Consider the following 288,358-nt stretch of genomic DNA (forward strand, 5'->3'; position numbering starts at 1 on the left):
ACTTGTGTCATCGGCAAATTTTTAGATGCTGTTTCAGCTGTGCCTGACCACATGGTCATGAGAGTAGAGCAGTGGTCTAAGCATACATCCTTGAGGTGTGCCAGTGTTGGTTGTCAGTTGGAGGAGATGTATTCAATTCAATTGCCCTCAAAAGTGGTGGTGGTGAGCTACCTTCTCGAATCCATGCAGTCATTGACGTCTGGATATTCCTACAATGCTTTTAGAGAGTGTTCCAGGATTTTGACTTAATGTCAGGAAAGGCATAACGATACTGATTAAGTTGTGAATTTTTTTTTAAATGGGGGAGGGTTTGAGGAACATGCAAAAAGGCAAAACCAATGTTAGTTTATTTTTTCAACTTGGTAATGGATGTCAGTTATATTGACATAACTAGCATTAATTAGCCTACCCTAATTACCCCTGACCAAAGTAAATTAGCAAGGCTTAACTATAGTGTAGTTTTAAAGTTGGAGCCTCATTTAGTCTAGACCGGCTAAACATGATAGCTGTGCTTGCCTAAGTAATAGGATAATAAATTAAAGTACAGACAGGATCCAAGGACATATGAAATTAAATAAAAATGAAAATTCAGTTGGTGTTTTGATTTGTGACTACAAGGGCATTTCATTGAGTGTTAAATGGTTAGTAGCACTGAGAATGAGAGATGAGTGATGCTTTTGTCATTAGTAGTTAATATCAGGAATCAGAATTCAAAATAATACTAGTCCCACAGAATGTAACAAAAATAAGGTATTGTGATACACACAGTCAGAGAAGTCCTCTTTTCATCAGAGTACTTAGATTCTGCTAACCTTACCGTTCCCAGCCTAGGATTTGACATTAATTCAGTGGCTGCAACTCTGAACTCACCCAATATCTAATTTGGATAATAGTAGCTCCCAGAGGAAGAACAGCTATAATTGAGTCAGTGGTATCAATGTGGTGAAGGAGGCTGCAGGCCAAGCACGTTTCTTGCAGGTAGACAATAGACAATAGGTGCAGAAGTAGACCATTCGGCCCTTCGAGCCTGCACCGCCATTTTGAGATCATGGCTGATCAACTACTATCAATACCCGGTTCCTGCCTTGTCCCCATATCCCTTGATTCCCCTATCCATAAGATACCTATCTAGCTCCTTCTTGAAAGCATCCAGAGAATTGGCCTCCACTACCTTCCGAGGCAGTGCATTCCAGACCCCCACAACTCTCTGGGAGAAGTTTTTCCTTAACTCTGTCCTAAATGACCTACCCCTTATTCTCAAACCATGCCCTCTGGTACTGGACTCTCCCAGCATCTGGAACATATTTCCTGCCTCTATCTTGTCCAATCCCTTAATAATCTTATATGTTTCAATCAGCTCCCCTCTCAATCTCCTTAATTCCAGCGTGTACAAGCCCAGTCCCTCTAACCTCTCTGCGTAAGACAGTCCAGACATCCCAGGAATTAACCTCGTGAATCTATGCTGCACTTCCTCTACAGCCAGGATGTCCTTCCTTGACCCTGGAGACCAAAACTGTACACAATACTCCAGGTGTGATCTCACCAGGGCTCTGTACAAATGCAAGAGGATTTCCTTGCTCTTGTACTCAATTCCCTTTGTAATAAAGGCCAACATTCCATTAGCCTTCTTCACTGCCTGCTGCACTTGCTCATTCACCTTCAGTGACTGATGAACAAGGACTCCTAGATCTCTTTGTTTTTCTCCCTTACCTAACTCTACACCGTTCAGATAATAATCTGCCTTCCTGTTCTTACTCCCAAAGTGGATAACCTCACACTTATTCACATTAAACGTCATCTGCCGAGTATCTGCCCACTCACCCAGCCTATCCAAGTCACCCTGAATTCTCCTAACATCCTCATCACATGTCACACTGCCACCCAGTTTAGTATCATCAGCAAATTTACTGATGTTATTTTCAATGCCTTCATCCAAATCGTTAACGTAAATTGTAAACAGCTGTGGTCCCAATACCGAGCCCTGTGGCACCCCACTAGTCACCACCTGCCATTCCGAGAAACACCCATTCACCGCTACCTTTTGCTTTCTATCTGCCAACCAGTTTTCTATCCATGTCAATGCCTTCCCCCCGATGCCCTGAGCTTTGATTTTACCCACCAATCTCCTATGTGGGACCTTATCAAATGCCTTCTGAAAATCGAGGTACACTACATCCACTGGATCTCCCTTGTCTAACTTCCTGGTTACATCCTCGAAAAACTCCAACAGATTAGCCAAGCATGATTTACCCTTGGTAAATCCATGCTGGCTCGGCCCAATCCTATCACTGCTATCTAAATATGCCACTATTTCATCCTTAATAATGGACTCTAGCATCTTCCCCACCACCGATGTCAGGCTGACAGGTCGATAGTTCTCTGTTTTCTCCCTCCCTCCTTTCTTAAAAAGTGGGATAACATTAGCCATTCTCCAATCCTCAGGAACTGATCCTGAATCTAAGGAACATTGGAACATGATTACCAATGCATCCGCAATTTCCAGGGCCACCTCCTTTAGTACCCTAGGATGCAGACCATCTGGACCTGGGGATTTGTCAGCCTTCAGTTCCATCAGTCTTCTCATCACCGTTTCCTTCCTAATGTCAATCTGTTTCATTTCCTCTGTTAGCCTATGTCCTTGGCCCATCCATACATCTGGGAGATTGCTTGTGTCTTCCTTAGTGAAAACAGATCTAAAGTACTCATTAAATTCTTCTGCCATTTCTCTGTTTCCCATAACAATTTCACCCAATTCATTCTTCAAGGGCCCAACATTGTTCTTAACTATCTTTTTTCTCTTCACATACCTAAAAAAGCTTTTGCTATCTTCCTTTATATTCCTGGCTAGCTTGCGTTCGTACCTCATTTTTTCTCCCCGTACTGTCTTTTTAGTTAAATTCTGTTGTTCCTTAAAAACTTCCCGATCATCTGTCCTCCCACTCACCTTAGCTCTGTCATACTTCCTTTTTTTAATGCTATGCAATCTCTGACTTCCTTTGTCAATCACTGTGGCCCCTTTCCCCCCTTTGAATCCTTCCTTCTCTGGGGGATGAACTGATTTTGCACCTTGTGCATTATTCCCAAGAATACCTGCCATTGCTGTTCCACTGTCTTTTCTGCTAGGCTATCCGTCCACCTGAACTGGAGCGGTACTAACATTCTTGCAGGGAAGTTTGCTAGTGCTTCTTGGGGGGGTGGGGGGTTTAAACTAAATTTGCAGGGGGCAGGGATCCAGAATGTGAGAGAGGATAGCGAGAGGAAGAATAAAGGACAGGTGGGGACTACACGGTTCCGGAATATAAAGTGTGTAGTAGAGAAAGGTGAGGCGGAACAAGTGATAAGGAGGACACATGTACAGAGGGATGGTCTGACGGAACATGGAGTTAAATGTGTTGAAAGAATAAGTAAATTTAGGAAGGACAACAAAATTCTAGGGGCGTATAGCCCGATGGGAGTTCAGGGAGCTGGGTTAAGCACAATAGGCAGCAATTCAAACAGAGAGAGGAGAAATGGGTTAAAAATTCTATATCTGAATGCACGAAGTGTCAGAAATAAGGCGGATGAGCTTGAAGCCGAGGTGCGAATGGGTAACTATGATGTTGTTGGGTTAACGGAGACATGGCTGCAGGGAGATCAGACCTGGGAAATGAATGTACAAGGATATACAATGTCCAAGCTTACTTACCTGCTCCGGCTGACTCAGCATCACACAAGCCCCGTGCAGGTCCTAACCAGAAACTCTTGTTTAGTTGTCTTCAATAATACAGGTTGTATTTTATTTCATATTTCACAACCAAGCATCTTTTAGTTCTATGTTATGAAACAAAATTATTCAATATTTCTAACATTCAATACACCCCATCAGATGACACTTTTTTATAGAAGTATTGCACTTCATTAGGGGATTGTGACTTGAATATTTGGCAACATGAGCTTCAAATTGTGTGTTTCTATACTACAATGGCCATTTGAAGACTTAAAAAAGCAATGAAAATCTTAAAACCACTTTTCAATGTCCATATTTAGAAAAACTCAAGCAATACATATTCCTGTTTCTACAATAGTGTGACTACCTGATGATCATGCATTCTGTAGTTGATCATTTTCTCAAATTAATTATATAAAGATTTGCCATACCACACAAAGCATCAATAGTAGTCTAGGTCTTTGGAATTATATCCTCAAAATAAATTTGCAATTTCGCTAAATTGTGTACAGTTCTGGTCACCGAATTATAGGAAAGATGTCAACAAATTAGAGAGAGTACAGAGGAGATTTACTAGAGTGTTACCTGGGTTTCAGCACCTAAGTCACAGAGAAAGGTTGAACAAGTTAGGTCTTTATTCTTTGGAGCGTAGAAGGTTGAGGGGGGACTTGATAGAGGTATTTAAAATTATGAGGGGGATAGATAGAGTTGACATGGATAGGCTTTTTCCATTGAGAGTAGGAGAGATTCAAACAAAAGGACATGAGTTGAGAGTTAGGGGGCAAAAGTTTAGGGGTAACACAAGGGGGAATTTCTTTACTCAGAGAGTGGTAGCTGTGTGGAACAAGCTTCCGGTAGAAGTGGTAGAGGCAGGTTTGATATAGTCATTTTTAAAAAATTGGATAGGTATATGGACAGGAAAGGAATGGAGGGTTATGGGCTGAGTGCAGGTAGGTGGGACTAGGTGAGAGTAAGCGTTCGGCACAGACCAGAAGGGCCAAGATTGCCTGTTTCCGAGCTGTAATTGTTATATGGTTATATACTTCACAGATTAAATTTCAGATTTATTAAACTGTTGTTTAAAACGGGTAATTTTTGAAGCAGTTTTGCCGGTTAAAATAGAATTACAGGTGTCTAAAAATTTCTGCAGCATTAGCTAAAAGTACAACAGTTTACATAGAAACATAGAAAACCTACAGCAAGTTGTGCAGAACATGTTCCTACCTTAGAAATTACTAAACTTCCCCATAGCCCTCTATTTTTCTAAGCTCCATGTACCTATCTAAAAGTCTCTTAAAAGACCCTATCATATCCGCCTCCACCACCGTTGCCAACAGCCCATTCCACGCGCTCACCACTCTCTAAGTAAAAAAACTTACCCCTGACATCTCCTCTGTACCTACTCCCCAGCACCTTAAACCTGTGTTCTCTTGTGGCAGCCATTTCTGCCCTGGGAAAAAGCCTCTGACTATCCACACGATCAATGCCTCTCATCATCTACATCTCTATCAGGTCACCTCTCATCTTCCGTCGCTCCAAGGAGAAAAGGCCAAGTTCACTCAACCTGCTTTCATAAGGTATGCTCCCCAATCCAAGCAACATCCTTGTAAATCTCCTCTGCACCATTTCTATGGCTTCCACATCCTTCCTGTAGTGAGGCGACCAGAACTGAGCACAGTACTCCAAGTGAAGCCTGACCAGGGTCCTATATAACTGCAACATTACCTCTCGGCTCCTAAATTCAACGATTAATGAAGGCCAATGCACTGTATGCCTTCTTAACCACAGCGTCAACCTGCGCAGCTGCTTTGAGCGTCCTATGGACTCGGACCCCAATATCCCTCTGATCCTCCACACTGCCAAGAGCCTTATCATTAATAAAACTATATTCTGCCATCGTATTTGACCTGCCAAAATGAACCATCGTACACTTATCTGGGTTGAACTCCATCTGCCACTTCTCAGCCCAGTTTTGCATCCTATTAATGTCCCACTGTAACCTCTGACAGTTCTCCACACCTCCAACCTTTGTGTCATCAGCAAACTTACTAACCCATCCCTCCACTTCCTCATCCAGGACATTTATAAATTAAATCACAAAGAGTAAGGGTCCCAGAACAGATCCCTGAGGCACACCACTGGTCACCGACCTCCATGCAGAATATGACCCGTCTGCAACCACTTTTGCCTTCTGTGGGCAAGCCAGTTCTGGATCCACAAAGCAATGTCCCCTTGGATCCCATACCTCCTTACTTTCTCAATAAGCCTTGCATGGGATACCTTATCAAATGCCTTGCTGAAATCCATATACAATACATTTATCAGAAGTATTTTCAGATTCATTGTTAATTTCCTGCATTTCAACATAATATCTGAATGTACTAAAGCTATTAGACAAATTTTTTAAATTGTCAGAATTGAGGAAGGTCAGCCAAGTGTAATTAAATGACTAAGGTATATTAATTTCAGTAGAAATTCATCTATATTAGTGTAACAAATTATGAAATTAGCTCAATACCAAACTGGTCATCAGATATAACAATATTCCGTAAAAGCCATCCGGCTTCCACCAGGAAATTAAGCTGAATGGGCAAAGCTGTTGAAGTTTTATTTATTCAATACAATCCATAGGTTGGCATTCTTTATATTGCATTTCAGCAGAGGATTGTGACTTGAATACTTGAGTTTAAAATTACCTGAGTATTTTACTGCCATATCACAGTGCAAATTTTTTAATGATTTTTAAAAATTGTGGGTTTAAGCTAATTAGACAGGGGAATAGGAATCGGAGTCATAGTGCTGAAGATGAGGTATTTGTTTTACAAACAGAGCCTATTTGTAATGTAATTCCTAGCAAGGAGAAGCTGATAATAGGGCAAAATTGCAGTCAGCAGGACGAGTTGCAAAGTAAACGATGGACAAAATCTAAAAGGGTGGATACAGTACTAAAGGTTTATATTTGAGTACAAGCTAGGTGAACTTGTAGCACAGTTACAGATTGGCATGTATGATGTTGTAGGTATCACTGAATCATGGCTGCGGCTGGTTATAATATCAATGTCCAAATGGGTCTTGCAATCTCAAGAGAAACATTCGGGACAGTCACTCACGGTTATACTGCACGCTGCTTTTGTGCATCAACTCTGATGCTTCTGAGTGGTAGGCAGTCACACGGTCTGCACCCAGGTCAACTTCTCCAATCTGTTGGCTAGTTCCTCCTTCTCTGGCCCGCCAGCTGGGTACTCCAAACAATCCTCACTAATGCGGTAGACCAGCTGTACCCATAGTTTTTGGTGTCCAGTATAGTCTTACAATCACAAAAAATTCATTTAACAAAGAAAAGAATAGCTTTGGTTGGCCCCTGAGAGGCTGCCATCCTACCAGAATATTCGGTGTTCCGACTAATGAAGGCCAGCTTGCCGAGTATCTTCTTCACCAACTTGTCATAGCGTAACAGTTACAGAACCTCCTGACCAAGGATCTCAGCCTGAAACGTTGACTGCTCGTTTCCACGGATGCTGCCCGACCTGCTGAGTTCCTCCAGCGTGTTGCTTTGACCTCAGCATTTGCAGTGTACTTTGTGTTTAGAGAACCAGGTCATTTGGCCCACCTAGTCCATTTCAAACTTAATCTGCCTAGTCTTGTTGACCCACAAATCCCATCCATATACTTAAAGAAACATCTCTTAAATGTTGCAACTGAACCCACATCCACCACTTACACTGGCAGCTCGTTCTACACTCACATCACCCTCTGAGTGAAGAAGTTTCCCTTCAGGCTCCCCTTGAATATTTCACCTTTCACCCTGAACCTAACACCCCCAGTTCTAGTCTCACCCAACCAGGTTTTATATACCTGTAATACATTTTCAATGAACTATGTACCTGTACTCCCAGGTCCCTCTGCTGGGGCTTACCGTTCACTGTGAATGTACTATCTTGTTTGACTTCCTAAAGTGCAACACCTTGCACTTATCTAAGTTAAACACCATTTGCCATTCCTCAACCCACTTACTAACTCTAAGATAGTTTTGTAATTTTGATAACTTTCACTACCTAAAGAACCACCTATTTTAGATGTCATCTGCAATCTGTGGTTTTAACTACGAGTCTTGGAAAGAATGCAGCAGTTTTATCAGAACTATGACCAACTTAACTGTGAGGACTGATTGCAAACATTTTGATCAAGATACCTTGGGTTTAGATGGTTTTGAGATAATCCATTCAGTTACTCAGATTGATTAAACATTAAGTCAGGAAACTCATGAAAACTATTTCCTCTGTTAGTGAATCAGATAATGTAACCTCACAATAGACAATAGGACAATAGTAGACTATTTGGCCCTTCGAGCCTGCACCGCCATTTTGAGATCATGGCTGATCAACTACTATCAATACCCGGTTCCTGCCTTGTCCCCATATCCCTTGATTCCCCTATCCATAAGATACCTATCTAGCTCCTTCTTGAAAGCATCCAGAGAATTGGCCTCCACTACCTTCCGAGGCAGTGCATTCCAGACCCCCACAACTCTCTGGGAGAAGAAGTTTTTCCTTAACTCTGTCCTAAATGACCTACCCCTTATTCTCAAACCATGCCCTCTGGTACTGGACACTCCCAGCATCTGGAACATATTTCCTGCCTCTATCTTGTCCAATCCCTTAATAAGCTTATATGTTTCAATCAGATCCCCTCTCAATCTCCTTAATTCCAGCGTGTACAAGCCCAGTCTCTCTAACCTCTCTGCGTAAGACAGTCCAGACATCCCAGGAATTAACAATGAGAGAGAAGTATTTCAGAAATGAAACATTTTATCACAAAACTAGTTCAAACATACAATTTATCTTAAAAATGTTTGCCAAGCTTAAGTTTTAAAGATTGAGCAGGAGATGTTAAAGTTGGAAGAATAATCAACAAAACTTGCATAAAAAGACTGTAAGACATAGAGGCAGAATTATGCTATTCCATCGTGGCTGACTTATTATCTTTCTCAACCCTGTTCTCCTGCCTTCTCCATGTAAATTTTGACATTCCTACTAATCAAGAACCTATCAACTTCTACTTAAAAAATAGTTGAAGACAACTACAGTACAGAAACAGGCCCTTCAGCCCATCTAATCCATGCTGAGCCATTTAAACTGCTTAGGCCCATCGAACTGCACCTGGACCATACCCCTTCCATCCATATACCTAGTAAATATTTTCTTAAATGTTGAACTCAAGCTTACATGCACCAATTGAGCTGGCAGCTCGTTCCACACTCTCACTACCTTCTGAGTGAGTAAGTTTTCCCTCGACTTCTCCTTAAACATTTCACCTTTCACTCTTAACTCATGACCTCTGGTTGTAGTCCTACCTAACCTCAGTGGAAAAAGCCTGCTTGCATATACCCTATCTGTATCCCTCAATTTTGTATACATATATCAAATCTCCCCTCAATCTTTTGCATTCAAGGGAATAAAGTTCTAACCTATTCAATCTTTCCTTATAACTCATGTCCCAGTAACATCCTTATAATTTTTTCTGGACTCTTTCAATCTTACTTACATTGTTCCTGTAGTTAGGTGACCAAACCTGCACGCAATACTCCAAATTAGGCCTCACCAATGTTTTCTACAACGTCAATATAACATGTGGTTGGTAAGTTGATGGAGAAGATCCTGAGAGGCAGGATTTATGAACATTTGGAGAGGCATAATATGATTAGGAATACTCAGCATGGCTTTTTCAAGGGTAGATCATGCCTTACGAACCTGATTGAATTTTTTGAGGATGTGACTAAACACATTGATGAAGGAAGAGCAGTAGATTTCAGCAAGGCATTTGATAAGGTACCCCATGCAAGGCTTATTGAGAAAGTAAGGAGGCATGGGATCCAAGGGGACATTGCTTTGTGGATCCAGAACTGGCTTGCCCACAGAAGGCAAAGAGTGGTTGTAGACGGGTCATGTTCTGCATGGAGATCAGCCACCAGTGGAGTGCCTCAGGGATCTGTTCTGGGACCCCTCCTCCGTGATTTTTATAAATGACCTGGATGAGGAAGTGGAGGAATGGGTTAGTCAGTTTGCTGATGACACAAAGGTTGGAGGTGCTGTGGATAGCATGAAGGGCTGTCAGAGGTTACAGCAGGACATTGATAGGATGCAAAACTGGGCTGAGAAGTGGCAGATGGAATTCAACCCAGCTAAGTGTGAGATGGTTCATTTTGGTAGGTCAAATACAATGGCAGAATATAGTATTAATGGTAAGAGTCTTGGCAGTGTAGCGGATCAGAGGGATCTTGGGGTCCAAGTCCATAGCACGCTCAAAGCAGCTGCTCAGGTTGACTCTGTGGTTAAGAAGGCATATGGTGTATTGGCCTTCATCAATCGTGGAATTGAATTTAGGAGCCGAGAGGTAATGTTGCAGCTATATAGGACCCTGGTCAGGCTTCACATGGAGCACTGTGCTCAGTTCTGGTCGCCTCACTACAGGAAGGGATCGTGTGGATAGTCAGAGGCTTTTTCCCAGGGCTGAAATGGCTGCCACAGGAGGGAACAGGTTTAAGGTGCTGCGGAGTAGGTACAGAAGAGATGTCAGAGGTAAGTTTTTACACAGAGAGTAGTGAGTGCATGGAATGGACTGCTGGCAACGGTGGTGGAGGCGGATACGATAGAGTCTTTTAAGAGACTTTTAGATAGGTACATGGAGCTTAGAAAAATAGAGGGCTATGGGTAACCCTAGTAATTTCTAAGGTAGAGAAATGTTTGGCATAACTTTGTGGGCTGAATGGCCTGTATTGTACTGTAGATTTTCTATGTTTCTATGCCAACTCCTGTACTCAATTCTTTGACCTATGAAGCCCAATGTAGCAAAAGTTTCCTTTACAATTCTATCTACTTGTGATGCTACTTTCAATGAATTATGGACCTGTACTCTCAGATCCGTTTATTTTACCACACCCCTCAGTGCCCTACTGTTCACTGTGCAAGTCCTACCCTTGTTAGTCCTCCCAAAGTGCAACAAGCTTGCCTGCATTATATTCCATATGCCATTCTTCCAGCTGGTCCAGATCCTGCTACAAGCTGTTATAGTCTTCCTCGCTGTCCACTACAACCCCATTGTTGGTGTCATTTGCAAATTTGCTAATCCAGCTAACCACATTATCATCCAGATCTTTGATATAGATGACAAACAACAAACCATTCCCTCCAGAACTCCACTAGTCACGAGCCTCCAGTCAGAGAAGCAACCATCTATTACCACTCTCTCCTTCTCCTGGAAAGCCAGTGTCTAATCCAAGTTACTATCTCATCTTGAATGCCAAGCAACTGAACCTTCTTGAACAACCTCCCATGCAGGACCTTGTCAAACGCCTTGCTAAAGTCCATTTAGACAACATCTACTGCCTTGCATTCATCAACTTTCCTGGTAAATTTCTCAAAAAACTCAAGATTGGTTAGACATGACCTACCATGCACAAAGCTATGCTGACTATCCTTAATCAGAGAGAGAGTACAGAGGAGATTTACTGGAATGTTACCTGGGTTTGAGCACCTAAGTTACAGAGAAAAGTTGAACAAGTTAGGTCTTTATTCTTTGGAGCGTAGAAGATTGAGAGGGGACTTGATAGAGGTATTTAAAATTATGAGGGGGATAGATAGAGTTGACGTGGATAGGCTTTTTCCATTGAGAGCAAGGGAGATTCAAACAAGAGGACATGAGTTGAGAGTTAAGGGCCAAAAGTTTAGGGGTAACACAAGGGGGAATTTCTTTACTCAGAGAGTGGTAGCTGTGTGGAACGAGCTACAAGTAGAAGTGGTAGAGGCAGGTTTGATATTGTCATTTAAAGTAAAATTGGATAGGTATATGGACAGGAAAGGAATGGAGGGTTATGGGCTGAGTGCAGGTAGGTGGGACTAGGTGAGAGTAAGCATTCGGCACGGACTAGAATGGCCAAGTTGGCTTGTTTCCGCGCTGTAATGGTTATATGGTTATAATCATTTCCGGTCTCTACAAATACTCAAGTATATAGTCTCTTAGAACACCTTACAATAACTTTCCCACTACTGATGTCAGGCTCACCAACTTAGAATTTCATGGTTTATTAAACAGCAGAACAACCAATTTGTTCCTCTAAATCATGTGGATTGTTGGTTGGCGATGATGAAGCCCCTTACCTTTCTTATTCCTCACTTCCACTCATGAAGCCTCACTAGACAAGTTCTCCAGTCAGTTCTGATTAAGCGCTGCTGTAACATTTTCCCTGTCTATTAACACCATCTCTCCACCTTTAATCCCTCCTGCACTATCACATCTAAAACAATGGAACCGTGGAATATTGGGCTACTATGTTATATTTCCATGTGTTAATCCATGCCCTGATCTCATCTGCTTTTCTTACAATTCTTCGTGTACTGAAATATATGCAACTCAGAACATTTGTCTAACTTTGTCTGAGGTCTTAACAACAGCTATATCCACAAGCACTCCACTATTTGTTATGGCACTCTGATTCCCATCCCCCTACAACTCTAGCTTAACTTCCCCCACCCCCATGTACAGCACTAACAAACCTTCCTGAGAGGATGTCTTGGCCTATGCAGCCATCCGAGGCAATGGATCCCTCTAGCTAAAGAAATCCCCCCTCATTACCGTTCTAAACAGACGTCCTAGTATTCTGAAGCTATGCCCCATGTAGCTAAACTCCCCTGCTATAGGAGACACCCTCTGCACATCCACTCTATCAAGGCCTTTCAATTTTTGATAGGTTTCAATCAGATTCCCACCCCCCCCCCCCCCACCATTCTTCTAAACTCCAGCGAGTACAGGCCCAGAACAATCAAACACTTATCATTTGTTAACCCTTTATTTCCCAGGATAATTTTGGTGAATGACAGCTCCAGTGCTAGCACATCTTTTCTTAATAAGGGACCCAAAACTGCTCACAATAGTCCAAGTGCAATTTGACCAAAACTTTAAAAGGTGTCAGCTTTAGAACAGAGTTGCAGATCAGATCTATGCACTGAAAATCCTAATCCTGTTCCTATGTTCATCTACAACTTCAAGAAAGCATAATACCAGAAAAGGTTACCGCATTCACTAGCTTTCTATTGGTCAAATTATATACTAGTAGCACTGTTCTATTGAAAGTGAGCAAGGACAGTCAAACATACAGAATGTTCAATCTAGTAGATAGAATAAGTTTAAAACAACAGACCTTATCTGTGTCCTAGCTCAGGGTCTTTTGCAAAATGTTACTCTTTTTAGTTCTTCATCTGGCAAATAACCCTTGAAAAACTTTATTAAGTATTAAAGAGAACTTCTGAATCAGGCTTTTTTTTCTGTAGGATACAGAATGTTAAAATTTATGCTCATTTCAGAAACTTTCACAAATGCACATTTCTATCAGCTCTATCAGGGTGTGGGGTTTGGGTGTTTCCCAGGCTGACAGGATGAGATGGGAGAGGGCAGTATTTGATGATATTGGCTTAAAATTGCTAGTGTCCTGGGGAGGTGCTGATTGGACCTAAATTTAAGAGTCCTTTTTTGAGCAAAGAACGATAAGGCAGACACAATACTCTGTAAATGCAAACAACAACACACACAAAATGCTGGTTGGACACAGCAGGCCAGGCAGCATCTATAGGGGGAAGCGCTGTCGACATTTCGGGCTGAGACCCTTCGTCAGGACTAACTGAAAGGAAAGATGGTGTTCCACCAGCATTTTGTGTGCGTTGTTGTTTGAATTTCCAACATCTGCAGATTTCCTCGTGCTTACTCTGTAAATGCTTAGGGTTGGGCAGAGTCTGTGGAAAAGTAAGTGCTTGGACTCAGGTCAGGTCATTATTAGCTGCAGTGAGGTTGGATCCAAGTGCAGTTTTAATGTTATACTCAAGTAGGTCTCCGCTCAAGGACAAATAGTGTCCATTGAACTATTCAAAACCAAACTTCCACACAGGTTGTTACAGTGGTTTCAGTGTAACATTCTAGAAACAGTCTCTGAATAAACAGATATTTTGGCACATAAACTATTGATTGCCTACATCAGTCTGCAAGCCAATTAACACAATCCCATTGTCTTAACTTTTGGCTAATACATATGCAAACACTTCATGGTCACCATTTTGCAATCCATATCTCTTAGTCTGTGGGCTTTTAACTTCAGTTTACTGTTTGGAATTTACAATAAAGAACTTAAGACTGGTTCTTGTTTAAAATAATATCTGCTGTAGTCACATAACTTCAGAATACTCCCTAATACAGTTTCCATAAGGGAAATTGGAAAAGGACAATAAATACTGGCCTTACCAAAATCTCCCCAATCATGAGGACGAATTAAAAATTTAAATCCCCTCTGTCCAAAACATATAAAACAGTAGAGGCAAGCAAAACCTTGGTTGAAGAGGTAAATTGTGAAGAGTGAGAGAGGAAAAAAAAAGTTTAGAGCTTTGGGATATAGGTGTTTAAATGCCTATGCATCAAAATCTAGAAAGCCTTAAAGGCCAAAAATGGATCAGCACACAGATTTCAGAGGGTTGTCGATCTGAATCTTTCAGACATAGGAAACAACAAGTGAAAATGAGTTTACCAATAAATGTTCTATTGTACTGTGAGCATTTGTTGAATAAAGATCTAATGAATGAGCAGGAGATATTTTGTTGAGCTTAATGGACGGTGTTAGGTGAGAGACCAGTCAGGAAGGCTTTGGAGTATTCAACAATACAGCTAATAAAAACATGATGAAAGTTGGAACAGGAGATGAGCTGAGGAGGAAGCGGTACCAAAGAATGTTTCAGATATTATAAAAATTTGTTTCTGCCACAATTGTGGTATCGTGTCTAGTTTCAGGTGCCACATTGTCAGAGGTAAAGATTTTAGAAAGGGTGCAGAAAAGGTTTACCAAATTAATTCCAGGAATAACAAACTTCAGTTTTGTGTATAGGTAAGAAACCCAAGGATTATTAGATGCTTAGCTCACTTTACATAGGACTGCCTGGGTAAGCACAACTCCCACCCCATAAATGAGATGGCTGAATCGTAGGTGGTTTAACCAAATACCGTTTCTAACCATTCTAACATTTCTAACCAAGCCAAACTGCTGCTGCTGCTGGCGATCCCCATACCTGTATGATATGCCTTCAGCTCCAATTACATTGTTCCAAAAGTCGAAGATATGTGTTTAATCCTTTATAGCAATTAGCAAACATACAATCTGGAAGCTATAAAAACACTTAAGTGTATCCAAGTGCAAGTTAAGCGTAATTAAGCATTCATCAAAAGATACAATATCCTTCAGTCCTCGGTTCCAAACTGCACTGAACAAAGCACAAATATGTAACTTAATCCCTTCACTGTTACCACACCTCCCACTCACATGACTAGTTACCGTAACAAACGTACAACACAGAACTCAATCCAGATAGAAGATAGATGCGTGACTGACGAATCAGCATTTAGGAAGGAGACTGAAAATCTGGTTGAATGAGCCACCACAGCAACCTCTTACTCAATGTCATTAAGCCAAGGAACTGATTACTGACTTAGCGTCATAGAATCATTGAACAGAACAGCACAGAAACAGTCCCTTTGACCCATCTAGTCCATGCCAAAACAGTTAACCTGCCTACTCCCATTGACCTGCACCGAGATTATACCCCTCCATACCCCTACATCCAAACTTCTCAAACATTGAAATCGAGCTTGCATCACCACTTGCACTGGCAGCTCGTTCCACACTCACGACCCTCTGAGTGAAGTTGTTTCCCCCTCATGTTTCCCTTAAATGTTTCACCTTTCATCCTTAACCCATGTCCTCTAGTTGTAGTCCACCCAACCTCATTGGAAAAAACCTACTTACATTTACCCTATCTATTCCTGTCATAATTTCTATAGCTCCATCAAATCTCCCATCAGTCTTCTACATTCCAAGGAATAAAGTCCTAACCCATTCAGATTTTCCTTATAACTCGGGTCCTGCAGGCCTGGCAACATCCTTGTAAATTTGCTCTGTACTCTTTCAAACTTATTTACATCTTTCTTGTAGGTAAGGTGACCAAAACTGCACACTGCACTCCAAATTAGGCCTCACCAAAATGTTATGCAACTTCAACATACACTTTCATGAAATTCGGACCTGTATTCCTAGAACACGTTGGTCTTCCACACTGCTCAGTGCCCTACCGTTCATTGTGTAAGACCTACCCTGGTCGGTCCTATGGAAATGCAACGTCTGCATTACATTCATCTGCCATTTTTCAGATTGGTCCAGATCCTGTTGCAAGCTCAGACAGCTCTGACAGTCTTCCTCCTCGCTGTCCACTACGCCCTCAACTTTGGTGTCATCCACAAATTTGCTGATCCAATTAACCGCATTATCATCCAGATCATTGATATACTGTAGATGGCAAACTACAATGGACCCAACATCGATCCCCGTGGCACGCCACTATTCACAGGCCTCCAGTCAGAGATGCAACCATCAACTACCACTCTCTGGCTCCTCCCACAAAGCCAATGTCTAATCTGATACCACCCAGGTCATGCTCTCTTCTTGCTGCTGCCAACAGCCAGGTGGTACAGGAGCCGCAGGACACACACCACCATGTTCAGGAACATTTAACACTCCTCAACCATCAGGCTTTTGGACCAAAGGAGATAACTTCACTCAACTTCACTTGTCCCACCACTGAAATGTTCCCAGAATCAGTGGACCCAACATTGGGCCCTGAATCTCAGGTTCTCAATATTTATTGCTAAGTTTTTATTATTATTGATCTTATTATTTCTTTTCCTCTTTCTTTGAACTTTGAATCAAAGGAAATGTAATAGAGTATTTAAATTCATAAAGGGAATTGCAGACATTAAACTTATCCAAAGTTCAAAGTAAGTATATTATCTAAATACATACCGTATATGTCACCATATACAACCCTGAGATTCATGTTCTTGTGGGAATACTCGATAAACCCAATAACCATAATAAAAATCAATGAAAGATTGCATCAAGTGAGCATACTGTACGACCAATGTGCAAAAGACAACAGACTGTGCAAATACAAAAAGAAATTAATAATAATAATAATAAATAGAAACTCGCGACAGCCGCCCCCAAACCTGCAACCTCTACCACTTAATGGGCAAAAGCAATAGATACTGTAGATGGGAACACTACAACCAGAACACTCTCTTCCAAGATGCACACCATCCTGATTAGGAATCACATTTCCAATGGAACGAGCAGCCCTTTTCTTCATTTTTGCACAATCCAAATCCTCCGCTCCCCAGTAGGGCTGCAGAAATCCAAAAGCTGGTCTGTACGACTTTCACAAGTGTCGTTAGAGATATTAATATTTGCTGGTTTTACCAATGATTCCCAGATCCTGTAAAACTAATAATTAAATGGCATGGTCATTGTGGAACTTAAATTCAGTGGGGGTTTTTTTCACGATTTTGTGGAGGCAATCTCAACAATAATCGTGAAATTTCTGGAATTTCATCAAAACTCATGTTTTGCTTTGGAGAAAGAAAGTGGGCTTCCTAACCCAGTCTGGAGTACAGTATATGGAACTGCAGACCCGCAACAATGCAGCTGCCTTCTGAAGTGGCCTAGCAAACCACCTTGTCATATCACTATCGCTACAGGAATGTGGCACATCAAGAAAGTGGTTCACATGCTTCATATTCTCAAGCACAGTTGTTGATGGAGAACATATGCTGGTTTTTAGTAATGCACACATCCTGAAAATAAAATATAGACATTCAAAGTGGAAGTATATATAACAATTCTAAGACTAAATGCATCAGAGCAAAACTGAACTTTTAAATAGATACATGATAAATAGTGGTAAGAAATACTAAAAGAATCTCAAATTTACAAAAAGATTTTGAATAGAAGCAAAAAGAAAGAGTTATAAGAATTGAAAACAACAGCCTAGATCAAACATGCTTATGACCAAAGAGTTCTACAAATATTAATGTAGAAAACAGACAGAAACTGCATTGGGATGAATTTTGAGTGTGGTAATGGCATAAACAAAGAATATTTATATTACCCTTACAGCATAAGAACATAAAGATCTGATTACTGGAAGAGGCTATAGATTTAGAGAATCCCTTATGCCGGATGGTATACAGCTTGAGGAGACAAGAGCAAGTTACCAAAAAATAATTATCAGTTAAATTTGGTACTCTGACCTGGTCATGCAGATTGCACCAGACTGGGGTTTGCAATTTTAATTAAATGAAAACATGAAGAGTGATGGCCTGACTAAATTACCACTAGCCCAGCAGGAAGAAGTCATTGTAGTTCTTTAACAAATCAGCCTGCATGCTTAATATTCTGGGTCCAAAAAAAATCCTCTTGGCCTTGCAAGAAAATCCTGAACTTAACCAGTGGGTAAGTTGTTCGGAAATAGATCTCTCCATCTTACAGAGTGTAAACTGATTCACTAAATCCCCTCAGGAAGCAGTTTAACCTTGTGGCTGGGAAAGAAATACCCTCAGAGTTAACTGCATTAGTCTCCAATTCAACCTCCATCTTTAGATCCTACAGTAACAAGTTTATTCAGATCCTTACTGTGTCCTAATTCACTGTGAGGAGATTTCCAGGGTGACCTCCAGGAGGAGGAACACGACGTGAATGCATTCTCTGAATGCCCACACTCAGGGAGGGTGCAATGCAGGTAAATCGCCAGACCCACTCCACTTGCTCTTGTCAGCTGAAGGAAAAGCAGGTGAAGATTTTTCTCCTTGTGTCTGGATAGCCTCCCAAACATGGCAGTGACAAGTGACGTGGATTGGTGATAGCGGTCTGGAAAGATCCTGGACTCAAGCACTGGAGTCACTGTGACACTAACCAGTACATGTATACGTGTGAGGTTGCGGGAGGCCAAAGATCTCAGTTAACTTTGTCTTAGTAAATTTTGCTCCTCAGAGAGGCCTGACTATCAATAGGAGTCACAAAAAAACTCTGTGGTGGCCTGCTTGGCCTAGAGTCACCAAGTCATAGAGCACTACAGCACGGGCCATCCAAATAGTCCATGCCAAACTATTTTTCTACCCAGTCCCATCAGCTCGCACCACTCCATACCCCTGCTATCCATGTACTTACCAAACATCCCTTAAATGTCAAAAGCGAACCTGCATCCACCACTTTGATAACAGCTCGTTCCACACTCTCACCACCCTCAGTGAATAAGTTCCCCCTCAAGTACTCCTTAAACATTTATCCTTTCACCCTTAACCCATGACCTCTAGTTCTAGTCTCCCCCCAACCTCAGTGGAAAATGCCTGCATACATTTACCCTATCTCTACTTTTCATCAATTACTTCTGATGTTTATGGCTTCATGCTATGCCATCCAGCAAGAGAACTGTTGCCCCCTATTGGGAGACAATTTTGAGTACAGAAATACTGCCGGATGCCGTGCAAAGAGGGGGGCAAACATAAGTGGAGATGTGGAGAAAGCGAACCAGCTGAACAACTTCTTCAATAGGTTCGACAGCACAATCTCATCCTCACCGCAGAACTCCACACCAGGCTTGTCTTTCTACTCGTCCTCCCTCTTACTTCCCTCACAGGAAAATAGCCACTCACAGGAGACCTTGCCCACGCCCAGGATTACGGCTGCACAGGTGGAAGGTCAACTGAGGAAGATCTGTACCAGCAAGGCGGCTGGACCGGATGGAGTATCCCCACGATTACTGAGGGCCTGTGCGACTGAGCTGGGAGAACCACTACAGCGCATCTTCAACATGAGCCTGGAGCAGAGAAGAGTACCCAGACAGTGGAAAACATCCCGTATTGTCCCGGTACCGAAGAAACCACAACCAAAGGAGTTGAATGACTTCAGACCTGTTGCCTTGACGTCGCACGTGATGAAGACCATGGAGCGGCTGATAATACAGAATCTGAGGCCACAAACCAGGCACACCCGGGATCCTCTTCAGTTTGCGTATAAGGAGAAGGTGGGAGTGGAGGATGCTATCACGTATTTGCTGCACAAATCCCTCTCTCACCTGGATGGGGTCAGTGGTGCTGTGAGGATTACATTCCTGGACTTCTCTAGTGCCTTTAACACCATCCAGCCCAAGATCTTAAGGCACAAACTAACGGAGATGGGGGTAGACTCTCACATGGTGGATTGGATAGTGGACTACTTGACAGATAGACCTCAGTATGTGCGGTTGGGAGACTGTAGGTCTGACACGGTGGTCAGCAGCACAGGAGCGCCGCAGGGGACTGTGCTCTCTCCGGTCCTGTTCACCCTGTACACATCAGACTTCCAATATAACTCGGAGTCCTGCCATGTGCAGAAGTTCGCTGACGACACGGCCATAGTGGGGTGTGTCAGGAATGGACAGGAGGAGGAGTATAGGAAACTGATACAGGACTTTGTGATATGGTGCAACTCAAACTACCTGCGTCTCAATATCACCAAGACCAAGGAGATGGTGGTGGACTTTAGGAGATCTAGGCCTCATATGGAGCCAGTGATCATTAATGGAGAATGTGTGGAGCAGGTTAAGACCTACAAGTATCTGGGAGTACAGTTAGACGAGAAGCTAGACTGGACTGCCAACACAGATGCCTTGTGCAGGAAGGCACAGAGTCGACTGTACTTCCTTAGAAGGTTGGCGTCATTCAATGTATGTAGTGAGATGCTGAAGATGTTCTATAGGTCAGTTGTGGAGAGCGCCGTCTTCTTTGTGGTGGCGTGTTGGGGAGGCAGCATTAAGAAGAGGGACGCCTCACGTCTTAATAAGCTGGTAAGGAAGGCGGGCTCTGTCGTGGGCAAAGTACTGGAGAGTATAACATCGGTAGCAGAGCGAAGGGCACTGAGTAGGCTACGGTCAATTATGGAAAACCCTGAACATCCTCTACATAGCACCATCCAGAGACAGAGAAGCAGTTTCAGCGACAGGTTGCTATCGATGCAATGCTCCTCAGACAGGATGAAGAGATCAATACTCCCCAATGCCATTCGGCTTTACAATTCAACTGCCAGGAGTAAGATATGTTAAAGTGCCGGGGTTAGGACTCAATGTATTTAAGTAAACTACTTAAGAACTTTTTAAAAGCTATTATTAATGCTTTTTGAGAGTGTGATTTTAGATGCATATCATATTTTTACTGAGTTAAGTATTGTATGTAATTAGTTTTGCTACAATAAGTATATGGGACATTGGAAAAAATGTTGAATTTCCCCATGGGGATGAATAAAGTATCTATCTATCTATCATCTATCAAAGGAGGAGAAAATGTTAGGCAAGAACTGTGTGTGAAGTATGCAGTGTGCCAAACGCTTTGTTCAAGTTTTGAATCTTCAAATAGTGTGGTTTCAGAGAAACTGGTAGAATTGGTTCTGAGAGATGTTAGTTTTCAAACTAGCAAAGCTGAAAATGAGAGGAGTTCGTAATCAGGGTTAACCCTGTTGCTGGCATCATCAGGAGGAATTTTACACCATTTTAAATGAAAATCCATCTGGAAAGACAAGAGTTAACCTGTCACTAAATATTGAGAGGTCAGGAAATGATTCACTTTTGTTCCTTTGTGGTCAAACCCATGTTTATTTTTGATGTTATCAAAAGAAATTCCTAGGCTGAAATCACTTGAATGGGATTTGGACAACTATTTGTGAAAAGGATTTTGTAAAGGTTGGGGAAATGGAAAAATACATGTGTTTAAAAGGGCTGATAAGATGAATGACATCTTTAATTGTGGGAATTATAACTGTATGATTCAGGAAAAGGCCTACAGTTTTCACTGAACTAGTCCCGCCACCTATTCACACAGCAGCCATTATCTCATCAAGCTGGTAGTCAGTGAACAACTCACCTCTAACTGCATTACAGTATAATAACCAGCACATTGTCGGTGATAATCCACACATTGTGATGCAAATGAAGCATTAAAAGTTAATTGCACCATAATATTTGTGATTTCTTTACATTTCTGACCTTCAATTCAATCAAATTCTTCACTGCAGTCAGCACATTTCAAACTAAACGCACTGTGAAGCAGTTGGAGATTTTATTACCCAGTGAATAATTTAGCCTCTGTTCCTCTTTTTGTAATATGGAAGATTTTTGCCTCAACCACAGATGAGTCACTGTTAGATGGAAGATTATCAATGGGAGGAGAAGCATTAAGCAGAACAAGTACAGTACAATCTGTGTAAGGAATGTGTAAGGACCAAAAATACACTGTCCTCACTGGACCTACTTTTGGGAAGTCAGCTGTTTTGAATATATACACAGAAATGCCCAATGCAACTTTACCTTTGAGCCTGATGATTGGGTTAATTGGCAAAGCACAGAAATGTAGCCTCTTTGCTCAATTTTTAAATAGATGTTTTTTGATCAATCTAAGATTGATCATTAGTGTAACATTCTTTAAGGGGTCAAAGTTTTTTTAAAAATCAGTTCCCCACCCCCCAGAGGGAGAGAGAAGCACAAATGACTAGACAAATTCTGTAAGCAAATGACAGATCAACAGTGTCTCTCCCTCATTGATATTTTTTTAAAAGGGCAGCTCCATAATACTCTCCATTGGAATCAGCAATACATGTTGTCTGTCAGAAGGTGGCAGTGTGGTTGTGGCCAACATCTGCAAAGCATTGTCCTCTTGGGAACCATTTTCTGCCTATTTAATTGATGGTTCTTTTCCAAATGGTTATTAAGGTACCTTGCAAATGATTGTTGCACAGTGTGAACGAGCAACTATCTTCATTGCAAGCTGATGGTCTGGAAGTATCTGCTGGAATAAAAATGTAAAGCTCATCCTTTTCCAGCATATTATCATAAGGAATGCAATTGCAATGTAATGACCTCTCTTACAAAATGGAGGCAGCAAACTGTCTTATTGTATGGAGACAGGAGTGATGGGATCACTAAATGGAGTTCCTGGCAGAAGTATGAAGAAAACAATATCACAATGCTTACAACTCTCCTTAAAACTCACTTCCTGATCTAAACTATACAGCACAGTTAGAACATCAAATACATTCATGATTTTGGGGCAGTCCACTAGACAGCACACTTTGCTGCAGTGTTAACATAAACAAACTTTATGGAGGGATGTCATAATAGCAAAAGAAGATCTGATTGCAATTACAAAGTGTCTTTTTACACACAAGTTACATCCCACAGGCATTATCAAACACATTGACACAAAAGCCCTCACAAGGTAGAAGGCACTGATGGAGTACCTGGTAAGGCTCTGAAAACCTGTGCCAACCAACTGGCAGGAGTATTCAAGGATATTTTCAACCTCTCACTGCTATGGGCAGAAGTTCCCACCTGCTTCAAAAGAGCAACAATTATACCAGTGCCTAAGAAAAATAATGTGGGGCACCTTAATGACTATCGCCCGGTAGCACTCACATCTACAGTGATGAAGTGCTTTGAGAGGTTGGTCATGACTAGACTGAACTCCTGCCTCAGCAAGGACCTGGACCCATTGCAATTTGCCTGTCGCCATAATAGATCAACGGCAGATACAATCTCAATGGCTCTTCACACGGCCTTACACCGCCTGGACGATACAAACACCTATGTCAGGATGCTGTTCATCAACTATAGCTCAGCATTTAACACCATCTTTCCCACAATGCTGATTGAGAAGTTACAGAGCGTGGGCCCCTTTACCTCCCTCTGCAATTGGATCCTCGACTTCCTAACCAGAAGATGACGATCTGTGCATATTGGTGATAATATCTCCTCCTCGCTGACTATCAATACTGGTGCACCTTGTGGGGGTGGGGGGGGGTAGCACAGTTGTGGTGAACTACATATACCTGTCTGGACTGCTCCTGTGGCTCCTCCCACAGACCCCTGCTGACTGCTCCTGTGCCTCCTCCCACAGACCCCTGTATAAAGGCGACTGAGGCCTGTTGCCCAGCCTCATTCCCCAGGATGTAGTGTTGTTCATTCTTCCAGTCAATAAAAGCCGATACCTCGCTTCCTACATCTCAGAGTGAGTTATTGATGGTGCATCAACAGTACTCCACTCTCTCTACACCCATGACTGCATGGCTAGGCATAGCTCAAATACCATCTATAAATTTGCTGATGATACAACCATTGTTGGTAAAATCTCAGGTGGTGACGTGAGGGCGTACAGGAGTGAGATATGCCAACTAGTGGAGTGGTGTCACAGCAACAACCTGGCACCCAATGTCAGTAAGATGAAAGAGCTGATTGTGGGCTTCAGGAAGGGTAAGACGAAGGAACACATACCAATCCTTAGAGGGATCAGAAGTGGAGAGAGTGAGCAATTTCAAGTTCCTGGGTGTCAAGATCTCTGAGGATCTAACCTGGTTCCAACATATCGATGTAGTTATTAAAAAGGCAAGACAGCAGCTATACTTCATTAGGAGTTTGAAAAGATTTGGTATGTCAACAAAAACACTCAAAAACAACTTCTTCTATATTATGTATGGCATTTTACTGCTGCTGCTATGACATATGCCGGTGATAATAAACCTGATTCGGATTCTGAAGTTGATATTACAATTAATCACAGGTTCGGTCATGAAATCAAAGAAAACTTGCAACACATTTACTCATTGCATTGTCACTCCCAATTTTGAACTGCCTAACCTCACCCCACCTTACACCATTGAGCCTGCAGCCTGAAGGTCGTGACTCTTCAAGTCCAAGTTCAAGTGCTTTCTAAAATGTGACAAAGACTTCCTGCTTCCATTGACCTGTTTGAGTTTACATCTCCCCTCTAACCATTCAATCAATTACAGAGGTATAGCCTCTGCTATGGGAAATACATATTTCATGAAATGAAGGATGGGCCTAGATGAGTTATTTATACTCAGACAGATTAAACAATTAAAACATACTTCAGCTTGCAGAACAAGTTTGTGTAATATCATCTAGGTTACATAATGAAGATAGCTTCACTGTTGCTCAATGGTGACATAATTTCACCCCAGTGCAGACAGTCTCTTTGTTCCACCCAGTCCTTTCTTCATCTTCACCACTACTTCAATTAATTTGTTTTCTCCTCTTCTCAGTTCTGATGAAGGGGTTCTGGCCTGAAAAGCTAACTGTTACTCTTTCCACAAATGCTGCTCTGCAAGTCTTCCAGAATCTTCTGATTTTATTTTCTCTTTTTTAACGCTATTTTGTGACATTAGCTTTCTCTACCTTTTAGTTTCTTTCATTGATTTTTTGCTTTCTGTTTCCAGTTCCAATTTTCTCCACTCTGAATCATTGTTCAGCTACCCATCTCTTTGCCAAGCTCATTTAATCCCACCTTGGGTTTTAGGATTGCTAGGTTTTACAGAAAGAGAGTGAATGCTGCTCTACTCTCATTGAGAGATCAGAAGTGGAAAGGGTGAGCATCTCTGAAGATCTGTCCTGGGCCCAGTGTATTGATGCAATTACAGCAGCAGCTACATTTCATTAGGAGTTTGAGGAAACTTGGTATGTCACCAAATACTCTTGCAATTTTTTACAGATGTACTGTGGAGAGCAATCCAACTGGCTGCATCACAGTCTGGTATGGAGGGGCCACTGCATGTGGAAAAAGCTTTAGAAAGTTGCAAGCTCAACCAGTTCCATCATGGACACTAGCCTCTCCAGCATCGATGACACCTTCAAAAGGCAATGCCTCAAAATGGCAGCATCCATCTCGAAGGTCCCATCACCCAGGACAGGCCCTCTTCTCACTGCTACTATCAAGGAGGTGGTACAGGAGCCTGAAGGCAAAACTCAACGCACCATTTGTTCTCTCTGCTTATTTAATTTATATATATTCTAACTGCAATAAATTAATTATATATTGCAATGTACCGCTGCTGCAAAATAACAAATTTCATTACATTTGTCATGATATCAAACCTGATTCTGATTCCAATGTGAAAGGACCAATTCCGGGTTTAGGAACCTACCACCAATAGGACTGTTAGTCTGGGGAATGTCCAGGAGACCAGAACCACAGGTGACTTACAGTTTGAGGAACAATCTTAAAACCCAATTGTTATTCAATCAGCAGATCAATTCAACCCTGGGGGTTTTGGTTAAGCAGAATTTAGGATACAAACCGGGATACTAACTGCAAGTTGAATATCCTTAAATTCACAGAGTTTGCAAGATGGGAGGCTGGCAAAATCCTACAAATAGTAGTGGATACGGCCCAGTCCAACACAGCTAAAGCCCTCCCCACCTCTGAGCACATTAACACAAAGCGTTGTCGCAGGAAAGTAGCATCCATCATCAGGGACCCCCTCCACTCAGGACATGCTCTCGTCTCGCTGCTGCCATCAGGAAGAAGGTACAGGACCCTCAGGACTCACACCACCATGTTCAGGGACAGTTACTACCCCTTAACCATCAGGTTCTTGAACCAAAGGTGATTACTTAACTCAGCTTCATTTGCCCCATCATTAAGAAGTTCCCACAACTTATGGCCTCATTTTCAGAAGCTTTTCATCTCACGTTCTTAATATTGATTTCTATTTATTATTTATTTCTTTTCATATTTGCGCAGTTTGTTGTCTTATGCACACTCGTTGGACCCCCAAGTTGGTGTGCCTGTAAGTAAATGAATCTCGGAATTTTATATGGTGAAATATATGTACTTGATAATAAATTTACTTTAATCAGCCAGGGTTTGGAATAGTCAAATCGAGAGGAGGGGAGAAAAGGGGTGTATGGACTGAAGCAACAGATGAGCTGAGACAGGGTGGAGTCACACAACCGAACGAAGTAATAGCATAAAAATGTGGTGCAGTTTGATTCATATGCAAAGTTTTAGCTTAGAATGGGAGTGGAGATGATAGGTCGGGCAAGGAGTTTGCTGTAGGGACCTAGAACTGTAACTCATTTTACTGCTATTTAACTGAGTAAAGTAAAAACCAAGAATGCTAGAGGTACTCACCAGTTCAGATAGCATCCATGGACAGAGAAATAGAATGAACCTTTCAGCTTTTAGCACACACTTGCCTGGATTTCCAGTCACCTGAAATATCATCAGAAAGAGGTTATAATTGAAATTAGAAATATTTCTGATGAAGGGTCTCACACCAGGAACATTAACTCTCTTCTTTCCTCAGATGCTACCTAACCTTCCGTACATCTCCAGTATTTTCTCTTTTTATTTCAGATATATATTTTTTTAAATGAGAAGAACTCTGTGCTCACCTGGTACTAGACTTTCATTAGATAGTGCTGCAATGAAGAGAAGAGAGATGACGTAGAACTGGGTTGCCAAACCTGATGGATTTTCATATAACAATCAACGACCTACAGGAGGAACTCAGCAGCTCGAGCAGCATCAGTGGGAGGAAAGAAATTGTCAATGCTTCAGATCAAAACCCTGCATCAGGATGGATAGTGGCAAGGCAAGGTGGCCGGTATAAAGAGGAAAAGGGGGAGTTGTGAGAGTTGCGAGGTGGAGCCAGCTGTTGTGGGGACGTAAGCACGAACGCAAAGTGCCGAACTGTTGACAGACAAAGGAGGTGAGAATGGGAGCCATTAGGGAGAATGTTCACTTACAAAAGAAGGTGCCGTGGGGAAGTGGGGGGGGGGGGGGGGGAGTGTTTCACTCACTTCTGTGAGTGAAATGTGTGTGTAGTGGAGGGAGCCAGGATTGGAAAGGTTGGATAACATAGATGGATGTTGGATGATTGGGGACTGGGAGTTGAAGTAAAGGGTACAAAAATAGGAGGACTGGAAAAGGATCAGAAAGAGAGGAGGGAGAAAAAAACCCATAAGAGGCTACACGAGTGAATCTGCAGATGCTGGAAATAAATAAAAACACAAAATGCTGGCAGACACAAGGAAATCTGCAGATGCTGGAAATTGTGTCCTGACAAAGGGTCTCGGCCCGAAACGTCGACAGTGCTTCTCCTTATAGATGCTGCCTGGCCTGCTGTGTCCCACCAAATGCTGGCAGAACTCAGCAGGCCAGACAGAATCTATGGGAGGAGGTAGTGACGACATAAGAAGCTACGTAGTATTGGACAACTCAATGTTGATGCCGTTGGGAAGTTATGATAGAAAGAAAGAAGAATGTTGGACTTCGTTGTTTTAAAAGAAAAGTGAACAAATCGAGGCACGTAATACATATGCCACAATATTGGCAATTACAGTGTTCCTTTTCACGTCCACAAGGCAAAGACAATGTTAGCATTCATTTCAAGAGGACTAGAATATCAAAGCAGGGATGTAATGCTGAGGCTTTACAAGGCACTGGTCAGATTGCATTTCGAGACTCCAGATTGTTTAATACCAGTTCCTGTACACAAGTGTAAAGAAGAATGAAATAATTGTTCCTCCAGATTTGAATGCAACTCAAAATAAACATAGAAGATAAGGAACAGAATGATAATTTAAAAAAGCACAATGAATATAAATACATAAGGCAACTTATATACATGAGGTCCTCTTTTGGTCAGGGTTGACCATGAATGTTGTGTCCCAGTGGTCTACGCGATACACAAGCCAGGACAGTACAATATAGAGAGCAAGCTGTTGCTCGTGTAGCAGGCTCCCTGTCTCCATGTATCTGATGAATCCAAATGAACAGCAGGGGCTGATACATTTTGGCACTAGTGGTGCCTTGGGAGATGCCAATCAGCACTGAACTCCACATAGGACTGCCTCAGGGACTCCAGGTTCAGATTTTACCTCTGTGTTTACTCCCAAAGCATTCTCCTTGAGTGGGTCTAACTGAAAGGTGGTGAAGGGTTGAGATCAGAATTTTCCTTCTTCGAGATGAGCTGCCAAACACAGCTGATGAGACCAATGCCTGAAGAGACTGGTTTTAAGGTGCTAGTGACCCGCCTTTACCCCTTTTCCTGTCAGTAGAAATGGTTCCACCAGACTTAGTAGCTAAGCCACACGTAAAGGCCAGGAGCTGGACTTGGCGGTCAGAGGCTATTTGAGACACAAGCCACTGGGATCATTTAATCAGCAGTGGGAGCTTATCCCCACTACCACCTTGGCTAAGACAACCTGAAGGAACCACTTATATACACAGATTGACTGTATGTCCATGAATGACACTAGGCTGTGCATAAGGTGACTGACATGAAATAATGAAGTTGTGGTGAAGTTGTTCTTCAGCCTTACTGCTTGGGGAAAGTAATTGCTTTCAAGTCTGCTGGTCCTGGTGTGGATGCTACGTGGCCTCCTCCCTGATGGGAGAGAGACCAACAGTCCATATGCAGAATGGGTGGATCCTTCATGATGTCACTGACCCTCTTCCGGCACCTTTCTGTATATATGTCCCGGATGTCAGGTAGGCTGGTGCCAGTGATGTGTTGGGCAGCTTGAACTACCCGTTGTCGAGCCTCCTGTCTGCTGCAGTGCAGTTTCCGTACCAAGCAGTGATGCAGCTTGTCAGGATGCTCTCTTCTGTGCATCTGTAGAATGACTTGAGTATGGATGTACAAAGTCCAGCTTTCTTCAGCCTCCTCGGAAAGAAGAGGCATTGGTGAACTTTCTTGACTGTGAGGATATGTTGTGGGACCATGAGAAGTTGTGTGTGATGTGCATTCCCAAGAGTTTGAAATGGTGAGCAATTTCTACAGTTGTGCGCCAATGTAAAGAGGGCTGTGACTGGTGAGCGTTCTCCTGAAGTTGGTAACCATCTGCTTTGTCTTGTTGGCATTAAGGAAGAGGTTATTCACCTGGCACCAGGCTTCGAACCCTTCCACCTCCTCTTGGTAGACCATCTCATTGTTGTTGGTGATGAGCCCCACCACTGTTGTGTCTTCGGCGAACTTGACCACATGATTGCTCAGATGTTTGGCCGTGAGCACCATGGGTGAGCAGCGTGTACAGTAATGGTTTCAGCGCACATATTGAGGGTGCTGATGAGAGAGGAGGAATTGTGCATGCTATCGGAGGTCTGTTTGTTAGGAAGTCCAACACCTGGTTGCCCAGTGGTGTACTCATACCAAGGAGCAGCGGCTTGTTCACCAAGGCCCATGGACAATAAACAAGAGAATATCTGCAGATGGTGGAAATCAAAGTAATACACACAAAATGCCGGAGGAACTCAGCAGATCAGGCTGCAACTATGGAAATGAGTAAACACTCAACATTTTGGCTGAAATCCTTCATCAGTTCTGATGAAGGGTCTTGGCCCAAAGTGCAGACTTTTTACTCTTTTCCAAAGATGCTGCCTGGCCACCCGAGTTCCTCCAGCATTTTGTCCGTGAACAATAATATTGAATGCCAGACTGAAATCCAGGAACAGCATTCTGACACAAGTGTCCTTGTTTCCTAGGTGTGTCAGGGCCAAGCGCATTCATAGTGCGGTTCTGTCGGTAAGCACATTAGTGAGCGCCTAATGAGTCAGGAATGAATTTTTTGCTATGTGCTATTATCACTTTATGATGACTAGCGTCAGTGTCACTGGGCAATCGTTTTGTTCTGAATGTGTAGTGTTCTTTGGTACAGTGATGAATGGGACTGATTTGAAGCATGTAGAGACAGCAGACTTCAAAGTACATTGAAGTATGTATACTATATATAATCTTGAGATTTGTCTCCTTACAGGCAGCCAAAGAAACCCAACATTATCCTACAAAAAAGACTATCAAATACCCAATGTGCAAAAAAAAAAGGAAAACCATGCAAATAAAAGTAAGCATATAAATTCAGAACTGAAATTCACCAAAGTGAGGCCACAGCCACAGTCAGTCATTACTGCAGCCATTCCAGGAGACCACAGTCAGTCAGTGTGTACTGCAGGCCTGCCATGAAGCCACAGCCACAGCACATTCAGATGGAGATGTAACATAAAGATTTTTACTCCTCATGTATGTGAGTTTTGTAAGACATAACATCAATCCAAATTCAGACTTTGACTTGTTTCTTGATCTTGGGCCTAGGCCCCACTGCCTTGGCCCTGCCTTACCTGGATTTACTGCTTTGAATTGGCTCCTAGCCCACTTCAGCAATGGCCAAACATTGACTCATTCCCCACTCTCGGGTCTGGTGCCTGCCCCCTCATTTCAGTCCATCCACACCATCACACCTGCATCTTCGAGACTTCAGATCACACTGCAAAAATGCCAGGCTGTAAAGGCTTCAAAAACTCAACTCCAGAAGAGAAGTTACAGGCCATTGACTGCAGTAATCATCTTGGGCATCAGCCTAAGATGAGAATTCTCCTGGCTGCTCCAATAGCTGTTCTGTCATTGAACTTGAAGGCAGCATCCCGGGCTTTTAGTAAGGAGCACACCTCTGCATTCAAACCAGGGCTTCTTGTTGGGCTGTGAGGTATCCATTCTTGAGATACCAACATTATCTACATACTTACAGATGTAGCCAATGATAAATGAGGCATATTCCTCAAGGTCTCTGTCTGTTCCGTTTGTGGTGGCCTCCTTGAACATCTGCAAGTTAGTCCATTCAAAACAGTCCTGAAGCATAGAGATTGCTTGATTGGGCCATATAGTGATTGTCCTCTTGACTAGTTTCTCCATTTTCAGCAGTAGTCGGCATTCTTGTATTAACATTATGGAGATGTGGTCAATGAGGCCAAAATGAAGGTGTGGAATGGCTTTGTAAGTACCACGTCTGTTTGGATAAACGTGGTGTATTGTAAGCAATTTTGGGCCCTTTATCAAAGAAAGGATATGTTGGTCATGGAGAGAGTCCAGAGGAGGTTCACAGGAATAAGCCTGGGAATGAAAGTGTTAATGTATGAGGAGCGTTTGATGGCTCTGGGCCTGTACTCACTGGAGTTTCGAAGAATGAGTGGGGATCTGATTGAAAATTATTGAATACTTAAAGGTCTGGATAGAGTGAACATGGAGAGGATGCCTCCTCTAGTTGGGGAATCTAGGACCAGAGAGCACAGCCTCAGAATAGAAGGATGTCCCTTTAGAACAGAGATGAGGGGGAATTTCTTTAACCATAGCATGGTGAATCTGATGAATTTATTGCTACAGACAGCTGTGGAGGCCAAGTCACTGAGTATGTTTAAAGTAGAGGCTGATAGGTTCTTGATTAGTCAGGATACAAATTAGCCGTAATGGAATGGCAGAGCTGACTCAATGAGCAGAATGGCCTAATTCTGCTCTTGTGTCTTATGGTCTTCTCCTATTGATGAAATTCCATCATGTATTAGTACTTCCAGTAACAAGAATAATAGGGACTTAAGAATAATAATAGTAATACAGTGTGCTGGGAAGGAAGTCTGCTGAAACTAGTACATCACATATTTGTTTTCAAGCAACCATAATGTTTCAGTATTGGCAGAATCTCTAAAAAACAAATTCTAAAACCAATGGCGGCTCCCCGTGAGCAGGTTCGTGCCTGAATGCAATGTGTGTCTTGTGGACTCATTCAAAATTGGCTTCCTGAGTTGAAATGTGTCTTCTTGTTCGGAAGATCAGGAAACTGCATTCATCCTCGAAGGGCTGGAAGGGCCTATTCCATGCTGTATCTCAACAAAAAAAGTAAACAATATAAATATTTATGTATGTTCCTGGAGATCATAGAACAGAACACATACAAGCAAACATCAGAAGGAATTCAGTATAACTTTCCAATCCTCCTGCAGCTGTAATGAGCATGGATTCAATCATTCATTTTAATGTACATGTCCTTCAGCTGTATTGCAGCACAAAAAATAACTGCTAATACACGAATTGTTGCACTATTAATGAACATAAGAAATAAAAGCAAAAAACAGACCATTCAGTCCCCTGTGCCTGTACAACTATTCGTGAAAACTATGGGAATATTTTTAACCTCAGTGCTGCTTTTACCCACTGGCCACATCTCTTGATTCCTTTAATATCTAAAAACGTAACAGCATATGCAGACAGGACTAGTGAGTTTAAGTCTAGGTAGACTATTCTTGAGGTATTTATGATTTCTCAGTTGTCTCTGATTACCATCAAACTAAACATCACATTGTTAAAAAAAAACTATGAACTTACTGCTTCTAGCTCCATTTTAGAATGAGCCACTTACCTGAAGAGGAAGAACTATAGGAATTTGGGGAAAAGACAGGAATTCAAATTAGTTGATCAGCATCATCATAGATTTGACATGAGCATCTTGGGCCACAGACTTAACCTCCCTGCCCAATCTCCCGCTTGTATTCCTGGAATCAATCTCCTCCCACCACACATTCATGAATCAGTGCTGTTAAGGGTCCTGCAATTAACTGTATAGTTTCTCCTTACAGTTGACCTCCCAAAGTGCAACACCTCATGCTTGCAAACATTTTTTTGCTTTACTTCTGCAAAAGCAATGCTTGCCCTCATCATTCTAAAATTATGACTTAAGAAAAGAAGCAAAATTGTAGCATTAGATTCTACTTATAATTATTCAGAACTAAAACCTTAATTTACAAAATATGTAATCTGAGCAATCATAACTGTAATTAAATTCAATGACTCACCATACGTCTGTATTTAAATATTTGTTGTCAGGATATTTTATTTAATTCTGTAAGAATATAAAAAGCGCGATTCTCTCTATAGATGCTCTGAAGATAAAAGTTTTGATAGCTAGGTAACTGGCCTAGAAATTCTTTCTGTAACATACAAAAAATGTAGCTAATAAATATTTCTGTTGCATGTGAGTGGGAGGAAAATTCTTTTGAAGGCCATTACACTTTCTCTATTCAAATGTGTCTAATTCTGCTTTTGTTTTATTTCATAATACAGTGTCTCTCTAAGAGACCATGTAAGAACAATGGAAAAGTCAAACATAATTCATTGTGATTCATTGTGATGTTACTGTGAATGGTGAATTAATGATATTTGTTAAATATTTTTATTAGTGTGTGGAAAAGTTAAGTGGGCCTGATAGATGATGAAAGATTCCAATAAGGTCAATGAATGATTCATTAGTTTGAACTTCATTTATGTTTAATGTGGCAATGGTCAGAATTGACTGGGTATCTCCTAAGGACAAAATATTGGTGCAGACCAGACAGCTAAAAACTATGTTTATCAAATGTCACATTCTACTATAGAACCTCGTTTCCTTTATTTTGATTATTTGAATGTATTTTCTTTTTCTACAATGACCTAGTTACTTCATTGAAGCATGTACCACGACAACAGTTTATATCCTTATCATCCAACTGAGGAAAATTGTATTTTCCTTTGCATAATTTTCCAGAAGCTACATTCAGCTCCTGACAAAGCAGTGTCATTTCCTTTTTCTCTCCTGAGGCTACAGTCGCTATAACTTGAAGCCAAATCACATGAACAAGCAGCTGTTGGTTCCAAAGACTCTAACAGCCATCATTGGAAATGCATTTCTAAAATAAAAATTCTGGATAAATTTGGAATGTAGGTAGGTTAGAAAACAAAATAAGGAAATAAAGACGTAAAACCTATTTGAGCCTAGTTGATTTTTACATCCATAGAACCTTGTTCAGAATTTCACTAAAATAGACTCTTTGCAGTCCTTTAGTTCTGATTGGCTCGAGTGTCTTGTGGAGCGTTAATTTACTGAGACCTAGTCACAGGAGTAATTGTAATTTTAAATATTCATGCATGTAAAGTAGCTGTCCGCTAGCCAAATTAGCCATGGACATCATGTGAAGAAACTGCACTATTACCAAGTTACCACATTATAAGTCATATGCCCAGGAACGTGAATTCCAAACAACATACTGTCCATATTACTGAATAAGCACTTGGGCCAATAGTGAGAGTTTGGATAGAAGTACTGAAGTGGGGGCTCTGTGGTTTCTATTGGATCCTCAATGTAGAGCTCACAGCTGCTGTTTCATCACTGCCCTGACCACTGATATGCGAGTCTCAGCTTAAAGAGCTCTCCCATTTAAAACCATAGTACAGCTGCCATGGGGTGAAAGATGATAGGAAAGAACAAACGTAACACTTTCCATTGACGTGTTCTAACACTCCCTTACTCCAACATTGAAATGATCCAGTTGACTTCCAATAATGAGGGGCCATTATCAGGATAAAACACACCCATGTTGAGAATCAATTAATCACAAAGACAAAGAAAATACCTCTACCAAAAACAGTCCAAAGTATCAAACGTTATTTTTGTCATTTGGCCGTCAGACGAAAGAGATCTTCATCTCTTCAGTTTATGAATTCACATCTAGATTTAGTCTTTCATTCGTCTTATTTCTCCCAGATTCAACATCGACCTTGTTTTGCATTGCTATAGGGTCAATAGCAATGTTGTAACATGCTACTTGAATTCATATATTCAGAATACTGTATAATATTTCCCTTGAGCTCTCTTCTTTAAGTAAACATTAATATTCCTTTAAATTCTTCCCATGGTCCTTAAGCATGGTAATTATTAGGCTTTTGCTTTGTTCTCTGACTTGAATGCACAACTGCCCCATCTGCCCTGTATAGGTATTAATGCTCACACATAAAAGCTGGGCACATACACGAGAGCCACAGGGCATGTGCGCTTACTCAATTGTGCACACACACGTATGCTTATTGGCTCGTAGTGAATGCAGTCCATCACAGGCAAAGGCCTCCCTCCCCACCACAGAGCGCATCTACAGGGAGAGCTGTCGCAGAAAAGCAACCTCCATTATCAAGGACCCCCACCACCCAGGACATGATCTCTTCTTGTAGCTGCCATCAGGAAAGTGGTACAGGAGTCTCAGGACTCACAGCACCAGGTTCAGGAACAGTTATTACCCCTCAACCATTAGGCTCTTGAACTAGAGGGGGTAACTTCACTCAGAACTTCAGTGAACTGTACCCATAACTTATGGACTCACTTTCAAGTATTCTTCAACTCACGTTCTTGATATTTATTGCTTATTTAATTATTCATTGTTATTATTCTTTTTCTTCTTTCTTTTCATTTTTGCACATGGGTTGTCTGTTCGTCCTGCTGGGCATGGTCTTTCATTGATTCTATTGTGTTTCCTGTATATATTATGAATGCCATGCTCAGGGTTGTATATGGTGATATATACACACTTTGATAATAGATTTACTTTGAACTTTCTTTTCAGCTCTGGTTCTAACTTCTAGATTCACAGCTCCCGAGTCAGCTTGCACAACAGGTGCTGTTCCAGATCCTAGGATCTGTGCATGGTACCAGTCCTCGGCTCTGGCCAGAAATCTACTCAGATTTCTGAGTAACCGACATCAGAATCTTCTGTTGGGCCAACATCACTAGTATTACTAGAAGTGGCGATGCCCTGTATTCATGCAAAGAGCACAGATCCTGGTGTCTTTTGCCCCAGTGAATACAAAAACATTTTCAAAAGTTGAAAAAAAAAGTATTCAATGTGTCAGTAAATTGCATGACTTAAATCGTAGTCCCATTAATTCAGCCTGGCCTCTGAGAAGATGGTGATGCTGAAGTACATGGATAAATTGGACAGGGTTCCACCTGAGGAAGTGCATTATTGTTCACTGATGCTTGACCCAAGCTGGTTAAAGTAAAATGAAACTGTTTCAGGTTTTGAGGTTGGTTTCCACTTTACAATCTACTGTACTTAAACCAAATGCATTTGAAATGAGTTCTTGTGTTCTCCTGGCAGGGCTGAATATCTCAGTGTTAGAGTACCTTTGTAACCAGTAGGGTCAAAATTCTTAATTAAAACAGAAACACACAACTAGTTCGACTGCATCTGTGGAAAAGAGAGCATAGTACTTTTCACTCCAAAATAAATCCTTATTAAAACTGGAAATGTTAGAAAATAAATTTGTTTTAAGCTGTAGATTCGATAGGGAAAGGATGGACAGGGCAAATAAAATGTCTTTGATTGGATGAGCCCAGGGTTGCCATGACAAGGAGATATTTGCAAAGCTGTCTAGTTCATAGGTAATTGACGGCAATTAAAAAGAGAGAAAGGACATGTAAACACTGAAAGGCATCTCAGAGAATTCAAATGCACAGGACTGCAAGAAGCTGCAGAAGGTAGTGGACTCTGCCCAGTAGATCACAGGCACATCCCTTCGCACCACTGGTAGAGCTGCCGACACCGATCAAAGATCCCCACCATCTGGGCCATGTCATCTTTTTGCAGCTACCACTGGGCAGGAAGCACAGAAGCCTGAAGTCCCACCTCACTGGGTTCAAGAACAGCTGTTTCCCTTCGACTGTTTGGTTCCCGACCTAACTGCCAAAATCCTAATCACCACAGTTTAGCAACACTATGAACATTTTGACAACTTCCTACTGAAATTTAATTTGTTGATATCGCCTTTTGGACTTTAGCAAGGCCTGCAACAAGGTGGCTACTTTCTGTTCCCATTCCGATGTGTCGATCCATGGCTTCCTCCACTGCCAAAATGAGGCTACGAGGAGCAACACCTCATATTCCACCTGAGTGGACTCCAGCCTGACAGCGTGCACATCAATTTTCCTAACTTCCCCCTTCTCTCCTTTTCCATTCCACATTCAGGCTCCCTTCTTCTCCTCACCTGCCTATCACCTCCCTCCAGTGCTCCTCTCCTTCCCTTTCCCCCATGGTCCACTCTCTTCTCCTGTCAGATGCTTCTTCAGCTTTTAACTTTCTCACCTATCAGCTCCCAGCTTCTCACTTCAATGTTCCCTCCCCCACCCACCTTCCCTCTCACCTGGCTTCACCTACCACCTGCCAGCTTGCTGTATACTATTCCTGAGGGGAAAGAATAAAGAGGGCTAATAACTAGTAAGTAGGGATATGGAATGTGCTAATGTGGTAACAGGGAACTGCAAACCAAAGTAGAGACATGGAATGCGGCAGCGAGGATATCCACGTTTTAGGTACCACTAATTATGCTATAGCGTGCACCCATTGTTGCAATAGAAATCTGGATTTACTCTTAGATCCATAGAATCATTTTATTCTGTAATCAGGACCTGGCTGTTCCTTAATTAAGTCCTCCTGTCACCACCATTCTGTTATTAAAATGTAGTTCTACTGTTAATCTTGTCAACTGATAATGTAAAAGCTGTACCAAATTCATGCTCAGGTAGATTAGTTCTGGCTGGACTCCTGGTACACCCCAGTAAATCGCCTGGTATTTCAAACACCAACTCCATGTGATCATTTAGTTTGCTCCTACACCCTCCCGCCATCTTATTCTGGCTGTTTCACCCCTCCTTTTCCAGTCCTGAGGAAGGGTCTCTGTCTGAAATGTACACTCTTTATTCTCCTCCATAGAGGCTGCGTGTGTGTGTGTGTGTGTGTGTGTGTGTGTGTGTGTGTGTGTGTGTGTGTGTGTGTGTGTGTGTGTGTGTGTGTGTGTGTGTGTGTGTGTGTGTGTGTGTGTGTGTGTGTGTGTGTGTGTGTGAGAGAGAGAGAGAGAGAGAGAGAGAGAGGAATAATTAGATGTGCTGGAGCATTAAATCAGCTTCACTCTCTCCACAAACACTGCAAGATCTGATGGACATTTTCAACATTCTCCTTTTGACCTCAGTTCTCTGCAGCTGCTTGAGTTGTGTTTCAAAGTTTTAAAGTTTTCCTCACTGCCTTTATTAAATTCCAACATAACTAACATTTTGACACAGCAACCTTGAGTTCACCCTGCATTTTGTTTTTATTTCCAATTTCCAGCATCTACCAGTTTTTTTCCCCTGAATTGTGCATCTGAGATGCAGCATTAATAAGTTTAAAATGTTCAGGCAATTTACTGCATACTTAAATGTGGCTTTGAATTCTTGTAAGAAAGAAAGCAACAACATAGATCAATATTTCTGGAAAAGGAGGAGAATCCAGGGCATTGCTACGACTGGAAGTAAATGTACGGGGGATGTGTGACAATGGGACTTTTCATGACTACAAGTTCTGTCAGGCAGAAGTTGGTTGGATTGCCAAGAGAGCATGGGGGGGAAAAATGCAAGTATCTGTCTGGATATCACCACATAATGGGCAGTTTCAATGCCATTTGTCCTTAATGTCAATAGAAAGGAAATTTGATTGGACTTATGAATGGGGCAAGGGATCCACCAGGGCCCATTTTACATCCTGCCAGCCTGTGAGCTTCCACCTAACAAGACCTACACTATTTTATCCACTCATAAAAATCAGACACCGGACACCAGCTCTTGAATGTTGATGAATCTGACTGGACAAAAGCCAAAATACAGGAAGGAGATAGAGAACATAGCAGCACAGTGTCATGACAATGACCTTTCCCTCAGTGTCAGCAAAATAAAAAGGTTGGGTCATTGACTTCAGGAAGTGGGGGAGCTGTGCACCTGCTCCTGTCTACTTGGGCTCCACAGCAGTGTAGTGGTTAGCGCCCGAGAAGTCAGAGTTCAGAGTTCAACCCCAATGACCTCTGTAAGGAGCTTGCACGTCCGTGGAATTAGTGTGTTTCCTCTGGGTGCTCTAGTTTCATTCCACAGTCCAATAATGTACTCTCATAATGTAAAGGATAGAACAGCCATGCTCAAGAACAATTCCTACCATTCTGTTATAAGACTAATGAACAGTTCCTAGTATGATAAGATGGTCTCTTCACTGCACAATCTATGATATAGCCTACCTGCACTGCACTTTCTTTGTAACTATTGCACCCCATTCTGCATTCAGTTATTGTTTTAACTACCGGTAGTACTTCCTCAATACACTGTGTAATAATTTTATCTGTATGAACAAGCTTTACACTGGACCTTGGAACCTGTAACAATAAGAAAACAATTCCAATACTAAACAAATTCTAATTTTAATCCATTCCAGCCCAAGGACTGAATTCTATTACAAGGTAAGCACCACAGTATTCTACCACTCAAATAACTGTTTAGCTGTAGCTGTTAAACAACGTCGCAACATCGTGAAAAATAAAAGACTAGGAAAGAGAAAAATAATAGTGAAGGCATTTAAGATAAAAATTCTAATATGCTCCCACTCAAAATAGATCTGGAAATGCTAATGAAACTCAGGAGGTCAGGCAGCTGCTGCAGAGAGAGGAAGTGCTCTCTTCAAAATCAATCACTGACATGAAACCTTACCTTTGCTTCTTGCTCCACTGACGCTGAATATTTCCATATCTTTTCTTGTCTTTTCCTTGATAGAAGATGAAAAACATCAAACCTATTATGGTATATTGTGAAATTTATTAGTGTGCAAAGTACCTTTTGTTAGATCATAGAAGAGGCAGGAACCGCCCTTTGGCCCACAATATTGTGCCAGCTAAACAAATGCTGAACTGAAGAATAAAAACACTCACAATTTAAACTTGAACTTTAAGTCAACCAAAGTAACTTTAACTTTGACCCTTGGGGTATCATCATCAAGAAATATCTTCCCCCTTAAAAGAAATCTGTTATTAAATAAATTCCAAATATCGCTAGATTTGGAAAGGGATTTAAACTTTATTAAAACATCTCATGCAGAGTGTAAAATATACACTTTCTCCATTCCATAGAACATGCAAGCTAAGTTTTAAATGACATCCATCATTTTATTCATTAAAAAGTGTTCACAATAAATAGAAATGTTTTAACCAAGTTTCACTAAAAATTATTTTGATAAAAATCCACTTGTTTCACAAGATATTTCAAGATATATAACAAAAGAATACTCAAAATTTTTTAATTCAATTCAGTTAAAATTAGGATTTCTTCTAATTTTTAACCTCAGACTCAGTTCACTGATTCCAACTATTTCACAGATAATGCTCTCTGTTTCAGTCTAGTATTTGATCAGTGTAGAGCAGCATCCATTTAAAAAATCAATACTGATGTTGTAAAAGGTCAATAAGTTGGAAAACATTAATTCAAAAGTTAAAAATCAAAGTTCCTTGTCCTTCAGGATTAAGATTTCTTTTATAAAACAGTTTTCTTATCCAAAAGCTGCAGTGCATTTTCTTAATCCATTCTCAGTGTGAGGGTGTTAGTGGCAAACTCAGCAATTACAATCCATGCTTGGGAGATGACATCGTGATTTCTTCTCAAACAGCTCCAGTCCCTATTTGAATTTAACTGAGTAGCTCACTACAGGAGCTTAGATGGCAATTAAAAGTTACACAATTAGTAATGGACTAGAGTTACATAGACTGAACAAGGACAACAGGTTTCCTTCCAATTGATACAAGCAAACCAGTGTAATTTTTTTTTGACAATCAGAAGACTTTGTGATTACAATTGTCCTTAAACCCAATGTTAGTTACTTTTTAAAAAAAAGCATCTGAAAATTAAAAGTTGAATTCAAGTTCTCAAACTGCACAGAGTTACTACATTTTCTAAAAAAAACTAATTCACTAATGTAACACAGCATACCATATCTAGAAATACATAAAATTTCATTTCCATTTGGCCACCCTATAACTTTAATGAGGGACTTTTTGTACCTTGTATTTGAGGGACACCTTTAAAGGGAAGACATGCAATGAACAAGACAGCTGCAGTTTCAAGTTGGGCTCCAGTTATTGGTACATGCATGTTATAGTGAACACAAGGACCTGGATTAACTGTACAGCTTCCAAATGCCACATCACACAGAGTGGGTTACTAGGCATAACATACTGTCCACTCACTTTTACAAACTGAGCCAATCTTGGCACATCTTGCATTATAGAATGTTCTTTCATAAATGAAAAATAAACACACACCCTATTTCCATGCTGCTTGTGAGAACACACAGCTCCTTAAGGCAGCATAACATAGAAGGTTCTTTGTATCCTTTACCGCTAGATTTCTCCCAGGATTCACAATTTTGGAAGAAGTTACTGAACAAAAATACCTCAGGACTCTTCAACTGGGAAAGTCAAGGAACATTTTGCAAAAAAAAAATGGTTGGAAAGAATTCCCTGCCGAACCTCCCTCTTTACTTTTATTGCTCAGTTCGCTTGTCTTCCTTTAACCTCAAGCAACAGGAAGTGAAAGAAGTACTTTTGATAGTCTGCAAAATTTACACAAAAATCAAATGAACATAATGTATGCAATGATACAAGAGGAAGAATACTAACTGCGTCCAGCCCCCAGTTCCTGAAGGAATCGGCTCTGATTCAACCCTCCCACTACCTCCCTTGGATCCCCATGTGCCTGGAAGTGACCACTCTCAATAGGAATATTTTCTATGAACTTTACAATCAAACAGCATGATAGCTAACTATTCCTTTGATTCTACAATCCACTTTAATCAACAATTTAGAATTACAGAGGATAATCCACAAAGAATCACAGACTATAGCTATGCTAAACTGGTTTCTGCAATTAGAGACTTGGGAAAATTCTATTAATACTGACTTTAATACTCATTCATCTAAAGGAGCTCTTCATTAAAAATATCATTCAGATTTACGATCTGATTGGTTTTGCAAACCAGTTATTTGCCTTCAATAGCAGAATGGAAGTTGAGAACTTGCTGTTAAATTAAGTAACTTGATGAGACAGCAAAAAGGCCTGCTCCATATTTTGAATTAAAATAACTCACAGGAATGCAGATATTTGCCTTAACCAAGTTAACAGGGGTGCAATAATTTGGACGATACAGAAAATTATATAGAACATATATTAACGTTAGTCAACAAGACTGAACAGATAGCTAAATTTGCTGTCAGCCTCTTTAAACCCAAATTGATGCCTCTATTCTGTGCATTTGAGGAAGTTATGCCTTTATCTCATTTCCAACATCAAAGAAGTTCCTTCTGAGCATCAGCTCAATGCAAATGATTCCTTTCCATTGATCACTAACTCTGGCAAGGTTCAGCAAGTCATGATCCTGACACAACCAGTATGATTGTTATTCAGAATTTCAGCCCCAATCTTGTTGGAAGATTTACAGCATTGATTGGTTACACCCATCTGAGTTTCCTGCAATTGTATTTAGATTTATCCTGGGTTTTTAAATTCAAAATAAATTACATAATCAGAAAAATAAAAACTAGGTTTACCTCTGATCCATTTTGCAACAAAGATGGGCAACCCCTAACTAAACAGGAGCACCTCATGATCTTTAGAAAAAGACGTGCCAAAAAAAATAGTAATCCATTACAAACCCAAAACTTTCCTCAAGATGATCCCATTCTTCATGGCCTAACAAGGATAATAATCAGTTTTAAATGGTATATGTGACAACTTACTAACTGCTGTCCCATGTTTTTACCTATGCCTATTTCTATCTTGGTCACCAGGCCTCTCAAATCCACACTATGGTACGCAAGAGAGAAATTAATTACAAAATGTTCTCACAGATAATTTCATAATAAATCAAACTGAGTGGAGCCAAAGCTCATTCAAATTGCCTCCTGCAATTATGTTGTGAGATGAACACATACCTGAAGTAGTCATTCTTCTTTTGAACACATGATTACGAGAAAGGCCGAATTCTGAGATATCACAGCTAAGCTTTATCTGCCCAGCTGTTTTTTTTTTAAACTTCTATAATCCAAGGATATTGAGTGCAACTGTGTCCATGCTTTAGACCTCACTGAGATCAGGAAACCTACTAAAGATCAAGAAGTCACTTTGCTGGTTACTATTGTATATTTAGCCACAGAAAATGACCCAAAAATTGCCTTCCACTTACCCTATGTTATATTAAAAATTCTTTCCAAAATACTTTAAATTATTAAGAACATTTGTTTCAAAGCTTAGTTATTCATTTTCATTGGCAATTTCTAGCATTGGAAAGGAAACTCTCCCCCTTCCCAAACAGGTCTCTATTGCTTTATTTCACTTTATATTACAATTTATAGACCCCAAAGTACCAGCCACTACTTTAGCATTGAGGGAGCACCAGCATCTGAGTTCCAGTCAAGTTTCAGCCATGGGATTCACACTATAGTGCCTCCCAGTAGCTCAGAACCTGTAATATGAATACTAATCACAGTGCTGCATTTGGGGTATAGATCCACGTAGCTTTTTTATGCACAAAATACACTGGAAAGATAGATTCGTGCACCAATTTTTTGACCTTCTGGATTTCACTGTCCAAACAAAAGTGTACGCCAAACATTGTTAGTAGTTGTCATCCCATAAAACAAGATTTTGGAAAGTAAAGTGCATGAAAGAGCACCATTAAAGATAGTGGAAAGTGAAAAACTCCATGGCTTCTTTAGATCCGGATTTGATACCCGACATCATTCAGTGTGCTGAGTTCCGTTGGCTTCCGTTCTGTTATGGCGGGCCTGAAAGAACAACACAAGAACAACACAGGCTAAGAAGTGGGTGTGACTGCAGAACCTAGAAACACATAATGCTCGGATCAATCATGCATTGAAAAAGGTGGTAATCATTGTGACCAAGCTCAGAACAAGTCTGGTGATATTGGTGTGAGACCACTGTTCTGCAACAACAATGCAAATTCAGCCACACGGTGGACAGATCAGTTTTCTGTAATGGGAAGCACCTCAGTTTACCGAAGGCACAGATGGAATCCTGCTCAGAGCTCGTTACTTTCAGTTGAACTAATGACAGTAACTAGGAAGACAAAAACAGACTACTGATGCAGTAACCCAGCACAAAAACTGAATACTGGAAGAACTGAAAGAGCCATGTAGTATCAAAAGGAGGAAGTTAACATTTACTTATTCCTTTTGCCTCCATTGATATTGCTTGACCAAGTTCTGTTTTTGATAGAATCTCATGCAGGACATCACCAGCAAATCACCCAATCTGATAAAGCTAAAAAGCAAAGCTGTGGGACCGTGTTCCAACACAGTGATGTAGGAACTCAGGCAGGGCAGTCCCTAGAGTTCATGCATCAGCTGAGTACACAAGAGCAGATTTTAAATCAACCCGTACACAAAATACTTGACAGGCTCAAAATCATCAGCATATACATCTAAAGTGCCCACTACAGAACGGTGATGTGGGCACTGAATTATGGATGCATTTGCTTCAGATTTATTCTAATACAACGGATGATTTTCACTGCAGTATTATATGGCATCAATGTTCAAAATATTGAATGCATTTGAAACAGAACCTCACAAAAGTGAAACAGTAAACCACATAGTTGGGAACTATGGAAACCTGTGCAATGGGGCTTACAGGCATTATAACCAGTTGACAAGCCTTTCAAATAAGGAAGGATCATAGTGGTACAATTTTCTCTATTCAATTTCACACCTTTAAGCTTAGAGGATGCAAATATATTGACAGTTTCACATTAGTTAGACATTCAATTTTACTGATAGACAAACTGCGTAGTTTTAGTTAGTTTAAAAGTGTACATAGTCTGTAACTCAATAAGATAGACTTGCTTTAAAATCAATATTTTAATGAGTACAAAATTAAGCCTCATTATCTAATGCCTGTGTTAAAGTTTGAACATAATTTCATTAGCTGTGGGCACATCCTGGGATTATAGCAAACTTCCCTTTTTTTATTTTTTCTTACTTCTCTTCTAATAGTTGTATATCTGTGCACCAGTATTGCTACTGTGACACTGATCTCCTTTAGGATCAATAAACTATCTATCTGTCTTTGGTTCCTTCATGATTTTCTACTGTCATGCATCAATGACACCCGCCAAGTGATTTTTCTATTACCATAATTGTACTTTTAATAATACAACTTTTCACTTAGTGCCGTCAACAAATTAAGACTCATTAAAATAAATAATTACTTAATATCAGAATCAGATTTAATATCACTGGCATATGTTGTTTTGTGACACCAGTGCATTGTAATACACCATACAAACTATAAATTAGTAGTGCAAAAAAGAGAGGTAAAAGAACTGAGGTAGTGTTCATGAGTTCACTGTCCATTCAGCAACTTGATGGCAGAGGGGAAGAAGCTATTCATGAAACATGTGTGCGTGTGTGTGTATGTGTCTGTCTGTCTGTCTTCCTTCCGGCCCCTGTATCTCCTCCTTGAGAAGAGGGTATATCCTGGGTGATGGGGTGCTTAATAATAGGTTCCACCTTTTGGATGCATCGCCTCTTAAAAGAGTCTTCGATGCTGGGGTGGCGAGTGCCCATGATGGAGCTGGCTGAGTTTTACAACTTTCTGCAGCTTTATCTGACCCTGTACAGTGACCCCCCCCCCCCCCATACCAGATGGTGATGCAACCAATTAGAATGCTCTCCATGGTACATCTGTAGAAGTTTGTGATGGCTGCAACACCACTCAACCAGCTGATCTATCTCACTCCTGTACGCCTCCTCATAACCATCTGAAATTCTGCCAATCATAGTTGTGTCATTGGCAAATTTATAGATGGTGTTTGAGCTGTGCCCAGCCACAGAGAGGTGGGTGCAGAGAGCAGAGAGCCCTGGGCTCAGCACACATCCTTGAGCTGTGCCAGTGTTAACTGTCAGCAAGGAGGAGGTGTTCTTTCCAATCTGTGGTCTCCTGATGAAGAAGTCAAGGATCCGGTTGTAGAGGGAGGGACACAGGCCCAGGTTTTGGAGCTTGTTGATTCAAACAAAGGGTATGATGGTGTTGAACACTGAGCTGTAATGAATAACAGCAGCCTGATGTAGATATTACTCTTGTCCAGATGATCCAAAGCCAGTGAGATTGCATCCACTGCAGACATATTGTGGCAAAAGGGAAATTGCAGCAGGTCCAGGTCCTTTCTTAGGCAGGAGTTGACTCTAGCCATGACCAACCTCTCAAGTTACTTCATTGTGGTAGATGTGAGTGCCACTGGACAACAGTCATTCAGGCAGCTCACCCTGTTCTTCTTGGACACCAGTATGTCTGACACCTTTTTGAAACAGGTGGGAACCACCAGTTGCAGCAGTCAGATTCTTTATCATCTGCTTAGAGGGCAAGAGTCCGGACAAACATGAATCGTTTTCTCTGGAATGGCCGAGGCTGAGGGGAGATTATGAGAGAGTGGAAAGGGAGTATCTTTTATCCCAGGGTAGAAATGTCTAATACCATTGAAGCTGAGAGGAAGTAGGTTCAAAGGGAATGTAAGACGTAAGTTTTTTTTAAACACAGAGAGAGCGTGAATGCCTGGAATGTGCTGCCGGGTATGGAGGAAGAGCGAAATCAATTAGAGGCTTTTAAGAGATGTCTAGACAGGCACATGAATGTGAAGGAAGATAGAGGGATAAGGACATCATGTAGGTAGAAGGGATTAGTTTTTGGGGGTTTTTGACTTGCTTTCTAGCTGGTTTGGCACAAAATTGTGGGCCAAAGGGCCTGTGCTGTACTGTTCTATATTCTATAGAGATAATTTTGTTAATATGTGGTCCAAGCCAAATTGTGTTTAAAATGATTCCATGAAGCATCCGATGTCATACAACATAAGTGACCATGGTCTTTCCATGACAATGATTGTTTTCTACAGATCTGGCTTACCATTGCCTCCTTCTGGGCAGTGTCTTTACAAGACAGGAGACACCCACCTCACCCCAGCCATTATCAATACTCTTCAGAGGCATCAGTGGTTGCATAACCAGGACTTGTGATATGCACCATCCACCACCTGCTCCCATAGCTTCACGTGACCCTGATCAGGGGCCTAAGCAGGTGCTACACCTTGCCCTCGGGTTACCTGCAGTACTATAATATTTACTTTTGTATAAGGTGCAATGTAAATTCTATTTAAAGGGGCTTCAATGCATTAAAGAACCATAAGAAATAACTTTACATCTATAAGATTATAAGATGATGAGGGGCATTGATCGTGCGGATAGCCAGAGGCTTTTTCCCCAGGGCTGAAATGGCTAACACGAGGGGGCATAGTTTTAAGGTGCTTGGAAATGGGTACCGAGGGGATATCAGGGGTAAGTTTTTCACACAGAGAGTGGTGTGTGCGTGGAATGCACTGTCTGTGGTGGTGGTGGAAGCAGATACAATAGGGTCTTTTAAGAGCCTCTTAAGTACATGGAGCTTAGAAAAACAGAGGGCTATGGCTAATTCTGGGCAGTCTCTAGAGTAGGTTACATGGTTGGCACAACATTATGGGGCGAAGGGCCTGTAATGTGCTGTAAATTCCTATGTTCTATCTGTCTTGAATGCCACAGATCTAGCCCTCAGCAGTCTAAAAATCTTCTGGTTCAATCGCGGCTCTTGATTTGAGTACGTCCGGTATGTTCTCAAAGGCCACGCACATCCACACATATCAAAATATCAGCTAGATCTTTGGCTGTAGCCTCCACTAAACAAATCCCATCTTTCAACCTGGCCACATTGAATTGGAAAATTTTATAGAAATCAATCCTAGTTGTTTATCAGGGTCCATGGGCTGCCTGGGAATTTACTCCCATTCTCTTCCAGGACTGGACAAAAGCCCGTTGAATTCTATCTTTTAAGATCAGCCAAAACCTTGGGTATTGATTCTACAAAATGTTATTTGCATTTTTAGGCTGAAGTCTTCTTCCGCCGAGTAGTATTGGGAAAGGATATGATCTGACCAAATTCGAGACTGCATTTGCAGTTGGTTGTAGTTGATACCCAGTATCATGATGGCTACAATCTTCATCATAAAACAAAGCTGTGAAGTTCCAATCTCTGAAGGAACACTCTTTGCAATGCACATGTCAATCTCCTGAATTGGACTGCAAATTGAAATTTTACTCCCTTTTGTAAAATGTGTTGTTCATCTATTTAAGGCTGCACAAATTGCCTCCGCAGCACATAACTTTTGAACACTTTAGCAATGTACAAATTCTTAAAATAGCCACCCAATGTGCATTCACACATTTGAAGGGTTACACAACACGCAATACTGCTGAGCCCACACACGCCTCACACTTGCCTGAAGTTCTCAGAGTAATCAAATCACAAACTACCAAACCAGACCTCAGTTCACACCTCTTACCCTGGTCCAACTGCAAGTGCACTTAGCAACAGGAAGTACTAACCGATTAATGAGGGATCTATTAGCAACTCTTCTGAGGGATCTATTAGCAACTCTTCTGATGCTTAAGTGGAATTCTATTGACTGTTGCTACCACTAGAAAGTAGCAATTAAAACAGAAAATGCAGGAGGCATCCAGCAGCTCATTAGCATCTGAAGGAGAAATAATGTTTGTTCTTATTTAAGAAATGCTGCAGGGATTACAGATTGACGAACCTGTCGGGAATTCGCAAAAACAAGATTTATTTGCATTTAGAAAGATGAAGATTGATTTGGACAGCTGGCAAGACACACAAAATGCTGGAGGAGCTCAGCTGGTCAGGTACCTTCAGAGGGAAATGAACAGTCGATTCTTCGGGCAGGGACCATTCGTCAGGATTGGAAAGGAATGGGGTAGCGCCAGTATACAAGGGTGGGGGAAGAGGTACAAGGGGCAGGTGATAGGTGAGACCAGGTGGTGGGGGGGGGGGGGGGAAGAAGGTGATGGTTGTGGGGCTATGAAAGGAAATGATTCTGAAAGCTGGAAGGTGATGAGTGGAAGGAGGAATATGATAGGAGAGAACACTAGACCATGGAATAAAGGTGAGGTGGGGAAGCAGATGGAGGTGATGGACAGGTCATGAGGGTAAAGGAGGGGAAAAGAGGTAGAATGAAGGAAAATAAAATGGAAGAGGGACAGAAGGGAGTGGTTGCTGGATGTTACAGAAATCAATGTAAATACCCCAGTTTGGAGACTAACAAAACAGAATCTGAGGTGTTGCTCCTCCAACATGCATTTGGCCTCATTGTGGCAGTAGAGGAGGCCGTAGAAAGACACATCAATATGGGAATGGTAATATTGTTGTCAACCTGTCTGGGCTTATTGCCTGACAGGCAACATCAAGGGCACCGGCAGAATGGAATCTCAAATGCTGGCAATCACAGCACTCAATCTGTCACTTACCCAGAAAAGGGCAGCAACCTCCTGGTATTCTGCTGGGATGACTTGTCCCTGGACTTTTCTGAAAATCCCACAGGACAGTTGTATTCTGGTACAATAGCCACGTTGAAAATAACTAGATAATCGTAGTATCACCATTAAAACAGCCACACCCTCCAAGTTAAATAGGTGCTGAGTCAATATCTAACTTAGTGTTAAGCAGGACAGTAATGGTCATGGGACTTGACTGTAATCTATTCTTCCTGTCACTACTCGATTCTTAGATATTTAACAGAATAACAACACTAGGCAAGGGGAAGAACGCAATGTGTCAGCTAACATTAGATAATGCAGTGGCAGGAAAACGAGATACAACACTCACAAACACAAGAGGTGCTGCAGATTGTGGAAATCTTGGTGCACACACACACACACACACACACACACACACACACACACACACACACACACACACACACACACACACACACACACACAAGGAGCAACTCAGCTGGTCAGGCAGCATTTATGGAGAGGAATAAGAAGTTGATGACTCAGGCTGTGACCATTTATCTGGATAGGTTCCAAAGTTTATTTTACTGTCAAACTACAAAAGTCGGTCTCCTTCTTCACACCCAATCCTGTTACCACTCCAGTAAGGATAAACCTCACGTCGTCCGTGTAGCGGAGGAGCTACAGTTGTGCTGTCCCCCCCAGGTGGTCAGCTACACTGCTGCTGATCTTAGCAGCTGCTCCTAATTCTAAGGATACAGGGAGAGACCAGAAGGACAGTGGTGGAAAATCTAGCCCTCGGAAAAAACTCGTAGGGGGATGGGAACATCAGCTGGTATTGATTTGATGGCTGAACTGGAGATATGGAAATAAAACTAAAACTCTCCTCAAGCCTTGCTGAAGTGGTGCAGACTGATTTTAATTATACACTAAGTGTATGTGGGGCTAAGTATTTGCAACATTACCCATTCGTGAGGCAAGCATCCAAAGCGTAAAGCTATCGTGCTAACTGGCTTGCTGCCAGAACCAGGTTAATACAATGCCAACGTATGTCTGCAAAGAACAGTACCTCTGCTTTAGACTTGCTCTACTTGAAAATTTAAGAGAAACTAATATTGAAGACTAATAACAACTGAAAATCTAAGCAAACTTAACATAGCTAGGGCAAGAAAGAGAGAGAAATTGACTTGCTATAACCAAATGAATCTTTTGGAGTGAAGTAGTTTTAAGATTATTTAGATATAAACAAAATAATTTCCAGCTGGATCAAACCCATAGACTACTCCACCCCTGTATAACGGCATCCAAACACTGAGCTGGCTGCAAGGTTAGAGACTGCACCCGCCATTTTAACAGCCACTCATTCGCAGACAATGATTTCTTGATAATTATTGGACTTATGCACAACTCCAGGACCCATTCTGAAGTCAGAGGTCAGCTGTCAAGGGAACAAATTTCCTTTTAAATTTGTGGACAGAGGCCATCGTTGGCAACGCGAACACTGAATATTCGGAATTGCTGAAGAACTGCTGCAGTGTCTGAGGTGAAAGTGGCCAGCGTAGCACACAGAAGAATAAAGCTCTGTGGCCCAATCGATAAAATGTTTTAAATCAGAATTAGCTTGCTCATCCATAGTGAGCAGAGCATCACTCTGTTCCTGAGGGAAAGACAGAGAGTCAGCAAAACAAAATGCAAGCCATTTGTCTTTCTTACCTCAGGAGTTCCTAAGGGAAACACTCAGCTGCTGAAGGACATCAGCAGACAATACAGATGAATGCACACAGTTGTCAGGGTTATTTGTGTAGCTCTGGGAAGAATGTTTCATGTAACCACTTAAATCATCAGATTATATTATGCGGGTATTAATTTTTGTGGCCTTCCTATTGGACAGCCTGGCTAATACATTTATGGAACAAAGAAAAATTGTTTAGCACAGCCGATTTATATTTGGAACGCAACTTTGTTTTTGAACTGCAGAAGGAAAACAGTTTTAAAAATTTCCATCCCTCTAAAGGCTTTGCATAATAAAAAAAAAGGCAATTAAAAGGATGTCACAATCAAGAACTGTAAAACAATGTCTATTGGAAATGCAATTGGGTGATCTAGGATTTGACATAGTTTCAGCTAAATGACTTAATATTTTCAGAATTTTGGGAATGAATACAGACTCATTGGGTCAATGGGTTTGAACTTACTCTGCAACAAATACACTCAAAAACTTCTATATATGTACAGTGGAGAGCATTCTGACAGGCTGCATCACTGTCTGGAATGGGGAGGGGGTGCTACTGCTCAGCACCATAAGAAGCTGCAGAGGGTCATAAATTTAATTGGTTCCATATTGGGTACTAGCCTACAAAGTACCCAGGACATCTTCAAGCAGCGGTGTCTCAGAAAGGCAGCGTCCATTATTAAGAAACTCCAGCACCCAGAGCACGCCCTTTTCTCACTGTTACCATCAGGTAGGAGGTACAGAAGCCTGAAGACACACACTCAGTGATTCAGGAACAGCTTCTTCCCCTCTGCCATCCGATTCCTAAATGGACTTTGAATCTTTGGACACTACCTCACATTTTAAAAAAATATGCAGTATTTCTGTTTTTGCACTTTATTAAATCTATTCAATATACGTAATAGATTTACTTGTTTATTGATTATTATTATTTTATTTATTAGTATTATTTTTTTCTCTGTTAGATTATGTATTGCATTGAACAGCTGCTGCCAACAAATTTTACGTCACATGCTGGTGATAATAAACCTGATTCTGATTCTGAAATAACAAAATAAACTTAAATCATAAACATGTTTTGAGATAAATGTAAACAAAATTATTGCTGAAAAGGTTTTGTTTTGTTTGAAAAGCAGAGTGACATTCAGCGATTGGGAATATCAAAAGACGTTTGTGAATATGAGCAGATGGGAGATTGCCAGGTTTTGGGTGGGGTCTCACCTATTGTCAGGGCCGTTCTGTAGGTGCAGCCACCTGTCTCGGTCCACACCTATGCACTGGCAGCCAAACTCCTAAATTGAAGACCGTCAAGCGACACTGGGCCAAAAGACATGCAAGGCAGGGGTGTAACCAGTGAATGCTAGATAATTGAAAACCTGTTCCAATATGTTAGCCATTTAACAGATACAGTGGATTCTGGTTAATTGGGCCAACAGTTAATTCAGGCAGCCACTTATTTGGGACAACTCTTAAAGAACAAAAACTAATCAAGAAAATAACTGTGATTCCATATGTCTATTTGGGACACTATGCCACTTAACGCAGAAGACTGTTGCTAACAGTTCCAAACTAGTGTCAGTCGCGTGCAATTGCATGGCCATTAGTCACTACACCATACTCAGAGCAAACAGTTTTTAAATAGTTGCTGTCAATTGCGTGCATTTGTGTACAAAAAAAACATTGATTTTTGTCACTGATGAATGGCAAGAAATAAGCAGCAAGACAGTGAGTGTTCCGCTCACTGCAAGTTCAAGCATTCAAGTTTGGAAATGCCAGAAACAGCCAGGAGTGAATATGAAACAAGTTCATTACTTCAACAAGTTAGGAACTATGAAGAATTCGAAGGTATCAACAATCATCTCGAATGTTACAATGAAAACGAAGATTTGGAGGATGTAACCTGGCTTTTCAGCTTAATTCTTTATACTCACTGAGCAGGACCCCTTTCCCCTTTCTCCCCAAGTCATTAGTGCCAATATACACCATGACCTTATCCGCTCAATCTCCCTTGTGAGAATCTTATGTAGCCATTTTGACACATCCTCGACTCTGGCACCCAGAACGTGACACTCCATTCCTGGTGTCTCTTTTGTGGTCACAGAATCTCCTGTCCGTCACCCTAACTATTGAGTCTCCTATCGCTATTGCTCTGCCTGACTTTAGCTTTCCCATCTGAGCCTTAGTACCAGCCATCGTTCCATGGCTACTTCTGTTATGCCCTGAAAGATCATTTCCAACCCGCGTGCCCCCCCCATTATACAAAGGGGTATATTTATTAACAAGAGGAGTGACCATAGGTGTCTTCACTGTCTCTTCCCCCTTACCTCACCTGCTGGCCACCCAACTACCTGCAGCTTGACCTTAGCTGTGACCACCTCACCCTCACTATAACACTTGCTTATTATGCTCCCAGCATCCCGAGATCAGCAATCCAAATGCTAGCAATCTGAAATAACATCAAAAAGAGCTGGAAACACTCAGGTCAGGCAGCAACTGTGGCGAGGGAAAGTGAGGGAAAAAAGTGTATTTTGATTTGACACAAACAATGCATTTCACTGTATGTTTTGAGATTTTGATATACGAGGGACAAATAAAGCTAATGTTTATATCTTTATAAATTGGTGTATGGAACCTTAAGAGCCTGCTGAAGATACACAGGGTAACACTGGAGATTAATTACCCAGAAGGTTTACTGGAAGAAAAGCACTGATAAGCTGTTGCACATGCATCCAACCAGGAGGTAAATGTCAAAGCTTATCAGCGCCTTGTTCCAGTAAACTTCTTCCATTCATCAATGAGGAGCTCAGCTTGCAGGTCATTAACAGTATTGTGACATGTTGATGTCCTTATGGTTTGGGAATTTTATTGAGGGATCAGCCGTGAAGGAATAGTTCAGCTCCAAGATTCATAACTAAAATGCTCATGCCGGAATTGCTCTGCTTACAAATGCACCCTTCCATACCCCCTCAAGAGGGCTGTCACTGGCTGCTCAATGGTCAGAGAAGCTCAAGTTTGAGTCTGCACCAGGTATCAGCACCGTCTGTATGATTACTGAACAGTAGCTCCACACATTCAAGGTGCTGCTGGTCTGGTTGCGGTTCAGACCTGGTAGCATTGCAGCAGGATCACAAGCATTTGCTTTCTATACAGGTTTGTTATGGCACAAACAGAGGATACATTCTTCTTTTGGTTTACACATAAATTCCAAACTTCCCTGCAACTTTACTGTATATATGAAAGTACACCAAGACTGGCTTAAGCTTTGAACTAAAATTCTCAAACAGCCTCTTGCTATACATTTTTTGCTCAGAGAAAATACTTATTTGTCTTTGAGACCAGATAACTTGGGACAAATGGCTTTTACTGACAGATTTTTTTCACTGCAAGATTACCATACGAGTAGCTCTGCTGACAGCAAGTCTGCAATATTTAGTTTGTCAAACTGGAGGAACAGATTAATTACTTCATTCCATCTACGTGCAAGCAATATTTTCTTGACCAAATCTGTAACTAGATTTAGAAATACCAATAACTCTTGAAACTTAATTTGATCAACTGCCAGGAAACCATTTTTAATGTCCCAAAGAAAACTGGATGAATAATTTAGAAATACATTTTTAAGACAATAGACATTTTCCATCATCAGATTTTAAGGTGAACAATTTAAATTTGATAAATTCAAGTAATTCCTGTCTGATGTTAGTTCTTGGGCCCATTATGATGCAGAATCTGTTTATTGTTTTAAACTCTACTTGATTATTTAAGTTCACTCCCGATGAAGGGTCTCGGCCTGAAACATCAACTGTTTACTCTTTCCCATAAATGCTGCCACAGCTGTTGAGTTCCTCAAGCACTTTGTGTACGCTGCTTGGATTTCCAGTATCTGCAGATTTTCTTGTCTTTGTGCTAAAGTCAGTTCTGGACCATGAGTTTTCAGAACTGGAGCTGAGCTGTTGCCTGATCCCACATTCTTTGTTGTGCTCAGTGCTCTGTTGTTTCTCGATATCAGGAGTGAATCACTGGCTTCTGTGATGGAGGGCATCTGATGAGCAAGCTAGATGGATCGTTCACCTGGCTCTCCTGATAGCAAATGTTTCAGCCTTGTTTTTAAGCGCTGTCTATCTGGGTCTCACCATCACTGAGATGCTGGAAGCCCTTGATGCTTCTTTCCCTCATTAGTTGTTCAGTTAACCAGCACCATTCAGATCTATACGTACACAACGCTGGAAGAACTCAGCAGGTCAGGCAGCATCCGTGAGAAAAGAATGTTTCGGGTCGAGACCCTTCATCAGGAATGGGTGGGGGGAGGAGAGGGCCGAAGCCCAGTAATAGAGATAGGGGAGGGGGAAAGCCTAGAGGCGCCAGGTGGAGAACCAATCAGAGGAAGGATAAAGAGGGGAGGGGATAAGCATGAAAGAACTGTGGAGGTAAAGGAGCAGAAAGTTGAAAGGAGAGAGAGGCAGAGAGGGACCTAGGATAGGGGAAGGGGGAGGGGGAGGGAATTACCGGAAATTGGAGAATTCAATGTTCATACCACCAGGCTGGAGGCTACCCAGACAGTAGATGAGATGTTGCTCCTCCAACCTGAGTTTGGCCTCATCATGGCAGTAGAGGAGGCCATGTATGGACATATCTAGATGGGAATGAGAAGCAGAGTTGAAGTGGGTGGCAACTGGGAGGTCCTGTCTATTGTGGCGGATGGAGCGGAGGTGCTCGACGAAGCAGTCCCCCGATCTGCGTCGGGTCTCGCCGATGTAGAGGAGGCCGCACCGGGAGCACCGGATGCAATAGACAACTCCAGCAGACTCACAGGTGAAGTGTTGCCTCACCTGGAAGGACTGTCTGGGGCCCGGAATGGTGGTGAGGGGGGAGGTGTGGGGACAGGTGTAGCATTTGCGCTTGCAGGGATAAGTGCCGGGTGGGAGTTCTGTGGGAAGGGACGTGTGGACCAGGTAGTCACGGAGGGAACAATCCCTGTGAAAAGCTGAGAGGGGTAGGGAGGAAAAGATGTGCTGGGTAGTGGGGTCCTGTTGAAGGTGGCGGAAGTTGCGGAGGATAATGTGTTGGATCCAGAAGCTGGTGGGGTGGTAGGTGAGGACAAGGGGAACCCTGTCCCTGTTGTGGTGACGGGAGGATGGGTTAAGGGCTGAAGTGCAGGTGGTGGAGGAGATGCGGGTGAGGGCATCTTTGATGACGCCAGAAGGGAAACCATGATCCTGAAAGAAAGAGGACATTTGAGAAGTCCTGGAACAGAAAGCCTCATCCTGGGAGCAGATGCGACGGAGATGGAGGAACTGAGAATAGGGAATGGCATTTTTGCATTGGGCAGGGTGGGAAGAGGTATAGTCAAGATAGTTATGGGAGTCAGTGGGTTTGTAGAAGATGTCAGTGGATAGTCTGTCTCCAGAGATGGAGACCGAGAGATCAAGAAAGGGGAGAGAAGTGTCCGAGATGGACCAAGTGAATTTGAGGGCTGGGTGAAAGTTAGAGGCAAAGTTGATGAAATCGACGAGCTCAGCATGGGTGCAGGAAGCAGCACCAATGTAGTCGTTGATGTAGCGGAGGAAAAGTTGGGGAGTGGTACCAGTATAGATTTGGAGCATAGACTGTTCCACAGAAACCACAAAGAGGCAGGCATAGCTGGGGCCCGTGCGAGTGCCCATGGCTACGCCCTTGATCTGGAGAAAGTGGGAAGAACCAAAGGAGAAGTTATTGAGAGTTAGAACAAGCTCCGCCAACCGGAGAAGTGTGGTGGTGCTGGGGAACTGGTGGGGTCTGTTATCCAAAAAGTAGCGGAGGGCTTTGAGGCCTTCTTGATGTGGGATGGAGGTGTATAAGGATTGAACATCCATGGTAAAAATGAAGCGGTTGGGGCCAGGGAACTGGAAGTTATTGAAGAGGTGAAGGGCATGGGATGTATCCTGGATGTAGGTGGGGAGAGTCTGAATTATGGGGGATGAAATGGAGTCCAAGTAGGCAGACACAAGTTCGGTGGGGCAGGAGCAGGCTGAAACTATGGGTCTGCCGGGACAGTCAGGCTTGTGGATCTCGGGGAGGAGGTAAAACCGAGCTGTGCGGGGTGTGGGAATTATGAGGTTTTTGGCTGAGGGAGGAAGGTGTCCGGAGTTGATGAGGGTGGAGATGGTGCAGGAGACGGTGGATTGATGTTTTTTGGTGGGGTCCTGTGGCAGGGGTAAGTAGGAGGAGGTGTCAGAGAGCTGCCGTTTGGCCTCAGTGAGGTAGAGGTCCGTCCACCAGACTACTACGGCACCACCTTTGTCTGTGGGTCTGATAGTGAGGTTGGGGTTAGTGCGGAGTGCCCTCCACTCTCCCCTATCTCTATTACTGGGCTTCGGCCCTCTCTTCCCCCCCCCATTCCTGATGAAGGGTCTCAGCCCGAAACGTTCTTTTCTCACGGATGCTGCCTGACCTGCTGAGTTCTTCCAGCGTCGTGTACGTATTCTTTGATCCACAGCATCTGCAGTTGTATTTTAGTGTTACCATTCACATCTAAATGTCGTGGAGCTAGAGAGCTTTGGTTTGATCTGTTGATCAGGAAGGGGAATTGTCTACTCATTGCATTCTATTTTCTGGAAGACTTTGCAGGTCATCCTGTTCTGAACTACACCAAGTTAGTGTTTCATCTGTAGGTATGCCCTGTACTGCTCATTCAACTAGAGTGGATACTGTTGGTTTGACTGAATAGTTGGGTAAGCAATATGCCTCGCCTGTAGATTACAATAATTTTTCCAGCTTTTCAGGGGCTGGGTATCACCGGCAAAGCTATCACCTACCACCCACACTGCTGTTGAATTGTTGCAAATGTGTGCTCTTTATATATGTATATATTTCCTACTTTGATACATTTTCTGCATGTTTTGCCTTTAAGCCTTAACTGGTTTGGTGTCTGTGAGCCCCTGCCACAACACAGGCAGGTTTCTGTTCAGACGTTGCAATTTTGTTCACGCTCACTTTCATTCCTGACTGCAACTCTTATACGTATCTGTCTGTCCCAAGTTATCTGGTCTCAAAGACAAATAAATATTTTCTCTGAGCAAATGATGTATAGCAAGAAGCTGTTTGAGAACTTTAGTTCAAAGCTTAAGCCAGTCTTGCTGTCTGTCTGTTTATTGTCGCCGGTGATTTTAACCACGCGAACCTTAAGTCAGTGCTCCCCAAATTCCATCAGCATGTGGACTTTGGAACGAGGGGGGAGAACGCGTTGGACCTGGTTTACACAAACATTCCCAACGTGTACTGGGCAGAGCCCCGCCCCCACCTCAGATACTCAGACCACATCTCTGTTATGCTAATCCCAGCATACAGACCGCTCGTCAGACACTCCAGACTAGTTCAGAAGCAGGTTAAAACCTGGCCAGCAGGAGCCTCTCTACTCTTCAAGACTGCTTTGAGCACACTGACTGGCACAGGTTCAGGGAGGCTGCAACCGATGGCGACTCTACCAGCTTAGAGGAGTACACAGCATCAGTGACCAGCTACATCAGCAAGTGCATTGATGATGTTACTCTGTCCAAGACCATCACTATACGCGCTAACCAGAAGCCATGGATGACCGTGGAGGTGCTTGCGCTGCTGAGGTCCCGTGACTCCACCTTCAGAGCAGGCAACAAGGCAGCTCTAACAACAGCAAGGGCCAAACTGTCCCGAGCCATCAGAGGGGCAAAGCGTGCACACGCCCAGTTAATCCACAGCCACTTCCAGGACAGCAGCGACACGCAGTGCATGTGGAAGGGCATCCAGGACAACACCAATTACAAGACAACATCACCTGACTGTGCAGGTGATGCCTCCCTCCCAGATGTGCTGAATAACTTCTATGCCTGGTTTGAGGTGGAAAATGACGTGGCGGCGAGGAAGTCCACCCCTCCTACAAATGACCAGGTGCTGTGTCTCACCGTAGCCAATGTTCAGTTCAGTTTATTGTCATTTAGAAACCACAACTGCAATGCAGTTAAAAAAATGAGACAATGTTCCTCCAGAATTATATCACAAAAACACATGACAAAACAGACTACACCAGAAAATCCACATAACGTTTGGCAATCCCCAATCCAGAGTCCGGAGAGGATGCTGTGTATTAATATCGCGCTACCATCTTATCGTGTTCCCCGGAAAGGAGCTCCAAATCCACCAGACAAAACAAGACCAAAAACTAAAGCTACAAGACCTGCACAAAACCACATAGTTACAACATATAGTTATAACAGTGCAAACAATAGCATAATTGATAAAAAAAAACAGACCATGGGCACAGTAAAAATAGTCCAAAGATGGTAAAAGACTATAAGTTCGAAAGAAACCACCACACAGTTTCCACAAGTCCTCAGGGTCCTGATAGATCCGTCATCCCATGCAGGCGGCAGAAGGGAATATACCCGCTATGGACTTCCACGGTGCCACCGGAACCAGCCTCGCAGATGCAGCACACAATGAAAGCTCCGTTGAACCCAGCCTCACAGACACAGCACTCAGTGAAAGCGCCCCGACCACAACAGATTCCGAGTCCGTTGAATCTCCGAGCCGACGACCATCCCCTCTGGCACAGCTTCTCCAAGCACCATCCTCTGCCGAGCGTATTAAGATGCCCCTGCCAACGGCCACCGGCAACACGACCCCGAGGACCGGGGGCCTGTTCTTCTCAGCAGAGACCCAGACCTCACAGCAGCAGCAGCAACGAAGAGGGCCTTCCTGGAGATTTCCAGATGTTCCTCTGTGCTCCCACGTCCATTTTTCATCAGATTAGGATTGCGCACGGTACCCCGCTTAACAAATAACAGATATCAGCTCCGGAGTGGCCGCTACAAGCTGCGTCGCGCCGCCATCTTGGCTTCTGCTTCTGACGTGAGAAGAACCCTGTGCAGGGTAACCACAGAAGGCTGCTGGACCAGACAACATCCCTGGTAGAGTGCTCAGAGGATGTGCAGACCAGCTAGCAGATGTTCTCATTGACATCTTCAACATCTCCCTGTGCAGCGCCACCATTTCAACGTGCTTCAAGGCCGCCACCATTGTCCCCGTGCCGAAGAAGTCTTCAGTGTCCGGCCTAAATGACTATCGTCCCGTTGCACTTACATCCATCATCATGAAGTGTTTCAAGAGGCTCGTCTTGAGGCATATCAAGACCCTGCTGCCCCCCTCACTGGACCCCCTGCAGTTTGCGTACCATCCCAACCACTCAACAGACGACGCCACTGCCATCACCCTCCACCTGGCCCTAACCCACCTGGACAAAAAAAGACACGTACGTTCGGATGCTGTTCATAGACTTCAGTTCAGCATTCAACACAATCATCCCTCAGAAACTGATTGGAAAGCTGAGCCTACTGGGCCTGAACACCTCCCTCTGCAACTGGATCCTAGACTTCCTGACTGGGAGACCTCACTCAGTCCGGATCGGGAGCAGCATCTCCAACACCATCACACTGAGCACGGGGGCTCTGCAGGGTTGTGTGCTCAGTCCACTGCTGTTCACTCTGCTGACCCATGACTGTGCTGCAACACACAGCTCGAACCACATCATCAAGTTCGCCAATGACATGACCGTGGTGGGTCTCATCAGCAAGAACGACGAGTCAGCTTACAGAGAGGAGGTGCAGCGTCTAATGGACTGGTGCAGACCCAACAGCCTGTCTCTGAATGTGAACAAAACAAAAGAGATGGTTGTTGACTTCAGGAGGGCACGGAGCGACCACTCCCCACTGAACATCGATGGCTCCTCAGTAGAGATCATAAAGAGCACCAAATTTCTTGGTGTTCACCTGACGGAGAATCTCACCTGGTCCCTCAACACCAGCTCCATAGCAAAGAAAGCCCAGCAACATCTCTACTTTCTGCAAAGGCTGAGGAAAGTCCATCTCCCACCCCCCATCCTCATCACATTCTACAGGGGTTGTATTGAGAGCATCCTGAGCATAACTGCCTGGTTCGGAAATTGCACCATCTCGGATCGCAAGACCCTGTAGCGGATAGAGAGGTCAGCTGAGAAGATCATCGAGGTCTCTCTTCCCGCCATCACAGACATTTACACTACACACTGCATCCGCAAAGGAAACAGCATTATGAAGGACCCCATGCACCCCTCATACAATCTCTTCTCCCTCCTGCTGTATGGGAAAAGGCTCCAAAGCATTCGGGCTCTCACGACCAGACTACGTAACAGTTTCTTCCCCCAAGCCATCAGACTCCTCAATACCCAGAGCCTGGACTGACACCTTGCCCTATTGTCCTGTTTGTTATTTATTGTAATGCCTGCACTGTTTTTGTGTACTTTACACAGTCCTGTGTAGGTCTGTAGTCTAGTGTAGCTTTCTCTGTGTTGTTTTTTTTTACGTAGTTCGGTCTAGTTTTTGTACTGTGTCATGTAACACCATGGTCCTGAAAAATGTTGTCTCATTTTTACTATGTACTGTACCAGCAGTTACAGTCGAAATGACAATAAAAGTGACTTGACTTGTTGTTTTCATTGATACAGATATTTCAACCGCTCTTTTAAATGTGAGTTGTGCTTCAGTTAGGAGCTGTTTTTGAATGTTTTCTTTGAAGATTCCACAAACTGAATGATCTCTCAGTGCATCATTAAGCCCATTACCAAACTGAGAGTGCTCAACTTCTTCAGTTCAGCCTCACACACTGAAATGGACTCGCCTTTTTTTGATTCCGCTTATAATACTTAAAACATTTTGCAATCAACAATGGTTTTGGTTCTAAATGTTCCTGCATTACTCTTATGACATCAGCAAAGCTCATTTTAGTTTGTGTGGTTAGAGCAGTTAAATTTCTAAGTAAACTGTATGCCTTTAAACTGAATGCATTCCAGTAAAACTGGTACTCACTTCATTTAGCTATTTCATTTGCTTCAAAGCACTGCTCAATCTGTTCAGTATACAAAATCCAGTTATCTCTTGTGGAATTAAACATGTCAATATTTCTGATGTAACCAGCCATTTCTGCTCTTTTTTTAAATTTTATGATTATTTTCACCCAGTACTCACTGTTGACAAACCCCATGAATTTGTCCGTTTTCTGGTTTTTTTTAAAAAAAGAACCCGATCGTCTTTCCTATTGCGAAGAAAACATGCTGCACCGAGTTAAAAGAAAACTGTTGTTATGTTTGGAAACTCTAAAACATGGGGGGAAAACTGAAAGAGAAACAAAAACCCAGGAGATAACCCCGGGATTTTACTTCAGTGACTCATACACATTTGACACGCTGGTGTAATGATGTGTGCCATTCACATGCTATTACATATAACCCATAATGAATTATTTAAATAAAGAACATTCTTTATTTAAATAATTCATTATGGATTACATGTAATAGTACATAAATGGCATACGTCATCAGTGTATGAGTCACTGAAGTAAAAACCCAGGGTTATCTCCTGGGTTCTTGTTTCTCTTTCAGACTTTTTCCCATGTTTTAGAGTTACCAAACATAACAACAGTTTACAATATTACACAAATCTTACTGAAATATTAAATAGACAACAGCGGATACACTCAATTCTTGCTGCAGTACAGTTTAACACCTGTGTTTATCAAGTCTCAGCCACCTTTGTGAGAAATGTTGTTGCAAAGTCACTCGTGAAGATGTACCCTGCACAGGGGACTTCAGTGTCCATTTAGTGTCATTCAGTGCTTCTTTCAAGTGGTTAAAATAGCAGATTGCTGAGGGAGGACAGGTGGTGGTGCTAATCAGGGGAGGATTCAGTACCCATGATTGACCTGATGTTATAAGACTTCATTAGGTCTGTAGTCACCGTTGGGGGCTCTCAGAAATATGCCTCCTGCCTTTATATGAGTGACCATCATCTTGTCATATGTGTAGTCTGTAGGTCTGTCCTACGGGTGGAACAGGACCTACCTAGGGATTGTGATGGGGGAGCCTGACACTTTGATTTTATGAGAACAAGCCTGTACTTGACAAACCTGTGGGATGGTTCTCCCAGTTTAGACAAGTTGAAAACAGCAGTTTGAGCGTGTTCAGATTTGTGACCTAGATTAATGCCATAATTATAGAGCTCTGATCTAAATCGGCAAAGTTGCAGAACCAGTTATAATCTGAATGCCTCAGCTGCTTAGTCAATTTTCTCAGAGAGCCTGAGACAGTATGTTAATAACTTCCTGAAATAACAGTAAAAACAGTGCATTTTTTGGCAAGTGGGAAGTTCCACAGTATAAGGATATGAGATTCTGCTGATGCTGGAAATCTTGAGCAACACACACAAAATGCTGGAGGAATTCAGCAAGTGAGGCTGCATCCACAGAGGGAAATAAGGCAGAAGAGAGAGGAATCTAATAAGAAGATTTTCCCTATTTAGAAAATATCTTTCATAACCAATAATTAGTCTATAAACAGTGAGCTCCTTCCCTTTCTTTCATGGCCCATGTTCTCTCCATCAGATTTCTTCTTCATCAGCCCTTTGCCTCTTCCACATTTCCTCTCCCAGCCTCCTACTTCATCTGCCTTCCCCACTCACTTCTCCCCTCACCTGGCCCGACCTATCACCTGCCAGCTTGAACTCACACCCCTCCCCCACCTTCTTATTCGGACCTCTTCCCCCTTCCTTTCCAGCCCCGATGAAGGGTCTCAGCTCAAAACATTCCTCATTCCCCACCACTGATGCTGAGTTGCTTCAGCATTGTGTGTGCATTGACTGGTAGAAGGAACCTGGTCTACTTTAAAACAGCACAATAAGCAGAAGCTTATTTTGATTCAAACAGCAATATAATCTACACTTTGTAAATTTTATTTTTAAACATATTGCTGCATTCTTTCATAGGCCTATAACAGACAGACAGACATACTTTATTGATCCCGAGGGAAATTGGGTTTCGTTACAGTCACACCAACCAAAGAATAGTGTAGAAATATAGCAATATAAAACCATAAATAATTAAATAGGTAAATCATGCCAAGTGGGAATAAGTCCAGGACCAGCCTATTGGCTCAGGGTGTCTGACACTCCGAGGGAGGAATTGTAAAGTTTGATGGCCACAGGCAGGAATGACTTCCTATGACGCTCAGTCATAGGATCATTGTATCTCGGTGGAATGAGTCTCTGGCTGAACGTACTCCTGAGTATGATGCATTTCCCTCCCACAAAGCCACGTACCCATCATGATAAGACAACCCAGTTTTCTCAACTCTTGCATACCTACTCCCTCCTTTATCTCCAATCTAAGTGACTAATGGTGGTAAAAGAGTGTACGTGGAGCAACAGCAGGTTGACCTGAAACTGCACTGCGACCCTGGTGAATCAATAACCACTGAAAACCAGAAGCAACGTGTTGTAGTCAAAGCCAAGAAGTCACAACAAAAGCTTCATTAGCCAGCCAAACCCAAACATGAATCGCAATGAACAACTGAATAGCTATAGAAGAAATACAAGTTTTACTTACAGTCCATTCCGTACTTAATTACTTCATTGGCATGCAAATACAAAATGTTGAAGAATTTGCGAACACCTTCAGGCGCACCAAGTTGTAGCTCTGGAGAGAACTTAGTAAGGATCTGGAGCTGCAGCTCAACTCATCTGGGAGAATGAGGACCTACAGGGAGGTAGTCACCCCTAGGCTGCAGGCGGCATATAACTGGGTGATTGCCAAGAGAAGGAGGGAAAATGCACAGCAGTGTAGAGTATACCTGTGGCCATTTTCCTTCATAATGAGTATACAACTTTAGATATGATTGAGGGGGAAGACCTATGGGGGGGGGGTGCACAGTGACTGGGTCACTGGGACTAAGTCGGGTGCTGTGGCTCAGAAGGACGAAGAGGTTTGCACCATTGATAGGTCGTTCCATAGTCAGTGGAACAGAGTCAAGATTCTGTGGGCAGGATTTGCAATGTAAAAGGCAGATAAAATTGAAAGTGATGAATAGAGGAATGAAGGTGCTATATTGGAATGCACACAATATATGGAACAGGATAGATGAACTTGTATCACAGTTACAGATTGGCACGTATGATGTTGTAGATATCACTGAATCATGGCTGAAAGAAGATTATAGCTGGGATAGAGACACTTCGGGTCAGAGGTATCTTGGAGCATGTCAATGGAATTCAGAAGGGCAAGGGAGAGCAGCAAGAATTCTTGGCATATATTGGCACCAATGACATAGGTAGGAAATGAGAGGCGCTCTTGAAAAGAAATCTAACGGAGCTAGGTAGAAAGCTGAAAAACAGGACCTCCAGGGTAGCAATCTTTGGACTACTGCCCATGCCACGTGCCAGTGAAGGCAAGAATACAATGATTTGACAAATGAGTGCGTGGCTGAGGAACTAGTGCAGGAGGGATGGGTTCAGAATTATGGATCAATGGGATCTCTTCTGGGGAAGGTATGACCCCGTACATAAGGGACGGGTTACACCTGAACCAAAGGGGGTCCAATATTCTTGCGGGCAGGTTGGCTAGAGCTGTTCAAGAGGGTATAAACTAATTTGGCAGGGGATGGGAACCGGACTGACAGAGTGATGGATGAGGTAATTGGTTTACAAACAAAGGTAATGTGTAGGGAGACTCCTAGCAAGGGGAGGCTGATGACAGGGTCATCATCAGTATGCAGAATACGGTTGATGGAGTTAACAGGATGAGTTGTAACGTAAAAGGTAGACAAAATTGAAAAGGGTGAATACAGGACTAAAGGTGTTATGTTGGAATGCGCACAGTATGCAGAATAAGGTTGATGAATTTGTAGCAGTTACCGATTGGCATGCACGATGTTGTAGGCAATACTGAATCATGGCGGAAAGAAGCTTATAGGCAGGAGCTTAATGTCCAAGGATACACATTGTATCAAAAGGGCAGACAGGTAAGCAGAGAGGGTGGTGCGACCCTGCTGGTAAAAAAGACAAATCAAATTATTAGAAAGGGGTGACATGTGGTCAGAGGTGTTGAATCATTGTAGGTAGAGCTAAGGAACTGCAAGGGTAAAAGAAGGAAAAGTTGAATAGGAAACTAAGTTAGTCAATAATGTTAAAGAGGATACCAGAAATTTCTTCAGATAAAAAAGGTGTAAAAGCGAGGCGGGAGTGGACATTGGACCGCTGGAAAACGATGCTGGAGGGGTAGTAATGGGGGACAAGGAAATGGCAGACAAGCTGAATAAGTATTAGGCATCAGTCTTCACTGTGGAAGACACTAGCAGTATGGTGGAAGTTCCAGAGTGTCAGAGGTCAGAAGTGTGTGAATTTGCCATTACCAGGGAAACGGAAAGGTCGGTAGGTAGATAAGTCACCTGGAGAAGATGGTATACAGCCCAGACTTCTGAAAGATGCGGCTGAAGAGATTGTGGAGGCATTAGTAACGATCTTTCTAGAATCATTTGATCCTGGAAAGGTTCCGGAAGACTGGAAAATTGCAAATGTCACTCCACTCTTCAAGAAGGAAGAAAGGCAGAAAAAAAAGGTACGGAAAAACCTTGTCTGACAAACCCATTGGAATTCTTTGAAGAAACAACAAGGAGGGTAGACAAAGGAGAATTGGTCGATATTGAGTACTTGGATTTTAAGAAGGCCTTTGACAAGGTGCTGCATATGTGCATACTTAACAAGTTAAAAGCCTATGGTATTACAGGAAAGATAATAGCATGTACAAAACAATGGCTGATTGACAGGAGGAAAAGAGTGGGAATCAAGGAAGTTTTTTCTAGTAGGTTGTCAGTGACTGGAGGTGTTGGGTTTACTTCTACTTTATATATCAATGACTTGGATGATGGATTGATGACTTTGTTGCAAAGTTTGCGGACAATATGAAGATAGGTGGAGGTACAGGTAGTTCTGAGGAAATACAGAGACTGTAGTAGGACTTAAGCAGATTAGGAGAATAGGCAAAGAAGTGGCAGATGGAATACAGTGTAAGGAAGTGAATGGTTAAGCACTTTGGTAGAAGAAATAAGAGGATATTTCTAAGTAGAGAAAAAAAATTAAAAATCTGAGGTGCAATAGGACTTGAAGTCCTTGTGCAGGATTCACTAAAGGTTAATTTGCAAGTTTGGTCTGTGATGAGGAAGGCAAATGCAATGTTAGCATTCATTTCAAGAGGATTAGAATATAAAATTAAGGATGTAATGTTGAGACTTTATAAAGCACTGGTGAGGCCTCATTTGGAGTATTGTGAGCAGGTTTGGGACCCTTATCTTAGAAATGATGTGCTGACACTGGGAGGATTAGCAGTAAATTCATGAAAATTATTCCAGGATTGAACAGCTTGTCATATGAACAGTGATGGTAGGCTCAGGGGCTGTATTCACTAGAGTTCAGAAGAATCTGGGGTGACCTCATTGAAACCTATCGAATGGTGAAAGACCTTGATAGAGTTGATGTGGAGAGTATATTTCCAACGGTAGAAGTGTGTAAGACCAGAGGACACAGCCTTAGAATAGAGGGATGTCCTTTTAGGATGGATATGAGGAGAAATTTCTTTAGGCAGAGAGTGGCGAGTCTGTGGAATTTATTGCCACAGGTCACTGTAGATGCCAAGTTTTAACATATATCTAAGGCAGATGTTGATAGATTCTTGACTGGTCAGGAGATAAAGGGATACGAGGAGAAGGCAGGAGATCGGGGCTGAGAGGAAAAATGGATCAGCAATGATGAAATGGCAGGGCAAACTTGATGGGCCAAATGGCCTAATTCTGCTCCTATATCTTATGGTTTTATGGTCTAACAGATGAATAAGCGATCTACCCAGCCTCCTTTCAAGACTCGATCATAATTGGCATTGCTCAATTATACATGATCAACTGCATATATCATTGGAAAACAGCTGAGTGGATTGGATACTGCAGAGGTTCTAGGCCTCGACAATACCCTGGCTGTAATGCAGCAAAGTGCTGTGTCAGAGCTAGCCCCATCCTTAAACTGGAATCCATCCAAAATGCAAAACTGTTCAAGTATACACTGACAAAAATAGCTTTACCAATCAAGTGCAGTCAACTAAAACCCTATCAATCTTTAGGCAACCATTAACAAAGTGATGGGAAGAGTCATTTCAATGCTATCGGCTTCACTTCTTTCCACTAACATATTTATTGATCCGAAAGCAAAATGGTCCTAGACATCTAATATAAAAAACTCTGGAAATACTCTGCAGGTGAGGGAGTGTCTGTGAAGAGATTTCACTCTGGGTTCCATCAAGACATCTTTGGTGCCAGACTTCTTCATAGTTGTTGCTCAAACCCCAACACAAGGGTTGAAGTTTGCATGCAAGAGGAGAATATCTCAAAGTACCATTTGACCAAGCACGACACGTTCAAAGGGGAAAGCACAGAAGTAATGTGGGAGAAAGTTTAAGGACCACTTGAGCTGGGTTCAGGATAGGTTTGTCCCACTGAGGCAAGGAAAAAATGGTAGGAAAAGGGAACCGAGGCTGACGAAACACGTGAGCCAACTCGTCAAGAGGAAAAAGGGAGCATATGTTAGATATAAGAAGCAGGAAGTAGGAGGGACTCATGAGAAATATCGGGTAGCCAGGAAGAAGTTAAAGAAAGGACTTAGGAGAACTCAAAAGGGGGCATGAGAGGGCCTTGGCATGTAGGATTAAGGAGAACCCCAAGGCATTCTATGTGTATGTGAAGAACAGAAGGATGACGAGAACGAAGGGGGGACCGCTAAAGGATAAAGAGGACAACATGTGCCTGGAGGCGGAGGAGGTTGGGGAGGTCCTAAATTAATATTTTGCTTCAGTATTTACAAGTGAAAATGATCTTGATCAGGGCGAGGTCAAAAAAGGGCAGGCCTGTGTGCTGGACAATGTGGATATTACGGAAGAAGTAGTGCTGGATCTTCTTAAAAACATCAAGATTGATAAATCCCCAGGGCCAGATATGATACACCCCAGGTTGTTGTGGGAATTGAGAGAAGAGATCGCAGGAGCATTAGCTATGATCTTTGAATCCTCTTTGGCTACAGAGGAAGTGCCGGAGGACTGGAGAATGGCAAATGTACTTCCCTTGTTTAAAAAAGGTAATAGGAAGAAACCTGGGGACTATAGACCGGTGAGTCTTACGTCGGTGGTATGCAAACTACTGGAAAGGATTCTTAAGGATAGGGTCTACGAGCATTTGGAGAAGTACAGTCTACTCATGGATAGTCAACATGGCTTTGTGAAGGGAAGATGGTGCCTCATGAGCCTGATAGAGTTTTTTGAAGAGGTAACAAAAGAAATTGATGAGGGTAGGGCAGTGGATGTGGTCTACATGGAGTTTAGCAAAGCATTTGACAAGATCCCTCACGAGAGACTCATCCAGAAAGTCATGAGGCATGGGATAAGTGGAACCTTGGCTGTTTGGATAAAAAATTGGCTTAAAAGAAGAAAACAGAGGGCAGTTGTGGAAGGAAAGTATTCTGCCTGGAGGTCGGTGACTAGTGGAGTGCCGCAGGGATCTGTCCTGGGACCCCTGCTATTTGTGATTTATATAAATGACCTGGATGTAGAGGCGGAAGGATGGGTGAGTAAGTTTGCAGATGACACGAAGATTGGAGGAGTTGTGGATGGAGCTGCAGGTTGTTGAAGGTTACAAGCGGATATAGACAGGCTGCAGAGTTGGGCAGAAAAATGACAGATGGAGTTCAATTCGGATAAGTGTGAGGTGATGCATTTTGGAAAGACAAATCAGAAGACTGAGTACAGGATTAATGGTCAGTTACTTAAGAGTGTGGATAAACAAAGGGACCTTTGGGTTCAAATCCATACATCCCTCAAGGTCGTTACGCAGGTTGATAGGGTAGTTAAAAAGGCCTATGGGATGCTAAGCTTCATTAACAGGGGGATTGAGTTCAAGAGTAGAGTGGTCATGTTGCAACTCTACAAATCTCTGGTGAGACCGCACTTAGAGTATTGTGTTCAATGCTGGTCACCTCATTATAGGAAGGATGTGGAAGCTATGGAGAGGGTGCAGAGGAGATTTACCAGGATGTTGCCTGGTTTGGAGAACAAGTCATATGAAGCAAGGTTAGCACAGCTGGGACTTTCCTCTTTGGAGCGTAGAAGAATGAGAGGGGACTTGATAGGGGTGTACAAGATTATGAGAGGCATAGATAGGGTGGATAGTCAGTACCTGTTTCCCAGGGCACCAATAGCAAACACCAGAGGGCATATGTAAAAAATTAAGGGGGAAGTTTAGGGGAGACATCAGGGGTAAGTTTTGTTACAGAGGGTTGTGAGTGCCTGGAATAACTTGCCAGGGATAGTGGTGGAGGCTAAAACATTAGGGGTATTTGAGAGCCTCTTGGACAGGCACATGGATGAAAGAAAAATAGATGGCTATGGGGTAGTGTGGGTTTAGTACTTTTTTTTAAGGATTATATGGGTCGGCACAACATGGAGGGCTGAAGGGCCTGTACTGTGCTGTAGTGTTCTATGGTTCTATGGACACCAAGGAGGCCCAGTAAAAATAAAGGGAATCAGGTGATCACTGGAATCATAAGAAACACAAAGAATTATTATTGTGATTGTAGAAGGCCAACTAACCCAGCATCAGGATATTACTGCAATCCCTCTGGGCAATAACCCAAGCTCATAACACATTAATATAAACATGTATAACTAGTACAGCTGGGCTGCAGTTTGCATTTTTCCCAGGGTACACTGAAGAAACATGCCAACCATCAAATTGTGCCCTCCATCACCTAGAGCAAGGCAGCATGCAGATCAGAACACTGCCACTTAAAGTCACACATACCCTCAATAGGGTATATACCAATCTTCCTTCTGCTGGCATGAGATGTTCGAATTTCTCATTTTTCATTGCTATGGGATCACTTTCCACAGATTGAGCAGCTCAAGAAATAAAAATAACACCCAAGACCATCCAAGGGGAGGCAATCAACGCCAGCAAGACTGTAACAAAACTATTGCAGATTTTTTCTGACTTTCGCATTAATGCTAGCAAGAAAGGAATATGAACTGGCTTCTCAATCAATCCTGTGCAGGATCTTACCGAAGATTACAGGTAATAAAGGCTGCTATTTTGTGAACAAGTGTTGCTGGATGAAACACAATCATCTATGGAGGGGAATAAACAGTCAATGTTTTGGGCCACATTTCTGAATGATGTAGACAGGGAAGTCACATTATCTAGCCTAACTCAAAAACCAGATTGGTTACCTTGTTTTTTGAAGGACATGACTCTCCAGTCATTCAACTTTATGTTGCTGTTATTATATGCATAAAGCAGTTGTTCATTCATTCACCTTGAAACTGGCAATAGTAAATAAGGGCCAGAATATACCATAATATAGGCTACAAAGCTGTGCTTTGATGTTATCCTACTCAGAGTGCAAAATTCCGGAAAAGATTTTCCTGGTGATTCCCCAGAGGTAAAAGCTCTAGGGGGATTTATACAATCTATGAACATACATACAATTAAAATACAGCAGTAAGAGTAAAACAAAATCAAGTGTAGGAGCTATTTGTATGATTAATTAATACTGAAGCGACACTGCCTCTCTCCACCACTCTAGGTATCTGCCAGCTTCTGCCCAGTGTCCTTCTAGCAGTCAGTTGATTCACAGCTAGAACAAAATAAGGTCAAAGAACTGATGCCGTTGCAAATTGAAAGACAATTTCTACAGCCACTGGACTAAGTGAAGCAAGTGGAATCAATCGAGTACAAAATGAAAATGACAAGAATATCTTCAGATTCTTTTTTTTTTTAAAAGGTCTTGGTCTTGTATCTAAAATGCAGGGGCACTGCACCGGACCTGCAACAGACACTTGTTAGGTGCAGTTACAACTGTGTACGTATCTGGTCGGCAAAACAGGTGGGATGCTTATGCCACAGCAAAATCTGAGAGCACAAGATTTACGAACTTTGTCAGCACTGAGACATTATAGTCATGAGAAGAGAATACTGATCGAGGTTTTATCTTCATTAATAATAAAGTCTGAGAGAGGTTTAAAAGCTATTAAAAAAATCTAAATTGCAGACATTGGAAAAATTAGATGAAAGTAGCAGGGGATAAAACAATGGACAAAGTTATACTGAGTGGAGCTACAAATAGTTCACAGAGTAAATTGATTACTTTCTGCTTCTTCTTGGTTTACGTTAAATTTTATCACCCTTTGCCTTCAAAAGAGCTCATCTTAAATGTACTTTTAAAAGGCTGTAATCTCTCTTCATGATATAGCTTTGAATTTCTCCTCATTAGGACGTGGTGCTAAAACATTACAGCATAAGAGAACAGGAGCAGGATTACATCACCTAGCCCCTCAAGTTTACCTCAAATCAATATGATCCTGACTGATTTGCCCAAGCCCCAACTCATGGAAAGGTCACATCTTTCAGTCTGTTATGCCCCCTCGAGGACCTCTTATGTTCTAATATATTCACCCCTTATTCTTCTAAAGTCAAAAGAACAGACACATTCCTTCAACTCTCTTACTCCAGGAATTAGCTGAGTGAAAGCATTTTATATACGCTTTCTCAATTAAGAGACCAAATCAGTGCAAAGTACATGAGGTGTGGTCTCAGCTGGATCGTGTAAAATTGTAATTCTTCCCAATTTCTAAATTCCGACCCTGCTGCAATAAAGGACAATATGCCATTTGCTTTCCTCAACATTTGCATCACCTGTCTGCTAACTTTGTGAATCATGCACAAGAACGCTACTTTGCACGTCTGCAATCTTTCTCCTTTTAGGTGACAATCTGCCTTTACATTTTTCTTACAGTACCTCATTAAACTCCTCTTATCAAATGTCCCCCGCTGTCTACATCCAGTAGCAGGATCCTAATATCCTCCTTTAACAAGTCCTCCCGTAAACAATACATATCCGAGGGCCAAGGACACTCCTTGTAGCCTGAAAAAGGCCTGTTAATTCAACTACAGTATATCTCCAAAATAACAATCAATCCTCAGTACCTGATCAGCCATCCTTTTATTACTTCAGTTGACTGAAACATAGAAAACCTACAGCACAATACAGGCCCTTCGGCCCACAAAGCTGTGCTGAAAATGTCCTTATCTTAGAAATTACCTAGGCTTACCCATAGCCCTCTGTTTTTCTAAGCTTCATGTATCCATCCAGGAGTCTCTTAAAAGACCCTGTCGTATCCGTCCCCACCACCATCGCCGGCAGCCCATTTCACTCACTCACCACTTTCTGCGTAAAAAACTTACCCCGATATCTCCTCTGTACCTACTTCCAAGCACCTTAAAACTGTGCCCTCTCATACTAGCCATTTCAGCACATGGAAAAAACCTTTGACTATCCACACGATCAATGTCTCTCATCTTATACACCTCTATCAGGTCACCTCTCATCCTCTGTCGCTCCAAGGAGAAAAGGCCGAGTTCGCTCAACCTATTCTCATAAAGCATGCTCCCCAGTCCAGGCAACATCCTTGTAAATCTCCTCTGCACCACTTCTATGGCTTCCACATCCTTCCTGCAGTGAGGTGACCAGAAGTGAGCACAGTACTCCAAGTGGGGTCTGACCAGCGTCCTATATAGCTGCAACATTACCCCTCAGCCCTTAAACTCAATCCCATGATTGATGAAGCCCAATGCACCATATGCCTTCTTAACCACACAGTCAATCTGCGCAGTAGCTTTGAGTGTCCTGTGGACTTGGACCCCAAGATCCCTCTGATCCTCCACACTGCCAATAGCCTTACCATTAATGCTATATTCTGCCATCATATTTGACCTGCCAAAATGAACCATCGTACACTTATCTGGGTTGAACTCCATCTGCCACTTCTCAACCCAGTTTTGCATCCTATCAATGTCCCACTGTAACCTCTGACAGCACTGCACACTATCCACAACACCCCAACCTTTGTGTCATCAGCAAATTTACTAACCCATCCCCTCCACTTCGTCATCCAGGTCATTTATAAAAATCACGAAGAGAAGGGGTCCCAGAACAGATCCTTGAGGCACACCACTGGTCACCAACCTCCATGCAGAATATGACCCGTCTTCAACCACTCTTTGCCTTCTGTGGGCAAGCCAGTTCTGGATTCACAAAGCAATGTTCCCTTGGATCCCATGCCTCCTTACTTTCTCAATAAGCCTTGCATGGGGTACCTTATCAAATACCTTGCTGAAATCCATATACACTACATTTGCTGCTATACCTTCATCAATGTGTTTAGTCACATCCTCAAAAAAATTCAATCAGGCTCGTAACGCACGGCCTGCATTTGCCAAAGCCATGTTGACTATTCCTAATCATATTATGCCTCTCCAAATGTTCATAAATCCTGTCTCTCAGGGTCTTCTCCATCAACTTACCAACCACTGAAGTAAGACTCACTGGTCTGTAATTTCCTGGGCTATCTCTACTCCCTTTCTTGAATAATGGAACAACATCTGCAACCCTCCAATCCTTTGGAACCTCTCCCGTCCCCGTTGATGATGCAGAGATCATCACCAGAGGCTCAGCAATCTCCTCCCTTGCCTCCCACAGTAGCCAGGTCCAGGTGACTCATCCAACTTGATGTTTTCCAAAAGCTCCAGCACATCCTCTTTCTTAACATGTGTATGCTCAAGCTTTTCAGTCCACTGCAAGTCATCCCTCTAATCGCCAAGGTCTTTTTCCGTAGTGAATACTGAAGCAAAGGATTCATTAAGTACCTCTGCTATCTTCTCCGGTTCCATACATGCTTTTCCACTGTCACACGTGATTGGTTCTATTCTCTTACACCTTATCCTCTTGCTCTTCACATACTTGTAGAATGCCTTGGGGTTTTCCTTAATCCTGTCTGCCAAGGCCCCTTCTGGCTCTCCTAATTTCATTCGTAAGCATTCTTCCTGCTGGCCTTATAATCTTCCAGATCTCTATCATTACCTAGATTTTTGAACCTCTCGTAAGCTTTTCTTCTTCACTAGATTTACAACAGCCTTTGTACACCACGATTCCTGTACCCTACCATCCTTTCCCTGTCTCATTTGAATGTCTCCATGCAGAACTCCACGTAAACATCCCCTGAATATTGTCACAATTCTTCCGTACATTTCCCTGAGAACATCTGTTTCCAATTTAAGCCTCCAGCTTCCTGCCTGATAGCCGTATAATTCCCCTTACTCCAATTAAACACTTTTCTAACTTGTCTGTTCCTATCCCTCTCCAATGCTGTGGTAAATGAGATAGAATTGTGATCACTATCTCCAAAATGCTCTCCCACTGAGAGACCTGACCAGGTTCATTTCCCAATACCAGATCAAGTACAGCCTCTCCTCTTGTAGATTTATCTACATATTGCATCAGGAAACCTTCCTGAACACACCTCACAAAATCCACCCCATCTGAAACCCTTGCTCTAGAGAGATGCCAATCAATATTGGGGAATTTAAAATCTCCCACCACGACAACTCTGTTATTATTGCATCTTTCTAGAATCTGTCTCCATACCTGCTCCTTGATGTCCCTGTTAACTCTTGGGTGGTCTATAAAAAACACCCAGTAGAGTTATTAACCCCTTCCTGTTCCTAATTTCCACCCACAGAGACTCAGTAGACAATCCCTCCATGACTTCCTCCTTTTCTGCAGCCGTGACACTATCTCTGATCAGCAGTGCCACGCCCCCACCTCTTTTGCTTCTTACCCTGTCCTTTCTGAACCAACTAAAGACTGGCACTCTGAGTAACCATTCCTGTCACTAAGCCATCCAAGTCTCTGTAATGGCCACAACATCATAGCTCCAAGTACTGATCCACACTCTTAGCTCATCTGCTTTGTTCATAATACTCCTTGCATTAAAATAGACACATCTCAAACCATCAGTCTGAGCGTATCCCTTCTCTATCACCTGCCTATCCGCCCTCTCGCACTGTCTCCAAGCTTTCTCTATTTGTGAGCCAACCGCCTCCTCAGCGATTCTAATTTAAACTCTCCCCAGTAGGCTTAGCAAACCTCCCTGCCAGGATATTGGTCCCCCTGGGATTCAAGTGCAACCCATCCTTTTTATACAGGTCACACCTGCCCCAAAAGAGGTCCTAATGATCCAGAAATCTGAATCCCTGCCCCCTGCTCCAACCCCTCAGCATGCAGTTATCATCCACCTCACTCTATTCCTATACTCACTGTCACGTGGCACAGGCAGTAATCCGAGATTACTACCTTTGTGGTCCTGCTTCTCAACTTTCTTCCTAACTCCCTGTAGTTTGTTTTCAGGACCTCCTCCCTTTTCCTGCCTATGTCATTGGTACCAATATGTACCACAACCTCTGGCTGTTCACCTTCCCACTTCAGGACTGTTATGGAATCCGGTAATGACTCTGATGATGGCCAGTAAAAATCTGATCTAATATTGCCTGTTTTACACCACTGCCCAAGATAGGGTTCACTCCATGTTCTCTCTGCGGCTGGTGAGGCGCTACACAGAAGTAAATTGATCAATTTAATTCTTGTGTTTGCGCACACTGTTGTTGTAGAAAATCCTTTACTTATTCACCACTCTACGTCATAATCTTTATCAAAGTAGATCGGCTACTTAAGGAAGATTGACCTCAGTTCTTAAAGAGATGACTAATCCATTATATGAATAGAGTAACAGGTGGTTATGGAAGGAACCACATGAAAGCACAGCCAGCTCTTATCTAATTGCCAAGTACTGTTTATGTATTTCACAATCCAATGTAACATTCAGTAGCAGCAATTCAGAATCATATAGCACAAGGTCCATCATTATCTTTTGTCGGCCCAAATTTCTCTACCAGAGATTTAACTTTAAATCTTTCAGCACTCTTGTACTTTTAGAAGGATAAAGGATAAAGGTTTTCATTTTTATAGGTTAATCTCATTTACTGTGTCTTTTTTTTGTAAAATTTATACAATTTCAGACATCATTAAGTTCTGTAGTTATCAGTGTTTATCAACTATGCTTATCCACTAGGAATGCAATTTGCCAGATTTTATGACACTACACAGCAGCAGTTTAAGGGATAGTCAAGTAACAACACAATCTGGTGCAGATATACTTTCATATTCAAACATATTACCTCAAACGAGGAAAAAGTTCAAAAATCAGAGGTGCAAAGGGAGTTTTCATACAAGATTCCCGAAAGTTTAATTTGCAGGTTGAGTCAGTGGTAAGGAAGGCAAATGCAATGTTAGCATTCATTTTGAGAGGATTAGTATACAAGACCAGAAGACATAGAAGCAGAATTAGGCCATTCAGCCCATTGAGTCTGCTCTGACATTTCCCAGATGGCTGATCCTGGATCCCACACAACCCCATACACCTGCCTTCTCACCATGTCCTTTGATGCCCCTGACCGATCTGGAAATAAAAGCAAGGATGTAATGATGTGGCTTTATAATGCATTGGTCAGACTGCACTTGGAGTACTGTGCAAGGTTTCGGGTCCTTTATCTGAGAAAGGAAGTGCTGCCATTTGCAGAAACCCAGAGGTGGTTTCTGAGAAAGATCCAGGAAATGAAAGGGTTAATGTATGAGGCCATTTTGATAGCTCTGGGCCTGTACTCACTGCAGTCTAGAAAAATGAGGGGTTGGGTGATCTCATTGAAACCTATCAAATATTGAAAGACCTAGATAAAGCGGATGTGGAGAGATTATTTCCTCTAGAAGGGAAGTCTAGGACCAGAGGGGAAAGCATCATAATAGAAAGAAATCCATTTAGAACAGAAATGAGGAGGAATTTCTATAGCCAGAGGGTGGTGAATCTGTGGAATTCATTCCCATAAGCAGCTGTGGAGGCCAAGTCATTGGGTATATTTAAAGCAGAGGTTGATAGGTTCTTGATTAGTCAGGGCATTAAAGGTTACTGGGAGAAGACAGAAGAATGGAGTTGAGAGAGATAATAAATCAGCCACGATGGAATGGCAGAGCAGACTCAATGGGCCAAATGGCCCAATTCTGCTCCTATGTCCTATGCTGTTACAGTCTCATAAAGTTGTCTATGGGCTATATTAACCTTAACATTTTGAAAAACAACTAAAAGATTTAGAGTAAAAAGATGAGCAACAACAAATGGTGTCAACATTCTGCTGCACAACATCATTTGAAGAAAATACTGCTCTTGAGAATGATTTTTAAGTTGCTATGCATTGCCTGAGGAAAGCAGAAACCTTCACAAAAATGAAGAGGCATCTGGATGAGCACTTGATAAGCAAAAGCATAGAAAGCTACAGGCTAAGGCCTCAAATGTAGACAAGGATTAGAAATACAGGTATGTGGCGACCCACTTTCTGTGCAGGCGAACCGGCTCACAAATAGCCACAAATAGAGACTTTGGTAATGCACCTCTGATGTCAGTTCCGCCCGGAGAGGGCGGGCGCTAGGGATTGAAATACCAGCACCGAGAAGTTTTGAATAAACTAGTCTCGAAACGACTTACCGACTGCGTGTCGTTATTTCAGCGCTGTGTGTAGCACATTGCTACATTGGTGACCCCAACGGTCCAAACAGGATTTGGACCAAAGATGACCGACTCTTCGTCTGTTCACACAGTTTCGCTACAACTGCCGACTTTCTGGACGCTGCGACCACGTGTGTGGTTTAGCCAAGCAGAAACCCAGTTCCAGATCCCGCAGATATCCTCTGATTCCACGCGTTACTACCATGTGGTGAGCGCCCTTGACCAGGAGACGGCCGCCCAGGTTGTGGATTTCATACAGTCGCCCCTGGAAGAACGCAAATATGAAGCATTCAAAGCGCTGCTCATTGAGACCTTTGGCCTCTCACGGCGTGAGCGAGGTGCCCGCCTGCTTCACCTGGACGGTTTGGGAGACAGACTGCCATCAGCATTGATGAACAAGATGCTGTCCCTGGCTGACGGACACAAGCCCCGCCTCATGTTCGAGCAAGCGTTCCTAGAGCGACTGCCCGAGGACATACATCTGCTGCTGGCCGACGCAGATTTCAGCGACCCCCGGAAGGTGGCGGCCCGGGCAGACGTGCTGTGGAAAGCCAAGAGGGAAAGCGTGGTGTCCGTCGGTCAGATTACCAAGCCACGCGCCCAACAGCAGAACAGACCAGGCCCGGCAGGGGAGCGCACACAACACAGAGACAGGAGTGAGGAGGCCAGTGAACAGTGGTGTTTCTACCACCAGCGGTGGGGCACAAAAGCCCGCCGTTGTCGCCTGCCCTGCCAGGGCCAGGACCAGGGCCAGCTGCCACCAGGACAGCCTCTTATACGTCTGGGACAAACAGTCGGGACGCCGCTTCTTGGTCAACACCGGAGCGGAGATCAGCGTCTTGCCCCCGACGGGGTACAACACCCGCAACAGGAAGCCAGGACCCACCCTGAGGGCCGCAAATGGCAGCATGATACGGACCTACGGCACCTGCACAGTGCAGCTGCAGTTCGGCGCCAGCCGGTTCACGTGGGACTTCACACTGGCCGCGGTGGCCCAACCACTCCTGGGGGCGGACTTCTTGCGAGCTCACAGCCTGCTGGTCGACTTGCAAGGGAAAAGACTGGTACATGCCGAGACTTTCCAGACGTTCTCCCTGGGTGAAGCCAAGTTGCCGGCCCCACACCTGGACTCCATCACGCTGTCAGACAACGAATTCACCAGAATCCTGGCGGACGTTCCATCGATTCTGGCACCGCAGTTCACGGCAGCCATGCCCAGACACGGGGTACAGCACCACATTCCGACCCAGGGACCACCCCTCCACGCCCGCGCACAAAGGCTCCCCTGGAAAAGTTCCGCCTGGCAAAGGAGGAATTCAAGAGGATGGAGGAATTGGGGATCATACGGCGGTCCGACAGCCCATGGGCCTCCCCCCTGCACATGGTGCCCAAAGCAACAGGGGGCTGGAGACCATGAGGCGACTACCGCAGACTGAATGAGGCTGCAACACTGGACCGCTACCTCGTGCCGCACATACAGGACTTTGCAGCAAACCTGCACGGCGCACGGATCTTCTCCAAGGTGGACCTTGTCCAGGGGGATACCATCAAATCCCGATGCATCCGGACGACGTCCCCAAAACGGCACTCATCACCCCGTTCAGCCTTTTCGAGTTCCTCTGCATGCCGTTCGGCCTGAAGAATGCCGCACAGACGTTTCAGTGATTAATGGACGTGGTGGGACACGACCTGGACTTCGCTTTCATCTATTTGGACGACATCCTCATAGCCAGCAGCAGTCATCAGGAGCAACTGTCCCATCTCTGTCAACTCTACGCCCGACTGAATGAATACGGCCTGACAATCAACCCGGCCAAATGCCAGTTCGGGCTCAACACCATCGACTTCCTGGGCCACAGGATTACTAAAGATGGGGCAACCCCTCTGCCCGCTAAGGTAGACGCAGTCCGCCATTTCCCCCGACCCGACACAATCAAAGGCCTTCAGAAATTCGTGGGTATGGTAAATTTCTACCACCGTTTCCTCCCTTCAGCTGCCCGAATCATGCCCCCCCTGATCGCCCTGATGTCGCGTCCAGGCAAGGACTTTACCTGGGACGAGGAGTCCGCCACCTCTTTCATTAAAATGAAAGAAGCCTTGGCAAATGCTGTGATGCTAGTGCACCCCAGAATGGACGTCCCTACCGCCCTCACAGTGGATGCATCTAACACGGCAGTCGGTGGGGTACTGGAGCAGCTCATCGCGGGCCGCTGGCAACCCCTGGCGTTTTTCAGCAAACACCTGCGACCACCCGAGCTCAAGTACAGTGCTTTCGACCGGGAGCTGTTGGCACTGTATCTGGCAATCCGGCATTTCAGGTACTTCTTAGAAGGCAGGCTGTTCGCCGCGTTCACGGACCACAAACCATTGACCTTCGCGTTCACGAAGGTGTCCAATCCCTGGTTGGCTCGCCAGCAGCGACATCTGTCCTACATCTCCGAGTACACGACGGACATCCAGCATGTCTCGGGAAAGGACAATGTCGTGGCGGACGCACTCTCCAGACCAGCTGTCCAGGCCCTGTCCCTGGGGGTGGACTATGCAGCACTGGCGGAGGTGCAGCAGGCAGACGACGAGATACCCAGCTACAGGACTGCAGTCTCGGGTTTGCAGCTGCAGGACTTTCTCGTAGGCCCAGGTGAGAGGACCCTCCTGTGCGACATGGCTACCGGCCAACCTCGCCCCATCGTCCCGGCAGCCTGGAGGCGGTGAGCTTTCAACTCCATACATGGTTTGGCGCACCCATCTATCAGGACAACCGTCCGGCTGGTCTCCAGCAAGTTCGCGTGGCACAGACTTCGCAAGCAGGTCAGTGAATGGGCCAGAACGTGCGCACAGTGCCAAACAGCCAAGGTACAGCAGCGACACACTAACGCCCCGCCGCAGCAGTTCGAACCCACCCACCGGCGGTTCGACCACATTCATGTGGATATCGTGGGCCCCCTACCAGTGTCCCGAGGAGCGCGGTACCTCCTAACTATGGTGGACCGGTTCACGAGGTGGCCAGAGGCGGTCCCGCTCACCGACACATCTGCCGATTCCTGCGCCCGAGCACTGATCGCAACCTGGGTAGCACGCTTCAGGGTACCGGCCCATATTACCTCCAACAGAGGCGCCCAGTTCACCTCCAGCCTGTGGTCAGCTGTGGCCAGCCTGTTGGGAACGCAGCTACACCACACTACTGCCTACCACCCACAGTCGAACGGACTAGTGGAACGCTTCCACCGTCACTTGAAGTCGGCTCTCATGGCCCATCTGAGAGGACCTAACTGAGTGGACGAGCTTCCCTGGGTCCTGCTTGGAATTCGCACAGCGCCCAAAGAGGATCTGCACGCCTCATCAGCCGAGTTGGTGTACGACGCACCCCTGGCCGTCCCGGGAGAGTTCATACCAGCCCCAAGGGGGCAAGAGGAAGAACCTGCAGCAGTCCTGGACAGGCTACGCGAAAGGCTCGGCAACCTGGCCCCCGTACCGACTTCACAGCACGGACGGACCCCGACCCATGTACCCAAGGACCTGCAAAACTGTAAGTTTGTGTTTGTACTGTTATGAATGTGAAGCAACTCTGAGGGGCCGAAGGGTACAAAGTAGCCCCCTCCTTTTTGAGAATCACAAGATCGCTATTAATTCGGGTCTGGGACCCAGGAAATGAGAGAGAGACACGCAGAATACACAAGGTTTGGAATGTGTCCTGGCCTCAGTGGAATGGAACCACTGATAACGGCCAATGTCTCTTGGAGACGGAATTGTGTATTGAGTACTGTACTATTCATTGAAGCCCCTCAGGGGACAACCAGAGTGGTCTGGTTGAGGGATTGCATCATCCCAACATGATTGACATCTGAGACCCCGTGAGTAAGGATAAAAGAGGGGTCTGGGGAACAACCCCTTTAGACGCACCAGGAGAAATGCTAGAAATCCCGTGATAGCGTTTTATAGCGAAGGCCGGTGGGGGGCTCGTGTGCGTCCTCCCCTGCCTGGGTTGGCGGGCTCATCACGGAAGAACGGTTTAGCTAAAGGAGAGGCCACAAGTGAAGGGCCACGACAATGAGACTCCTGACGGATCGAAATCATAAAAGGAAAGTCGGCAAGTTTTTCTCCAAACCTCTCTCTCTCTCTCTCCAACCATTGCAACACAGCGGTCCCCAAAGGCTACAGCCTGCATGAACTGAGTGAACTTTATATTTCCATCAGACAATACATTATCCCCTAGACAACGATAGAGCTTATTTCTTATTGATTATTATTATACCCGCACTTTTAGATTTAGTATTGACAACGTATATTATCTGTATATTTGCATTGATATTATTTTTGTGTATTTTTACTAATAAATACTGTTAAAAATAGTATCATCAGACTTCAAAGGACGTCTCTATCTTTGCTGGTAAATGACCCAGTTACGGGGTTCGTAACAGTACGAAGGGGCAGACACCGGGCGCCGCTACAGCGGCCGTACGAGGGGCCGTTCAGGGTGATCAACAACAACGGGTCCATGTACGTTCTGGACATTGGGGGGAAAGAGGAGGTTTTCACGGTGGACCAACTCAAACCAGCCCATGTGGACTTGGCATAGCCGGTCGCGGTTCAGGCACTGCGGTGCAGAGGCAGACCTCCCAAACAGAGTCCGACCCAAACTGAGGACATTGGGAGGGGGGGGGGGTCGCCGGTTCTGGGGGGGGGGAGTGGTTATGTGGCGACCCACTTTCTACACAGGCGAACCGGCTCACAAATAGCCAGCGCGCGGGGAGAGACTTTGGTAATGCACCTCTGACGTTAGTTCCGCCCGGAGAGGGCGGGCGCTAGGGATTGAAATACCAGCACCGCGAAGTTTGAATAAACTAGTCTTGAAACGACTTACCGACTGCGTGTCGTTATTTCAGCGCTGTGTGTAGCACATCGCTACAGGTATTTAATGATCAGAAGGAAGATAGAGGGCTGAAGTGGTTGTAGCCATGTTGAATAACTTATGACTCTAATATGAAAGGTCTATTAGCTCTAGCTAACTTTAGCTAAAACATTAACTAAAAGCTTAAGACTTACGATTTATCTCTTCGGTTAAGTCGTCTCTGAGGGCTTATTTGTCGACGCCGAGGTGACAAGGATTTTCCCCGCTGTCGTTCTTTAACCGGAGACTGGGAACCTGAGATTTTTATCATCTAATTCCAATAATAAAAAGAACAATAAGAATATTGTTAAAACTCTACTAATCAATTGGTGTCTCAGACAGCTGTGATATCAGTTTGACCTTTTTTAGGAAGTAATTGATTTAATACAAAAATTTCCAGCTTTATCTAGTGTGCATAGCAGCACTGAGTAATTAAATCTTGTTTTCCCACATGCGACTGTGTTCTTAAATACTTTGAGTACTAGCAGCAGAGAAAATTTCTTGGGGTTAACTGATTTGCTTCCTACAATCATTTAACGTTCTCAGTGGGGCTAAATCAGGGATTTCTGGGTGATGCAGCTCGAGGAGCCAGAAGAGCCTATTCCTTGCCTGTATCTCAATAAAAATAAAATACTTTAAAAAAAATACAACAGTCTTCAATCTAGTTCAACTGTGGCATTTGGTTTTAGCCAGCAAAAAATTACTTGCATGTTTAGCTTCACGGCCATGCACAGATTTCCCCAAAGCATATTCAGTGCTACGAGGATACAACAGCAGCCATGTTAACAGAAATCCTGGACAGGGAAGCACAGTAATGGAAGTTAGCTATTGAAACATGCAATGGATGGAAGTGGAAATAGTGAGATACTCCACTATCGATGGATCAAATTCACTTCTATTAAGTAGCAATTCAAAATAAATTATTTTGTACTTTCGATTTAACATATCTATTAAACTTCAAGCATTCATTGCTTATATTCTCCGAACCATTCCAGATATTTGTTGTAATAACACGCAGTCCATATGAACAAAGAGTGGATTAAAACTTACAAGAGAAAATCTGCTGATGTTGGAAATCGAAGCAACACACACACACAAAATGCTAGAGGAACTCTACAGGCCAGGCAGCATCTATGGAAAAGAGTACAGTCAATGTTTCGGGCCGAGACCTAGGATTTCGACCAGAAACGTTGACTATACCCTCTTCCATAGATGCTGCCTGGCCTGCAGAGTTTCTCCGGCATTTTGTGTGGATTAACACTTGTCCAGTTTTGGCCATTTGAGTTTCTAGGTGGTAAGCAATAGAAGTTAACCACAGAAATTGTTATTTATCAGCTCTTTTATGATGTAGACGTCTCTTATAATATTGCATTCTGTTATGGGAACTTGCTACTTGGCACACCTGGTTATTCAAGGACAGAGCATTTAAGAAAACGGTACCAGGTACAAAATATTGAGAGAAGCCAAATTAATTTTCTCTGGTCTAAGGTTTCCAAGGTCAATTGTAATGTGCAGCATTAAATGGCTAATTTAACTTATCCATATATTCATTATACTAATATGTAGTTATTTCCCACTGAGCAAAAATACATCATTCAACAACACTGTGAAACGATTTGTATCCTTGACATTATAAAATGCAGATGAGTCACAACAAATAATTATGTTAAGCAAAAGTTGAAACAGAAATTTGAATTATAAAATTAAAAATATAACATATACCAGGGATGGCCAATCTGTGGCACATGCAGCAAAAGTGGCGCATTGGATGATTAGAAGTGGCACATTGCACCCCAGTGATAATAATAAGAGTAAGCCTACTCATGCAGAAAGTATTAACCAAAAAACCGATTTGTAGAAAAATATCTATAACAGGAATTCAAGTAGCTTAGAGCTGGAAATGGGTTTTACTGAGAATAAATCTAAAACTTAGCAATTATTTTTAGCGATTTTATTATTTTGTGCATATCTTTTGGCAAATGTTATCTTCTTTCACATTAATCTGTTTTCAATTTTTAAAAAAAGTTCAATGAGTCAAACTAAGAAAGAAGGGCTTTTGGTCTGCAGTTGTTCCATAACTGTTCAATACACGTTTGATACTTGTCTGATCCTGAGGCGCCAGGCGTCTGCACCAGCAGTGCGTCGCAGGTTTTTGCCAGTCAGTTTACAATTGATACTCGTGCGCTACGGAGTTGCACTTTGTTTGTCCTTTGTGAACATTTGCAGTTTTATACTTTTTCGAAAATTAAGCCTTGTTTTTACATTCAATTACCCATCTCAGTGCAAAAGAAAAGCAGAGAGTGATAGTAAGCGTGAATTCAATGAACAGCGGGAAAATTAGTTCTTATTTATAGCCGGTTCGTCAGGAAAACTGTTGTGCATTGTTTGTGAAAACACTCTCTCACATAATAGAAGACATGATCTTAATAGACACTATAAAACACAACATCAGACTGGAATAGAAGGAAAACTGAAGCTAGTGCTTAGGTCTGAGTTACGGAAAGAATACTTGATTAGGAAAAACGAAGAAATCAAAAGAAGACAAAATATATTTGTTAAACGTCTCATTAGGTAAGTTATGTTTATCTTGTTTTTACATATATTAAATCAATAGATCATGTAAAAATGCTAAATATGTCCATATTAACATATTTTTAAAAGACTTGAATGGGGGTACAAGAGTTGTACGGCGCATCTGAACTCCTGCGTGAAAAAATTGAATGTAAAAGGTTGGCCACCCCTGACATATACAGTCGAAGTTTCATCAAATATTAAGCAATGTTAAAATCTAGAACTAATTGGTGCAAGGGAGGATCTAGTGTTGACAGATGATAATAAAGATTTGAGATCAGGTTGGTGTTGCAGAAGCTTTCAGTGACAGGGCAAAGGCACAAAGAGTGCCATGTGAAAAGAAGATACCGAGCAAATTTGTGTTTTGTGTGTCCAAGCCATACATTAACAGCTTTTCCATCAAAGAGGAACAACCAGGTTTCATTGTAGCTGGTTTAAATTAATGTGGGCATTTTTTTTAAAGAGAAAAGCATTTTGACAAATTAGCATATTTGCAAGTGATTGACTATCCCTTAAGCAATTTTGCTTTTCATAACTAGTAGCAGAACTACATCATACTCCAAACATCTTTTTTATATTTTAATGTGTCTTTTCCCCTATTCCTTCTATATTTGTAACATAGTTTTATGTGCATTGTTGCAATGTAATGTATTAAAAGCTTCCACATCTTCAGATGAGGGTACTTGTCCAGATGTCCTACAACAGGGTGAATCCATGAAAGCCATCTGGTCCAGACAGCATACCTGGCTGAGTACCAAAGATCTGTGTGGACCAACTGTCTGGAGCATTTACAGACATATTCAACCTCATAGTTCTGTGGCTCTTGGTTCCCATCTGCTTCAAAAAGGCATCCATTGTACTGATGCCCAAGAAGAGTTTGGTGGCCTGCCTGGTAGCACGTACGTGAACTGTAATTAAATGCTTCAGAGAAGCCGGTTATGGTGCAAATTAACTCCTGCCTCAGAGCTGACCTGAATCTGGACCAATCTGGATCAGCACCGCAGGTCAACAGCCGATCTGTGACATTCAAGTCCGGAGATCCAGGACTATACAAGAAGACCAGGCACAACTTACAGTGAGCATTCTCAAGAGCAAAATGACAATTCTGATTGAGGTTAGAGGTGGAATCAGATGCACAACAATTCCAGCAGGGTTTACAGGCCACTGCTACCGACAAGCAAAAACTAATGTCATGAATGGCAGTGATGCTTCACTCCCAGGCGAGCTCAATGCTTCTTATACTCACTTTGAAAGGGAGAATAAAACTAAAACCACGAGGATTGCTGCAGCACCCAGTGACCCTGTGTCCTCTGTCTTGGAGGTCGATCAAAACTTCTTTCAAGAGGGGAAACACTCGCAAGGGGACCGGCCCCAAGGTATGGCTCTGAAAACTAGTGGCAACCAACTTGTGGGTTTGTTCAAAGACATTGCTACATTTGGAAGTTCCCACCTGTTTCAAAAGGGTAACAATCATACCAGAAGAGCAGGATGAGCTGCCTTATCAACTATTGTCCAGTAGCACTCACATCTACAGTGATGAAGTGTTTGGAGAGGTTGGTTATGGTAGAATTAACTCTTTTCTAAGACCTGGACCCACAGTAATTTGCCTAATGTCACAAAAGGTCTATGGCAGATGCGATCTCTTTGGCTTGTCACACAGCCTTGGATCACCCAGACAATACTAATACTTATGTTAAGCTGCTCTTTACTAACTATAGCTCAGCATTTAACCCAATCATTCCTACAGTTCTGATCAAAAAACTCCAAAACCTGGGTCTCTGTACCACCCTCTGCAAAAGGATCCTGTACTTCCTCACCAGAAGACCACGATCTGTGTGGAAGTAATATCTCCATCTCACTAATAATCAACACTGCTGCACCTCAAGAATGTGTGCTTAGCCACTGCTCTACTCCCATGACCGTGTGGTTAGGCACAGCTGAAGCACCATCTGCAAATTTGCTGACAGCCAAACTATTGTTGCCAGAATCTCAGGCGGTGACGAGAAGGCATACGAAAGTGAAATAGATCAGCTGGTTGAGCGGTATTTAAGCAACAACCTTGCACTTGTCGTCCGTAAGACCAAAGAGTTGATTGCAGACTTCAGAAAGGGTAAGACGAGGGAACACACCAGTCCTCTTCAAGAGATCAGAAGTGAAAAGGGTGAGCAATTTCAAGTTCTTGGATCTATCCTGGGCTCACTTATCAATGCAGTTACAAGAAGGCAGCTATATTTCATTAAGAGTTTGTGGAGATTTGGTATGTCACCAAAGACACTTCCAAACTTCTATAGATGTACCACGGACAGCATTCTAACTGACTGCATCACCATCCGGTACATGGGGTGGCGGTGGGGAAGCTGCACAGGTTCAAAATAAGCTGTAGAAAGTTGTGAACACAGCACTCAGGACTTCTTCAAGGAGCGATGCCTCAAAAAGTGGCATTAATCATTAAGGACCCCCATACACAGGACATGCCCTCTTCTCATTGCTACCAATAGGAAGGAAGTACTGGGGCCTGAAGGCACATATTCGGTGATTAATGAATAGCTTCTTCCCCTCTGCCGTCAGATTTCTGAATGAACATTGAGCCCATTAACACTACCTCACTGCTTTCTTTCACCTCTTTTTGCACTATTTAATTTAACTTTATATACAGTATTAATAGTGCTACAAAAATATTCATTCCCCTCCTGGAATAAGTATTCTCCCCCTGGAATATGACACACCAAATCATCACTAGTGCAGCCAAATGGTTTCAGAAGTCACATAATTATTTAAATGGAGACCTGTTTTTGGAGACCTGTGTGTAGCAAAAGTGTTTTAATTGACTGTAATAAAAATACACCTGTATCTGGAAGGTCCAACTGCTGGTGAGTCAGTATCCTGGCAAAAACTACACCATGAAGACAAAAGAACACTCCAAGCAACTCCATGAAAAGGTTATTGAAAAGCCCAAGTCAGGAGATGGATACAAGAAAATTTCCAAGTCACTGACTATCCCATGGAGTACAGTTAAGTCAAACATCAAGAAATGGAAAGAATATGGCACAGCTGTAAATCTGCCTAGAGTAGACTGTCCTCAAAAGCTGACTGACCGTACAAGAAGGGGTCTCATGAAGGAGGCCATTAAGAGACCTATGACAACTGTGGAGGAGTTATAAGCTTCAGTGGCTGAGATGGGAGGGACTGCACATACAACTGTTGCCTGGGTGCTTCACCAGTCCCAGCTTTATGGGAGAGTGGCAAAGAGAAAGCTGCTGTAGAAAAAAAAAACTCACATGAAATCTCGGCTAGAGTATGCCAGAAGGCATGTGAGGGACTCTGAAGTCAGCTGGAAGAAAGTTCTACGGTTTAATAAAACCAAAATTGAGATTTTTAGCCGTCAGACTAAATGCTATGTTTGGTGTAAGCCAAACACTGCACATCATCAAAAACACACCATCCCTACCGTGAAGCATGGTGGTGGCTGCTTCATGCTGTGGAGATTCTTCACTACAGTAGGTCCTAGAAGGATTGTGAAGGTAGAGGGTAAAATGAATGCAGCAAAATACAGGGAAATCCTGGAGGAAAACCTGACGCAGTCTGCAAGAGAACTGTGACTTGGGAGAAGATTTGTTTTCCAGCAAGACAATTACCCAAAGCATAAAGCCAAAGCTACACAGAAATGGCTTAGAAACAACAAAGTTAATGTCCCAGAGAGGCCAAATTAGAGACTGGACCTCAATCCAATTGAGAATTTGTGGCTGGACTTGAAAAGGGCTGTTCACTCATCATCCCTGTGCGATCTGACAGAGCTTGAGCAGTTTTGTAAAGAAGAATGGGGAAAAATTAGTGTCCAGATGTGCAAAGCTGATAGAGACCTATCCACACAGATTCTAGGCTTTTAATGAGCCAAAGGTGGATCTACTAAATACTGAATTGAAGGGGCTGAATATTAATGTAATCAATTATTTTATGTTTTATATTTGTAATTATTTAGATCACTCTGTAGTGATCTGTTTTCATTTTGACATGAAAGAGTTTTTTTCTGTTGATCAGTGTCAAAAAAGGCAAATTAAATCCACTGTGGCTTAATGTTGTAAAACAATCAAACATGAAAGTTTTCAGTGGGGGGTGAATACTTTTTATAGCTACTGTATATATACACACACTCAGTTTTATTATCATGTATTGTAATGTACTGCTGCCGCATAAGAACAAATTTCACAACATATGCCAGTGATATTAAACCTGATTCTGATGCACAGAAATGCAAGAAGCTGCAGAGGGTATGGGAATCGGTTCAATGCATTATGGATATATCCCTCCCTGCCAACATCAGTACCTACAGGAGGTACTGCCTCAAGAATGCAACATCCATCAAAGTCACCACGATCTGGGTCAAGCTATCTTTTTGCAGCTGTCATCGGGCAAGAGGTACAGAACACCCGAACCTCCAAGTTCAAGAACAGCTACTTCCCTTCAACTATTCAGTTCTTGAAGCAAATGGAAAACTCCAAAAAACGGAGAGCATCGTCAGCTTTAAATTCCTCGATGCTATCATTTCAGAGGATCTGTCCTGGATCTAGCATACAAGTGTCATTATAAAGAAAGCACAGCAGCACCTCTACTTGCTTAGAAATTTGCGAAGATTCAGCACGTCACCTAAAACTTTGCAAATCTTCTATAGATGTGTGGTGGAGAGTATTGATGCACCATCAATACCTCCCGGAGACGGGAGGTGAACGATAGGCTTTTATTAGCAGAAAAAGGGAGCACGGCATCTCGGAGACTGAGGGAGGAGCAGTGCCTCCAATTACCTTTATACCGGGGTCTGTGGGAGGAGCCACAGGAGCAGTCAGCAGACGGGCATGTCCAGACAGGTATACATAGTTTACCACAAGTATATTGACTGGTTGCATCACAGTCTGGTACAGAAACACCAATGCCCTTGTACAGAAAGTCCCTCAAAAAGTAATGGATATGGCCCAGACCACCATGGGTAAAGCCCTCCCCTCTGTGGAGCACATCTACATGGAGTGCTGTCGCAGGCGAGCATCATCAATCATCAGGGTCTCTCACCACCCAGGACATGCTCTCTTCTCGCTGCTGTCATCAGGAAGGTGGTACAGGAGCATCAGGGTCTCTCACCACCCAGGACATGCTCTCTCCTCGCTGCTGTCATCAGGAAGGTGGTACAGGAGCATCAGGGCCCTTGCCACCAGGTTCAGGAAAAGCCATTACCCTTCATTCACCAGGCTTTTAAACCAGATATGATAATTCCACTCAACTTCACTTGCCCCATCACTGAACTGACCCCAATGGACTGAATTTACTTTCAAGGACTCTTCAACTCATGTTCTTGATATTTATTGCTTATTTATTTATTCTTATTATTATTTCTATTTTTTTGCTTTCTTTTTGTATGTGCAGTTTTTTCTTGCACATTGGTTGTTGTCTGCCCTGTTGGGATGTGGTGTTTCATTGATTCTGCTGTGGTTTTTTGTATTTACTGTGATTGCCCATAAGAAAATGAATCACAGGGTTATATATCGTGACATATATATGTACGAGGGGTGATTGCTAAGTCCGTGGGCTAAGGTAGAAGGAGTCAATTTTAGAAAACCTAGCACATTTATTTTTCAACATAGTCCCCTCCTACATTTACACACTTAGTCCAGCGGTCGTGGAGCATACGGATCTTGGACCTCCAGAGAGTGTCAACAGCAGGGGTGATTGATAAGTCTGTGGCCTTTGGTAGAAGGAGATGAGTTATACAGCTCTCATTACATGTACATGCAGGTCAACTCTTTGAGTGATTATGCAGGGAGTTTGGTTAATAACTAATTTCCAACTTATCAATCACCCCCGATAAGTTATTAACTGATGAGTTATTAACTTCAAACTTCCTGCATAATCACTCAAAGAGTTGAGCTGCATGTGCATGTAATGAGAGCTGTATAACTCATCTCCTTCTACCTAAGGCCACAGACTTATCAATCACCCCTGCTGTGGACACTTTCTGGAGGTCCAAGATCCGTATACTTCACGACCGCTGGACTAAGTGTGTAAATGTAGGAGGGGACTATGTTGAAAAATAAATGTGCTAGGTTTTCTAAAATTGGCTCCTTCTACCTTAGCCCACGAGCTTATCAATCACCTCTTGTACTTTGATAATAAATTTACTTTGAACTTTGAAACCCTCATCTCTACTAGTTTAGCCACACTATGACCACTCTGATGACTGCATTTGCGAATAGTGCTCATAATGCTGTGTGCCTGTGATGTTGGAAAAGTAAGATTTATATTGCACCTACAGTATGCATATATGTATTTGTTAATTTGACAAAAAAACCTCAACTTTGACTTTAACAGACGTAAACATTGTATTGAGACATGACCTTCTCATTAAGCAAAGCCCATGGGAAATCAAGAATACTGTACAACATAATTGACATGTATAAAATTTCAAATCCTCCTAGTTTATATTCTTCAAAATATTCCCCAGTTGTTGTTTGTAGTAACAAAAGCAGTCCACATGAACACATTGTATTAACACGACAAGTTGTAGCAGTTCGATTGCACAACATCTACAAGTTTCTAAATATGAATCCACAGTGTGCTCTCTTTCCAACAAAACAATCTATGTTGCACACTCTCTCTGTCTGGTTATTGAGCTTACCAAGGACTTATTAAAATTTCATTATTTGGAAGGTTAATGTCTCTACCCAGCTACAATTTCTTGTCTTTTAACCTTGTAAAATTCTTTAAAAAAGTAAATGATACAAGAATAAATAATTAAACAGAGATATCGTGAGTGAGATGCCTCCCACATGATCTTTTATTAACCAAATTGTGAGGAGTGGATTACAAGTGTGGTGCACTTACCTTCATTCTCATATCTCGAGCGTGCTTCTCCAATTCCTTCCTCACTTCTTCTCTGCTCATCTTGCTGGTGTTCAGAACTAAATGCTTCCATTCAATCTGCTGGAAACTGTGTGGGTCATGTGATACAAACAAGCCAATCTTCACCTTTTTCACAGTGTGGAGGTACTTTCTGTAAGACTCCTCAAATTCAAAAAACAAGTCACTGAGTGTTCGAAAAATCAAGGGCTTGTCCATCAAGTCCTCTCTTCTGCTCATACCTAGAGTGCCGTAACGACCATTGTAGTAGACACCAAGTACCACATGGTGAAAGCAATTCCCTGAGAACTGGGTTTTAAAGCTGATTGGAAAGCGTTCTAGGACTGCTAGTCCATTGGTAAAGTATCTAATTATTATGTTAAGGATCAAAATAAACATTTAAAATACATAAGGCGAGGCTCAGTCTTTCACTTATACTAGAGAAAAATCTCTAAAATTATTCAATAGTATGTAACTTACATGATTGTCATGTGTCATTAGGGCAATTGTGATGGAAAGTCTGGTTGAACTTAACAGCTGAGAATGGAATCGTGATGGAGTAATTTCCTGGCCCTGCTTCAGGAGAAATTGCTTCCCAGCATTCTCTGTCAAAGGTCACACATGTAGAATGACATTTTGGGAATTACAAGTTTCCAAATTCACTTGAGGATCAACAAAGTAACAGACAAAATATTTGCAAGTTATTAATTATGTAAAATGTTATGATAACAGAGAAATGCTGTCTAAGTTCAATGAGACTTTAATTTACAGAAAGTTGCTAAGATATCCACTCAAGATCAGAAATTCGATTAACTTATTTTAACGAAGGGCATCACCATGAATTTTCTTCTCAAAAACAGTTTCTTGGAAACTACTTGCACCATTTTGTATGAAATTTAATTTGAAACCTTACAGATGCCAGTAATCAAGTCTACATTTACAGTTCAAAATGCAGATAAAGTAAATGTCATTCAGCCATACCTTTAATGTGCTCATAATTCACCACATAAAGGTATCTGATTTTCAGAATAATTCCTCGGGCACTGCCAAACAATACTTTCACCAACATCTGGCTGCCTCTTTGACTGACATTCAGAGGTTAATTCAAAGTCACTTGAACAAAATTAGGGCAAATTGACTCTTTGCGATTGAAAATCAAAGAATGACCATTTCTTTATTAGATCACCTACAAGAGAGAATCTGCAGATGCTGGAAATCCAAGCTACACACAAAATGCTGGAGGATCTCAGCAGGCCAGACAGCATCTATGGAAAAGAGTACAGTTGACATTTCAGTCTGAGACTCAAAGCAGGACTGAAGGGTCTTGGCCTGAAACATCAACTGTTTACTCTTTTCCAGAGATGCTGCCTGGCCTGCTGAGTTCCTCCAGCATTTTGTGTGTGTTATCATAGGTTAGACAATCAGGTTGAGTCAGAAGTTAATCCAGGGTTGCTTGGGAGACCATCCATTCACAAAAATATGAACAGTGTTAATAAAACATCAGTTAGTTCCTTTGCCATCTTCTGTAAAATACATCTATTTTACTTAACTTTAATTAGTGTTATTGGAAACTAACATGCAAAATTGTGATGCTCAAGAGTTGGAAGGGCAGTTGGTAATTAGGGCATGATGTTACAAGCTCTCAGTTCCTTTGGACATAGCCCAGAAGAATGATTTTTAAACACAAGAGCCAGCTCCATTCAGTGTCTGTAATTTGGCCTCTTCCAATTGACTCACAATCAGTAAACATTTCTGTTAATGTCTCCAAGTTTCCCATCTATTGTCTGAAGTTGCCCCATTGTGCTCCTACATGCCTTAGAGGTCAGACAAAATGCCTGCCAAAATTTCAACATTTCTTCCTTGCTTTGTGCAGCTGAACTATCAGATCTGATTAGGATCCTGTTGCAATAGCCTGAAGGGGAAAGCTTTCAATTTAATTCAAGTGCCACAATCTTCTGTTAGCCCTGCAATTCTACAGCACAACAGCAACACTGTTGTTTGGTTTCCCATATCCATCTCCCTCTCCTGTTTTTATTTTCTCTATTAAAGGAAGGTTAATTTTCAGTCTGTTGCCTCTTCCTCCTTATCCTCTTTCTTCAGCTCTTTAGCTCTTCCATATCTCAACTCCTAGTTTCTCAAATCATCCCCTTTTATCCACCTACCTTCTCCCTCACCTGAACTCACCTATCTCCTACAAGAGAGAATCTACAGATGCTGGAAATCAAAGCAACACACACAAAATTTTAGGAGGATCTCAGCAGGTTAGGCAGCATCTTTGGGAAAAGAGTACCATCGACATTTTGGACTGAGACCCTTCGACAGCACTGACAAAAAAAGATGAGGAGGATCCTGCTAAAGGTCGCGAAACATTTTCCCTCCAAAGATGTTGCTTGACCTGCTGAGATTTGTTTAAGGTTTTCAGCATCTGCAGAAACTCTCATCTTTCTTACGTTTTGATGTTATATTTGGACATTTTGGACTTGTCACCATAACGCGCAGTCCGATGTTTATTGCCACTTCCAAGATCCTCGTAGGTCATCGTCAAAAGAGATGTTTAAATTTATATAGTCGTCAGCAAACTAAGTTAGCAGTCAGCTTCAAATCCCTTTGGTCCACAAATCTTCCATAAATGCAAAGAAATACCAGCCCTGAACTTCCTGAGTTGATGCCATCAGACTTTAAGGGAATAAACAGGGAATGGACTCGAAGGTCCTATTCTTCCTTGGCTGTCCCTCAGGATCAAGAATGACATCCTTCCACTCTGGCTCTGCGCATTCTAAGATGATTAGATCAAGATGGGAGCCACAGATGGATTAGGAGTTATCTCACAGGAATGGCAGGTGGGCAGTTTGGCAGAGGAAGACTGTCAAAATGGTTACTGCACCATTTTCCATATGGCTTCTGCATGTCCCCAATGTATAAACCCAAGATACTCAATGTCATCCCAGATCCATGGCTGTTTTGAGTGGCCGTGGATCACGGTTCTCTCATCTAATTGCCAAACTCTGCTAGCACAATTTGAACACCTTAGGTGTCTGCCACTTGCAGAGGATTCAGAAAGATTCCGGAACACAAGGGGGCTCATTCAGAGTGGCCAGATGTTTCCATCGAAGGACCATTGTGAACAGCCAATAAGGCAAATTCACACGTCCCAGCCTTTTTCCCAGGCTTCTGTTTCTTACTCCCACCCTTAGCACAAAGAAACCATATCAGAGATCTGGAGATATTTGGGCCAGCAACAGGAAAGACTTGAAAGGGTAAATTGCTCTTTCTATTTACTGAATATACTGTAGGTAGCAACTGTTAGAAGTAATTCTTCCATTTGGAAAGGTTAATTTTACATACAGATTAGGGATATCTATAAACACATTATCTACATTTGTGTAAATGAACTGAAAGTCTATGAAAACAAAATGCCAGCCAATGGTTGTAAATCTGCCATGGACACAGAACTCCAGGTTTTAATTTTCTTTCAGATTTCTGCAAAACATGGATAAAAATAAACTCTACTTATTCCTTATATGGGGCTATTCTTTATTTAAATTGATATAAGAGTTTAAATTAATGCATACTAATATACAGTGTAATTATTTTGCAAGTAAGTTAATAATTGAGGTTACACGCAATTTCCATTTAGGTTAATTTTTTTTAAAATCATAAAGGAAGATAATCATTTCTTCCCCTTCACTCTTTCCAAACAATGTATTGATCAATCTCTGCTGAGAGTACATTTGTGAAAATGATAGCCACAGACAGCTCAGAGAGATTTATATCTGTTACACTTAAGATGTCAAGTTATCAAAAAGGTCTGGTACTAAAAGCTTGGAGAGGCATTCAGGTGGCCATTTTCTTTTATATACATTCAGCAATTCTGACACAAAGGATGTACAGAAATAATCTAAGATTATTATCCTTGTGCCAGCTCCAATCTCAACTTCAACTGGAGAGAACAGATATCGGAAAAGATATTGTTTCACTCCTACTAATCTAATTTCTCCAGTGAGGTTGTTGGTCTTCCGTGGCAGATGGTGGGGACAAATTCCACTTCAGATCGGCTGCCACAAACACATATCTGACAGAGTTTCCAGGCACGCTTAGGGTTCAAGCCATTGTTGCTGGAATTCTCCGCCAACACAGGCATAGGAAATGTGCAAAATGAGATCCAATATTTGCCCAGTAAATGCATGAAAAGAGTATTGCAAATTTCACCTTATTTCAGCTCTCGTCCAGAGTGCATATTGAAAGATTTATCATCAACAAGAGATTCTGCAGATCTCTGGACATCCAGAGTAACACATACAAAATGCTGGAGGAGCTCAGCAGGTCAGGCAGCATCTATGGAGAGGAATAAACAGTGTGACATTTCAGGCCAAGACACCTTATCAGGACTGGAAAGGGAAAGATGCCAGAATAAAAAGGTTGGGTGGTGGAAGGAGGACAAGCATGAAGATGATAGGTGAAGCCAGGTGAGTTGGGGGTGGTGAAATAAGAAGCTGGGACGTGTTGGGTGGAAAAAAACAAAGGGCTGGAGAGGAAGGAATCTGATAGGAGAGGAGAGTGGACCATGGGAGAAAGATAAGGAGGAGGGGCACCAGGGGGAGGTGATAAGCAGATGAGGAGAAGAACTAAGAGGCCATACTGGGGAATTGAAGATCAGGGAAGGAAGAGGGGAAAATATGTACTGGAAGTTGAAGAAATCCATGTTCATGCCATCAGGTTGGAGGCAACACAAACAGTATATGAGGTGTTGCTCTTCCATCTGAGAGTGGCCTCTTTGTGACAGAAGAGGTGGCCATGGACTGACATGTCATAATGGGAATGGGGTAGGAATTAAAACGGTAGGCCACTGGGATATTCTGCTTTTGGCAGATGGAGTAGAGGTGCTCACAAAGTGGTTCCCCAGTTTACCCCGGGTCTCACCAGTGCAGAAGATGCCTCATCAGGACCACTGGATACAGTAGACAACCCCAACGGATTCGCAGGTGAAGTGGTGCCTCACCTGGAAGGCCTATCTGGGGCCTTGAATGGAGGTGAGGAAACAGGTGAATGAACAATTGTAGCATTTCTGTTGCTGGCAGGGAGAAGTGCCTGGAGGAAGATTAGGGAGGGATGAATCAACAAGAGAATCATGGAGGGAGCAATCACTGCAGAAACCAGAGAGTTGAGAGGGGCAGATGTGTTTGGTAATAGGGTGGTGGAAGTTGCGGAGAATGTGTTGGATGTGGAGACTCATGGGGCATAAGGTGAGGACAAGAGGAATGGTGGAGATGTGGGTGAAGGCAGCATCAATGGTGGAGCAATAGGAAACCCCAATCTTTGAAGGAGGAGGACAGCTCTGATGTCCTGGAATGGAAAGCCTCATCTTGGGAACAGATGTGGCGAGGACAAAGGAAATGAGAAAAGGAAATGAGAAAAGGGAATGGCATTTTTACAAGAAGCAGGGTGGGAAGATCAGGATATCTGTGGGAATCGGTGGGCTTATAAAATATATTAGTAGACAGTTTGTCTCCAGAGATGGAGAAAGAGAGATCAAGGAAGGGGAGAGATATGTCTGAAATGGACCAACTGAATTTAAGGGCAGGGTGGAAGTTGGAGGCAAAGTTGGTGAATTTGATGAGCTCGCACGGGTGAATGAAGCAGCACCAATTAGGTCATCGATGTAGTGCCAGAAGAGTTGGGGAGCATTACCAGAGAAGGCTTGGAACATGGGGCCAATGAAACAGCAGGCATAGCTAGGGCCCATGCGCGTGCCCATGGCTACAACTTGAGTTTGGAGAAAATGGGAGGAGCTAAAAGAGAAATTGTTGAGGGTGAGGACCAGTTCTGCCAGAAGAAGGTGGGTAGTGATTGGAAGGGAAATGGTTGCATCTGTTGTCAAGAAAGAAGCAGAGAGCTTTAAGGTCTTCCTGAAGGGGTAAAAGAAGTGTAGAGAGACTGGACATTCATGGTGAAAATGAGATGATCAGGGCCAGGGAACCCAAGGCTGCTGAGGAGGTTGAGAGCTGTATTTTTGCAGATGTAGGTGAGAAGGGTGATTCAATGGAGTCACGAGTTTAATGGGACAGGCGCAGGCAGAAACAATGGGCCTACCCAGAGAGTCAGGTTTGTGAATCTTGGGATCTTTGCGATTTATCATTCACACTGCTGAGCCCCAGCCTTTGGTGGTGAAGGGAAAAAACAACCTAACTGCAACTCGTAGTTTTTCAGAGACATGGGAAATAGCACGCTAGCTTTTACTACAGCTCACACCTTCCTCCTTGGTCAATACTCTCCACGTACATCCTGCCAAACCTCAGAGCTGCTACAGAATAACCGATCACTCACAGCTGGGGAAATTCCAACCATTGTGCAAACACTCAAAAAGGAGAGCCAATTTATGTTTGAAAATTAATATTTCAAGAATGCAGGTGATCATTCAATGGAGTTTAGTGAATCATTTACTTAAGACTGGAGAGAAGGTTTATTGTTTTAATGGATGTTATTAGTAATACCCATACTGACATCATTGAGGGAAATTGTGGTGGGGTACATTGTAACTGCTGATGGCCACGTGTTCACATAATTACCACGTACCAGCTTGATTTCCTTCAAATGGTATTTAGTGCTTACTGTATTAACCATCCAGCTCAGTAGGTTAAATGTCAGCTTTTAGTGACATTTTCCACTTGGCTCCACCCCAGTGGCCACTTAAATAATGCTTAGCTCAAGAAAATAGAGCAGTGATTGTGAAGAGATAATTATGCACTGTGTGCGCAAGTATGTGCTGTAAAGCACAATTGCACCTCAGCAAAATGAAAAGTCCCTGGAATAAACAGCAGTTCATGACTTAGCTTTTCTCCAAATATGGTTGCACGAAGCTTAAAGTGAACTTTCACTTACCCTGTATTATCCATCTATGGAAATGCACGGGATGGGCCTGTGCATCTGAGGGACATTAAATAAGAGGGAACGTAATTCGTGCTGGAAATCAGAAATAAAAACAAAGAATGCTCAAAATATTTAGGCCAGGTAGCAGCTGTGGGAAAACAGTTAACATCTGAAGCTGAATATTTTTCATCAGAAATCTAATAAGATGGTACTGAGGAAGCATCTTCAATCTGACAGATTAGCTTGATTTCTCTTGCCACACGTACTGCCTGACCACATGAGTATTTCCAGAGGAAAAGGTTTTGCATTTAAATTGGATTATTATGTCACAAAAGCCACAAGTGCTACACTATTGATGAATCCACTCTTCAAGTCAGAACATAGTTACTGTGGCAGACAATTTGTTCTCAACAAAGCCTCACAAAAAACAACCAGATCATTTGTTCTGGCAACACAGGCAAGGACTTGGCCACCAGGAAAGCACTCCTGCTTTTCTTTGAAACCGTGTCAATGGCGCCTTTAACATCCAGAGAGGAAAAGCAAGGTCTTTGTTTCAAAAACTTAAGTGAATTGAAAAGAGCAGGACAAATGAGGAACTATTTGGAGAGCTAGACAAAAAGAACCAGCCAATGCCTTGAATTATGGAAAGGCATGTGGAATATAAACTATGAAGAAAAAACAACACTATCCTTTCCACTCTGACATATATTAATGTTACCTTCTGAGTCTTGCTCAATATTTGTATTTTATATTTTCATATTACGAAAACCCTGCTCCAGATATATTTGCAAGATTTTTAAAGAAATATTTCAGGATGTTGAGTAATCACTATTTGGTCAAATACAACATTGGAACATTATTATGAAATCTGTGCACAGTGGTGATTTAAGAGCACTATGGGTGCCTTGAGCTTGTCATTTCTTAAAAAGGAAGCTATAATTTAAGTTATAAATACAAGCTGCTCTCCAAAGAGTGGGATAAAACTTCCTTTGAAGGGTTGAAAGAAGTCTTATTTATGTCAGGCTAATTGAAGATGTTGTAGTGAGCCCAGAGAGACTGTGGCAGTTCATACATAAACCAGGCCCATCACTCACTCACACACACCCTCATATTCAGACGTGACACCAGCTGGTATCATTAGAGAACAGCTTTATCTGGATTGATTACATTAGTTCAAAACATTGGAGGGGAGGGAATTTGTAATTCTGGCCCTTAACCAATCTCTTTTGCACCTGTGGCACTAGCTCTAGGCCATAAACGTGCAGCCCAGACATTTTTTAGTGTCCGGCCTCGTTAATGAAGAACTGCAGGAAGCAAATGAGCATTCCATGACAGTTTGAATGGGAGAAAGTTGACCTGTTTCCATATATCATTTGGGCCTGTTTCGGTGGATGTCTCTGAAATGGGTCGTAGATAAAGACTGATCAAAGCTGGCAACCGACCAAAAGAGAAAATCTGCAGAAGCTGGAAATCCAAGTAACACACACGAAATGCTGGAGGAACTCAGCAGGCCAGGCAGCATCTATGGAAAAGAGTACAGCCAATGTTTCAGGCCAAGATCCTTCAGCAGGACTGTGTGTTAACAGACCACAAGATTCTTGTGCATCAGTGGGTATAGTAGCACCCACTGGACAGTACCCACTGTACTGGACAAGCAGCCACTGGACAGTACCCACTGTACTGGACAAGCAGCCACTGGACAGTACCCACTGTACTGGACAAGCAGCCAGAGGGCAGGACCATTGATCTAATGACATGCATTTGAATCCCACCAGGATGTTAGAGAATTTCAAGTCAAGTCGTCACTTTTATTGTCATTTCGACCATAACTGCTGGTGCAGTACATAGTAAAAATGAGACGTTTTTCAGGACCATGGTGTTACATGACACAGTACAAAAACTAGACTGAACTACATAAAAAACAACACAGAGGGAAAAAAACAACTACACTAGACTACAGTCCTACCCAAGACTGCATAAAGTGCACAAAAACAGTGCAGGCATTACAATAAATAATAAACAGGACAGTAGGGCAGTAAGGTGTCAGTCCAGGCTCTGGGTATTGAGGAGTCTGATAGTTTGGGGGAAGAAACTGTTACATAGTCTGGTCGTGAGAGCCCGAATGCTTCGGTGCCTTTTCCCAGACAGCAGGAGGGAGAAGAGTTTGTATGAGGGGTGCGTGGGGTCCTTCATAATGTTGTTTGCTTTGTGGATGCAGCGTGTACTGTAAATGTCCGTGATGACGGGAAGAGAGACCCTGATGATCTTCTCAGCTGACCTGTCTATCCGCTACAGGGTCTTGCGATCAGAGATGGTGCAATTTCCGAACCAGGCAGTGATGCAGTTGCTCAGGATGCTCTCAGTACAACCCCTGTAGAATGTGATGAGGATAGGGGATGGGAGATGGACTTTCCTCAGCCTTTGCAGAAAGTACAGATGCTGCTGGGCTTTCTTTGCTATGGAGCTGGTGTTGAGGGACCAGGCGAGATTCTCTGCCAGGTGAACACCAAGAAATTTGGTGCTCTTAATGATCTCTACCAAAGAGCTGTCGATGTTCAGCGGGGAGTGGTCACTCCATGCCCTCCTGAAGTCAACAACCATCTCTTTTGTTTTGTTCACATTCCAAGACAGGTTGTTGGCTCTACACCAGTCTGTTAGCCGCTGGACCTCCTCTCTGTAAGCTGACTCATCGTTCTTGCTGATGAGACCCACCACGGTCGTGTCATCGGCGAACTTGATGATATGGTTCGAGCTGTGTGTTGCAGCACGGTCGTGGGTCAGCAGAGTGAACAGCAGTGGACTGAGCATGCAACCCTGGGGAGCCCCCGTGCTCAGTGTGATGGTGTTGGACATGCTGCTCCCGATCCGGACTGACTGAGGTCTCCCAGTCAGGAAGTCTAGTATCCAGTTGCAGAGGGAGGTGTTCAGGCCCAGTAGGCTCAGCTTTCCAATCAGTTTCTGAGGGATGATTGTGTTGAATGCTGAACTGAAGTCTATGAACAGCATCCGAACGTACATGTCTTTTTGTCCAGGTGGGTTAGGGCCAGGTGGAGGGTGGTGGCAATGGTGTCATCTGTTGAGCGGTTGGGACGGTACGCAAACTGCAGGGGGTCCAGTGAGGGGGCAGCAGGGTCTTGATATGCCTCATGACGAGCCTCTCAAAACACTTCATGATGATGGATGTAAGTGCAACGGGACGACAGTCATTTAGGCCGGACACTTAAGACTTCTTCAGCACGGGGACAATGGTGGCGGCCTTGAAGTATGTTGGAACAGTGGTGCTGCTCAGGGAGATGTTGAAGATGTTGGTGAGAACATCTGCTAGCTGGTCTGCACATCCTCTGAGCACTCTACCAGGGATGCTGTCTGGTCCAGCAGCCTTCCGTGGGTTCATCCTGCACAGGGTTCTTCTCACATCAGCCACGGTGAGACACAGCACCTGGTCATTTGTAGGAGGGGTGGACTTCCTTGCCACCACGTCATTTTCCGCCTCAAAACAGGTGTAGAAGTTATTCAGCACATCTGGGAGGGAGGCATCACCTGCACAGTCAGGTGATGTCGTACTGTGATTGGTGATGTCCTGGATGCCCTTCCACATGTGCCGCGTGTCGCCGCTGTCCTGGACGTGACTACGGATTTGCTGGGTGTGTGCACGCTTTGCCCCTCTGATGGTTCGGGACAGTCTGGCCCTTGCTGTTGTTAGAGCTGGCTTGTCGCCCACTCTGAAGGCGGAGTCACGGGTCCTCAGCAGCGTACACACCTCAGCGGTCATTTAAGTAACTAAAGTAAACCTGAAAGTTTATTAGGTACCTCCTGTACCTAATAAAGTGGCCACTGAGTGTAGATTTGTAGTCATCTGCTGCTATGGCCCATCCATTTCAAACTTCAACATTCACCACTGTTGTAACGTGGTTATTTGAGTTACTGTCACCTTCCTGTCAGCTTGAACCAGTCTTGCAATTCTCCTCTGTCCTCTATCATTAACAAAGCGTTTTCTCCAAGAGAACTGCTGCTCACTGGATTTTTTTTTTTGTTTTTCACACCATCCTCTGTAAACTTTCGATTCTGTTGTGTGTGAGAATCCCAGGAGATCAGGTGTTTCTGAGATACTCAAACCACCCGGTCTAGCAACAACTATCGTTCCACAGTCAGAGTCACTGAGATCACCACTTCTGCATTCTGATGTTTGTTCTAAACAACAACTCAACCTCGTGACCATGTCTGCAATTGGCTGATTAGATATTTGCATTAATGAGGTGTACAGGTTCACCTAATAAAGTGGTCATTGAATGTACATTAATAAATGCTTTTCTCAGTAATATAAGCATGAAGCCACAAGATTATCATAAAACCTTAGTGATAATGAAGATTTTTTAGTGTGCATTCCTAATTCAAACTTTACTCCAGATCAACCCTTTACAGCCTCTTCAGTTCAGGGCCAACTAAGGATGCAGAATTAATGCTGGCATTGCTGGTAACTTACACACCTCGTAAGTGAACGAGCACCAGGAGGTGGTGGATGGTGAAAGTAACCCATAGAGTCACAGGAAGAACATATGAATTCCACGCTTCCTGGTTCGAATAGAATAACATTTAGTCACCTTTTGCCTTTCGATCAACATAATTATACAGCCTCCCTATTTTAGATAGGTGTACTGACAATGACTTAAAGTCATGTGAATTTGAATAGGGTGATTTTAGTGTCAGTGATGAGCCAGCTGCCCAAAAATAAAACTTGCATAAATGTGCCCATCCTTCAATTTCAGTCTGCAGGGAGTAGAATGGGCAGCCAATTTCTTACTGCAGTTTTCTGATGTTGCTGAAGTTACCTCTGCCTTCTGCAATCTAATTATACTCCATTTTTAAGTTTCATCCTTACTCTCAGATGTGCTATATGTGGCATAAAAGGAGACCTTCCAGCCCAGAGTCTCTGCTGGCTCACAGAGTTTCCTCGTAACTTGTTCATGTGTACATGAACTCCCCAATTTTCCTGCCATCCATCTACAGGCATGAAGGATTAAACATGGATGTTTCTCAACCTGCACTGCTGCTTTCCTCTGGGTAGCCTTTTATTAAGGCTGATGGGATAATGCATCTGGTTTTCTATTTCCCAGTCAGAGAATCAATTCATATATCTCAACACTTGAGCCACCTACCATTCACTACAAAACATCCTCATGAAATAGGCAAAATAAATGGCTGCTAACTAAATCAGAAATGGCAGATTGGTGAAAGAATATTCATCTGAGGTTACCTCAAAACTTGCTGCTGGACAGAACAAAGGGAGATCTGTCATCATCCAGATGGGTTTTACATGAAGATGTATTCAAATTCTAATAAAATATATTGAGTGTATAGGTGAGTAAAAAATTCAAAATAGATGTTATTTTTTATTTATCGTAGTCCATTTAAAAATAATTAATTTACCAGACAGATATATTTGTTTTATAACCAGCCCTGAGTTATGAAATCTGCTTCATCAAATGCCATTTTAACTTGGAGATCTTTTTGTGACAGAGAACAATCAGCTTATTTCATTCAGCAGTAATATTGCTCATTTGCAAATTCACTTCTAATATTAAAAATTAAGCCTCCAGTATGCCAGCATACACATTCCCTTTCAAAAGGATGAATTTACAGTAGCTAAAAATAGACTCCTAAATCCTGCCCTCAAAAGAGACTGCTGCAGGCTATGACTATGATTAAACTGAACACTTAATTTTACACTGAGCTAGACGTACTATTCATTTGAGATGCACGTGTGTTTAAAAATAAGGACAGATACAAATACAAATTGGTACCAACTTCACACATCACGTTGGGAGACTCTTGCACATTGAGTCCCAATACAGTGGTGGATTCAAAAGTAGGTTTGCCACATGAATGCAACCACATCAGTGCTGCAGCAACTTGTGCAAATTTAAATATGTTTGATCCTCAATATGCTTACACCGCATATTCAAACCAATGCTTCTTGCCAAACCCTGCAGCACATTGTTTTAAGTGCTCTGTCTACAGATGTGCTGAACAGAGACTTCCATAAGACACAGGAGCAGCATTAGGCATTTCAGCCATTGAGTCTGCTCCGCCATTTAATCATGACTGATCCATTTCTCTCTCAACCCCAATCTCCTGTCTTCCCCCTACAACCTTTCACTCCGACTGATCAAGAATCTATCAAACTCCGCCTTGAATACACCCAATGACCTGGCCTCCACATCCGCCTGTGGCAACGTATTCTATAGATTCATCAACTACTGAATAAAGAAATTCCTCCTCATCTCTGTTAAAAGGATGTCCCTCTATTCTGAGGCTGTGCCCTCAGATCCTAGTCCCCCACCATAGGAAACATCCTCTCCACATCCACTTTATCTAGGCTTTTCAACATTCAAAACAATCCACCCAACATTCTTCTAAATTCCAATGAATAAAGGCCCAGAGCCATCAATCACTCCTCATATGAAAAGGCTTTCATTCCTGGAATCAATCTCATGAACCTCCTCGGAATCCTCTTCAATGTCAGTACGTTCTTTCTTAAACAAGGGGCCCAAAACTGCTCAAATACACACAAGTGAGGCCTCACTAGTGCTTTATAAATTCTCAAATTTACATCCTTGGTTTTATATTCTAGTCCTCTTGAAATGAATGCCAACATCGCATTTGCCTTCCTCACCACAGACTCATCTTGCAAATTAAAATTCAGGGAATCCTGCACAAGGACTCCCAAGTCCCTTTGCATCTCAGATTTTTGAATTTTCTCCCCATTTAGGAAATAGTCTATACTTTTATTCATTCTACCAAAGACACCTCCTGACACTGTATTCTATCTGCCACTTCTTTGCCCATTCTCCTAGAACCACAGAACATCACAGCACAGAAACAGGCCTTTTGGCCCTTCTTGGCTCTGCTGAACCATTTTTCTGCCTAGTCCCACTGACCTGCAGCTGGACCTAATCTATTTAAGTCCTGCTGCCACCTCCCTCTTTCCTCAAAACTACCTGCACTTCCACCTATTTTTGTATTATCCGCAAACTTGGTCACAAAGCCATCAATTCCATCATCCAAGTTATCTGACCTACTGAAGAACACCACTAATAACTGGCAGCCAATCAGACCAGGCTCCTTTATTCCCACTCTTTGCTTCCCATCAATCAGTCAATGCTTTATCCATGCTAATATCTTTCCTGTAATACCATGGGGCTCTCATCTTGTTAAGCAATCTTATGTGTGGCAACTTGTCAAAGACCTTCTGAAAATCGAATTACACAGCATCCACCTTTGTTGAACCTGTTTGTTATTCCCTCAAAGAATTCCAACAGATTAGTCAGGCAAGATTTTCCATTGAGGAAACCGTGCTGACTTTTTATCATGTTCCGCCAAATACCCCAAAACCACATCCTCAACAATCAATTCCAACATCTTCCCAACCACTGAGGTGGGGTGAACTGCCTTATAATGCCCTTTCTTCTCTGCCTCTCTCCCTTTTTGATGAGTGGAATGACATACGTGATTTTCCAATCCTCCAGAGCCAAACCAGAATCTATTCATTCTTGAAAGATCATTAGTCATGCCTCCACAATTTCTTCAGCCTCCTCTTTCAGAAGCCTGGGGTGTAATCCATCTGGTCCAGGTGACTTACCTACCTTCAGACCTGTCAGTTTCCCAATCATCTTCTCCCTAGTAAAAGCAAGTACACTTACCTCTGTCCTATGACACTCACGAACCCCCGGCATTCTGCTAATATTTTCTACAATGAAGACTGATGTAAAATACTTATTCAGATTGCCCACCATTTCCTTGTCCCCCATTACTATTTCTCCAGCATAATTTTCCAGCAATCCAATATCTACTCTCTCTTTTACTCCTTATGTTTCTGAAAAGCTTTTTGGTATCCGCTTTGATATTTTTGGCAAGCTTATCCTTGTCCTGATGAAGGGTCTCAGCTGAAATGTTGACTTTTTACTTTTTTCCATAGTGTTGGCTGATCTGCTGGGTTCCTCCAGCATTTTGTGTGTGTTACTTTACCTTCATATTTCTTCTTCCCTCCTCACTTACTGCTTTTTAAGTTGCCTTCTGTTGGTTTTTAAAAGTTTCCGAATCCTCTAACTTCCCATTAATTTTTACTCTATTATATGCCCTCTCTTGCTTTTATGTTGGCTTTCACTTCCCTTGTTAGCCACAGCTGCATTATCCTGCCTTTACAGTACTTCTTTTTTGAGATGCATTGCTCCCAGAAACTCTAGCCATCACTGCTCTGCCGTCATCCCTGCTAGTGTTCCCTCCCAATCAACTTTGTCAGCTTCTCTCTCATGCCTCAGTAATTCCATTTACTCTACTGTAATACCAATACAATTGACTTTAGGTTCTCCTCAAATTACAAAGTGAAATCTAAGGGTTCCTTTACCTTAAGCTTCTTAATCAAATCCAGTTCATTACACAACACCCAATCCAGAATAGCTGCTCTCCTGTTGGGCTCCACCATAAGCTGCTCTAAAAACCATCTTGTAGGCATTCTACAAATTCTCTCTCTTGGCATCCAGCACATACCTGATTTTCCCAATCCACCCTCATATTGATATCCCCCAAAAGTATTGTAATATTGCCTTTTGACATACCTTTTCTATCTCTCACTGTAATTTGTAACCCATATCCTGGCTACTGTTCGGAGGCCTGTATATAACTCCCATCAGAGTCTTTTCACCCTTGCAGTTTCTTTGCTCAACCCACAAGGATTCTACATCTACCGATCCTATGTTACCTATATCTAATGATTTGATTTCATTTTTTTTTTAAACCAAAAAAGCCACACCACACTCACTGCCTACTTGCCTGTCCATTCAATACAATATGCATCCTTGGAGGTTAAGCTCCCAACCCTATCGTCTTTCAGCCACGACTCAGTGATGCGCACAATGTCATACCAGCCAATCTGTACCTGCACCACAAGATCACCTACTTTATTCAATATACTGCATGCATTGAATTTTAATACCTTCAGTTCTGTATCTGTCACCCTTTTTGATTTTGTCCCATTTTTACCCTGCAACTCATCCTACAGACTGCAATTTTACCTTATCATCTGCCTGATCTTCATGGCAGTCTCTCTGCACATTGCCTCTGGTTGTAAACCAACAGTCCTGTCCTCACTCAATTTATGGAAAAGTATTATGTAATGCAACCACAATCTATGCCAGGTATAGTTAAAGGTACAGCTATGCTTTACTTGTGATCACTGTTGATCAGGGCTGTTTATACCACTAACTTTGTCATTGCTGCCTTAATGTCAAAGGCATTACTCACACCTGTTTATTCCAGATTTCATGTCAATTTTTCAAGAAGATTTCATTCATTTGCTCCATGTCATGGTGACCAGTGATGTGCCTCAAGGATCTGTTCTGGGACCCCTACTCTTTGTGATTTTTATAAGTGACCTGGATGAGGAAGTGGAGAGATGGGTTAGTAAATTTGCTGATGACACGAAGGTTGGAGGTGTTGTGGATAGTGTGGAGGCTGTCAGAGGTTACAACGCGACATTGAGAGGATGCAAAAATGGGCTAAGAAGTGAGTTCAACTCAGATAAGTGTGAGGCGGTTCATTTTGGTATGTCAAATATGATGGCAGAATATAGTATTAACGGTAAGACTCTTGGCAGTGTGGAGGATCAGAGGGATCTTGGGGTCCAAGTCCATAGGACACTCAAAGCTGCTGTGTATGTTGACTCTGGGGTCAAGAAGGCATATAGTGCATTGGCCTTCATCAATTGTGGAATTGAGTTTAAAAGCCAAGAGGTAATGTTGCAGCTATATAGGACCCTGGTCCTGAGCTCAATTCTGGTCACCTCACTATAGGAAGGACGTGGAAACCATAGAATAGGAGATTTACAAGGATGTTGCATGGATTGGGGAGCATGCCTTATGATTCTACCTTCATCAAGGTGGTTAGTCACATCCACAAAAAATTCAATCAGGCTTGTAAGGCACAACCTACCTTTGACAAAGCCATGCTGACTATTCCTAATCATATTATGCCTCTCCAAATGTTCATAAATCCTGCCTCTCAGGATCTTCTCCATCAAATTACCAACCACTTAAGTAATACTCACTGGTTTATAATTTCCTGGGCTATTTCTACTCCCTTTCTTGAATGAGGGAACAACATCTGCAACCCTCCAATCCTCTGGAATCTCTCCCTTCCCCATTGATGATGCAAAGATCTTTGCCAGAGGCTCAGCAATCTCCTCCCTCGCCTCCCACGGTAGCCTGGGGTATATCTCTTCCGGTCCTGGACTTATCCAACTTGATGCCTTTGAAGGCAACTTGAAGCTCCAGCACATCCTCTTTCTTATCTCTATGAGCTCAAGCTTTTCATATAGAAATAAGTCATCCCTAAAATTGCCAAGATCTTTTTCCGTAGTGAATACTGAAGCAAAGTATTCATTAAGTACCTCTGCTATCTCCTCTGGTTCCATACACACTTTTCCACTGTCACACTTGATTGGTTCTATTCTCTCACATCTTATCCTCTTGCTCTTCACAAACTTTTAGAATGCCTTGGGGTTTTCCTTAATCCTACCTGCCAAGGCCTTCGCATGGCCCCTTCTGGCTCTCCTAATTTCATTCTTAAGCTCCTTCCTGCTAGCCTTATAATTTTCTAGATCTCTATCATTGCTTAGCTTTTTGAACCCTTTGTAAGCTTTTCTTTTCTGCTTGACTAGATTTTCAACAGCCTTTGTACACCACAGTTACTATATATTACCATCCTTTCCGTCTAATTGGAATGTATCTAAGCAGAACACCATGCAAATATCCTAGTATATTTGCCACATTTCTGCCATGTATTTCTCTGAGAACATCTGTTCCCATTTATGCTTCCAAGTTCCTGTCTGATAGCTTCATATTTCCCCTTACTCTAATTAAACGCTTTCCTAACTTGTCTGTTCCTATCCCTCTCCAATGCTATGTTAAAGGAGATAGAATTGTGATCACTATCTCCAAAATGATCTCCCACTGAGAGACCTGACAGCTGAGTAGGTTCATTACCCAATACCAAATCAAGTACAGCCTCTCTTCTTTTAGGCTTATCTACATATTCTGTCAGGAAACCTTCCTGAACACACCTAACAAACTCCATCCCCTTGCTCTAGGGAGATACCAATCAATATTGAGGAAATTAAAATCTCCCACATCAACAATCCTGTTATTATTGCATCTTTCCTGAAACTGTCTCCCTATCTGCCCCTCAATGTCCCTGTTACTATTGGGTGGCCTATAAAAAACATTCAGTCGAGTTATTCACCCCTTCCTGTTCCTAACTTCCACCCACAGAGACTCCGTAGACATGATTTCCCTCCATGACTTCCTCCTTTTCTACAGTGAAACTATCTCTGATCAGCAGTGCCACATCCTCATCTCGTTTGCCTCCCTCCCTGTCCTTTCTGAAACAACTAAAGCCTGGCACTCTAAATAGCCATCCCTGCCCCTGAGCCATCCAAGTCTCTGTAATGGCCACAGCATCATAGCTCCAAGTACTGATCGACGCTCTAAGATCATCTGCTTTGTTCATGGTACTCCTTGCATTAAAATAGACACATCTCAAATCATCAGTCTGAGCGTATCCCTTCTCTATCACCTGCCTATCTTCCCTCCCACACTGTTTACAAGCTTTCTCTATTTGTGAGCCAACCACCTCTTTCTCCGTCTCTTCAGTTCGGTTCCCATCCCCTCAGCGATTCTAGTTTAAACTCTCCCCAATAGCCTTAGCAAAACTCCCTGCCAGGATATTGTTCCCCATCGGATTCAAGTGCCACCTGTCCTTTTTGTACAGGTCACACCTGCCCCAGAAGAGATCCCAATGATCCAGAAATCTGAATCCCTGCCCCCTGCTCCAATCCCTCAGCCACGCATTTATCCTCCACCTCACTCTATTCCTATATTCACTGTTGCTTGGCACAGGCAACAATCCCGAGATTACTACCTTTGTGGTCCTGCTTCTCAACTTCCTTCCTAACTCCCTGTAATCTGTTTTCAGGACTCCTCCCTTTTCCTACCTGTATCATTGGTACCAATGAGTACCACAACCTCTGGCTGTTCACCTTCTGAGTTCAGGATTTCACGGACACGATCAGAAAAATCCGACCCGATCAGAAAATGTCTAATTAAAATAAATGCCACAACATTCTGAGGTGCAAGTACTTTCAATAATGTTTACTTTTTCTTCAATTGATTCAATTTTTTTGGCAATAGAAGATAACTAGAAGATTTTGGAATGTGACATTTTGCCATGGGGATTGGGGAAAAAGAGCCACTGTTGGATTTTATCAAGCCAAGGCCAGGAATGTGTTGACACTTTTCCCAGTTATAAAACAACTGTTCATCACTAAAATGAATGGATCATTTGGAAAAACAACACAATTTTAATATTTTAATTAATTTAATTTAAAACTGAAGAACACATACAGTCTTTCATCAAAATGTTCTTGGAATATGGGTTAGGTTTTATAATAAGAAGCTTTATATGATGGGCAATATTTAAAGACTGTAAATACACAGACACACTGACATAGGGATACAAAACCTTCTTCTAGGCTGCTTAGCCTAAAATAAATAGGCAACCTACAATGCAGCAATCCCGCACTGGAATTCCATGGCAACTTTACCTCAAACGTCCACAGACTCTCTAAACAGCTCTCCTGCTATATAACTGCATAGAGTGCATTCCCTGTATTCATGAAACAATTACACTTTAAAATCAAATTCGTACAGTACAATCCCCTAGGATTATAAATAATCAGATTATAAGAGTTATTGGGAACTACTGCTGGATCAGAAGTAACAACACGCTAAAATGAGCAGTAATTACATTTTTTTTACTCTAATATTGTTAACAGTGGTAACATAAAAACAGCAAAGCTTAATGATAATGCAGTAGATAAATCTCTGCCTATGACAGTAACAAATCCCTGCACTAATCAGGGAACTGTGATACTTCATCAGCTCTACACATTAAGAAGGACACACTGGCCTTGATGTGAGTGCTGTTCAGGATGATACTACCACTGAAGGCTATTAAAAGTTGTACAAATTAGACTTGTGATCCCTTGATTTGATTGAGAATCTCAAGAGAACTGAAAGGACTGAGAAAAAAATATGTTTCCTATAGGAGATGCAGAAATGTGGGGTGGGAAAGGTAAACATCCTGAGCAAATAACACAAGGGTGCTGTCAGGAGATATTTCATGAACAAAGGGGAGTGGATGTGAGGAGCTTTTCCAAAAAGCATTAGCGACCAAGATAATTAAGATGTTATAAAACTGCTGTTAGGAAGGGTAATGAGGCTTACAGAAACAGGGCTGGCAGGTGGCCATATATGCAGCCCACTGAATGGCCCATTCCTTCTCCAGTGTCACAATGGCTGGCCTCTGTCACGAAGTTGCTGAGGTTGGATCAGTTCACTGGATCTCTTGTCGTACCTTCCTTTCTGCCGAATTCAATGAGATTGCCCTGCAATGCTGAGCCAAGTCTCTAGTGGTTAGTGCTCAAACAATGATCTTTCATCAGAATGGGAACAAGAAAAATGGGTGTCAAGTTAATGACCTTTCATCAAAACTTCTTCCAGTCTTGAGACGACTGTCTCTGTTTCCACAGATGTGACTGTCTCTGGTTTCACAGATGTTAACTGACCCCTCATTTCAAATTTCCTTTTAGGACACAAGACACGACAATAATTTAATACTTTCCAAACAGACTAGTATTGAATAGTTACTTTGCTCAATAATCTATTCTCTCGTGGATTGTTGTAAAATGATTCCCCCTCACTGATTTGCTCCTATTACAACGTGCCGCTAAGGCCACATGTAGTTTAAAGAGAAATTAATCAAACTTATACTGTACCTAATTGATAGACATGGTAGTTGAAGATTGCAATTTGCAATAGAACTTAGTTCTGTCATTAAATGCTGCATGGGAGATTTTGTAATGGTGCAGAGCCCAAAGTGTATGTCACCAACTATGTAATGTCAATTTCAGGAATTGAATCTTTGCTGTCCTCAAGTACACTCTCTTCTATCAGCAACAGAGCAAACTACTGAATTCAGCTTTTCTGATTTCTAGCTAAATCCGTTATTTGTAAACGGTTAAACTCATACGTAAATATAATTGTTGTAAAACCAAGGCTCAAAAGAGGTACAGTAATAGTATTGGTGCTGTCTTCCTGTGCATTTTTGAGAAAAGCACTTCAACATAAAAGTTGCAAGATTAGGAGAGACATTTGCCTTAATTTGCAAATTGGGGAAGAAGCTATTTAAAATGAAGTGCCCTTGAAAAGATTTACTATAATTGCAACCAGATTACAGTCATATAGTTATACTGCATGGACAGTGTCTCTTTGACCTTATTCATCCATGCTGAACAAGACGTTTCCCTGCGGTAGATCTATTTGCCTGCATTTACACCATACTTTTTCTATCCATGTTCCTATCTAAATGTTTTGTTAAAGTTTGTAATTGTGCCCATCTCTACCACCTTATTTCTGGCAACTCGATCCTTATACCAAGACCCTCTGAAAAATGTGTCTCTCAGATCCCGTTTAAATCTCTCCCTCTCACCTCTGCTCTCTAGTTTTAGATTCCTCTACCCTAGGAAAAAGACCATGACCATTCCTAGTGATTTTCTACACTCTATAAAGTCACCCTTCAGCCTCCTGTGGAAAACAAGTCCGATCTATCCAGCCTCTCCTTGTAACTCAAGCCCTCCAGTCCTGGAAACATGCATATCACAATTACACATTTCTCCAGCTTACATGACATCCTTTCTATAGATGGATCACCAAAATTGCACACTATACTCCAAGGGGTAGTTTCCTGTATACTCTAATTTGTTCTTGCAGCCCCTTTTAAATGAAGGCACAGCATTTTCTATCTGCTAATCATTTTGGTACCTGGGTAAAGATGATGCAAATATTTCTGCCAAGGCTCCTGCAATTTCTTTGCCAGCGTTCCACAATGTCCTATGATGCACTTGGTCAGGCCCTTGGAAATTGTCCACCTTTATGTGCTTTAAGACTGCCGGCACCTCCTCTTTTGTAATGTGGATATGTTCCAAGAAATTGCTATTCATTTCTCTTAACTCCTTGGGTTTCAACTACAGTAAATACATTTGAAAAATATCTACTTTCAGAACTCACCCATCTACGGCACCACACAAATGACCACATTGATCCTCAGGGACTAAAACCTGTTATTTTCCTAGCTACCCTTTTGCTCTTAGTTTACTTGCAGAACCTCTCATCTACTAAAGCAATTTCAGGTCTCTTTTTGCCCTCCCGATTTCCTCCTAAACATATTCCTCCATCTCTCATACTTCAAGGGATTAGCACCCACTCAGTGCCTATTCCTGTCATATACCTTCTTCAGATTCCTGACCGGAGCCTCAACATCCCTTATCAATCCACGTTCTCTAATCCTGCCAGTCTTGCCCTTCATTCCAACAGGAAAATTCTGTCCACGAATTCTCCCCATCTCACTTTTAATAGCCTCTCATTTGGCAGATACTCCTTTACCAGCCAACATCCTCTCCCAATTTATCTTTGTGAGTACCTATCTATTGCACTCAGATTTGGCTTCCCTCACGTCAGGACTTCAACTTGTGGAGCAGTCCCATATTTTTCCCTGAAAATCTTTAAAACAAATAGAATTTTGATCATTGGTCCCGAAGTACTGCCCCGATTGACACTTCAGCCACTTGCCCTGCTTCATTTTCCAATAGGAGGCCCACTGTTGCCCCCTCCTCAATAGAGCCATCTGGACATCTACATTATATTTGAGAAATCATTCTTGGACAATTTAACAAATTCCATCCAACCATGCATCTTGGACTTTGGCCTTCCCAGTCAATACAAGTGAAGATGAGTTCACCATCTATTGCAATCATATTAGTCTGCAATTTCACGAATTTCCACATATCATTGAAAAGTTGGAACTTAAACATTTAACACCCAAGGTGTTAAAATAATGAATGCAGATGTTTCTTAATTCACTTTTTAACCTGCTCTGTTGCAGAAATCAGCAGTGCGAGTAGTCTACTCGGGCCTTTGCCCCTCCTCACCATTAAACACAATGATGGCTGATCATCTTCTTTAGCATTAACAAATACATCTCCGAAAAACATAAAGATTTGGCCAGCAACAGCTGGGTGAAGGAGAATTCCGCAAGTTCGCCACGCAGGGTGAAGATAATTCTTGTGACTTCAGTTCTAAATGGCATACACTCTCTTCCAAGGCTGTCACCTGTGGTACTAGACACTTGCCATCAGGAACATCTTCCCAATATGTAGTCTGTCTAGACCTGTGATAATTTTATATCTTATCCCCTCACTTTCCTGTACCCCAGTGAATATAGTCCTAATCGATTCGATCACTCCTAGTACATTCAGTATTGCCACCTCAAGAATCAGTCAAGGAAATCTCTTTTGAACAGAGCAAGAACATCCTTCCTCAATAAAAAATACAAGCACAAACTTTCTGATGGGGTTTCACCAAGGCCCTTCACATCCTTGCAATCACAGTCAAGGAAACATTTGCCTTCCAAATTGCTTGCTGCACATGAATACTTGTGTGGGCGGGGAGGGGGGGGGGCACCCAGGTCTCACTGCACCCTCTGCCACTTCAAAATCAACCACCTTGTAACGTTTGCAGTACCGATGCAGACTCTTGACCTGAGATGTTGATTACCGCTTTACTTAACAGTTGCTGCTCAACTTGCTGAGTTCCTCCAGCAGATTGTTTGTTGTTCCAGATTCCACAACTGCAGCTCCCCATGTCACCGAGGGAAAATCAATACCACCATTAACGTTCTTATAGAAGGCATCTGTAAAATATTATTTTCACTAATAGCATAATCACTATGATTGACAACTTGTTCTGAAGACTTTCAATCAATGTGAATTTCAATAAATGCAAAGGTTATTAGAACTGATTACATTCAGGAACAAAATAAAATAAAACAAAACAATTAAAGGTTCTAGACTTTGACTTACACAACTGCAGAGTTTAAAAATAACTTCTAAATAATGACATAAAGCTAAAAAAAATTAAAATAATTCTATTTTGGGGGAGAATGTGTTAAACAGTGCAAGTGAATATTCTGCATAATTTTTTGTGAATAATCTCCTGTTTTTAAATGTTCAATTAAAATAAATTTTGTATTTCAAGTGTTAAGTTTCAGTCCTTCAGCCTTTATAGCTGGCAGTTGATCCATTTCAAATTATGATAATCTATGAATCCAAATGAAGTCTTGCATAAAAATTTCATATTCATCCTGCTTTGAAATTCTCTTTCAGTCTCCTAGCAACAGGAAAGCAGGACATGGGTTTCCTTCTAGTTCAATATCAATGTTCTTCGACACAACCCATGGATTACAAGATATAATGAGCATTTAGCCCATAAAATGACTCACTGAAGCTACATAAATTTATAAAATAAGGATACATTCCAAGAATCACAGCTTCAAGGCATTTAATTGGCAATGATTCACGAGTCATTTCTCTGGCCGTGTCCATCAACCTGAGGAGGGCAGGATAAAGAAAATAATTAATATCAGTAAAAATATAACAGATAAAATCTGTCAAAATGTAGAAGAAAGAAAACTGGGTGCAAGTCTACAGCATTTTTCCTTTGTCAGAAAGAGGCTAAAGCAAGCTGCCTGTGCAAAATTCCAAGCTGAAATGATAAACTGTTTTCAAAAGGGAACTGACCATGAAAAAGCAACCACTATAATATCTGTACTGTTTCAGTGAAACAGAAAGAAGAACAAGACCTTTCACATCAATAGAATGTTCTACAGTAACTTACAACCAATTAACTACTTTTGAAATGCTGTCATTCATTCTAGCGATAACTAATTTTCACACAGCAAGATCTCTTTAACTGGGAATGGGGTTAAAAGCCTAGTTCAGTGATTTTGGCAAACATTGCATAAAATGACAGCTTTTTGTCAACATGAGCAGTCCTCTTTTTTTTGAGAGTCTGCCTTAACCACTTTGGCATTTTTAAAGTGCTGAAGCTTGCAAATGTTTTAGCTTTGACAGTGGGACAACATGGGGCAAAATGTGGAGCTTTTCAGATTTTATCTCTTAGAGGGACAAAGTTTATATTTAACCTGACATTTTCTTGGAAATGATTCAAGATCACAGTGCTTTAGCTGAAAAAAATTTCCAGTTAAACTCAACAAAATATTTGGAAGGACAAATATTGAGTTACCTTAGGCACACCAAATACAAACATTTTACAAAAAAATTCTCTGAAAAATGGTAGCCTAAATTAAATGCTAAATTAAGGTCCTTAAGATTAAAGCTCCAATCATGAAGGTTTATATTCACATGAATGTGTAAAAGAATCAGATATTATTCAAATGTCAGATAAAACATCTTGCTGTATGACCCTTAAATTCAGTCTTGGCTCCAATGATCCTACAATCATCCAGGCCCTGTTGTAACAACATTTATATAAAATGTTCAGTGAGATATTAAATCAAGCACAAGCTTGTCTCCAAAATGGTGACAAAATAACTTGAAGGAAAGTGGCATCTCAGCTTTTTGCCGAGAGTTGTGAACGCAGCCCAGTATTTCACGAAAAGCTTTTCCTCCATTAACTCCACCTACACTTCCTGCTGCCTTTGGGAAAGCAAGAAATATGATCAAGTACCCCTCCCACCCTGGTTATGCTCAATTCTTCCCCCTTCCATCAAAGGACACATATTAACTGGCAGCTTCTGACCCACTGTTACAATACTCGAATGGATATTATAATGATGAAGGTGAACTCCTGATATCTTAATCTACCTCATCATGGCTTTTGCACTTGCTGTCTGTCTGCACTCAGCAACTGTAAGACAATATCTTGCATTCCGATATATTTTCTTTCGTAGTGCTTCAACGTACTTGCGTCTGGAATGACCCTTGTGGATGGCGTGGTGGCGTGACAGCAAAGAGGTTAGCACAATGCTTTTACAGCACCAGCAACCTGGGTTCCATTCCAGCACTGCCTGCAAGCTGTTTGTACGTTCTCCCTGTGACCACGTGGTGAGCTGTTGGTTAATTAGAGACATGCTTGCGTTGGGAGCTGTGGCCTCACTGGGCCAAAAAGATCTGTTACCAGACTCTGGAACTCAATAAATAAATGATTTTCATGCATCTCAGTAGATGTGACAATAATAAACAGATTATATCTAACAACTGTTAAGGAAGCTTGCAGACTGAAAATTGACAGCTGTATTACAGCAGTGGACACTTCAAAAAGGAAAACAGCTTTAGACACTCAGAAAAAGATAGAAGATAAATTGTATTTTCTTCCTTTGTAATTATTGCTTCACCTTAGCTGGCAGAGCCAGCTCTTAGAGTTAGATATTGACCTCAGCCACAGCATAAAAGACCTAGTCTGCTACCACTGAATGAAAAAATTGATTTCACATTTTAAATACACAATCTCCTTGGCTACATGAGGTGGTTAATTAACTCTCTTCGACATGAATTAAAAGAGACATTTGTAAAACATAGCAAAGACTGATCATAAGAGCAACACAGTACAATTTAGTTACATCAAATGTCATGATTTTCATCAAAACACTGGCTGATACAGGCTTATTTTTCTTCACAAGCCTGCAAATCAAACATTTGTAAACAGTGCAGCATTGTGACCCCGTTTAAATCGAGATATAGTCAAAGACAAGGGAAAATTTCTGGTGAAATGCTTGCAAAACCCAAACAGAACTGGTGGTCTTGCAGAGGCTAATACCATGAATTCATTGCAGATCATTTTAAATGTGTAAAATATGTTTAAAAAAAGACAAGTACTAGAAAATAAGTGAATGGCAAAAAAGATACAGGCTGGCGGGGGGGGGGGGGGGGGGAGCGGTGGAGGAAGGAGAGGAGTTGGGGAAGCTTATCATAATCCTGTGTGCTGCATTTCCCAGAAAGAGGAACACACAGATCCGCACTGCAGTGCAATTACTGCTCTCCCTTTTCACAGTACATTGACAAGGAATGATACCTTTGCATCCTATCAAGCTACAGCTGAACTCCTATCACAATTTGATAATACAAACCTAACTGCACAAGTACCAAAATCATTAAAGCTAATGCACAGAATCAAAATGCAATACAAAGGCTAAAGGAATATTGATCTTATTTCATGAGGCCCAGGCAGCAGAAGGACCTTGAGGATTGTATTTCATTAACTCAGGAGGATATTATGGCTTTGAGGGAATAAAGGTAGAGGATATCACCAAAACAACAACTGGGGCTTACTGGTTAATCTTTGATGAAAGATTAAATAAATGTTCTGTGCATAACCTAGACTGAGAAGACTGAGCAATGTTCTCATCAATGCAATGGAAGCTTCTGCAGTTATTCTAAACACAAGAGAGCCTGCAGTTGCTGGAATTCCAGAGTAACATGCACACAAAATGCTGACAGAACTCAACAGGTCAGGCAGCATCTATGGAAGAGAATAAAGAGTCCATTTCTCAGACCGAGCATTTTGTGTGTGTTACTCTGCAGTTCATCTCAGTTGACAGTGAGGCTGTGTTTTAATTCCATACATGGTTCTCTCACCAACCCAATTCAATGGAAACAAAAATGGCACAACTGTACTACATAAAGAATGCAAAGTCACTAGGACCAATAAGTATAACATTAGGGAAGATCTACTGCGTAAAACTTTTGGTTAGGCATGTTCAGAATGTTGTGTGCGATTCTGGCCACCATGCTAGGAGGAGGATGTGGAAGCTTTGGAGAGGGTGCAGGTGAGGTTCACCAGGATGTTGGCTGCATTGGTGTATATTAGTTATGGAGAGGCTGAACAAAATTTGACTGTTTTCTCTGGAGCACTGGAAGTTGAGGGACAACCAGATACAAGTACTATATGGGGGGCACTGATGGGATAGAGAGTTAAGAGTCTTTTTCCCAGGGTTGAAATGTCAAATACAGGAGAGCATACATCAAAGACAAAAGGGGGCAAGTTTAAAAGAAATTTACCAGGCAAGTTTTATCTACCCCCCCCCCCCGCCCCCCCACGACCCTCCTCTCTCTCCACACATGGAGGGGTAGGTGTCTAAAATATGTTGACAGGGGAGGTGATAGAATCAGATACAACAGCAACATTTAAGAGGCACTTAACACATGAACAGGCAGGGAATCCGGGAATCGAGGATAAGGACCATTTGCAGGCAGATGGCATTAGTTTGGATCAGCATTATGCTAGCATAGGTATGGTGGGCTGAAGGGCCTGTTCTTGTGATGTTCTATATTAATGAACAGTGCAGACAATTTTGGTCATTCAAATAAACATTCGTCTTTCATATGTAATAAATATTCACAAGTCACTTCTGTTACTCCACAGAATAGAACAGATATCTTCGAGGTTTCAAGCTACTTGACTGAATGCTAAAAAAAATCAATTTTCCACCAGGAAGCATCAGCTCAGTCCTTTATCAAGTGGTATCTTTTTTCATGTTGATGACCTTGAGATTGGATCACATGGTTAATATTAGCATCAATGAAATCCCTTTAAAGTATGTGTTTTTATTAAAACAGTCTTATGTGTGTGTTATGCGTACTGCTGTGCTCTACACCAGAGTCCAGAAAAACATTGTCTTGTCTAGGCAGAAAGTTTATTGACAATAAACTCGACTTAAGATTTGGTCATTTTTATTCAGCAGTGTACATAACATCACACTTGGGTGAGATAATCCCCATCATTATTATTCTCTGGTGCAGGACTCTCTTGGTTTCCCTTTAATTAACTTTTGATTTGGAATCACCAAAAAAAAAGATGGAGGCATGTCATATTTCATCTAGGTAGCCTCCAACCTGATGGCATGAACACAGATTTCTCCGTTTTTTCTTTTTCCCTCTCCCTTTCCTCATTCCATTCCCACTTTGAACTCTTACCTCTTCTCCTCACCTGTCTATCAATTTCCCCTAGTGCACCTCCTTCTTCCCTTCCTCCCAAGGTCCACTCTCCGCTCCTATCAGATTCCTTCTTCTGCTTTTTGCTTTTTCCAGCCACTCCCACCCACCCACCTGTCTTCACCTTTCATCTTCTAGCTTGTCCTCCTTCCTCTCACCCTCCTACTTTCTTATTCTGGTATTTACCCCTTTCCTGATGAATGGTCTCAGCCTTAAACATTGATTGTTTATTAATTTTCATCGATGCTGCCTGATCTGCTGAGTTCCTCCAGCATTGTGTGCCTCTGTGTGTGCGCATCTCTATGTTGGTGTTTTGTTTAATTAATTAATTAGTTAATTTGGAGATACAGCATGAAACAGGCCTTTCTAGCCCAACAAGACACACTGCCCAGCAACCCCAGTCTAATCACAGAACAATTTACAATGATCAATTAATCTACTAACCAGTACGTCTCTGGACTGTGGAAGGAAATCAGAGCACCTGAAGGAAACCCACGTGGTCACTGGGAAAGCACACAACACCTTACAAAGGAAGCCAGGCTTGAACTCTGAACTCTGACGCCCCAAGCTGTTAGAGCATTGAGCTAACCACTCCACTACTGTGGCAACCACATTTCATAAATAATATTTATTTTGAATAATTGTCTCACATTAATACATTTATTCCAATTCAAAAAGTTTCCTAGCTGCAATTCAACTCCTTCAATCTCATCTTCCACTTCTGGTGCAAAGTCATTCCTCCATAACAGAAGTTTACCTATATAATCCACCAAGGATTCTATGTCTTGTGTATTTTTTAATTAGCAAACAAAGTCTTATTAACCTCTGGTAATGTTTAGTAAACTATCAGACTTTATGGCCCTTGAAGAACTGTAGGAGTTACTGAGTCCAATATGTTCTTGATACAAAAGCAAATCCACCGGCTTAACACTATATGAAATGAACATATTTTAAAGAAAGAACTGTACCGCACAGAAGAAAAAGCCTCCAGCACACCATCAATGCTGACCATCAAGTACAAATTCTATTATCCTATTTACCAGCACTAGATGTGTAAACATGAAAACATAATATGAACGGGAGCAGGCCATCTAATCCCTCTATCCTGCTCTGCCATTCAATAAGGTCATGGCGGATCTGGCTGTGGACTCAGCATTAGCTACCCACATTTTCCTCATATCACTTAATTCCCCTGCTAAGCAAAATTATATCCAACCACATCTTAAATATATTTAATGAGGCAGCTTCTATTGTTTCCCTAGGCACAAAATTCCACAAATTCACTATTTTCTGGAAAAAGCAGTTCTTCTTCATCACAGTCTTAAATCTGCTCCCCTGAATGTCCCCTAGTTCTAGTCTCGCCAATCAACTGTGCAAACAACTTTCCCACCTCTTTCTTATTTATTTCTATCATGATTTATGTGTTTCTATAAGATTCCCTTTCATTTTTCTGTATTGTCCCAGTCAACTCAATCTCTCCTCATCTCCCGAATCTACACAGTGAACCTGCTCTGCACCATCTCTAAAGCCAGTCTATCTTTTTTTGCACAAAAGGAAACCTTACCAGCAGGGAAATGCTCCAGGTGCAGCTCCACCTGTATGGTTGCAGCATAATCTCCCCATACTTAAATTCAATCCCTCTAGGTCAACATTCCACTTGCCACCACCTTGATAACCTACTGCACCTGCAAAACAAACTTTTGCAATTCATGCACAGGTCTATCTTTAAATAATCTGATCTTCTAGTTTTCCTTCCAAACCAGCCAACCTTGCATTGACTAATGTTGTACTCCATCTGCCAGACCCTTGCCCACTCATTTAATCTATCTATATCTCACTGCAGGCTCTCCACATGCTCCACACAATTTGGTATACCATTCAATTTAGTGCTATTAACAAACTTACATATGCTACAATTGGTCCCTTCTAAAATATTAGGTTTGACAATGAACAGTTGCAGGCTCAGTACCAACCCCACCGCAGTCCATTCGCCACTGATTGCTAATCTAGGAAATGCCCATTTATCCCACCTCTCAACCTTCTATTGGTTAACCAATCCACCATTCACACCAACAGAACTACTCCCAATTCCATACATCCTTATTTTTTGGATGTCTTTTATGCAGCACCTTAATGAATGCCTTCTGGAAATCCAAGAATATAACATCTACTTGTTGTCCTCTATCCTCTGCTCACTTTATATGCTCAAAGAACTCCAGCAAGTTTATCAAACAGGATCTCCACTTCGTGAATCCATGCTATGTCACTTCTATCTAGATTCTATTTCTTCCTTAATGATAGCGTCAAGTATTTTCTCTACTATCGATCTTAAACTAACCTGCCTGACCTGCAGAGTTCCTCCACCATTTTGTGTGTGTATGTCAGATGGCATCTATGGAAAGAGAAACCATTAATGGTTCTCATCCAAGGCTCTTCACCAGGACTGCATTTGTAACTGCTCTCTGAAGGGGTATCAAAAACTACCAATGGTGGGCAATAAATCCTGGTCTTGCAAGTGATGTGCACACTTTGCAGGGCAGTGGGGGCTGCAGGATTTTAATTACATTCGCTACAGCTGGACATAGCTGTCGTGCATTCATGCGACCATTGTCCATACTGATCTCTGCCTCTATATCCTCGCCATTGCAAGGATAAGTACACTGGGCAAAATCTTGGTCATAGAATGGAGACAGCCAAGAGGAACACCAGAGGAAAAAAAGCACTAAAGAGTGAATTTTTTAAAAAAAAAGCTGAGGCAGCTCTAACACAGATTATGGGATTGTATAATGTTAGCACATAACTAAAATAATAACATTAAAATATTAACAATAGACTTACATAAAACACACAAAGCACTGCAAGAAGCCAACAGGTCAGGCGTTGCCAGACCTGAATTCTCTCAGTGGTTTATATACTGTTCCAGATTCCAGCAGTCTCCCGCGTCTCCATAACATTACAAATGTTGAAACATTAAGAAATCAGTAAATTAATTTGAAATAATTTACTTTTCTCCTCCTACTTTCCAAGCCAAAACTTTAATTCAAAATAATGAGCTCTCCGAATCTTACAAGAACAGCAGAATTGCCAACCTTATGCAGAGGATGGCAGCATGCTCTCGCTCCACGGTTAGAACCCACATTGAATACACCATCATTCAGCACGCTTCATTTAAGAATAGGTCTTGCTTGTTAAAAGCTGATAACAAACATTCTCTTAGGAACCACTATTTGGCCCACCACATTGACTTTCATAAGATAGTGCATCAAATCTTACTGTTAAACTGCACTTGCTTACGTAGAAATAACCTCATCATACTTTTGTATACAGGAAAAATGTTCTCATTTGAACGGTTAATGGCTGTCTGGTTGATTGATTTTTAGTCCTGATCAGATGCAAATGTAGTTTACGTTGGGCCTGCAAATACTGAGGAATCCTACACAGCTCTCAAATGAAAAGATGTTGCTGCAATTTATGAAATGATGAAAGATCTTTGACCTGAAATATTAACTGTTTCTCTTTGCACAGATCTGCTAAGCATTTCCACCATTTCTGTCTTTATTTCACATTTTAAGCATCTGCAGTTTTTTTTCCAGAAGTTATAAAAAGTGACCACACCACACGGATTGACATCTTCAGGTGGGCAGTAAGTTCATCACACCAACATTATGTCCATCCAAGCAAGAAGAATAATCATAATTTTATTATTGTGCCTTCTCTTCTACAATAGCCAATCAACCAAATCACAACTTTACAAATGATGTAATGTTATTGTATTGGATAAATTCCATAGTCTATGTAAATATTCACAATTTCATCAGAATGTAGTATTTAAAGACATGATGTTAATTGGCTCAACATCAGTGAAAGTGTTTTCCTCATCACAGGGTCAAATTAAAAATCCTGCATTTTGCATTAAAGACCATAGTAATAGTCACAATGTAGTGCCAAAAACAGGGGTGCAAGGGCAGGGAATAACCTGTTACTCCTCCGGCACAGACTATTGCTGAAGATTGTAGAGCCTAGGGTCAACCCAGTGAAGCAAACATTAATACACACTGTCCTGAGCAGCATTTGAATTACTAGCTTGCAGAAGGAGTGGGGAACCTTGCCCAAATGAAGTGTCTCTAGCACAGAGGATGTTGAATAAAAGTGGCAAAAATGGACTTTAAAAACATTCATTTTTCAATTTACAATTAATGCACATGAGCCATTCTACAAGCTAAATTTGCCACAGAAAATTAAGCATTCTTTATTTTGGCTTCAGTATCTGCTTAACAGCACAATAACAGGGAGGGAAGGCTGTTAGTACATTACCTTATTGTTTAATTCTAACATTCAAATACTGCCTCAGTGGAGATTACATTTCTGTCTATTGACCATACATGTTTCTGTTGGGTGATCTAGTTTCCTCCCACATCCCATACACATGCAGGTATGTTAAATAACTACTGGAAACTATGTGGTGGTTTCTTTCGAACTCATAGTCTTTTAACATCTTTGGACTATTTATACAGTGCCCATGGTCTGTTTTTTTTAATCAATTATGGTATTGTTTGCACTGTTGTAACTATGTGGTTTTGTGTAGGTCTTGTAACTTTAGTTTTTGGTTTGTTGGGTGGTAGAGTTGGTCTCCTGATTTGGTGTGTCTGGGTAGTCTTGGTATGTCTGGTGGGTTTGGAGCTCCTTTCCGGGGAATGCACTAAGATGGTAGCGCGATATTAATACGCAGCAGCCTCTCCGGACTCTGGATTTGGGGACTGCCAAGCGTTGTGGATTTTCTGGTGTAGTCTATTTTTGTCGTGTGCTTTTGTGATATAATTCTAGAGAAACGTTGCTTCATTTTTTAACTGCTTTGCAGTTGTGGTTTCCAAACGACAATAAAACGAAATTCAATTCAATTCAACTCAATTCAAAATCACCCTCAATATAGCTAATTGGGAAACAAAAATCTAAAATGGCATTGATGCACATGGGAGAAGGAATAAAAGCAAGGAAGAGGAGAATAAGATTGATAGGCTTGCTCTGCTGGAGTTCAGCACTGACCTGATGGACTGAATGGCCACCTCTGTTGTAATCAATAAGTAACAATGGAGTCATTTTTGCTTTTCATAATCAACTGGCATTCTATGCATGGAGTCCCATTCCTCATTCTTATTGAGGAATACAAAAGTGTAAAATTGTCACCAATTTACTTTCCTTTGATTCACACTTTAATTTTGATTTTCTGCCCCCTCTTGTTATTGCAGTCTAATTTCCCACATCCTGCTCGTTCTTCGTCAGAGTAGGTTCATGAAGTCACAAGCACAATTTGATTGGGTTTACAGAGGTTCCACCCAAAACAGAAGCTCCGGCTCAGTCCAGGGTACCTCCTCCTGGAATTATGGCAGGACTACTCCAGGAAAGTCACAGATCCTATCCTGTCTGTAAGCAGATAAGGCCTTATTTTGTGCTTAGTCACTAGCATTGGGGTATTTTCAATATATTGCATATATTATTCCACCATTCTTTAAAACACTTAAGTACATTTGTTAAATCCATTTGTTTTCTGCCCCACTACCAAGAAAAACAGTCTTCGCCGTGAAGATAAAGCACACTGTGTTCATTTAAAACATAAGAAATGTAACATTGGTTTATCATTCAGGAGTTAATAAATGTCATTTATCATTTGTTTTAAAATGAGTTTAAATGATTATTATTTGTTGTTCCTTAGCACAAGAAAGCTTCTTCTGTCCCATATAAATCTTACCCTGGACCCAACATATTGAAGGCAGCATGCCAAGAACGAATTTCATTAGGAGTTTGAGGACACTGATATATCACCAAAGAGTCTTGCAAGGTTCTTGATGTATGCTGGAAAGCACTCTGATTGGTTGCACCAGTGCCTGGTATGGAGCCTCCAACATGCAGGATCAAAAGAGGCTTAAGTCTGCAAATTCTATTACTGGCATATCCCTCCCATCATGGAGGACCTCCTCAAGAGGGAGGCAATATTGATCATTAAGGACCCTCATCAACTGGGGCATACCCTCTTCTCATTGGGGAGAAGGCACAGGATTCCAAAAACCAACACCCAGCATTTGATAAACAGCTTCTTCCTCTCTGCAATCAGATTTCTGAACAGTCCACGAACACCATCTCGTTATTCGCCTTTTGAACAATTTAGTTTTGGTAACTTACAACTTTTTTCTGTCTTACACAGCACTACTGCCTCAAAACAACAGATTTCACAACGTCAGTGAAAATTAACCAGACTCTGATTCGGCTTTCCTAACAGACACAAAATTATGGGATTAAGATGATTCTGTGATGATGTTGAAACTTCCTTTTGAAGCTTTCAGTCAATAAAATGTTATGTTTCATTGTTTCTCAGTGGTTAAAGCCCTACACGATACAAAAGTACACTATCTGACAGCTGAAAAAGACAATCATACTAACTGCAATTCATGAATTTATTAATTAATTTGACACATGAACTAGATTTAAAAATAACCAAATCTTTGACTGTCAGGCCACCACACTGGGAACAGATCTGTGATCTCAGCAGAAGTCTGTGCCAGCAGGAAAGAATTAATATATTACCACATATCCATAATCCCTGGAAGGCTGCTTCGCTATTCAAGCATGTTGTACTTATCTGTACGTTCGTTTTGCATATCTTCCAAAGCTTTGCAGTTGAGTTGTGGAATAATCAATATTAGCTGATTTTCAGCAAACTGACTAATGCCACTTACTTTAATTCCACTTCCCATTCCCATTCCAATATGTCAATCCATGGCTTCCTCTACTGTTGTGATGAGGCCACACTCAGGTTGGAGGAACAACACCTTATATTCTGTCTGAGTAGCCTTTAACCTGATAGCATAAACATCGATTTCTTGAACTTCTAGTAATGCCCCCCCTCCGCTTCACCGTTCCCCCCATCCCCTTGCCTGGCCATCACCTCCCTCTGGTGCTACTCCCTCATGTTCTTCCTTCCATCGCCGTCTTTCCTCTCCTATTAGATTCCCCCTTCTCCAGCCCTGTATCTCTTCCACCAATTTACTTCTCCGTTCTTAACTTCACTCCTCCCTTCCCAGTTTCACCTATCACTTCATCTTTCTCCCTCCCCTTCCCCTACCTTTTAAATCTACTCTTTTTGTTTCTCCAGTTCTGATGAAGGGTCTCAGCCCGAAACATCGACTGTACTTTTTTCCATAGATGCTGCCTGGCCTGCTGAGTTCCTCCAGCATTTTTTGTGTGTTGCTTGGATTTCCAGCATCTGCAGATTTTCTCTTGTTAATTACATATGTTATTAACCCAACTGAAATATACATATTAGTTGCAGCATAATATTATACTATTAAGCTATTAAATTTTATTAACATTTTAATATCATATCAGTATATGATACTGATTTAACATATCATATTTTAATGATGAAGTAGAATTACCTAGCAAATACTGAAAGACCTAGATAGAGTGGATGTGGAGAGGATGTTTCCCATAGTGGGAGAGTCTGGGACCAGAGGGCACAGCCTCACAATAGGATGCCCCTTTAGAACAGAGATGAGGAGGAATTTCTCTTGCCAGAGGGTGGTGAATCTGTAGTGTTCAGACCCACAGATGGCTACGGAAGCCAAGTCATTGGGTATATTTGAAGTGGAGATTATAGGTACTTAATTAGCAAGGGTGTCAAGAATATGGGGAGAAGACAAGGGAAAGGGGGTTGAGAGGATTATAAATCAGCCATGAGCAGACTTGATGGGCTCTTATATTGGTGTTAGGATGATTTAAAGGTTACAATTAACCTTACAATTACAATTTTTTATCTCAGTTCATTATTGCTCTAATCAAATACTTTATTGATACTACAGATTTATAGGCCAAAGTTAGTTTACTGTTTGCAGTTAGCACTTTAGTTATATTGATGTCTCATCTATCCCCAACATGTTATCCCTGTTTTTATTGATACAGGGCAATTTGCTTGACTTGTGCAAGGATCGTAATTTGAATACACTAGTATGAGGAATAAATTAGTGGTTTCTCATTTTAATTATAAAACCATAATAAAGATTAAACATTTACTTCTATTTAAAATAGGGAAGGAATTACAAATTGCAAAATGTTTAGAAATGTATTCAAGTACCAGCTTTTGTTTTTTGACCAATCCAAATTTGATCTTCAACATACTCTGGAGAAGAATACACTTTAAATCAAGTCGTAACTGAAAATTTGACCAAGCACATTGGATGTAAATCGAGCCTGCACCAGAGGTGGCTTTTCCATATTGAACTTGCACATAATGAATCCATTTCACAGCCGTTGCTTATTTAGACACCAATACATTTGGTCCCAAAGACCATGCACTGTTGGTCTCTCTCAACTCACACTGATATTAATAGCAGTATTTGCTTCACTATAGCACAATTTATAGGGAAATCTCTTCAGCAAAATATAACCTTACACTGGAAGACTAACTTTGGGCAGTTTCCCCATAATTTATATTCACTTGCCTCCCCTCCATCACACATCCCACTCAACCTCCCTCTAATCCAACTCTAGTCACTTGCCTGTACTTTGACATGAAACGTCATCCACTGCATTCTGATTGGCATCTTCACTTAAATCACTATTTACTAAATTAACCATCATTGTATATCTGTGGGGCCGATTCTTTAAAAGTTCAATTAGTCCAATGCACAGCATGTAGAAACTACTGAAACACCTTGCGTTGGGGACAGTTTGCATGTTCCATCAGTTTGGTGCATATTTCTGAAAAGGTTCAAGGGCTCAAGTCAGGGAGAAGCCCTGAAATTGGGTGGGGAAAATTATGAACTGGAAGGGTCACTTGCTGGCTGGCTGCATGGGGATGGGGATGGGGGCAGGGGAAAGCAAGAGTAGTCACTGGCATGGTTAGAGATTGCCCATGGAAATGGGTACGAGATGGTGAGCACTCATTGAAGTGGTATGAGGGGCACTTACTTAGCAAGTTCATTTGTTTTTTTGGAAATAGAGCGTGATAGTTGCCTTGAATGCACTACCAAGGGGAGGCGGTGGACATAGCTACGTTAGCAGTGTTGAAGGCGCATTTAGTTAATGCATGATGGGCAGGGGGAGACAAGAACTAGGTGCAGGCACGTGTGCATTTTCAACTGGCATGTAATGTTTGGTACAGACATCGTGGATTGAAGTCCCTGATCCTGTTCCATCAAAAAGACATTGATAACTAGAGTGAAAAGCAGAGTCTAATGCCTGATGGATACCACTGATCACATCTTGTTAGCTTGAACATGCATGCTACACACCTTTATCCTCCAATTCCTACCCAAGGCAGAAGGATACTTACTCCCTTTTGGATATTAATAAATAACACAATGTAACTGTGCACTGAGGTCACTTTATATTGCCTTCACTGGAACTTAAGATTTTATTTTACCTGAGAATGAAAAGGAATAAATATTATCCATTTCTTCTTAAAAACCTTACCTCTGCAAGTTTCCTTCAACCCATTTTTGTCACCACTGTGTAAACCTTTTGCATTCAGTAATTCTCTACAAGTAGTGGCTAATGCCCTTCCCTTGGGCAACATTGGTAGCGTGGAGAGGGGAGACTTGCAGCTTCGGCAACTGCCGGTCTTCCACAAAAAAAACCTTGCCCAGGCTTGTGCCCTGGAAACTTTCCAAGGTGCCATTCCATGGTCTATCGAGACTAATGGAGGCCTACACTACACAAGTAGTGGATATATCTAACTTGTCACTATGACATGAGATCCAACATTACTCCTCTACAAACCTTCAACATCTCTTCTCCAACCAACTTCTCAGCCCACTGTTAAGGAAGGACCCAAAACAGGCAACTATATAGATTTAGTATAATTACATCAATTAAATATATATTTTTTAAGAGTCATAGAGAAGTACAGCACAGAAACTGGCCCACTGTCCTACCTAGTCCATGCCAAAAACACTTAAACAGTCTGCTCCCATCAACCTGCACTGGGACCATAGCCCTATCATTTCATGTACTTATCCAAACTTCTCTTAAATGTTGAAGTAGAGTTCGTATGCACCACTTGTGCTGCCAGCTCATTCCACATTTTCATACCCTCTGAGTGAAGAAGTTCCCCTTAAACTTTTCACCTTTCACCCTTAACCCATGACCTCTGTTTGTAGTCCTACCCAACCTCAGTGGGAAAAGCCTGCTTGCATTTACTCTATCTATATCCCTCGATTTTGTACACCTCTATCAAATCTCTTCTCAGTCTTCTATATTCTAAGGAATAAAGCCCTAACTTATTCAATCCTTCCTCATAACTCAGGTCCTCCAATCCCAACATCTTTGTAAATTTCCTCCATACTCCTCGTACTCCTTCAACCTTATCTACATCTTTTCTGTAGGTTGGTAACTAAAGCTGCACACAATACTCCAAATTAGGCTTCACCAACATCTCATCCCATCTCCTGTACCCAATATATTGATTAATGAAGGCCAATGTGCCAAAAGCTATCTTTACAACCCTATCTACCTGTGATACCACTTTCAACAAGTTATGTACTTGTATTCCCAGTTCCTTTGTTCTACCACACTCCTCAGTGCCTAACCGTTCACTGTGCAAGACCTACCCTGGCTGGTCCTACCAAAGTGTAACACCTCAGACTTGTCTGCACTGAATACCATCTGCCATTTTTTCTGCCCATTTTTTCAGCTGATGCAGACTCCTCTGCAAGATATGTTAGACTTCCTCACTGTCCACTACACTACCAAACTTGATGTCATCCACAAATTTGCTGATCCACATTAACATCCAGATCAATGATATAGATGACAAACAACAATGGATCCGGCAACTAACTCTGCGGCACATCAGTAGTCACAGGCCTCCAGTCAGAGAGGCAACCATCTACCGCCACTCTCTGGCTTCTCCCACAAAGCCAATGTCTAATCCATTTTTGTCTATTTTAATTTCTTCATTTTTATGAGTTGGAGACTTCAGTTTTTCAAACCGAGCCTTGGACATCTTACTCAGAAGTGTGCTGGCACTTAGTGCACAGTCTAAACACCTGCAATGCAATTCATTTACCTGGATATATTCATTCTGGAATGAGGATTTCCTTCTATTTCTGCTTGGTTATTTTCCACAATGATTGGAAAGGATAAGCAAAAATATCCATACAAAGCAAAAATATTTAGAAATATCATTTGAAAAAAAATGCAGCAAAGGTTGAAGAGGTAAAGCTAGAGACAAATTCTAACAGGGATATCAGAGACCACTAAGACTTCCTGTGTGACCTGCTGGTGATAGATAGAAAAGCTTGTATCTATTATACTTCCTTTTGATAGAACCTTATTCCTATTGTCACACATTTATTATACTTTTGTGTCACATTTAAACTCATATCCACTTTGATAATGCAGATTTCCATGCAAACTCCTAGACATATTAGGCCAGAAGAACCAGTTTACCCATGGGGTCCACGGGACACAGATTTAAAGCAATTGGTGCAAGGGTCAGAGCAGGGTTGAAGAAATGTTTTACCCAGAGTCAAGACAAGTCACTTTTATTGTCACTTCGACCATAACTGCTGGTACAGTACATAGTAAAAATGAGACAACGTTTTTCAGGACCATGGTGTTACATGACACAGTACAAAAACTAGACTGAACTACAGACCTACCCAGGACTGCATAAAGTGCACAAAAACAGTGCAGGCATTACAATAAATAATAAACAGGACAATAGGGCAAGGTGTCAGTCCAGGCTTCGGGTATTGAGGGGTCTGATAGCTTGGGGGAAGAAACTGTTACATAGTCTGGTCATGAGAGCCCGAATGCTTTGGTGCCTTTTCCCAGACAGCAGGAGGGAGAAGAGATTGTATGAGGGGTGCGTGGGGTCCTTCATAATGCTGTTTGCGGATGCAGAGTGTAGTGTAAATGTCTGTAATGGCAGGAAGAGAGACCTCGATGATCTTCTCAGCTGACCTCTCTATCCGCTGCAGGGTCTTGCAATCTGAGATTGTGCAATTTCCGAACCAGGCAGTGATGCAGCTGCTCAGGATGCTCTCAATACAACCCCCGTAGAATGTGAGGATGGGGGCAGGGAGATGGACTTTCCTCAACCTTCACAGAAAGTAGAGACGCTGCTGGGCTTTCTCTGCTATGGAGCTGGTGTTGAGGGACCAGGTGAGATTCTCTGCCAGGTGAACACCAAGAAATTTGGTGCTCTTAACGATCTCTACCGAGGAGCTATCGATGTTCAGCAGGGAGTGGTGGCTCCATGCCCTTCTGAAGTCAACAACCATCTCTTTTGTTTTGTTCACATTCCGAGACAGGTTGTTGGCTCTGCACCAGTCCGTTAGCCGATGCACCTCCTCTCTGTAAGCTGACTCGTCGTTCTTGCTGATGAGACCCACCACGGTCGTGTCATCAGCAAACTTGATGATGTGGTTCGAGCTGTGTGTTGCAGAACAGTCGTGGGTCAGCAGAGTGAACAGCAGTGGACTGAGCACACAGCCCTGGGGGGCCCCGTGCTCAGTGTGAATATGTTGGAGATGCTGCTCCCGATCCGGACTGAGTGAGGTCTCCCAGTCAGGAAGTCTAGGATCCAGTTGCAGAGGGAGGTGTTCAGATCCAGTAGGCTCAGCTTACCAATCAGTTTCTGAGGGATGATTGTGTTGAATGCTGAACTGAAGTCTATGAACAGCATCCGAACGTACGTGTCTTCTTTTGTCCAGGCAGGTTAGGGCCAGGTGGAGGGTGATGGCAATGGCGTCGTCTGTTGAGTGGTTGGGACGGTACGCAAACTGCAGGGGGTCCAGTGAGGGGGGCAGCAGGGCCTTGCTATGCCTCATGACGCCTCTCAGATTGCAAGGTTCTAAAACACCCAGCTCTTAAAGGTTGGTATAGGCAGACATTTTCATCAGTGAGAAGTGTGACTAACTGGGACATGAGGTACTGCAAAATATGTTGGGCAAGTCTTTCAACTTGCATGAAAATTGTTGAGATTGAGATCTGTAATGTATGGATCTATTTCGTTTAGAACAATGACTTCCCTTACCTCTACTCATGGACTGATAACTTACCCATGCACATTGATCTGTTCTCTCTCTCCGCAATGTGAATACATCAGTTAACCTCACCACCTCTGTGTGTACTTCTATTTAATTGATATGCAGTTGAACAGACACAACAAATAGGCGATGAGTACGAACCTGAATGTCAGCGAATATCATCAACTGCACCAACAGTTATGGGATGACAGACAGCGAGAGGAAAGAGTTAAACTGTATGGAGAAGGCGGGTAACGGATCCTAACAAAGGGTCACGCAAGTCGCAGCATAGTAGACTGTGAAAGACGCACAGCTAGCAAAGTTAGAGAGAAAATAACATGGAAATGGCCTGAGTGTGGAAGGTTGACAAATTTGATAGTGCTAACAAAGACTGGGAATCGTATATTCATAGAGTTGAACTGTACTTTAATGTGAACAACGTAAATGAGGTAAAGAAAGTCTCCACACTTCTTAGCTTAATAGGTGCCAAATAGTACAGGCTTCTATGCAACTTAATAATTCCTGAAATGCCAGCAAGACATTCAAAGAAATTGTTATAATTTTACAAAATCCCATGAGCCCTAAACCACTAGTAATAGCTGAGAGATTTAGATTTAACAAACTGAACCAGTTAAAGGATGAAAGTATTTCTGAATACTTTGCAGAATTGCGGAAACTTTATCAATACTGTAACTTTAGAGATGGACTTTCTGATGCAGGCATGGCATGCATAGTCAAAGCACTCAAAACAGGCTTTTGTCAGAAAGAAACCTAACCTTAGAATGAGCATTACCATTGTAAACACGAGGAAATCTGCAGATGCTGGAAATTCAAACAACAACACACACAAAATGCTGGTGGAACACAGCAGGCCAGGCAGCATCTATAGGAGAAGCACAGTTGATGTTTCGGGCCAAGACCCTTCGTCAGGACTAACCGAAAGGAAAGATAGTAAGAGATTTGAAAGTAGTGGGGGGGGGGGAGAGGGGGAAATGCAAAATGATTAGAAGACCGGAGGGGGTGGGATGAAGCTAAGAACTGGAAAGGTGATTGGCGAAAGTGATACAGAGCTGGAGAAGGGAAAGGATCATGGGACGGGAGGCCTCAGGAGAAAGAAAGGGGGTGGAGCACCAGAGGGAGATGGAGAACAGGCAAACAACTAAATATGTCAGGGATGGGGCAAGAAGGGGAGGAGGGACATTAACGGAAGTTAGAGAAGTCAATGTTCATGCCATCAGGTTGGAGGCTACCCAGCCGGTATATAAGGTGTAGTTCCTCCAACCTGAGTTTGGATTCATTTTGACAGTAGAGGAGGCCATGGATAGACATATCAGAATGGGAATGGGATGTGGAATTAAAATGTGTGCCCACTGGGAGATCCTGCTTTCTCTGGCGGACAGAGTGTAGGTGTTCAGTGAAACGGTCTCCCAGTCTGCGTCGGGTCTCACCAATATATAAAAGGCCACACTGGGAGCACCGAACACAGTATATCACACCAGCCGACTCACAGGTAAAGTGTCGCCTCACCTGGAAGGACTGTCTGGGGCCCTGAATGGTGGTGAGGGAGGAAGTGTAAGGGCAGGTGTAGCACTTGTTCCGTTTACAAGGATAAGTGCCAGGAGGGAGATCAGTGGGAAGGGATGGGGGGGACGAGTGGACAAGGGAGTCGCGTAGGGAGCGATCCCTGCAAAAAGCAGAAAGGGGGGGAAGAAAGATGTGCTTGGTAGTGGGATCCCGTTGGAGGTGGCGGAAGTTACAGAGAATTATATGTTGGACCTGGAGGCTGGTGGGGTGGTAGGTGAGGACAAGGGGAACCCTATCCCGAGTGGGGTGGCGGGTGGATGGGGTGAGGGCAGATGTGCGGGAAATGGGAGAGATGCGTTTGAGAGCAGAGTTGATGGTGGACGAAGGGAAGCCCCTTTGTTTAAAAAAGGAAGACTTCTCTTTTGTCCTGGAATGAAAAGCCTCATCCTGAGAGCAGATGCGGCGGAGACGGAGGAACTGTGAGAAGGGGATAACATTTTTGCCAGAGACAGGGTGGGAAGAGCAACAGTCCAAGTAGCTGTGAGAGTCTGTAGGCTTATAGTAGATATCAGTAGATAAACCGTCTCCAGAGATGGAGACAGAAAGATCAAAAAAGGGGAGGGAGGTGTCGGAAATGGACCAGGTAAATTTGAGGGCAGGGTGAAAGTTGGAGGCAAAGTTAATGAAGTCGACAAGCTCAGCATGCATGCAGGAGGCAGCACCAATGCAGTCGTCGATGTAGCAAAGGAAAAGAGGGGGATGGATACCCGTATAGACTTGGAACACGGACTGTTCCACAAAGCCAACAAAAAGGCAGGCATAACTGGGACCCATATGGGTGCCCATGGCTACACCCTTGGTTTGGGGGAAGTGGGAAGAACCAAAGGAGAAATTATTGAGAGTAAGAACTAATTCCGCTAGACGGAGGAGAGTGGTGGTAGAGGGGAATTGGTTAGGTCTGGAATCCAAAAAGAAGCGAAGAGCTTCGAGACCATCTTGGTGGGGATGGAGGAATTTAGGGACTGGACGTCCATGGTGAAAATAAGACGGTGGGGGCCAGAGAACTTAAAATCATTGAAAAAATTCAAAGCACGAGAAGTGTCACGAACATAGGTGGGTAGAGATTGAACAAGGGGGGATAAGACAGTGTCAAGGTATGCAGAAATGAGTTCAGTGGGGCAGGAGCAAGCTGAGACAATAGGTCTACCTGGACAGGCAGGTTTGTGGATCTTGGGTAGGAGGTAGAAACGGGAAGTGCGGGGTGTGGGAACTATGAGGTTGGTGGCAGTGGATGGGAGATCCCCAGAGCTGATAAGGTTGGTGATGGTATAAGAGACAATAGCCTGGTGCTCCTTAGTGGGGTCATGATCAAGGGGTAAATAAGAGGAGGTATCAGAGAGTTGACGCAGTGCCTTGGCCAGGTAGAGGTCAGTACGCCAGACAACAACAGTGCCCCTCTTATCAGCAGGTTTTATAGTAAGGTTGGGATTGGTGTGGAGGGAGCGGAGAGCAGAGCGTTCGGAAGGAGTGAGGTTGGAATTGGAACAGGGTGTGGTGAAGTCGAGATGGTTGATGTCCCATCGGCAATTAGCAATAAAGAGATCCAGAGCAGGCAGAAGACCAGAGAGGGGTGTCCATGAAGAGGAGGAGGGTTGAAGACGGGAGAAGGGGTCATCGGTGGGGGTAGGAGAGTCCTTGACAAAGCAGTAAGCTCGGAGACAGAGACGGCGGAAGAAGAGTTCAGCGTCATGGTGTACGCGGAACTCACTGAGGTGTGGGCGAAGGGGGACAAAGCTGAGGCCCTTTCTGAGGACAGAGCGCTCTGTCTCAGAGAGTTGAAGGTCGGAGGGAATGGTAAAGACCCGGCATGGACGAGAGATGGGATCAGAGGGGAGAGGGAGGCTGGTAGTGTCAGTGGAGAGGGAAGGGTTGGGGTGAGAGGAAGATGGAGCCTCTGAGGGTCCAGGAGCTGACGATGGGATCTGAGAGAGAGGGGATTGCATAGTGGTGGTGGGGGAAGGGGAGACAGGATTCACAATCGCAGCATGTGAAGACCCGGCCTGGAGTTCAAGGCTGGAGTCGCAGTCGGTGGTTGCGCAATCGCTTTGATGCTGCAGTTGGAACCCGTGTTGATGGCGCTGGAGTCCGGAGTTTCAAAATCCCCTGGGTTGCTGGGGCAGCCGAGATCGACAGCCGGGGCGAATCCATGGCCGTTGGAATACGCGGTGATGGTGCTGGAGTCCGGATTTTGAATATGCCCTGGGTTGCTAGGGCAGCCAAGATCGACAGCCGGGGCCGGGGACGCGATACGAAAACCATGCTCTGGGGTATGCAGATGGAAGATCTTGCGATCCTTGCTGGACGTGATAAAGTCAAAGAAACGGCGATTGCACGCATGGATCTGACAGAGGATGAAATAACGGACAGGTCCATTGCAAACTGAGAAAAAGGTGTCCCGGAGGCGTGGAAGGGATTGTGATGGGGACGCCAGGTACCTTCTCCTGGCGGAGAGTGTCGCCCTCAGAGCTCGACGGGAGAAACAACGGGAGGCAGAGTCAATTAAATGTGAGTACCTGGGATCCTCAGAAGGTCCAAATTGAGAAGCTCGAAAACGGATCCTGAAGCCAACTGGAGTCAGCTGGTGTCAGAGACACGTTCCAAGGAAGGATATATGGCTGTAATAGCGGGTCTGGGTCAAAATATGATCGAAAAGTTGAAGGGCCGAAGGAATTATAGATGGAGAGCAGCGAGAGAGGGTTTCACTGAACTCCCGTCGAAGAGAAGATTTAAACTTCTTCAGTGTAGGCATCACTGGCAGACGCTTCACAGTAGTGAATTTAAAGAGCAAACACGAGGAAATCTGCAGATGCTGGAAATTCAAACAACTCACACACAAAATGCTGGTGGAACACAGCAGGCCAGGCAGCATCTATAGGGAGAAGCACAGTCGACTTTTCGGGCCGAGACCCTTCGTCAGGACTAACCGAAAGGAAAGATAGTAAGAGATTTGAAAGTAGTGGGGGGAGGGGGAAATGCGAAATGAGAGGAGAAGACCAGAGGGGGTGGGATGAAGCTAAGAGCTGGAAAGGTGATAGGCGAAAGTGATACAGAGCTGGAGAAGGGAAAGGATCATGGGACGGGAGGCCTCAGGAGAAAGAAAGGGGGGGGGGGGGAGGACCAGAGATGGAGAACAGGCAGAGTGATGGGCAGAGAGAGAGGGGAAAAAACAAACAACTAAATATGTCAGGGATGGGGTAAGAAGGGGAGGAGGGGCATTAACAGAAGTTAGAGAAGTCAATGTTCATGCCATCAGGTTGGAGCCTACCCAGCCGGTATATAAGGTGTTGTTTCTCCAACCTGAGTTTGGATTCATCTTGACAGTAGAGGAGGCCATGGATAGACATATCAGAATGGGAATGGGACGTGGAATTAAAATGTGTGGCCACTGGGAGATCCTGCTTTTTCTGGCGGACCGAGCAATTACAAGTTACAATTACCATTGTAACGTCATTAGAGACTTCTTCTGCAAATGACGCAGCCGAACTACAGAAAAAGAGTTCAGAGTGTGAAATACACAAAATGTCCCTGAATGGTGCAAAGAGCCAAAACTGTTATCGATGTGGCAAATCCTCACATGATGCAAATGACTGTTGGTTCAAAAAAAACATTTGCAGGAAGTGTCAGGGACAAGGTCACAGACAGTGAGTGTGCAAGACAGATATAAAGCACAACCGAGTGATAAGTTTCAAACGCAAGCTAAACAAATGCATCAAGTGATTAAATGTGAAACCGAATCAGACAAGAGAGAGTCTGATAAAGGTCAGCTGTCATGTATTACTAAAACAGATCAGAAAATCATATCGATCACAATTTACATGTCTGGTGTAGAACTGAAAAGGGAGCTGGACACAGGGTCAGCTTTGTCTTGATTTCAGAGGCCGACTACAACAGACTGTTTTTTAAGCTACCATTAGAAAAGGCCTCAGCGATGCTAAAGACCTACACAGGTGAATAAGTGCCTTCCAAAGGGAAACTGAAAGTAAATGTGACGTACGGAGGCAAAACAGGGCAGTTAGAGCTCTATGTGTTAAAAAGTGGAGGGCCAGCACTTTTGGACATCAATGGTTGAGAAACTAGACTAGTGCACAATCAAAACTCTCAATACGTTATCAGCAGGCAACTGCAGACCAAATGGTAGCACTAACCGGAGGCTGTCACAGCTGCTTAATGCTAATGAGAAGGTGTTTGAGAAGGGGATTGGTAAACTCAAGGTCATGAAGTCCAGAATTGAACTGGATGAAGCAGCAACACCAAGATTCCAAAAGAGTGTCCAGTGCCTTACACACTAAGTCCTAAAGTAGATGCTGAATTTCAGAGTTTGGAGGCATCTGGCATTCTCTCCCAGGTTGAGTGGAGTGATTGGGCCACATCCATTGTCCTGATGGTTGAGTAGAATGATTGGGTCTTGCCCATTGTTCCGGTGATCAAGAAAGGGAAGGCCGGAATTGTTTACATATGTAGGGACTTCAAAGTCAGCATCAATGCTGTGCTGCATACTATGCGGTATCCCCTGCTATGAATAGGTGGCTTTTTTTTGCATCTTTGGCAGGCGGGCAGAAGCTTTCAAAGGTTGACTTGTCACAAGCCTATTTGCAATTGGAAATTTAGGAATCAAGCAGGAAGTTCCTCACAATCAACACTCACAGTGACTGTTCCAGTGTATTTTTCTTGTCTTTGAAGTCACATCAGCTCCAGCAATTTGGCAAAGAGCAACGGGCCAAGTGCTCCAAGATATCCCAGAAACTCAACTTTACCTTGATGACATCACTGTTACTAGTAGGAATGATGAAGAGCTCCTCCAGAACCTTGGTAATGTGCCTACCAGGCTGAGCGAGTATGGTCTGGCATAAAGAGAGAGAAATAAAATCTCATATCGTGGACATGTCATTGACAAGCACGGCTTACATAAGTCACAAGAGAAGATTAAAACAGTGCTGCAGACACCCAAACCGGGAAGTGTATCACAACTCAGATCATACTTGGGCCTTGTAAACTACTACCACCGGTTTCTCCCAAACACTGTTACAGTGCTGTACCCATCGAACACACTGTTGCAGACCGGAGCAAAGTGGGAATGGTCAGAAAGATGTGAAAGAGCATTCAAGGAAACAAAGAGACTAATAACATCAGATGAACTGCTCACCCATTATGACCCATCTCCACCCATCAAACTAGTGTGCAATGCATCCCTTTGGCATTGGTACCATTTAGTCACACACAATGAAAGGTGGATTTGAATGCCTGATTGCATTTGCATCAAGATCACCGAGGAGCCCAGAATGTAACAACGCACAGATTGACCAAGAGGCCCTTAGTCTAGTATGGGAATAAAAGGTATACTTATACAATCAGAAGTTTACGCTAGTGACAGACCATCAGCCACTTGTGTCTATTTTCAATCCCAGTGATGACTGCTACCTGTTTGCAACGTTGGGCTCTGTTCCTAGGAGCCCACTCTTATGACATAGAGTTCAAGGGCACCAAACAACACAGCAATGCTGATGGCTTGTCATGTCTTTCACTGTTGGCAACTGAAGAAGAAAATTCTTCATACTGTGACCCAGTAGAAGTGTTCCAACACTGCACTGGTGGACCAGTTGCCGGTAACAAATTCAGAAATACAAAGAGAAACCCAACACTGTCAAAAGTCTATGACATCCCCATGCAAGGATGGCCAGCTCAGGATAATCCTAGCTTTCCAGAGTTCTCAGTGAGACAAGACCAACTGTCTGTATCTCAAAGAATGCTGACACATGGATCTCGTGTTGTGGTTCCCTCTGAACAGAGTGTTAGAGAATGTGCATGAAGGATACCTGGGTACAATCAAGATGAGGAGTCCCATCCAGAGCTAGGTGCAGTGGCCGGGAATAGATAGACAGGTAAAAGACTTGTCCGAAAGCTGTTCGGGATGTCGGAGATCAGACTCAGAGACATCATGTGGACCAGATACTTCGCTCAGTTGAAGTACGTACCTGAGTCGAATGCATCCAACAAGACGGACACGTTACAGCAACTGGAATTACCCCTCGGTGATGATCATGTCAATAACAGCAAAGTTACACCTGCAAGAGAGAAACTTACCTCTGACAAGACACCTACCAAACCTAATGCCACTCCACAGGTCCAAAGGCACTATTCTGAAAGCAACAGAGCGTCACCCAAAAGACTGAATCTTTAGTATAGTTAAGTTAGTTATAAACTGTTATTGTTAAAGCATGTTTATTTGAACACAGAACATAGAAATCTACAGTAGTACAGGCCCTTCAGCCCACAATGTTGTGTCGACCATGTAACCTACCCTAGAAACAGCCATAATTGGTCTACCACATAGCCCTCTATTTTTCTAAGCTCCATGTACTCATCTCAGAGTCTCTTAAAAGACCCTATTTTATCTGCTTCCACCACTATCACCAGCGGAATATTCCATGAACCCACCACTCTGTGAAAACTTACCTATGGCATCCCCTCTGAACCTTCTTCCAAGCACTTTAAAACTATTCCCCCTTGTGTTAGCCCTGGGAAAAATCCTCTGGCTATCCGTACAATCATTGCCTCTCAGTATCTTATACACCTCTGTCAAGTCACCTCTCATCTTTCATTGCTACTAGGAGAAAAAGCCAAGTTTACTCTACCTATTCTCAAAAGGCGTGCCCTCCAGTCCAGGCAACATCCTTGAAAATCTCCTATGCACTCTCTCTATAGTATCCACATCCTTCCTGTAGTAAAGTGAGCAGAAGTGAACACAGTACTCCAAGTGGGATCTGACCAAGGTCTTGTATAGCTGTAACATTAGCTCATGACTCTTCAATTCATTCCCATGGTTGATGAATGCCAACACACCATATGCCTTCTTAACAACACTGTCAATCTGCACTGCAGCTTTGAGTGTCCTATCAACACAGACCGCAAGATCTCTCTGATCCTTCGCACTATCAAGAGTCTTACCATTAATACTATATTGTCTTCAAATTTGACCTACCAAAATGAACTACTTCACACTTATCCGGGTTGAACTCCATCTGCCACTTCTCAGCTCTGTTCTGCATCCTATCGATGTCCCGCTGTAACCTCTGACAATCCTCCAGACTATCTACTACACCCCCAATCTTTGTGTCATCAGCAAACTTACTAACCTAGCCTTCTACTTCTTCATCCAGGTCATGGATAAAAATCACAAAGGGGAGGGGCCCCAGAACAGATCCCTGCAGAACACCACTGGTCACCGACCTCCGTGCAGAATACGAACCATCTACAACCACCCTTTGCCTTTTGTGGGCAAGCCAATGCTGGATCCACCAAGCAAGGTCCCCTTGGATCCTATGCCTCCTTACTTTCTGAATGAGCATTGCATGGGGAACCTTGTCAAATGCTTTACTAAAATCCATATACACTACACTCACTGCTCCACCTTCATCAATGTGTTTTGTTACATCCTCAAATAATTCAGTCAGGCTTGTAAGGCACAACCTGCCCTTAACAAAGCCATGCTGACTATTCCTAATCAGATTATGTCTCTCCAAATGCTCATGAATACTGCCTCTGAGGATCTTCTCCAACAACTTGCCCACTACTGAAGGAAGACTCTCTTGCCTATAATTTCCTGGGTTATCTCTACTCCTTTTGTTGTACAAGGGAACAACATCTGCAACCATCCAATCCTCTGGTACTTTTCCCATCCATGTTGATGATGCAAAGATCACCACCAGAGGCTCAGCAATCTCCTCCCTCGCTTCTCACAGTGACCTGGGGTATACCTCGTCCAGACCCGGCCACTTATCTAACTAAATGTTTTTTTTTTAAACTCCAGCACATCTTCTTTCTTAATGTCTATATGCTCAAGCACTTCAGTCCACTGCAAGTCATTCCCACAATTGCCAAGGCCCTTTTCTCTGGTGTATACTAAAGCAAAATATTCATTAAGTACCTCCACTACCTGCTCCAACTCCATGCACACATTTCCACTATCACACCTGATTGGTCCTATTTTATGGCTCATCCTCTTCACGTACTTGTAGAATGCCTTGGGGTTTTCCTTAATCCTGCCCATCAAGGCCTTTTCTTGGCTCCTTCTGACTCTCCTAATTCCATTCTTAAGCTCCTTCTTGGCAACCTTGTAATTTTCTAGAGCTCTAACAGGACCTAGTTTATTCAACCTTTTGTAAGCTTTTCTTCCCTTCTTAACTAGATTTTCTACATCCTTTGTACACCATGGTTCTTTAACCTTACCAACCTTTCCCTGCCTCGATGGACCATACCTATGCAGAACACCATGCAAATGTTCCCTGAACTTTTGCCACATTTCTGCCGTGCATTTCCCTGAGAACATCTGCTCCCAACTTATGTTTCCAAGTTCCTGCCTATTAGCATATTTCCCCCTCCCCCAATTAAATGTTTTCCCAAATTGTCTGCTCCTATCCCTCTCCAGCACTATGGTAAAGGAGGCACAGTTGTGATCACTCCCTCCAAAATACTCTCCCACTGAGAGATCTGACATCTGACCAGGTTCATTTCCCAATACCAGATCAAGTACAGCCCCTCCTCCAGTTGACTTATCTGTATATTGTGTCAGGAAGCCCTACTGAACACACTTAACAATCTCCACCACATTTAATCCCCTTGCTCCAAGGAGATGCCAGTCAATATCAGGAAAGTTAAAATCTCCCATCACACCAACTCTTATTATTCCACCATTCCAGACTCTGCTTCCCTATCTGTTCCTCGATGTCTCTGTTACTGGGGGGGGAGTCTATAAAAAAAACACCAGGTCCAATTATTGCCCTTTCCTGTTTCTGATTTCCACCCACAATGACTCAGTAGACAATCCCTCCATGACTTCCTCCTTTTCTGCAGCAATGATACTATCCCTGGTTAGCAGTGCCACTCCCCCACCTCTTTTGCCTCCCTCCTTGTCCTTTTTGAAACATCTAAATCCCGGCACACTCAGCAGCCATTCCTGCCCGAGTCATCCAAATCTCTGTAGTGGCCACAACGTCATAGCTCCACAAATTGATCTATGCTCTAAGTTCATCCACCTTGTTTACGATACTCCTTGCAGTAAAATAGACACATCCCAAACTATCAGACCGAGTGCACCTTTGCTCTATTATCTGCCTGTCCTTCCTCACAAACTCCCTACTAGCTCCTTTACTTATGTGCCAATCACCCCATCCTCTGCCTCTTCACTTCAGTTCCCAACCCCCTGCAACTCTAGTTTAAACCCTCCCCAATAGCATTAGCAAACTCCCCACCAGGATACCATTACCCCTCGGATTCAAGTGCAACCCCTCCTTTTTGTACAGGTCGCATCTGCCCCAGAAGAGAGCAGAAAGATCCAGAAATGTGAATCCCTGCCCCCTGCTCCAATCCTTCAGCCACACATTTGTCCACCACTTGATCCTGTTCCCATACTCACTCTCACGTGGCACAGGCAGCAATCCCGAGATTACTACCATTGAGGTCCTGCTTCTCAGCTTTCTTCCTATATTCTGCTCCCTGTATTCTGCTTTCAGAACCTCCTCCCTTTGTCTACCTATGTCGTTGGTAACAATATGTACCATGATCTCAGGCTGCTCACCTTCCCTCTACAGGATATTGTGGATGCGATCAGAAACATCACAAATCCTGGCACCTGGAAGGCAAACTATCATCTGAGTTGCTTTTTCATGCCACAGAACCACCCATCTGTTCTCCAGCTATAGAGTCACCTACTACTGCTGCCATCCTCTTCCGTTCCCTCCCCTTCTGAGCCACAGGGCTAGAGTCAGTGCCAGAGGCATAACCACTGTTGCTTCACCCAGGTAGATCCCACCGCCCCCCCCCACCCCCGACCCAACAGTACTCTACATGGAGTACTTATTGTTAAGGGGGATAGCCACAGACATGCTCTCCACTATCTGATACTTTCCCTTCCCTCTCCTGACAGTCTCCTACTTATCTGGCTCCTGTGGCCCCAGTGTCACCTCTTCATTTTCCCTAACAAGAGTTGAAAGTCATCGAGATGCAGTCCAGTTCCCTAAGACTGTCTCTAAGGAGCTACAGCTCAATGCACCTGAACAGATGTGGCCATCTGGGAGGCTGGAAGTCTCCCGGATATCCCACATCCAACACCCAGAGCAGAAAACTGGTCTTGCAGCCATACCCACTAGCCTTAAGTTAGAGGGGAAAAAAAGAGATATGAAAGTAACTTACCTAACGAATTGACAACCCGATAGTTAAATATTCCTTACGTATATGGTTTCAATTTCGGAAATTTTTCGGGTTGACTCAATTCATTTTAAATATTCCTATTGTATCTAATTGTTTTTTTCCACCCTTCAATTATAGATCAAGCTTTTTTGGCTTGGAAAACTAAGGGTTTACTAAGATTTTCTGATTTATTTTCGGACAATTGTTTTATGTCTTTTGAGCAATTATCTAATAAATATAATTTGCCGAGATTTCATTTTGTTAGATATTTACAGGTTAGGCATTTTTTAAGTATGGTACTTCCTACGTTTCCAAATTTTGTCTCTTCAGATATTTTGGAGAGTTTGTTCGAATTAAACCCTTTTCAAAAAGGGCTTATATCAAAACTTTATGATATAATTATGAAGATATGTTCAGAGCCCCTTTATAAAACAAAAAATGATTGGGAAAGAGAGCTTAATCTTATTATTCCTATTGAGAATTGGGATAGAATTCTTCAATTAGTTAATACATCATCTATATGTGCCAAACATTCATTAATACAATTTAAGGTCGTACATAGGGCCCATATGTCCAAGGATAAATTAGCTCATTTTTATTCTTATATAAACCCTTAGATGTCAAATTGAAATCGCATCTTTAACTCGTATGTTTTGGTCATATCCGCTTTTGAAAAAATACTGGAAAGATATTTTTGATATTATTTCTGCGGTATTGAATATCGATTTACAACCCCATCCTATTACCGCAATTTTTGGTTTACCAATGATGGACTCACTTCATTTATCTTCTTCCGCCTGTCGAATGACTGCATTTCTCACTTTGATGGCTAGAAGATCTATTTTGTTGAATTGGAAGGAAATTAATCCTCCCACTGTATTTCATTGGCTTTCTCAAACTATGTTATGTTTAAATTTAGAAAAAATTAGAAGTGGTGTATTCGATACCTCTATTAAATTTGAAGAGATATGGAGACCATTTATTCAATATTTTCATATGATGTAATATGACCCTGTTCCAAGCTTATTGGATTTTCCAGCTTTAATCTTATTTATGTTGAGAGGATCGGAGTTGACGACACTGATGATTATGTATTTTTGTGAGATATTATAAACAGCCCTTTTTTTTCCTTTTTAGTTTTTCTCTTTTTTTCTTTTTTTTGCTTCTTTTTTCTTCTTTATTAGTTATTAGATTAGTAGTTTAGTCAATTTTGCAATCTTTTTTTATTTTTTCTGTTTTTTTATACCATATATTATGAAATACCTAGATTTACCTGGTTCATACATATACTGTATGGTCCATGTTTTGGGAAAACTCATTTATACTGTAATCATTGCTTATGTATTCTTTCATGTGCAATGGGAATTTGTATGTTTGTAATCCCTTTATTAATATATCAATTGTATTTTGTTCATAATATTATTAATAATAATAGAGATTGAAAAAAAGAAAGTAACTTACCTCATTACCTCGCCAAAGCCCTACTACTACTCTGACTCACGCTACTCTGACGACCACTCCACTACGCAGTGTCTTCCTTTTATCCCAGAACCTTCTCAACGGCCATGCGCGATGACAAGCTATTGCATCTGCGCACTTCTCCCAATTGAATCTCCCACTGAAAGAAACTTCTTGCTTTTTAAATCTCAGCGTCCTTGTGCGATGACAAGCTACTGCAATTGTGCACGTCTGCCAATCAAATATGGTTTGTTAAAGGAAAGGTGAATGTTTTGTTACATATACAGTTTTATCTTAAATTTTAATTTAATTTTAAAGGGGAAGTGTAATGTATAGATCTATTTCTTTTAGAGCAATGACTTGCCTTAGCACTACTTCTGGACTGATAACTTACCCATGCGCATTGATCTGTTGCCTACCCATGTGCACTGATATGTGTTTGTTCTCTCTCTCTGCATTGCGAATACACCAGTTAACTTCACCTCCTGCATGCATGCTTTTATTTTAATAGATATGTACAGTGGTGCTAAAAAGTTTGTGAACCCTGTAGAATTTTCTCTATGTCTGCATAAATATGACCTAAAATGTGATCAGGTCTTCAGGCAAGTCCTAAAACTGGATAAAGAGAACCCAATTAAATAAATAACACAAAAACATTATACTTGTTTATTTATTTATTGAGAAAAATGATCGAATATTGCATGTATTTATTGGGAAAAGTGGTTGATCCTCTGGGGTAATGCCTTCTACAAAAGTTATTTGCAGTCAGGTGTTCCAATCAATGAGAGGAGATTGGGGATGTGGGTTGTAGAGGTGCCCTGCCCTATATATTAAAAAAAGACACACAAAGTCATGTTACTGACTGAGCCTGCTCTTCTCAAGAAAGATCTGTTCATGTGCACCATGCCTCAATCAAAACAACTTTCTGGGGACCTTAGAAGAATTGGAGAGATGCATGAAGCTGGAAAAGGCTACAAAAGCATTTCTAAAGACCTGAGTGTTCATCAGTCCAGAGTAACAGAAATTGTCTACAAATGGAGGAAACTCAGTACTGTTGCTACTCGCCCTCAGAGTGGGCATCCTGCAAAGATCACACCAACAGCACAATGTGCTGAAGGAGGTGAAGAAGAACCCAAGGGCAACACCAAAAGACCTGCAGAAATTTCTAGAACTTGCTAAAGTCTCTGTACATGTGCCCACTATATAAAATAACACACTGAACAAGAATGGTGTTCGTGGAAGGACACCACTGCTCTCCAAAAAAAACACTGTTGCATGTCTCAAGTTTGCCAAAGGCAACCTGGATGCTCCACAATGCTTCTGAGACAGTGTTCTGTGGACAGATGAGACAGAAGTTGAACTTTCAGCAGAGATGTACTTTGCTCTGTTTGGAGGGAAAAGGGCACTGCACACCAACACCAAAACCTCATCCCAACTGTGAAGCATGGTGGAAGATGCATCATGGTTTGAAGCTGCTTTGCTGCCTCAGGGCCTGGACAGCTTGCAATTATTGAGGGAACAATTGCATCAAGACATTTTACAGGAGAATGGCAGGGCAGCAGTCCTTTACCTGAAGCTTAAAAGAAGTTGGGTAATGCAACAAGACAATGATCCAAAAGACAAGAGTAAATCAACAACAGAATGGTTTAAAAGGAGAATTCATGGTTTGGAGTGGCCAAGTCAAAGTCCTGAACTTAATCCTATAGAAATGTTGTGGAAGGACCTGAAGCAAGCAGTTCATGCAAGGAAGCCCACCAACATTACAGAGTTGAAGCAGTTTTGTAAGGAGGGATGGCCTAAAATTCCTGCAAGCCAACATGCAGGACTGATCAACAGTTACTGGAAACATTTTGTTGAAATTATTGTTGTACAGGGATTGTACATGTCACACCAGTTACTGAAAGCAAAGGTTTACACTTTTTCCAACAAATACATGTAATACTAAATAATTTTTCTCAATAAATAAATGAACAAGTACAATGTTTTTGTCGTATTTATTTAATTGGGGTCTCTTTCTCCAGCTTTAGGACTTATGCGGAGACCTGATCACATTTCAGGCTATATTTATGCAGAAATAGAGAAAATTCTACAGGGTTCACAAACTTCCTAGCACCACCGCAGTTGTACAGACAAAACATGAACTATTTGTTGTGAAGAAATTTCTGTGATTCTTCTGTTGAGATATCATTCTCATCTCCTAATTGCTACATAATTTTTTTTTATATCTTCAGCTGTTTTGAAGGCTAATATATAGTTTTAAAATGAGGACAGAATGTACTTATGTCTATTATGCCTCGAGTTCTAATATGTTTCATCTGAGAGCAACATTCATTCCTGAATCTCTGCACGTAGAGACGAACAAGTACAAAATAGCTATTACTTAATCCATTTAAAACACCAAGGGTTTTACTTTCAGCTCTGTATTTGTACCCACACTGAAAACCAAAACATAAAAAGTTATGCATAGCCAAAGCAAATCTTAACCTAGATTAATTTTTGAAAGGGTTTATTTTGGAATAGCATTCAACCAGAAATCATTGTAACTACAATGAAAGCAGAATACTTTAGACGGGAACGTGTCAGGACATGTTGCAGTGAACAAAACAATTGTCAGAGGTAATTCATGCAGCAAGGCCTGCACTTAACCATGTTTCCACGTTTGGCAACTGTGCATTCAGAAATCACATTCTGTGAGGATAACAAGGCTACATGTCTAACTGAAGACATCTCTGGTGCTAAAAATCCAATAAATATTTTATGTTTAATCTAGGCATTGATAATCCACTGGAATATAGCAAATGAAAAGGATCTGGAATTTGTTTGTTGCCTACAAGGACTTACTAAATGATTGCACATTACTGACTAGGGCGTGTTTCACTTGACGCATCAAAACCCAATGATGGCCTTGGTGCATGGATTCCAGCAATAATGGATCAGCCTCACACAGCAGAATTGTCTTCCTTGGCGGGCACAGCTCATAAAGGGTATCAGGCATATGCTGGGAATGGACTGGGCTCTGGGGAAAGAGGTCATTTGAATGAGAAAGGGGATTGAAGGGAGATTTATAGATAGAAAGCTGTAAGTGGCAAGGTGTAGCAGGAGAAATGGCAGATATAGTATGGTGCTTGAGTTGGTTGCTTTTATCAGTGCTAGTAGTGGGAGGGTGGGGGCGACAATGCTCATGATTGCTGGTTGATGTGGGGAAGGATGTGGTAAGGTGGGCGGAGCTGACAGGGCTACCTAGCTGGGTACAGTGTGCATGATTGAATTGAGACAAGGAAAAGTATGTAAATTGCAGGTCAGATTGAAGGTGGAGGATCACCTATGATGCACAATCACTCTCCAGGGCACAAGAAGCTTATTGCTGACCACAGCTTTCTAACACAGCAGTATGGCCTTTCCAAAGGGTCAGATTTGTTTGGGACAAAGTTAAACTTCGAACCAATGTTCTTTGTTCAGCTTCTTGGTGTAAATAAGAACCAGTCTTCAGTTCTTAATGCAAATTGTAAGCAGCAATCGGTTTGAAATTAAAAGCATAGCTTTGCAAACAACATTTTAATACAAAGCACAGGCTGTTGGCCTATAGCAGGGGCTAGCTGCTCAACAGATATGGTTTGCAAAGTGAAGTGGCCATGAAACCTCTTGACTGCATCAGCCAAATGCTATACAATGGGTGTTATGTCACTTACCACATCAAAATTGGTCACAGTCATAATAATCTATCAATGCTTGGTATACTTGTGTACTCAACAGACAGCTCTCACAGCATGAATCTTAGGTGTCTGCGATCTCTGTACCCAGAAATTTCTTTTAGACTAACTGTGTGAATTATTTTGCCACAGCAAAGGTATCTGAGTAACATCACATGCAAAAATGTCAACTAGTAGCAAAACAGTACAAATATTAGAAAGCACTAAGGATTGTTAGAATTGACAAGGAGAATGACAGAAAGACGGGGTGACAGGATGAAGAAGGAGAATTCAGTTTCTTATGATGGACGACTTGTTCGCCTGCAACTTGTTGGGCTATTCTCTTATTTTGTAAGAATTGTACCTATATTTGGAAATCCATTTAGAAGTCTTCTGTAATTCAAAAATCTTAAGTAAATCAGAAATCATCTGTAAATGTTAAATATGTATCAAGAACCATTTGCCTAAAATTGTGTATCATTAAAAATAAAATGAACTGATTTTAAACTACTTCGTTAGCTGGAAGTATCTCCTCCTTGGCCGGGCGGGGGGGACCAGTCAGGGTAGCAGGTTTTGGCACTAAACCTTGCTGCACACTAGTCAGGGAAGTAAGCTAGTCTTTGAAAAGTGGGTTGATACTGTATAACCTCCCTAATGAGGATACCCGTAGATATCAGAGAGGGCTTTAAATTTCCTTTTGAGTTTAGGGCTGTGCAGACACTATGATTTCACACTATTAAGTAAATTACTTAAAACAAGTTCTAACAGAGTAAGGCTCACAGATCTGGCTACCTTCCATTATCACAATTCATTTTTCAAGCATGTTGCTGCATAAACCATACCGAAACAGTGCCAAATTATCTGCTTTCTAACCATGTGATTTAACAACTCTGATTCCAAAGTCTTTTTTTTTTGTACGCAGATTGAATTCTGATTCCCAGCAGAAGAACCTGGTACTTACCAGCTTAAAGGTCTGGTTTTCTTAATCTCAAAGAACTGAGTTCCAGTGTGATTATATCTGTCATTTGTTAAGCTAAGGAAATGGCAGGAACCAGGTGTGCGCTATTGAGATAGATTTCAAATATCAAAAATTGTGTGAGCTTTCTTTTCTGTTATGTCTCATCAAAACTATTCCACAAATTGTGTTACCACCTTAAAAAGGTGTCTGCTGTATTACAAACAAAAAGCTAAAGTGTAATAGTTGTGTTGGGGCAGATCTTGCAAGTTTGTATTTTTAAAAATGAAGTCAAAGTTCAAGATTTCTACAGAACTGAATCCACCATGGAAAGTCATCACTGTCAAAATGATGCACCATCAATAACTCTCGGAGACGCGAGTCAAGGCAGGCTTTTATTGGCTGGAAGAAAGCACCGCCAGCAGCAAGCAACCACCACACAACATCCTGGAGACTGAGGGAGGAGCAGTGCCTCCAATCGCCTTTATACAGGGGTCTGTGGGAGGAGCCACAGGAGCAGTCAGCAGGGGTCTGTGGGAGGAGCCACAGGAGCTGTCAGCAGGGGTCTGTGGGAGGAGCCACAGGAGCAGTCAGCAGGGGGTCTGTGGGAGGAGCCACAGGAGCTGTCAGCAGGGGTCAGTGGGAGGAGCCACAGGAGCAGTCAGCTGGGGGTCTGTGGGAGGAGCCACAGGAGCAGTCAGCTGGGGGTCTGTGGGAGGAGCCACAGGAGCAGTCAGCAGGGGTCAGTGGGAGGAGCCACAGGAGCAGTCAGCAGGGGGTCTGTGGGAGGAGCCACAGGAGCAGTCAGCTGGGGGTCTGTGGGAGGAGCCACAGGAGCAGTCAGCAGGGGTCAGTGGGAGGAGCCACAGGAGCAGTCAGCAGGGGGTCTGTGGGAGGAGCCACAGGAGCAGTCAGCTGGGGGTCTGTGGGAGGAGCCACAGGAGCAGTCAGCAGGGGGTCTGTGGGAGGAGCCACAGGAGCAGTCAGCAGGGGTCTGTGGGAGGAGCCACAGGAGCAGTCAGCTGGGGGTCTGTGGGAGGAGCCACAGGAGCAGTCAGCAGGGGGTCTGTGGGAGGAGCCACAGGAGCAGTCAGCAGGGGTCTGTGGGAGGAGCCACAGGAGCTGTCAGCAGGGGGTCTGTGGGAGGAGTCAGCAGGGGTCTGTGGGAGGAGCCACAGGAGCAGTCAGCAGGGGTCTGTGGGAGGAGCCACAGGAGCAGTCAGCAGGGGGTCTGTGGGAGGAGCCACAGGAGCTGTCAGCAGGGGTCAGTGGGAGGAGCCACAGGAGCAGTCAGCAGGGGGTCTGTGGGAGGAGCCACAGGAGCAGTCAGCAGGGGGTCTGTGGGAGGAGCCACAGGAGCAGTCAGCAGGGTCTGTGGGAGGAGCCACAGGAGCTGTCAGCAGGGGGTCTGTGGGAGGAGCCACAGGAGCAGTCAGCAGGGGTCTGTGGGAGGAGCCACAGGAGCTGTCAGCAGGGGGTCTGTGGGAGGAGCCACAGGAGCTGTCAGCAGGGGTCTGTGGGAGGAGCCACAGGAGCTGTCAGCAGGGGGTCTGTGGGAGGAGTCAGCAGGGGTCTGTGGGAGGAGCCACAGGAGCAGTCAGCAGGGGTCTGTGGGAGGAGCCACAGGAGCTGTCAGCAGGGGGTCTGTGGGAGGAGCCACAGGAGCAGTCAGCAGGGGTCTGTGGGAGGAGCCACAGGAGCTGTCAGCAGGGGTCTGTGGGAGGAGCCACAGGAGCTGTCAGCAGGGGGTCTGTGGGAGGAGTCAGCAGGGGTCTGTGGGAGGAGCCACAGGAGCAGTCAGCAGGGGGTCTGTGGGAGGAGCCACAGGAGCAGTCAGCAGGGGGTCTGTGGGAGGAGCCACAGGAGCTGTCAGCAGGGGGTCTGTGGGAGGAGCCACAGGAGCTGTCAGCAGGGGGTCTGTGGGAGGAGCCACAGGAGCTGTCAGCAGGGGGTCTGTGGGAGGAGCCACAGGAGCTGTCAGCAGGGGTCTGTGGGAGGAGCCACAGGAGCAGTCAGCAGGGGGTCTGTGGGAGGAGCCACAGGAGCAGTCAGCAGGGGTCTGTGGGAGGAGTCAGCGGGGGGTCTGTGGGAGGAGTCACAGGAGCAGTCAGCAGGGGGTCTGTGGGAGGAGCCACAGGAGCAGTCAGCAGGGGGTCTGTGGGAGGAGCCACAGGAGCAGTCAGCTGGGGTAAGTTGGAGGGGCCACAGGAGAAGTCAGCAGGGGTCTGTGGGAGGAGCCACAGGAGCAGTCAGTGGGGGGTCTGTGGGAGGAGCCACAGGAGCAGTCAGCGGGGGGTCTGTGGGAGGAGCCACAGGAGCAGTCAGCAGGGGGTCTGTGGGAGGAGCCACAGGAGCAGTCAGCAGGGGGTCTGTGGGAGGAGCCACAGGAGCAGTCAGCAGGGGGTCTGTGGGAGGAGCCACAGGAGCAGTCAGCAGGGGGTCTGTGGGAGGAGCCACAGGAGCAGTCAGCAGGGGTCTGTGGGAGGAGCCACAGGAGCAGTCAGCAGGGGTCTGTGGGAGGAGCCACAGGAGCAGTCAGCAGAGGGGCGTGTCCAGACAGGTATATGTAGTTCACCACACAAAAACAATTGCACTTTTACAAATTAGGTATTGTAATATACCTTATTCCCCTGTATGTAGTCTCAGGTCACCGTGACACTGAAATGTTATAACTCATGTCCAGATGAACTGTGTTATTGAAAACCTAGCAGAATTTCTTGGCAACTACTGCATTACAGCTAGAGGTTCAATCAACCATGGCTGTTGCCTGGATGAAGGTAAGATGTTTTCGCTGCAACCACATGGATTTCCTCTGGGCTCGTCACTTTCAACCCACGTTGCAAAGTTGTGTGCTCGTAAGCTAGTTGTCTGCTGAAGTATGTTGCTGAGTCTATGTCTCTCTTAACATTGACCAGAATTGGTCTGCTACTAAACCTTAATCCTTCTCCAACCATAGATGGCTGAAGGATGCTGTGTACGGGTTTGATTTTGTTATAGATGCACAAATCATAAAATCAATAGGATTTCCAATACAAAAATGATTTCAAAGAGAAAATCAATTTTAAGATGTTAAAGTTAACAAATACAAATAATTGCAACGGCATTTTCCTTTTCTTCAGTAACATGCAACCAAAATTTAATGTTAATTTAACCTCCAGAAAATAACCTACTGTAAGTATGGCTGCTGGGTATCAGAAGTAAAGCTATAGAATTAAACAGTTATTTTCTTCCCTTAAATACAAAAGAGAATAATCTACTTTGTCAGCTTTTGATTTGATTGGTGATATCGCTGATGCTTTAACTATCATAAATAACATGCAGTGAAGGCTTAAACCACAAGGGGCTACATGTGGGACAATCATTATCAAAATGAAAGCCTATAAAACCGTAGACTTTTCTAATGCACCAGTGAACCACCTGTTAGATTGCAAGAGTGACACAGTCCAATTGCATTAAAAGATTCTATGCTACTAATATTTTTATAGTTACACATAAACAATCAAGTATTTTAAATTGGCTTCTTTATGACCATTTAGGCTTTTAAAATAGAACATTAGTTTTCTTGTATTGATAGAATTCTGATTAGTTGAAAGAAAAACTGAGCATACTTTTAGAGGTCCATTAGAATGAATACACATTTCTATCATTTTGAGGAGGGGTGGGTAATTGGTACTTTGACAATAAGTAGTCACAACAGATTCTCCAAGTTACGTAGACTAATTGAATATTTCTAAACAACCACAATTTAATTATTCATTATTCTCAAATATCATTAAAGAACACTCAAACCCCCAATATTATTAATTTTAATTAGTTATAGAATATAAACTATATGGTCTATAATAACAAAGTTAAAAACTAGGTACTGAATGAATTTGACACTTCAGCTAGAATGAGGACATAATGTTTGAGCGGACATCAAACCCAACAGCTAGAACAACCATACACACATCTACCGTAAATTGCTTCCTCACACTGATGAGCATCACATCTAGGTTGAACGAGTCCTTCCTTACAGCCGCTGGGCCCCAGGCTCCCCTTCCCTCGCTACCATTCTCCAACTCTGGGTCTCTCAGGCTCCCCTGTCACTTCTTGGATCCTAAGAACCCCATCTTCCTCCTGTCCTATCTTTCCTGAATACTCTAACCTTCCCCCTTCCTCTGACACCTCCAACTCTCCTCCTCCCTTCAGTCTCACCTCTAATCCCTGAAGTGCCTTTAGCATTCCTGCCGACCTTCCCTTCTCTGAGACTGAACATTTTGTCCTCAGAAAGAGCTTTATGTTTGTTCCACTTCACCCGCACCCCAGTGAGTTTCATGCCCACCACAGTACTGAGCACTTCTTCCGTCACTTCTGTCTCTGAGCCGTCTTCTTTGGCAAGAATTCCCCACCCCACACCAATGATCCAATCTCCCATCTCGTCCTCTCTCAGACACCCCACACTGCTTCTCTGCGTACCCTGGATCTTTTCATCTCTAACCGCCGATGAGACATCAACCAGCTCAGATTCAGAACTCCTTTGTCCTCCTCGAACCTTACCCCTGAACACATTGCTCTCCACTCTCTCTACATCAATCCCAACCTTACTATTAAACCCCGGACAAAAGGCATGCTGACAGCTACCTTGCTGAGGCCAAGTGTCGACTCTCCTCATACCTACCCCTCGAAGAAGACCACACTCTAGACCATCAGGAAACTGCCTCTGACACCATCACATACCTCATCAACTCTGGAGAACTCCCTTCCACTTCCACCAACCCCCCTTACCCCACGTTGCTCGCTTCTACCTCCTACCCAAGATCCACAAACCAGACTGTCCGGGTAGGCCCATTGTCTCTGCCTTCTCCTGCCCCACTAAACTCATGTCCTTATTTCTTGATTCCTTTCTATCCTACTTGGTTTAGTCCTTTCCCACCCACATCTGCGACACTTCTCACACTTTTGATCTCCTCCACAACTGCCAAGTCCCTGGTCCTGACCACCTCATTTTCACCATGGTTGTCCAATCCCTGTACACTTCTATCCCCCATCAAGAAGGCCTTAAAGCTCTCCACTTCTTTCTCAATAAACAAACAAACAAGTTCCCCTCCACCACCACTTGCTCCATCTGGTAGAACTGGTCCTCACCCTCAACAATTTCTTCTTCTGCTCCCCCACTTTCTCCAGCCTTGAGGGGTAGCCATGGGCACCCACTTGGCCCCAGATATGCCCGACTTTTCGCTGGCTACATCAAACAACCCATGTTTCAAGCCTTCCCCAGAAATGCTACCCAACTCTTCCTCCACTATATTGACAACTGCATTGGTGCTGCTTCATGCACCCATGCTGAGCTCATTAATTTCATTAACTTTGACTCCAACTTCCACCCTGCCCTTCAATTCACTTGATCCATTTCTGACACATCCCTCCCTTTCTCAATCTCTCTATCTCCGTCTCTGCAGACAAACTGCAAACCAACATCTTTATAAACCTATTGATTCCCACGGTTACTTCTTCCCACCCTGTCACCAGTAAAAATGCTGCTATTTTTTCCCCAGTTCCTTCAACTTCTCCCCATCTGTTCCCAGGATGAGGCTTTCCTTTCCAGGACATCAGGGATGTTCTCTGCCTTCAAAGTAAAGGGGTTCCTTTCCTCCACCATTGATGCTGTCCTCACCAGCATCTGCTCCATTTCCCAGACATCCACACTCCTACTCCATCTTTCTGCCAACATAACAGTGAACTTCCTGCCAACAAACTTCAACACCCAACATATCATTCTCCGCATCTTCTGCTGTCTCCAAAGAGATCCTGCCACTAAACACATCTTTACCTGTCCCCCACTCTGAACTTTCCACCAAGACCACTCAGTCCATGATTCCCTTCTCCATTCGTCCCTCCTTATTAATCTTCCTCCCAGCACTTAGCCCTGCAGGCAGCCACAGTGTTACACCTGCCCATTCACCTCCATTCAGGGCCTCAACCGTCCTTCCAGGTGAGGTACACTTTGCCTGTGAATCTGCTGGATTTGTTTATTGTATCCTTTGCCCCCAATGCTGTCTCCTCTAAATCAGTGAGGTCCGTTGTAAATTGCAGAATCATTTCACCAAGCACCTCCCAGTGGCCAAACATTTTAACTCCTTTTCCCTCCCTGACAGGTTAGTCCATGTCCTTCTGTTCGGGCCATCTTCAGGGTGGAGAAGCAACACCTTATATTCCATCTGGGTAGCCTCCAACCTGATGGCATGAATATTACTTTCTCTTTCCCTTCCCTTTCCCTCCCCCTTCTTCTATTCCCCATCCTGGCCTCTTTTCACTTGCCTATCAGCTCTACCTGGTGCCCCTCCTCTTTCCCTTTCTCCTATGGTCCACTCTCCTCTCCTATCAGATTCCTCCCTTTCCAGCCCTTTACCTTTCCCACCCACCTGGCTTCACATATCACCTTCTAGCTACCCTCCATCCCTTCCCCCCCCCCCCACCTTTTTGATTCTGACAGCTTCCCCCTTCCTTTCCAGTCCTGCAGAAGAGTCTCGGCCCCAAACGTCGACTGGTTATTTCCATGGATGCTGGCTGACCTGCTGAGTTCCTCCAGCATTTTTGTGTGCTGTTGCTTTAACACCGAAGGACAACAGAAAGGATACTGCAGAAGCTTCATATAGCTTTGTACCGTGTGCATCCATTCCAGCGCTGACATGGACTGCTTGTACTTCGGCGGTAATGGTATTGGAGGCTAAATGAAAATAAAAGGCAAGTGTAACAGTTGAAATATACATCATTAGGTGTCTATATTAGGCAAATATTTGGCCAAATCCTATAATTAGTTTACTTTAATTTGTACTAGTATAATAGTAGTAGTCATGGAATGTGAAAGTAAATTAATGAAGGTGGAGCTTCACATATAACAACACAATACAATATTGTATCATGATTCAGAGAAAGTATACCTGCAGGGGAAGATTTATGCACAACTTACAGATTTCCATTATGGCAATACATGACCCTGAATGCAAAGAAAGGGAATTTTTATGCTCAATTGGAAAATATTCATTTGCCCCTGAGATTGCAATATTAGGCCCATTATTAAATTACTAAAGTGGTAACAATTAGGCTAAGTATTATTAAATATGAAGTATACCTGTTCCACAGCCAACACAAATTCACAAGTACTCTCTTGAATTATAAGGTTATTGGCTGAATGCACTACATTGTACAAGGTACTCAATCACTGGAAAATATCTATACCCCTATGAATCAACTTACCACTGAGGATCAACCAACTTTTTGGGGTGAGATGTTGTACTTTGGGAGGTCAAATCCAAGAAGAAGCTGTACAATAAGTATCAGGATTTTTAACAGTTGTAGCAGCCAAACCAAAACAACTGCTGCTGCTGGTGACCCCACAGATTTGCTATTCTTGCATGACTCCCCCTCACTCCTGTGATGATGCTCCAAAAGTCAAGGACCTGCATTCGATCCTTTGTTAGGAATTAGCAAACATACAATCTTGAAGCGATGAAACTTAAGCGTAAACTAAACGTATTGAGTGGTCAGCAAGATATGGGTCCCAGCTACTACAAACTCCAATGAACAAAGCATGAAGACAGAACTTATTCCCTTCACTTTTACCACATCCCTCACACTTACGGGACTAGTTACCATAATAAGCACACAACACAGAATACAATGCAGATAGAGAACAGAGGCATGGCTCCAACAACAGTGTTGGGGTACTGAAGGATCTGGAGATCCGGGTCCATGCCTTTCCCAGGGACAGCTGCATGGGTTGATAGGGTGATAAAGAAGCCTTCTAGGAAAGGCAATGAATACAAGAATCAGGAAGTATAAAAAAAAACTTTGCTTAAGCCACATCATGACTATCGTGCACAGTTCCGGTCAGCCTGTTACAGGAAGGATGTTTAAAGGCTCTTAGACACATGGGCAGGCACAAAAAAAAGAACATGAGTAGGCAAATGGAATTAGCTAAATTTAGCATTGACATTGGCACAGACATGATGGGTTGAAGGGCCTGTTCTTACTCTACTGTTCTATGTTCTATTACAATTAAACTCTAAACTGCAATCTGAGGTCATTCGGAAGTTAAAGAAGAGAATCAGGATGTGTTGACCTTGAGAAGATAAAATTACAGTTCCTTATGCTTTAGAATACAAAGCAAGATTCAAGAGGAATTATTTGAGTTTCGGGATGCTAATTTGTTGGAGAGCTAACATTTAAAATGAAAGATTTTATCCGGAAATGATTAGGCAACATCCAAAAGACTAGCACTGTACAGTTGCAAAAATCAGATTAACTAGTCTTGCACACTTTCTGAGCAAGTTCCAGTCACACGGACACTTTGAGACACGCTAATGTTGTTTTGCTGGTATCTACAGTTGAAATATAAAGCATAGCAAAGCTTCATGCACCTTCATCTTGTTATGAGCTTCAACTGGTACAGTTTACCCAGGGCAGCAACTCTAAATGAAATTTCAAACTGAGTTATGCAGAAGATGAAAGCAAATCTCATTTGCAGTAGCTGGCTGAGTGTGACACATCTTGCAGCCAAACACACTTCAAACATCCTTGCCATCTCAGCCACCACCTTTGCTCTAACTATCTGAGAATTTGAGAAGGCATCCTGCAAGAGGAGAAATAGTTTCTCTTTGACAGATCAAAAATTGATTAACGAAAGGAAAAACCCATCTGACTAAAGGAATTTACACCAGAAACAAGACATTCCTCAACTCAACTTTTCCTCTGTTGCAAATTTCATCAAAATTAACTAGACTTGGTGCCCTTTAATCAGCGCTTTCTGCAGGAGAAATATCTTTGCATCTGTGACCTCGGACAACCACAAGTGCTTCCAGTGCTGACAAGTTTAAAGACTGCATCTGTCATCTTTAGAACCCTTGCTGAATGTCTACACGGATATATGCCACACTTTTCTACTTCCTGCTGCATTGCAGAAGTAAAACATCTCATCAATAAAATGGGCAGCTGACTATTATTAATGAAAGTAACTGCATTCCCTCTCTGAAGAGGATAACAGTGGGACCATGCAGCAAATTTTCATAGCTACTGCATTTACAGACCAAACAAAACATAGAAGTAAGCCCCAGGACTGGCCAAATGAATCTTTAAATACTACCATGGAGAGTGGTAACTGAGGGTTCAGCCTACTCTGAATTGGGAAGCATCTAGAAGTGCCCTCGGTGGCAAATGGAGGTTTAGATACCCAAGACTGATGTGATAAACCTGTGGAGACTGCTTAATTTTTTAGGGAGAGTACACGTGCCCGAAAATAATAGTCCTAGCTCTGGGTAATGCATAGAGGTCACAGAGCAAGGGGAAAAACAGGCTAGCAAGATTATTTGTTGCCAATTACTATTTATCTCCATTGTAAAAAAAGAGCATGTTTAATATTTGATAATTTAGGTAAATAATATACACTCAAATGGCCACTTTTTTTTTTTAGGTACACCTGCTCGCAAATGGAAAAGTCTAATCAGCCAATCATGTGGCAGCAACTCAATACATAAAAACATGCACACGTAATCAAGAGGTTCAGTTGCTGTTCAGACCAAGCATCAGAATTGGGAAGAAATGTGACCTAAATGACTTTGGCTGTGAAATGATTGTTGGTGCCAGATGGGATGATTTGAGTATCTCAGAAACTGCTGATCTCTTGGGATTTTTCACACACAACAGTCTCTAGAGATTACAGAGAACAGGGTGAGAAACAAAAAAGTGAGCAGGAGTCCTGTGGGTGAAAACGTGTTGTTACTGAGAGAGGTCAGAGGAGATCGGCCAGAAAGGCAACAGTAACTCAAATAACCATCTGTTACAATAGTGATGTGCAGAAAAGCATCTCTGAATGCACAACATGTCAAACCTTGAAGTGAATGGATGGGCTACAGCAGCAGAAGACCACCAATATACAGAAATACACTCAGTAGTCACTACTGGACACAGTATATTAATTTACAAATGTCCAGCATCTGTGGAAGTACACCACCAAATTAGGTACAAGCTTTTGATAAAAGAGTTCAAAATATGATGGGTATTTGCTGTCCAGGGCCAGGGGCCTTTTATTTTATAAACATAGACAACCTACAGCACAATACAGGCCCTTCGGCTCACAAAGTTGTGCCAAACATGTCCCTGCCTTAGAAATTATTAGGCTTACCTATAGCCCTCTATTTTTCTAAGCTCCATGTACCTATCCAAAAGCCTCTTAAAAGACTCTATCGTATCCGCCTCCACCACCGTTGCCGGCAGCCCATTCCATGCACTCACCACTCTGAATAAAAAACTTACACCTGACATCTCCTCTGTACCTACTCCCCAGCACCTTAAACCTGCGTCCTCTTGTGACAACCATTTCAGCCCTGGGAAAAAGCCTCTGACTATCCATGCAATCAATGCCACGCATCATCTTATACACCTCTATCATGTCACCTCTCATCCTCCGTCGCTCCAAGGAGAAAAGGCGGCCGAGTTCACTCAACCTATTCTCATAAGGCATGCTCCCCAATCCAGGCGACATCCTTGTAATTCTCCTCTGCACCCTTTCTATGGTTTCCACATCCTTCCTATAGTGAGGCGACCAGAACTGAGCACAGTACTCCAAGTGGGGTCTGACCAAGGTCCTACATAGCTGCAACATTACCACTCAGCTCCTAAATTCAGTTCCACAATTGATGAAGGCCAATAAACCATAAACCTTCTTAACCACAGAGTCAACAGCAGCTGCTTTGAGAGTCCTATTGACTCAGACCCCAAGATCCCTCTGATCCTCCACACTGCCAAGAGTCTTGCTATTAGTACTATATTCTGCCATCATATTTGACCTACCAAAATGAACCACCCCACACTTATCTAGGTTGAACTCCATCTGCCACTTCTCAGCCCAGTTTTGCATCCTATCAGTGACCCGCTGTAACCTCTGATAGCCCTCCACACTATCCACAACACCTCCAACCTTTGTGTTATCAGCAAACTTACTAACCCATCCCTCCACTTCCTCATCCATGTCATTTATAAAAATCACGGAGTAAGGGTCCCAGAACAGATCCCTGAGGCGCACCACTGGTCACCGACCTCCATGTAGTATATGACCCGTCTACAACCACTCTTTGCCTTCTATGGGCAAGCCAGTTCTGGATCCACAAAGCAATGTCCCCTTGGATCCCATGCCTCCTTACTTTCTCAGTAAATCTTGCATGGGGCACCTTATCAAATGTCTTGCTGAAATCCATATACATTATATCCACTGCTCTTCCTTCATCAATGTGTTTAGTCACATCCTAAACAAATTCAATCAGCTTGTAAGGCACAACCTTCCCTTGACAAAGTCATGCTGACTATTTCTAATCATATTATACCTCTCCAAATGCTCCAAATGTTCATATATCCTGCCTCTCAGGATCTTCTCCATCAACTTACCAACCACCGAGGCAAGACTCACTGGTCTATAATTTCCTGGGCTATCTCTATTCCCTTTCTTGAATAAAGGAACAACATCCGCAACCCTCCAATCCTCCGGATCCTCTCCCATCCCCATTAATGATGCAAAGATCATCGCCAGAGGCTCAGCAATCTCCTCCTTCACCTCCCACAGTAGCCTGGGGTACATCTCATCCAGTCCCAGTGACTTATCCAACTTGATGCTTTCTAAAAGCTCCAGCACATCCTCTTCCCTAGTATCTACATGCTCAAGCTTTACAGTCTGCTGCAAGTCATCAATCACTACAATCACCAAGATCCCCTTCCATAGTGAATACTGCAGTAAAGTATTCATTAAGTACCTCTGCTACTTCCTCTGGTTCCATACATACTTTCCCACTGTCACACTTGATAGGTCCTATTCTTTCACGTCTTATCCTCTTGCTCTTCACATACTTGTAGAATGCCTTGGGGTTTTCCTTAACCCTGCCCTCCAAGGCCTTCTCATGGCCCCTTCTAGCTCTCTTAATTTCCTTCTTAAGCTCCTTGCTATTAGCCTTATAATCTTCTAGATCTCGAACATCACCTAGCTCTCTGAACCTTTTGTAAGTGTTTCTTTTCTTCTTGACTAGATTTATTACAGCCTTTGTACACCACGGTTCCTGTACCCTACCATAACTTCCCTGTCTCATCGGAACATACCTATGCAGAACTCCACACAAATATCCCTTGAACATTTTTCACATTTCTTCCGTGCTTTTCCCTGAGAACATCTGTTCCCAATTTAGGCTTCCAATTTCCTGCTTGATAGCCTCATCATTCTCCAGTGCTTTTGTAAAGTAGATAGAATTATGATCACTATTTCCAAAATGCTCTCCCACTGAGAGATCTGACACCTGACCAGAAAAAGTGGGATCTCCCAGTAGTCATCCATTTTAATTCCCGTTCTGACATGTCAGTCCATGGCACCCTCCACTGTCACAATGAGGCCACACTCAGTTTGGAGAAGCAACACCTTATATTCCATCCAGGTAGCCTCTAAACTGATGGTATGAACATCAATTTCTCGGAATTCTGGTAATTCCCCCCCCCCCACACCCCATTTCACCTCATCTCCTTACCTCCCCATCACCTTCCTCTGGAGCTTCTCTTTCTTTCTTCCATGGCCTTCTGTCCTCTCCTATCAGATTTCCCCTTTTCCAGCCCTTTATCTCCTTCACTAATCAACCTCCCAGCTCTTTCCTCCACCCCTCCCCCTTCCTGGTTTCAACTATCACCTACTACCTTGCATTTCTTTCTCCCCTTCCCCACCTTCTTGCTCTGATTTCCTACCATTTTCGCCCCTTCAGTCCTGGTGAAGAGACTCAGCCTGAAACTTCAACTGTACTCTTTCCCACAGATGCTGCCTCGCCTGTTTCCAGCATCTGCAAATGTTCCCTTGTTTGTGATAAGGAAGGACACTATTGCATCTCAATAAAGCTCTCAAATGATGCCCTGGCCTAGAGGAAGCATTACAACTGTTGTAAAGAAATGAGTTGATTATCAGCATAAACATGAGAAAGTCTGCAGACACCGGAAATCCAAAGCAACACACACAAAAATGCTGGAGGATGTCAGCAGGTCGGAGGGAGGTGATGGGCAGGAAAAGAGATAAGGGGAGTGAGGGAAAAGGGCATGGAGAATAGTGAAGGGGGTGGGGGACATTACTGGAAGTCAGGAAATCAATGTTCATGCCATCAGGTTGGAGGCTACCCAGAGAGAATATAAAGTGTTGGATATACTGGAGGCCACACTGGGAACAAACAGTCGGAACTTCCTGTGTGTTGCAGTTGATTATTATCAATTCTTGATATTTACTCTGAAGCAGGGAGAATCATTTAATACTTGAAGATATTCAGATGATTGGAATTTCACAAATCTGAAGGATTCATTCAGAGGTCAAGTTTGAGTAATCCTGGAATCATGCACGAGGAGTGGCAGTATCACCATAGGTACTTGGATAATCAATTGACTAGGTCAAACATGACTTTCCCGTCATAATTTCCAACAATTTTACCAAGTAATATATTGATTTGCTAAGTGCCCTGTTACTATACCCCTTACAACTTTGGCTAAGACCAAATGTTATATATCCAAGATACAAAACTGAATGAGGATGTGATTGAGGAGGACACCATGAAGGTTCAAGAAGTCATTAAACAAGGCTGAGTCACTGATCAGTACAGCCATTAAACCATTTTGACTTATCCTATCACAGACACTCCCTTCGATCTACGCATCCCTCTCCTTCCCAGTTCTAATAAAGCAAAGTAGATCTGAAGCATCGACCATTTCTCTTTTTACAGGTACTGCTTAACTTGCTGAGATTTTCCAGCATTATCTGTTTTTGATTAAGGGTGTAGGGTTAAAGTAAATGGTCGGGCAAGAACACAACAGATTCAACACAATGTGAAAAAGTTTGTGGCTTTCCCCCATTTGGGCACACTGAACAGAAAGGCAGTTATTTATTAATCAGGTAATGTTGATGTTCAAAGGGAGCCAGGTAGCCCTGTACACAAATCACAGAGAGCCAACGTTGTTGTGCAAGAAGGCAGCAAATAGCATTTTGACAGTCATTAAAAATTTGAAGTACTGGAGTACAGGGGTAAAAAAAATTACATAGGGGTTTGGTAAGAGAGCACTCAAAGTATTGTGTATTATGCAGTTTTGGAGTCATTTTCTAAATAAAAAGGATGCTTTTGCTACAGAATAAGTGCAGTGAAGATTCACCCATTTGGTTGCCAAAGGAGAGAGACCGAGCTGACTAGGCCTGTACTCTTTAGATGATTGAGAGGATGCCTCATTGAAGCTTCCTACAGGACTCAACAGGCTGGATGTAGGAAGAATGGTTCTCCTGTCTGAGGAATCTAAAATCAGGAGTCTCAGTCTCAGAATGAAGGGTAGACCTATTAGAACTATGATAAAGAGAAACATCTTCACACAGCGAGCTGCAATAGCAGAGTTGCTGAGTTCATTTGAGACCAGCAGTTTTCTGGATAATAAAGAATTGAGAGATACCAGAATAGTGCCCCAAAATAGTGCAAGGCAGATCTGATACACAGTCATGAAAGGTTTAAAGCCTACTGCTGGCCCCCTTTCTTAGATTCCTGTATTTTGCTGAAAATAAATAATTAGCTTATGGTTCCTAACTCTTCTCCTTCATTTTCTCAAATTTATATTTGCTACCTTTCAATCATTTTCAGACACTAGAAATTTTTGAACAATCACCTCTAATCCAGCCACCCGTTTTAAATCTGTGGGATGCAAACAATGATAACCAAAGGATTTGTCCAGTTTTTGATACCCTTAATTTCTTATTAATAACTTCTATATAACTTTTGACTAAGAAATTCAGTAAACCTTTGCGTCCCATCCATTTTTGTTTTACTAATAACATCTTCTGCAGTGACCATGGGAACAAAACTTCTGGTTAATGCTTCAGCCAGTTACCTATTTTTAATTTCACTGGTCATGGCCCTCATTCACTATTGCTATGTCCTTCCATTCTAATTTTCTTTGTCTTTCTTGCTAGTTTACTCAGATACAGATCTCTTCCCTCCATCAGTTTTTTGATCATTTGTTGATTTCTGGACATTAAAATATATTGAGAAATCATCAAATGATCAAAAAAATTTAGTTGGTACTTCTGAAACTCTCTCAAACTTTAGACTTGCTGTTCACCTATGACAGGTCCCTTAACCTAATATTATCCTTAGCTACGGATTGGATAGCTTTTCATCTGGATTTTTGGTTTCTCAATGGAATACTGTATACCTTAAGACTGTAAGACATAGGAGCAGAATTAGGCCATCTGGTCTTTCGAGTCTGCTCCGCCGTTCAATCATGGCTGATCCTTTTTTTTGTCCTCTTCAACCCTCAGCCCCAGTTTCTGGCCTTCTCCCCGTAACCTTTGATACGATATCCAATTAAGAACCTATCAATCTCTGCCTTAAATATACCAGATATACCACCCACCTTGTAAAAACTCATTTCAGGGAGGTAGCACCATCAATTTGTGGGAGACTCACGGGAGAGGTGGGATGTCTGGAATAGAGTAGCTCCTTAGCAGCTAGCCAGCTAGTTTAAATAACGTTAGCTATGCTAATGAACGAATGACACCAGTTAAACTCACTTCAACATGTCTTTTACATTTTAACCCACAATGGGCAATAGAAAGGTCACTGTTCCAAACAGTGCAGCGAGCAACTCCGTCATTATTTGTGACCCCGATTAGGCAGGGGTACACTTCAGTGTAGTCTGGGGTGAAGTACATTTTATATTTTCTTTTTTTTTGGAACACTCTGCCATGGTTCTCGTTCCCTCTCCCTCTCTCTCTCTCAAAATAAAATCGATTTCCAGGATATTGTATATAATTTGCAGGCATCAGGGAGCCACTATCAATATGCGAGAGACTCCTGGAACTTCCGGGAGAGGTGAGATGTCTGAATATACCCAATGTCCTGGCCTCCACAGCTGCATGCAACAACAAATTCCACAACCTCACCACCCTTTGGCTGAAGAAATTTCTCCGCATCTCTGTTTTGAAAGGGTGCCTCTCTATCCTGAGACAGTGCTCTCTTGTCCTAGACTCTCCCATCATGGGAAACATCCTTTCCACACCTACTCTGTCTAGGCCTTTCAACATTCACAAGATTTCAATGAGATCCCTCCTCATCCTTCTAAATTCCAGCAAGTACAGACCCAGGGCCATCAAACATTCCTCGTAAGATAACCCTTTCATTCCTACAATCATCCTTGTGAACCTCCTCTGGACCCTTTCCAATGCCAGCACATCTTTTCTAAGATAAGGAGCCCAAAGCTGTTCACAATACTCAAGGTGAGGCCTCACCAGTGCCTTAAAAAGCCTCAGCATCACATTCTGGCTCTTGTATTCTAGACCTCTTGAAATGAATACTAACATGGCATTTGCCTTCCTCACCACCAACTCAACCTGCAAGCTGACCTTTAGGGTGTTTTTACCACAAGGACTCCCAAGTCCCTTTGCATCTCAGATATTTGGATTTTCTTACCATTTAGAAAATAGTCCACACATTTATTTCTACTACCAAAGGGTATGACCATGCATTTTCCAACATTGTATTTCATTTGCCACTTTCTTGCCCATTCTCCTATTCTGCCTAAGTCCTTCTGCATCCTTTCCTCAACTCTACCTGTCCCTCTACTAATCTTCATATCATCTGTGAACTTGGCAACGAAGTCATCTACTCTATCATCTAAATCATTTATATTTAGCATAAAAAGAAGTGGTCCCAACACCAACCCCTGCAGAACACCACTAATCACTGGCAGACAACCAGAAAAGGATCCTTTTAATCCCACTCACTGCCTACTACCAACCAGCCAATGCTCTAACCATCTTAGTAACTTTCTGTAATACCATGGGCTCTTTACTTTGTAAGCAGCCTCACGTGTGGCACCTTGTCAAAGGCCTTCTGAAAGTCCAAATATACAACATCCACAATATCCTTCTATACAACATCCTTTATCTATCCTACTTGTAATCTCCACAAAGAATTCCAACAGGTTCGTCAGGCAGGATTTTCCTTGAAGGAAACCATGCTGACTTTGTGCTATCTTGTCCTGTGTCACCAAGTACTCCATCACCTCATCCTTAACAATTGACTCTAACATCTTTCCAACCACTGAGGTCAGGCTAACTGGTCTATAATTTCCTTTCTACTGCCTTCCTCTTTTCTTAAAGAGTGGAGTGACATCTACAATTTTACATCTTTGGCACCACACCAGAGTCCAATGATTTTTAGAACATAGAACAATACAGCACAGTACAGGCCCTTTGGCCCACAATGTTGTGCCAACCCTTAAACCCTGCCTCCCATATAACCCCCCACCTTAAATTCCTCCATATACCTGTCCAGTGGTTCCTTAAATTTCACTAGTGTATCTAACTCCACCACTGACTCAGGCAGTGCATTCCACGCACCAACCACTCTGAGTAAAAAACCTTCCTCTAATATCCCCCTTGAACTTTCCACCCCTTACCTTAAAGCCAAGTCTTCTTGTATTGAGCAGTGGTGCCCTGGGGAAGAGGTGCTGGCTGTCCACTCTGTCTATTCCTCTTAATATCTTGTATACCTTTATCATGTCTCCTTTCATCCTCCTCCTCTCCAGAGAGTAAAGCTTATTAAGACTTATCCGTCCTAACGTATTTTAACAACTCCAACACCTCTTCTCCCTTAATATCAACATGCTCCAGAACATCAACCTCACACATATTGTCCTCACTGTCATAAAGTCCCTCTCATTGGTGAATATTGAAGAGAAGTATTCATTGAGGACCTTGCTCACTTCCACAGCCTCCAGGCACATCTTCCCACCTTTATCTCTAATCAGTCCTACCTTCACTCCTGTCAACCTTTTGTTCTTCACATAATTGAAGAATACCTTGGAGTTTTCCTTTACCCTACTCGCCAAGGCCTTCTCATGCCCCCTCCTTGCTCTCCTCAGTCCCATCTTAAGCTTGCTACCCTATATTCCTCAATAGACTCATCTGATCCTTGCTTCCTAAACCTCACATATGCTGCCTTCTTCCATCTGTCTAGATTCTCCACCTCACAGTCCTTCACCCTACCATTCTTTATCTTCCTCACTGGGACAAATTTATCCCTAACATCCTGCAAGAGACCCCTAAACATCGACCACATGTCCACAGTACATTTCCCTGCAAAAACATCATCCCAATTCACACACACAAGTTCTAGCCTTATAGCCTTATAATTTTCCCTTCCCCAATTAAAAACTTTCCCGTCCTCTCTGATTCTATCCTTTTCCAAGATAATGTTAAAAGTCAGGGAGCGGTGGTCACTGTCCCCCAGATGCTCACTCACTGACAGATCTGTGACCTGACCCAGTTCGTTACCTAATACTAGATCTAGTATGGCATTCCCCCTAGTCGGCCTGTCAACATATTGGGACAGGAACCCATCCTGGACACACTTAACAAACTCTGCTCCGTCTAAACCATTGGAACTAATCAGGTACCAATCAATATTAGGGAAGTTAAAGTCACCCATGGTAACAACCCTGTTATTTTTGCACCTTTCCAAAATCTGCCTCCCAATCTGCTCCTCGGTATCTCTGCTGCTACCAGGGGGCCTATAGAATACTCTCAGTAGAGTAACAGCTCCCTTCCTGTTCCTGACTTCCACCCATACTGACTCAAAAGAGGATCCTGCTACATTACCCACCCTTTCTGTAGCTGTAATAGTATCCCTGACCAGTAATGCCACCCCTCCTCCCCTCACCCCCCCCCCCCCCCCAGCCCTTTTAAAGCACTGAAATCCAGGAATATTGAGAATCCATTCCTGCCCTGGTGCCAGCCAAGTCTCTGTAATGGCCACTACATCATAATTCTATTTTTGTATCCAAGCTCTCAGTTCATCACCTTTGTTCCTGATGCTTCTTGCATTGAAGTACACACACTTTAGCCCTTCTACCTCACTACCTTTACACCCTTTATTCTGCTTCTCTTTCCTCAAAGCCTCTTTATATGTTAGATCTGGCTTTACTCTATGCACTATACTTGCAGCTCTCACATGACCTTTATTCTCCTCCACTTCACTATCTGCTCTAACACTCTGGCTCCCCTCCCCCTGAAAATCTACTTTAAACCCCCCGGAGCAGCACTAGCAAACCTTCCCGCAAGGATGTTAAGTTTGTAGTGCTGCTCTGGGGGGGTTTAAACTAGATTTTTTTGAAAAATAATTTCTAATGCCATCACAATCTCTAATGCAATCTCTTTCTGAACCCGAGGGTGCACTTCATTTGGACTGGGTGGCTTATGTACCTTTAGGTCTTTCAGCTTTTTGAGCACCTTCTCTCTTGTAACAGTAACTGCAGCCACTTCTCTTCCTTCACGCACTACAACATCAGGGACACTGCTAGTGGCTTCCACAGTGAAGACTGATGCAAAATACTCATTTAGTTCATCTGCCATCTCCTTGTCTCCGGTTATTATTTCGATGTTCATTATTTCATATACATTGGTTAGCAATTTTGAAATCTTTCTTCAAATGGTTCAATTCCTAAATAAGTTCAAACTATGGAGTGAGGGAATGAGTTTTCAGTGTGGTAAACAACTAGAGTTTTAAGCTTCCCAGTGGTTAACTGGAAGAGTGTTCAATTTGTGATGAGATGCAGGGCATGTAGTCTCTCAACAGTCTGGAGATCATGAGGGATCAAGCAGAGTGCCATTAAACACTCCGCTTTCGGATGATTTTGCCAAGAGGCAGCATATGGATGAGTAATAATGAGTACACCAAAGCAAGACCAACAACTTGAATTCACTCAGAACCTTTTTCCATAAAAAAAACATCACAAACTACAATGCAGTGAAAAAGCAAAACCCACAGAACTTCAGGTCTTCAACCTGCAAACTCACATGCTAAGTATAGTTCCAGCATTATTTGATTTTACTACAATGAATTGTTAGCTGAGAATATTTGATGTTGAGCCACAGATTTTTGTTGGGCAGGTAGAGTCAGAGTTCTACAGCACTGAAAATAGCCCTTCAACACATACTGACCAATACGTGCATTCAAGCCAAGCCCTGTATTCCAAGGACATTCTGTTCTACAGCAGATCCCAGGGCCTTTCCATTCAATGTAAAAGTTCTACCTTGCTTTGTCCTTCAAAAAATATAGCACTTGGCACTTAACCAATTAAACTATATTTGTCTTTCTTCAGACAGCTACCCAGCCAGTCAAGATCCCACTGTAATTCTTGATACTCTGCTTGATTGTCTATGACACCAAGTACTTTGTACAAAAGCTTAGTTAAACATTCATTTCGTAAGGAGTGGCTTAAAGAAGAAAGAGTTAGAGAAAGGGGACTTCAGAACTTAGTACCCAGGAAACCCATTTATGGAACACCAATGAAAATAAACATGAGAAAATCTGCAGATGCTGGATATCCAAGCAACACACACAAGATGCTGGAGGAGCTCAGCAGGCCAGGCAGCATCTATGGAAAAGAGTACAGTCGATGTTTCAGGCCGAGACCCTTCATCAGGACTGAAGAAACAAAGATGAGGAGTCGGACTTCCAACTCTGACTCCTCATCTTCGATCTCCAGAAAGGCCCGAAACAACAAGTATTCTTTTTTCCATTGACGCTGCCTGATCAAATAAAATAGATGACCAAGATGCCAGATGATTTGAGGAAGTTCATTTGAAAGATATAGGGCTGGAGGGGGGTTAGACACAGGGAAGTGTGAAATCATAACACTGTCTACGAAAGAAAGGAAGCAATTACATCCACTCAGAATCAGGTTCATTATCACTGACATGTGATGTGAGAATTTGTTGTTTTGCAGCAGAGTTCAGTGCGATACATAAAAAATACAACAATAAGAAAAATATACAGAAAAATCCTCTGAATATTACAGCCCAAGTTCAGAAAATGATATACAATGCATTCTCACTTACTAAAATTGCCCTTCTGGAATTTCTCTTCTTAGTAGCCTTTACCCTCTGCCCTAGTTGGATTTTAAATAAATAGCAATTGACACACAGTACTCAGAACATAATACAAAATAAACATATAATACAATGCAACATGCAAGGTAAAATTTACAGTGCAAAGCTTCAGTGAATCTCTTGATGACAAGGTTCAAAGTACAATTATCAATGTCTAGGTTACCAAATATTACCCAGAGATTCATTTTCTTGCAGTAGAACAAAGAAATACAATAGAGTCAGTGAAAAACTAGACAGAAAGACTGACAAGCAACCAATGTGCAAAAAAAAACCAAACTGCAGATAGAAAATAAAGAATACTGAGAGCACAAGTTGTAGTGCCTTTGAAAGTGAGTCGATAGGATATGTTTGATGATCATTTCAGTGTTGTGGTGAGTGAAGTTGCTCACATTGGTTCAGGAGTAATAACTGCTCCTGAACGTGGTAGTATGGGACTCAAGGCTCCTGCACCTCCTTCCCAATGGCAGCAGTAAGAGAGTGTGGCATGGATGGTCGGGGTCATTGATGATGGACGCTACTTCCTTGTGGCAGCACTCCTTGTAGCTCTGCTCAATGGTCGGGAAGGTGCTTCATGTGATGAACTGGACTGTATGCACCACCTTCGTAAGCTTTTTCATTCTTGGGCAATAATGTTTCCATAACAGGTCATAATGTAACTAGTCAGGATGCTCTCCACTGTTCATCCGTAGAAGTTTGTCAAGGTATTAGATGACATATCAAATCTGCGCAAACTTCTAAGCAGAGTCGCTGTTCTCTGATTCTCCGATATAATGACCAGGAACTTAAAATTACAGACCATATTCACCCTAATGAGCATGTGACAGGACTCCCAATTTCTTCTTCCTGTAGCTCTTTAGTTTTGCTGCCGCTGAGTGAGAGGGTGCTGTTGTAGCACCACTCAACCAGGTATTCAACCTATATGACGATTCATTACCACCTTTGATTCAGACAGTAACAGTGGTGTCATGAGCAAACTTAAATATGGCATTGGAGCAGTACTTAGCCACACAGTCGTAAGTATAAAGTAAGTAGAGCAGGGGGCTAAGCACACAGCCCCATGGTATAACTGTGTTGATGGTGATTGTGGAATACTTTTAAGATGAAAACTAGGAGGAAAATGCTGGATGAGATGAATGCAGCAGGTAAGAATTAAATTTTAAGAATAAAAGGTTTACTTAGGAGAAATTTATGGTTGTTCAAGAGACAAGGGAAACATTTGTATCATCAGGGAAGACACATTTGCAGCCTTACAACACATTAAGATGGATAAACCGCTGCAGGCTGATGCCGAGAATTCTTATTCTTTGAGCAGCTAAAGAGGAAATACAGGAGGCCCTTGTGGGTATTTGCTTTAGCATCAGCCGCTGAAGTAGTTCCTGAAGACTGGAAGGTAGCTGATGTTGTTCTGGATATAAAAGGGTATCAAGGACAAGTTATGGATCTACAAGCCAGTTGAACTTGCATCTGTGGTAGGGAAGTTAGTTTGAGGGACAGAATTTGCTAGCAATTGGATAGATAGAGTCTGATTAGGAGGAGTCAGCTTGTCTCTTTGTGTGGAAAGTTATGCTTGATGAACCTTTAGTTTTATTGAAGAGGTAACCAACAAAGTAAGAAGAGAGTAGAGCAGTGGATATTGTCTATTCGGATTTTATCAAAGCCTTCAACAAGATAGGCTGATCTGGAAAGTGAGGTCACATGGGATCAAGAGAGAGCTAGTTAAGTGGATTTAAAATTGACTCGGAGGTAGGAAACAGGGAGGTGGTTGAAGGTCAGGTTGATTGTGGAGATTAGGGGCTTAGCCTCTGAACAGAGATTGAGTCACCTGGGACTATACTCACAGAAGAATGAGAGGGAATCTTACAGAAACATAAGATTATGAAAGGGAATAGATAGGATAGAGGCAGGGAAGTTGTTTCCACTAGTATGTGAGGCAAAAACTAAGGAACATAGCCTCAAAATTTGGGTGAATAGACTAAGGATGGAGATAAGAAGAAAATGTTTTTTCCCCAGAGAATAGTAACTAGTTGGAATTCCCAGGGAAACAGTAGGGGCTACCTCATTAAATATACCTAAGACACAGATGGATTTTGCATAGTTGGGGAATTAAGAGTTATGTGAGAAAGGCAAGTAAGTGGAATTAAGTCCACAACTAGATCAGCCATGATTTATTGAATGACAGAGCAGCCTCGATGGGCCAAATGGTCTACTCCTGCTGTTCTTATGTTCCCATAAAGATTATTTGTCAGAATGATGTGCTTTGTTGGGAGCCTTGTATTCATGACTAACATGAATTATTTGTATATGAATGCACAAAGCTTGATCAGTAAGCTTCCAGATGATACAAAATTAGGTGTTGCTGATAGTGAAAAAAGGTTTTTGTAAATTACAGGGGATCTTGATCAGTTAGGGAAATGGGCCAAGGAGAGGCAAATGGATTTCAATGCAGATAACTGTGAGGTCAAAGTCAGATCAAAGTAGGATTTATACCATAAAATGGTATGTCACTGGGGAGGGTAATGGAACAGAGAGCCCTAGGAGTATGTGCATTAGCTGATTGAAAGTGGCATCACAGGTAGACAGGGTTGTGAAAAAGGAATGAGGTGCAACTTTATAGAACCATGAGAGGCAAAGACAAAGATGGATGGTACCACTCACCTTCCAAGGGCAGTGGAGACCAAAACCAGAGAGCATAGATTTAGGGTGAGAGCAGAAAGATTTAAGAACAACTCAAGGTGTATCATTTTACACAGGGAAGTTACATGGAACAAGCTGTGGATGCCATAGTCAGCATGAACTCATTGGTCCAGAAGACCTGTATCCCTGCAGTTTTGCTCTGTGATTCTATAATATGAATCCAACTGGTTACAACTGTGTCACAAACAGATCAGAAAGAGCAACCTAAAGAAACAGTCTGATTGGTTAAGTCAACGTTATCAATTTATCAGTTAGGAACTGAATTTACATCATAGGCCTAGATTTACTTAATCCAAGTACAATACAAGCTCTGCTGAAAATAACTGTGGAATGTCCCTTCACAACATTTTACTAATTTTTTTGGAAGAACCACTCTAGTGAAAGCTCATGCACAACATTTTGTAATTCTTAAGATTATCATAGCTTGTTCTAACTTTATCCATATGGCTATAAAGAAAACTCCATGGTGAAAAGTTTGTTGGGGAATAAAGGAAACAAAGAGACCATGGACATCAATGGCTCCAATAGCATCCATATTCAGATTGGCTGTGCTCCAGAAATAGCCCAAAAAAATCAATGCAGTTTTCAAGTTATGTAAAGAATTTCTCATTATACTTCATAATTTACATACTTGGGGTCCACCACTGATATAGTAGAAATTTATTTCCCAATTCACATGCATGTTTTCCCACATAACAAAATATTCACACATTCAGCACAACAGCAATTGTAAACACCCATTGTTCAGGAATGTACAGTAACATTTAACTGTGGAGCCAGACTTACACGGGGTATAAGTGCAGCATTCCGTATAGTCTCCTCCATCTCCTTCCCCTCAGGATGTATTTTTGACACATGCATCCACATTCTTTGCCAAGTTCGCTCATCAATGGGGAAGCCACTTTTATTCACATAGAAAAGCACTCCACCATCTTTTTCATCTTCCTCGCTGGTACATTTGCTGACGTTGTTGTTCGGAGCAGTTGTCGGGTGTACACCTGCACTGTTACCCGCTTTTGAGCTGCTTTGCTTGCCAGCTTTGCCACCAAAGCTATGGCCATTGGCGCCTGTCATGTTGGTAGTACCCTGCCCGTGATTCCCTAATTCCTGCCTTTCTGGTACTGTGCTCACTCACCTACGACGGATTCATCGCGAAGCGGTTATTTTAAATTATTGCTTCCAAATTCCATGGAACTGCTACGCCGACCATTTCTATTATTTCCATCTGTAATGCCCGTCTCCGCCCTGCCTACCGCTAACCATATTTTTGTTACTCCGTTACCGGCAGACTGCAAGTTTCACTCATTGAAGGAGGTAGGGGTGGTCACAAACCGTCCGCGTCGTTCCACTGGCTGCTGCCTCCAATTGGCAGGGCGGGACTTACATTCCAGACAATGTTATTGGCTGTGACTTGATTATAAGGCGGAGATAGAAGTGAATAACTAAAAATAAATTACCATCTCTTTCAAACCCGAGTGTGATCTCGCGACGCACGGTGGGTATGGCTGAGGTCTCCATATGAGGGTCGGCCTGAGTTGATTGCAATGGGTCTGTGCTACTGCCACCCCCTGGCATCCCCTTTAGTCAAGCGATTATTTTATGCAAGGCACCTCTCCTATATACTTCTGCACGTTACAAGTGCTATTGCCCCTCAGAAAGGAATAATGCTGGGTTTAGTCTGATGGCATTTCTGTGGACTGGAACTGCATTATTAAACCGGCAGGCGTAGATCAGGTTATGCCTTTTTTAAGTCTGGGAGAGTGTTTAAGTGACAGTGACCCAACAGGCAAAATAAAGTCAGGTTACACAGATACCCGTCGATCCACTGTGCCCTCTATGCTGTGGCGACTCAAAGTAACTTCTGAAATGTGAGAACACCCATTTGCACTAAGAGGCATTGCTTGCCAAATTAGAAGCACTCTATGGACTGGAGAAAAATCTTCCTCAAATCCCCTCTGAACTTCTGATCCCCTAATCCTGATTCTATGTGTTCTTGTTTGATGTCTATTATTGTTTCCTATAAAAAGTTTTCTACCATCTGACCTGGTTTGTAGGAATTTAAAAATGGCTTTCTAATCCACAGCAAAGAAGGTTTCTAATGTTACAGGTGCTACATCTGTCCATTCATGGATGAGGAAAAACTTGAGAGTCAAAGGCTTGACTGGAGAGGATTGGAACTTCTTACTTAAACCGCAAAATTACACTTTAGCTTGGAGAGCAGATTTTACAGACAGACAGACAGACATACTTCATTGATCCTGAGGGAAATTGGGTTTCATTACAGTCACACCAACCAAGAATAGTGTAGAAATATAGCAATATAAAACCATAAATAATTAAATAATTAAAATTAAATTATACCAAGTGGAAATCAGTCCAGGACCAGCCTATTGGCTCAAGGTGTCTGACACCCCGAGGGAGGAATTGTAAAGTTTGATGGCCACAGGCAGGAATGACTTCCTATAACGCTCAGTGTTGCATCTCGGTGGAATGAGTCTCTGGCTGAACGTACTCCTGTGCCTAACCAGTACATTATGGAGTGGATGGGAGACATTGTCCAAGATGGCATGCAACTTGGACAGCATCCTCTTTTCAGACACCACCGTCAGAGAGTTTAAGCAGTGAGAAACCATTCTAAATGTTTGCATTGCATTCTTTACAAAATATTGGGCAGTCATTGCCAGATGTGTAAGCATTTCTTCCAACTGAATATTAGAAAGACTAAAGCCATTATCATAGAATCATAGAAACATAGAAAACCAACAGCACAATACAGGCCCTTCAGCCCACAATGCTGTGCCGAACATGAACTTTCTTTAGAAATTACCTAGGGTTACCCATAGCCCTCTATTTTTCAAAGCTCCATGTATCTATCCAGGAGTCTCTTAAAAGACCTTATCATAGCCACCTCCACCACCGTCGCCGGCAGCCCATTCCATGCACTCACCACTCTGCGTAAAAAACTTACCCTGACATCTCCTCTGTACCTACTTCCAAGCACCTTAAAACTGTGCCCACTCATGTTAGCCATTTCAGCTCTGGGAAAAAGTCCCTGACTGTCCACATGATTATAGCCTAGCTGTGAACTAACCTTGTGTATAAAAAATTAGTACAGAACCACAGGGCAGTGGCTTATTGAACCTGCAGCAGCTCTCTATGAAACAAATCCATCCAGTTTCATTTCTTGGTTATTTCCCTGATATTTTTCCCCTTAAATGATCTGTTCAATTTTCTTTTAAAAGGCATGATTGAAACTGCTTCCATCACCTTATAGGCAGTAAAATCTTGATCATGGTTCCCAGCCAATTGCGAAAGTGCTTCGTCAGGTCAGCACTGGTTTCATTGGTGAACATTTGAAATCTGTGCTGCCTTCTTCTCCGTCATTCCACCATTATTCACCTTGCGTTTACCCTTGAAGGTTTTGAATATTTGTACTTAATTCATTCTGAAATTTCTTAGCTCCAATAACAACACTCCAAGTTTCTCTAATCTAACCACATAATTGAAATCATGAATTCCCAGGGCTATTTAACTTCATTCTTTTTCACAAATCCCATTCCCTAGCCATCTTCCATCTGGCAACTGTGTGAAAATGAACCAGACAGTCTGCAAGCTTGCTGTCATATTTAACACAGAATTGACTCTGAGACCAGGTAACCAGGCCTTTACTAAGATCACTCATTTCAAACTCTGTAACATCCAATGCCACCCCAACCTCAACTTACCTTTGTATCCCCACACTTCACTGTTCCATTGCCCAAGTCCCAATTCATATCAAGTCCACTCATCCATCAAACATGACAAACATTTTCAAACCTAGTTATTAGCTTTGTTTTCAATTTTCTTTCTGCCCCTCCTTATCAGATCACCAGTTACACCTGTGTAAGTCTCTGAGATTTTGGTTCTCTCTTGTACATTTGTGAACGCAATTGCTCCATTTTTGTTTTCAGTTGCTAAGGCCCTATATTCAGAAATTCCCTCCATGAACCTCTCCACTTATCTATTTCTCCTATAAAGTGCTCCTCCAACTTACTTTTTGACTACGCTCTTGATCATCTGTCCTAATGTGAGTCAGCAACAATTTTTTAATGCTCCTGTCTTCCATGACGTTCATTGGAATGTTATTACTACATTGAAAAGCATTATTTAAAAGTAATTGCTATTTCTGAATGGTACCAGGCATCTTTGTCGAATGATTCATCACAGATTATCCAGCCTTTATGTGCTTTTGCATGGTTTTTGAAAGAACAATCCATTTAGTCACCCTACCTGTTTTTTTTATTTTGTTCCATGCTTCCGTCTGTCTACAATATTTATTGAGTTACTTTTGAAATTTATTATTGGATCTTCTTCCAATATTCACGCGTATAGTGCATTTCAAGGCCCATCATTACAACTGATGCTATCCCCAAAATACACACAAAATGCTGGTGGAACGCAGCAGGCCAGGCAGCATCTATAGGGAGAAGCGCTGTCGACATTTTGGGCCAAGACCCTTCGTCAGGACCTGCTTCTCCCTGGCCTGGCCTGGCCTGCTGCATTCCACCAGCATTTTGTGTGTGTTGCTTGAATTTCCAGCATCTGCAGATTTCCTCGTGCTATCCCCAAAATAGTTCAATTCAATGGATGAATACATTGAATCTATTCACCAACCCTTCTGCCCTGGAAACATTTTCTCTTTCTTAAAGTTATCAAAACATACGATGCTGAACTCCTTACTTTGATAATCCTACTTTCCACACGTTTCTGGAATTACTTCTTTACATGGGAAAGGTTCTTCCATCTCAATTGGAAGTCATTCCAATTTTATAGGAATGGCTTTTTTAGGAGAGATGTTTTTAGGCAGAGATGTTAGTCTGCTAAAACAAGAGCCAATGCCCATCAGCTAGCCCATGGTATGAATTAGAACATGGGCAATGGAGCTTGGGATTAGATCCAGGAGTTCCCAACATCAATCTTCTAAATTCCAGTGAGTATAAGTCTAGTCGATCCAGTCTTTCTTCATACGAAAGTCCTGCCATCCCAGGAATCAATCTGGTGAACCTTCTCTGTACTCCCTCTATGGCAAGAATGTCTTTCCTCAGATTAGGGGACCAAAACTGTACACAATACTCAAGGTGCGGTCTCACCAAGTCCTTGTACAACTGCAGTAGAACCTCTCTGCTCCTGTACTCAAATCCTTTTGCTATGAATGCCAACATACCATTTGCCTTTTTCACTGCCTGCTGTACCTGCATGCCCACCTTCAATGACTGGTGTACAATGATACCCAGGTTTCGTCGTACCTCCCCTTTTCCTAATCGGCCGCCATTCAGGTAATAATCTGTTTTCCTGTTCTTGCAACCAAAGTGGATAACCTCACATTTATCCACATTAAATTACATCTGCCATGAATTTGCCCACTCACCTAACCTATCCAAGTAATGTCCTGCAAACCCTACCAGAGTTGATGTGTATCCAATATTGCCTCCAGCCTCACTCAGAACTGTTTCTTTGCTCTTGAAATAGCCCTCCGCAAGTCATACCTGGTTTTCCAGACTTAAATGCACAGATCTAAATGAACCCTCTGGTTCATCCATGGCTTTTGGTGTGGGAATGTAAGCAAATTTTCGTAGGCACACACTCATCCATACATGTTTTAATGAGGGAGGATTACTGAGTTAAGATCCCCCTCGGGGATAGTGAGCACAATATGGTAGTTTACAGAAGAACACCATAAAAAGTGTCTTCATTTGAATGAAATGTAATTATAATGGTATAAATGAGGAATTGCCTAAGGTGGACTGGGTAAACAAGTTAAAAGATACACTCAGTGAATGCTTTCTTAGGTACCTCCTGCCTGCGGTCTGATGCTTTCATACTCCATCCACTTCAAGGTTCAACGTATTGTGGATTCAGAAATACTCTTCTGCACACCACTGTTGTATCACAAGGTTATTTGAATTACAGTCACCTTCCTGTCAACTTGAACTAGTCTGACCATTCTCCTCAGACCTCAAACAAGGCATTTTTACCTATAGAACTGCCACTCACTAGATGATATTTTGTTTTATGCACCATTCTCTGTAGAGCCAGGTCAAAGTCACTTGGATCACATTTCTTCCACATTTGGATTTCTGTTCTGAGTAACAATTGAATCTCTTGACCATGTCTGCATGCTTTTATGCATTGAGTTGCTGCCACATGATTGGCTGAGGAGATATTTGCATTAGTGAGCAGCTGAGCAGGAGTAGCTACTGAGTGTAGGTTAGTGGCAGATATTCAAACAGCTAGTCTAGAATGCTCAGCAGGAGTTTATCTCTATCGCAAAAGGTGATTCCATGAGGAGAAGGCTATTATCTATTGTTAAAAAAAGAGGTAAAAGAAATGTTAAATTGAACACTTAGTTATGCAACGTTTAACTCTCCCACCATTCATTAAACGCTCTCTTCTATTTTGTACATTTACATGATACGCTGTCACAAGAAAGCAGCATCCATCATCAAAGACCCCAGCTTCCCGGCCATCCCTCTTCTCACTACTACCAAACGGGCAGGAGATACAGAAGCCTTAGGTCCCATGCCACCGGTTCAGGACCCTACAACTATCAGGCTCCTGAACCGGCATGGATAATTTCATTCACCACTCCCTTGAACCAGAGGACCGGGGAAATTTTAGAATCCACGGTATAGTGCCAGCAAGAAACTGCAAAGAGTTGTGGACACAGCTCAGCACATCACGAAAACCAGCCTCCTCTCCATGGACTTTGTCGACACGTCTTGCTTCCATGGTAAAGCAGCCAGCATAATCAAAGGCACAGACATTCTGCAGATGCCGGAAATTTTAAGCAACACATACAAAATGCTGGAGTAACTCAGCAGGTCAGGAAGTATGTATGGAGGGGAATATGCAGACAACATTTTGGGCCAGACCCTCCATCAAGTTGGAGGCTACCCAGACGGAATATAGGGCGCTAAGTTCGGCAAAATCATAGCAGTAGAGCAGGCCATGGACAGGTCTGTCAAAATGGGAATGGGAAGTCTAATTGAAATGGCTGGCCTCCCAGAAGACCCTGCCTTCTGCAGCAACCAAGGTTCTCGGCAACCTGGTCCCCAATCTGCGTCGAGTCTCACCAATGTAGAGAGCAATCAAAGACAGTCGCCATTTCAGGCCGAGACCCTTCATCAGGACTGGAAAAAAGAGGTGTGAAGTGGAGTAAGAAGGTGGGGGAGGGGAGGAAAGAGGACATGGTGATGGTAGGTGATATTCAAAATCAAAAGAGGGAGAACAGTGAACTAAAGAGCTGAGAAGACCTGGCTTGAACCGTCACTGTTCATTCTTTTCAATAGATGCTGCCAGGCCTGCTGAGTTCCTCCAGCCTTTTTTATGTATTACTCTGATTTCCAGCATCCGCGGATCGTCTCTTGTATGGAATGAATTGATTTGTTTGAACAGTATGCAAGCCATGTGACAATAATAAACCAATTCCAATTCCAAGACACCAAAGTCAATAATCAAAGAAGAAATAGTTAATCATTTAGAAAAGCTGAATGTAACTAAACCTCGTTAACATGGTTCATGAAAAGCTTATGAAATCATGTTTAACAATTGTTTGATTCCTTTGAAGAGGTTACAGGAAGAATTTATAGAGGGAACATCTTTAGATTTCTAAAATGTTGTTAACAAGGTATCTTATCAGAGGATGATGCTGAAATTAAAGCTGCATGGTATCACAGGGATTGGAAGCTGGCTGTCTCATAGAAACATAGAAAACCTACAGCACAATACAGGCCCTTCGGCCCACAAAGTTATGCTGAACATGTCCCTACCTTAGAAATTACTAGGCTTACCCATAGCCCTCTATTTTTCTAAGCTCCATGTACCTATCCAAAAGTCTCTTAAAAGACCCTATCATACCCGCCTCCACAACCATTGCCAGCAGCCCATTCCACGCACTCACCACTCTCTGCATAAAAAACTTACCCTGACATCTCCTCTGTAAACCTGTATCCTCCTGTGGCAACCATTTCAGCCCTGGGAAAAAACCTCTGTCTATCCACACAATCACTGCCTCTCATCATCTTAAACACCCCTATCAGATCACCTCTCATCCTCCATTGCTCCAAGGAGAAAAGGCCAAGTTCACTCAACCTGTTTTCATAAGGCATGCTCCCCAATCCAGGCAACGTCCTTGTAAATCTCCTTTGCACCCTTTCTATGGCTTCCCCATCCTTCCTGTAGTGAGGCGACCAGAACTGAGCACAGTACTCCAAGTGGGGCCTGACCAGGGTCCTATATAGCTCTAACATTACCTCTCAGCTCCTAAATTCAATTCCACGATTAATGAAGGCCAATACACCATATGCCTTCTTAACCAGAGTCAACCTGTGCAGCTGCTTTGAGCGTCCTATGGACTCGGACCCCAGGATCCCTCTGATCCTTCACGCTGCCAAAAGTCTTACCATAAATACTATATTCTGCCATCAGATTTGACCTACCAAAATGAACCACCCCACACTTATCTGGGTTGAACTCCATCTGCAACTTCTCAGCCCAGTTTTGCATCCTATCAATGTCCCGCTGTAATCTCTGACAGCCCTCCACACTATCCACAACACCCCCAACCTTTGTGTCATCAGCAAACTTACTAAACCATCCCTCTACTTCCTCATCCAGGTCATTTATAAAGATCACGAAGAGTAAGAGTCCCAGAGCAGATCCCTGAGGCACTCCACTGGTCACTGACCACCATGCAGAATATGACCCATCTACAACCGCACTTCGCCTTTGAAAAGGGAGCATTGGAATGAGTGGATCATTTTCCAGCTGGAAAAAGATTGGTTCGCAATTGTTCAACATTTATATTAATAGCCTGCAGGAAGGAGCAGCAGGTAAGGTTTCTAAATTGGCCAGTGTGTGATTAGGATACCGTGATCCTGCAATGGTATATAGATAGTCTGACTGAGTGGGGAAAAGACTGGCAAATAGAGTTTAATATGGAGAAAGGTGAGGTCATATACTTTGGTAGGAGAAATTAAAAAGCACACTATAATCTAAATGGAGAGACACAGCAAGTAAATAATTACAGAGGAATCCAAGAGTTCTTGTGCACAAATCACAAATAGCTGCCAAGCAGGTCCAACGAGTAACTGAGAAGCATATAACATTTTGGCCTCAATGCAAAGGGGTTGGATTTTAAAAATAGGGACATTTTATTGCAATGGTACAGCTGTAGGTGAGGCACTGCTACAAGGTTGACAAATTTGTTCCTCTTCCGTAAAGCAAATACTAATTTTAGAGACAAGAACAAAGGAGACTCACCAGTCTAATTCTTGGGGTAAGAGGGTTGTCCTACCAGTACAGACTAAGTAGCTTTGTTCTGTATTCATGAAGTCATAGAAACAGGCCTGAAACATTGACTATTTATTCCCCTCCATAGATGCTGCCTGATCTGCTGAGTATTTTGTATGTGTTACTTTGGATTTTCATCTAGTCTGTGCCAACTTGTTTTTCTGCCTAGTACCACCTACCCACACCCAGACCATAGCCATCTATACCCCTCTCATTTATGTACTTACCTAAACTTCTCTTCAATGTTGCAATTGAACCTACATCCTCCACTTCTGCTATCAGCTGATTCCGCATACACTGAGTGAAGAAATTCCCCCTGAAGTTCCTCTTAGGTATTTCAGCTTTCAAAGTTCTAATTGATTCAAACTTTCCATACTCCTTGGAGTTTAGAAAAATGGGAGGCGACTTCATTCAGAGTCAGAATCAGGCTTAAAATGGTATATTTTGGGGAAAGAAATAAATATATATACTAAAGCTATTATGAACTCCATGGAGCATGTGGGGATCTTCCGATATCCAGGCTTTCTTTCTTTCTTTTTTCTTTCTCTTTTTTTTCTCCTTCTACAGGGATATGTTAGGGGGGAGGGGTTAAGGGGAGGGGGGCAGAGTTGATAATTTTTTTTTCCTTCTGTAACCATTTGAAAATTCAATTTAAAAACTTTTATTAAAAAAAAGTCGAACACAATCACAATCCTCACTCAGAAGAGGACAAGATTATTGCTGGGTGATATTCTGGAACTGCCCCGCTAATTTTACTTCGGAAATATCTATACCTGGAGACCACATTCAAGATGGTCTGCCCTGTTTGATGTGTTTTTTAAAAATTGAATTGAACCATGGAGTACCCGAGCCAGGAGAGTTTCAAATTTGGTTTTACTTTAGATTACTAGTCCTGGGAGTGACCACTGCAGTGTTGTACTTGGGCTCAGCTTTAAGAGAGAAAGAGGGTCACCCTTTTGGCTCTTATTTTTGTTTAACTGATTCTTACTAGCTGGTTGTGTATGTTTTCTACCAGTGATTGAGTATCTTATCTAACACTGAATTGGCAAGGTATTAATAGATTTAAAGATCCTGGGATGTAATAGCCTGTTGGACAGGCAGGGGAATGAAAAACCAGCAGTCCATTCTTTTTGCAAACATGGTGCAAGTGAGTCACCTGACCCAACTGTTAATCATTAAGTGGTTGGTCATTTTTGTTAAGAATAAATGTCACTATCATAATGCCTGTGATATATGATACTTTTCATTGAATAATTGTACTTAAATTACTTTATTGTTGCATCACCCTTCCCCCTTAGACAAAAGTTCAAGTGTCGGGTTTTTGGAAACTGCTTTAAAAATAGACTTCTATTCTGTGAAGGAAAACTGATCAATACACATTTTGTCTAATTGTGACAGAATAAATGGTTAAAAAAATTGCATCGATATTTTTGGAAAAAACAACTCAATGCTGAAAAATAAACAAATTAACAGAGCTGAAAAAAAAGGTATATTTATTGAGATACAAAGAGGAATAGGCCCTTCTGGCCCTTCGAGCTGTGCTGCCCAGCAACCCTCAATTTAATCCTAGCCTAATCACGGGACAATATACAATGACCAATTAACTCACCAAACACAGTCTGTGGGAGGAAACCGGAGCACCCAGAGGAAATCCACACATTCCTAGGGAGAACATGCAAACTCCTTGGTGTGAAATGAACCCAGGTTGCCTGTACTGTAAAGTGTTGTGCTAACCACTATGTTACTTAACTGTCCACAGTATGTTGTGAAATTTGTTGTTTTGTGACAAGTAGAGAGTAATACATAAAAACTATACATTACAATAAGACACACTAAATGCTGGTGGAACGCAGCAGGCCAGGCAGCATTCATAGGGAGAAGCGCTGTCGACATTTTGGGCCGAGACTCTTCGTCAGGACTAACTGAAAGGAAAGATAGTAAGAGATTTGAAAGTAGGAGGGGGAGGGGAAAATGCGAAATGATAGGAGAGGAGGGGGTGGGGTGAAGCTAAGAGCTGGAAAGGTGATTGGCAAAAGGGATACAGAGCTGGAGAAGGGAAAGGATCATGGGATGGGAGGCCTAGGGAGAAAGAAAGAGGGAGGGGAGCACCAGAGGGAGATAGAGAACAGGCAGAGTGATGGGCAGAAAGCAAGAGAAAAAAACAAAATATGTCAGGGATGGGGTAAGAAGGGGAGGAGGGGCATTAACGGAAGTTAGAGAAGTAATGTTCATGCCGTCATGTTGAACCCTCCCCCTCCTACTTTCAAATCTCTTACTATCTTTCCTTTCAGTTAGTCCTGACGAAGGGTCTCGGCCCAAAACGTCAACAGTGCTTCTCCCTATAGATGCTGCCTGGCCTGTTGCGTTCCACCAGCATTTTGTGTGTGTTGCTTGAATTTCCAGCGTCTGCAGATTTCTTCGTGTTTACATTACAATAAGAAATATATTTATATGAAAATTAAATAGTTATGCAAAAAGAGAGAAGAATGGTGAGGAGTCAGATATAAACTAGTCAACTATATAATAACCAAATGGGTTTGACAGAGCAGATGTTGGGACATTTTCATTAATGGGAAAGTTGTGAACAATGAGGCATGGATGCCTCATGTATGTAAGAATGAGGTATAGTTACAAGACATGGGGCCTATCATTTTAAACTGATCTACACAGAAATTTCTTCCCACAGAGGCTGGTGATACTCTAGAATTCTCTCTGCTGGTAGGCAGTGGAAACAGAATCATTCAAAATATTTAAAGAGTTGGATAAATATTTGACAAGTCAATGCACAGAAGGGTATGGAGAACTGGCAAAGAAGAGTGTTTGAACATATTACATAGAACAGCACAACACTGGTCAGGCCATTCAGCCCATGATGATGTGCAGAACCTGATACCAAGTTTTATCTTATGTCCTCCCCTCATATATTACCCACCTCCCCACATTCCCCTCTTATTTGTGTGACTTCTAAAAGTTTCAAACTCCATCAACTGCCTGCTTTCCCTAATATCCTGATGACCTATCTCAGGCATCAAACATGCTCTGCATAAAAAAACTTGCCCCCCATACCACTTTTAAACTCCCCTCCCCACCAACCTTAAAATCATGTCCTTTAACATCCTTTAACATTTCTGCTTTGGGGAAAAGATTCTGACTGTGTGCTTCTCATAATGTTAAAAACACCTGTCAGGTCTCCCCTCAGCAACTGATGCTGGAGGGAGAAGAACTCAACTCTATCTAATTCTTCCTTACAACTCACTCCCTGTAATCCTCTTCTGTACCCTCTCCACAGACTCCATATCCTTCCTGTAATGGGGTGGCCAGAATGACAAGTGAAGTTTTATATTGCTGCAGCATGACTTCCTTACTTTTATACTCAACACCCCTTCCAATGGTGATGAAAGGTTCTCCACAGGAACTTGTTCAGGGACCTCTACTATAAACGTTTTCTGAAAATGCTTGGATGAGAGAGTAGAAGCTGGTTTAATAAGTTTGCAGATGACGCAAGGTTTGGTGATGTTGTGGACAGTGTAGGAGGTTGTCATAGGTTGCAATGCAACATAGACAGGATGCAGGACTGGGGTGAAAAGTGGCAGATGGAGTTCTATCTGGAAAAGGGTGAAATGATTCACTTTGGAAGGTGAAACTTAAAGGCAAGGTACCAAGTTAATGCAGGATCCTTAGCAGTGAGGAGGAAGAGAGCAATGTTCAGGTTTAAGACCATAGACGCCTCAAAGTTGTCACGAGAGTTGATGGGGTTGTTAAGAAGGTGTATGGTGTGCTGGCCTTCAGTAGTCAGGGGCTTAATTTCAAGAGCTGTGAGGTAATGCTACAGCTCTGTAAAACTCCAGTTAGATCACATTTTTGTGTGGTCTTGTGAGTATTGTGCTCACTTTTGGACACATCATTATAGGAAGGACGTGGAAGCTTTAGAAAGTGTGCAGAGGGTTTTTACCAGGGTGCTGCCTGTATTAAAGAACATACCTTATGAGGAAAGGTTAAGCAAGCTAGTGCTTTACTCTTTGAAGCTATGACAGCAGAAAGGGACTTGATAGAGGTGTATAAGATTCAGAGATGCTTAGAGTGGACATCCAGGACCCTTATAAACATGAGAAAATTTGCAGATGCTGAAAATCCAAAGCAACACACACAAAATACTGGACAAACTCAGCAGGTCAGGCAGTATGTATAGAAAAGAGTAAATAGTCGACATTTCAGGCCGAGACATGAGGCTGTCCTGATAAAGGGTCTCAGCCCGAAATGTTGACTGTTGACTCTTTTTCCATAGATGCTGCCTGCTGAGTTCCTCCTACATTTTGTGTGTATATCCAGGACGTTTATCCCAGGATATAAGAAACATGGAGGTTTATGAGCTTGGTAAGAGGGATGGGTTAGATTGGTCATGAAGTAGACTTATACAGGTCGGCTCAACATTGTGGGCCAAAAGGCGCATTCTGTGCTGTGCTGATCTGAAAAATATGTCTTCTTTGCCACCTTATCTATTTATGTAGCCACATTCAATGAATTAAGGACCTGAATTCCAAGACCCCTTTGTACCTCAGTGCTAATAATGGGTCTACCATTAACTGTAGACTGTCATTTTGACCTCCCAAAGTGCACCATCTCACACTTGACAGACTAAACTCCTTTTTTGCCCATGCCTGTCATTTGTCTATATTCCACTGTATTATTTGATAGTCTTTTATTCTATATAGAACTCCACAAACCTTGGTGTCATCTGCACATTTTCTATTCCACCTGTCCACATTTTCATTGATATAATCACGAACCCATTAAGCCCATTGAAAATCACTCATTAAGTGTACTTTTCTACAAGCTTGGTAAATACGTTCATAATCAGTTCTTTCTCTTTTCATTTTACCAACCTTATTATTACCTCTCAGCCTCCCGTTCTGATAAATGTTACAAACCCAAAATAACCCAAGTCATCTCTGCATTTATACTAAACTTCCATCTACTTCAAACAATTGCAATTTTTATTTCAAAGTTCTAGGTTTTGAAGATTTCATTTTATATGTGGCTTAAATATTTAAGCTCGCTGGGCATACTCTTAAACTCTATTTTATACAGCACGCACAGATAGACTGTGGGGCACTTATCAGTCATTTTCTCTAGTTATTTTGGCATCTTTCTAAGATACTAAAATACTGTAGTTCTCTTATTATGGAATAGTTGATAAAGGATAGATGTTCTCAGAATCAGAATCAGGTTTATTATCACTGGCATGTGACTTGAAATTTGTTAACTTAGCAACAACAGTTCAATGCAATACATAATATAAAATAAAACAAAATAAAATAATATTGATAATAAATAAGTAAATCAATTACAGTATACATACATTGAATAAATTAAAATCATGCAAACAAAAATACTATATATTTAAAAAAGTGAGGTAGTGTCCAAGGGTTCAATGTCCATTTAGGAATCAGATGGCAGAGGGGAAGGAGCTGTTTCTGAATCATTGAGTGTGTGTCTTCAGGCTTCTGTACCTCCTACCTGATGGTAACAGTGAGAAAAGGGCATGCCCTGGGTGCTGGAGGTCCTTAATAATGGACGCTGCCTGTCCGAGACACTGCTCCTTGAAGATGTCCTGGGTACTTTATAGGTAGAAAGCAAAAAGTAGGGCCTTGAAGATCAGTGCAGGGCCAATGTTATTCACAAATCATAATCTTAGAATTGGAAACAATAAATGCACTGCATTACAGGAAGGGGCTGGAGGCTTCAGAGAAAATGCCGTAGTGGTTTACCAGGATGATGCCTGAGTCAAAGGGCATGTGCTGAAAGGAGAGGCTGAATAAATTTGGGTTGTTTTCCCTGAACTGACAGTGGCTGAGGAGAGGCATGATAAATTTTATAAGATGATAAGTATAGATAGAATAGGCAACCAGTACTTTTCCCCCAGGATCCAAACACCTAACACTAAAGAGCTGTGTTTAAGATGAGAGGGGATCAGTGGGGATAAGTTCAAGGGAGACGCGTAGAGCAAGTTTTGTTACGCAGAGAGTAGTGGGTGCTTGGAATGCACTGGCAAGGTGGAGTGGTGGCAAATATGATTGAGGTATTTAAGAAGTTCTAAGATAGGCACATGAATATGCAGTGAATGGAGGGATATGGAGAATGCAGAAGTGTTTAGTTTAATTAGTTTGGCATAACTATATTGGTTAATATTCTCATTTCTAAATTTGCAGAATACACCAAATAAAGGGAGGGGAGGTGATGGTGACAGCCAGTTCATTTCCTATCATTGCCAGGGAACCATTATAAAAAAGAAGCTGACTTGTGCATTTGAATGTTGAAATAGTTTCATTATTGTGGGTGGCACAGCAATGAGCTGGTAGAGAGCCGGTCTGTCAGTGACAAAGATCTGCTTTCAACGCTGAACGTGGAGCTTGCATACTCTCCCCGTGATTCGGAGTTTGAGGAGATTTGGCATGTCACCTAAGACTTGAGCAAATTTCTACAGATGTACCATCAAGTGTATTCCTGCAGGTTAGCTCCAAGGCCCCTTCTCAGCATGGTACCTCAAACATGATACATATGGTGAGTCACAAGAATTTGTTTTTCATCGGTTGTTTCACATTCCTACTGGTGACATCACCATCTGGTGTGGAGGCACTAATGCGCAGGATGGAAAAAAACTGCAGAAGGCTATAGACCCAGCCAGAGCCATCATAGGCACTAGCCTCCCCACCACTCAGGACATCTTCAAAAGGCAATGCCTGAAGAAGACAGTATCCATCATGAGGGGTCCTCACCGTTCAGGACATGGCCTCTTCTGAGTATTATACTCAGGGAGGAGATATTGAAACCTGAAGACACACACACAACATTTTAGAAACAGCTTCTTCCCTTCTGCCATCAGATTTCTGAACAGTCCATGAACCGATGAACACAACCTGACTGTTGCGCTCTCTCTTTCCACTATTTATTTATATTTTATATATTCTTATTGTAATTTATGGTGATATTTAATATCTTGCACTGTACTGCTGTTGCAAAGCAACCAATTGCATGACATACATCAGTGATAATAAACCTGATTCTGATCATACAAATTTACCCCCCCCCCCCCCCCCCGTGATCAGGTTTCCTCCCACATCCCAAAGACATACAGGTCTACTGTAATGTGTAGGTGCATAATAGAATCTGAAGGGAATTGACAGGAATATGGGAAGATTAAACATGGATTAATAAATGGTTGATGATTGGCATGGAGTCAATAGGCTAAAGGTTCTAATTCCGTTTCTCTTTGACTCACAATATAATTATGAGATTTCTACTGGAAAATATGGGAATTATTAATAGAAAAGAACATAAGTAAGGATGAGGAGCAAAATGATCTAGAATGCAAGTGCAGAAATCTCTTCAGTAAGACCACACAAAATAACCCTGCAAAGTTAGCCTTGGTTAGGCAACTTTATTGCGTGGAGCGTTGGTTTGAGAAGACCGTAGGTTTCAATACTAAGCGGTAGTGTGCTCTATAAACAGTCATTTGCCATCACTAAGTTTTTGCTATCACTAAAAGACCTTAGAGTCATGGATATTGTTTTTTGAATCAAATCCACTCTGGCATACACTGGGTGATCTTTAACATATCCACTACCCTTTTAATAAAGAAGTGTAGCCTGATTTACTACAGGCAGTCTGTGAAGGTTACTGTTTCAGGCCACTGACCTCTCATCACAGCAAAGGAAACGTTTTATCTGAAAAATAATCTCTTCACTGAAGCAGCTAAGGCCGCAAAATGTTTTCACTATTTTCTCTGTGTTGTTTTAATTTTTCTGTCTTGTTCTGAATTTGCCATCAGGGCCAAATAATCTGTTAAATCTTTTAATCATCTTCAACACTCAAATTAGTTCACTACTTAATCTTGTTTACTCAAAAGAATACAAGCCCATTCTGCACAACCTTTCTCATGATTTAACCCCTTTATCCTCAATTGCATTCCTATGAATCTACACCAGTGATTCAATATAGTCTTTGACGTGACTGAGCTAAATGCAGTACCCAAGCTGCAGTCTAAGTAGAACTTCATGCAGCTGTAGCTGTACTAATTCTCTAAATGGAACACTGTTCTCCAATAGCTGTAAAAAGAGTTTTATGCATCTGTATCTGTACTGTCCAACTAAACAGAAGTTTGTACATCTGTAGCTGTACAGTCTTTCAAGATGAAGACTCAAGACAGATTGCACTGCTACAGATGTACTAGGTTCTGATTGATCATACATAAAAATAACTGTATCCATGATTTGTTTGTGCAAGAACCTCTAACTAGCTCTTTCCACTATTTATGGTTTAGGATAAAGTTTGGATCTGAAAAGGCCATACCTTGAACTCTGCCATAACTTAATCTGTCTGTCTCTTTATCTCTTTGTAACTTTTTATTCCCACCTGCAAATTAATTCCATAATGAAAATTATTTTTGGTACTTGGCTCATTCATCCTTCATCTAAATTCTGTAACAACTGTTGAAAAACTATGGTGTCTTTCTAGGTACCTGGTAGAATACCGCTGCCAGATCCTGCCAAGTGGTGTATCTATAATCCCAACTCATCTCCCATCTCTGCACTAACTCAGTTTTGTCACCTTTTCTATGTTCTTTTATTTCATGTGTGGAACCTTATCAAATGTCTTCTATAATTCTCCATGAGAACATCCACAGACATTAATTAACATTAATGGGATTTTGAAGAGAATTTCAACTCAGTAGAAAATTACGCCCTTCCAAAAAAAAAACAATGTTCTTTGATCAGTAATTAACTGTGATGAAGGAGATCACTCAACCTACCTTGGTCCAAGATTGAATTCTCCTTAATCTCAATGAACACTCTAACCTTCTGAATGAAGTTATAAGAAAAACTCACCAGGTACATCAGAAACCCAAATGAGAATGTGGAACTGAAGGATTAAAAGTAATTAGTATTATTAAAAAATACTAGAGACTGAAAGCTGGCAAATTACAAGGACTATATGATCTACATCCCAGAGTTTTGAAAGATATGGCTGTAGACAAAGAAGACTCATTCAAAACTCTATGGATTCCGGAATTACTCCTGCATAATTGGATGCTAGCATGTGGCCCCACTAGTTAAGAAAAGATGGTGATCAGCTAGGTAGAGGCAAGTGGCTCCAGATGCTGAAATCAGGAGCATAAGAACTCTGGAGGAACTCACTGGGCTGAGGAGCATTTACAGAGGCATAGGGACATTTGATGTTTCTTGGTTCTTTCTCCCTTTGTTCACCTTGCTCATTTCCATCTGCCCGAGTCTCACACTCCTATCCATACGGTTTCCTCCCTTGGCCTAAACTTCCTAACCCTCTCCATCTGGTTTTGTCTGCCCATCATTGCTCCCTTATTTGGTTCCACATCACCTTCCAGCCTTGATGAAGGATCTTGGCCCGAAATGTGGACTGTTTACTATTTTCCAGAGATGCTGCCTGGCCTGCGGATTTCCTCCAGCATTTTGTGTGTTTTGCTTAGATTTCAAGCAACTGCAGATTTTCTCATGTTTGTTGACCTTCTAGCCTTTCACTCTGCCTCCTCCCACCAGGCTCAATCTGTCATTTCTTTTGTTTTCCCCCTTATCTGTTTCTACTTCTCACCCATCAGCCTCTGCATTATCCCACCTCACCTGTTCCACATCTCACACACCAGCCCTTGCCTCTTAACTCTGCTCATTACACCCCACCTTACCTGATTCTGCCTGCCACCCACCAGGCCTCTCATGTCTTTATGCTAATCATCTTCCCTCTACCCTCTCTCCTGTGGCAGGGTCTGCAGCTGAGGTGGAAGGAGGGGCCTGCACCTGCTCTATTTCTTTCATTCTCAGGGTTGATCCTTTTGCTTTCATAAATCAAGGCAGTAGCCATCTCCAACAGAAGTATAACCGCCTATCTTTGACATTCATTAATATTACCATTGCCAAGTGTTCCTTCATCAAAATTCCAGGATCACCATTGACCTGATGGACCAGCCAAATAAATACAATGGCTGCAAAAGCAGGCTAGGGCCTGAGTATCCTGGGGCGTTAACATCCTAAGGCCTCTCGAACGTCCATACATCATGAGTGGAATGGTACTCTATAGTTGAATTAGTGCAGTACCAATAGCTCACTGATTCAGGACAATGCTGTGTGCTCACCCTCCACCAATGGCACATACAGACTCTCATGTGTGTCATCTATGACATGCACTGCTGTTATTCATCCACACTATTCTGAGGGTTCCTCCCAAATCTGCAACCTCTACCCACAAAATACAAGGGGAGGAAACAACTGTATCTGTAGGTTCCTTTTCAAGTTCATAGAAACTTAGAAAACCTACAGCACAATACAGGCCCATCAGCCCACAATACTGTGTTGAACGTGTACTTACTATAGAAATTACCTAGGGTTACCCATAGCCCTTTATTTTTCTAAGCTCCATGTAGCTATCCAGTAGTCTCTTAAAAGACCCTTTTATATCTGCCTCCACCACCATCACTGGCAGCCCATTCCATGCACTCACCACTCTCTGTGTAAAAAACTTACCCTTGACATCTCCTCTGTACCTACTTCCAAGCACCTTAAAATGGTGACCTCTCATGTTAGCCATTTCAGGCCTGGGAGAAAGTCTCTGACTATCCATACGATCAATGCCTCTCATCATCTTGTACACCTCTAATCCTCCACTGCTCCAAGGAGAAAAAGCCAAGTTCACTCAATCTATTCTCATAGGGCATGCTCCTCAATCCAGGCAACATCCTTGTGAATCTCCTCTGCACCCTTTCTATGGCTTCCACATCCTTCCTGTAGTGAGGTGACCAAAACTGATCACAGTATTCCAAGTGGGGTCTGACTAGAGTCCTAGAAATGTTACAGCTGTAACATTACCATTCGGCCCTTAAACTCAATCCCAAGGTTGATGAAGTCAATGCACCACATGCTTTCTTAACCACAGAGTCAACCTGCGCAGCTGCTTTGAGTATCCTATGGACACGAACCCCAAGATCCCTCTGATCCTCCACACTGCCAAGAGTCTTACCATTAATACTATATTCTGCCATCATATCTGACCTACCAAAATGAATCACTTCACACTTACCTGGGTTAAACTCCATCTGCCACTTCTCAGCCCAGTTTTGCATCCTATCGATGTCCCGCTGTAAACTCTGACAGCCCTCCACACTATACACAAACCCCCAACCTTTGTGTCATCAGCAAATTTACTAACCCATCTTTCCATTTCCTCATCCAGGTCATTTATAAAAATCACGAAGAGAAGGGGTCCCAGAACAGATCCCTGAGGCACTCCACTGGTCACCGGCCTCCATGCAGAACATGACTCGTCTACAACCACTCTTTGCCTTCTGTGGGTAAGCCAGTTCTGGATCCACAAAGCAATGTCCCCTTGGATCCCATGCCTCCTTACTTTCTCAATAACCCTTGCATGGGGTACCTTATCAAATGCCTTGCTGAAATCCATATACACTACATCTGCTGCTCTACCTTCATCAAGGTGGTTAGTCACACCATTAAAAAATTCATTCAGGCTTGTAATGCACTACGTGCCTTTGACAAAGCCATACTGACTATTCCTAATCATATTATGCCTCTCCAAATGTTCATAAATCTTGCCTCTCAAGATCTTTTCCATCAACTTACCAACCACTGAAGTAAGTCTCACTGGTCTATAATTTCCTGGGCTATCTCTACTCCCTTTCTTGAATAAGGGAACAACATCTGCAAACTTCCAATCCTCAGGAACCTCTCCCATCCCCATTGATGATGCAAAGATCATTGCCAGAGGCTCAGCAATCTCCTCCCTCACCTCCCACAGTAGCCTGGGGTACATCTCATCTGGTCCCGGAGACTTATCCAATTTGATGCTTTTCAAAATCTCCAGCTCATCCTCTTTCTTAATGTCTATATGCTCAAGCTTTTCAATCCACTGTAAGTCATCCCTACAATCGCCAAGATCTTTTTCCGTAGTGAATACTGAAGCATTCACTTCTACGTTAGATAACGAAGTTTCCATTTAAACTATTACATTCTCTTATCTTGATTGCACGTGTGCATGCAAATTTGAATGGATGTTACAGGTTATTGGTTTAGCTATTAACTTCCAGATTTGGCTCGATCATAAAAAGAATCAAATGTCCAAGTTCTTGTTGCAGAACTATTCATCATTTCAGGGTCAGCTTGATAACCCAAGTATTTTTTTTAAAACCACAAATAACCTTAAAATTTCTTTCCCTTTCACCTCGTGCAAGAAACCAGTAGGTTTTTCAGAGATCACATTGATTGTTTCCTTTACCTCTCTCAAGTCCGCAGATTGTAACACTGTGATGTACATGATACTCTTTCCTCAACACTACCATTCTCCTCAAGTATGTCCTTAAGACTTGTCTGCTTCTTTGGCCTTCCACAAATCCAGTGACTTCCTGAACTGTACCTCAGATGTTATGAAAATGATTCTGTTTGATCAAGCTCTCTTCATATCCCCCATTCCTTTAAACTGACCATCATCCCTTGTTGAAAATACTCTCACTCCCCCTTCCCACTTTCTTGCAAATGACAGTCCTCGCTTTCTCTCAAATCCTTGAGCATAACTTTGTCTCCCAATCTATGACCTGTCTTAATTAGAATTCCTTCATGAATGAGATGCCGGGGAGGCCTCTGATCAAATGAGAATCTGAGCTAACTGTAATAAGCATCTAATGGATACAAAGTGAATAGAACAAACTGAAAAAAGAACACTGAAGTAGGAGAAGAAAGGACTTCATAAATTGACATAGAATATTTTATGCTTGCAGGGAAATTATGCTAGAGAGCCTTTTCAAAGAGGATGAAATTGCATTTGAAAGTAAGGTAATGGAAAATTTGCTAATTATCAGAGAAAGGATCTGGACCTGACCCACTTCTAGTAAGATCAATTCGCTGTCCCTGTCTATCTGCACATTCAGTTGGATCTGATGCAAAGGTCTCAGAGATGACCAAAGCTCAGGCAACACTCTGTCCCCTCAGCGCTGACAAGCTTAGACAGAAGCCAGAGTTTTGGGTGAAGTTTACTCTTATGCCAAAGTTATCCCATTTAAAGATATAGAAAAGTAAAACTGATATAAAAATATTATGGAATCATCAGTGAACTTCCCAGCTTCAGACCTCATAACACAAAGAATGCTATTGGTGAAACAGATGCTGATGGGTTGGACTAGGACAAAGCTTGAGTAACTCTGCGAGTGAAGCCTTCAGGCTGAGATGACAGACCTCCATCAATTATAGTCATCTTCCTTTGTGCAAGGTATGATGCCAGCCACTGGGATCTTTTCCCTTTGATGTCTGTTGACTTTACTGTTACTAGGGCACCTCAATGACATATTCAGTCAATGTTGTCTTGGTAAATCACTCTCACCTCTTTGGTCCAGAGTTCTGTAGCCATGTGGTCCAGGTGAACTGAGCATTGGAAAGCAAGTGCTAATGACACACTTAACAGTTTCTGATGACTGGATGTAGACACATCAGGCAGTAATTGGCTAGCATCACATACAAAATACTGGAGAACTCAGCAGGCCAGACAGCATCTATGAAAAAGTGTGAACAGTCAACATTTCGGGCTAAAACCCTTCATCAGGGCTGGAAAAAAAGATGAAAAGTTAAAGCAAAAAGGTGGTTAGGGAGGAAATCTTCCCTTTGATGGGAGCTCAGTGAGATCCTCTCTCAATGCTCCCCCTCTATGATCTCTACTGCCCTTCCTCCCCTTTTCCACCCTCTTGCTCCAACTCTCATCTTATTTTTCCCAGTCTTGATGAAGGGTCTCGGCCCAAAGCAGCGACTGTATAATCTCTTCCATAGAATTTGCCTGGCCTGCTGAGTTCCTCCAGTATTTTGTGTACGTTGCTTGGATTTCCAGCTTCTGCAGATTTTCTCGTCTAGTAATTGGCTAAATTGGATTTGTCCTGCTCTTTGTGAATGAAGTGTATCTGGGCAATTTTTCACATTGTTAGGGACATACCAGTATTGTAACTGTACTGAAATAGCTTGGTTAAAGGTGTAGTGAGATCTGTTGTACAGCTCTTCGGTACTACAGCTGCAAGGTCGTCTGGTAGCATAGCATTTACTATATCCAGTGCAGTGAGACAATTGATACTGTGCAGTTCAATGACTTGCTTGGATTCTGTAATGGAATCTCAGGAGGAAGCAAAGATGGATTATCAGTTCACCACTTGAAGATGATATATGGTTCTGAATGCTTCAGTGTTTTCTTTCACACAAATGGTGCCACAGGCAATATAGGCAATAGGGATGTTATTAAACTGCCTTCCGCTCAGCAGCTGATTAATTATCAGGGAGCTATGCAGTAAAGAAACAGGTTTTTCAGTCCAAATCACCTATGCCAACTAGGTATCTACTGTACTGGAGTTAGTCCTGTTTGCCTGTGTTTGGTCCCTATTTGGGCCAAATTGAGATGGTGGAGCACCGGCCCAGATCCAAGAACAAGGTCTGGACAATTTAAATACCAGGCCAAATTGAAAAGGATAGGATATCGGGGCCTGAAGCGAGGCATGGCCTGATTCAAATTGCTGCTCCATAAGGTTTACTCGTCTCCACTCTGAACTTCAGTTCGTTACTCTGCATGGTTTACTCAACTCTGCACCAAACTAGGGTTGTGGAATACAACTATCACAGTATGAACTCACTTCTGTGAACCTCAGTTCTGAAAACTATTTGCTTACTTTTATTGTTTGCATGCTTTTCTCCCTACATTTTTTCTCTGCACATTGGGTGTTTGACAATGTTTTGTCTTAATAGGTTCGACTGGGTTTCTTTGCTTTGTAGCTGCCAGGAAGACGAATCTCAAGGTTGTATAAAGTATGAAGACTTTGAAAATAAATGTATTTTGACTTTTGACTATTTCTCTAAATATTTATCTATGTACCTACCCAAATAGTTTTTGAACATCATAATTGTACCCAACTCCGCCACATCTTCTACCCACCACGCACTGTGAAAAAAGTTGTCCCTCATTCTTAAAAATTTTCCTCTCTCACCTTAAAGATAAGCTCTCCAATTTTTGACATTCTGAACTCAGGAAACAGACCAACCATTTTACCTGTGCTCCTCGTGATTTTATGAACGTACATAAGATCTTCACTCCAGTTCCATCCTATGCATTCTCTTCCCACAACTCAAGCTCTCTGGTCCCAGTAACATCTTGTAAATCTTCCCTGTATCCTCTCCAGCTTGATTATATCCTCCCTATTGCCTGATAACCAGAAATGCACATAATACCCCAAGTGCAATCACACCAACATCTTCTACAGCTGCTACATGATATCCCCATATCTACATCATTTATGACCAGGTATGACATACTCCAACCTCTGATTTGAATCCTCAGGTTACAAGCTGAGGAACAGACATTTGCAATTTGGCAATTTAAAAAAAAATACTGCTAGTGAAACAGAAAAATGGGGAAGCATTATTTAAAAAAAGTTCAAAAAAATTCATTTTATTGTCAAAATGTACATGTACAATAAATCTCTGATATTTGACTACTCCAGATAGCCATGAAATACAGAAAGAACAATGGGGTTGTTGAAGACATCAACACCCCCACCACAAAAAAACAAAACTCGCAGACCCCCAAATTTCCCACCCTCTCCCCACAGAAAAAACAGCGACAGTACCACAAATCCCCCCCCCCCAAAAAAAAAACAGCAACAAAACACTCCCTACCCCCTCACTTGTAGAAAATAAAGGGAAGATGTTACATCTGGCTTGGATTTTGTTATGGTCATCTTGTCAATGCAATCATCTACAATGAATTTATGGATAGCAAGAATCCTAATCACAAGTGGTGACAGAGACTGCTGAGTTTGGAATCTGGAACTCAGCAGGTATCTCACCTGGATGGTCTGTTTAGGCCCTTGTGATTTCCCTCACCCTTTCATCACTCTTCACCCCCTCCAATGGTAGTGCAAAACATTTCCTCCACCACATCCCTTATAACTGTCCAGGACCTAAAGATGAGGCAGTGATTCAGCTACACCTCCCCCAGCCTCATCTATTTCATTTTGAGTTCCCAGGTTGCTCCTCACCATCAGCAAGACTGAACAATGAGCAACTGTTTTATGAATCGGCTGTACTCTATCCATACTCGCCATCTTGAATTTTTGATTGCATGGCCTTTTAAGCTCTTTCCCATTCCCATACAAGCTTCACACCGGGTGAGTAAGCCCAAACACAGATGAGAAGAAAACCTCATATTGCACTGTGTAGCCTATGATAAAACATGAATTTTCCATTTTCAGTTAAGTCCACACACTGTTCTTTCAGAGTCCAACTAAGCCCTTTCACTCCTTCTGTTCAGCTTTTCTACCCAACCAACCCTCACATTTGATTTGGTAACCTTCCCACCTGATTGTATCTACCCATTACCCAACACACCTACCCGTTCCGGTTTATTCTCCGTTAGTCTACACTTTCTATTCTTCCTCATCTACCCATCATTCATTCCTTATCTAGTTGCACTTATTACCTTTCATCCTCTCTCAAATCTCCCACCTGGCTTCATCTGCCCATTATTCCCCACCTCATCTGCTTCCATCCATTAACCCTTTCTTGATCCCTCCTACCTCCTTCAACCGGCAATTTTCCCCTTGCACTCTTAGCCCTGATGCAGTGTCTCTACCTGAAATCCCTTGCCTCCACAGAGATGGTTACTATATGTATTCTGGAGAGATTTGTTGTGAGGTCATTACAAAATCCACAGGGTATCAGTGAGCTAAGTAGGATTTGAATGAGATTGCCTAGATTAGCCTCAGTGGGTGCTGCTTTATTTCTATAAAATAAATCTTACATAGGGAGACGGTCTTTAATTGCAAACAAAAAATGCTGTTGAAAAGCAATCTGTTTAATCGGCAATGAAACAAGCACTAGGTAGCATTCTGGAATGCTGTCCTAAATTATGTACAAGTCTGGCACTGGGGTAGCAGAACAGACTTTTATCTGGGCCATATTATCTGTCATCTGAGCCAAGGTGACACCTTCCAGTTGTTCACATTCGCCACAGGGAACAACTAAAGATAGATCAGTGTCTGGAATTCAGTTTTACAAATGTTTGTTAAATGGGGAATCTTATGACGTTATCTTCTATTCACATGCCCATTAATCTTAGTCACAAGAGTGATTCGAATGGACAACGAACTACAACTAAAATTTTATCAAGTTATTATTTCAGGTGTTTTTAAAGCACAGAATGTTTCTGGAGTGAAGTCCAAATTCTGTTTTTCTAAAGGACACATGTAAAGAGTTTACTGGGTAACTTTAATAAATTTCTGGCAAGGTGTAAAGGTTTATGAACTACTGTCCCATTGGTTTCCACAAGTCTATTTGATTTGTAGTACAATAGTGGTTTTGACTGTACTACCTACTGAGCCATTACACTCAGTCTCTGCCACTCTGGAAAATATTAGACTGCTCTAGTTTGAAACTCCGATCCTACAACCTCCTTCCATGTATTATGTAATATGCTGTAATACAGGATATAGTCTAGTAACAAAATGAAGCTACATTTAATTTAAACGTGCATAAAGTCATTCTCTAAATAGCCTACAATTAAATATTACATTAACATAATTTGATCTATTTGAAAATGACAAAATACTTGATTATTCAACAATCCCAAAACAAATACCAGGTCTTTCACTAAATAATGAAATCTGTTACACCAGAAAGATAAAGATAAATCAAAAATTAATCCTCTGCATAGAAGATAAATTCCTTTGATGCAAGTACACCCCAAACCATTCAAAACAACCCCGAACTAAAAGGCATTCTAATAATACACGAGGCTGTTTAATATTGACATTTTATTTTGAAATGTTTTAGGCAAAATAAGAGATTATACAATATACACACAACAGAACTTAATTACACATAGAAGCAAAGAAAACTAGATATTCAGTTGTTATACACAGTTTGTTCACAGTGCTAAATCAGATAAATGATTTAAATGTACACATGGACGAAACTCTCCATCCAAAGTTGTAGAACCAAATGGTACTTTCAGAATCCTGGAAAGCATACTCATGGCATCCTTCCTGCACTGATGTCCATTACATTCTAATGATTTAGAGCTTTGCTACTCAAAGATTTGAGCACCATTAAGCATGAAAGGAACTTCAGATTACCTGTCAGATAAAATCTATTACACCTGAGTTGCAATCAAGATGTAGAATTACAACCATAAGCCATACAATAGTGATTTGCACTCCAGAAAACCTATCAAAAAGCACATAGAAGGTAATAAAACAGAAATAACCTAAACACTTGTGTTGAAACTCCATCTTCAACTCTAACTTTGACATAAAATCCATATGAACAATTTTACCCACAAAAAAATCCCCACTCTTTGCTCCCTTTCTTACAATAGCAAAGTAATAATTCCATTCCAGAAAATGCAGCAAATAAACTTTTTTTAAAAAATAGTCAACTGCTTTTGAAAAAGCTGAGTTCATTATTTAAACAAAAGCAACACCTGAAATTCAGGGAAGACACCAAATGTTTATTTTGGTTGGTTATTTCTTCTCAGTTCAAATTAACTAGGAAGAAATGACTACTTGTTAAGAAGACCGGTGTGCATTGATTTTCTTTAAATTTAGATGGCTCTCGATGTAAAATTAATGCAAACCAAAAATGTGGGATCAACCAAAAATGTGGGATCAATAGAAAACACAAACTTTAACATGAAAAGTAAGCAATCAAAAGTTGAGCAAATCAACACATTGCTGAATTCAATTCACCCAATGCAAGCAAAATTGCTCTCATGGCATCAGGCATCCATGCAGTGCAAGGATAACCAGATGGAAACCAAATTTGCTTGAGCACTGACATTCAAAAGCCCCATCATCTCAGCAACTATTATTTTTAAGTTACAATGAAGTAAATATATACATTGGAAAAACACCATTCACTGCAATTATTCATCCAATGAATGAAATCCCTTCTGAAAGGGTTACAAAGCTTTAAATGCACAATTGGTAACTATTGGAAAACTTGAAATCTTCTCCAGAGTTCAGTAAGATTTTTCTGTCGAAGTCACCTTTGTTTATCCCCCAAGAAACAGCACAAATTACACTGATCTTAAAATTGTTCATACCTTGAATACATGCACAATCCATTTTCATTTATCCAGATGAATAAGAAACAATGGCAGACAGGTGCAAGCAAATATATTAAATTATATCAGAGACAGACACAACGTTAAACAGCTTAAATATTATAAGAAGATATCTGAATCGTCTTAAACACCCTGTCCTAGACAATGTACATAGCTGAGGATACAACAGTTCTGAGACACAAGGGCTCAACATGTAACAAATTAATAAATGATCTGTTTTGCTTTGTAAACTATACTGACACTCATAGTTCTTAAGTCTAAAAAAATAGAATTTTGTCATAGATTAAAAAAGTCATTGAACTTTTAAGCAAGCTCTTAATTATGGTGAAATATTTGTTTAAACTATGTCAGGTACAGCAAACATGTCAACTTACTAGTTGAACAGTTGTGTAAAACAATTGTCAATATTCAGCTAAATGAATCCTTAGACATTCAGTGTTTGCAAGAGAAAAACAATTCAGTAGTTCCTCTTAATAGGGGCAACACTACAAAAATACCACTGGAAATACCTAGTCATTCATAAGAAGGATATCAGCAACTTTTAATACTTCACTGAATTAAAAATCTATTAAGAAATAATTTTAATCGACGATGATGATTCAACATTTCCACATTGCAGTCAACCAAGGCAGCTTGGTTGTGGAAAATGTTCATCTAATGGGGAACATTTTCATAGCCCAATAGTGTTTGCTGGATCAATTTATTCTACATTAGGTACTTTTAAACGATGATAATATACCCATTATATGCTGAGTAAGGTGGCCTTTTTAGAGTGTGTAGCTACAAAATGTAAAATCTTACTAACCTGGGCATTTTAAGCTGACCATCTCTACTTTGTAGGCAAAGAAGAAAACCACTTGAAGATATTGTATATAACAACCACACATATACATACATAATACAATCATTGTATTACAATATTAACAATTATGCAAGTTCAAAATCTTTAAATGAGATCCAATAAAAGGGCACCAAATCTCTTCATGTTGAAGTGTACAGACACACACAAGTACAACAAAATGATAAACTAGTTATGGGGAAAAATTACTGAAAAATAACAACTAGCTTAATGATTAACTATTCAAGCATTCTTCTATAGTTCTACAAAATGATTCCTACAATCTAGGATTACAATTTATTTTAAAGTATTATCGGAAATCTGAGTAATGAATAGGATGTAAACCATCCTTTTAGTACATTTTATCTTTCAAAAAAAAAAAGGAATGGAAACGTACAACTTCTTTGAAAATAGGACTTTGGACCAACTGGCATAATGACAGAAAACTAAAAAATTTTAGGGAAACAATGGCATGTTCACATTTCATGGGATGGAGGGATAAAGGGAAAAAGTGAATGTACCAAGTTCCAAATGGTTCTCCAATAGCATAGCTAAGATCAGGAAATATGGATGTATTTATACATAGGTATAGGTAAACTTGAAGACACCAGTTCAAGTTCTATTTCTCCTCATAGCATTTCATCAAAACCAACAACTTGCAATAATTGTACCGTTAATAAAAATAGCTATCAATTCACCCCTCATCACTAACACTTTTTCACTCTCATAATAAAAACTTAAGGCCAAAACTGCACAACTCAAAACAAGACATCTGTGATTTGTACACAATTAACTACTGGTAGCAATGGCTACTAACATTTTAACCTGAACAATAGCTCCAGGTAAGATCACCCATTTTTTTCTCCTTAAATCTAGGCGAAGGGGAAAAGCTGATAATGATTAGTCCTCGATGCAGGCTCTACTGTGAGTGAATAATCATGGGGACACAGGTAACATGGTAACATTTGGACCAGAAGGAAATAGTTATCATCCAAAATGGGAGTGGGACCGTATTAATTGATAGCTTAGAAAAAAGTTATATCATTGTAAAAGAAAGAAATAGTTGATAATTATGAAAAAGGTATCAGGGAGTAGAAATGGCCACTCCCATTCAATAAGATTCTATTAACTGAAACCAATGAAATGCCAATTGAAAGTACAAAATAAACAAATAAACAGATTGATTTATTTTCTTAGTGATTAAGCAAATAGAGAACAAGAATGGCATTAGAGGAGGAAAATGAGTGGCTCTGAAAACTACTCTCAAATCTGATAACTTGCTATATTTAGCAGCAAACTCTAGTCAGACCAGTGCTCTTAAGCTCAGAATATATATGTTGAAACATTCCATCAGACAGAACATAATTATAAACATTGCCCTGCCATTCAGTAAATATTATACCTTTAGATCCTCTCACGCAATACTTTTCAACAGTTGCTCCTACAGCGTCAGTTTACCTTGCTGCTCCAGTACACTGCTGTAATAATTATGAATAAAATTCCCCATTACAAGTTATGGAAGTATCTTCAACCACAATAAACATTAAACATAACTACTGAAATATGTCTCACTTCTTTCTTAAAAAGAGTGAAATTATAAAAACACTCAAATGATAATTTAAATTACAAGCATGATTAGGACACAGTGATTTCTTTAACTTCACCCCCCCCAAAAAATGATCAAATTGACAATTGCCAGTTAGCTGGAGAAATAATATTTAGAAATAGACATCTAGTATTGCTGAAATGAGCTATAGGGTATGCATTTTTATTTGCAGAGAGTACTTCAATTTTCATTTTTCAAGTAAGTGATGAGCTAGATTCATATTCCATTTGTCAAATATTGTAATTTTTTCAGTCAAAATACATATTCAAATTGTGTGCAAACTTGACCACAGATACACTATCTCCGTGATTAGACAGATTATGCAATTTACATAAAGTATAATGCTATTGCTGAAAATGGATTAACAATAGCATTAAATTCACACAAAGACAAATAATTTCAATGTAAACCATGTGGCAGGAAACAGAAAAGGTTTTGTTAGGAACTTCGAGTGTAGCCAAAAGAGTTGGAAATAACGCTGGGGCAGGGTCTAAATCACCACAAGAGAAGCTTGTTAATTGATGGAATAGGAAGATAGATCTTTAAGGAGATAACAAAGATGGCTGGAGTGATGAGGCACTTGAAGTGGCCTATAGTAAAGTATTTGACAAAGTTCCTAAGAACATATCGAAATAATCAGGAAATTAAACACTCACGGGATCCAAAAGAAAGCATTAAGTTGGAATACAAGTAAGATTTCAGGTAGAGGTAATTTTAAATGGAGGCTGGATAATCAACTGATAGGAGGATTAGATTCAAGGAAAAGGCTTTTATTAAAACAGTGAGTACCTCTCTGCCTGAAAGGGTTGGAGTCAGAAATCTGGGAGAGCTGTGACCTACAAGGCTACTAATCTCCACCACGAAACAAGGAATTTAAACAGCCAGAGTTTTGACTGACATAGGCATTGAGCAATTGGCATCCTTGTACGTTGGTATTTGTGATTCTATGTTAGTGGTCAGTTGAGCCATCAGTAGTTAAAACAATTAGACAAATTAAATCATGTGAATGATACAACCGTAGTTTTTTGATTTGTGGGTTGGGTCAGTCATCCCTATGGCTAACTGCCTGTCTCCTTACTCTTACTCCTCAATCAGTCGTTACTTACTGTCCCCTTACTGCAGGGTCCACTCATCACCTCTTGCCCATCTCATCACACCCCTTTCTTTATACCAGCTTTCTCCCCTTTCTTAATCATGATGTCGGGTTTAAATCCTAAACACTGATACTTCTTTTCCCCCCCTCAACAGATGTTGGCTGATCCAGCGTTTTGGTTCAAGCCATTCAGGGCAGATTTTGGGTCTCAGATGCAAAATATAATTTGTTAGCTGATCTGCACTGCTTACCACAATTACAAATAATATTTCATAATGAAAAATGGCTCAGTATGTGACATAAACACACTTGTGACGTTTGTCAATGGTTGCGATTGGAATAGCACAGCCAGGGTAGAAATAAAGACTCGAGTTGAATTCTGATTTGCACTAGTTGGTCATTCAGTCAACTATGTATCTACAGTGTGCCCTTGCTACAACAAACCCCGCTGGCTGAAAATGTATACCTGCTGAGAACATAGGAAGCAAGCACAGCAGTACTAAGATGATTTACCAAATTCAGGTGCCAAGGTTTGTATGATAATGTCTACCTAGGCAAAAAGTGAAGACAGTTGGGCTTCCAAAAATAATCAATAGGAAATAGAAAAAAAATGGTTAGATGAAAAAGAAAAAAGATCCCAAACACATTGGCTATCCAGTATCATAAGCAAATAAAGAAAGCTTTTCAATATACTCTATTAGAAACTGTAGCCCAAAAAAAAACTATGGCAAAATTTAGAGTTTTTATATATCCAATAGAGACTCAGGGTAATGACTCTAACTTAGTTTATCAATTACCTCTGTACACATATTTCAAAGATGCTTTTAACACTTCCCATGCACTCACTAGAAAACCCAGGAAACCTTCAAAGGACAGGTACAGTATCAATATAGTTTAATTATCTGCCATGGGTTTAATCAATATTTCTAATGTTTAATAATACACAAACTACAACGTGGTCTTACCGCTAACCACCGGTATCAGGGACACATTCCCCCACACTTCAGTTGCTTCCTGACCTGTGATTTAAAAATATTTACAGTTCCAGTGAGTCATGGATTACAAAAAATTAGGTTAATCCAGTGACAAAACAGAGCTTTCGGGAGCACTGGCTGATGACATCCAGCTGAGCAGACCTGCAAAAACTCCTGAACTCTACAACCAAATTCTGCATTAGGCTCTTTTGGTGGTGTGATGAGATACAAGCTCCATGCTGACCCAGCATGTTAAGATCTCACACTCCTAATTTCTTCTATGATGTTAATACCATTTCCAGCAACATTTTTGATTCACATTTCAATTTTGAAAGTAACAGAATAAATTTACCCCACATTGACCATAATCCAAATCACTCGTACACATTTCTTCTTGCCACGACTTTTACTGATCAACTTGATTTTCTAATTTCTGCCAACTTTGTCATATGGACTTGATCCGAATCCTGTGCTGAAGACAACACAGTTAGTTCTCAAGATCCATAGAACCTCCAAGTGAGATTTTCATTCCTCAGTCAGGGTATGCTTGGAATCCATTCCCAAAGGTGAAAGGACAGCGCAAAAATATTCACAAGCTAGTCCTTCCCAGTGTTCACGTAAAAGGTTTAATCTCTTCTCTTCTCAAATTGAAATATAAAATAAAACTTCAAAACCAGATTTAGCAGCAGCTTTAAAATACTGATTATAGTGCCTTAATTGCTGTTCATACAAATTGCCTCAGCACACAACCTTTGAAGTTTCAGGCTCAGCCCTATCCACCCATTTTCTTTTCAAATGCCTAAATATACCGGAGCGTTATAAAAGCACTATCAATTCCCTACAAAATTTCCTGATTCCAGCAAAGCTATCTGGAGACGGAAGGAGAGTGAGAGGAAAAAAAAACACAAACCACTGTGTGCAAAATAAAAATTTCATTGTGTATTAAAATCACGATGAAGAAAATGATACAATTATATACAGATATGTGAAACATGAACCAAAGTAACCACAACTATATGCACTCCACAGTGACAGGTTTTATAATTTCATGGTTATCATCTGGTAAAGTGACAGAACTATGAGTATTTGCAAGTGGATAACAGAATTGTCTCCAACTTTACAGATGCTCTGACTAAGATTATCAATGTATGAGGACAAGATAGGTGCATAATTAATAACTTTGGTTCTACATTGCCAATATATACAGTACCATCTGGCGGACTAATGATCTTACATGAGGTTGATCATATAGATCTTAATACAGTTCTTAGAATTTAATGCACCTACATAGTTAAAATCCGTTGCATCTTTTCATATCAATAATAAAGGCACAACTATTGTGATGAACAGATATTTGTTACCCCCAACATTTGGGAGCTTACAGTACATAGACTGCACTGGACAACAAACTTTACAATTTTACTCTCTAGCTTCTTATGAAGTTCAGGATAGAATATCACCTGTGAAACTTAAACCTACTGTATTCATTCCTGTGAAATGAATAGATTTAAGTGCAAACTGTGGTGTATGAATAACTTTTGTCCACTAATATTTTCACATATATACTAGTTGATATCCATAGCTGACTATGGATAAAAATGGAAAGTTCAAACTCGCAGTTGATATATATAACTATATATTACAAACATATCAAATTTGTGCGAGTTACTGCTAAGCACGTTACAGTTTTGACTACTTAAGTATCAAGTGCATTTCCATGGAAATTGCTTTTATGGATGTTACAAATTGTGCAAGAGCTATTTATACACAATTTAACTTAAAAAACTAAATTCTTCTTTGAACATTAAGAAGGCTAGAGTTTACATTTTTGGGAGACTGAATTCTCCCTCACTTTTCAGAACACTGACCCGTTTACAGAACTCATCCAACATGCCCAAGAGCAATAACTAAAAGAAAAACAAAACAGTTCTTTTTAGAAAAGTAATGAGAATGTCAAAAATACAGTGTGCTTACATTTGGAAAATTACCAGACACTGGTAAAGTAACAATTAAAAATAACACTTAAACAGAAAGTCCATATGTAAGACTGACGAAGATACTTTGCTCTCATACACTTTTACATATAAAAATGGAAATCTGGTCCAGTTTAAATCTTCTGTAGAAATGATCTGTCCAAACTAATCAAACTTCCAATCATTTATTTTGCAAAAATATTAATTTTACTGGAATAAAACAATCTAATGCTCTTGAAGTCAGTTAAAATGAGTCCATTATTTGAACTACTAATAAATATTGGTCACTGTTAATAAATTATCACATTTTTCTAACCATTGCACCATTAGCAGCTCTTCATATTTATTTCAGTGCCATTTACTAGTTGTGCGCTGTACCACTGCCATCTGTTCTCCCATATTAATTAGATTGTAGTTTCTTCTGGTGCATGAAGTTCATTTTGTGCAGTAGAAACTCTTTCTAGTGAATCACGATCAGCAAACTGAGGAGAGAAAATAAATACTTTTGTAAGTGCTCCCCTATTATAATTATGAAACATTTAAAAACATGAGAAGTAACACCACTTTGTGTTTCCAAGTTCTTATGGTAATCAAACCATAGAATATCACGCTGCAGAATCTCCAGTATTCATTATTTACAGATACGGCATGTAACAGGCCCTTCTGGGCCAATATCCTACCTAGCCTAATTACAGGAAATTTACAATGATCAATTAACCTACCAACTGATACCTATTTGGATTGTTATGAGAAAACCAAAGCACCCAGAGGAAGCCCACAGTCATGAGGAGAACATATAAACTCATTACAGGCAGCATTAGAAGTGAAGTCAATTGCCCAAGCTGTAATACTGTCATCTAACTGCTACACAACTGTAGCACCAGACCATTGGATAATACTTCATTAATACTAGGACAAAGTCAAACAAAAACCAATATCAGCTCAAAAACTCTAGATAATAGATATTAAAAGGCAGAGAAAGATGATAAACCAAAATAATTTTAATTGTTCACTTATGTATTTTGCCTGGAGGTCGGTGACTAGTGGAGTGCCACAGGGATCTGTCCTGGGACTCCTGCTATTTGTGATTTTTATAAATGATCTGGATGCAGAGGCGGAAGGATGGGTGAGTAAGTTTGCAGATGATACGAAGATTGGAGGAGTTGTGGATGGAGCTGTAGGTTGTCGAAGGTTACAAGAGGATATAGACAGGCTGCAGAGTTGGGCAGAAAAATGGCAGATGAAATTCAATCCGGACAAGTGTGAGGTGATGTGTTTTGGAAGGACAAACCAGAAGACTGAGTACAGGATTAATGGTCAGTTACTTAAGAGTGTGGTTGAACAAAGGGACCTTGGGGTTCAAATCCATACATCCCTCAAGGTCGCTGCACAGGTTGCTAAGAGTAGTTAAGAAGGCCTATGGGATGCTAGGCTTCATTAACAGGGGGATTGAGTTCAAGAGTAGAGAGGTCATGTTGCAACTCTACAAATCTCTGGTGAGACCGCACTTGGAGTATTGTGTTCAATTCTGGTCACCTCATTATAGGAAGGATGTGGAAGTTATGGAGAGGATGCAGAGGAGATTTACCAGGATGTTGCCTGGTTTGGAGAACAAGTCATATGAAGCAAGGTTAGCAGAGCTGGGACTTTTCTCTTTGGAGCATAGAAGAATGAGAGGGGACTTGATAGAGGTCTATAAGATTATGAGAGGCATAGACAGGGTGGATAGTCAGTACCTGTTTCCCAGGGCACCAATAGCAAACACCAGAAGGCATATGTACAAGATTAAGGGAGGGAAGTTTAGGGGAGACATCAGGGGTAAGTTTGTTGTTGTTGTTGTTTTTTTTTGTTGTTTTTTTTTACAGAGGGTTGTGAGTGCCTGGAATGACTTGCCAGGGATGGTGGTGGCGGCTAAAACATTAGGAGTATTTAAGAGCCTCTGGGACAGGCACATGGATGAAAGAAAAATGGAAGGTTATGGCGTAGAGTGGGTTTAGTGCTTTTTTTAAAGGATTATATGGGTCAGCACAACATGGAGGGCTGAAGGGCCTGTACTGTGCTGTAGTGTTTTATAGTTCTATGTGACAAAAACCTTGGGATATATTACCTTTTTAAAGACTTTCCACAAATACAGAATTTCCCTGAATAGCAGAATAACATGATCCAATCACAGCAAATGAAAAGAAATGTGAAAGAGAAGGCAGTCTAACTGATACAACATGCACCCATCCCCTTCATATCTTGTGATGCAATTCAGAATATTCAAAGAACTGATTATAAACCTTCTACACATCCAAAATAAGGATTTAATCAACATACATGAGCACTTGCAGCCAAATTTGCTTGTTGTCTTCTTAAGTCTGTTTTTATGAAAACTGTAAAGAAAATAAAAATTATGAAAAAATCTATTTGGATTACGTGCACATTTTATCAGAATAGGAACCTAAGGCAAATATGACTTCTCTTAAAAAAGTTGTTAGTTTGCCTATGCAGTCAATTAAGCAATAATCTCAGAAAAATTCAGATACAGCAAAGTTTGTTCAGAACCTTTTAAAAGCCAAAATAGAGCTTTCAAAAATGCACATATTAAAATGGAGATCCCGTTTTCAAAATAAGAATATTACAAAATACAATGCTAAATTAAGTAAAATTAGAATTACTGAAAGAAACTTCATTGACATTATTTAAGCAGAAGTTGTTCTATATAATAAAACAGATTTATCAGTTAAAGACACACCTTAATATCTTTCTACAGATGTTATACAATGGCATCAATTTATGAAGAAACCAGTAAGAAACAAATAAATTGTATTGATTTCTGTAAACCTTTTAAGAAAGTCATCATCCAGTTACATTTTAATTCAATTGCATTTTAGCACCATACAACAAAATATTGACTTTACAATTTTTTTTTGCAGAGTCCTTACCTCACACTGCTTCCAGACAGAACATTGGCTGAAAATAGCAAGACTAACCAATTTAGAAATAAAATCATCCAGCACATATTAGAAGTTATAATAGAAGGGAGTGATTTTAAGGCCTTAAAAACAGAGGACATGATCAGCAAATCAGAAATTTACCAAAATTATCTACTAGCCTTGGAAATGTGCAATTTAACTAGTTTTATTGGTGGTTTAGTTTCTTTTAAACATAAGCCTTCAATATCTATGTTTCAAAATAAATAAGAAAAAAATTGTTAGAAATTGTTAATTCTTAAATCAGATCAGACTCATTTTCCAGTAACAGTGCTATGACTTGAGCTTGGAACGAGCAGCTCTACAGAAAGCCAGGCTTGGAAAATTTCTTGTATAGATTCTGCATAGCATTACCATTCTGTGTGACTGCAGCACAAAATGCTTGCTATTGTCACACCCTTATTCAAGGACAACTGCACTGCTTAATTACCATTAAGGACAACACTAAGTAGTACAAAATATGTCAAAAATTGTGATGATCCAGAAATTAAAGGGAAAAAAAAACAGATGTTCAGAAGAATTGAAATCCATGCTTCATCTTGCAATTTTTGTCCTCCAGAAGCCCCCAAAAAATTACTGCCTCATAATCACTCCCAACTATTCTTTCTCCTCTTTTTGGTGTGATGCATTATAGCTAGGTCCAATATAAAACAGATGCTAATTCAAGATGTTAAAGTTGCATTGCCATGGGTAGTGCATGTAGATTTAAGTACATCAGTTCTGAGATGCTCCTTTTTTTGGTTTATATTTTAAAACTAATAAATGTATTAACAGATGCATGCAGTAAACTTTTTATTGCATCTTATAGATGTTTGAAGTATCCGAGGCCTTTGAGTAATGTGATTTTTGCAGTGGCCTAACTACTTACTGGAAACTCAAATGATTTGAGTGTGCATATATAACATCTACACATATTTACTTTTCAAAGTGGCATTTTATTATTAAGCCATACCCATAAATTAATTACCTTTAACAATAATCAACTGCAAGCCACGCTTAGTGGCTGGAGGAAATTATGTCACTTTTCCACATCAGAGGGTGGACAGACTAGAGCATTAACTTTCTGCTGAAGAAACAAAAACATAAACTGACACTAACTTGTCAAATACTTAATTTTTTTGTAAATCAGAACCAAATAGCTCTTAATTTGCCAGCCCAAGCCAGCATTATGCCCACCTAGCCTGGTACTGCCGATATTGGTCAGATGCAGAATAAAACTCTCTAATCTACCCCAATGCAATGTTTTAACTGTAAGCTTTGAACATCAACGTGACATTTTCCTCCACAGCTACTTTTATTTTCTGGCCTCTCAAGAGTTAGCTTTTTCTCCTAGCATCAAACCACTAGCTGCCCAGGTGGGGGAACTGTGTGAGTTAAAGAGGTAGATTATCAGTTACAAATTATGTATTTAAAACTACCTCATTCATACACTACATTGAGCCTCAATTCAATAGAGACCCCAGAGGTGAGGGGACAGTATTCCAATCCATAGTACCAATCAATCCCTATTAGAATTTCTTTTTCTCATAACACCATGGTTTTGTTTACTTGCAGCAGCATAATGCCGCCTTACCCTGTACACGATTGTCCATGGACAGTCACAATCCTGGTTCGTTCATGTTGAATGGTTACATTTCTTTCCTAAAACCTAAAGAGACTAGCTTCACAATTGACTTGTTAATAAAAACATGCCAGCAAACCAAACAAGAGCTATGTGTGCGTCGCAAAGCTGCAGACACTCAAAGAGTTCACAGGATGTAAACAGCAAGAATGAAAGCTTAATAGTTTATGACCATTATAATGTGTGAAGTGGTCAGATCCTTGAAAGATGTTTCAGCTAGCTTTATAATTTACTCTGTGAGCTTTTCATTCGCGATTATCCATTTAAGTGTACTTCTTCCCTTACCACTCTTTTGTTTTCTTACCGTCACTTGCATAGCCACCATGTTTTGCCACATGCCTTTATTTCAAGTGACAGAAGAGTGATGAGACACTGTATAAAGAAGAGATACTGGAAATCTGTTAAAAAGCTGCAATACATTTAGGTGGTTTTGCAGAATCAGTGTATGTTGTCAAGATTTGTGCACAACCTCTCCTAGGACTAACCATTAGCAGCAACCTCACACTGGAGAACAGATTATTATAGAACCTCAAACAAGTGCAGAGTTCCTTGCTCCGTATCTTATCTAAGCTTTAAGTGTTATGTATTTGTATGCACCCAGAGCTGCAACTGGATCACCAGAAGAGCATGTTGGGGATCATGTGATCTGCACTGCTACACGATGATAGGCCTTTTCCAATTTTAATTTAGTCAAAAATTCTTTAGTAATTATCCATCAAAACTTGGAGTGAAGTTTCATAAACATTCTATCTGAATTTCATTCTTAAGCTATGTAATTTAAGAAAAAGATCTAATATCATCCATCCAGATTCACATTTTATTCATTGGTTGATCCCCTCAGTTTCCAAATTCCATGTACTACTGATAACTTCCAAGACTTTCCAATTAACTAATTAACCTAACACCATTTCTTTTTTGCTAATTGATTTACATAAAATTTGTGAAAACCTATTGTAGTTTACTAAATGTATTTACAGTACTCAACATACAATCAAAACTTAGTACCTGTGGTTTGTTGAACTGGCTATATACTTCCTGTGCTGGAGAGAGGAGCAGCTGGTAAAAGGAGCTCTGCGATTTATTGGGAAAAAAACTGGGTAAATTGGTTAAGAATATATACAATACTTTGGGTGGAGAGTGTGCACAGTGTTTACAGTTACAGTCAGTTGAAAATTTATATCAACAAACGGTGTAGATATATAAGAACATAAGCCTTGAATTGGCAAAGTTGCTGCAGCCTTCTTTCCAGTGGGATTAAAGCCCAACAAATGCAACAAGGATGTTCAAAAAAGTTGCAAAAAGGCAATTTCGGAATTTAAGTAATCCCGACAAAAATTAGGAAGATATATAGAACCTCAAGGACATGGGGAATCAAAACCCAGAAGATTCTTAAGATGTGTAATATTTATAATAGAAATAAAAGAACAGGCATACTAGAGTTTGGAACTGTCTTATGGAAAGACTTTTGTTAACAAAGTTAATGACAGTGACCAACTGAGAAGTGGAAATAAAATGAAGGGTAACAGAAGTAACTGAAAGCCATAGAAAATTTTATTGCTGGCATCTAAGAAACCACCAGTTTCTTTGGAGAAAGTGCTTATTAAATTGTCATTGTAGAATAGCAGTTTTCAAAACAAAGTGAAGTTGATTAGCTTTTAATACAGAACTCTGAATAAAGTATAAAAGAAAGCTGGGCAGCAATGTACAAGAGGCACAATTTTCTAAAAACAGTGATTAAAGGCCATTAGCATTATTGGTTAATGTAACAATGAAGTGAGGTAGAGTGAATATATTAAAGTTACTTGAAAGGATGAGTGAATAATTTCCAAACAGAAAGGCTGTCACTATCCTTGATATACATATAATGAAGTTTTCAGGAATAAAATAAATTCCTTAATTCAGAAATAAGTGGAACGCTTGTCTTAAAGTACTAAATGAACAAACAGATTTGAAATTTTACTTGAAGAACTGGCAATAAAACTGATGCATAAAATGCAAATTTATGCTTTAGGCACAGAAAGAGTAAAAAAAAATGCTTGTGGAAGTTATATTCCCAGCACAAAGATTAGACTCTTGGTATTTTGGAATGAAAACAGAAATCTAAAACAATCCAGATGCAAAAAAAAGACTACTTTAAAACATAACAAGCAGCAAGTGAAATAGAATATATGATTGCAAAAATAGAAGGAATATTAGAGGTGGCAGTAAGATGTAACCTCTCCACTTAAGGACTCATTCACTTGCTTCTTATAAGAATGAGGCAATGGATGAAGAAATGGTGCTTGTTTCTATTCAACTTCATTATCAAAACTGTAGACATATTCCAAATGAAGCCATATTGCTTCTGAATGTGAGCGAGAGAAGAGGCTTATTAACAAAGGAATCAAATTCCGCAGTTTAATAAATCAAAGCAGCAGCAGCAAAATGCTAACATACACACTTCTGCATGGAGTTAACATGGATGCCCGAGAGAAAGGTTTCAGAGCAACAGGTTTTGTCTCATAAACATGTAATCATTTAATGTTGCAGTAAAGCAAGAGAGAAAGAAGAATGCCCAGTCTGAAGTTTATGTCCTATGGGAAACAACACTCCAAACACCGATCAAATTCATTCAAGTAATGCAAATAAGCTCAGGAAAAGGAGCTGGGCAATTACTGAGATCACAAAAGGAGGAAGGCACTTCAAGTAGTTTAAATTTCTATTGAGAATACCAAAGTAACAATCAGTTGAGTAATGCTCAAGCAGTCCTGAAAGTGTTGGTAAAGGTAAAATTCAAAGGAATGGTAGATTATGAAGAGGGAATAATATAACTAGGAAAATGAATGCAAAGGATGAATGATGGAAAATGACTTGCATAAAGAATGACTCTTCTCTGAAAAGATCACTTCATTGCAATGCCGTTACCACAGTTTAAGTATCAGGAAGTTTCTTGAATGATTAAACTGAAATAAAATTATTTTCACACAATGTAACTGCCCGGTGGTATCACAAACATCATGTGTTAGTTCAAAAATCTTAACCTTCAGAACATTTTTGAGGCACTGAAAAAATGCAAAGATATTCGGGAGGCGAAGATATTGTTTGGACAGTTTTTAAAAATGGAAGGAAATTAACAGCCTCATAAGCCAACTAAGAGAATGAAAAAAAAGCATCTTTCTCTCCTTTCTCCAAATTTAAATTCCCAGCAAATGCAGTTAATGCAATAGCAATTAACTCCATAAAACAAAAAGAGCTGGATAAATATCTGATAAATAGTGCAGAGGTTTCCAAGTTTTAAAAAGAAAGATGGATTTTATTCACCATGGAACTTTATGGTTACTATATTGTTGAAACCATAAGTAGCATTTAACTGAATAATTAGATTAATCCAAAGATTTTCCTTCAATACCCCTCAGGTATGGAGAAAAGAAAAAGAATGAAAGGAACAAGAGAGACCCTGGGTAAAAATTCAGAGCTTTATCTTCTTGGGAGATTTTTTTCCAGTCGATGGCTGCCTCCTGCACAAAATGACTGGGCTGAATGGAGTCCTGAAGAGGGAAGAATTTATAAGATCTGTGGAGGGAATGGCCTTAACAGGCCAAAAGGCCTTTTCATTGGTCCATGTTATTATTTACATTTAATAGATGGAGATGCTGTTTTTATTAAACAGCAACGCATTACACATTAAGTTTTAAATGATAAAAGCTGCTAATTACCTGTAAGAATGAGTCCCAGAAAGATCCAAGAACAAAGAAAGATATTTCCTGTAAATGTGTCATAATCAGCTTTCAACTTTCCTTGGGCCAGTGTGAACACAATTCCAAATAGCTGCAAGCACAAGAAAAATTGATATTAAACTAACTGTCCAAGATTAACAATGCCCTATACATTGAAGAGTTAACCTACATGTTCCAAAATAATCAATTTTTGCTCAATCAAATAATTATCCAAACTAACACATTAGTGTTAGTTGTACATTCATCTGCATTAGACTCGAATTCCCTTTCCTAGGCAATCAGTACACACACAATTACTTAAAACCGCCAACACATGAACAGTTGGAGGGTTACAGCACAACTAACAATTTCCACCACTTAACATAAAACCTTGTAACAAGCTAATTACAAAATTAGCATTAAACTCAGAAAATTCCCTAATCAATATACAGATTTTAAAATTAAGCTTATACAAGATTTATATTTCATCACAAAAAGTGATAAAATAAGCATCTATCGATATACAAATATTATTTATTAGATAAACTATGTAATATGCAGGGGCCACATTGGAGTCGTTAAGTGTTTTTCTGATAATCCTATCCTAATACTACTTGCAGGAGTAAACAAACGTCCGTCCCTTCCAGCCGAATGATTTATGATTTTGGCAGATGAACATATGATTCCATGCCCATTTTCTGAGCAGAAACAGGAGCACCGTTACATCCAATGTGGAAAGTGAGTTGATACCTCAAACTGGCAGCGTGCTTCTGGAGCGTTAGCAGCACCTTGCCAATGCAAATAATTATATTTAAACTTAACAAGTTTTAGATGTTGGCCCACCAGATTTTACAACTAGTTAATACTCAGATTTTGTGCTGAAGTACAATTATTCTGTATTGTCATGTCAAGAATTTACTTGACTAAAATTCTCCAAAACTAACTGGCATGGCTTTGTGTAACATAATTAGCCAAATCACACCTTCAGAATTAACATGTATAGTTGTCATTTTTTTTCCCAATGCATCTAAATATCTGGCACTCAGGTGTTGAGAAACCAAACAAATGAATTAAAATTAAATTTAATGAAATAAACTATCATAGGTTTCAATCCTCCTGAAACAATGGGTGCTTCCAATATTTTGGTGTTCCATCACTGGATTCAATTGTTAATCTGCTGGCAAATCTACAATCTGGCAGTAAGTTAAGGAAACACAAAGCAAGGCCCTGAAGATGTGGAAATTAGCAGGAACACAAAAGTAGTTTCCGTTATGTAATTGCCAATGAAACCACATCAATTTTGCCTTTAATTTGCTCGTGAAATTGCAAACTACAGTAAATATTATCATACACCTCCTTGTTCATAATCAATTGAAATTTGTAGCAAGGAAAATGATTATACTCAAAGATTTGCCAATTATACTGTAGTATAGTGGTTGCCAACCCGTCGATCGCGATCAACTAGTCGATCTTTGAGACTTTCCCAGTTGATCCCAAAAAAAAGAGAAAAATAAATACACAAATATTGTTGAGAGATTGTTTCCGGGTTGCAAGGTTTTAGTTCTGTTCTTTCTGCCCAGTGCGAATGCGTGTAGCTCTCCTGCACTGCACGGTGTAATTCAGTGATCCCCAACCACTGGGCCGCAAGGAAACAATGAGTCAGCTGCACCTTTCCTCATTCCATCACACCCACTGCTGAACTTGAATACACGCGAGGTCATCAGGCCACGAAACAGTGACACCCTCGCGCCAGGCGGGAAGTGCCGTCGCTACTGCCCTGGAGCGCTGCCTCTGAACTGGTTTACCACACCGAATGTTCCTGGGGAACCCGGTGCTAAAATATTCGCAGACGACCTGATTCGGACTCAGCGTTTCCTAAGTAGCACAGCAGCTACCGCGCTGCGATCTACTGAAACAAACTTTTGTTGGCTGACAGATCCTACGGGGGGGGGGGGGGGGCGCGTGGGTGGGCGCTCTGTCACACTCCCCGCTCGCTCCGGACTGTGACCGCCACGGCCCCGGTACAGGGACCTCCAGCCCTGACCTTGTCCTCTCACCCCACCCACGACCAGCTGCACCTCGCCAAGACGTCTGGTGATGGGTGGGCGGGAGGCTGAGTTTGGGCCCAGAGGTTGTCTAATGAGGCAATGTCTCAAAACTGCTTCAGTACCCTGAGTCCAAGCACCCTACACTTAAAGACAAACCTGCTGAGTTTTTTCAGCGGAAAAAACGTGAGCAAGTGGGACAGAAGCTGCGAGCCACAAAAACAAAATTGCGGAATAGGAACCTGCTTCAAGTATCGCTGTATTCCCATTGTGTTTAACACTCCCCCGCCCCCGTTTCACAAGAATATTATCAATATTAAACCGGTCTGCGATGCAAAAAAAGGGTGGGTACCCCCTGTGTTTATACATATTTCTACTTCTGGGTTGCGGGGTTTTACTTCTGGTCTTTTCTGCATGTAACTAATTGATGTGGGGTCGATCTTGCCTTTTAATAAGGCCAAGGTAGGGGATCTTGGGCTTAAAAAGGTTGGTGACCACTACTGTATATATTTGCAAAGATACTAAACCAGCTTTTATTGTTAGCTGATAAATCCTCTTCATAATGAATCATCCAGTTTCTTACTTGTGCAGAAGCATTGAGAAGTCCAGATGATGTTCCCTCGGATTCTGGATAGGTTATTTCTACACCAAACTCAAAGCCCAATGGAAGATAACCAGTCATGAAAAAACTGAAAATATAAAGATACATTTAGTCAATTTGTACAGAAAAAAGCAGCTTCTCAAAACTGTTTTGTATCCTTTGATCACTGAACTTGTGCACTGCCCAATTTAAATACAAGTTGCTACAAGTTGAATACATCTAAAACATATTTGCATACAAGAGCACTGCAACTTGTAAAAGGATTCATACTTAAAATAACACTAGTCATTAATTATTAAATCAGATCATAACATGTAGAAGATGTTAAGGCTCATCTCTTGGGGGAAGCAAAAAAAAAGGAAAATTTAAAAATGAAACTATAAAAATGAATCTTGCTGTGAAGTTCTGAATTCTTTACCTAATTTTTCAGCTTCACCCAAGTACTGCATCCAAGTACAGCTTAGGCTGTAAGGCAATTTAATTATTGGGACTATAAATGCATAAATACTGATCACAAAACTCAGAGTAATATTGGTGAACATAAGTCACTTGAAAACAGTTGATAGGAACATTTTTGTACCTTAGTATATATAAGCATCTTAAATTTGATTACTGTAAACTGGAAAAGAGCAACCTAGATCAGTATATGACAATTTCTACTGTACAGTCTTTTCTCTGGAACCACGTGTACATTGGAATTTATTCATTAAATCTTGTGATATATCCTTAATGGTATAACCACAGCTTTAGATTGGGTTTATATTGTACAGTAAATAAATGATTTCCCCCAATTAAATCTGAAAGTCAAGACTAGACTTCCAATGCTTAAAAATCTGTCTATCCCCAATAGATAGGCAAAACTCCTGGTGTTTGACAAAATCGGGACCAACACCACTAATTATTTCTTTAAATTAAAAACTCTTACAAGCTTCGCTCCAGGCTTATGTCAGTATGACAGCCAGCATTAAAATTATATCCTTTAAGGCAAAATTACAAGCAAATATGTTTCAGTTGAAAGCCTGGCTGGATCCAATTGTTAACTATTGTTATCAGCTAGATACATATTTGTTCTTATATGGGAAGAGAAGGAATTGGAACAGCAAAGGATAAGGGTAAAGCAGAACAGTGTTCTATCTAGCATATTGATTGCACAATAAACATTTCCTAGTTTACATTCTCATTTTATTCTTGACTGCTAAGGGACTTAGTACCACATTTATGTTTTAAACTTAACTGGCTTTTCTACACCCAATGTCAGAATAATTGAAATATTAAGTTTTAGCAGGGATATTGATAAAAATACAAGATAATCACAGAGCCAAGGCTATTTGTTTACAAAACCACAATTATTCAATCACAAACTGTAGAACCATTACTGACGACTGCCCTGCAGAAAGGCCTTCAAGAGCTAAAGCAACATGGAGAACATTTGATCTACATGGTTTTACTCTTTGCCAAGGTGAAAATTTAACTCACTGCATCGATCTAACTTAATGCCTACAATACTGATTTTCCAATATGAAAACATAAAGCATTGAACTACTCAGGGCAGGCTACATTTGTGGGAAGAGAAATTGAGCTAAAGTTTCATGTCAAAGAACCATACTCAAATGCTGTGTTTCTCTTTCCAAAGATGAGTATTGACCTGTTGAGTACTTCCAATTTTTTTATTTCCAACCTCTGAAGTTTTCTTGATTTTCACTGACTTCTATGGAACTTTTTGGTGATGCAACAAAAAGCAGTTAATCACATGTTTACAATTCCAACTTCCACTAGATACACACAGGACAGCTTAAGTTCAAGTAGTACCGTAGATGCTGGCTTCACTGAAGAGTTCCAAAAAAAAAACTGCTCTTTTTTGAAAACTGAAAAACTGCATTCATACAAAATATTATACATAGAACATGCTTGTGTTCCTACAGAATTTGACAAAACAGCAAGAGGTGATATGGGCTGGTTTAGGAGAATGGAACAAATCAAAAGGGGTCTACAAAGTTAAATCAATGTCTGACCCTCTCCAATTTTGATATGAGTGTTTCCAGAAAATCATCTTTTTCTCTTGTGCAGTTTATAGTCATGAAAGTCAAACTATTATTCAGCATGTGTTCACCATTAAAAATGGGGCATATGAAGAAAGAAGTTGGAAAATTGATAGTCAAGTTCATAATTCAACAGTATAGATAACTAAATAGTACATAAGACATGTCAGACATGACAGTTTAGAAAATGTTAGGGGTCAGAAAAATAAGGAAAAACAAATCTAGTCAATCTAGTTCATTGAATATTGAATAAAGATACTAAATTTTGACAGGAGAAAATAAAACAGAATATATCATTACACCCCAAAGTAGAAGGATGGAGATGACAATTAAACCAGCATACTTGGTTGCAAAATACAGAGTGGTACTGGATAAGTGAAACAAGACTTGTTGCAAGGCATCTAATGTGCATAGTATTATAATTTGTATTTTACATTTCAGAAATGGAAAGGAAGAATTTTCCAACAGTTTAATAAAAAAGCATCAACGATGAAACAGAACATCTTTAGTTCTTATTGTTGGGTCCCAGTAGATTAATCAATAACTCTTACAGACAGCTGTAAGGGTGTCTGCTGCAGTACAGGCAGTTGATAGTGTGCGCTATGGACACAACGCATTACATTTGGTTTGCTCACCTCTGAGTGAGAAGGTCAAACCTCAACAAGTCAAAGCTGGGACGGGAATTCAGTTATTCCACTCAGCCCCGAGAATTATCTTCTCAGCCTCGAACAAAAGGTGATGACCACCTCTTCCCAAGCTTTTGTTAATAGTGCTCTTGAACCAGCTGTTGGAGGTGTACAGTTGACTTCCCTCCCTTTCTCTGGGGAAATCTCTCCCCTAGACTAACTGGTTGAGATCAAGAACTCACCATACAAGGAATCGCGCGGTGAACCCATGTCCATTACTCTGTGGCGCAACATGTTAGTACACCACTGGGCCACCTACAAACATTTTAAAAAACATTATGTCCCTAACACGTATTAAAGAACAATAAAAAGCGGATACATTGTCACAATAAACTTGATAATGATCCCATTACATATCAGCAAAGGGCTCAAGGGGAAGCTCATTCCCATAAAGATTTAAAGGTTGAATTTGATGATGTTGATTAATTTGAATATAGTAAACTAAATCACTGAACCGTTAATAATATTCTTGGAATATTTATCATTCTGGCATTTTTGTTTTTAAAAAAAGGGCAACTCATGTTTTACATAAACCAAGATGTTTTCTGAACTCAAGGGTTGTCAATCCTTATGAGTGCTAAAGCAGAGGAAGCAACCATTAAAATGACAGCTCAAAGAACTGTAGCCAGTACCTTCCAACTCTAACACTGGATCACAATAATTAAACAGAACTATTTTAAATTATCAACAGATATCCTGATTACAGTTTCTACAAAAGATCCTAATCATTATCTTGTGTTACACTTAAACAGCAGGCTTACAGTGAAATCATTCTGTCCCCATGACATGTTTGGCTCTTAGAAAATATCAACTAGAATTTAAAAACCAAAAGATTAAAACTGCAACACAAGTCACAACTGTCAGAATTTGGTTACTTAATAATATAGACAAGCCAGAGGCACCAGACTCCCCTGATGGCTCAGCAAGTTTACCTAGACTAGCTTACAGACTCTGCAGTTGTTTTCAGTTAGCAACTCTTAGCCAATGCAGGGGCACAGAATGGATCTTACTCCATTGACAAGAGGTGAAAAGGGCAGTTCCCAATTCTGATTGCTATCCTAAAACCTTTACAGAAGATGTACACGAGCACCAGATCACAACAGGTAGGTCTCAAAGCGTAGCCCCTTGAAGACGAATATACCCTGTTGTTATTCAACAAGATTACACATCATCAAGATTAGTCTAAAACTGTACCCTAGTTCAGAGACAATACAAAAAAAAGGATCTAAGTTGCCAAGGATAAAAACACCATTGGAATATTTCTAAATTTTTCTGCAACCTAGTAGCTATCATATTTATATCTGTTTTATGTTGATTTGAAATGAATAGTTTTAATGTATCACTTTGAAAATCACCGACAACTATTATTTTCAATGTTGCAGCATATCCAACAATAGTTGCAGCTCTCAAACATATTTTACCCAAACACACAGAACAGCATTTCTTAACATACTTTACTCAAAGACATAATGGCCTCTTACCCCAAGACTCCAGCTGTCACAAACACTACTTCGATATGGCCAAGACTTATGGTAAAGGTGAAAACAAGCATTCCAATAAATGAAATAATGTAGACTGCAAGGGTGGTCTTCCTGTAAGAGGAAAGATAAGAGGTAGAACTCAGCATTTAAAGTAGCTTTTGGCAAACTAGTAATAAAGCTTGTTTCGTAAGAAAACTCCTCTTATGAAACTTAGTTTTCCAAATTTGATATTTCCCTCTTCATCTTTGAGGGGGAAATTTTGCATGAATTGTTAAAGAACCCTTTTAGAAAAACCTATAATGGCAAAGGTATTCTGCGGCCAACAGAACCAAAATATGAATACTTTAAATTATGAAAACTAAAGATCAATAGGCAGAGGAATGACACTGAAAGAATTGGGCAATTTAGGTGCAAAATAGAGGAGCAGGTTCTCAAAGTAAACCCAAATGTTCTTTCACAACTTTAAGCAGTCAGTGGGGATGCTACATTTCTTCAAGGAAACTCAAACAGTGAATCTTTTCCAGTATGTCCGCTAATTCTTTTTCACTTCAAAGCCCTAAATAAAATGGGTTTTAGGGTCTGATGTTAAACAGGGTTCAAAATATTTGCTTGCAATTGTTTGACTTTAGTGTGCTAAGGTGCTTAATCATTATTGGAAGTAATGAAAGAGAAATATACAAATGGTCATAATCTTAAATATTAATACTACTTTAGATAGTGATGTATGGAACTTCTCAAAAGGCAAAAGCTGCAATTGCCTAGTCTATTTAAATGTTTCCAAGACAGATTGATTTTTGTCAGCAACGTTTTCAAGGTATCTCGGTGACACACTGGTTAATAGTTTGGAGGTGTAACAGCCGTGAACTAATTGTAGGACAAACTGATGAGCCCAGGCCTGTTCTAGTACAGGTAGTGACTGATAAAAAGATTTAAAAATTTTTGTTATTGATAACATTAATATGAGGTGAATTGCACAAATATGTTCAAGCTGCTGTTTGCTTATAAAGAGTACAGCTGAAGTTGATAACTCACAATTCAATAGTTTCATAGTTAATTATGTTGATTTAAATTTGAAAACGTCATCCCAATCTTTAAATGTTAATTCGATTCACACCCTAAACAGAGAATGCTACATGGTAATATGACGAACTCTCCAGTGGACTAATTAAGTTTCAAGGGAATGCAGGAAACATTTTGTAGAGAGCTTGGGAAACATCACGTGGTGAGCTAGACACTCACCCTTTGGTTTCCAAACTAGAGTGCAAATTCTTTATTGTACTGTTTCAGAAAGTGCTAGATACTTTTGGGCCTCAAAGTTTACCAAGGTATAGGATAACTGAGTTGTACATACTACATACTTAATGAATAACACCCAGCTTTCCTTACAATTCAGGCACAGATATTACAACAATAAAATAATATTAAGTACTTGAACCAAAATGTGAACAGGTTTGTGTATCAGTTCATTCGTATGTGCCATGTCATATAATGTGGGCAAGTATGTGGGTACTTATTGTCATACTGGAAGTCCAGAAAATTTATACTTTCATACTCAGCACCTTTTAAGTAAGAGATTCCAGTTTAGCTTCCATTTCCACTTTTATAAATACAGTGGATTCTGGTAAATTGGACCAGCCCTTTATTTGGGACAGCTCTTGAACAAATGTTAAATCGAGAAAAGAGCCAAGATTCTGTTTAGTTGGAAATTATGCCGCTTAATTAGCAGAACAGTTTTAACTAGCTTCAGCTGTGTGCACTTGCTGTTGTCTGTATTCAAAAAGCAGTGCTTTTTGTTGCTGTTAATTGGCAGGATAAGCAGCAAGACAATTTGGAACTGTTATGCTCAACATGGTTTTGAGCATTCAGGCTTGGAGGTGCCAGAAATGGCTGGGAGTGAAAGTGAAATTATTTCACTACTTCAACAAGCTAAGAATTACGAAGGTATCTACAATCACTGAAGTTACAATGAAAGCGTGGATTTGGAGGATGCGATCATCCAAAATATCGTATGAAGGCAGCCATTATCTGCATTAGATGACTGCACTGATTTTTTTTCATTTAGTCAAATCAAAAGAACACAACAGATGAATTCCTTTGTCAATAACTATTAGGTACTAACATCATTTTATAGTATTGTAGTAGTATTGGTAGTGCTCCAATTTGTTCTATACTTCATTTAAAAACATATAAATTTATTCAGTTCAGTGGTAGTTTGTCTTTCCTTAACCTTTCAATGACTTCCATGAAACCGACTAATTGAGGAAGCCATTGAATTGGTCGAAAATGTACAGGTCCAGACATGTCCCTATTAACTGTAATCCACTGTACTTAGTTGATCTCCTTAGAAAATTCATTAATAAGCTAATAAAATCCAGATAAATTGATTCAAGCCAATAACAATTCTATAGATTGAGCTTCATAAGAATATCAAAAAACTTCCATCACACTTAAAATAGTCCCAAAGGAAAGGGGGAAAAAAAACACATTCCTCAGTTAGCTGGATGAACTACAAATACCTGTTTTGCTATGGATAAAATCTGGAATTGGACACAAAACAAAAAATTTACAGTTCTTCTCACCCAATCTGAAAATACTCAGCAAATCCTTTTATCCAATATTTAATGAACGGATGGTGAGAAAACAAAATGAAAGGAAATTTAAGAGAAATAAACTTGCTTCAAACTTTGCTGTCTGCATTGAACAAAAATGTAAAAGGAATAATAATTCCATAGCTTATAAATTCACTGCCTCAGAAGCAAATTTAAAATACGTGGCAATAACTGCCCGCTGAATCACTTTAACAATTGCTCATTAATTACTGCAGGGTCACCAACCTGTTTTGCACCGTGGACCGGTTTAATATTGACAATATTCTTGTGGACTGGCTAATGGGGGGGGGGGGGGGGGGGGGTAATCACGACCGGAATATAGCGATACTCGAAGTGAGTTCCTTATGTCCAGTCTATTCTGTAATTTCGTGGCTCTCATCACTTGCTTCTGTCCCGCTTGCTCACGTTTTTTCCCCCTCAAAAAACTCAACGGGTTTGTCTTTAAGTGCAAGGTGCTTGGACTCAAGGTACTGAAGCAGTTTTGAGGGCTTAATTGTCTCATTAGACAGCCTCTGGGCCTGAGCTCCAGCTTCCCGCCTGCCTGCCGCCAGACGCTGTGGCCAGGTGCGGCTGATCGTGTGTGGGGTGAGAGGACAAGGTAATGGCCGGAGGTCCCTGTGCTGAGGCCCTGGTGGTCAGTCCACAGACAGCAACCCAGCAAGGAGTGTGACAGGGCACCCATCTCACCCCCCCCCCCCCCCCCCCCCCGTAGGTAGGTAGGACCGATCGGCTGACAAAAGGCTGGCTCGAGGGATGACTTTCCATAGATTTCAGCGAGGTAGCTGCTCTGCTACTTACAAAACCCTGAACCCGAATTAGGTTGTCAGCGAATATTTTAGCACCAGGTTCCCCACGAACATTCGGTGTGCTAAATAGGTTCAGAGGCAGCGCCCATCTGTTCACGCTCCAGGCCAATAGCAACAGCACTTCTTGCCAGCCTTGTAAGGCGGCCGGTTACCCGAGGCCAACCAGTGATCCCTGGCGCAAGGGTATCACTGTGTTTAGACGACTGATAACCTCGCGTGGGTAATGGCCATGCGTGCGTTCAACAGTGGGCGTGACAGGGAACGAGGAAAGGTGCAGCTGACTCATATCGTTTTCTCTTGGCCCAGTAGCACATGCTTTGCAGCCCAGTGGTTGGGGACCACTGAATTACTGTTAATATTCTTGGTTGAATAAAATCAGTAGGACACTTCAAATTGGCATCAAAATGCCCAGAATATAACTAAAAAGAAAAAGGCGAGGCAGTCACTTCTGTTAAATGGAGACGTTATGTTAACTGAAGGTTCAAAAATCTAATAACAATGCTTAAAAAATCATCAGCGTACTTAAACAACATAATTAGGGCTCTTTACTCATGCTGCAGTGGGGTAACATACTTACTTGTATGCCTTTGTACGATCCACCCAGAAACCAGAGATGATGGAACCTACCATTCCTGCTACCACTAAAGTTAATCCAATTCTACCAGCATTCAATTCTTGTCCCTTAGCAAAAAAGAAAGTGACATTATAATGTATATTTCACATAATAATTACACATGTATGGCAAACTGCATCAATAGCTTCCAGTGAATAGACTGTAAGTGAATAACTTTATGCCTTCTACCAATGACATAGCTAGGCAAGGTGAGAAGGTGCTGAAGAGACTATAGGGAGATTACTGAAGAGAGAAAGCTGAGAAACAGGACCTCCAGGGTAGTAATCTTTGGATTGCTGCATGTGCCATGTACCAATGAGGTTAAGAATAGGATGAATTGGCAGGTGAATGCAAGGGCCGAGGGGTTCAGATTTATGGATCATTGGGATCTCTTCTAGCCAAGGTTTGAGCTGTAGAAAAAGGATGGGTTATACCTGAACCCGAGGGGGTCCAATATCCTTGTGGGCAGGTTGGCTAAAGTTGTTTGGGTAGGTTTGAACAAATTTGGCTGGGGGATAGGAACCAGAGTGATAATGCAGAAGTTGAAGTAGTTGGTTTACAAAGAGGCAACATAAAAGGCAGACAAAATTGAAAAGTATGAATATAGGATGCTGGAATGCGCACAGTATGGAGAACAAGGTCGATGAACTTGTAGCAGTTATTGATTGCCATGCATGATGTTGTAGGCAACACTGAATCATGGCAGAAAGATTAAGGATACACATTATATCAGAAGGTAGGTAGGCAGAGTGGTGGCGTGACTGTTGGTAAAAAATAAATCAAATCATTAGAAAGGGGTGTCATACGGTCAGAGGTGTTGAATCGTTGTAGGTAGAGCCAAGGAATTCTAAGGGTAAAAAGACTCTGATGGGAGACATATACAGGCAACCAAGCAGAAAAATGGGATAGAAAATTCTTGCCAAAAGGGCAAATTTACAAGTTATGAAGGATTTCAATCTGCAGGTGGATTGGGAAAATCAAGTTGGCCCTGGATACCAAGAGGGGGAGTTTCTAGAATGCTTATATGGCAGATTTTTAGAGCAGCCTGTGGTTGAGCCCACTAGGGGATCATTTCAAGAGGACTAAAAATATAAAAGGATGTAATGTTGAGACTTTGAGCACAGGTGAGGCCTCACTTGAAATACCATCAGCCGTTTTAGGTCCCTTTTCTTAGAAAGGATGAGCTGAGAATGGAGAGGGTTCAAAGGAGGCTCATGAAAATTATTCCAGGATTGAATAGCTTGTCATTTGAAGAGCATTTGATGGCTTTGGATCTGTATACACTGGAATTCAAAAGAATGAGGGGTTACCCAATTGAAACCTTGATAAGACTAGATGTGGAGAGGACACTTCCTGTGGTGGAAGTGTGCATGACCAGAGGACACAGCCTCAGAATAGATAGGCATCCTTTTAAACAGAGGAGAAATTTCTTTAGCTAGGGAATGGCAAATCTGTGGAATTTGTTATCACGGGCAGCTGTGGAGGCCAAGTTTTTATGTGTATTTAAGGGCTGACAGGGTTCTTGATTGGTCAGGACATGAATGGATATGGGGGGGGGGGGGGAGAGAGAGAACACAAGGATTGGGGGAGAGAGGAAAAATGGATCAGCCATTATGAAATGGAGCAGCAAACCTGATGGGCCAAATGGCCTAATTCTGCTCCTGTATCTCATTGACTGTAAAACTGATTAACTTCATGCATTCTACAAAATACCAATGAATCTATAAAAAAATGCAACAGTGTTTATGTTCTGACATCTACAAATCACACTGTAGAATAAAAAGTATGGATGGAGAATTAACTATAGAACTGTAACACTACCTCTAATTTAACTTTTAATTGAAGTAACAGAAATAGATCAGTAGATAGAAATAGTACAAGAACCGAAGGCAAATAGGCTACTCAATTAATTTATCTGGCATCAATATCAGATTCCGTTAGTAATCTGGACATCATTTCAATAACGATCCACACAGTACCTCGATTCACTTAGGGTATTTGCTAAATTCTATTTTAAAATCTCATTTCAAAAAATATAAAGGTTTACTTACCTCATAGTGAGCAATGATCATTTGATTTAATAGTGTTCCTACTGAATAATATGACCCTGTCAGAATACCTAGAAAATATTACAAATTCAAGCATTACTGTCAAAGATTTACAATTCATAAAACTGTACGTTTTGTTAAATTCCTAATTTTCTTGCTCATTTACTTTATCTGGAATGTCAGAAAGATTTGGAAATCTTAACTTCAGCATTCCAGCTAATTTAAAGCTATCGTTCATCAGAGTCTAAATTAAATCTCAACAAGTATCCCCAGCTGTGAAACATGCAGTGTAGGAGCTAGTCTGTCTTTTATGGTACTGTGAAATTGCAAACAGTCAATCCATTGACTAAAGCATATCAAACAGCAATTGATCCGAAGGTAATCCAAAATCGTTCCGCAGGACTGGAGAGCTGAGAAGTTGATTGGTGAAAGAGACAAGGCCATGGAAGAAAGAAAAGGGGGCAGGAGCAGAGGGAGGCAATGGGTAGGCAAGGAGATAACGTTGGGGGGGGGGGGGGGGAAAGAAGAGGATGGGAAATGGTGAAGAGGGGGGCATTACCAGAAGTTCATGCCATCAAGTTGGAACCTACCCAAACGGAATACAATGTGTTGTTTCTCCAGAACCTGTGTGTAGCCTCATCACAACAGTGGAGGAAGCAATGGATAGACATATCAGAATGGGAAGTGGATAAGTGGCCACTAGGAGATCCTGCTTTTTCTGCCAGAAAGACTTTGCTGTGGATACTTTTATAAGTGCTTTATGTATAGCTTTGGTTGCACCACAGTGTTCTGGTGAATCTCTTGCAATTGAAGCCCTGCAATTTATACATCTTTATACAAGTGATCTTCAACAAATGAAAGACCTGGACTATCAACACTAGAATAATGCTGGAAGCTTCACTTTCCTAACAATTATGAAAACCAGTCACCTCTGAGAACAAATCAATATGAAAATTACCATTTGTTACTCATTAAACCAAACTAAATGCTTGAGTGTTAAAATCACAAAGTAAAACAGAAATTCTTACCATAACTTAATAGCAGTAGCACAAATGGAACACTCTTAAACAAATTTACAATTGATTGTTTGTAGGAATACTGATCAGGGCTTTCCAAAAGCACTGCTTGGGACTGGCTTGGAGGAAGTGGAGGCTTGTCTTTAAATACTAAGTAGAGAAAAGATACCAAACAAAGCAAGTCAAATTTCAGATAACATAGAATTAAAAGTGGACTGTAAAGTCCAGCTTAGTTTTAAGCAACAGTATCACAAGAATGTAAAATACAGACCAAATTCTCATAAGCAACTTCATGACTTAACTATTTCACAAAATTTACAGGAGATTGAAATTCTGTCATTTCTAGACACTTTAAGAAACCTGTTACAATTAGTATTTACTCTACCCACAAATCAACAGAAGTTTCTGAAACCATAAGCAGTATGTCATTGGCAAGTCAGGTAGTTTAATTACCAATAGTTTCTTAACTTCTGTGAAGTGAGCAGAAACAAAGCTTACAGGTCAAGTTTAACCATATTCTATACACATGTGAAACTCATTGTAGACAGTCAGACATGGAAGAATATAGAACAGGAGTATAGGATGAGAAGATTAAACAATGAGGATAAGCTAAGGAAGTTTTTAAAATAAGAGATGGAGACTGCACGATTTAACAATAGAAAATTATAAATAAAATATTGAAATTGAAAGGGCTTTCCTACAGTCAAGAACTAAATGTTCAGAGACTATTAATAACACTGAAGACAACAGTGTGAGGCATGACAGACTCCTTGAAACCACCTTGAAGAATAAGGATCTTAAACAATGCTCTGGAGGATAGAGTGCCTCAAACAGGTTGTCAAAAATGGGGGGAAGAGTAAAGAAAATGGCATGAGAATAGATACATGTCTTATCCAAGATGCAATGCCTGACAATGAGTTTACTCGCAAATTCTTCCCTAGGTCTTTCTTTTTGGCATCTCCTGCGCCAACTTACTGACATTAATTTAAAGGGAAAAAAACCATAACCATAGAACGCCAATGTCAGGAAGAGACAGCAGTTCAGTGTGAATTCAGGTTACTGGATTTCAGATCTGCTGCATTTGCACAATTAGGTCATTTGAATTTATTCCTATAGGTCTATTTGCAGATTAAAACAAATATTTTCATTTTTACTTGGACTACAGATACTTCCAGCAGCAGACATCATCAAAGGGGTTAAAATGTCTCAGCAGGACCTCAATTTTTCTAATTCTTTTATCTGGAATTTACTTCTCCCATTCTTATCTCTTTCCATGTGGTAACAGGAGTCAAAAATTAAATGGACTTTAAGTCTAAGATAAGAACAATAAAATGCTTTAATGGTGCAACTGACTTCAAGGTTCAGTTCCTAATACAAATTCTTATGTTCTGATATTACTGGGGTCTGTTACAAAATGCAAGGCTATTTTTCGGTTATTCTACACAAAGAATTAATTATACTCTCCATAATATTCTATTTCTCCATTTCATTCAGAAATAAAGATGACATTCTGAGCATACATTTTGCATCAGTTCACATAATTAACTCATTCTGCTAAATATATATTAATATATTTTGCACTATTTTGCATAAACAGAGTGCCATGTGGGAAAACCCTGTTTTACAGTTCTAGAACTGCATCTACATTCAATAACTTTTGCAGTAATGTTGATACCTAATGAACGATGCTCAAATTGGACCTGGATAGTCGATTGATTATTATAGACTCCCACTGAATGACCGAATACAACAATGAATTGGAGAGATCATTAATACAAATAGTAGTATCTATCCTGTCTCTTAGTTTTAACTACTCCACAAAGTAAAGTTGCAGTGTGATTTTGCTGTGTATAAACTATATAACCTACCACTTGAAGCAGAACTAAATAAGCTTACCTGCTACAACCAGGATGAACAACATAGTGGCTATGGCAGCTGTTCCATAAAATAATATACTTATGTTGCTTGCCATCAGATCAAGATCATCTGGAGTATTAGGCACCAAAATTGGAGGCAAAAGAAAACCTAAAGCCACACCAAGCTGTGAAACAAAGGAACAAACCAAAACATATGTGAAAAATAGTGTTTACAACTAGTTAAATTTAAAATATCCATCTATAATACTCATAAGCATCAGAATTCAAACCCTAGCATTTAATTTTACCTGCAGTGATTTGAACAAACTGATAAAATCTGACATTTTTAATGAGCTACAGCTGAAATTGCAATGGAAAAATAAAAAAGGGAATTTCACTCCCCATTTTCACCCAGATACATCTCTAATCTGAGTGCAATTTAGATTTTGAACATTGCAGAGTTCTAGCTGTGCAGCTCAATCATTCAGATATATCCAACAAATTCTCTGCCTCCAATGGAGGAAACAAAGGATATTTGGGATGCAATTGACATTTCAGATCTTAGAAAATGAAGGGGTAAAGATCAGAGATATAGCAGGAAGGACCATGAAGGGATTCAAATACTGGAACAAAAAATTTTAAAAACAAAAGTATCTTTAAAGCAGAAGCCAGCATAGCCACAAAATAAATGGATGATCAGCAAGGTTTGGTGTAACTTACAATGTGTACAGATTTTGATGTTCTCATGTTTATGTAGAGTAGAAAAGACTAGCAAGGACAGCAACTGAATATTTAAATCATCAGGTAACAATAGGACAGCCGAGTGTTTTTAATCAACAGATATGTTGACACAGGCTTTGTTATGAAGGCAGTATATCATTTAACAAACATCCACAAAAATGTTAAATGACAACTAAAACAACATTAAAAACTTAACCAATAAAAACCTGATTTTCAAATGTTATCCTGGGCAATATCAGGAGGTGGAAAAAAGGCAGTTTTAGTAATAAAGTAATTCTGTGGATTAAAATTCAAAAGTATCAAAAATTACAAAGGGTAAAATGTCTTAGCCTGTCTTAATAATTCCCTGGAATAGAAATGATAAAGGATACAAGGTGGGAGACTGAAGGAAAAAGCTCAAGTTCTCCATATTTTGTTGTACAGGAAGTCTATTCTCATTTGTTTAACTAATCAGCATACTCAATCTGAAATGGTGGAGTTATCTTAGAAGGCATTTGAGGTGAAGCCAAGAAGACTTGACCAACATGTGGAATCCATTTGCACAATTAGAGAATGATAACAAAGCCAGCCATTTGACGAAGTTTGTTCTAATCTCTGCAACTGCAATGCAGCCAGTCCCATGCTTCTATCCTCTTCCCACAGACCGGCAATTACTTTCTTCATATCACCAAAACTGGCATGTAATCAAATAGGACAAAGAAATAACACCGAGGGAATGTAGAGAAGTGAAATGACATCAGGGCTTTACTTTTTGTGATTCTCTAAGAATTTAACCAAGCTGGAAAATAATCCAGTTTGACAACAGAGTAGATATGGGAGAAAATTGAGAAACTGGATATGTCAAGTTGAAGTCAAGAAAAGTGAAGAGGGATCGTTTAACATAATCAAGATGGCAAAGAATGCCACGTGTGACTTTTGTAAAAGGTAGCTTCAATACTGTGGTAGGTCATAAACCAGTGTAGTGACTCAAACCGCAAATGAGGGAAAAGGCATGAATGAGGATACAAGGTGCTCAAAGGGTTTGATAAGAAAGGGACTGAGTAACTTCCCTTTCAACACCAACTTCCTCTGAAAGGAGTTGTTAAGGAAATGTATGCCTGCCCTCTTGAGTAATGTATTGAACTTGTGTTCCAACCGAGACTCCTTCCTTTATTTGTAGCATAGACAAGTTGGGCCAAATGGTCTGTTTTCATGCTATATAATTCCTTAACTGCTTTATCAACAAAATGATTGGAGTGCTTTTTCTGTCCTTCTTCCATCCATCATTCACCTATTCTATGTTCTGACCTTACAGTACAAAACTACATCACTGGCTGTACAACATTTCTTCGAAAGGGAAAGGGTTACTCCAGGTGAGGCAGCAGTCTGTGGGTACAGAAACAATTTATGATTCAGGTTAGTGATCCTTCACAAGAAATAACAGAAAAATGAAAAGTTTGTTTAAATGATGAAGGGGAGGGTAAAAGAACAAGCCTGTGATAAAATGGAGATCTAGATTGTCCAAGGGTTATAATACCAGCAACATCTATGAAGGGAGTAAAACTGAGTGAAGTGGACAATCTTGTATATGAACTGGTCACTTCTGACTCAAATGGGAAAGGTTGATTATCTAAAAAGTTGAATTCAAGATCAACTGCAGGAGTGCAACATGCCATGGCCAGAGGTGCAACTCCCCAAGCTCTTGCTGGTCATCTTTAGAACAAAGTAGGAGGCCAAAGACAGAGCATGATAGAAAATAAGTGCAACAGGAAGCCAGAAGCTCAGGGTCATCCTTGATGATTGAACTGAAGTAAACCGCTTTTGGCAATATCATTTGGCAATAATATTTTAATCCCTTGATAGGTGTGAAGGCACAAGGGACATTGCATCTCTCAAGTTATGAGAGAACAACATGATATGAGGAGGGTGGTTTGTGGAGATGTAAGAGCAAACCAAATACATGTTGGGAACAATCCCATCAAAATGCAGAAAGATGAGGTGTGAAAGATGTGTTCAAAGGCAAAATTGCCCCCCCCCAAAGCAAAAATACATTTGTGCTTTTTATTTTTCAGTTCCAGTGGAAGATCAATGACCCAAAATGTTAACTATGCTTCTCTACACTGACCTCTTCAGTGCTGATTTTCACTCGACTTTCAGCACCTGTAGTGCATTAGATTTTTATCCACCATAAGTATAGAGTATACTTCTTACAATCATTCACTATTCTATGCATTTCAATTTCAGATATTCTGATGATTCTTCTTTCAAAACTTGTGTTTCAAGCATTTTCACCTGATGCGATTGACAACCTTCAGCCACACTTGTTCTACTTCTCCCTAGTCATTGCTCTTTCTTTGAGAAAGATGTCTGAGATTCTACTAACTTCACTTTCCACACTCATCAACTTCCATATTCAGTACCATTTATCATTAGGACTGCCCCACTGCCAAAACTGCTCCACTTGGGATGAGATACTAATATAAAATTATGGCATCCTCAAGAAAAACAAGGTGAAGAAAAGTCAACATTTTAATATTTTGCATCAATCACAGGGCAGTAAAATGGAATGAAAAGGCACCATGGTCTATCCCAAACACAAGAGATTCTGCAGATGCTTGAAATCATGAGCAACACACACAAAACGCCGGAGGAACTCAGCAAGTCAGGCAGTATCTATGGCAAAGAAGTTTTGACTGAGACTTTTCATCAGGACTGAAAGTGAAGGCGGAAGCTGCCAGAAGAAAGTGAGGGGGAAAAAAGAATGAGGACAAACTAAAAGGTGTTTGGTGAAGCCAGGTGGGTGGGGGGGGGTTGAAGTAAACAAGCTGGGAAGTAATCAGTGGAAAAGGCAAAAAGCCAGAGTGGGAAATTGAAGAAAGGAAAGCAATGTTCATGTCATCAGGTTGTAATATGAGGTATAGCTCCTCCAACAGAGTGGCCTCATCATGGCAGATGAAGAGGCCATGGACTGACATATCAGAACAGGAATGGGGATCAGAATTAAAATGGTTGGCCACTATAATTACCCCCCTCATTGATAATAAGTGTTCTGGATAGCAATGTTACTAGGTCAAGAGCATTGAGGTGACAACATGACTATTATTTCTACAAGGAACCCTAACCCTACCGATGCTGAACAGTGTGTTTATATCTTAAGAATGGCATGATAGCTCTCAGCTATACAGTCCAATAATTTTTTTGTCTATATCTATCCCAGGCACTTCAGGAAATTACAAGGAAATAAGAACTAAATGTCTGTTCAGTTGTAAGGTTTATTAAGTATCCCAGCAAAGTTGACAGGAAGTTATTTCAGGAGCGATCTCAAATCTTACAGTCATCGAACCAAAGGCAAGTAGTTAATAGATTATGGGACATTCAATAAACTCCAAAGACTAAAGGAATAAGGAGGGGCAAAAAAGGTGGGATTTGAAAATTGGAAATTAATCACCTGGAGCCACAAAGAGCTCATGATCAAATGCAAGGAAGAGTGCTGAATGAAAGTATATTTATGGTAACCAGGAGACAAGTAGGAGCATATAAACCAAGCAGATCTAGAGTTGAGAGATGTTACAGACAAGGAAATAATCTCCTTTTGCTATGTATCAAGCAGGAGATCTAGCTGGTAAAAATCCTTTACATGTCACAGAACAAACAACTGTGAGAAGTGGAATAAGTGATCAAGTGGTCTGCCAAAGTACTCCAACATAAACATTGGCTATTTTGCTGAGATACCAAGGAACATCTAATACAATTAAACATATCGTTAAGTACCTCAGCAAGCCACTTACGACGAACCTCTTCAAGGAAGCAACCCAGACTCCTGGTTGGGGGGGTGGGGGGTCACACAATATCCTTAAGAAACAGCAATTGAAAAGCCAACACCGATGAACAATTTTCATGGGAAAAAACAATGAACTGCAGTTCAGGGGAGTCCCAACCTAAAGAAATCCTGCACCCTAAAATCTGGAGACCCCTCCAACACAAATTTCCAAAACGGTGACACCTACAACATTCATTGATATAGCAATCTCATCTGAATGGTGCAAACAGTTGCTCCAAAGAAAGTTATGGGAAATATTTAATGCTGCATCCATGCAAAAATGATTTCATCCAAATGAAGATAATCAAATAACCCCATGTTCAAAAAAGTGAAAGCCTAAAATTCTACTTTCTGTGCCAAATCAGTGAACCTCAACCCAAGTGGCAGCTGCAGGTGCAAAAGAATTAATTTTATGGGTACCTAAAATTATTTTGTTATTTCTATCCAAAAATCCATACTGAATCTGAAAACCTTAACTAGCAAGACTATGCCTGTTGGGACAAGTCCTCCAGATTTTAAGTTGCGAAATGCCCACCAGTTTACTCATCAGAACTCTAGATGTATAAATGAACATTTTCAGGGCTCCATGTGTTGCCTAGTGTCTCATGTTGTATTTGTGAACAAATAATTGTTCAATGGATGCAGTATCCTTATCAAATAATTTAATATATAAACCATATCCTGAGATGAACAAAGGACAGCACTCAGACTAAATAGACTTGCTTTTACAGAACTTTCAGCCAACTTTCCTGAGCATGTGCCATTATCTTGTAATCGCTAATTAGTTTGTTGCTTCAGCTCTCAGCTGTAACTAACATTCTTTCTTGTCGGTACCCAGAATGGGTTGGGTGATTGTGGCATTATCAGGCATAATCGTTTACCATTCCCAGTAGGCTTCTTACCTCACTTGGGCTGCATGGAGCAATGATATCCAAGTATGTCAATAAAGTACACTGGGTAGCGATTTGGAATGCTGCTGAAGAAATTCCATTATTACGCCATTCATAATGTCCATGTTATAAAAAGATATACCTGGATTCAGCAGCCGACTCAATGATATTCTGCGATGAGGTCAAGTTTCAAAAGAAGTTGGCTCCAAACTTCAGTCATTAGCCGCAAGATGTATTAGTCAACCAGAATTCCCTGCCACCGAGCGAAAGACCGTAAAACATTATAGGCACTCTTGTTGAGTAAGTCTGTACTTACTCCAGTGTCTATCACTTCTTGCACAAGGACACTCAACATAGCCACTTGGCTTACCAATAATTTGGTTAGGTTACATGATATTGTTCACCTGTCACCTATGCTGAATAAAGATTTATATGGACAGCTTATCGTCCTCTGGCAGTATTACTTGGTATACTTTCTTCCAAAGACTTGAGTTGCAGTCCTTCGTGCCGAATACTTCAATGACTTAGCACCATCCCGCAAAATGACTGTTTACTGAACAATCTGCAGAGTTTACCTCTGGCGGGACATGATTCTCATCCTCCTCCTTGTAGGATCGTTAGTGCAAGAATAATTTGAAGATTCTATTTTGCTCCATGAAATTATGTGATCTGCTAGTCATGATATACGTTGCTAACTGATATAAGAGCTATCACAATTCTGTGTTTGTTCTATGCCTGAAGCTTGCAAATCAGAAGTTTCCAATGTTCCATCTATGCCCAGTATTATGGATGGTGTCACATTTGTAAATTCTCACAACGCTGCTAATTGATTGAAGCTGAAGCTACATATTTGATTGAAGCTACGTGTTTAGTGCCTCAGTGGATTTTTCTAGCTGGGCTAAATCATTCTATGATCTTCAGTAAAAGAATTTTTCAGATGCATCATAGTAGCTTGCCTCACCTGTTATTGATACTTTAACATTAAAAACATAATGGCACATCTTTTTAAAGTTTTGTCTATTATGTTTGAAGTAATTTCAAAACTCAAAATGTCTGAATCCACTTTCTCCTTCAGTGCGAGAGAATTGATCAACTTCTGTATGAAACTGATGGAAAACTGTAGAATTCCTCGTCGACGATTCCTTGAGAATTTTTTAAAGCATTTTTAAAGTTCAGTAGTACAGCACAGAAATTTTCTGGAATTTTCCTTTTTTTAAAAAATATTTTATTTGTCAGATTTTAAGAGAAAATAGAAGACATGTTAAAGCATACAAACAGCAACAAAAATGACTGCTTGAAGTGTACATCAAATACCTCAGTAATAATGGCAAAGACCCCCTTAAGCCAAAACAAAAGGGAAAACTGGGGTGAAAACAAAAACAAAAGATCAGAATAAATTAATTCTGAATGCATCTATGATCTAAGAGAGGGCATTCATGGGCACAGGCACTGTCACAGCCCTAACAGAAAGGGGAAAGGGTTTTGCAAATCTACTCATCAACCCTTTAAAATTACATCAAATCATGTCATACTGAAACAGGTACTAGGAAGAAATCCAACAAGTCAAAAGGCAAGATTTATATTTTAAAAAATGTAAAAACGAAGGTCATATCTAAAGCTCAACAATGAATCCTCACAAATCAAACGGACTAACAATGGAGACCAGAATTTCAGTGGTTAATGGTGGAAAGCATTGGCAAATTTGGCTGTGATTTGTCAGTTCTTTAGTGACCTTCATACCCGAGGGTAAGGACAGGGATGCTTATCTTAATGGAATTTTCTTCTAGTGAAGGTGAAGACTCCATTAAGAGTCTCATCTTGCGCAAAATTGATTGCGTAAGTGATCGCATTCCCAAAGTTAAAAATGGACCGAGATATCAGTTATAGCAGGTAATTAGGATACCGATGTCCTTAGCAAAGAGACGTTCATCTTTGCAATCACCTCTGATAGAAGCATGACGCATGCATCTCTCAGAACCTAGAATGAAATGAACTAGCGCATGCATACGATTAATCTACTTATCCCCAACTCGCAGGGCCAGAAAATTTAACTTGGACGTCCAAGTTGGGGCAGAGAATGCAAATAGACAGAAGTAAAAATAAAATCAATCTTAGGAAAGTGTTAGGAGTCTAAAATCTTTTTATAAGGTGGGAAGGGGGGAAATCGCCATGCACCGGGCCACGCCGGGATTTCAAGAGAACAGCAATCAAATACTGTTCTTCCTTCTAATTTACAGGCGGATGGAGCGCTTAGGTTTAAAACAAAATGTAACGCAACCGTGGAGGTGAGAGGCGCCTTCTGGAACATTCGGAGAACCGAAAAGTCACGGGTGGGTGTGGAAGTGGAAGGAAGAAGGCACCCAATAGCTGCCGATGCAGACAAAACCCCGGAGCAGGCGGCGCTGCGGAAGGAAGAGAGGGCGGGCGTGGTAGGGAAGCGGATGAGCGAAGTGAGGCTTCACCCATCTCACCGTGGCAACAGCGCCGCCCGCCAAGACACCCTCATGTCGCCTCATTGCAGCGTGAACTTGCGCCCCTCCTCGTCCCGCGGCGAGATGGAGAAACGCGAAGCGCCGATGCCCCTTACCTGATTGCCCAGGACGGCGCTGGCGCACGCCGTAGACACCTCTCGGGGCCCGAACCAAACGGAGGCCACTCGAGAGGGCAGCCCGAGGATAAAAATCTGAGCGATGGAACAGACCGTTTGGGCGAACATGGTCACCCCAAACAGGTCTCGCCTTACGCTTGCGATTTTAATCCACGCTCCGATGCAGTTGAGACCGGAACCCAGCAGCGCCACGATCCGCAAGCCTTTCTTGTCGAGCAGCCAGGCGGCGGGGAAGATTAGAGGGACGTAGACGAGCATGTAGACAACCGACAACCAGTCGATCTGCTCGTAGGAGACTTGGTAGAAAGTGCTGAAGATATTGGAGATGATGCTGTACTGGATCCATTGGAAGGCGTTGATCATCGAGTACAGACTGAACACGGTCAGGATCAGGAACCTGGTCCAGTAAACCCGGCACTCTATCGGCTTCACATCGCCAGTCAGCATGGCCTCTCTCTCTTCCGGAGACCGCGCACCTTTCTCCGTGGCTCCTTCGCGCTCCGCCGTCTCGACATGACCGTTAATACCGTTGATTATCACACTTTTGTTGCAAACGGCGGATGCCTTCTTCGTGGCAGGACATCCTGTTCCTTCGACGTCCATTGTCACCTTTTGTTTCATTCTCAGTGTTATTTCGACGTTAAATAAGATATATACCTGTTTTATTACCTATAAAAGCGGATTGTATATCTGCTTGACAATTAAAATCCTGTGTGTGTCTCGTTTGTGTAAAATTGTGTAAAATTTTCAAAAAAATTCTGATTACATTCACACTTGCGAGCGCTTCCTAAGTAATGAGACGAAGGCAAGGGACTAGCGGTTTTAATCAAGCGCTGACGTCGACTTTCGGAGGGCGGGGTGATGATTGGCAGCTGCTCTGGGCCAATTGAACAGGAGGTTAGGCTGCGGCAAGAATTAACGCGCTTTCTAACCAATCAGACGCCGAAGTAGGGGGAGCCCGCGCAGAGAAAGAGAAACCATTAGCGAATCAAGTCCCCGGCCAATGTCGTGCAAATACGATTGACATACCATTCAGCGAATCAGATATGCAGATTCAACGCGATTAAGACGAAATGATTGACATTCAATCTGTCCAATGGGTTGTTAGTAAACCGATGGGGGGGGGAAACGAACTTTTTTTTAATTGCAAATATTAACAAATAAACAGGTTAAATCCGTTTGGTGACAAGGACTAGAAGTTTTTTTTTAACCTTTGATGTTAATTTCATTTGAAAAATTGAAATACCGATTTGAGCTCGTGCCTCCGGCTTTGAGTAAGCCAATTACAAAATCTGCTGATATGACATCATTGTTCAGCGGAGGGGGGAAATGTGAAGTGTTGCATTCTGCTCGGTATTATGAGCGGAATGCAACTTATGATCTTATTCGCGAGTAATCTTTGCAATTTTATTCAGAATTACCTTTAGCTTTTCCTGTTGCTTTCAAATTAAAATACACAACATAAAGCTTCCGCGAGATCACCCACTTAGACTCATTTTAAAAATGGTTGTTACGAACGTATACCTGTCCCATGCGACCGTACCCCGTGACCCAAAACAGCAAAGCAACTAATATTCACGATATTTTGAAAAAATGCATCATACAATAAATTTTATTTGTTTGAAATTAAACATAAAGGGTTAATTTGAAGGAAAACGTTTTCCTAAAGTTCTTTGTGCAATTCAAATAATTGAAACCGGGGAGCTGAAAATGATAAGATGGAATCATCACATTTTCTGCCATCTCTGCGGTGACAATTTTTGGATGAATCAGCCATTCTCAATTCATATTGATTTTCTTATTCTGCCTTAAACAAAATTAGCACAAGAACGCTTAACAAAAAATCCACCATCAGTTCCACAATATGTTATTTTCAAGGTTATGTATTAATTGTCACATTTACTGTAGATAAAAGGAAGAAGTTGCGATGGAATATAGCTAGATTAGGTAGGTAGTGAAATTGTGTGGTAACTGTAATTTAGCGTTGAGGAAGGACAAGGTCATCTACTTTGGTCTGGAAAAAAAAAGCTATATTCAATAGATGAGAAGCTGGAAGCTGTGAAAAGCAGAGATTTAGGAGTCCACGTACACAAATTGCTGGGGGGAAAAAAGAGCCAAATAATAACACAGCAAGTATGGAGGCATCAGGACGGAGGTACAGAAGCCCGAAGGCTTCCTCTCTCACATCCAACTTCTAAATGCACATTGAACTCATGAACACCACCTCGCTACTTTTATTTTTATTTCTGTTTTTGTCCTACTTATTTTAACTATTTAATATAACATATGTACTTACTGTAATTCAGTTTTTTTTCTATATTTATCTTGATTTGCATTGTACTGCTGCCACAAAGTGAACAAACTTCTCAACATATGCTGGCAATATTATACTTGATTCTGATTGTGATGTGGAGAATCAAAAGGGGGCCACAGAGTGTTGTAGACTCTGCCAGCCCTATCACAGGCATAATCTTCTCCTCTGATGATGATGATCAAATTTTTAATCATTTGAAATTGTTAATTATATTTCAATGGACCATTCATTATCAATGTATAAACGTGTTAGCATATACTAACTTGAAATTAATTTTCTTGCTGGGATTTACAGGAAAAAGGAATACAATAAAATTTTATGTAAAACTATGTATTAACAAAGAATGGCAAACAAGCAATGAGCAAAAGACACTCCATGCAAATAAAAATAATACAGAGAACATGAGTTGCAAAGAGGCCTTGAATGTGAGTCTGTGGATCATAGAATCCGTTCAGAGGAGTGGTAAGTGACGTTAGCCAGTTCCTTGACTCTGTTTCTCCATTCAGTCAGCTGATGGCTGGCAGGTCCCAAACCTAACTTTGTTCAGTAGCTTAGATATGTATACACATGCTATGTAAATCCAACTCCAGCTTTGAAATTTTCTAGTCTTATAAGTTTTTGTATTTATTCCAAATTTCTATCATTTTTTTATGCAGGACTCTTTTTAAATTTCACCTCTGAAGCATCACGTAGCTGTGTAATCTATTTTGTGAGATGTTGCAACTACCTCATACTCCCGCACAGAGAATTCACACACTGTTCCTTGATTGTATTCAAACAGGAAAATTGCTGACTGGATGCTGGGGCAGATATGGTTCCAGCTAAAACCTTGACTCTCTTTCCGTCCTCCAACATTTTGATTTGTTTTGGGCATCCTTTGCTTTTTCTGCTGTTCATGTTACATTCTGAGGAGAATGTCCACTAATCCCTCAGAGCAAGTGTTTCAGGCAGTAACCAAAAATCCTTAATACCTGCCATTCAATCCCCTGTAAGCAAAATATTGCTGAAAACTTCAAACATTTATCAACAATCTGGAGAAATCTTCTAGCAAGTAGCATCTAAGGAATGGATGATCTGTGTAAATGGAATGGTTGCTAGGGTTGGGACTAGGGTTAGGGTGGTGTGTAGTCCTTTTTCTTTAAGGTGTAAAAAACTTCTATGTGATGAAGAGAGAGGACAGGCTTGAAATATGAATTTGAAAGAGTTAGGAATGGCATCACGTCAGAAAGGTACCCTGACTGACATATGATCTAGCTAACCAGTAGCTGCTGGAGATTTTCATGTGTACTAATTCCTTTATCAGTACGTGAGCAATCAAGTGTCACTTTGGTCCCCCAAAAGCAATTGCAGTGTCATTAAAAATAAACTAATTTGACAAGCAAACAAGATTTTTGAAGAAATTAATAGACTTAATAGAGGGAAGCAAATGCTTTCTGGTCAGAGAGACCAGAACAGTAGGCCATAGACCTCAAATTACAAGTGGCCAGTCAGGGTTAAAACCATAAAATAGGGCTGTGGAAACCTGGAATTACTTCTCCAAAATTCTGTGGGTTAAATCATTATGAAATCTCAGCACTGAAATGGAAATTCTGCAATGTATAGGGATCTTATATAGGGAATAAAGGTGGTAACTGGATTTGAGGGACAGAGTTGGCAAATAGCCAAAAGTACTGCAATTTACAAAATACAGTGTTTAATTTCTATCCCTGGTAGCTTATACAACTGCTTTCAATTATCATTTGAAATTTATATTTTGTCTTGTGTTATGGCAGACAGAAATCAGAACATGCAGTTACTGTAAATTTGTTCTGCCTATTGACCTTCCTTACTATCAGAGTAAAGTCAGTCATTGCCACTGGATGGGTAAAACATAAACAGTTTGTTGTGATAAGAAATAACCCAGCAATTAACTTGGCATGTTACTGTACTCCACATTCAACAAATTATTAGGCCTGTGCTGGCAGGCTGTGCTCCCGAAAGCAATATTTTGCTTATCTGCCTTCTGTGGCTATCTCTGCTAGCAATAAGACATTGGAGCCAAAGTCAATAAAGACAATCAAACTTGCAGCAAGGCACCAAATGCAGATGCATCTAACTTGCTTAAGAAAGTGGCCGTAATTTTTTGACTTTTCTACGTTTGATATCAACAATGTTCATCAAATCCCCTTACCAAAACCAAATTATACTCCCCTCAACAACATTGAACCAAATTATGAACAATCTGGCAAAAGTGCTTTTATAATTTTAAGTCACTCCACGTAAAACCTTGTGGAATTTGGATGAGTGGCTATTAAGGAAATTGGAAACTTGCTTCCAGCTGCACCAAGTAGGCCTGAGCCATTTTAATTTTGATCCATTTCAATCATATATGCTGGGGACCATCTGTTCCAGCAAGCTGAGAGAGAAATAAAAACAAAAGATGCTGGAAACATTCAGCAGTTCACACAGCATCTGCGGAGAAACACAGTTAACATTTCAGGTCAAAGACCCTTCGTCAAAGAGTGAGAGTAATAGTTTTAAATTACAAGGAGGATCAGGGGATAAATAGGATAAAAAGGATTTCTCTGATAGGATGAGACTGTGTTGCTACGGGGAATAAGCTGTTAATGACATCATCGGGTTGATGGGTAACAAAGGCACATAGACTGAAATAACATGAAAATCCTAAAAAAGTTGTGAGATGAGGATACTTAGAGAGAGAGACACAGATGGAGAAAAGTAAAATCTTTAAAACATGGCACTGTGGAGAGTGCTAACCGGATTTTCTATGTTAGTGAGGAGAGATAAAAGAGCCAAAATTTCACATGGGTGACCTTCAGCAGTGACAGTTCTGATGCAAAGAGAGACGAAGAGTGTCACTGAAAGCTGTTGGCTTCAATATTGAGTCTGGAAGTTTGCACATGCCCATATAGAAGAAAGACACTGTTCCTCAGTCTTACATTCTATCACCGCAGGCCATAGACAGATAGAGCAGAGTCTGAATGGGATAGAGAATTGATATGGCACTGTCATATTGACCCAGTTTTTCTCCCTTCATTAGTATGTTCAGACCTGCACAGCATTCACCACTGCTAGTATTTCAAAACACTTACATCCCTTTGATAACCATTGGAGAATTTGAAAACCCTGAAGTGTCCAGGACTCCTGAAAATGCCTCAGGAGAAAACAATATAATGAGAAGAATATACATTAAAAATAATTCTCTAACTGTTCAGCTCATATCTTTAAAATTTCTCTATTTGTATTGTTATTCACTAAGTGCCTTCTTTAACCCATCATTAAGATGATATTTCATCAGCTTATCACCCACAACAAATCAGTCCTCACCCAATTGGAAATATTCCCTTCACCTTCTCAAGCCATCCTCATTCCATCTGCAGTTTAAAACTAACATTTTCTCTTTTTCTTTGAGTTCCTGCAGCATTTTATGTGTGTTGGTTGGATTTCCGGCATCTGCAGATTTTCTCTTGTTTGCGATTTCCTCTCTTTCTCAGTTTTGACTAAGAGCCTTTAACCTGAAGTGTTCAATCTACATCCCCTGCAGATGCTATGTGCCCTGTTAATATTTTGTCACATTTTCTAATTTATATTAAGCATTTTGTTCTGATTTTCAAAATGGTGGCAGATTCATTTCTGGGAGCAATTGAAGTAACAGGACAAGGGAGATTTAACTTAACCTTTATAGGTCTAGATAGAGTTTTTTTCCCTGTCCTGACTCCTGACTGAAGTAAAAACATTGCCATATTTCACCACTTTTTCCAGGACTGATTCTATTTATGAAGGACCCCATGCACCCCTCATACAATCTCTTCTCCCTCCTGTCGTCTGGGAAATGGCTCCGAAGCATTCGGGCTCTCACGACCAGACTATGTAACAGTTTCTTCCCCCAAGCTATCGGACTCCTCAATACCCGAAGCCTGGACTGACACCTTGCCCTACTGTCCTATTTATTATTTATTGTAATGCCTGCACTGTTTTTGTGCACGTTATGCAGTCCAGTGTAGGTCTGTAGTCTAGTGTAGCTTTCTGTGTGTTTTTTTTATTTCATAGTTCAGTCTAGTTTTTGTACTGTGTCATGTAACACCATGGTCCTGAAAAACGTTGTCTCATTTTTACTATACACTGTACCAGCAGTTATGGTCGAAATGGCAATAAAAGTTGACTTGACTTGACTTGATTTCAGCATGGTTAATCCTGCTGGGCATGGCACAAAGGCCATATACAGTTGCTGTGAGTTTGACAACATGCACATGGAAAAAAAGATCATACCAACCATCCGTCTGGCTTCTGTCAGGCACAGAATATTTTTTCACATTCATTCAAAGCTTGCAGGCTTTGCAAGCCATCCAGTTTTTTAATTGGCCACACTTAATTGTCCTTGAGAAGGTGGTGGTGGTGGTGAGCTGCCTTCTTGAACTGCTGCAGACCATGAAGTGTGGGTGTACCCATAATGTTATTAAAGGAGAAAGTTCCAGGATTTTGACCCAGTGACAGTGAAGAGAAAAAAACATGATAATGCATTTCCAAATAAGTATGGTGTGTGGCATGGAGAGCAACTTCCAAATGGCACTGTTCTCACGTTTTTATTGCCCTTGTCCTTCCAGCTGACAGAGGTCATGGGTTTGGAAGATTCTGTCTAAGGAGCCTTGGTGAGTTGGTGCAGTGGATTCTGTAGGTGGTACAAACAGTGGTTACTGTATGTCACTGGTGGAATGAGTGAATGATTATGGATGGTACCTATCAAGTGGACTGCACTCATTCAGACAAGTGGAGATTATTCCATCACATTCCTGACTTGGACCTCGTGGGTGGTTAATGCAAGAAAGTCTGCGGACGCTGGAAACCCAGAGCAACTCAGACAAAATGCTGGAGGAACTCAGCATGTCAGGTGTCATCTATGGAAAAGAATAAACAGTTGACGTTTTGGACCAGGACCCTTCTTTCAGGACTGAGAAGGAAGGGGGAAGATGCCAGAATGAAAAGGTTGGGGGAGGAGAAAGTGACTAACCAGAAGATGATAGTTGAAGCGGGTGGGTGGAAAAGGTCAAGGGCTAGAGAAGAAATAGTCTGTTAGGAGAGGCAAACAGAGCAAAGAGGAAAGGAAAGATGGAGGGGACCCAGGGGGAAGTAATAGGCAGATGAGAAGAGGTAAAAGGTCAGAGTGGAGAACTGAGGGAATTTATTTTCCAGAAGGAGAAATCAATATTCATGCCATCAGGTTGGAGGGTACCCAAACAGAATATAAAGTGTTGCTTGGCACAAGAGGAGGTCATAGACTGACATGTCGGAACAGAGATGGTAGACAGGCTTTGGGGAGTTACTCAGTGCAGGATTCCTAGCCTTTGACCTGCTCCTGTAGCTATATTGTGTATTTGGGTACTCCAGTACTGTTTCTGGTCAATGGTGTCCCTGAGGACATTGACATCAGGGGATTCAGTGATTGTAATGCCCTTGAATATCAGAGTTGAGGTTAGTGAAATTATCCACACTGGTTCAGGAGCATGAAGGTTGAAGGGTAATAACTGTTCCTGAACCTAGTAGTGTGGGACCTAAGGACCCCGTACCTCCTTCCCAATGACTCCAGTGAGAAGAGAACATGGCTGGATAGTGGTAGCCTTTGATGATGGATGCTACTTCCTTGTGGTGGCGTTCCTTGTAGATGTGCTCAATAGTGGAGAAGGCTTTGCTTGTAATGGACTGGGCTCTGTCCACCACTTTTTGTAGGTGTTTCCACTCATGGCCATTGTGTTTCCATACCAGGTAATGTTGCAACTAGTCAGAATGCCCTCCACTGTGCATCAAAAGAAGTTTGTCAAAGTTTTAGATGACATGTCAAATCTGTGCAAACTTCTACGACAGCTGAAGCATTGTCATACTTTCCTTGTGATGGCACTTATGTGCTGGGCCTGGGACAGATCCCCTAATATGATAACACCAAAGAACTTTAAGTTAATGACCCTCTCCACCTCCAGTCCCCTAATGAGGACTGGGTCATGGACCTCAGTTTCTTCTTCCTGTAGTCAAAAAGTAGCTTTTGGTCTTGCTGACCTTGAGTGAGAGGTTATTGTTATGGCATCATTCAACAACATTTTCAATCTCTCTCCTATTTGTCAATTCTTTACCACCTGTCGTTCAGCCAACGGCAGTGGTGTTGTCAGCAAGAGCAGTTCCTCTCACCCCACCTCTGATTATCAATTGTGCTTTACTCGGCTGTATTTAGATAGATAGATAGATAGATAGATAGATAGATAGATAGATAGATAGATAGATAGATAGATAGATAGATAGATAGATACTTTATTCATCCCCATGGGGAAATTCAACATTTTTTCCAATGTCCCATACACTTATTGTAGCAAAACTAATTACATACAATACTTAACTCAGTAAAAATATGATATGCATCTAAAATCACCCTCTCAAAAAGCATTAATAATAGCTTTTTAAAAGTTCTTAAGTAGTTTACTTAAATACATTGAGTCCTAACCCCGGCACTTTAACATATCTTACTCCTGGCGGTTGAATTGTAAAGCCGAATGGCATTGGGGAGTATTGATCTCTTCATCCTGTCTGAGGAGCATTGCATCGATAGCAACCTGTCGCTGAAACTGCTTCTCTGTCTCTGGATGGTGCTATGTAGAGGATGTTCAGGGTTTTCCATAATTGACCGTAGCCTACTCAGCGCCCTTCGCTTTGCTACCGATGTTATACTCTCCAGTACTTTGCCCACGACAGAGCCCGCCTTCCTTACCAGCTTATTAAGACGTGAGGCGTCCCTCTTCTTAATGCTGCCTCCCCAACACGCCACCACAAAGAAGAGGGCGCTCTCCACAACTGACCTATAGAACATCTTCAGCATCTCACTACAAACATTGAATGACGCCAACCTTCTAAGGAAGTACAGTTGACTCTGTGCCTTCCTGCACAAGGCATCTGTGTTGGCAGTCCAGTCTAGCTTCTCGTCTAACTATACTCCCAGATACTTGTAGGTCTTAACCTGCTCCACACATTCTCCATTAATGATCACTGGCTCCATATGAGGCCTAGATCTCCTAAAGTCCACCACCATCTCCTTGGTCTTGGTGATATTGAGACGCAGGTAGTTTGAGTTGCACCATATCACAAAGTCCTGTATCAGTTTCCTATACTCTTCCTCCTGTCCATTCCTGACACACCCCACTATGGCTGTGTCATCAGTGAACTTCTGCACATGGCAGGACTCCGAGTTATATTGGAAGTCTGATGTGTACAGGGTGAACAGGACCGGAGAGAGCACGGTCCCCTGCGGCGCTCCTGTGCTGCTGACCACCGTGTCAGACCTACAGTCTCCCAACCGCACATACTGAGGTCTATCTGTGAAGTAGTATTCTGAAGATGAATGCAAAAGAGAGACAGAGATGGGAGTTCAAGGGGAGAGGATGAGGAGGAGAGGAAGGATGGAAAGAGGGAAAAGAAATGGGGAGTGAGAAAGGAAGCAAGAAGGGAAAGAAAGAGAAAGGGGAAAGTACAAATGAAAGGTGTTAAAGATGATCAGAAAAGGTACTAAAAGTTACAGTACAACTGTTTGAAGGCACTAAAATGATAGAAAGGCAAAGTCACATTAAAATGATTGTTTTCAATGATTTTGGAAGTACTGGTATTTCTTTTGGATATTAATAATGAAAAATAATGGAGACGTGGCAGATTATTTGTGTGAAACAATTGGATCATGTGTCTTCTTTTTGCTGCAGGCAGTGGTGACAGGGCTGGTTTTAATATAAATTTTATTTGAAAAGATTAACTATTGAAGTGCATGGCATTATATCTGTTGAATGGATGTTATCTTGCACATTCATGTTAAAGGATTGCTTTGCAAGGTAAATTTCATGTAAATTTAATAGTGCAATGGGCAAATGGTGCTTTAAGCCTAGCACTTATTTCAGTAAAACGTTAGGCAGTTAAATTAGTAAACAGGTAAATTGGTTTGTTATTTCCCCATGTACCAAGGTGCAGTGAAAAACTTGTCTTATGTATGTACAGTGCAAAATAAAGTTTACATTTACAGAGGAAGTGCAGTGCAGGTAGACAATAAGGTGCAAGGTCATATTGAGGTAGATTGTGAGATCAAGTGTCCATCATACCAGGAATCTATTCAATAGCCTTATAACAGTGGGATGAAAGGTGTGCTTGAGCTTGATGGTATGTGCTTTCAGGCTTTTGCGTCTTCTGCCCAATGGGAGGGGAGCAGATAGAATAGGGGAGTATAGAGTGGCTAAGGCAGGTGGGAATGTTGATTATACTGGCTGTTTTCATGAGGCAGTGAGAAGTGTAGGCAGAGTCAATGAAGTCAGGACTCTGAGCTGTGTCCATAACTCTTTGCAGTTTCTTGCGGTCACATGCAGAGCAGTTGCCATACCAAGCTGTGATACATCTGGATAGGATGTTTTCTATGGTGCAGTGATAAAAATTGGTAAGGGCCAAAGGGAACATATCAACTTTCTTTAGTGCCCTGAGGAATTAGTGAGTAAGGAAGTAGAGGCCCTGGTAAGTTTCTTGGCTGAGTTGTCAACTTGGTTGGACCAGAAAAGGCTGTTGGTGATGTTTACTCCTAGGAACTTGAAGCTCTCAACCGTCTTGACTTCAGCACCAGTTGACTGCTCACCGGGCTGTATTGTTTTTTGTTGAAGCTTTTAGAGTTAGTCTGCGTGGGGGAACCAGTGGAATAACAGTCATGTTTGTTCGAACTCATTAAATTTATTTATATATATATTTTAAAAAAGAAAGAAAAGGACAATGCAAAGCTCTTTGCTTTCTTAGTGTCATTTGGCCAATACACCTGGCTGCATTAAAACTTTTTTTTTAACATAGCACCATTGCCACTCATACAATTCCTTGGGGTATTACAACTACTCCTTGGTTGAGGGCTTCCTCACCAGACTCGAGACCTCAATGTCCAGTAGTGGAAGGACTTGAGGCTGTGATCCTTCTCCATGGAGCATTTGCATTGGCTCCACCAAGCTTCAGTGCATCTTTCAGGACATGTTCCTGCACCCTAGAAAATGCCAGTCGGCAACATTCCCTCATGGGCATCTCACTGTGCTGGAAGACCAATGAGTTTCAAGCAGACCTGTTTGAAATCCTCTTCTCGTATTTACAGAGGATTCAAAGAATGTGAGCACAGCTTCACTACCTATATACCCTTGCTCCCCTCAGACACCTAGAATGTATCCCACCAAGTCTGGGTAACGTTTCAATATAGACTGACAACCTTTTAATTATAACATCGTCAAAATTCTGCCATGCAGTTCTCAATAAAATAATTTTAAAGGAAATCAGTATATACGAGTTCGGCACAAAAGCTTCCATAATTGCTTTCAGACTTCCATCCAAATGCATTCTACACATGAAACAGTGCCACTCGTGAAGAAGCATGCTTTCCCAAATGAGTACGAGTACCGGTACTTTCTATTACAATACCTAAATTTGATCGGTTTGATCAGATCCCAGGAAGAGCACATGCAAAATATTCATTTAGTATCACAGCCACATCCTCCAACTCAAAAGCTGGTCATTTTCCTTGGGCCCGGTGTAAAATATGTTATTTGGCGAACAGAACAATTTAATTTAAAATATGTAAAACCTTTTTTCTACTCCAGAGCAAGTTTCCCATGCCATATGCAATTGATCATCAGTCATTTCAGTTTACCATGTGATTGTGTGTTTTCTTGTATTACTGTCTGAGGTTACTTTGGAAAAAAACTGCAGATTACTTTCTCTCAGTGGCTGGCTAGCAACATTTATTTCAATTTTATCTAGCTTTCACATATTTTACATGTTTCTCCTTTGAATTAACTGTTTTTAATTCATTTATATTTCTGTTCCCTTGGTTTAGTTGTATTTTCCTTTTCTTCTTTTCTCCACTTCTCGCTAATTTGCAACACAGCTTAAAGCCTAATTAGGATAAATCCAATCTGACGTACTTGCAGATTGTCAGAATTTGTTAGTTTTCACCTTGCATTTCAAAGTTTGCTGAGTTAGTAAGTCTGGAAATTAGAAGGCTACAAAACAGTGATAACACTTCAAGTATTATAGTGTTTTTACTGGCTTAAAGTAGGTCAGAGGCTAAGTTATATGTGTAAGGAATTTAGCTTCCAATGATTATTATTTAGAGATTATATGATTTCTCAAATTATTATCAAAGGATCAGTTTCCTTAATTATGGATTCAATAAATTGAATAATGAAATCAAAACTGATATGGGAATTTGAACTGTTAACGTATTTCCAGCAGAAGTTATTGTTTTATGATTTACAAAATTATTTCTTGAATCACAGAAAGCCAGGAGTCAGATACAGCAAATATGTAAGGGGGCAAATGGCACATTGTTCCTTTTAACAAAGAGTTTGGTGTTTGGAAATAGAGAAGGTTTCCTACCATTGTTCAAAGTGCTGGTGAGGCCACATCTGAAGTACTGTTAAGTTGGAGATGTATTGGAGCTGTCCGAAAGCAGACGTAATTTCTGGGAAGAGAGAAGAGGAGGGTCCTATCAAGGGAGATTGAACAGTTTGGAACTGTATTCTTTGGAATTTGGAAGAATAAGGGGTGATCTTTTTGAAACATATAAAGTCCTAAGGGGACATGGCAGGGTTGATAGCAAGATGCTTTCACTACTGGGAAAATCATAAAAAGGGAAGAAAGTCACTTAAAACCAAGCTTTGTGGAAAATTCTTCTTGCAGAGGGTGGTGAATCTCTGAAATTCTCTACCCCAGAGGTATGTGGGGGCTACCTCATTAGCTGTGTTTAAAGTGCAGATAAGTAAATGTTTGATTGATTGGATAGGGGGGTTGGGGGCTATAGGACATTGGTATAAGATGCATAGAGATGCAGTTGAGTCCTAAGGTAGTTAAACTATGACTATATTGAATGGTGGGGTGTCTGGATTGATGGGCCACTTGCTCCTGTTGGGTTCTTATGTTTCCCAACATACTTAATCTTTGAAATAACTCAGTATGTCTGATAGATGTCTATGGACTTAAGTTGGCATCTTAATGTTTAATGGTACAGAAGAAGATGACAATTTTCTAGAAATTCCAACATTCGTAGATTCGGCAGATAGTTCTGCATGGGTTCAACAGGATCTTGAGCAGACGATAGGCTGGTTATGGTCCAAGATTAGAGAGTGGAACTGCAAAGCATATTGACTGGGCTCAGACCATTTCTTGTCGACCTCCAGTCGAGGCTCTGAGGCTCGGCTGGCTCCAGCAGAGTGATGAAACACCTTCCTCATGCTGGCCCTGAATTCATCCGAATCTGAGCAGATCTCTGACTTATGTTCCCAATACATGGTGGCCCAGGCCAGGGCTCTTCCAGTCAGAAGAGAGGTCATGAAGGCCACCTTTCCTCTGAAGGGAGCCAGGATGGCTGGAGTTCAAATACTAATGAGCATTGGATGAGGAAGCTGTGGTACAAAGCTGGGCCACTGTCGTATCTCTCCTGGGTTGGAAGATGGACCGGCTCTGCAGAGCGACTTTGCCTTCCTTCCTGCAATCGTTGGCGCATGGCAACCTGGAGGTCGTGCATCTCCAGCCTCTGTCTGGAAATCTTCTTGCTGTGGTTGGCCACAGCTGACGAAAGGGACAATGCCCCACTGGTTCCATGTTGGCTCAACCATACTCTAATGAGTCCTTGATGAGGATGAATTGGACCCAAATGCTGGGAGATCCGAAGCAAGGTTTGAGACACAATATTACACTGGACCTGTGCTCAAAACAAACACTGGGCGCTATCGTGAGTCGGCTTACGACTGGGCACCAAAGCCACAGTTCAGGTGTTCTTTAAATACTTAATTCTTGGTGCTCGAAACATGATTACCAATTAGTGGGTCTGTCTTGAACTGTTAAAGGGGCTGTGTTAGCTATCTGTATTCCGGGAAGTTTGACTGTCTAAATCCCAGAAGCTGGAGCAGTTGGAGGGAGGGGGTGCGTCTCGTAATAGTGAGCCACAAATCTGTGAAGATACAGTTCTTTTACACAGACACAATTTGCAAACACGCAAAGGCTTCACATTTACAAAAAGTGTTACCCTGTTCACAGCCCTATGATCCCCAATCTTTCTATTCTAAACTGAAGAGATTCTGCAGATGCTGGAAATCCAGAGCAACACTCACAAAATGCTGGAGGAGCTCAGCAGGTCAGGCAGCGTTTATAGAAATGAATAAACAGTTGACATTTCAGGCCGAGTCCCTTCATCAGGACTGGAAAGGAAGGGAACAGAGGCCAGAATAAGAACGAGGGAAAAGAGCACAAGCTGGCAGGAGATAGGTGAAACCAGTTGAGAGAAGGTGGGTGGCTGGTAAGGGGGGATATAAGGAGTCAGAGAGCAGCAGAGATCACAAAGGGATCTCACTAAACTCCCATCAAAGAGAAGATTTAAACTTCTTCAGAGCAGCATACCTTTGCAATGGAGCATCAAATCATAAACAAAAGAGGTCCTGCAGATCAACACACACAAAATGCTGGAGGAACTCAGCAGGCCAGGCAGCATCTGCGAAAAAAAGCACAGTTGACATTTCAGGCCAGAACCCTCCAGCATTTTGTGTGTGTTGTTCTGATTTCTTGTATCTGCAGATTTTCTCTTGTTTGAGATCCTGAAGATGCTGAGACCCTTCATCAGGCTATCACCTGCCAGCTTGTACTCTTTCCCTTCCCCACCATCTTATTCTAGCTTCTTCCCCCTTCCTTCCCAATCCCAATGAAGGGCGTCTGCCTGAAACGTCAACTGTTCATCCATTTCCATAGATGATGCCTGACAAGCTGAGATTCTCCAGCATTTTGTGTGTGTTTTCCTACGTTATTCTCCTTGACAATTTAACCCCAGACACGTATATTAGCCCCTAACAGTTTAGACAATGAGGAAGAGAAGTGAGATCATGAGCACAGCTTCACATGGGCAGGAGGCGACCATCCTCCTCTTGACAGTCAGAAGAACCACAGAGATTAATAGCAATCCACCATCTATACTCTCTAACAAAATTTCATCCTGATTATTACAGGTTCAGTATGCTCTTCAACGGACACTTCATTCCTACCTGTGGTGCCACATTACGATAAAGGTTACAAGTGTAATGGTATCAGGGAAGGCCTTGCTTCCCCCTCCCTGGAACACCACCACCCTCAGTGCAGAAAAGGACACTGGAGTGGAGGAGAAGGACGATGATAATAAAGAACACATTCCACTATTGTGCCTGTCACCACACAGCAGACCTCAGGAGTGCCAACACAACCAATGCGTAGCTCAGATTAGACAGCAGCCAAAGAAAGGTGTGACCATAATATGAAAGAATTTTACATTCAGCTCAAAGCTGACAAAATCTCAACTAAAAGGAAAAAAAAACAATAAAAGCAATAAGAGCGAATTGATCAGCTGAGATAGATGGGGAAACTACAGTATATCTACAGCTAGCATTTACCGAAGTAATACAGTGAATTCCAGTTAATTGGGACACATTGGGATCAGTATATTTTGACCCAATTAAACTGCTGCCCTAATTAACCAAAGCTTCATGGAAATAGTTACTGTAAAAGCTATAAAAAACTGCTACTAGTTTATGTATTTAAGTGAAATACACAACAAATTAGAAAACTACCAATACCTCTAAAGTACTATAAGACTGTGTATTACTTCCCAATGGTTATTGACAGAGGAACTCATCTGCCGTGTTTTATTAATTGACTGTAAATGAATGAAATGAGCACCAATACTGTACCTAGTGTAGATAATGTACTGCCATTATACCTGCTTTAGATGACTGCATCCTCCAAGTCCTCATTTTCATTGTAACATTAGAGATGATTTGGTGATACCTTCATAATTCCTAACTTGTTGAAGTGAAGTAATCATTTCATTTTCACTCCCAGACATTTCTGGCATCTCCAAGTATGAATGCTTAAAACCGTGGTGAGCAAAACTGTTCCAAACTTTCAGTTTGTTTCTCATCAACTATCAGTGACAAAAATCACCACTTTTTGAACACAAACACATGGACCTGATGCTATTTAAAAACTAACCATTCTAATCACAGTGTAGTGTCTAAAGGCCATGCAAGTGCATGTGACTGACGCTAGTTAGTCGCCGGTCACATTTAAGCAGCATGGTATCCCAAATAAACAAAGGGATTCCTGGCTATTTTCTCAATTGAGTTTTTGTTCTTTAAGAGATATCCAAAATTAATAGCTGGCCAGATTAACTGTTTGCCCAAATAACCGGAATCCACTGCACTATCATTTTATTCAAGCACAAAAGTTCCTGTAAAGGTGGTTAGACCTGGTATTGGATGAGAAGTAATGGGAAAATAGAATATGAGAGTAACCTGGCAAGAAATGTTAAAACAGTTTGTAAGAGTTTCTAAAAACACAAAACGCTGGCAGAACTCAGCAGGCCAGACAGCATCTATGGGAGGAGGTAGTGACGACGTTTCGGGAGTGACTCCTGATGAAGGGTTTCGGCCCAAAACGTCATCACTACCTCCTTCCATAGATGCTGTCTAGCCTGCTGAGTTCTGCCAGCATTTTGTGTTTTTATTTATTTCCAGCATCTGCAGATTCACTCATGTTGCCTTGTAAGAGTTTCTATAGGCTTGATGAAAACATAGCAAAGACAATTTTGGGCCCATTATAAAAAGAGCACCAGCAATGGGAAATGGCAGACCAAATTCACAAATACTTTGAGGTGACCTTCCAAATATAATGGAAAAGCAAGTTTTGGTAAAAATGAGAAAACTAAAGAAATTATATTATTGAAGGAGTAGCCTGAGTGATGCACCATCAATAACTCACTCTGAGACGTAAAGGCGAGGTATCGGCTTTTATTGACTGGAAGAAGGAACAAGCAGTGGTTGACCACCATACTACATCCTGGAGACTGAGAGGCCGGGCTCAGACCTCCATCACCTTTATACAGGGGTCTGTGGGAGGGGCCACAGGAGCAGTCAGCAGGGGGCATGTCCAGACAGGTATATGTAGTTCACCACACTGAGAAAGGTTAATTAGCCCAAAAACTGATAAATCCCAGTGATCATATGAGCTGCATCACAGCAATTTAAAAGAAGAGGCCACGAAGACAGTGGATGCTCTTGTTTTTATCTTCCAAAATTGTCTAGATTGAGGAACAATTGCTGCAGATTAGAAGTTGTCAAATATGACCCCAGTATTTAAGAAAGCAAAGATCTTTTAGTATCTTGTTAGAACATAGAACATAAAACATAGAAATCTACAGCACATTACAGGCCCTTTGGCCCACAATTTTGTGCCGACTGTATAACCTACTCCAGAAACTGTCTAGAATTTCCCTAGCACTTAGCCCTCTATTTTTCCAAGCTCCATGTACTTATCAAAGAGGCTCTTAAAAGACCCTATCGTATCAGCTTCCACCACCACCACAGACAGTGCACTCTACACACCCATCACACTGTGTGAGAAACTTACCCCTGACATTCCCTTGGTACCCATTTCCAAACACTTTAAAATTATGCCCCCTTATGTTAGCCATTTCAGCCCTGGGAAAAAGCCTCTGACTATCCACACAATCAATGCCCCTCATCATCTTATACACCTGTATCAAGTCACCGCTCATCTTCCGTTGCTCCAAGGAGGAAAGGCCAAGTTCACTCAACCTATTCTCATAAGGCATGCTCCCCAATCCAGGCAACATCCTTGTAAATCTCCTCTGCACCCTTTCAATGGCTTCCACATCTTTCCTGTAGTGAGGCGACCAGAACTGAGCACAGTACTCCAAGTGGGGTCTGACCAGGGTCTCATACAGCTGTAACTATTAGCCTAACAACAATTATTGTAAGAGTGCTGGAATCTGAAACAAAGGATGTGACATACGGACACTAGGATTCAGATTCAGATTTATTTGTTTATCACATTGAAGCATCATTTGTGTTAAGAATCAACACAACCTAAGGATGTGCATGCAGCCCATGAGTGTCACCACACATTCTGACGAGCATGCATCAGTGTTCAGCAGCACAAGCAACAACAGCACTACAAGAAAAACAAAAACAGCAAGAGAAGTCCCTTTCTCCTACCCCCACCCCAGCCATTCACTCACCCACACACACAGTCCTTCATCTCCAGGACACGTTATATACAGGCCTCCAGCCTGCTGTCCCCGGCCTAGACTCGCAGGCTCACAGACATCAGGCCTCCAACTTCTGGACACACCAGGAGGCCTCCCACTTCTCTTTATCTTGGAGGGAGATTAATTTTTCAAAGATCAGGCATTCAGTGATGTTTTCAAAAGGTATAAAAGAGAAGTAGATCAGCCATGACTATTTGAATGGCAGGGAAGGCTAGAGAGTCCAAATGGCTTATTCCTGTCTCTATCTTCTTGACGAGCTGATCACTGGAGTTTATTGCTCAATATTACTATTATAACTCCTGCAAAGTTATTGCACTCACACTAAGTACCTAAATGCAAAGTTATTCATTTACCTTAAAACTTGACAATAAATTGTAACACATAGAAAAGCATAAACAAATCAAGTAAGTTTAACACTCTGCTTTATTACCCTATAAAACTATTTGCATATTGATGCACCATCAATAACTCACTCTGAGACGTAAGAAGCGAGGTATCGGCTTTTATTGACTGGAAGAATGAACAACACTACATCCTGGGGAATGAGCATGAGCAACAGGCTTCAGTCGCCTTTATACAGGGGTCTGTGGGAGGAGCCACAGGAGCAGTCAGCAGGGGGTCTGTGGGAGGAGCCACAGGAGCAGTCAGCAGGGGTCTGTGGGAGGAGCCACAGGAGCAGTCCAGACAGGTATATGTAGTTCACCACACATATAAAGATAATTATGAATTTGTTATAGTAATATTTTGGAGAAATATAGTAAAGAAATATTGTGTTATCAAATAACCTAATTGAAAATGAGTTTATGATAACTCATAAATTATAATTATAGAGTCATTGAGTAATAATGCACAAGACTGGCCCTTCAGCCCATCTAGTCCAAGCTGACCACAGAACCCTGTTAGTCCCAGTTGCCTGTGTTTAGCCCACAACTCTCTCGGCCCCTTACCTTCTACTAACCTGTCCAAATGCCTCCTAAATTTTGCATCTGTACCCTCTTGACCATTTCCTCTGACAGCTCATTCCAGGTATTCACTACCTTTTGTGTAAAGAAGTTACCTCTCACGTCTCTCTTAAATCTCTCCCTTCTAATTTTGTATCAGTACTCTCTAGTTTTGGGCGCTCCTACCTTGGGAAAAAGACAAATACATACACCTTATCAAGTGAAGTCAAGTCAAGTCACTTTTTATTGTCATTTCAACCATAACTGCTGGTAGAGTACACAGTAAAAATGAGACGATGTTTTTCAGGACCATGGTGCTACATGAAACAGTACAAAAACTACACTGAACTACGTAAAAACAACACAGAAAAATACTACACTAGACTACAGATCTACCCAGGATTGTATAAAGTGCACAAAACAGTGTAGGCATTACAATAAATAATAAACAAGACAATTGGCACTGTAGAGGGCAGTAAGTTGGTGTCAGTCCAGTCTCTGGGTATTAAGGAGTCTGATGGCTTGGGGGAAGAAACTGTTACATAGTCTGGTCGTGAGAGCCTGAATGCTTTGGTGCCCTTTCCTAAATGGCAGGAGGGAGAAGAGAGATCTCTAACCCTCATGGTTTTATAAACTTCTAAGAGATACCCCTTCATTCTTATGCACTCCAGGAATAAAGATCCAGAAGCTCAGTTTCCCCTATAACTCAAGCCCTCTAGTCCAAATAATGTCCTCATAAATCTCCAGCCTGACAACATCTTTCTGATTACAGATCAAAACTGTGCATAATTCTCCATATGCAACTTTAACAATGACTTGCCCAGCCTCAATAGATGTTTGGTGGACAGTATATTGACTGGTTTCATCACAACCTGGTTTGGAAGGGGAGAAGTCAGAGTAAGAAGGTGGGTGGAGGGGAGGAAGAAGTACAAGAGTTGTAATAACACACACAAAATGCTGGTGGAACACAGCAGGCCAGGCAGCATCTATAAGGAGAAGCACTGTCGACGTTTCGGGCCAAGACCCTTCATCAGGACTAACTGAAGGGTCTCAGCCTGAAACATCGACAGTGCTTCTCCTTATCGATGCTGCCTGGCCTGCTGTGTTCCACCAGCATTTTGTGTGTGTTGTTTGAATTTCCAGCATCTGCAGATTTCCTCGTGTTTGCTCAAGAGTTGTAATACCCTGGTTTAAGATCATGCTTTATTTTATTAATACAGTTATGCTGTTAGGTATTTTATTTTCCGCAGATTTTCTTAAAGTGCAATAAGTGTTCCTTTAATTACATTATATAATCGAGTATTTTGTTTCTGATGTTTAAAATAAAAATTCAGTTGATTGATAAGTTAGGCTTGTTGAATTAGCCAATAGGATTTATCTCGGGAACATTCTAGAAAGAACACGAGGAAAGGATGGGGAGTCAATTTATTTTTTGAGGAGAGCATGGGATCGAAGAAGGAGAATGGAAATGCTCTATGAACATTGGAGAAGAACATGGTGAAACGTTCACAGGAAGGACAGATACTGATATCAGGAAATCCTCATGCAGACAATGGTCTCACGGAGAATGTGCAATTTGAAATCGTACATCAAGTGGGCAGACCTCCAGCCTCAACAGCTTGAGGAGTCCGCAGCCGACAGGGCTGCGTAGCGCGCCCTGACCAGAAAAGCTGCATCTGAGTTTGAGGATGACCGAAATCAGCACCTTGCAGCAGCACAAGACTGGCGCCACAGAGCTGTGTATGCACTTGTTCCAACAACCGTCATTCCATGTCCAACCCGCAACCGCATGCGTGCTTCAGCCTTCGGCCTCTGTGGTGAACTAGATATACCTGTCTGACTGCTCCTGTGGCTCCTCCCACAGACCCTGCTGACTGCTCCTGTGGCTCCTCCCACGGACCCCTGTATGGAGGCGACTGTGGGCTGCTGCTCTCCCTCATTTTCCCCAGGATGTAGTGCTGTTTATTCTTCCAGTCAATAAAAGCCGATAACTCGCTTCCTAAGTCTCAGCGTGAGTTTTTGATGGTGCATCAGCCTCCGAAGCCACATGTGTATCCACAGATGACTGCACAATGTTTAGTCTTCCTCGGACCCCAAGACACAACCACCGCAGCTAGTTAGCACACGACGTTGAAGAAAGTTTGATGCTTTTCCCTTGGATGGTGTGTGAACATTAGTTTTGTGGGACAGGTTCTTCAGCACAAAACCGTTTTATGTTGCGAGTAAACGAAGTGAAGTAAATTGGATTGATTATGCAACAATGAGCACCAAAGACGAGGTGCACGATATATATATAAATATGTGATGGGTCCTTTTCTTTATTTTCTATAATATAGTATTATTGTGTTTGTTATAGTTTAAGAATTTTTGGTCAATATATTTTTGATCTAAATTTATAGTGGTGTCAGTTAAGTTATAGTTTCCTGGTAAGTGGTAAATTTGCATGGGCGTACCAGTATTCATACTGTAACTGCTTTTGTTTTCCCTTGGAAGGACCATTTAAACTTTTTTGTTTGTGCATACCCAAAATCACATTTATGCTAGACGAGTTTATTTAATGGAAATGATGTCTTCAGTCGTTATTCCCATGCATTGTCGAGTTATGTTGCTGTTAGCTTATTGCTAATAGCTAACTTATTGCAAGCCTATGGTGAGAGGGTTACACCTTGTACTTCATTCTCTCCTCCCCTCATCTTTTTATCCTGACTTCTCCCTTTCCTTTCTAGTCCTGAAGAAGGGTCTCAGCCTGAAAAGTTGACTCTTTACTTTTTTCCATACATGCAGAGTTCCTCCAGCACTTTGTGTGTGTGTCAATTAAAGGAACATATAATCACAATAGCATTTAAGTTACAACTTTGGCAGTTTAGCAAAGTGGTACAATCATCCTTATAAGGCATTCCAACGAGGAAACATAACAAATTCAAAAAGACTTCATCATCAAAATGCAATTGGACTTTGACGACCATCATAAATTGGTGTTCTGATAACAGTGGATTGTGTGTTCCTTGGCATTATACCTGGAGTAAGCCAAGATTTCAAATTCCCTTTGGGAATTCCAAACATTCACCACGGGGGGATATAAAAACCAAGGAGAGTCAATTAGGGATGGTAAAAACGAGACATAGGAAATCGTCAGAGAGAGAAAAAACAGCTGATCTGCGGACTGGGAACAGTTTAGAAAGAAGGATAAAAAATGATCAAGAGGGGGAGATGGAGCATTAGAGTAGCTTGCAGGAAATGTAAAAACTGTGAAATCTGACATGTGAAGGGAAAAAATGTGAATGAAACCAAATAAAGATCACCTGCAGTTAGAAATGGGATAAATTATAATTATAAGAAGTGGCAAATCATGTAAACATATACTTTGGTTCTCTCTTCATAAAAGGAAGACAAATAAATAACCTCCCAGATACGTTAGGAAATAAAAATCTGAAGAGAGAAAAATAAAGAAGCAAATCAGTATTAGTAAAGAAATAGTGCTTGGGAAATGAATAGGCCTCAAGACCGATGAATCCCCAGGTCTTAATATCTACATCCCAAAGTACTAAAGGAAGTAGCCCTGGAAATATTGGATGCATTGGAAGTCATCTACCAAAATTCATTCAGCCCTGGAACAGTTTGTACATATTGGAAGGTAGCAAATTTAACCACACACTTGTAAAAATAAAGGAAGGTAATATGAAAGTAATAAAAACAGAGAAATACTTTCCACAAAGCACTAAGTCTAATATCTTAGTAGGGAAAATGAGATAATCTAATATAAAATACTGAATAACAAAACACCTGGATAACATAGGTTCACAAAAAGAAAATTATGGTTGGCAGGTGATTGGTGAGACCAGGTGAAGTGGGAAGTTAGATGGGTAAGGATATGTCAGATAAGGTCTGATCTGCTTTAGTCTCGTGATGCCTGTGACCCCAGGGAACTCCGAGGCATGGGCTAGTAAAGGTGGCTCGTTATCTGAACGCAGAACTCAGACATGAATGTTACAAGAGACTGGCAACGTTAACAACAAGACAGATTTGATAACTCAGAATGTTCTCCTGCTTTCCCTGAGAGCAGTCTGCACTCAGTAGATCATGTTTTGTCTATTGTAAAGGAGTAACTTGGAAGTTATTAGGTACACTGTTGATGTCAGAATCCATTCCTGAAGGGAAAAAAATGAGGAAAGACAAATAAACTGAGGTAATATCACAGTTATCACAAACATTTTTTCCCTCCTGCCAGGTTCTGATGAAGAGTCTTTGACCTGAAATATTTACTTTGTTCTTTACCCACAGACGTGGCCTAATTCAAAAAATGCACAAATAAATCTTATTTCTAGATTAATCTACATATCTCGATATATCTGATAGAGAGCATGCAAGTATAAAGATGAGAAAATGACTCTAGCGGGCGGCACAGCGGCGTAGTGGTTAATGCATCACCTTACAGCGCCAGCAATCAATGATCAGGGTTCCATTCCCACCGCTGTCTGTAAGGAGTTTGTACGTTCTCCCCGTGATCAGGTGGGTTTCCTCAGGGTGCTCCAGTTTCGTCCGACATACAAAAAACATACAGTTAAGCTTAGTGAGTTGAGGGCGTGCTATGTTGGCGCAGAACAGAGGGAACATTTGCGAGCTGCCCCCAGCACAACCTTCTGCCTGTATTGGTTGTTGATGCAAAATGACATATTTCACTGTATGTTTCAATCTTTAAAAATGTTGTACAGAACATCAGGCTCCATCTCATTTCTGGCCTTTAAACCCAGCAGTAAAGCATCCAGGCAAGATGCTCCAATAGCTGAGGCCAAATCCCATAATTCCCCTGGTAACCACTAAACCCACCAGCCATCAATTCTTTGACGTGTGGGGAGGAAACTGAAGCACTTGGGGCAGAAAGCCAAAGTCCTGAGCAGAACGTGCAAACCCCACACAGACAGAACTGGAGGCCAGGACTGAATCTGAGTCACTGGAGCAGCAGCTGCATCTCCTGTGCCAAGCCAAGTTCAAATTCCTGCTGAGAAATGACTTAATTTCTCCAGATGGTCAACCAATGCCTTTTGGATTACTGGTCTGGTAACTTACCCTTGTGCTAAAGTACTCCTTAGAGTTAACGTTAAACCCTTTCAGAGAAGTTACTCTAAAGATAATTGAATGGGGGAAGAATTTCCAGAAATGGAGGAAAGAGAGTTAAGTGAAGAAAGCTTCTGACAGGGGGATGACATTTTAAAGCAAAGCTGCTGCTTCTCAGTATGCAGGGGACACACAGGGCCAGCTCCTCTGGGAGAATCAGATTGTCAGCATTAGCACGAACAGCACCTGCAGGGTCGGGGGTGGGGGGGGGGAACAGTCACTCAGGGCAGGGGCAGAGTGGTAGGAGTGGGCTTTTGGGTGCAATTGAAATCTTAGAGATCATAAGCAGCCACGATTATAAGGGAAGTCAAATCCCAGGGTCTGGCTGGAGCAGCAGGATTCAAGAAGCATGCTGGTACCTGATTCCAATAATAAAAACTGCTCTAAGTACACAGAGGTCTTTCTTTTCATTATTAAAGTCTTTGATACCCACTTCCTAAAGGCCCTGAATCTGTCTGGGCCATGACTTCACTTGCAATGGCCAGACTACCTAACCCAATTTTTTTCAAACCTTCGGAACTGACCTAATTCCTTCCTATACTGCAATGCTTTGAATGTTGTGAGATTTGTTTGAGAACGCTGCACAATGGGGTCATTGTCTGAAAGAGACCTGCAGATGGATCAGATTGCCCTTGGAGTGTTTATCAAAACAACTTGTTAAGTCCAAGACAGAGTTTGCTGTGAAGGACAATTTTCCTGTTTTCCGTCCTTACAAGAGACGGAAAAAAGATAATCAGCAATCTTTGGGAACATTGTGAAATTAGAGGCATACTGACAAGAACAGCATTTTAGTAAGTGGAGGTGGGAAGGGAAGAGCGATGGGAGAGAATAAAGGGGAAGGATTTGGATCCCAGGGCTTAGCTGAGACAATTGCCCCAAGAAGAATCATCCTACAGCACTGGCGGCAACCATGGTCACCAGAGGAGTCAAATTGCAGGCTTTGACAGTAATAGTATTCAGCAAGGGAGCCAGATCTCAGGGAATGGCAGTGACTGCAACGGCAAAGGGATTCAGCCTAGGGGGATTTCTACCAATGCAATCGTAAGTGGAATCAAACCCTGAAGGTCACCAGAAGGGAAGTCAGACTCTCAGGGTAGTACAGTAGATGGTGACATATCCAGTATGTACCTTGATAATAAATTTAGTTTGAATGTTGAACACTGAGGTAAAGTCTTCCACTCCTCTTTGGCTACAATGGACTGAAAGATGGATTCTATTTGTAAAATCAGCAAGAAATAAATCGAGTAACTACAGAGCAGTGAAGCTAACATCAGTGATAGGCGACGTAATACAACAAAATTCCGAGGGATAACATAAATCAGCACTAAAATGAGACACAAGTTAATCAAGGAGAGTAAGCTTTGTTTTTATCAAGAAAAAATCATATGTGATGAGTTACATTTACTCACTGGAGGTGGTAACACGGAACTCTGATGAAGTTGGTGTCACATGTAGATAGATTGTAGAGCATGGACATAGAACATAGAATGCTTCATTCAGCACAGTACAGGCCCTCAACACACAATGGTGTGCTGACTCTTTAACTTACTCAGAGATCAGTCTAACACTTCCCAGCTGTCCGAGTGTTTCCAGCATTTTCTATAATAAAATGTTGACATGCAATATTGTGCAGCACTTTTAAACCTCTGGCAAACTTCCTCCATTTTTGGCTGCTTTAGAGGCTCATTTTGGCTCTTGGTTTTCTCTTCTTCTGAAGAGATGTTCAGAGTTCGTGGGAAAGCATGCCACGATGAAGAAATTGGGACTCTGCAGCAAGATATAGATCGAGTAAGTGAGAAAAAACTCACTTTAATGTCATAAAGCATGAAGCCATATACCTCAGTCAGAAGTGTAAACTGAGATGGCTTGTAGATGGGTGGAGTGCAAAGGGATGAATTAGCCGGCAGGTGCAGCAAGTGGCTCAGAAAACAAATGGCTTTTTGATTTTATTGCAGGAGGCAGCTGATAAATACAGGATGCTAGTGAGGTCATATCTGAAGAACTGTGCACATTAGAACACTACAGCAGAGTACAGGCCCTTCAGCCCACAACATTGTGGCAATATTTTAACATACTCAAAGATCAATCTACCCTTTCCTCCTACATAGCCCTCAATTTTTCTTTTATCCATGTGCCTATCTAAGAGTCTCTTAAGTATCCTTAATGCACCTGCCTCTACTGCCACTCTAGGCAGCATGTTCCACACACCTACCACTCTCTATAAAAACTTGCCTCTGACATCCCTGCTATAATTACCTCCCAACATCTGAAAGCTATAGCCTCTTGTATTAGCCATTTCCCACCCTGGGATGGTCTCTAGCTCTCCTCTTGATCTGCGCCTCTTGTCATCTATATCAAGTCACCTCTCATCCTCCTTCGCTCCAAAGAGAAAAGTCCTAGCTACCTCACTCAACATATCCTCACAAGAAGAGCTTTCTACACCAGAACTGAACACAATACTCCAATGTGGTCTAATCAGAGTCTATAGAGCTGCAGCATTACTTTGTGGCTCTTGAATCCAATCTGCTGACTAATGACATGTTCTAAACCACCTTATCAATGTGCTGCAAATTTGAACAATCTATGGGCATGAACCCCCAGATCCCTCTGTTCCTTCACACTGTTAAAATTTCTGCTATTAACCTTGTGTTCTACCTTCAGGTTTGACCTTTCAAAATGAATTACTTCACACTTTACTGGATTGAATTCCATCAGTCACTTCTCTACCCAGCTCTGCATTCTATCAATGTCCTGTTGTAACCTATGACAACCTTCTGCACTATCCACAACACTACCAACCTTTGTGTCATCTTGGCAAGACATTCCCCCTGGCAGATTGATCAGAAAAGTGCAAATTGTATTAAAATTTTACTCTGTGGGTGAAAGCAATTGACAACGTCTGATGGGAATTTAGGAGACTGAAGGATAGTGTGCCAGGGTTCCACAGACTCAGAATGGCTCCTTGCTTTTTGTGATATGTCTTAATGACTTGAATTTAAATGGCATGATTAAAGATTTACCAGTGTAATTAATGGGAAGCAAGGTCTGGCTGGGGAAGGTCAAGCTTGGGCAGAACAAAAGTTGTATATCAAATTCAATTTAGAGAACTGTGATTGGCAGAGGAGAAGCAGATTCAGGAATTCCTGGGCAAATGTAGGACAGGAATAAAAGAATCCCAAAACTTTGGCCCACAGATCTCTGAAGGATTTTGTGAATGTATGCATAAAGTCAAAGAAAGATGGCAAAACCTGATGAAGAAATTGTATTGGAGGGAAAAGAAGTAAGAATATGTCAGGTACAGGAAATAGTTATCAAATGAGTTACTTGAGGTTTAAGGGGCTATAGGAGAAAAGTTAAGAAATAAATTAGAAGGGCAAAAAGGAGTCATAAAATGATTTGACTAGTAGAGTTAAGGTAAAACCTAAAACCATTTATGTCAGAGGCAAGAGGGTATCTAAGAAGTAGGTGCTTTTAAAATCAAAAAGGTTATCTATGTGTGGAAATCCTGAATTAATAGTTCTCATTGGTATTCACTGGAAAAGGACGAGGAGCTGGAGAGTTAAGGAAGGGATAAACTGATATTCCGGAGCATATTCATATCATAAAACAGGGAGTGCTAGTAATATTGGAGCCCATACATAGATAAACCCCCAGGACCAGTACCTTTGTGTCCTCTCTAGCCACAGGTGAGGTCCTGGAGCTGGCAAGTGGCTAATGTCATTCCTCTATTTGAGAAGGGAACAAGGGGAAATCCTGGAAACTAAAGACCAGTGAGTCTCACATCAGCTGTAGGGAAATTGCTGGAGAAAATTCTTAGGGATAGGATGTATGAATATTTGGAAACTCGTGGCCTAATTAGGGAGAGCCACCAAGGGTTTGTGCGGGGCAGGTCGTGCCTTACCAACTTGATTGAGTTTTTTGACAAGGTGATGAGAGAGATTGATGAGGGTAGGGCAGTAGATGTTGTTTCCATGGATTTTATTAAGGCATTTGACAAAGTCCCTCATAGGAAGCTAATCCAGAAGATGACGGTGCATAGGATCCGTGGCAAATTGGCTGTTTGGATTCAGAACTGGCTCCGGCATACCATAGGATAGTGTTTGAAGGGACTTTTTCGGTCTATAATTAATAGAGCTCCACAGTGATCTGTGGCGGGACCTCTTCTGTTTGTAATATACACTGGATAAACTTGGGTTGTTTTTTCTGGAGCGTTGGAGACTGAGGGGAGATCTGATGAAGCTTTATAAGACTATGAGAGGCATAGATGGAGTGAACAGAGAGTATCCATTTCCTAGGGTTGAAATGTCTAATACCAGAGGGCATGCATTGAAGGTGAGAGGGGCTAAGTTCATGGGGGATGTTGGGGTAAGTTTTTTACACAGAGTCATGGAGACTCGGGATGCGCTGCTTGGTATGGTGGTAGAGGCAAATACATTAGAGGCTTTTAAGAGACTTCTGGATAGGCACATGGATGTAAGATGGAGGGATATGGACATGGTGTAGATAGGAGGGATTATTGTGTGGATGTTTTTGATTTCCTTTTTAACTGGGTTGGTACAATACTGTTGGCCAAATGGCCTGTTCCTGTGATGTACTGTTCTGTGTTCTATGTTCTATGAATTTAATCTCCTCTCCTACAACAACCATCTCTCCCTCCAAGTTCAATGTAAAAACATTATTGGATGCCTTCTGTTGGAGGCAAGAGGTCCAGAGTTGTATGTAATATTCCAGATGCAGTCTTACCAGTGGTCTATTGTTTCCTGTTTAACATTTTTACTTCTGTCTTTCAATCCTCTTGACAGGGCAATATATATCATATGGCCACCTACTTGTCTGCTCCACCTGTACATTAGCTTCCAGTGATGATTTCTCCGAACATCTTTCAGTCTCTCACCTTTTAATGTATGCTCCACTTCTATTTTTTCCTACCAAGTTGAATTGTTCCACATTTTTCCATGTCATTTCCACTTGCCATCTTCGCCCTTTCACTTACCTTGTCTCTATCCTGTGAAGACTTCCCTGCAACCTCTTCTCAATCCACAATAGCATCCAGATTTGTAGTAACAGCCTCAGAGACTTCTAGCTACAGCACCTTGTGCTTATCCAGGTATGCTTTAAATGTGATGAGAATTCTTACACCCTTATCACTAGGATTCCAGTCCCCATTACTCTTTTGTTCCTCAATCTACTCTCTGATAGTCAACTTAAATCAATTCCCTGGCTTGTCTGCTAAAATAAGTTCTTCCTCTTCTCAGTGTTATGCAGCTCATTAACCTTCCCTTCAATATCCTCTTTTTTTCTGGAGGAAGTACCTGTAGCCCAACCAGTTTTTCTCATAACTAAACTTCTCCAGCCCCAGCAGCATGCTCTGAAATCTCTTCAGAATCCTCTTTGTTGCTGTCATATTCTTTCTAGTGCTGCACTGAGCAAACCTGAGGTGGTACTAGACTTGTAGCTTAATTATGTTTTATTATGTAATAAACCAAGTATTCCTTATTACCAGCTTTTCTCCCTTGCTGTGATCTGTGGATATTCACTCTTAATACTGGGCATGGGAGCATAGTGGTTAGTGTAACTCTATTACAGTAAGATCAGGTTTCAATTTCCTCCACTGTCTGTAAGGAGTTTGTACATTCTCCCCATGACCACATTGGTTTCCTCCCACATTCCATGGTGTATGGTTTGTTAGTGAGTTGTGGGCATGCCATTCTAGCACTGTAAGTGTGGTGACATTTGTGGGCTGCCCTTGTACATTCTTCACTGATTTGATTTCACAAAATGATGCATTTCACTGTATGTTTTGATGTTCATGTAACAAATAAAGCTAATCTTCTTTCATCTGTAATACATCTCTTTTTCTTTACACAGAGTATCTCATATACCATACAAGACCTCATCTTGTTTCCCTCCCCAGATACTATACCTAACATATCTTCAGGTCAATTTTCTTCTGCCACTTTTGTGCTCCATTGATATCTTCCTGAATCCTATGATTTTTTTTCTCACTATCAAGCACACACCCAATTTTGGTACACCTCAGCTTTGGTTTCATAGAAAGGCCCTATTTTCCAGCATAATAACAGCAGTAAGCTCAACAGTCAAGCGGCACCTGTGGAGGCAAAAGGACAGTCAACATTACAGGTCCAGATTCTGGACTGAGACTTGCAAAGGGGAGAAAACGTTTCCTCTCTTACAGCTTCCTCTCTGTGGGTCCTACAGCTTTTTACGTTCTTACCCAGATCTCCAGCAGTCTGTTTTGGCTTTGGATTGCAGTACCAGCAGCTTATTGTGTGCCAATTTTGAAAGCACGTGCATAACTTGGCCACATCATCACTAGAAAAATATATCATCATACAGGTTCTTAAAAACACAAAGGACATCAGCAAGAGCAATCTACTGTGACAGAGCTTTGAGCAGCCTGCTACTTTCTCTGCTGAAACTGCACAGGTCATGCCATATTAAAATAGGTACATTTTTGCATAAATCCATGCAAATAAATGTCCTTGAAAATGCTTTATCTTCAGCTGCCTGTTGTTCCATCTTTTCAGCTCAGCACTCCCTTGCAAGACAGATAAAGGTACATTTTCACCACAGGCAGGAAGACAGATGGAGAATTTAACACTGGCTTTGAAAATTACTGAGACGTTAGAGGAAACCTAAGGCATTTTATTATTTATTTAAGGGTCCCTGTACTTTAAGCTCCCAAATCAAATCTGGGTCATCACATAACACTGAATCCAGAATTGCCATTCCCCTAATGGGCTCAACCACAAGCTGCTCCAGAAAGCCACCTTGTTGATATTCTACAAAATTCCTCTCTTGAGATCGAGCATGAACCCAATTTTTCCAATCTACCTGCATATTCAAATTCCCCATGATATTCACAACATTGCTCTTTTTACATGCCTTTTCTATCTCTGTTGCAATTTGTAGGCCACAACATGGCTACTGTTCGAAAGCCTGCATATAACTCCCATCAGGGTCTTTTTACCCTTGCAGTTCTACCCACAATGATACTACATCTTCTTATCTTATGTCTCCTCTTTTTAAGGATTTTATTTCTTTTTTTAACCAACAGAGCCACACCACCCCCTTCTGTCTATCTGTCTGTCCTTTTGACACAATGAATGTCCTTGGATGTTAAGCTCCCAGCTATAATTTTCTTCCAGCCGTGACTCAGCGATGTCCACAACATCATACCTGCCCATCTCCAATTGTACTACAAGGTCATCTACCTTACTCCATATACTGCATTCATTCAAATATAGCACCTTCAGTGCTATCATCCTTTTTGATTTTAGTCCCCTGTTACACTTTAACTCAACCCACTGACTGCAATTTTGCCCTATCACCTGCATGTCCTTCTTTACTACACTACACACTCTATCTACTTGTATACCAACTGCCACATCATCAGCCCTATCAGTCTGGGTCCCATCTCTCTACCAATTAGTTTAAACCCTGCTCCACAGCTCAAGCAAACCTGTCTGCAAGGATATTGGTCCCCCTTGGGTTTAGGTGTAATCCGTCCATTTTGTGTAGGTTATGCCTTCCCCAGAAGAGATCCCAGTGATCCAGAAATCTGAAACTCTGATCGCTGCACCAATTCCTCAGCCACACATTATCTGCCAAATCTTCTATTCTTACCCTCACTGGCATGTGGCACAGGCAGCAATCCAGAGATTACTACCCTGGAGGTCCTGCTTTTCAGATTTCTGCCTAAATCCTTACATTCTCTCTTCAGAACCTCCTCTCTTTTCCAACCTATCATGTTGGTCCCAATATATACCATGACTGCCAGCTGTTCATCCTCCTCCTTTAGAATGCTGTGGACCCAAATCAAGACATCCCTATCTGGGAGGTAACGTACCATCCGGGTGACTCTTTCATGTCCACAGCATCTGCTTTCTGCTCCGATAACTATGGAATCCCCTATAACTCCTGCAGTCCTCTTCCTCCCCCTTCCTTTCTGAGCCACAGCAACAGACTCAGTGCCAGAGACTTGGTCGCTACTGCTTCCACCTGGTAGGTTGTCCCCCACATAAGTGTCCAAAGCAGTATACTTATTATTAATGGCATTAAACACAGGAGTATGCTGAAATGGCTGTCTATTCCCCTTCCCCCTCCTGACAGCCAGCCAGGTACCTGCCTCCTGCACCTTAGGGGTGAACCTCTCACCTCCTCATTTTCTTGTATGAGCCAATGGTCAACCAGCTGCTGCTTTAGTTCCTTAACATGGTCTCTAAGGAGCTGCAGCTCAATGCACTTCATGCAGATGTAGTTACCAAGGAGACTGGAGGTCTTCCAGAGTTCCCAGATCTCACGCAAAGAACATTCCTCTGAGCCCATTCTCAGTGCATTAGCTATATATTAACAGGAAAAAAACACTTGCAAGAAACTTACTTACTTAGAACCTCTAGCTGTACTTGCCCAAGCCTATTCTTGCCACTCTGACCCCTCCAACAATGGCCACTCCACTTGCACCTCCCTTCCTTTGAATGGCTCCATGGTGATAGCAGCCCATCGAAAAGTGCTAAAAGCACCGGAGCCCTTTTTAATCCTTGCGCTACGTCACCAGCAAACGACTTCTCGTGCTGATTACGCTCACCAAAAAGAGCCATTGGTGACAGTCCTTCCACTCTCTGGTCAAAAGAGGAAATACATAATGTTCAATTCCAATTGCAGCTTCCTAGACAATGAACCAGTCCTTGCTTGCTTTCAATTAACATTCAGTCATGGATTGACAGTAGCATATGTTCCAAACAATAATCACCATCAGCACAAGAGAATCTAATCATAATGCATGGCATTTTATTGTTTCACTATTGTTGAGGCTCACACCAGTAGTAGACAGCTGTCGATCCCAGGGGATCATGGGTTTGCATCTCTGGTGGAACGTGTCCTCTCCAGGGCCAGGGCGGGAAGGTTTGAAGAACCGGCTGTTGCCCATGCAGCAGGTTCCCCTCTCCACTTCACTGATGTAGTACAAGGGAAGGGCAAGCGCTGATATAGCTCGGCACCAGTGTCATCTCAGAGGTTGCCAGAGTGAAGTTGTAAACAACATCAAACTGCCTTAGGGACCCCAGCACCAGATTTCTTCCTCGGGGTTTACTCCCGAAGCCTTTCCCATGGGTGAGTATGGTCGCAAGGCAGCAGAGGTTTAAAATCAGAGTTTTCCTTCTCCTAGGCGGGCTGCCATCCAAGGTTGTGGAGCCCCACATGCCCAATGCATCTGGTTTTGAGGAACCAGTGGTCCACCTTTGTCCTTTCTCTTCTCAGTATAAACTGTTCTGCCAGGCCTGGTAGCTAAGCCACACATGAAGGCCAAGAGTTGGACTTTGTTGTCAGAGGCTGTTAGAGACGCACACTATGTGGAGCACTTTATAGGTAGTGGGAGCTCGTCCCCACTACCACCCCAGCTATGGCAAACTTAGCAACCAGTCTCATACCAATAGCATCAATATCCTTGTGAGAACCAATAGACCAGACTATCTGGTCTATTTTCTGAACCATCAAATGTTTTCACCTTTCAAAAGGAACAAGTCAGCTGCATAATGAAATTCTTTCCTTTTGCCAGGATGTAAATAGTTCCAGCGAAATTCTATAAAGCTTAACACTACACAAGGCAAAGCAACTTGTTTGACTTTCACCCAGTCCACACTCTAACCTTCACATGGCTGAATTGCATGTCATGTAGAAAATGCATTGCTCTTCCAGCAGTACCTCTAATCTTCAGGATCTACAATCGTGAAGAAAGGCAAGTCTCCTGCATGAACCCCTCCAAGTTATGCACCACCCTAACATGGAAACACTGATTCATCATCAACAGTGTGGCACGTAGCCCAGGTTCAATTCCCGCCACTGTCTGTGAGGAGTTTGTACTTTATCCCCGTGACTGTGTGGATTTCATCTGGGTGCTTCGGTTTTCTCCTGCATTCCAAAGACGTACTGTTAGTAGGTTAATTGGTCATGTGGGTGTAATTGAACAGCACGGGCTCATTGGGCCAGAAGGGCCTGCTACTGTGTTTATCTCTAAACTGGGGAAAAAAACACCGGGAACAAAAAGTTATAAGCACTGGAAATCTGAAACAAAAATGGAAACTGGTCAAAGCGCTCAACAGATGAAGTGGCATCAACATTGAATGATCCTTGACATGAAATGACCAATCCATTTATTTCCCAGTGAATGCTGTTTGACCTACTGGATGCTTTCAGCTTTCTCTTTTATACTATCACACTTGAGAAAACTAGAGATAAAATAAAAGATTTGATGATTATATGGAAAGACTGCAAATTATTTACAACCCTGAGATACATTTGTTTGCCAGCATACTAAATAAATTCACACTAGAATAATAACCATAATAGAATCAGTGAAAGACTGCATCAACTTGGATGTTTAACAAGTGTGTAAAAGACAACAAAATAAAATATCTTCTCAGAAAAGTGAACCTATGAAATTGAAGGCAAGGTTTTGGCCCGGCTGGGGGTTTGGCTGAGAAACAAGTGTAGTGGTCCTAGGCTCCCGCTGGCCTTCGGTGTGTTCTCGGACGCGCGGCCAAGTGGTCCTAGGCTCCCGCTGGCCTTCGGTGTGTTCTCGGACGCGCGGCCAGTGTCACCTGTGTGTGGGGGCCATGCAGTCCGCAGGAGGCACGTGGCGGCGTGGTGTTGTGGCGGAGGTTCGGCTGTGGTGGTGATGGATACACGGTAGGCTCAATGGGCTCCTGATTTTTGTGTTTCTATAACAGATTTGGAAGGGGGTACTTTGTCAGTCTGGGTAGGTCAGTGGTGGTTGCTTTGAAATGCCCAGTGCTGGGTGATATCTATCCCAGGATACCAGGGGGAGCAAGGTGGCAGGGAGAGTGAAACTATGCTGGTTTTTGCATCTTCATTAGCCACAGGAAAGGAACTAGAAGACTGGAGGATGGCTAATGCTTTTCCATTACTAAACTGGAGAAATTTCTTTAAAAGGGTTACAATTTCCTTACATTTGGAAAGTGAAGAGCTGATCAGGAATAGTCAGCATGGCTTAGTTGAGGGAGGGGGGAAATTCTCAAATTCATATGAGTATTTTGAAGAGATAACTTGGGTGATTGAGGAGGTAACTGACATGAAGGCAGGTAGCAAACAATGTGTGAATAAACTTTAGCAAGGCATTTGAATGTTTCACATTGTTGCTACTGTTACGCCTGTGCCCCAACTCTGAGGGGCCGAAGGGTACAAAGTAGCCCCCTCCTTTTTGAGAATCGCAAGATCGCTATTAATTCAGGTCAGGAGACCCAGGAAATGAGAGAGAGAGACGCAGAATCCACAGGGGGTTTGGAATGTGTCCTGGCCCCTCAGCAAGACAAAGCCACGGGAAATGGCCATTGTCTCTTGGAGACAGAATTGTGTATTGAGCACTGTGCTATTCATTGACTCCCTCAAGGAATGACCAGAGTGGGCTGGTTGGGGGATGGCATCATCCCAACCTGATTGACATCTGAGACCCCGTGAGTAAGGGTAAAAGAGGGTCTGGGGAACAACCCCTTTAGACACACCAGGAGAAACGCTAGAAATCCCGTGACAGCGTTTAATAGCGACAGCCAGTGGAAGGCCCACGTGTGTCCTTTCCCGTTGCCTGGGATTGAGGCCTTACCATGGAAGACGGCTTAGCTAAAGAAGAGATCACCACCGACAACATTTCGAAGGATCGACATCATAAAAAGGAAAACGGGCAAGTTCTAAAAACATCGTCTCTCTCTCTCCAACCAAAAGCTGCAGCTTGAATGAACTTGAGCGACTTTTATATTTCCATCGGACAATACATTATCCCCTAGACAACGATAGAGCTATTTCTTATTGATTATTATTATACCCGCGCTTTTAGATTTAGTATTGATGACGCATATTATCTGTATGTTTGCATTGATATTATTTTTGTGTATTTTTATCAATAAATACTGTTAAAAATAGTACCATCAGACTTCAACGGACCTCTCTATCTTTGCTGGTAAGTGACCCATTTACGGGGTACGTAACAGTACATACAGAAGGCAGTGGGCTAATAGGGATCAAAGCTGGCTTGGTTATAGGTAGAGGGGTAGTGGCAGAAGAAATTCCTTGGGGTTCAATTATATAGTTCCCTGAAAGTGGTAGTGAGGAAGGCATATGGCATGCTTTGCCTTCATTGGTTGGGCGTAGAATATAAGATCTGAGAAATTATCTTGCAACTTAGAAAACACTGGTTAGACCTCACTTAAAGTACTGAGTGCACTTCTGGTCATCACGGTAGAGGAAGGATGTTGCACTCTGGAGAGTGCAGAGAAAATTGACCTAGATCCTCCCTGGACTGGAAGACTTCAGTTATGGGAAGTGATTGAGTAAGCTGGGCTTAGAGTTATTGAAGATTATAACAGAAATAGGGATATCAAAAGCAAGAGGGCACACATCTATAATGAGTGCAATGAGTTTTAAGAGGGCAGGGTCTGAGGGGAAAGCTTTTTTTTCACCCCTCGAACTTACTGCCAGAGGAGATGGTGGAATCGCATACAATAACTACATGTAAGAGACATTTAGACAGGCTTATAAATTGTATATATCTGTTATCGAGACATGGAAGGTAGGAACCCATTGAGCCTGCTGTGTGTTTATTGCTACTGTGGCTGGGTCTCCGCCACAGCACCGTGTTTCTGCGGATTCTGTGCCCTTTGTGCGCAGGTGGGATTGGCTGTGTGGGACGTGTTGGGTGTGAGGGAGCACGCTGAGGCCAGTGGGAGTCTTGGACTGTTAGTAAGGCTGAATACAAAAGAACTGACCCTTCGAAGTTGGATGCTGGAGGAAAGTGTTAAGAGTTCGTTGGACAGCAAGAAGATCCAACACATAAATACTTGAAGAAATACAGTTAGACTACTCACTTAGGGGCTTGATTATGAGACAAAAGCTCAAATATTTTGGCCACATCATGAGAAGACAGGATTCCTTGGAGAAGACTCTCATGTTGGGTAAAACAGAAGGTAAGAGAGGGAGAGGATGACAGAGGCTATGATGGATAGATAATATTACTCATACAATTGGTATGACCTTGGGGGTTCTTAGAGAGGTAGCTTCCAGCCAGAAGGCTTGGTGTGCAGGAGTCCACGAAGAGTCGGACTCGACTTAATGACTGAACAACAACATAAATTGTAAGGCATAGACCAAATGTAGGCAAATGGAAGGCAAAGGGTTGGCATGGACACGGAGGGCCAAGGGCCTGCTTCTGTGCTGTATTTTTCCATAACTATGTAATTGTTCAAATACAAAAAGAAAGAAATAATAATAAATCAATAAATAAAGAGAACATTAGATGTAGAGTTCTTGCAAGTGAGCTTATAGGTTGAGTGAACATTTCAATGATGGGGCAAATGAAGTTATCCCCTTTGGGTCAAGAGCCTGCTGGTTGAGGTGTAATAACTGTTCCTGGACCTGGTGATGTGAGTCCTGAGGCTCTTGTACTTTCTTCCTGATGGCAGAAGCAGGTAGAGAACATGAGCTGCTTTGTGCGTGTCTCTGATGACAGATGCTGCTTTCCTGTGATAGTGATTTATGTAGATGTGTTCAGTGGTGTAGAGGGCTTTCCCCTTGATAGACTGAGTCATATTCACTACCTCTTGTAGGATTTTCCATTTAATGGCATTAGTATTTCCAAACCAGGCTGTGTTGCAGCTGATCAATATACTTCCACCACACATCAACAGAAGTTGGTCAAAGTTTTAGATGTTATGCCAAGTCTTCGCAAGGAAGTAGAGGCACTTGCGCTTTCTTCAAAATTGCATTGAGTACTGGGCCCAGGCCAGGTCTTTCAAAATAATAACACCTAAGAATTCAAAGTTGCTGACCCTCTCCACCTCTGATCTTCCAGTGAGGACTGGCTCATGGACCTCTGGTTTCCTCCTCCTGAAGTCAATAATCAGCTCTTTGGTCTTGCTGAAATTAAGTAAGAGATTGTTGTTGTGGCACCACCTTGCCAGATTTTCAGTCTCTCTTCTATATGCGGATTTGTCACCACCCTTGATTCAGCCTACGACAGTGGTGTCTTCAGCAAACTTGAATATGACATTGGAGTTGTGTTTAGACACACAGTTTTAAGTACAAAGTGAATAGAGCAGGGGGCTAAGCACACAGCCTTCTGGTGCTCCTGTGCTGATAGAAATCATGGAGGAGATGTTGTTGCCAATTCAAACTGACTGGGTTCTGCAAGTGAGGAAATTGAGGATTGAGGATCCAATTGTACAAGGAGGTACTGTGGTCAAAGTCTTAAAGCTTATTGATTAGTTTTAAATGTTGTTATTGAATGCAAAACAATTGAGTGTGGAGCATACTTAATTTTGTACTTGGTAACTAATTCCTAACACTGGTTTAATAAATTAACCTTGAAATACAATAACAATAAATACATTTTAATATATTATCTGCCCTGGTCTATAATTTAAGTTTTAAACAAAGATCAGCCTGTTTACATTGCAGCTAAGTATCATTTATGTAATTAGAATATTTTTCTTATTTTGGTTATCTATTATATTCCTGGTGTCTATGCATTGCTCCTCTTCAAAGGGAGGCTATAGAAAATACACTGTCCAACACACAATAACAAAAGCAATGTCTTCAAGGTCTGCCAAAGGTGAACATTCCTATCTGTTTGTCTAGTGAGTGTCCATGTTCATAGTCGTGTTATATTATCAGATGACCAGTAATCAGGCACCTAATCCCTTTAAAATTTCTTTCCTTTGGAACCACAACAATGTGCTCTCACCTATTAATGTGATTCATTTTGAAAGTTCTCTAATCTTCATCTTAGATCTTAAATAAAAGTCTAGTTCACCAATCAAATCAAGAGTAATCTTTTGAATAAAGGTTTAATAATTAGGACGGTAAATGGCTTGAAAGATAATCTCTAGACTTCTCACTTATGACATGAGAAAAATATTAAAGGCTACAGTTTATCAAGAGGTCATCAGACTGACAGGATTATCACCTGACCATTTGGTGTAATCAAAGTGCTTGTTCAAACTTTATTATTTGAATATTCAATCCTGTTACAGTAATCGGGCAGTGTGAGGTGTTATTTAAATTTCACTATTTTAATAAATTATATACTTTTTATTGCTCTCTTAAAGGATTTAAGAAATCATGTTTACATTTTAAATAGTTACATTAACAACTTCATCAGTACATTAATTTGCTGCCAACTTAAGTAGATATCCATCCACAATGCTTCCATTACATCTACCCTTAATGATCTGTACAATTTTTAAAAAAGTTGATAGCTTACAAAATTTTGTCAGACAGGCGGTGATGATAGAAAATTACTTCCTGACTTATGAGGGCAGTGTCTTGGATTTTCAACTATCTTTTTTCAAAAAGATTCCAAGTTCCTTTTATGTTACAATAAAGACCATGATTTGAGTTGCTCTGTTGTATCATGAAACCAAACTTTGTTTCAGAAAATGATGGAAATACTCAGCAGGTTAGGCAGCATTTGTGCAAAGAGGAATAGATTTAACACTTCAGGTAGAAGACACCTATTCCAGAAGAACTGAGAAAGCAAAATTTAAAAAAAATCCAAACTTAGTTGTAGTGTTCTCGCTCAGGTGTAAGAGAACGCTGAACTAAACACCGAGGTAAACCGTTGTCAATGAAAACAGGATCGCAGTAAGATTAACCGTTTACTGTTCACTCTTCCACATTAACGTATGGTGAAAACTGTTGATAAAACAATACAAGATTTGTACAGTATTTGATTCCTTCTTGATATCACATTTACATCGTAAATACTTGCAAAAGTAAACTACGACAACTACATTACATTAAAATGCAGCATACAGTCAGAATCTACCTACGCCATTGACTGCTTTAAATATACTTCAACACAAACTATCCGCAACTCTTTAACTAACGAAAACATAAACCTTATCAACCGTCATTACTTTTAACAGAATCAGCGTTAACATTTTAATTCAACACATCGATTATCTCATGAACTTACGGCATTGCTTCACTGAGTTTCTAGTGCGAAACTTTTCTTGCGCTGATCCAGCACATGTGAGCCCCCTCCTTCCCATTTCTCCAAACCGGTATTTTCCCACAAGACGCGGCGAAACCGGATGTGACGTCATCACATGCCGCGATATATCACAGACAACGAATTTACTTTAAACAATCCTAACTTTAACTAAAAAATGTTAACAAACAAATTACTAAAGCGAAAATATTATAAACTAAACAAATGCCATAAAGGCAACACACTAGTTTTAAATTACAGAGAGAGTGGAATGGTGTCAGGGCATGGATGAGAGGAGAGAGAGATGGAGAGAAAGAGGAGAAAAGGAGGAGAGAGAGAAGAAAGAGAGGGAGAGAAAGGAGAGAAGAGAGAGAGGAGAGAGAGGAGAAAGAGAGAAAGGAGAGAAAGGAGAGAGTGAGAAAGAGAGGAGACTGAGAAGAGAGAGGAGAGAGTGAGGGGACAGAGAGAAAGAAGGGAGAGGAGAGAGGGGGAGAAAGAGAAAGGAGAGAGAAGAGAGAGAGAATTGAATTGAATTGATTTTATTTCTTACATCCTTCACCTATATGAGGAGTAAAAATCTTTATGTTACAGCTCTGACTAAATGTGCAATATGCAATCATAGTAAATTATAATAATTTATAATAAATAGAACAGTCAGTGTAACATAGAAATACACTCAAATCAGCATGAGATACTCAGTCTGATGGCCTGGTGGAAGAAGCTGTCCTGGAGCCTGTTGGTCCTGGCTTTCATGCTGTGGTACCGTTTCCCAGATGGTAGTAGGTGTAATAGATTCTGGTTGGGGTGACTTGGGTCCCCAATGATCCATCCGGCCCTCTTCTCACACCTGTCTTTGGAAATGTCCTGAGTCATGGGAAGTTCACAAGTACAGATGCGCTGGGCTATCCCACCACTCTCTGCAGAATCCTGTGATTAAGGGAGGTCCAGTTCCCACACTGCATACCACTGCAGTGATGCAGTGATGACTGGCTGCATCACTGCCATACTGGCAGTGATGCAGCCAGTCAGGATGCTCTCATGCTCTCAGTTGTGCCCCTGTAGAAAGTTCTTAGGATTTGGGGGCCCATACCAAACTTCCTCAACTGTCTGAGGTGAAAGAGGGGCTGTTGTGCCTTTTTCACCACACAGCTGATGTGCACAGACCTCGGTCCTCGGAGTTGTGGATGGTGAGGAACCTGAAGCTGTTTACCCTCTCAACTCCAGATCCACTGATGCAAAAAGGATTCCTCCTGTAATCCACAACCTGCCCCTTTGGTTTTGTGACATTGAGGGAGAGGTTGTTTTCATGACACCAACGTGTCAGAGAGATGACTTCTTCCCTGTAGGCCACCTCGTTATTGTTTGAGATTAGGCCAATCAATGTAGTGTCGTTGGCAAATTTAATTAGCTGGTTAGAGCTGTGGGTGGTGACACAGTCATGGGTATACACGGGTAAAGGAGGGGACCGTGCACAGCCCTGAGGGGCTCCTGTGTTGAGAATCAGAGGGGTGGAGGTGAGGGAGCCCACTCTTACCACCTGCCGGCAATCTGACAGGAAGTCCAGGATCCAGCTACACAAGGCAGGGTCAAGGCCAAGGTCTCTGAGCTTCCTGTTGAGCCTGGAGGAAATTATGGTGTTGAATGCTGAACTGTAGTCTAAGAACAACATTCTCACATAAGCATCTTTCTTCCCCAGATGTGTAAGGACGGTGTGTAGAGCAGTGACTATTGTGTCATCTGTCGATTGGTTGCGTCAGTAGGTGAATTGTAGGGTGTCCAGTTTGGGTGGTAGCATGCTGCAGAGGAGAGAGAGAGAGAAAGGAGAGAGAGTGAAGCGAGAGAAAGAAGAGAGTGATACAAGAGAGGAGAGAAAAGAGGGGAGAGAGAAAGTTGACATGAGAGAGAGGGAGAGCGAGAGGAGAAATAGGGGAGAGAGAGGGAGAGAAAGGAGATAGACAGAGAAAGGAGAGAGAGAAAGAAGAGAGAGGAGAGAGAGGAGAAACAGTGGGGATACAAGAGAGGAGAGAGAGAGAGTAGAGGAGAGGAGAAAGAGAGGGGGGGAGAGAGAGATTGAACATGAACAAAGAGTGGTGTTAAAATAAAAAATGCCAAAGCCTGACATCTAAAGGAAATAGTTCTATGAGGCAAAAGTTCAAAGTAAGTTTATTATCAAAGTACATACTGTGTATGTCACCATATACAACCATGAAATTCAATTTCTTGCGGGCATACTCAGTTAATTCAATAACCATAATAGAATCAGTGAAAGACTGCAAGGCGAACAACCAGTGTACAAAAGACAACAAACTGAGCCAAACACAGAAGGATAAAAAGAATAATATTAAATAAATAAGCAATAAATATCAAGAACATGAGATGAAGAGTCCTTGAAAGGAAATATCTGTTTTAAGGGAACATTTGAGCTATGTTACAGATGTAAACAATCACTTTAATTTTTCATTCTACCTCACATTCCTATCTTTATGTACATTTTCAACAAAACACAATATAAACCACAGGATATCACCTCACTTATTATCTATACACTTTGCAATATTCAGGGCTCAATATGAAACTGAATTTTTTCTGATAATCTTCTGATAATTTTTCATCTCTCCCCCTCCTGTCTTCTCCTATCATTTCGGATATCTCCCTCCCCTTCCCACTTTCAAATCTCTTACTATCTTTTCTTTCAGTTAGTCCTGACGAAGGCCCGAATTGTCGACTGTACTTCTTCCTATAGATGCTGCCTGGCCTGTTGCGTTCCACCAGCATTTTGTGACTAGAAAGAATAATGCCTATGTGCAGAGAAAGAGAGAGAGAAATAAAACACACATCTTACAAACAATAGAAGCAAACCAACAGCATCCTGAACCAGAATGAGTCCTGGATCCACTCCCAGAGCAGCAGGAGTAGGCCCAAGTCAAGCCTCAGTCCCCAATTCATCACACCAATCTGACTCTTGGGCTTCCAGTCCACCTGGACCAATGTCTAAATTGTCCAAGTACCGTGTAGTGCCACGAATCCAGATGCCCTGATACACTTGGGCCACTTATTCTGCATCTCACCAAATCGGCCTGGTGCTTGGAGCAATCCAACCTCATGACTGGGTTAGGTGACAGGCATTGAACCTCTTCCATGTCGACTCCTCTCCAAATCGCTCACTCAATCTCTGACAGCGAAATGAACTCCATCTCCACCTGCCCCAGCACGGCTCATCACTCAAACCAGCCTCTCCTTCACCTGCTTCCTCACTGTCTGCAGCCATAGTTCATCACAGTGGTGCCACCTTAAACTACTAAAGTTAAGAAATACAATTACTTCTCAGCCTTTTAGCTAAGATCAAGTGTAGTATCTGTGGGGACTGATTCGTGGTGATTCAATCTGGACACCAATATTAAAGAAGGAAGACAAAGAGGATGTGTGGCCAAGTGGTTACGGCTTTGGGCTGGCGATCTGAAGGTCGGTAGTTCGAGCCTCAGCTGAGGCAGCGTGTGTTTCCTTGAGCAAGGCACTTAACCACACACTGCTCCTGCACGTTTATAGCCCAGTGGCGGCAGTTGGTGCAGTATGGACAGGACAAGACTCTTCATGATCAAGTGGCTACCTGACGAGAGTTTAACGTGCTGACACAGTTGATTGGAAAACCAGTTCAACACCTCTTTCTGTTATAACCAGCTCAGAATCAGGATCACAGACATATCCTGTGAAATTTGAAGTTTTATGAGAACAGAACAATGCAACACGTTTAAAAAAATACTTGAAGTTACAATAAGCATATACAGTATTAAAATAAATGGTGCAAAGAGAGAACAAGATAGGGAGGAAGTGTTCATGGGTTTATGGACTGTTCAGAAATCTGAAGGCAGAGGGAAAGAAGCTGTTCCTAAAACACTGAAAGTGCATCTTAAGGTTCCTGTACCTCCTCCCCGATGGTAGTAACGCAACGAGGGTATGTCCTGGATGCTGAGGGTCCTTAATGATAGATTCTGCTTTCCTGAGGCATAACCTCTTAAAATGTCCTTGATGGCAGGGAGTGCTGTGCCCATGCTGGAGCTGGCTGAGTATACAGCCTTCTGCAGCCTCTTGTGACCCTCTGCATTGGAGGCTTCATACCAAGCATGATGCAACCAGGAAGAATGCTCTTTATGGTACATCAGTAGAAATTGGCTAGCGTTTTCAGTGACATACCACATCTCCTCGAACTCCTAATGAAGTATAGCTGCTAGCACGCCTTCTTCAAAATTGCATCAACAGGTTGTGTAAAGGATAGGTCCTCTAAGACATTGATGCCCAGGAACTTGAAGCTGCTCAGCCATTCCACTGCTGACTCCTCGATGAGGACTCCTTCAGGTTGGCAGCAGTGAAGAGCACCCGAAGAGGAGGACAGTGGATATGCAGGAGTATAAGTGATGGATCTGAGTAAGGGAAATCCCTTCACACCAGATCCTTTCCTAAGGAAGTTCCTGATGTAATCCTGCAAATTTGAGGCCAAGGACATCCAGTGTCTCCAGTATTTCCCAGGTAATGGGTAGTTTGGCATTACATTCAAATACCCGGCGGAATGGCAGAAACTGCTGCGGGACTTCTGGGAGAAGGAAAATGAAGCTCTATCATCACTGCTGGAGCTGCAACTTT

The 288,358-nt window shown here is 41.6% G+C and overlaps 2 protein-coding genes across 3 annotated transcripts; both read right to left on the bottom strand.

Moving 5' to 3' along the window:
* Positions 1-39,940: 39,940 nt before the first annotated feature.
* Positions 39,941-177,385, bottom strand: vash2 (vasohibin 2). Its single transcript, XM_073050866.1, has 7 exons — positions 176,871-177,385; positions 159,037-159,125; positions 152,423-152,479; positions 117,043-117,117; positions 92,681-93,062; positions 83,398-83,513; positions 39,941-43,703 (listed from the first exon to the last, which is right to left on the bottom strand). Exons 1-7 carry the CDS (start codon positions 177,156-177,158, stop codon positions 43,631-43,633), a joined length of 1,080 nt encoding a protein of 359 aa, XP_072906967.1. The 5' UTR covers positions 177,159-177,385; the 3' UTR covers positions 39,941-43,630.
* A 32,639-nt stretch (positions 177,386-210,024) lies between these two features.
* On the bottom strand, positions 210,025-244,018 carry flvcr1 (FLVCR choline and heme transporter 1). Of its 2 annotated transcripts, XM_073050867.1 has the most exons (10): positions 243,189-244,016; positions 235,212-235,356; positions 233,328-233,465; positions 232,303-232,370; positions 230,216-230,319; positions 226,224-226,334; positions 222,000-222,105; positions 219,372-219,483; positions 213,400-213,455; positions 210,025-211,562 (listed from the first exon to the last, which is right to left on the bottom strand). In XM_073050867.1, exons 1-10 carry the CDS (start codon positions 243,828-243,830, stop codon positions 211,485-211,487), a joined length of 1,560 nt encoding a protein of 519 aa, XP_072906968.1. In that variant the 5' UTR covers positions 243,831-244,016; the 3' UTR covers positions 210,025-211,484. The 2 variants fall into 2 exon arrangements, with proteins under 2 accessions (XP_072906968.1, XP_072906969.1); XM_073050868.1 differs by lacking the exons at positions 210,025-211,562; positions 213,400-213,455 and adding an exon at positions 215,570-216,747 and having other exon boundaries at positions 243,189-244,018.
* Positions 244,019-288,358: the final 44,340 nt, after the last annotated feature.

Source organism: Hemitrygon akajei, chromosome 7, assembly GCF_048418815.1.
Source record: "Hemitrygon akajei chromosome 7, sHemAka1.3, whole genome shotgun sequence".
In the NCBI taxonomy this organism is placed as follows: Eukaryota; Metazoa; Chordata; class Chondrichthyes; order Myliobatiformes; family Dasyatidae; genus Hemitrygon; species Hemitrygon akajei.

What these genes read in the sequence shown, in the direction of transcription:
- vash2 (XM_073050866.1), bottom strand. Translation starts at nt 177,158, where the DNA reads ATGACAGGCGCCAATGGCCATAGCTTTGGTGGCAAAGCTGGCAAGCAA. An exon ending in ATGCTGCACTTATACCCCGT is followed by an intron (nt 159,126 to 176,870) that starts GTAAGTCTGGCT and finishes ATTTTCATTTAG; the next exon opens with CCTCCAATACCATTACCGCC. An exon ending in GAAGCTGTGATTCTTGGAAT is followed by an intron (nt 93,063 to 117,042) that starts GTATCCTTATTT and finishes CATAATAATTAG; the next exon opens with ATACTTTACCAATGGACTAG.
- flvcr1 (XM_073050867.1), bottom strand. Translation starts at nt 243,830, where the DNA reads ATGAAACAAAAGGTGACAATGGACGTCGAAGGAACAGGATGTCCTGCC. An exon ending in GATCGTACAAAGGCATACAA is followed by an intron (nt 226,335 to 230,215) that starts GTAAGTATGTTA and finishes TTCCTCTTACAG; the next exon opens with GAAGACCACCCTTGCAGTCT. An exon ending in TCTGGGACTCATTCTTACAG is followed by an intron (nt 213,456 to 219,371) that starts GTAATTAGCAGC and finishes TTTTCTTTACAG; the next exon opens with TTTTCATAAAAACAGACTTA.